This window comes from Euprymna scolopes, chromosome 2, assembly GCF_053919585.1.
Source record: "Euprymna scolopes isolate OS-2025 chromosome 2, ASM5391958v1, whole genome shotgun sequence".
Taxonomy (NCBI): domain Eukaryota; kingdom Metazoa; phylum Mollusca; class Cephalopoda; order Sepiida; family Sepiolidae; genus Euprymna; species Euprymna scolopes.
The window spans coordinates 40,119,169-40,407,526 of NC_136483.1; the positions used below are offsets into that span (position 1 = coordinate 40,119,169).

A 288,358-nucleotide genomic window follows, 5' to 3' on the forward strand; every position below is an offset into this window, starting at 1 on the left:
TAAAATTTTGGGAGACAAAAGAGTCACAAGTTCCGAGCAATTGCCAATGGCAAAGAGGGATATCCTCTCCACCTAATTTGTAGTAGCCTTTGTTGTAGTGTCCACAAAATTAAAACTGTTGTTCACAGTTATGTGTTAGAACGCTTCTGATCCTAATTTAGCTTTCGGACAGTCAGATATGACTAGTCCCTGACGACAGAATGTACGTCTTTATTATGGGAAGTGTTAATGTTTTGGTATTATAGTTTGGTGCTGTCTCTAGGAACCCTTCCTTCTCTATGAGGTAAAATCCTTTGAGACTGAGAGCAGTTCAAGGTTCCTCCAACCGTTGTGTTTCCTCCTGTTGAATAGAGATTCAACCATAAAAATTATCTAAACTTCCATGCCCAGAAATTTTTTGCATGAATAAAACTAAAATGTTCTCAATTTATTAAGTCGTATTTTAAGATTTTCATCAGCTAAAGACACATGGCATATTTGATGTCGTATGGTCACTCGATTTTTTCATTGCTTTCGACATATTCTGACGGTCTACATAAACTCTCAGGATATGCTGAGGTAACATTCACGGAAAAACTGATCAGTAAATGCAGAAATACAGACGTTTATTGAATTCGTTCCAATTTTTTGTCTGTTACTATTTCACTTTTGCTGCCTGCCAGGATCATCAACTCCATGTTTCAAGCAGTTTTGGAACTTTAGAGTGTTTTTGGTAACTGACCATGAACAGATATACGCCATCTTATAGTTGTGAGTTCGCCCACTGGAATTAATTGTATTACTTGGGTAGGTGAATTTATTGACTCTTTCAGCATCTGCAACAGTTTTGCTTTCCATAGGAGTCAGATTTAAATGGAAACGAAAATTAACTTTGACCTAGTTGTGAGACCGTTTCGTCATGATTATACATAGTTCAAAAAAGTGAATTCATTTGAGAGTTAAAAAAGCATAAGATTTTTACTAGTGAACCATTAAGTGACTGCATATAGAGTGATTGTAAATGCAAGGATAACTTTGAATATACAGCAGTTACTATGAACATAAAATTGATACGATCACTCAAAATAATAGACAAATATTAGTACAGCTTTGACTAAAAAAACAAAAGAATAAGCTAAGTAGTAAGTAATCTGTGACAAGTTCAGTTCATTTTCAATTACATCTGACTCATGGAAAGGAATTTAAAAAGAAGTTTTGTAAATTTTTAATCTGTCATTTGGAAAATAATTTCTGACTTGAATTGAAGTTTAAAAGTAAAAATCAGGTAACATAGTTCATTTGTATTCTTAATTGAATAAAAAAAGAAACCTTATTCTATACATGGCAACATTGGCAGATTAAAGAACAACATTGTCGAGAATCAGCTACTTGAAAAGAAAGGAAAGAGATGGTTGAAAGAGAATGAGCAGAAACGTAATTGTTCATAGATATTGTGAGAAGGAATAAAAATGGATTGATAAGAGCTATTCAGGGTTTCTCAAAAAAATCCTTATTGAATTATTTCTAGGCTATAAACCTAAATGGAATTTGACAAAAATTTGGAAATTGGAAAATGGATTTTCAGCAACAAATAAAATAATGCCTCTTTGTTTGGGCCATGTCAGATTGTCAGTGATAGATTGAGTTCCACGAAGGAGGAGAAAAGGCAGACTAAAAGATCTGTTCGGCCCGCATGGCCTTGCAGAGTCAGGATTTGTGCTGGTAATCCGAGATGACAGGGTGTTGTCGAGAATTGAGTTGAATTCTATTGGGAAAGGGATGGAGCTCCCATCCCTGATGAATTCTCAATATATGTCTGTGCATCGGAAACAGCAGGGTTGCTGACTTAACTTGAAAATTGACCAGACTTTACAAAGGGGTGTCGTTCGGACACCAACATTAAGGACTTAAGTTGAGTCTTTTGAAGAATCAGAGTATATGACTGTTTTCTATAAATAATTATTGCTGTTACCCAAAATACCAGTCGTCAAAGTGTTATTCCTTCTTTTGGCTTGAATGACCTCTACTTCTCAGTGATACAGCCCTTAATGACTGATGCCAGACGAGTTGCTCTTGATATTGTCATAACGTGAGGAATCGGTAATTCACCAGACAGGACCTTTCAACACTTATGGCCTTTGCCAGATTGACCACTGAGCACCAACCAAGAGATCAACCGGAACCCCAAAATGGACAAATTCGGTGACGTTACTCGCTGAATGAGTGAATGGGGTACATACACGTGTCCCTTTTGAATTAAAGAACCATGTTTTTTTATACTTGCTTTCCAAAAAAACATATTTGAAAAACAATTAGTGAAGAAGCAATATTTTTTTTCGTTTTAAAATAAACTTAAAAATGCTATTTAGATATAAGCAGTTAATTCATATTTCACATGATCACTCTCAGGAGAAGGAGCCACATTTATATTATATTTTTTTTTTGTTTGTTCATAAATAAGTTAAAAAAGAAGTATTTTCTTATTAGATTCATTTCTCGTTTTCAATCACTTTATGTATCATCCTATAAGAATTCTAATAAAACAGAAAATTGCCTGTCTCACTGTAAGAACTTCCATGAGAAAATGACTTCTCAACTAATACACCCATGTCACTCATCATTCGAAACACTCCAAAATGTTGATGATTATCTAATACAGAGAGGGGGGGGGTCAGTTGATGACGACAACCTGATTTTTGTTGGTAGCACAATGATACACGCAAAATGTCAGGAAATTTGGAAGGCATTCACAAAATGTCTAACCTGACAAACCGCCCCCTTAAGTAAGACACTATCAAATCTCCAATACTAATGATTACTACAATACTATCTCATTGATTACTGTACACACAATAACCCTTATCCCTGAGTGGCATCCGGGCCTTGATAAGTGGTGACCCCCATGTAAAAAAAAAAAAAAAAAAAAACTCAACGAAGAAGAAAAAATGAAGATAATATGCATCGGAATCAGTGTTTCACCAACATCTCTCACAAATATCATCATATTCAGTTTAACGTCTGTTTTACATACTTGCATGTGTTGGACAGCTTTAAGAAAATGACTTTCAAAATCACTTACCCCCGTCTCTCAGGTTCCATAATGTTTATTACTTCTTTTCATGTTTTCCTTGGCTTTCCATTGTGAGTTGAACCTGCTACCACAGCTGTTCTATATAGATTTTTATAGTTCCATAAAAACTCAATATTCAACAATCTCTTATATAATATCATTTCCAAACATCGCTCTCGTCCTGTTCATTAATTACTAGCATATCATTGTCATTTTGAATGCTTTTCTCTCCAGCAATACCCATATTTGCTTTTGCCACTCATTTAGTTATCCTGAATACTCTATTTTGGTCATCCCTTCATAGAATATCTGGTAACCTTGTTTTCTTAGCCTCCTTCTTGGCTCTTTTTGCTTCCAGAGACACATCCTTATTCATTAAACCTTTTATTTGCTCACTCCTATGTTTCCGCTGCTTTTTTTAATACACTTTTCAACCTCTTTCATCATCATGTCACTCTATACTTTGGGGAAACTTCTATCCACCCACAAGTCTGGTTTGTTACCCCCCAACAATGTATCTTTCAACATCCAGATATGCAATTACAAGTTCTTCTCCAAATATTACTTACACATCACTTAAGAACTTCCTGTCCTTTTTCATAACCAGTAGGTAATATATCTCAGGATTTACCATATCAAATTCACAGGCAATCTCCAACCACAACTATATGCCGGTCATGATAAGATCACATAGAATGTCTAACATCCTCAGTCACCCATCTGGTACATGTCAGGCTCCACATTGCTTAACTTTGGTGATCTAATGAGAACTGGTGTGGCAACATGCTTATGCTATATTCAAAATATTGAAATCAAATGAGCTAAAAAAGTGTAAGAATTCATTCTTAGAAACAATAAAAATGAAACCAACAAAAAATTTTATTTGCTTAAATGAAACTTGATTTGTTTATCAGACCTATTTTTTTCTTCTTTTAAACTAAAAAAAAAAAAAAGTTCAACCATTTTTTTTCTTTTTAAACTAAACAAAAATGTTCAATCATTCTTTACAGTGAAATCAGATTTTTCTTGATTCAAAGATTTTATTTTTTTATTTTTAGTGCCAATGAATCTGAGTTTATCTGACAAAATGGATTAAAATTTTATTCTAACAAAACAAAAACAAACAAAACAATAAACAAAAAGAAAGAAATTTAAAAAAAAAAATATATATATATATAATAAACTTGAATCTTTTTCGTAATGATCAAGTGACTGGCAGCATGAAAAAGTTAAGATTTTAGTTTTCATTTTAAAAAGTTTTTCTTGCTTTTATTTTGAAAAAGTTGCAGTTAATTTTTTTCCTTTTAAAAATTCATAGCTTTGATTATTACTTCATTTTCATTAATTAACGCTCCAATGTACATCGTGGAGTGCAAAGTTTCGATCATTTAAGAGTTTTTCAGTGAAAAAACATTGGCGTGTGTGTGTGCGCGTCCTTTACTTTGATGCAGGTATTCACACATTTCCAAATTGAAATAATGTTCTCATTGAAAAAGGGAAGAGAACTCTTCCTTAGCAAATCTTAAAAAAAAAAAAAAAAAAAAAAAAAAAAAAAAATCAATTGGCATGATTTGGGAGAAGAATCATGTTACTTTTTCTGGTTCTTTTATCAGTAAATCTCAGAATTTTTTGGGATTAAAATGTACTCTTTCTAATCTCATTTGAAAAACCATAAAAACAATCTTTAAACAATTGTCAAGGATTCATCTTAAAAAAAATACCTACTATCCCACCCACAAGCCTTGCCAAACTTTTTGCTAATAGCAACTTTGTTGCTATTTCCAAATTGCCACTGAATGCCAAGAGCTGAAAGGTTGGCAGTTTTGTTTTGGTGGTAAGAATGGCTGATTTAGTTTTTCAACTTCCAAAATTGTTCACGACTCCTTCCCATTAAAAAAAGAAGAAAAAAAAAAATGAAGTCAGTTTCAATAGAATTGCTCCCTAGTTTCCCTAGGGAGTGGACGCTGTTAGCTGAAGTCTGTCTCTGACCAATTACTTTCAACATCACTTCCTTCTAAATCACCCTGAAATCACAGAAAACAATTTTCATATTAAAAAAGCAGATTAGTAGTTTGCTACTTTAAATACTTGAATCATTAATTTAAAATACTGTATATTCGGCATATAAGTCAGATAAGACAAGGTACAAAATTGGAGCAAATTTTAACAAATTTATTATATATCGGTTGTATAAGATGACTGCTAAATCATGAAACCATGTTTGTTTAGCCTAGGCTAGAGATTGCAACACCCGGTATCTTATTGGTTTTTAAAGATGATTTTTTAACTTAAAGGGTTGTCTTATATGCCAGAATATACGGTAATAATCATCTTATTCATAACTTCGTTGTAAACATAAAGCAAAACCTTTTCTCATTTATTGATGTAAACAATTGGTAATTTTCAATACAAATTGAAATTTTAAAAGCGATTGATTTGCTGCTACACTTTAGAAATAGATAGAAATTTATTGAAAATCATATTCATATGGTTATTCTAAAAAAAAAAAAAAAGGAAAATTAAATACAAATACTAAATATTTGTCCACAAAATAAAACAAGATTGCAAAACAAAACTCTTTGATATTAAAATCAAAACAACTATTAAATAAATAAATAAATAATAAAATGTTCTTTTTCAAAACCAATATGCAAATTAGTTAACCTGAAATCACATACATTAGCAGCATATAAAAATAGGTTGCATGTGTTTATTATGTTGAATTAAGTTGAAATTTTGCGTTTTGACTTTACTGTTAGCGAGAGAAATGAGCGCCACTTTTGACATTTATTCATGAAATAAGCAAGAATACATTTCTAAGTTGATGAAGAAAAAGCGAAAGATGTAAACTTACTAAAGGATTATTACCATCGTTATCGCTCCCTTCCATATCTTCGACCTCAACATCATAGGAACCTTCGAGGCCATTGTCAGTCTGTTTTTCTATTCGTTGGATTCCTTCTTTCGCATGCAAGTTGGCTGGATCCATTCTGAATTTGTTAAAATTATTCATTTTAGAGACAAAATATTCTTTCATGGATGGTGGAAGTGGAGAGAAGGCGACACACAAATGCAAAATTTGTGCATATATATATATATATATATATATATATATATATATATATATATATATATATATATATATACACACACTAGCAAAAGTACCCGTCATTGACTGGGTTCAAAAACAACCTACAGAAAATAGACTCTGATTTTTTAAAGTATGATAGGTTATGAAAAGGAAGGGTTGTAAAGAGATAGCTTCGAATTTGGGGGTATCAAAACCAAAACAAAATATGATGAAAGTAAAAATAAAATAGATAAACCCCATAATTTATTATACCATACCTGTTCACACTGAAACACTTATCACAATATTCTGTGGATCTATATTAAGAAACCTTGTTAAACTTTGTGACATATTTCCATTCTATGGCGATCAGGCGCGAACGAACACCCCATAATTTTATTATACCATATTTCTTCAAACAAACATAATTATCAAAGTATACTTACGCAGATAGATATGAAAAGTCTTTATTTTTATTTCCATTCTATGGAGGCCAGACGCGAACGCAGATCCCACAATTTTATTATACCATCCCTATTTAAGTTAAAACATACTTATCAAAGTATTCTTATGTACATCTATATCAAAAACACTTGTAAACGTTTTTTTTTTTAATTCTTAAATTTTTTATTTCCATACTTTGTGGACCAGATGCGAATGCAAACCCCACAATTTTAATGAACCACCGTTCTGCCAGATCAAACATACCCATTCCTATGTCTCGATACATCTTCTATCATTATATGTAATCAGTTTTTTTAAAATAGTCAACCATATAGGAGCCTATTCGTGACCAGACACACACACACACACACACACACACAGACATTCAGCTTTTTGATTTCTACAAATATTTTTGGCTACATATGTGCATACATGTTTCAGCTGTGACTTTATTCAAAGTCCAACTTTCTCAGTTAATATATTGTCAGTATATTTACTGAGAAAAATGGATTTGGAATAAAATATCAGCTCAAACATGTATGCACATATATAGTGTATATGTTTGTGTTCATGTACAGTGAGTCACAGGAAACGGATTATTTTAGAACACTCCTTGCTCTCATTGAGTAAGGAATAGAGTGAGGAAAGTAGTCTTTAACAACCTTAAGATGCCGTTTAGTTTGTTGTTACTTGTTTATCTTTTATGTTAAATTTTGTTTTAGTTATTGATTTTGAATTGCTTTTCTTTCTAATTAATTGCCCTTATGTACTGTGGAGTCGTGAATACCGTGTGTTTGCTTATGACACTTATGTGAAACATGGTGAATCAAAAACATTCCTTTCCCATGACTCACCCTGTACTTGTGAATGTAGTGCATGTGTATGCATTGCGTTGATATGTTATGTATTCAACTTTATTCCAATTATTTTATAGTAATAACCCTTTTTGTCAAATTGATATTTATATTATACACACACATATCTATATAAATAAAACAATAGATGTATGTGCGTGAAAATATTTAACTGATAAACTCTTAGATTATTAGTCACATAAAACTGAAATTGACAGGAAATAGTAATCATATACCAAGAATGGTTTATAACAAGTAAAATCTTTGTTTGGATGGATTAATAATGCATACAGAAATATGTAGGCAAGTTGAAATGCAAAAATGTTCATTTTAACTTACCAACATATTTCTATTACTTTTGCACATACACAAATTCATTTATTCATTGAATTAGTTTAATTTTTAATCTTTCTTATCTGTCAATAGCTCAATATGTAGGAAACGTGTCTAGAGCGCTAAATGTTTTGGTTTCAAATCTAGTTGATGGCACACAAGTCATTTTTTTTTAAATCTTTAAAAATCAATATTATTTATTAGGTACAATGTAATATTCAATAGAGAACTGACTGTAATAATAAATATGAAATCTGCATGAATAGGTCGTTAGTAACTAATATACTTTTCTTAAATATAATTTTTACAATAAGAATTAAAGAAATGCGTTTTCTAAAACATCAAATGATTTCTATAGATAATGTTCATTATTTTAAATTTAATTTCTGTATTTTTATGATAGGCTCTTTTTTTTGTTTGGTAATCTGTCATGTTTATATTTTCAATTTTCATGATCAAAATGGTTCTGGGTATGAACTTAAAATCGGCATCCACTGATAAGGCTCCACTTTGGGAGCCCTGGAGGAGCGTAGAGTCGCTCCATAGTTACCATTACTCCCGGGTCCACTCTGACTTAAAATGGTGATGCCTGTAAAGGTCCCATTTAAACTGTCTTGGACAAGGTGTTTGCCTCTACTCTACCTCATAAAAATTCATATTTCTACCTCTTTTATATCGACTCATTTCGTAAGCTTATCAAATACTAAGGCTCTACTTTCCCATTTTGGAGATGACAAAACTTTACTCAGTGGTGAGACCCCAATTTCTGAGTTTTATTAAGTGTGGAGTCGTATGTTAGTTATCACTACTCCCAGGTCCACTCTGACTTAGCCTTTTCTACCCTTTTCTCTGCCTACTTTGTTTCAACTATATCAACTACTTAAATCCACCCACCTTCACCATTCTGCGCATGACAAAAAACTACATCCAATGGTGAGGCTTCAATTTGGGAGCTTTGAGAAGTGTGGTATCACCCTTACTCCCAGGTTTACCCAATCCTTTCTATCTTTTTTCTCTGCCTATTTTATTTCTCAAACCTATTAGCTACTTAAATCCATCTACCTCAACCATCCTGGATACAATAAAAAAAAAAAATGAATCCAGTGATGAAGTCCCAATTTGGGAGCTTGGAGGAATGTAGGGTTACTCCTAGTTACTACAGCAGTCAGACCCACATCTATGGATTAAATATAAACTATCATTTAATGGCTATTTGTTACCAAAATATACATCTCCTAAAACTATACACATGCATGTGTGTATCCACTGCACAACCCACGATCATCCTGCTTGCTGCTATTGTTTGATTCTCCCGCCACATAAAACCACAATTTAAAAACAATCAAAAAGGTTTATTTTTCTTTTCAAATAGTATTCATTTTCTGAACAACAGCAGCTGAAAGACTTTTACCAGACTAAGCATAAGTCCAAACTGATATCAACAGACTATCTACCCCCCTCCCCGAAAGCCACTAAAAACCAGTTGCTTCTGAGGGATTCAACTCTAACTATCTCATGCGCAGAGGTTCGATTAACTGCTCTCTCCTGCTCATAAGTTAGAATATACATATTTTTGATTGAAAATTTTAAATTCCAACCTTTTTCTAAGTTATCTTCATTCAACTACCCAAAGGGACTACCCCAATGTCCACTAGAGATAATGGCTAGACATGTCCACTAAAAAGTGTTAACAATGTACAAATGTGCAATGCAGTACATGTGAATGGCAGATTTTGCAATGATAAATGCGTGACCAGATGAAGGTGGGGTGCAGAAAACTGAAAATATCTCTGACCAACAAAACCATCAAAAAATTTCTTTGTTTAAAAAATCAGAGAATGAGAGAAACACCACTGGGAATGCCTTTGTGAGAAAAATAATGTTCAAGGTTATTTGCAGGTAAATCTCAGGAATGGGAACAGTCTTAAATGTTATTTTAAGTAAATGTCTAAAGCAGCTAATCTTAAGACAGACGAACAGTGACTACTAACAAAGGGCCAGATCAGCCAAGTGTGAAGAGATCTCAGGGCAGGAGAATATAAGGAGAGATGGTCATAGCCATCCGCTTCATGTCCTAGAAGAAGAGGAGTCAAACGTTAGAGACAAGACGTTTAATTCTGATGACGGTTACTCGGCAGGACAGTTCGGCCATGGGGTCCCTCTAGGCAGGTTAACACCTTGAGATTCAATAATGAACTCTGTTAATGAGGCATGGGTCTCAGTGTGGTCAAACAAAGATTTGGTGTTTCAAGTCTGTCATTAACTGAAGTAAACATAACATTTGTAAACTAAAAAAAATAAACATCTATTATTTATTTATAAACTGGACTTCAAGTTTTACTTGGTGTGAGGATATTTGTTCAATTCATGTGATTTTGGGAAAATTATATTTTCGTTTCATCATGGGTACATATATCATATAGATTTTTCTTTTAGTTTTTAATATAGGACAAGAACCGAGTTGTCTTATTTTATTAATAAATTGACTTCCCCCTCCCCATATAATAAAATAATAAAAAGGTTACCTGAGTGCAATGCTGTAATGGTTGACAGCCTCTAAGGCCTCATTGGTCTGAGAAAGGAAATCTCCGAGCATTTGATGAAGATGACACGTATTGTGATTCACAAGAGTTTTACGCAATCTGTGAGAGGAAGAAAATATCAAAATAAATTAGTTTTATCTAAAAAAATTATCACATAAGATTTTCGAACAAGTTTTTCTTCAACAAGAATACAACTTTATCTGATGGAACGGAATAAAGAAACTGGAGAATATTTCTTGATCTTTTATCTAGAACAAACAGAGCTTCCCTGAGAAATGCATGCTGGTCTCATTAAGCAGAGAAGGATATTTTATATTGATGCTTATATTTGTTTATTTATAACAATGAATGAGCAATGAAAATATATCATTTTGTCCGATCAATGTTTTTATCTATAAAAATAAAACTGGGCATATGTGCGTGCGTGTGTGTGAAAATACTTGGTGCTTATGCAGTTTAGAAAAATGTATTATGTATGTGCCCGCTATGGAATGAAGTTCTCGTAAAAGAAAAATTGCCTCATTTAATCAAGTAATTGTTTTTTCCTTTTTTTTTTTTTTTTTTTACAGAGGAAAATCAAATTTTATTCAGACAATTGCAACAAAGACATTGGCAATTTTCGCTACGAAGAGAGTGGGCACCAAGGGGAGATAACTTTATCTAATTCTTGAAGTTTGTCAAAGTGCACACGAAGTTCTAAATTTTATGACTAAATTTTGAAACGATTTTTTGAAAGAAAAAAAAAAAAAAAAAAGACAGAAAAAAAAGGAATACCTAAAATTATTTAAAACTAAAAATAATCTTGTCAAGTTTTGGCAAACTTCAAGAACTAGATGGAGTTATTGCCCCTTGCCCCCCCTCCTCCTCGTAGCTAAACTTGCCAATATGTCTCCAGCATGATTGTCTGAATAAAAAAAAAAACTACTTGATTTTTCTCTATCTTCATTTTTTAATATCCTTGCTAAACTGCATAAGCACCAAATATTTAACTGATAAATTCTTAAACTACTAGTCACATAACATTGAAATTAACAGGAAAGAATAATCATACACTAAGGATGGTTTATAATGAGTAAAATCTTTGAGCATTTCAACTTGCCGACATATTTCATCATCAAAAAAAAAAAAGCAAAAATTCCCCCCCCTTCTTTTAATAAAATTTGTGCTTCCAAGAGCTTTAATACCAATTTTCATATTTCTATTACTTTTGTGCATGCACAAATTCATTCATAGCTTGAATTGGTTTAACTGAATCTTTATTATCTATCTGTTGATAGTTCAAACAGTAAGGAACGTAGCTGGAGCACTAAATGTTTTGGTTTTAATTCTATCTGATGGCACTAAAGTCATTTCTTTTGAAATCAGTACTATATATTAGGTACAATATAATATTCAATAGAAAATTGGCCCTCTCATAATAAATATGAAATCTGCATGAATTAAAATGTATTTGATTTATTTTCTACAATATGCATTATGCTATATGTATTAAGCTTTTTGTTGATATTATTCTGATATTTTTTATTAAAAACTCCACACACTAAATAAAAGCCTGTTTAGTAATATTATTTTGGTGCAAAAGATTTTGCTGCTTTGTAAAAGGAGCATTTTAAACCATTGTATTTTACTTCATGCATATTGTTACGTAAACATGTCACCATGATTAATTTATAACTTTTTCTTTCAGATTAGTAAAGTATCATTTATATTTTTCTGCAATATTCAAGCCTATGTTGACCCGAAAATGACCTTATTTAGTCAACGGGAAGGGATTCATCTTCCATCATGATAATGCTCATCCTTACACAGAATTACTGACCAAAGATCTTCTAGGAGAATTTGAGAAATCTTGGCCCATCCTGCATGGTCTAGCTCACTCGGATGATCAGTTATTTTGTGAATTACCAAACCATCTAGATTAACATGACGAGAGGAGATTGAACATAAGCAAATTCTTCCCTTCTTAACCATGGCCGTCTACCCACTGCATTTCCTCCTATGTCTGAAAATATGCTATGTAATATACAAATATCTGTGCATGCTTATCAAAGACTTTGATTCCAATAAAGCAACTGGTCCTGACAGCATTCCAATCATAGTGCTCACTAAGATTCAACTGGAACTAGCTCCTATACTTACAAACCTGTTTAAACATTGCCTTAAGGACAAATGCTTCCCAACACCCTGGAAAGCTTCAGTTTAGCCAGTATTTAAAAATTCTAGAGATCAGTCATCTACCTCTCCTGTGCATAATGAGTAAGTTGCTGGAATCGGAGATAAATAGAGAAGTGGTCAACCAGCTTAGTAGAAATAACCTACTCAGTGACATGCAATATGGTTTTCGTTCTGCTAGATCTAAAGCTGATGTACTTTAGTATCACACAGAAATAGTGAATCTCTTGACAAGGGCCTGTTTCTAGAGCAATCGCTCTTAATATATCCAAGACTTCTGATAGGGTATGGCATAAAGGTCTACTTCACAAGATTTCAAGTTAAAGAATAGCTGGAAATATCCTCTTGATTATTAAATCCTTTCTGATAGGCTTATAAGAGTAATCATCGATGGGCAGAAATCAGAAGCTCATAGTATTAATGTTGGCGTCCCTCAGGGTTCCATCTCTTCTTGATCTTCAATGATTTCCCAAATCACATTCTTAGATCATTTGTAGACATTGTAATAATAAACATCTATTATTTATAAACTGGACTTAAAGTTTTGCTTGGTGTGAGGATACTTGTTCAATTAATGTGATTTTTGCAAAGTGGCTGGTTAATTTTAATGCATCTAAAACCAAGCTTCTCTCTTTTCTTCATAATCGTTCTGACTCCCATCTGGCCTCAATTAAAAGGAATGGCTTTCGTCTTGAGGAAGCTCCATGTCTTGACAAGCTTCTGGGACTGAGCTTCACTCCTGATCTGAAATGGAACACATACATCAAATATGTTGCCAAGATCGCTGGAAAAATGGTTGGATTATTGTACTGCTCGAGTAGGAATCTCACTACCAATGCAATTCTCTATCTGTATAAAAACCAAATACATCCTAAAATAGAACACTGTTGCCACATCTGTGCAGAAGCTGCTTGGCACACCTATCTTGCCATGATAAAGTTCCAAACTAGCTTCAAAGCCTAGTTGGCAATGCCCTTTTCTCTTTCCTGCAACCTCTTTCCCCACAGGAAAGATGTTGGGAGTTTGCTCTATCGTTATTTTCATGGCAAGCGCTAGTCTGAGTTCCAATCTTTGCTCCCTTGCCAAACTTTCACAAAAAAAAAATACTTGAATATCTACACCCACTATCAACAATTTTCCCCACTATCTGTGCCTAAATTTAAACACAGATTCCATGAAAAAAAGCTTCATTCCTAGAACTACCCACATGTGGAACACTGTTCTACTGGTCTGCTTCCCAGCCGATTACAATATGGTAGTCTTCAAGTCCAATGTAAACAAGTTCTTGTTCAGCAGTCCCCTTAAATAATCCAAATTCTACCCAATCTACACCAATAACGATTACTAAACTACCACTTTACATTCATTAACCCTTATTCTTGAGTGGCCTTTGGGCCTTAATAAGTGATCACCTTGTATAAAATAAAAATTAAAAAAAAAAAAAAATGTGCAGTGCAGCATGTTTCACAAGTGCATGTGAATGGCAGACAGTGCAGTTGTCAGATGCTTAACCGAGGGAAGAGAGGTGGGAGGGGGCACAAAGCACTGAAAATAACTCTGGCCAAAGTCAGATCACTCAGGAGATCTTCTAAAAGAGAGTACTCGATTTAGTGGAAAAGCTGTGTTGGGATCAGCTTTTGTGGCCTTCATAGATGAGTTTCAGAAAAAAATCCCTATGAATAGAAACAATTGCAGATGTCTCCAATAACCACTGAAAAATAACAATTAACAAAAGGCCAGAATCAGTCAAGAGTGAAAAGATCTCTGGAGATGAAAAGAAGCAGAGAAAGGGGTCATAGTCCGGAGGGGGAGGGCAGAGCTGAGACCCCCTGCCACCTGAAAGATTGGTCGAGTTCTTTCGAGTCTTTCAGCCAAGAAACTGTGTAATGGGATTTATGTGCGTTGGTCTGATTGAGCAAGTATCTACAAATCTGCAATCCAACCTTGATGAAGTGATGAATGTCACTTGTTCAGAATAAAAAAAACATGGTTTTAAATTGAACTTGTGTTGTTTTGCTTGGGATGCAAATTGTTTATTACAGCACTGACTGGATCAATGGATAACTTTAGCTTGACATAGTGAAAAAGAGGATCATGGCCCGATGAGAGAAGTACACATAGTTACACCTTTGATCAATCATTGTAGATTGAGTGCAGCTGAATGCTCCATAGATATGGCTACCATGATTGACTAGTCATCATGTAAAGGCTTCTAAAGATACTCAACAATAGCAAGAGTATAAAGATTCAGCAGTTGCATCATCATTGGAAAAAGGCTGTAACCTGTTAGCACCGGATAGAATGAGAAATCTCAACCACACAACATAGACATAGCATGAAAAAAGCCACCTGCATGAATTTAAAATGTAAAACACTCAGTCTCTAGTATTTGTCCAACAGTTTCTACTAGAGGGAAACAGTTAAACAATAAACAACTGGAATATATTGATGTGTAAATGCTTTGGTTAAACACTGGAATAGTTAGCATTGTTTAATTTTTTCATGTAAAATGTCTATCGTTATTTTAATTTTCTAAAACAGACTCATAATTTTTATTTTCTTTTTTAATGCAGAGCAGTTTTGGGTTTTTGCCTAGAACTCCCCTTATATTAAATAACAAAAATAAAGAAAAATATGCATTATGTGCACACCCGTGACAAAACAAAAATATATTCCAAAAATCATGTAAATTGATCAAGGAGTTTTATTTTTATAAAGAAAATCATTTTTAAACATTTAATGGAAATTCACAAGCATTAAAACATAAATCACACAAGTTTGTTTCTTGAAATTCTTTTCAAAACATCTGTTACTAGTCTTTTCCTCTTAGACAGGGTTCAAAAGAGAGTCCCTAATAGATCCCACACTATCAACTAGGCTTCAACCACTGTCCCATCGCCGAAGTGATGCATCTCTCTGCCTGTTTTACAAGTACTTTTATGATAGGTGCTCCGACAAACTACAAGCCCTTGTACCTCCTCGACGTAAATACCCCCAACAAACAGCAAAATCCCACCCCTCCACAGTAGAAATCCCTAGATATAAGAAAGCCTTCTACTCTAATAGTTTCTTCCCTAGGACTGCCAGACTTTGGAATTCCCTTCCGGGTTCCTGCTTCTCTGACTGTACTGACATGCAGAAGTTCAAGTGTAATGTAAACAGACATCTTGCTGCTCAACTCCCTACATAGTACCCCTGCAAATTATGTCCCAGATATTAGCCCCCTACATCAAAATGGCACTGTGCCAATTCTTGGTTACTCTTAAAATTTGCTTTTCTTATTTAAAAATAAAACTACTGGATCAATTTTTGTGATTTTTGGAATTTGATATTTTTGTTTTGTCACAGATACATGCACCATATAGAATTTTTTTTTTTTTTTTTTTTTTTATAAAGTGGAAATTCTGGACAAGAACCCCGTTTTTAATATTTAGAAAATGTAAAAAGAAAAATAACTAACAGTTCAATGGCTTTGTCATATTGTTGCTCTTTTCCAAGTATAAACGTCATAACATAAACTGCTTCAAGGTAAGAAGCATCAAGTTTCATTGCTTTCTCAACATATTGTTTGGCCTAAAAAGAGAAACAATAAAAAAAAAAGAAACAGGTTTAGTTATGAAAAAAAATAAAATAAAATAAAACAAGTGGATTTTGCAATGAACAATATAAGAAAATCAAATGTTCTGCACCAGAAATTTATTTGAAATTAACAGAATTATAATTTAGGATCTAAAATTGATAATAAAAATGGGAATTTACACATACAGAAGAGTATGAGAAAATATACGAAATTATGTCATTTTTCTTTGATTCATGATAAATAATTAAACAAATCTTAACTTTTTTGTAAAAAAAAAAAAAAAAAAAAATTATAACAGTTGTTTCATTATTTTCTTTGTCAAAAAGTATTTTTTTCCATAAAATTTTACATACAGTAGCCATTTCTTTTTCTTGCTTTAAACGCTGTTTGTTATTTTTTTTTTTTCCTGTTTGATAACATTGCCTCGTTTTGAGTTTGAGGCTGGGATGTTTTCATTCGATATCATCCAACAGGAAGATGCAAATGAAAAAATTTGCAATTGCTGGTTGGCATTTTTCTTTATTGACTAATTTAAAATAGAGTTTTAGTATATAAGAGACATCAGATGGTGACAAACATTTTTCAAGGAATTAAGCCTTAATTGGAATGATTGATCTCAGAAAATGGTGGAATTGAATTTTTTTATTTTTTTATCTATTTTATTTAAAAAAATTTTTTTTTTTTTTTTTTTTTTTACATGGAGGTCACCACTTATCAAGGCCCGGAAGCCACTCGGGGATAAGGGTTATTGCGTGTACAGTAATCAATGGGATAGTATCATAGTAATCGTTAGAATTGGTTGGTTGGTTGGTTGGTTGTTTTTGTTTTATGGCATATCAACCTTTTTCAGGTTATTTACTGCCGAATCTAGTTATTTTGAGGAACGATTTTTAATGGAGTATATTTTTCTTTTTTAAGTCAGATTCTATTTAACCCATAGTTGGGACCCTAACAGGTACTACCACTCCGGGTCAGAGTGGACCTGGGAGCAATAGCAATTAAAGGGTGGCTCCACACTCCCTAAGGCCTGAAAGGTGGGAGCCTCACTATCGGATATAGTTTTAGGTCATATCCAGAACCCGTTAGAATTGGAGATTTGATAAAGTGTCTTACTTCAGAGGGCGGTTTATCAGGAATTTGTCTATATTGGACTTGAACACATCCAAGTTGTAGTCAGGTGGGAAACAGGCAAACGGAAGAAAGAAGCTTTGTTCGTGGAATCTACGTTTTGATTTAGGCACAGATAAAGAGTGGGGAAAATTACTGCCAGTGGTTTCAGCTAGACGGGTGTTTTTCGTGAAAGATTGGCAAGGGGGGGCAGAGATTAGGGCTCAGATGAGCACTTGCCATGGAAATAACGATAAAACAAAGACAGGCTCGCTATGTCTCTTCTGTGGGAGAGAGTTTGCAGGGAAGAGAAAAGGGCATCCCCACTAAGCCACAAACTCTATTTTGTAATCTGTCAAGGCAGGATAGGCTGTTTTTAGCAGCTCCAGCCCAGATGTGGCAGCAGTATTCCATCCTTGGACATACTTGGCTTTTATATAGATAGAGAATTGCATCAGCAGTGAGATATCTTCTGGAGCGGTAGAAGGATCCCACCATTTTCCCAGCGACCTGGACAACAGACTTGATGTACGTGTTCCATTTCAGATCAGGAGTAAAGGTCAAAGTTTCAAAACATGGAGCCTCTCCACGATGAAAGCCATCCATTTCAATTGATGCCAGATGGGGATCAGAGCGTTGATGATGTAAAGATAGGAGCTTGGTTTTAGATGCATTAAAAGTAACCAGCCACCTCTTCCCCCACTGTCCCACACGCTCAAAGTCAGAGGAGAGAGAACTTTGTCATTTACAGCCTTTGATGTGTTGCCATAGGTGGTCGTGTGATCAGCATAGATGTCAACGAATGATTTAAGTATGTGTTTTGGGAGATCATTAATGTAGATCAGGAAGAGAGTTGGGCCCCGGATTGACCCCTCAGGAACTCCAGCATTTATACTCTGGGCCTCTGATTTCTGCCCATCAACCACTACTCTTATGAGCAAGACCGTCTTAAAAGACAAGATGGCCGGTGGGCAAAAATAATTTAATCTGCTGACGTCATCACGGATAGTCCCTTAGTTGCTTGACACCGGTAGTCACTCGTGGATATCTCCATTCAGCAAAGTAAGTTTTAACGTGCTCCCCCCCTGTATTTAACACGATGTAACTATAATTTAATTCAATATTATCATCCTAAGTTTTTTACCATTCAAAAGAAGAAGCTTCAAATAAATTGCTAATATTAAAAAAAATTTTTTTACAGCATACAAAACTAATGAAAATGCGAGACAACATAGACTCTTTAAAACACGTTCTTTTGAAGAGACGATTTTTTTAAGCTGTTGACACACGTTTTCTAGCAATCTAGCAAAAATTAATTTTCCTGAAATTTTTCAATATTTAAAAATAAATTATGCCAGCTGATAAAATTTTTAAACTTTTTTTTAAAGCTAGAAAGATAAAATTTAAAAATACTTATTTTTATATATAGGGTTTGTATTACTGTACACAGATTCGAAAAAGTTGTCAAAAAACAAATATATAACAAATAAATGTTATCAAAGGCAAGATAAGTTACTTTTCTACCTAACTGGATATATTTTTTGTGTTTTTATTCAATGTAACATGTTTATTCAGCTCGAAAAACATGCAGTGTTTACCGATGTATTGGAAAATTCAAAGATTTTCCCAGTTTGGTTAATATTCTCACATCCCCACATTTTGTTATGGGCGTTGAAGTCCCCCATTAATATAAAAGGTGTGGGGAGTTGTGTTATCAGATCTTCAACTTCGGTTTTATTTAGTTTATGTTTAGATGGAATGTAGATTGAACAAATAGTTGTTGGTCGGTGGAGTGTAGCTTGAATTGCTATCATTTGAAGGCTTATTTAGAGTTGTAATTTTATATGTGGTATCTGTTTTTTATTATAATTGAGGTGCCACCTATTGGTCGGTTATCTGTTTGTGATCTATTTATTTGGTTGTAAATGTGGTATCCTTTGAAGTTGATGGTGTCCGTTTCTTTTAGAAGAGTTTCCTGTGGGCCAATTATGCTGGGGTTATATTGTGCTATTATATGTTTGATTTCTTCGTAGTTTGGTTTTATGCCTCTGCAGTTCCACTGTATGATGTTTTTATTCATTTGCATAAATAAGTTTTTTTGTTTTTTTAACTGTTTGATTTTTGTTTAGGTTTTTATATCTAGTATTCTATTGATTTGTTGTGTTTTGAATGGTTTTTGTTTTGTTTACTTGAACTGCTCCTCCTGGTCAGTTCTGTTTTTGGAGCTAGATTTATTTCTGTGACTCGATTTCAATCAATTCAAATTTATTTTCGTTTAATATTATTTCTGTTTTTTGTTTTTTTGGTTTTTGGAAAGAGGATTTGTGTTTTCCTGTTCTGTTTCCATCTTTCCAGATATTGTGTGTTTATCTTCTGCTTTTGTCCTTGTTCGTGATTTGGATCTTTCATGGTTTATTTGTGGTTTTTGTTGTTCGGGTTCTTTTTTGTTCTTTGGGACTTGTTTTAGATCATTTGACTGAGTTTTAGAAGATACTGGTATTTGTTTCTGGTTGTTTTCGTTTTGGCTATTTTTTAAAGTTTCAATTAGATTTTTGAGTTTGGAGATTAGCTTAAGAAGGTCTTGGTAGTGAGTTTGGTTTGAAATTTTTGTGATGTCTGTGTAAGTGTTTATTTTTTCTCAAGAGCTTGCTATTTTCCTTGCTTCAGGAAAGGATACGTTTTGTTTGTATTTTATTTCAGCTATTTCTTTTTTGAAGATTTTGCATATTTTAGAGTATGCTGGGTGTTTTTCTTGGCAATTTGGGAATTTTGTTTCATTGGGGCATTCACATTCAGTGTGGTTAGGTTCTTTTAAGCCATATTTTCCACATATTTTCTGTCCTTTGCATGTTTCTCTGTTATGTCCATATTTATGACACTTGAAACATCTCGGAGGGGCTGGTATATATTGTTCTACTTTTTCTATTGTATATCCGATTTTTATTTCTTTGGGAAGTTTTGGTGTATTGAATGTTAGTTTGTAGGTTTTTGTAGGTATGGTTTGACCATTCCTTTTTATGTTTATTCGAACATGATCGATTACTCCCTGTTTTCTTAGGGCATTTTCTATTTCTTCTGCTGTAGCCAAGGTTAATTCATGGCTTTTTATGACACCTTTTGATGTGTTTAATCTTTCATGGGCAAAACTTTTGCATTTATAGATATGGAATTTTTCCATCTCTAAGATGTTTTTTGCGTCTTTATAGTTGTCTACTGTGACAAGTAGATTGACATTGTTCATTTTTTCTTTTCTGTTTTTATCAATTAAGAATGGAGACAGATTGCTGATCTTTTTTCCTTCTAAGGTTTCGATTACTATGAATCTTGGGTATTTTTCTTTATCAATTATTTCATAGTTATATTCTTGCTCACTGTCTGAGCTGGTTACGTCAGAGTGGGTTCTTTTCGAGTTTTATTTTTTTGGTTTCTGGTTTTTTGGTTTGGGTTTATTATATCCATGGAAGTTTGTTTAGATTTTCATCTCTTTTGCTCCCCATCCTCCTCCGAGCCCGAAACTGGGAGATGTTAGGGGGGAAACCCGTTCGCCCTTTCATCCCAGGGATACAAAAAAGATATACTCAATTGGTTGAGTTTGTTCCATCATTTCCCGTTTCCTCCTTTAGTTTCTTCTTTCCCAGTTTGATAGAAACATTGGTTAGGGAGCAGTTGTGTGGTTTTGTCTCATCAATTGATTGACCCTTGCCATCTCCTAACACTTAACTGGTTTATCTATGTTTGTAGTAGTAAGATGTTGTATTATCTTTAGATTAAATTTGTTTATTTATTTATCTTTTTTTTTTTTAAATGTTATAATTGTCATTTTCAGTGTAAGTGTTAGGGCTTGACATGACTAGCTGATTGATCGGATCAGGCCTCTCCGACCGCCCGTCTAGCCTAGTACAAGGCCAAAGTGGAGTGTTGCAACTGATACCTTTATTTTCCCTAGACATCGGTTGCTCAGCCACCAGGATCATTTTCCTAGGCATCACGGGTTGCCACCCATGCCCAACAGGTAGCCCCATTGAGGGACTTTTACCCTCTGCAGGGAGGGCAGTCGGCGTATTCTAATGCCCAACCGACAGGGCCTTTTATGGATTAGAAATAAAATCTATCATTTTACACATATTATAGGCTTGGTGGTTTTGTTTTATGACATATCAACACTTTTGGATGGTTTAATGCGGAATTCAGTCAATTTTGAGATTTTCAAATATTTATACATTTAAAGATAAAATTACATACTTTTAGAAGACATTTATTTTGAATAGAATTTAAAGATAAATTAGAAAACTTTAAAGGTCATGAAATGATAAAATAATTTTTATTTACTTTGGTGTTTCATTCCAATATTTCGCTAATAAATTAGCCTCATGAGGGTTTTAGGTCCAGTCTGTATTTTTTTTTTCCCCTTCATTTTGTTGTTATGAGGAAGAGGTAAACCTTGGAGAAGAAAATTTAAATATACGTGCTGTCCAGTTATTTTAACATGTGCATCACCCCAGCTCCGGGCATGAATATGAAGTTAAAAGTAATTACACATTTTTAAAAGAATTTAAAGATAAATTAGAAAGCTTTAAATGTCATGAAATGGTAAAATCATTTTTATTTACTTTGTTGGTGTTGCGTTCCAATATTTCGTTAATATTTATATTAATAATATTTATACATTTGTTTCGTAGGCATATATATTTTGTGATTAATCTGTAAATGGTAGATTTTATTTAACATATAAATAGACCTAAGAGTAACGACAACTAAGAGATTACCCAGACTTAAATTGGAGACTTACTACCAGATACAGGTTAAGGTCAAGTAGGGTTGGTTGAGTTGGGAAAGATGAATTTCAGGGTGGTGTAGCAAACACCTTGTCCAAGGATGTTATTTGATGATTCAAATTGTTAATCAGAATTTCATGTCATATTTTAATAAAAATTATGTGCTTGTCTAGAACTCTCCCCTATGAAAAAATAAAAGCTAAAGAAAAATTTGTATGATGTATGTAATCATCATAGAAAGAAAATATACACCAAAACTTATGTAAAAATGATCAAGTAGTTTTATACAGAAAATTATTTTAAAGCAAATTTGAGTTTTTCCAATGCTCTCCTTCAATATTTTTAAAAAAATCTCGCAAGTTTGAATTATCTCCCTTATTCCTTCAGACTATTTTTAAGGTGTTGAAAGACCATCATTGTTCATAGTTTTGCCATAAAATTTGATTTTCTTATTTATAAAACAAAACTACTTTATCAGTTTACATAATTTTTTGTGTATGATATTTTTTTCTGTCACTGATATGTACATCATAGAGATTTTTCTTTATTTTTTGTTTTTACATGGTGGGAGCGGATTTTGGGCAAACACCAAAAATTGTTAATCTGTTGAAGAATGAAGATGAAAAAAAAAAAAAACCTCTTCAGAAGGCTTCAATACTTACTTTAACGGCTGTAGTTGGCTCTTCAGAAAGAACTGAAGCATAGAGCTGAAAGAAAGAAAACCGTTGAAGATTATTTGTTAAAATTATTATAGAAATAAACATCCTTTTATATGATTCTATTAAAAAGGCAGAAAATAGATACATATGGCGTTATATTAAAAAGGTATAGAAGGCATGCTTGTTTGTATTTTAAACAGCATAGAAATAAATATATTGACCCCCTTCCTCCTTCACACAGTTCTTAGATAGAATTTTCATAAAGAATTTGTTTTGTTTTATCGTAGATCAAGCTTTTATGAGCCATTTAATGTCAAAAATATTAGTTGTAGTTTCGTGGATGGAATTTAAATGTTTTAGAATAACTTTTCCACTATATCTTGTTATATAGCTTTGTTGCTCTTAGAAATCTAAAAGTTTTATTTGGGTCAAACTTATTGAACTTAAGCTATTTTCTTGGTAGTATCTCAGTCTGACCTGTTCAAAGTCTATCGCTTGTCAGGATATGATGCATTGTGTAAGGTTCTTGGCATGGTATGCAGATTGGTACTGTATCATTTAAGATTAGGATTGATTATTCGTATTATTTGGATTCTTTAGATGACTGTTCTCATCTTTAGTATCATTTGCAAAACTTTTCAGTCAACTTTCTTCATGTATATCTGTCGAACTCAGGAATCTTTCTGTAGGATTTGTGAATCTGTAAAGAATTTTGAACGGTTGGTAAGTTGGTTTGTTTAACCAGCATATCAACCTTCTTTGGGTCATTTAATGCTGTATATGGGTTTTTTTTTTTTTTTTTTTTAATTTTTGTTGTTTTCAAATTTTTATTTGCTTTTTAAGTTTTGAGCTTGATCGAGACTTTCTATCCATTTTTTTTAATATTTCGTTTATTTCTTTTCTTTGCTTGATGATTTATTTCTGGTTTTGTTTTTGTTCATTTCTGCTTTCTTTTTCCATTTCATCAAACAGTTTGAATTTATTTTTAGTGGGTATTTCACGTTTTTGTTTAGACGATTCTGCTTTCTTTGGTGTGATTAAGGATTTTGCTGGTTTAATATTTGGTTTTGTACTTTGAAATATTACTTTTTAAGTGGGGAGGCTTGAGTTTGGGAAGAGATTAATACTTTATTAGATTCTTTTTTGGTTGTTATTTTTTCTAATTTTTTTAAGCATAGCCATTCGTTTTGTTCTAGATGTATCAGTTTTTCAATAAATTCATGGTACTTATCTATCTGATGGGGGTTTGTGTTTGATTTTTCTACTGCTTTTGTGCACAGTTTGTCTAAAGTGTATGATTTCACTATTTTTTCTTTTTTGGCTTCGGGCTATGGAATATTTCTTTTATATTTTCCTCCTAGAATTTCCTTTTATTTCCAGTATTCACACATTTTGGAGAAAGCAGGGCGAGTTCCTTGACATTTAATACATCTCATTTCATGACATTCTTTTTCATCGTGGTTTAGTTCTTTTGAGTCACATTTGGTACATGTAGAATATCCTGTGCAGTTGTTTTTGTGATGCACAAATTTTGGGCATTGGAAGCGTCTTAGGGGAAGAAAAAAATCTAAATATGATTACTTGATGTAATGAGAAAAAAAATTTCTTGAATTAAAGTTAATCCTCTGTTAATATTATATTTGTGTAATTACAAAAAAAAATCGATTTTAAATCAAAGGTTCACAAGCATCAGATATAATAAAAAAAAAAAATCATTTCACTACCAAATATTTAAAATAAAATAAAGTTTTATCTTATCCCTCTCCTTTAACTAAAAAACAAACAGATTCTCTAGTTTTCTCTGTGCATGAATCCTGTTTTGTCATTTTTAGACCGCAAATTAACAATTTTGATTATCTAAAAGATAAATTCAGAATTTTACTAAGAAATAAATTATTTCTTTTGAGAAAAAGAAGCAGAGGGGAGGATGAAAATGAAGAAATGGCTGTTACTTACAGTAAGTGATCGTGCATTGTTGCCCAAGTGTCTCACCGCTTTACCGGCCAGATTAATTGCTTCTCGTGGCCGATGACTTGCCATATAACAATCTATCAAACCTATAACAAAGAATAGAAAATAAAAAATTATACTTAAATCTCTTATCAGAAGTACAATCGTTTATGGCTACAAATCAGTGCAAGATTAAATGAACATTACAAAATGGTCACAAATTTAAAAATTTTAGAAGAAAAAAAAAGAAAAAAAAAAGACTTTAGCCTTAACAAAAAAAGAAACTTATTCCAAAAATTACATGAAATGATTAAGTAATTTTATTTTTAAATAAGAAAATTAGAATGACCGAGTAACAGAAGAGTGGCTGTCTTATCCACCATTTTGAAAACAACTGATTTTCTTTATAAAAATAAAACTACTTGATCAATTTATGTAAGTTTTGGAAGATGATATTTTTGTTTTGTCATACAGATTTTTTTTTCTATCTTTTTTTTTTTTTTTTATAATAGGGGAATTCTGAACAAAAACTAAAAATGCTATTTCAAATTTGAGTAAACTGAAGTGTGACTTATCATCAGAGGGAAATGTAAACAAGCAGCAGTGTGTGATCCCCTTCTGGTGCTGCATGTGAGATGACGCCACAAAAAATAGTGAAGAAATGATGAATGTGGGAAGTGTGAAAGGCCAACGTTGCCTTCACATTTTCGCCAAGTGGGGCAAAAGTTATGGGAGAAAAGTGTCATTTTTTGCAATTTGGGGCATTTGTGACCGCTTTTGAGCTCCTGGGAATGCCGAATCCCAGTGACAATTGACAAATGGTGCAGTTTCATGCCTTAAGACATGTGTATTTGAATTCAGCACCATGGAAAGCCACTATATGAACATACATATCTAGTTTTTGAGTAATATGAAAAAAGAGCTCCAAAAAGGCATTTTTTTTAGCCCTAAAAGTCCCAGAGGGATGTGAACCAGAATTTTGCCAGGGTCACCCATACTGAATTTATATTAAGAACAATCGCCTCCACATATTACTGAGTTTCAGGAAAATCTAATGGATGGATCAACGTTATAGGGCAAAAAGTGTAATTTTTGGCCATTTTGAGCCCTTGGGGATGCCGAATCCCAGTGTAAATAGATAACCATGCAGTTTCAGGCCTTAACACATGTATATTTGAGTTGAACATAATGAAAAACCATTATGTAGTCAGACATATCAAGTTTTTGTTGAGAAATATGAAAAAAGAGACACAAAAAGGGACTTTTTTAGCACTGAAAGTCCCCAGGGTGCGAACCAGAATTTTGTCAGGGTCACTCATACTGGATCTATATCAAGAACAATGGGCTCCCCATTTTGGCCAAGTTTCAGAAAAATCTGATGGATGGGTCAAAAGTTAAACGGCTAAATGTGTCATTTTTGGCCATTTTAAGGCATTTTGACCTCTTTTGAGCCCCTGGGGACACAATGGGAATTTTTGCAAAAAAATTTTTTTACTGTGCTACTGTGCACATATATTTAATGAAATACAATTTGTGACAAAATTTTAGGAAAAACTAATGGACGATTATCTGGCAATCGTCCGGACTAACAGACGCCACTGGAAACATAGGTCCCTCTCCAATAAATTTAGGGACCAGTAATATTTTGGGAGGAAAAATGAAAAAAAACTCATGCTGTACTTGTTCCTTTTTTGAGGATGCTTAATGTATATTTTGTGCTGTTTTACTGACTAACAATCTGTGTGTAGATTCTTTTAATTTCATCTTCCATTATCCTGATGACTCATCAGTTAATTAACCAAATGTGGAAAAAAAAAAAAAAAAAAGGGATATAATTAAAAAAATAAACTCACCTTTGTGTGCTTCAAATCTGTATGGAGCAAGAGTTACAGCTTCTCTAAAATGAGAAGCTGCATCTTGAATCTTTTTTAATTCCAACAATGCGGAACCTTTCAGTAACAAAGCCTCAACATTTCTGTTACCTATTGTATAAGCCTAGAATGCATAAACAAAATATAAAATAAAACAAAAAATCAAATTAATTTTTCAATTTGTATGTTATTCTCATGTTTCATTCACCGTAACCTTCAACCTTCTTTCAGTTGCATCTTGTTGAACTCTGGAATTCATATAGAATTTCAAACTGAATTTTTCATTTAATCCACACGATAGACTGTTTCCAAGTAGAATTATGAAATAATACTTACTACTATTCTAAAAGTTGAAGGTTATATTTTCATTACAGGGTATATTAACTAAGAATAAAAACATAAATTACTTAAGAACTTTACTGAGGAATAATCTACCACTGTGGATTAGATAAATGGTTCAGTTTGAAATTCCATATAGATTCCAGAGCTTGACAGGATGAATCTAAAGAAAGTCAAAGGTTACATCACTCAAAACACTGTAAGAATAACATCCAAGATGAGAAAATATATTACATGGTCTAATACAAATAATAGAAATGATTAATCTACATCTTAAAAATTTCAAAACATAATTATAAAAATTTGTATAAAAAAAATGTAAAATGTCTTGGAAGTTTATAAGTTTGAACAGATATACAAAATTGCATTGTGGGATTCATGTTTGTCATAAAAAACTAATTTCCAACATTGTTAAATTTATTTTTTAATTTTTTAAATAAAACAAAAGATTTGTTTGAATACATATTATCAAAATGAATAAATGCAAAAATGTCTTTCAGTCTATCTTATCTCAAGCTTATGCTTATTTAATTTTGATACAATATTAGCATTTTGAAATACAGTAATCTAGAAATACCTTAGGCCTTCTAAATTTGCATATTCATTTCATAAACAGCTTCTAATAAATTAAAACATTTTTTTTATTTGCATTGTCATATTTTCTTAAATCATATGCAATAATTTGATAGTAAAACATCTGATGTTGCTGGGATGTTAATAACTATTACACTTTGAATTCTTTGTAGAAATCATCTGTTATCACAATATCACATTCACACTAGAGGCTGTCCTATTAAGATAAACCATACTACATTTTGATCATAGCCAAAAGGCTAAGGAACCATACGTTATATCGCATATCCCTCCATATCTCCATGAATAAACCGGAAACCAGCAATGGCGACGCTAGGACAAATCTGTTCGTCGGTACAACGCAAATGAACACAATAAATACACTTGACAACTTCAAATCCCATTTCTTTAGATACACACATCATTAGAATAACTCGCACCTTACTTCAAAGGAAACCGCCAGAGAAAGCCGCATAGCAAAAGAAAATAACAAAAACAAAATACAAACATCACAGTAAACGCAACTCGTAAGCATATATAATTCACAAAACATTGCAACCTCACAACACCGACTAGATTGTATTCACAATTTTATTAGCTTCAAATCGATATAGCACATGCATACATACACCAAACAGACGGTTCACTACAACACATTATAGCACGGCGCGAAAAACAAACAATCAAAAAGCAAACTCAAGCCAGCGATAAAAAAAAACAAACTTTCTTTGCTCCTTACTACATCCGCTTCATGACTATAAAAATACCAGTCTTTTTGACAACCGACAGATCGGCCCTAGCGTGGCGCGCTGTGAACTCGCTCCATCTTCAACCAGCATCCGACCCCTCACCAACGACATCAGACACAGAGCTTACTACGCACAGCCAGCATCGCCCATTGCTACCATCTCATCCGCGATCCTGATACAAGCCCCTTTCCTCTTCAGCTGATACCAAATCATCACCTCTCACCAACTCCGTGCTAAGCGACATCAGCTAACAAGGATCGCTGCACATGCTAAGCCATATTTATGCCATCACCGCCCCACACCCAACCAAACTCAAAGAAACTTTGATCGTTGAGTTTATCTCAACGCCCGGCCAGCCATCCTAACGACGACGCCTTAAATCTCTGATTTGGTGAGAAATAAAATATATATTTAACCTTACTTGGTCGTCTGTATTTTTCTTGCAACCATACGCTTGTTTATTACACATACAAAATGCTTTTATAACTAGACATTTTAAACAAAATAAAAAATTTAAAAAAAAATAAAAATAATTTATTGTATTATCTTTTAATAGTGTTGGGTAGTGTAGTAAGATCGTTCTCCCTGGAATGACTTTCCTCCATTTATAAGATGACATAAACAATCCTCCAAGGTATTATATACTCCTTGAGGAGGTGGGGAAGAGGATAATCTAATATCCGTTCTATTGTCATGAGACCATTTTCCCAGAAACTACCTTCTCCTTTTGTGGAAGGATCCTTCCAGGTATTACCTCCTCTATATTTGAGGAGGTGGGGGTGGGGGTTCACCCCCACCCCCACCCCCACCCCATGGCATTAATTTCCCTTTGATTAGCAGTATAACATATGTTCATTCCCCATTATACCATCCAATCAGAATTACTTTTGTTTTTTTGTTTTTTTGTTTTTTTTTGGGGGGGGGGGGAGGAAGTTGTGCACTATCAATTGTCATGATATAATTCTAACGTCTCACTTGGGGCTCAGTGTAACATGTTTGTTTACCAGGCTAGCAAAAATGTTCAAATACATTTGTTAGTTACTACATAACTCACATTTGCCTGGGAATCTATTTTCATTTCGCCTTTGTTGTCTTTTTCAAACAATGCATTTATTCCCCCCCCCCCAGATTATTATTTTTTTGATGAATTTTAACAGTCAAATGTAAATATTACAATATCACTTAGTCATTAAATTGAATCAAACTGATATAAAACCATAACTATGTTAATTTTTAATCACTATAAAATTATTGGTTGTAAATAATTTTGAAAACTTTCAATATATGAGGATTTGCTAAGAATTTTAAAGCCATAACGGCTTTCTATTCGTTTAAATGCTTATGGATTCTTTACGAAGGGTCAAAGTAATTCATTCTTTTTTGTTTTCAATTATTAATAAAAGATTAAAATGTTTGACAAAAACGCATTCTGATAAATTTAATTTAACTATTTTTAATAATATTTTTAAAAATTTGTTTTATTTTATGTTATTGCATTTTCCAAATTCTCAGAAATTTACTATGAATGAGAGTTCTTGTGTTAGTAGATGTAGAGCAGTTGAGGTAATAGGTTCAGTTCAAAAGAGAAAGACAACGAAAATATGGGAGGAAGTTATAAAAATGAGCCCAAGAGAAAAAACGAATAATAAAGACTTGTTAGGTTCTTTGGAAGTCAATTTCTTACAGTCGTCCAAATTATACCAACATGTAAAACAGATATCAAACAAAATATGATTATTTTCCATCATTTATTTTTTTGTTTCAGTAAATATTCAATTAATAAATAAAAAATAATTTGTTTCAGTAAATATTCAATTAATAAATAAAAAATAATCCAAATATATAGACAGGTGATAAACACACACCCATATAAGATACTGTCTGGTAGTGATACAGAAATTACTGAACTTATTGTTTTGTTTGAAAAAAAATAAATAAATGGTACAATCACCTCACCACAAAGTGTTTTATCATTTTTAAAACAGTCCAATTTTATCTGACTACTTCAATAGTCACAAACTTTTAAATTCTTAGTGCATTTCGTAAACAAATAGTTTTTATTGTAATTTAAAATTTGATTTATGGTAGCATGCTAAAATTGACATTTAATTTCTCTTATAATTAAAATAAAATATAATTTGTTTAATTTTATTTTCAATAAAATACTCACTTTTTGAGCAAAGTAAACTGCTTTTGGGACGGCTTTAATAACTTTTCTGTTTGCCATACAATAATATCCTATAACAATCCAAGGCTCAGGTGCATGCTCATTGCCACCCATCACATGATTAGCTAAACTGAAAAGAGCAGGAAAATAAACAAAATTGAATGATCATATTTTATAAAAATTACTTCAGACAAGGTATGAAGCCACTTGATGTAAAGAGTTAAAAGATTATAAAAAAAAAAAAAAAAAAAAAACCCAACTATTTCAAGGTAAAAAATTTGTCAGCAATAAGTGTTAGATGGCTGATTTCAACTAAGAAAACAATTCTTCCTCTTTTATCAGAAACATCACTCATGGAATGTGAGGACTAAAGAATAAAATACAGGAAGTGAGAATTATGAGGCTGCAAAAAAAATCCACTTTCTACTCTCCTTTATTAGTGGCCATATCAAAAGTTAACTATTCAAAGGGAAAACAAAATTCACTGAAATACATAAAAAAAAGTATTTTTATAACAAAAGATTTCAAGTTCAATTTTAACAATGTAAGTTTTGGTTTAGTTGGTTTATAGAATATCAACCCTTTTTGGGTTACTTAATGCTGAATCCAGTCCTTTTGGTAACATTTTTTATGCTTTAAGTTTGTTATATCTTAAAATATTTATTCATGAGGTTTGGTTTTATTGTTTTTAGAGGAAAATTGTTGTTTTTGACTTTGTAGAATATGATTGAGTTTCGCAAAGGAAAAGGAAAGGAAAAAGAAAACATGTTTGGCACACTTTAGGTCAGGAAGCTGGTATCTTCAGACAGCCTGATCTGGTAGCACTAACAATGTAATATTAAATGAGTGAAATAAGATGTGATGTTATATTGGAAGATTAGATAGAGGTACGATTGGCTTAATGGATAGCGATGTGGTCTATAGAAGTGGCTGTATCGGGTTCGACCCTTTTGGAACTTATGATAGTCATTTACAAACTTAGAGCATAGAGAAATTTCCAACCATAGCAGCTTGTGTTTGATGAATTATTTACAACTAGCAAGATTACTTGGCATTGTCCATGAATATGAAAAATAAAATAAAGTTAAAGTGTGTAATATTGTTCTTTTAAAACTTTTTTCTTTCTTTGGCAAGTGCTTCAATATAATAGAAAAAAAGGCTGACCTAAATTCAATGTTATTTTTAAAACATATCAGTAAGAATGAATATTACAGCATTTTTTATTTTTACTATAACCAATTCAGGATCATACTGAATCTCAATCTAATGTTTGCAAATCTTGTATAGTTTCTGACATTTAGCCTAACACACACAATTACATCATTTCTTTATATAATAGATAAGTTAATTTTAATAGGTATTGTGTGTTCATATTAAATAAACTCAAAAGGGTTGATATGATGCAAAACCAACAACCAAAACTTTTAAAAATGAACCTGGTTTTAGTTATAAGTTGTTGTTACATAATGTCAAATTGAAGACAATGATGGAGGTCCCTCTGGAAGAGAAATGCAAACTCTAGTGACCAATGCAAGGAGAAACAGCATAAGTAAAGAAAAAATGGATAACTTTTTCAACACCAGACAGGGTTTACATCATAAGCTGCAATTTGATAAGTGTTTCAGTATCATCAGAGATTTAATTTTTTTTTAATATTAAAGTGGTGTGGAGTGACCATTCATCAGATTGAGAAACAACTTTCAAATAAGTAACCGTGAATAACCGATAAGCAGTCCCGGGCTAATTAGTAGTTCATGCTAAAAAGTGGTACGGGATTTGTTGTAGTCGGATACATTTTCAGGAAATGCAACTGATAGCCGTTATAAAAGAATGAACTTGGGCACACATATGTACCTGGAAACCTAACTGACTGACTTTATTGAGTGAGAACTGTTGACTTTGGCAGGTCACTCACTTAAAAATCATATCTCAATAAAACACAGAATGGCATTTTTTTTTTTAAATACTCTTATTCACTCAAACAAGGCACACTACCACTTGTACACAACGGGCTATTATTTGAGACCTAACAGAGAACTCTGGAGAGTTGAACAGCAAGACATTTGTTCACAGTACATTTAAATTTCTGCAGGTTAATACAGTCAGGGAAGCAGGAAACAGGGAGGGAATTCCAAAGTTTAGCAGTCCAAGGGAAGATACTATTAGAATAAAAGACTTTCCAGCATCTAGGGACCTCAACAGTGAAGGGGTGGGAATTTGCTGCTTGTAATAAAATCTTGCTTAAATACTCACTATGACATTTCTAAGTTTTTCACAATGATGAAAAGTTAATGGAAGAATTCACTTCATATTGCCATAGCCAACATGTGACACCTACACCTGATGTGGGAAAGATACAGCAATCAAATATGTAAAAAGTAAAATCTTATTTGGATTATTCGGACTACTGTTTTCATGTTGGGTGTGAGTCTCACAATGTTTTGGCTGATGTAACTCCTGACCTTCAGGTGTGTCTTGTTGAACTTTAGAATCTGTACATTTTATATTAGAATAGCTTCCAAATAACCTGTGCCACAATAGATAAAATTGCTAAATAATAATCAGTTCAAAGTGACAGTCTTGATAGAGGTTGAAGGTTCAGTCATCAATATGGGTAATACTAAAGATACAATTTTAACTTACTTACCACTTCTACTCGGCCATGGTTGATGGAACAAGAACAAACAAATCCTGTGGATTAAATAAAGTGTTTCTTTTGGAATTCCATACAAATTCCAGGGTTCAATAAACACACATCTGAATAAAGTTGGAGACTACATTAGCCGAAACATTGTAAGAATAGCATCAAAGATGAGAACAACAATCCAAACAATAGAAATTGTCAATCCTCATCTCAAAAGATAACAAAATTCTATGTCAAGAAATTTTAAGTGATGCATCAAAAAAAATATTAAACATTTTGGCCAAGATCTGTCATCTTGTCCGCCATCTTTATTCAGACAATTTGCTCTCTTAACAATCACAACTTTTTTTTTTTTTTTTTGCATATCAATGTGAAACAGGTTGATAACCAAATTATTTTCTTTTATGAAATAAATAAAACCAACCATTCTAATTCAGCAATTTTCTTTTCTTTCAGATACAAGAAAGCCAACGTGTCAGTATTTTTGATATTAAGTCGGTCTGATAAGTGAGCCTGAAAAGAAAAAAAAAAAAAAATCGTTAAAATCCTCCTTCAAAAATAACAAACCAACAACCTTTATTTAAAACTAGCAGGAAGATCTGGCATTGCTTGCGACTGAATTATTATATATTTTTTCCCTATACTCATAACACCAGCTTTCTTTGTTTTTACTACCCCCCTCCCCACCTCATGTTTAGCCCTAATATAAGATGAAATATTGGAAATCTCTCTGAATTAGCGTCTTATACATATGATTTAAATTTCATTGAAATTGGATATGCTTATTTAAAGTTTTAAAGGGTTTCTGTTCCCATAGGTCACTAAAAAGTGGAGACAAGGTTAATGTAGAGATTCTATGCCACTTCTATTATGTTCACCAGAAAACTTTTTATAAATTATTTAAATTTCATAAAAATAGTATATATTTTAAATTTTAAAAGGGTTATGCCCTCATCACTTTCTTAGGAGTCCACTTAGAGATTTGGAAACACTTCCATTATGTCTTTCCTGGTACATTTTACACAGGACTACACTTTATTAGATTTCTACATAAAATCTTTCTACAAAGAACACAAACATCAAGCATGCATACATACAGACATTCAGTTATCTATCAATATATCATGATCATGGTTAAATTCCTATTAAAAAAAAAAAAAAAAAGAAAGAACAGAACTAATGCCTTTGAAAAGACATGCAGTCACTACATAGAATTTCTCTTTAAGAGATTCTATATTTTAAGTTTAAGATGAGATTTTTGTCTGAAGGGATTTTCATTAAAAAAAAAAAAATTTATTAAATCGATAGACATACAAACAGTAAAAGTGTCGTTTATAAGTGAAGTTCAAGATTTTAAAATACATATTTCAAAATTTCAATAAATTTTTGTCTGCCTGGGTATCTCTTATTCCAATCAATTTCATTTAAATCAATAAAATGATTTAAATATTTTTTACTAATACGCTACCATTTAAGGCTAAAAGCCTTTCGAGGATAACTGTTACTGAGACAAATAGATTATCCATTGAATGATAAAGAATATTTAATTTACATGCAAAACTATTTCCTCTTTAGAGATGGTGTCATAACTTACCTTCTGGAAGAGTTGCATTGCTTGGGGATAATCACCATTTAAGAAATGTGCTTCTCCTAATGAACACAACAGCCTGACATTGTTCTTCAAGTAAGGCTAAAACAAGGGAAATTACAAATATAAAGAATAAAATTAAAGAACGCTACATTTTAAATTAAAAAACAAATGTATTGGAATATGGTGGCTTGAACTTGGGTCCGTGTTGTGAATGATGTGTGTGTGTGTGTGGGAGTTTCTAACAATCTTTATCAATGTGAGTTTTTCATTTTTCTTTTTGGACCAGTGTGCTTATTTAAATAATCAAATTAAGTTTTATTTTGGTCATTGGAATTCAACAAAACTATATATATATATATATATATATATATATATATATATATATATAAATAAAATATAAAGATTTTTTTTCACTTGTTATAAAATAAAATAGTTCCATTTTCTTGGAATGGCAGATAGAAATAAGTTTTCAAAAATTATACAACTTTTAATATTGAAGATGATAAATATTTTTCCTTACCTTACAATCCAGGGCCTTGAATGTGGAAATGGCACTGGGATATTCCTGGGCCACCATAAGGACATGAGCTTTGATCCACATTGTTAACCTTTAAAAATGAAAACAGTTTTGTACCAATTCATTAAAATTAATTTCATCAAAATAAGAAAAAGTCACCATTATTTCAATCATCTGCAATTACGAAATAAATAACTTGAAATTGATTTAAGATCAAAGAAAAAAAAAGCTTCATTTATATATTTTGATTTTTTAATTTATGTCTCCATGGATATTTGGATAAAAACACTATAAAAAAAAAAAAAAAAAAAAAATCAAAAACAAGGATATCATTACTGACACCAGAATTTAAGTTATGTTCAAGTAAATGAATATTTTTCCTACAGTAGAGTTTTCCGTTCAGAAGAAAAAAAATAAGCACAAAAAGAATGTAAATAAAAAGTGTTCCAAAAGTGATACCTCTTACTTTTTTTTTTCCACCCGAGTGGACCAAAGGAGATTGCAAATTACATTATTATTATTATAACTTAACTTATGCATTTATGACATTAAGGTTTCATTTCTCTGTTGTAGATATTAACAATATAAGACTTTAAGAAAGCAACTCCTGCCATGGAGGTGCATCAGAAATAGAGAGGCATCATTGAATTCCTGGCAAAAATGCATTGAGAATGGTGATGACTATGTAGAAAAATAAATTCAGGAGCACAAAGGTCCTTCGTAACTCTTCAACATTTTGAATAAAAAAAATAAAATAAAATAGGAGGCTTTACTTTTGGAACGACCCTCATATATTACATCAGTATCATCTCTAGCAAGTTCAAATTCTTTTTCAAATTCAACATAAAACACAAATACTGTCTATGCCAGACATTCTAGTATAACAAACACAAATCTGCCAATATTATGTTTCAAAATTATCTATATAAATGTCAAACATATTGTCTGTGGCAATTTATGTTTTGATATAACTTTTTAAAATTAGCAGTTTTGTTAAATGTATGTTAAAATTTTAAGTAATTTTATTCAATTAATCTAATGCTCAAACGATATTGTAAATAATTCAATTAAACTTTATAAAATTAGGTTTAAAAAAAGAAAGAATGAACTGGAAGGCACCAGTTATTATTTGGTATTATTTCTATTTTGTAGTTTAAAGAAAAAACAATTTAATGTAAACATATATCTAGTAAATAATTAACCTGAAAAATATACATTCTATTTAATTCATACACAGGACACTGATAGGTATAGTATAAATATCAATTATGATGTGGAAATAATGTCTACATATTTTTAACAGTCACTTTTATTGCCTATAAATAATTAATAACAAAAAAGCAAATTATTTTCCATAGAAAGCATAGACTAACCATTCATAATTTGATCCGTGAGGTAAACTATTCATCACCAAACTGATAACTTCAGCACATTTCACACCAAGAGTGATCAATCCCATAATAGATTCCAGAGCCAGCGGACATTCCCTACAAAAATTAAAAAGAAAAAAAAAAAAATTAAAAAATTTGTCAAAAACAACTGAATGAAGCAGACACAGTTTGAAGAAAATATTGTTTCTGAATTTATGAGATGAGGGTGGTTGATATTTATTTCTTTCTCAATGAGAAATGTGACACGAGGGTTGGAAAGTGGAATTAAAAAGTCAGTGCCCCTGAGGAGGAGCCCTCTTAACTGCAAAAAGTGCTTGGACAGGCTCATTAAAATTCCCCGGTAAGGGTACCCTCAGACGATTAGCAATAAACCGCTTTTCAAAGAAAGAAGGCAAATCCTTGAGGGTGGTGGACTTCCTAGAACTGCACAGGACCAGCACCATACTGCAGTCAACAGAGAAAAAGCCATTTCAGAAATAGCATAGATTGTTGATTCTAGTACTTAGGGAACAAGCCCGAAGCCAGTGATGAGGATTGATAATTTGTATTAATTTGATTACTGTCCTCATCTTTAGTGTTACAGAAGGTCAGAGGTTACATTGACCGAAACAGTGTATGATTAACTCAAGATGAAAACAGTAGTCCAAATAACTAAAAAAATCATTGTTGAAATGACCCTGTATATGATGTGTATATTCTATATTAGTGAGAGCCATTTTATAGTTTCTTGGTGAGCATTCAATTCTTTACTGAAGAATTAAGACAAAATTATTAATGTTACAGCAATAACTTGTCAGCAGATATATGGGACAAGGGTCAGCATGTGCTGTCAATTATCAATGCATATATCAGTCTGGATTTTATAAGAGGTGGCTTGCCATTAAATGAATGCAGAAATGGCTGAAAAGTCTGGAATTATTTAACACATAGTCGGACATAGAAGAAATGGTAACTAGGAAATGGTTCCACATCCTCATAACTACCAAACGGAGGCATCATCACCAGATATAGTTTTATGTTATACATAATGGGTAAATCATTAAACTAGAATATACAAAATTGTTCAAATATATATTTATCAAACATATTGTAAACTAATAAATGAATATAAATGATGATGAATGTGACACAAATATTTTGTTACCTGATGACTTCCTTGTAACTTGTGATTGCTGGACGATCCATCCCAGATTGTTGATATAATTGGGCCAGGGCCAAATTAATTTTTGCATTTCTTTTTTTGGCTATGATGCCTTCTAACTGTAAAAGAACAAAACCAAATATATATATATACTATAATTTTAGCTAAACTAGATGTGATGTGGTAGATATCCAAGTGATGCTTAATGATTTGCTTAAATTGAGAAATGATGACCAATTCCATAAGATAGTGGATATTTCTCCTATGGATTTATTTAACTCATGAGACGTAAAGTTGAAAGTGTGGTTAGAATCCAACATATGGGTAGAGAGGGTGTTATTGTCTGTTTATTTTATGCTTGTATATCTTTTTTTTTTATCTAAGTAACAATTAGAGATATGTAAGCATAAAGGAGTGTTCCTAAAAAAAAATAAATAAATAAATAAATAAATAATACCCACTTTGCCCATTCACAAGATCCTAACCAGATTTTCAACATATTCAAGGCCTTATTAGTTAAATGAATCCACAAGAGAAATACTCTGCAGTCTTGCAGAATCAAACATTTCTTAATCTTACATCATCAAACAGTGCATTGGTTTCTACAAGATCACACCTATTACTACTAGCTAAAATTATAATCGCTGAAAGCAACTGTAATTCATCAAAACTCTTATTAATACGGCTTTCTTATATTTAAACAAGAAGCAAATGGCAATTCATTTTTTCTCCAAATTAATTTAATCACAAAATCTTTAGCTAAGAAAATGAGGTTCTTGTTCAGAATTCAACCTAATTAAAAAGCAAAAATACAAAAAAATCTTTATGATGTATGTACCCATCACGGAATGAAAATATATTTAAAAAATCAAGTAAATTAATGAAGTAGTTTTTTTTTAAATTTTTTAGTAAGAAAATCAAGTTTTATATGGAAGCGAGGGTGGTGCGTCTCCTTCTGCTGTATTTAATAAATAAAGGTAGAACTACCAAGACAGAAATAAAGATCAAATTCAGCACTGTAATGGCTATGATTTACTATTAATCATAAAAAATGATTTTTTATAGTAAAGAAAAAACTACTTGATCAATTTACATGATTTTTGGAATGACATTTTTTGTAGTGTGATAGGCACATACAAATTTTTTTTCTGCATTATTGCATTTTTTTTTTGTTTAATTAGGTTGAATTCTGGACGACAACTTCTTATAATTATTGACCAAAATTTGTAGAAGAAAAATGTAAAAACAATATGGCTTTACAAAATTTGTTTTCATTCGGTGGAATAATTTTATTGGAAAATATGGTTGCAACTCTTTCCTGTTGAATTTAATATTTTTTTGAAAGTATCCTCTGAAATTTTGAACTTTTCAAATAATTTCAATAAAGCAGCTGTGGAATTTTCACAAGATCCTGCTAGGATATACATTGAGAAAAATGAAACCAAAATCTTATTAAAAAGAAATCATATGAAAATAAATTGTTACTTACAACATTAATGGCTTCTTGATATTGTTTTAGTTGGCAATGGCATAAATGAATCTTATATTTTACTTCGACTTCTGATGTTATTTCCTGCAGAAAAAGATTTTTAAGAAAATAAATTTACACACAACTTCTTGATTTATTGTACAAAGTTTTGTAACAAATCATATATCATAAAAAAGGGGTTGTTTTAAAAGATTGTGATCTGAATACAGAACTGTCACAATAATAAAGAAAACAGTCTACACAGGTGATTAGGGAGACTTCAAATTGATGAATCAGGTTTTGAAAATGGTTGAGGGAATAATTGAGCAGAATATGTCATAGATAAACACTGATGAAATGCAGTTTGGTTTTATGCTAGAGTAAAGTACCACTGATGTTATATTTATACAGAGACAAATGCAAGAATGGTAAGAATAACTTTTTGTCATTTTGCAGAAAACTTTTGACAGAGTGCAAACCAAACAAAAGTTATCTGGTGGTTTTGCATAAATTAAGAGCTAGTGAGTAGTGATCCAAGCAGTGTATAAAAATGCTCAAATTTAAGTTAGAATTAACAGCACATTTACGAGAATGACAGTTTTTATTTTCAAATTGGGAGTACATCTGTATAGAGTCCATTGCTTTTCATTTGTGCCTTAATAAGCACAGTCCAAGATGTTGATAATTTAGAGCTTATCTGTGAAACAATGAATGGTCTACTTGTTAAGTTAGAAACTTGAAGGAATGCTATTAAAAGTAAAGTTCTGAGAGTGAATGTTACCAAGACCAGAGTCTTACATGAAAGATAATATACCAACTGCAAATCTTGAAGCAAATAATTTTTTTTTTTGTTTTACTTATTCCAGAAGTACTCTAGGCAGCCATACATCTAATGTATCTATAATAAATTAAGCAAATATTTAACACCCAAAAATTTGCTTGATGAGCTATAATATAATATATTAATATATATAATATTTCATTTATATTAACATTTTTTAAATTTCGAAAAGTAAGCGGTCCATTGAACTAAAAAAAAAAAAAAAAAAAAACAATATTAAGCTACAAAGAATTTGCTTTTTAAACACTTCAAAATTTAAAAACAAAACAATGGTAGCTTCAAAAGTATCCAGTAAATGAAAGATTATCTCTTAATGCTTCCAATACCAAAAATCTTATCGAAATACAATAATTAGGTTATGTTTGGTGATTGTAAAAAAAATTGCATTTTTACACAATAAGAGTTAATGCTTAATTTTGTTCCTCCCTAATATGTTTATTGACAAACTTTTAGGATTTTGGAGATAAACCTCCATAATAATGATATACATTCTAAAAGTACATAACACAGAGTAGTTGGCCAAGTATATTTCATTATTATTGTGTCAGCAAATTTGATAATTATAGAAATAAGTATAGACATTAATAAGGGGTTCGGGACTTGAAGTAGTCCACAGGGATTCTCACTAATTCCCTAGAAAAGAAACAAATGTCACTTTACCCCTTTTCCCATCATTCAGCCCCCTCTTCCAAAAAAATAAAATAAATTATTGATTGTATGTGAAAAATAAAATAATACAGTGTTATGAATTTGATGCTAAAGAACATTGGATCTTTCATTCAATCTAGAGCAATGGCGGATCTTCCTGCTAGTATAAGGTAGATTTTATTAGACTGATTATCAGCATACATAAAACAATAGTGTACCAATGTAAGTAAGAATGAGATTTTAATGAGATGAACAGACTTACCACATGAGCAATTCCTTTGCCTTTAGTTTTGTTGATTACTTTCTTTAATAACAAAGCTTTTCTGTACATACTCTGAAAAAAAAAAAAATAAATAAAATAATCAAGTATTTGATAGCAAATATGTAACATATGAGGTTCCTTCCATAAGTTTGCAGACTTTTTTTGTACAGGCATTTAAATGTGTTCAAGACTCTTGAAACTACAGTATTTTATTGCTATACATCTTATGAGATGACTGACCAATTTTTATAATTCCAGGTTCAAATCAACAGCTACAGCAGGAATTGAAGTACACCTTATTAAAGCCGGATTGTCACAGCTGATGATTTTAAAAAAAATGCAATCTGGACGTGAAAACACTTTAGAAGAACAATATGCAATAAAAGTCTATTTTAAACTAGTAAAAAAATGCCATGGAAACATATGAAATGCTTCCAACTGCTTTTGGACCATCTTACATGAATCGAGCATCAGTTTTGGAGTTGCATAAGGGATTCAAGAAAGGCAGGGAGTCTGTGAGGGATGATGAGAGGTACGAGAGGAGTGAGGAAATCAGAATACCAGAATTGATTGGCCAAATCGAGGATTTCATAGATAAGGACTATCATGTGTCTATAGAGACAATAAGTGTACAGTTTAATGTCAGTGTGGGAACTGTACACAATCATTTGTGAGGAACTGAGGGTGCGGAAGATTTGCACAAAGTTTGTCCCAACAGTGTTGAGAGAAGATCAAAATGAAAGACGTTCTCATGACCAAGATGGGCATCAAGACAATTTCTTTCTTTCCCTATAGTTCAGACCTATAACTGGAACTTTTCGTTATTCATTAAGCTCAAGGAAAACCGTAGAGGCTGTCATTATCAGACAATTGAGGAGATAAAAGCAGCACACAAGAGGACTTTCATAGTGCCTTCCAGAAATTGTTGGAACGGTATAACAAGTGCATTGCAGCAAGAAGAGATTACTTCAAGGAGGACTAGAGTTTCATTATCAATAAAAGTGCCCATATGAAAAGTCTGGAAACTTATTGAAGGCATCTTGTATATAATAATATAATGCTAAGGCATTTCATGTTCATACACATTAAAAAAAAAATAAATAAGGAGAGCATCCAAGCAGTAAAAGATGATTGTTGATTAATCTGATGTCCCGAAGGTAAATAATTTCAACTTGACCGATTCTAAAATAAACTGTTTCAAAATCAAATTATGTCATCTTGTTGACTAAAACAGTGGAGATTATTTCTAGCATAAAAATAACAGTTATTGTTTGAAAAAGAAATTGCAATAATTTTAAATAAAACAAATGAAGAGGTATATTTGTTTAATTAAGAATATTTATCTAACAATGACAATTATTTTTACAGAAGATGAAAGCCATTATTTCTAATAGATTTAACCCATATAAATATTATTTCAAAAGGAACATTATTTTTAACAGTAAATTATACAGATTTTTTATTTCATCTCAAATATTAACTCTCTTTATGGCTTTTAAATTTCTAACCAAGATGGATGTCGTTTTATTCATTTTCTCGTCCCGGCCGGTCTCATTTTAGGTTATCACAATTTTTTTCTTATTTTTTTTTTGTGTGTGTAGGGGGCATTGGAGAGTCCCGTACTCAAAAGTTTTCTTGCTTTTTTATTTTAGAGGGGTAAGGGGTCAAAAATGAGAAAAAAAAATTATGATAACTAAAAACTAGGCCGATCAGGTTGAAAAAAAAAAAAAAAAAAAAAAAAAAAAAAAATGGAGTTAACGTCCCTTTGTGATAATGGAACGTAATTCTTGTATCCACAATACTACTACGCAATTTCAAAACAATGTATTTCAATTTTATTTTCAATATTTAAAAAATATTTTAATGGCAGTTTTATGAATATTTAAAATACAATTTAATAGTATTTATTTTTATTTTTAGTATTTCAATAAATTTTTACTGGATATAAAAAAATAACAATTTTCAAGGCCTTTCAAGACATTTTCCATATTTTCAAGGATTTTTCAAGGCAAAAGTCAAAATTCCAGGACTTTTCAAGTCTGTGCGAATCCTGTGATTGCAAGAACAAATGTATCAATGGAAGAATTAGTCATTAATGTGGAGGAAGTTATCTGAAGTAGAAGATTAAATCGGTTCCGTCATGTGGAAAAGATGTCTTCAGAAGATCCAAGAAAATTGGTTTGAATAGAAATGGGGGTTCCACAAAAAGTGAGTAGAGCATACTTAATGATACTATTCGTGTTACCCGCCCCCCAAGTATTAGAAAGTAGAAAAAGAAATATGACAAAAAAGGAAATAGGTTTATCAGCAGAACAATGAAGAGGAAGTTTTTCACAAATGAACACAAAAGAAAGCTAAAATGTTAAGCAAAGTGTAGCAATAACAGGAACAAAAGATTAGTCAGAATATGTTAGGATTAGTTTTAGGAGTGATGGTAGGTTTTTCATCAGTTTACAATAGTTGGAAACAATTGTGGAAAGTCTTGGGTTTGCGATGGTTGATGAAAGATTTGAGATAGTTGCGATTTCAAGATAGTCAAAGGTAGATCATACAGGGCTCCATGGACAAATTTATCTTTAGCTGACCATTGACAACTAAATATTTTCGTCTACTAGCGAAATAAAGAAGTTACAAGCCAAACCTATGATTTTTAGAATGTGACATCTTCGTTCTGTGATGAGTATGTACATCATAAAGATTTTTTTCATATTTTTTTAATAAGTGTAATTCTAAATATACACCAAATTTTATATTGATACTTGAAGATATAAACATTCGAATTTCTTCAGATGATTTTTAAAGTGTCTTTGCTCAAACTGCTAGACTTTGGAATTCCTTCCGTTTCCTGCTTATCTGACTGCACAAACCTGCTTAAGTTTAAATGTAATGTGAATAGACATATTGCTACTCAACTTCCCACAATCCTGTTACACACGATCCCAAATAGTAGTCCCTTATGACCACGTGGCAGTATGCCTTGTTTGGTGTGAAAAAAAAAAAAAAAAAAAGGCTTTATATAAATAAACAAAAACTCATTGAAATGGTTTTAAACAGTTATTTAAATCTCATTAAAATCAGAGGTTAAGCATCTCCAGTGTGAGGGAGCCTCCTGTCTAGCCAGCTTCATCTTAAGGAGAAAATTTCTAGGAAATATCAAATTATCAATGTTTGCAGCTTAATGCAAGAACATGTCACCATCTGTCAACATGATGCCTGGTCACCCATCTTGTATTGACATGCGAGGGAAAGATCATGCTTGCCACAGAGACCCTTTAAAATTACTTCAAATCCATCAAAAGCATGCTTGAGAATCATAATGATGAAAAAAAATTCTTACCTCTGATTTCCGATATTCCTTGAGCTGATAAAGAGCATTGGCATAATAGACAATACATTGGTACTTTTGAGCCAATGTTAGTAAGTCAGAATTCTGGTCAGACAATGTCAATACAAGTGCCACCTGAAAATAGATTTTAAAGACGAGATATTAAATCCAAAATTAGAAAATGAAATCACTTTAAAAAAAAAAATAAAAAAAAAAATACTTTTAGCAATTACTATACAGGAAAGATTATAGTAAAAAGTCAACTGTCTCTCATAAGGATGAATTCATAATTCTCAGACAAGTGGATTGTGCAAAACAAGACCCCCCCCCCCTTCATCAAGTGAGTGATGACTGTTCGGGGATACAATGTGTGCCATGACAGAGAGACCAACCTGATCACCGGTGTTATATACATGTTTTCCTTCTTGTTTCATTTTAATATTAATCCTGAATCGCATTACAACAAAGTTAATGTTTAATATATCCCGCGAACCAAGTGCAAGAATGGCACAAACAGTTACATTTAAAGAGAAGGTTAGAATCAGCGGCTTGGATCCCACCAGTTTTGGCAAATAACAAATAAAATCCTGAACAGAAGTGTGCGTTCTATCCCAACCATTATCAATGGACCAGAGGTCATCTTGTCAGCATCAGACAAGGCCAAACTATTTGCAAAGAACTTTGCAGCTAATTCTACCCTATGCGACGAAGGCCATCAACTCCCCATATTTCCTCCTATAACACAGAACAAGCTAGGTAACATACAAATATCCGTGCAGGAGGTCGCCAAACTAATAAAGAACCTAGATTCCAGTAAAGCAACTGGCCCTGATGGCATCCCAATTATAGTGTTAAAAAAGCTTCAACCAGAACTTGCTCCCATACTTACGAAACTATTTAAGCGCTGCCTTAAGGAGAAGTGCTTTCCGACTCCCTGGAAGACCTCTTCAGTTTGCCCTATATTTAAGAATTCAGGTGATAAGTCATCTCCCTCTCAATACAGACCTATAAGTCTCCTGTGTGTTATGAGTAAGTTGCTGGAATCCATATTAAATAGAGAAATAGTCAACCACCTCAGCAGGAATAACCTTCTTAGTGACACACAATATGGTTTCCGCTCTGCAAGATCTACCGCAGATGTGCTGACGGTTATATCCCACAGGATAAGTGAATCTCTTGACAAAGGCTTCCTTTCTAGGGCAATTGCTCTTGACATATCAAAGACTTTTGACAAGGTATGGCATAAGGGTCTACTTCACAAGATTTCCAGCTACGGTATAACGGGAAATGTTTTCTCAATCATTAAATCATTTCTCTCCGATAGGCTCATAAGAGTAGTGGTCGATGGACAAAAATCGGAGGCCTGCAATATAAATGCTGGAGTCCCCCAGGGGTCAATCCTGGGCCCAACTCTCTTCCTGATCTACATCAATGACCTCCCTAAACACATACTTAAATCATTCGTTGACATCTATGCTGATGACACAACCATCTACGGCAACACATCAAAGGCTGTAAATGACAAAGTTCTCTCTGATTCTCTCTCCTCTGATCTCGAGCGCGTGGTTCAGCGGGGGAAGATGTGGCTGGTTACCTTTAATGCATCCAAAACCAAACTCCTATCCTTACATCATCAACGCTCTGATCCCCGGCTGGCATCAATTGTGATGGATGGCTCTCGTCTGGGTGAGGCTCCGTGTTTTGACAAGCTTCTGGGTTTGACCTTTACTCCTGATCTGAAATGGAACACGTACATCAAGTCTGTTGCCAAGGTCGCTGGAAAGATGGTGGGATCCTTCTACCGCTCCAGAAGATATCTCACTACTGATGCAATTCTCTATCTATATAAAAGCCAAGTACGTCCAAGGATGGAATACTGTTGCCATATCTGGGCAGGAGCTGCTAAAAACAGCCTATCCTGCCTTGACAGAGTACAAAATAGACTTCGTGGCTTAGTGGGGGATGCCCTTTTCTCTACCCTGCAACCTCTCTCCCACAGAAGAGACGTTGGGAGCCTGTCCTTGTTTTATCGTTATTTCCATGGCAGTTGCTCGTCTGAACTCCAATCTCTGGTCCCCCCTCGCCAATCTTTCACGAAAAACACCCGTCTAGCTGAATCCACTGTGAAAAATTTCCCCCACTCTATATCTGTGCCTAAATCAAAACGCGGATTCCATGAGCAAAGCTTCTTTCTTAGAACTGCACGCCTGTGGAACTCTGTTCCATCTGCCTGCTTCCCTCCGGACTACAACTTGGACGTCTTCAAGTCCAATGTTAACAAATTCCTAATGAAATCTCCTCACTAACTTAATGTACTTGCAATAACCCTTATCCCTGAGTGGCTTCCGGGCCTTGATAAGTGGTGATCACTGTGTAAAAAAAAAAAAAAATCTTAAACAGATCTCTCAGTTGGAATGTATGAGATAACAAGTGAATGTCTGTTATCCGGTAGGATGGCCTATATCCCACTAGAACAAAACAAGAAAATTAAGAAAAGAGTTCAATTTAATTTAAAAAAAAAAAAAAAAAAAAAAAAAAAAAAAAAAAACTTTCTTTCAGTGCTTTCTTCACAATTGAATGTTGGTAACTACATTTCTTTCCATGATGATATTCCAAGAAGGCTGACAAGTCCCATGCGACATGGTAGAAACCCATGCACCGTTTAATAATGTAGTTAGATTAGAAAATATTCAACTTATTGAGACGGCAGATATTTTTGTTGTGAATTTGTTTAACTTCACAACAACTGGGAGTTGAACGAATTTCAGAATTCTCCACTTTCTGGTTGGTTGATCGGTTGTTTGTTTTACGGCATATCAACCCTTTTCAGGTTATTTAATGCTGAATCCAGTGATTTTGAAGAAAAAGTTTTTAATAGTATATGTTGGTTTTTTTTCAAGTCGGTTTCTATTTAACCCATAGTTGGGACCCTAACAGGTACTACCACTCCATGTCAGAGTGGACCTGGGAGCAATGGCAATTAAAGGGTGGCTCCACACTCCCCAAAGCCCAAAAGCTGGAGCCTTACCATCGGATATATAGTTTAAGGTCATATCCAGGACCGAACTTTCTGGATTACGAAGGCATGAGAATATAGCCTACCCTACTATTTCATCCATAGCTGGAGAGAGAACATATGGATTTTGTTTTTCTCAAAATTAGTGAAACTAATGTGATTGCACACAACAGAACTTGGGATACATAGCCTGGCTTGTCAGTCTGCACTGGTAAACACTGCTACAAGTTTAATGCCAATACCAAAAGTAAATACGACAATTTACATTTAAAGTACAAAAAGAATGGTAGAAAGAAAAAAATGTCAAACATAGTTATCAATTTCAATGCATTGCATACCTATAATCTATTTCCATGAAAACTCTTTGTGTAAGTTTGTCAAATACTTGATTGATTTCTCAAATGAACATTTATAGCAATCTGTTTATAATTCAGTAGAGCATAAAAAATTTTCCGTTCAGAATGTGAAATGGTTAAGAAAAACAAAAAATACATGACTTTTTTTTTTTTTTGTGTCTTTGAAACGTGTTCATATCACAGTTCTCTGCTTCTTCAAACAGTCCTTTACAATATCATTGAACTCTGCCAAATCTTTCAAATTACACTGGTTGGATAGTAGAGAGCAGACAAGACAATACTACATCATATGGCCTTCCTTTTTACGTTGGCAGATGCTTGGGTCAGTTTTGTAGCTCTATCTGGCCATCGCAACTCAGGTGGTTGAGTGTCCTTCACTGGACCATTGATGCTTCAGAGTCAGGAGAGAGAGTTTCAGGAAAAGGAATTCCCATGTCAGTAAAACGAGAGAGGGACATTCTCTAACCTTTTGGTTCGCAGCTGCAGTCTGGTCTCTTGAGATATTGTTAAGAGTTGTACATGGCTGAGGAGGTATAAGCAATTACCCAGCAAAAAACTTATCTTATATGGTGGTTCATTAAAATCTATCACAAATTAAAAAGTCATCTCTGCAGTCATATCGAATGAGTACAAGATCAAATTTAGTTGTGGAGGAACAGAAGAAAAGAGCTTGAAGACAAATGACGGCCATCATATTTTTATTGGGCTTTATTATTTCATTTTGGCTAAACCCGATGAACAATTTAAACATTAAAATTGTAAATTTCTTCAGAGTGTAAACTTATTTTACTTGTCATTTTGTCGGAATTCTAACTTATAAGGATCGTTGAGATTTGTCATAATTGTCTTAACAATTAACTAAGTAAAGCTCTTTCACTGACTTGCATACAATGAGAGAATTGCACCAGCAGTCAAGTTCTTTCTGGATTTGAAGAATGATTCAGCCATGTTTCCAGCAACTTTAGCAAATATTTTCCTACCTATTTCTATTATTAAATAATTTATTTTTTTTACAATTAATTGTTTACCATAGTATTAGGTAAAATATTTTACATTTTAATTTTCACTTACAAGTTTATATTACATACTATAAGCATAGGTTACTTTTAAAAAATATAATAGGCCTTTATTTATGACAAAACACTGTCGCCATGAAATACCAAACAACCATTCACATAGTGTAGTTACTTTTGCATTGTCTATTTTTCCTAGTGTTGTAATTTGCCGAAGGAAACCAAATAATAATAAACCATCAACTGATCGTACATTTAGTACATTCTTTATACAGATTCACATGCTTTCTTATATTTACTTGTTCACTGAAATTTAACTTTAAAACTTTTCTGTTAAGTATTTTCAAACATACATTTCATAGATGCACCTTTATTTCATTTTTTTTTTTTTACTTTCCTTTCACCATAGAAAAAGAACCCAGTTTTCATTGATGGAATAATATTTTGTCAGCAATACATGCTTTTTTTTTTAAACATATATGTTTACCATGTATGCCATAGATGTTGCTGTAAACACTTATTGTAATGCTATTTTATCTCTTATTTATTTACTTAAATGATCCGACAATGTACGAAATGCCATAAGTTTACTTTTCGTACAGGTACTTTCATTGATAGTACATACATTAAACTAGTCCGTTTTGAAGTAATCTCCTCTGGCTGCAATACATTTGCTGTACAATTCCAACAACTTCTGGAAGGTACCATGGAAGTCCTCTTGTGCGAGCATGTCAATGACCCTCATCACAGCCTCTTTCATCTCAATTGTCTCATAATGACAGCCTCTAAGGTTTTCCTTGAGTTTAAGGAATAACCAAAACTTACAGGGAGCAACATCTGGACTATAGAGAGGGTGAGGAACTGTTTTGGTGCCTATCTTGGTCAAATAGTCTGCGATAAGGATGGAGTTGTGGACTGGTGCATTCGCGCAAATCTTCCACATCTTCAGTTCCTCTCGAATAATTGTGTGTACATCAAACTGTGCAGTTGCTATCTCTACAGACACACAACGTTTCTTATCTATAAAATTATTTGGCTAATCAACTCTGGTGTTCTCACTTCCTTACTCCTCCTACACCTTTCATCATCTCTCACAGATTCCCTGCCTTCCTTGAATCTCTTATGCCACTCAAAAACTGATGCTTGATTCATGCAAGATGATCCAAAAGCAGTCTGAAGTATTCCATACATTTTTCCAAGTTTAAAATAGACTTTTATTGCATATTGTTCTTCTAAAGTGTCTTCACATCTAGATTGCATTTTTTAAAATCATCAACTGTGACAATCAGGTTTTAATAAGGTGTGCTTCAATTCCTGTTGTAGCTGTTCAGTTGAACCTGAAATCATAAAAATTGGTCAGTCATCTCAAAGATGTATAGCAATAAAATACTGAATTTTCAGGAGTCTATAATTGTAAATGCCTGTACAAAAGAGTCTGGAAACTTATTGGAGGCACCTCGTATAAATGGTTGATGTCTGGAAACAAAAGATGGAAGAACATGAAGCTGTAATCAGGAGTGTTATAAACAAGTGTCGCTTATCACATGTAGAGGAGAGGGGGTATCACCAACGCATGTAAAGTAAGAAAAACTGCCATGGCATTACTAGTAGATTGACAGAATTTAATTTATCTGCAAGAAATGCAAAATAATGGAGACAGATGAGAACTCAGAAGTGGAGAAAGTATATTCAGATGATCAGTGCATTTGGGAGGAAGGGGTGACAAAAAATACTTTCATTATTAATAGTTGTTCTAAAAACAACATGAAAACTAGGCCAAACAGTCAGTCAGCTGATAATGACTTTCTTGCTTTGCTTTCTATTGAACCAGTTGGGGTGGGGGGGGGGGAGAGAGAGAGAGAGAGAGAACAGTTTGGAGAGAGGTAAAAAAGCTAATGTGATTAAGGATGAAGAGAAGTTTGAAAAGAAAGATTTTGTACATACTTTTGAACTATTCTATTTTGTTTATTTGTGCTCCTGGCAATACCAGGTATCCCTACTAGTATTATAAAAAGAATAAGTAAACTGTCAGAAATTTGAGGCAGTTTGTTGGGAGTGCTTTCTGTTTTACAGCGATTCATAGGCCTCCAAAGCAAACAAATATCTTGTTCAGAGTAGAAGAACTGTGACAACAAGGATGATCAATTGAATTAAATGAATGAGGATAAAAAAAAACAAAACAATCAAACAATTCGCGGTTGTTAGCGGAAAAGAAAGTAAAAGATTACACCTGAAAAAAGAAATTTTTAAAAAATCAGCAAACATTATACTAGAAGATGGGGGGGGAAGAAAGATCAAAAGTTTATGCACTAGGTATGGTAAAAAAAAATTTTTTTTGATCAGCCATTTGCTTTGTATATAATAGATGAAATTCTTTGGCAAATAATAATGACGCTAGAGAATGGCGAACTTTTGAAGAGAACTCTACACAAATATTTGAAAATAATGCTCTCCTCTGATGCTTCATGATAACAAAATGAAATTTGATTATGTCATTGATATATATGACTGCCAAATTCTTAGAAAGATGTCTGCAAATACAAGTCTTCAAGCTTGGATTAGCCATAAGTATTAATCATAGACAAGAGCTTATCATCCTTTTTCGGTAGGGCTAACAGACTTTTTTGATCACCATTTTTTTGGTAGGGCTAACAGACTTTTTTGATCACCCTATTTTTTAGTAGACTTTCTAATCACCATATTTTTAGTAGGGCTAATAAGACTTTCTAATCACCATTTTTAGTAGGGCTAGACTGTAATATTTGTTTATTAGTTGTTATAACTGACAAAGTGGATAAAAAATATTAGCTTGAGAGGAATATTTTATTTTCTTAGTTTTTACATACTTTTAGAATTCTGTGTCTGCTCTTCGCAGGACACATGTGACAAAGTAGAAGCCTGGCTGGAGACTGACTGTCCAATCCTTTTTAGGTCAATCATCGGTCAAACAGAGAGAGAGAGAGAGAGAGAGAGAGAGAGGGGGGGTGAGCGAGCAGTAACAGCATAAGAGAAAAGAGAATAGATTTTTGTGTATCTTTGTTAGTTGAGTTCTTTTAGAGAAAGAGAGGATTAAAGAAACAATGTCTTTTCTTCATGGTAGTAGTATGTGGCCTGAGGTCACTTAGGTTCATTCATACAAGACTTTCCGATCACCATTTTCTAGTAGGGCTAATAAGATTTTATGATCACACGTTTTTGGTAGAGGTATCAAGACTTTCAGAACTTCCTTGTAAAAACAAAAATATACCTAAAAACTAGGATGCTTTATAAAACGGAATTTTTAAAAATAAACTATTCAATTAAATAATTAGAACAATAATGCCTAACAAATGAACTAAAAGCGATTTATTAAAAAATGTTTTTATTGGTTAATGTAAATTAAAATGTATCCTTTTAAAAAGTAAAAACTATCATAACCAACCTGGGTTCTTATATAGAACTCAACCTAATTAAAAAAAAATCTTTATGCTGTACTCGTCACGGAACTAAGATATCATATTCCAAATATCACGTAAATTGATTAAGTAGTTTTATAAAAAAAATTAAAAAAAATAAAATTTATAAGTAAGCAAAAAGGGACTGTCTCGCGTCGCCATCTTGAAAACAAAAACAAGGTCAGATAAGTCCACAATATTCAAGCTTGAGAGCTCAGCCTTAGCCTTGTAATATTAAGATTTCACATTAATCGCTTTAAATTGTTAGAAAATTATTTTCTTCATAAAAATAAAACTACTTGATCAATTTATGTGATTTTTGGAATCTGACATCTTCGTTTCGTGATGGATGGACATCATGCAGATTTTTCTGTAGTTTTTTTTTTTTTTTTTTTTTTTTTTAATGAAGTGTAATTCTAAATAAGAATTGTTTGGAATAATATTTTAAAACGCATTTACTTAAAACTAAAGGGACCTGTACCATGACCACTGTAAAACTTTACATTGGCCATGTCTGTGCACGGACGTTGTCCGGGAAAATCGAAGCACTCAAAGCTCCCTTCCCTGAACCTTATATCAATCTTTTTATTTAATGTTTTACCATCAATGCTCGAAACTTTTGAAGCATCAAGTAAAATAATTACCTAATAGCTTTTTTTCTGTTTATCAAGTAAAAGAAAAAAAAATAATAGAAACAGAAAAAATATATAAACAATTATTGATGATGGAATAAATAATAGATCATTGCTATTTTTTGCGTAAACATTGTTTTGGTCTTTATCACATAATTAATAGGTCTATCAATAAACATTGATTTAGATTTAATAAATTCAAAAGAATTTGATCATCTAAAAATGTCTAAGTCATTCATTGCGACGATTAACATTAATTTAGTAAAAAAAAAAAAAAAAAAAAAAAAAAAATCCAATAAATGAATAAAATAATTAAGCAAAAATTAAAGACTTTTTCCTGATTGCTTAGGAACATAATACATTTTTAAAATAATTTTAAATATCGATACGGAAGTATTTTTTTTTTTTAAGTGTCGAGAGAACGACAAAATATGTCAAATCTATTTCAGGTTGTGTTTGTCACGTGAGTAGTATTCGAATTTGTTTTGTTATTTTTTAAAAAAGAAAAATGATCTTTATAAGCATTTGTTAGATTTTGTTTTTAAAAGAAAAGCGAAAGGATTGTTTTAACTGAAGAAAACAAAAAAGAAAGATGGATTTAAAAATAAAAAACGGAAGGGAGAAAAAAGCATGGCGACTGGCGAGGGTTAAAAAAAGGGGGGGGGTAATTTTTTAACCTTGTTGAACCTTAAAGGGAAAGTTCCATAAAAAAATTAAAAGAAAAAGTAAATTAATAAACAGGATATTGACCAAATCTATACCAATTTAAAAACTAATAACAATTGTGCAAGTGATGGGTACTTAATAACGTTATTTAGAAAGCCATTCTTAACTTGAGATGTTTTTAATTATTCTATACTTTCACCTAACAATTTAATAAAAAAAGATATAAAACTTGAAACTAACTTGAAAATACAGTAAAAAAATAATACAGTTAAAAGTAACAATCATTGAGCACTTACTTAAAAAAAAAAAAAAAAAAAAAAAGAACTTGTGTAGTTTAACATCCCAAAGAAAATTGTTTTCAATTTAGCAGAGTTCCGTCCACGCAAGGGAAGAATTATCAAGGACTTGTGCAAAACAAACAAATAAAAGAACATTAATAGAACTTATTCATAAATAAAATATCTATTATTAATAGAATTTATTCATAAAAAATATATATTTAAAAAAAAAAAAAGCTATACATTAGGTTGATCGTCCATTGATACTTTTGATTTCATGGAAGCACTGGAAAAAAATCAATTCAATTGAGTAATTCAAGACGTTTAATTAGTATGAATTCACATAATGTTTATATGAACGTGATCTGTCTTTCTACTTTGTTTAATTTTTCTTTATTTGATAAAGTTATTAAAATTATTGATAAAATTAACAAAGCTAAATGCCTTTATTAGGGAGGGGGTAACGTTTCTGTGAAATAAATTTAGACTTGAAATAGATTACCGACGCATTGGAAAACAAATGTTATTATTCTAACGTAAACAAATCAATTATTTTATTGATTCTCATCAGAATGCAACATATTAGTATTTTAATTTTACAAATTTAACATACGAGCATCAGCATCATCATCACTTTCTTGTATATTTGACCAGTGTTGCTGAAGAAATATAATTTCCAATTTAATGTTTACATTTTTTTTTTAATAGTATTTTTAAAAATTCATTTTACTTTTTATTTGAAAACTCGATTATTAGTAAATAAAATAATTTAATGTGTACTTATCAAAGTTACCTACAGGCGAGAAACACGCGATGTATTTTTATTAATACCGAGATTATTGCTAAAAGGAACTTTATTTTAATTATACGGAGTCAATTTTTAAATTTAGTGTTTAAAAAAATGAGATTTTAAATTTTAATTTAATATTCATATTTTTGTCAAGTGTTAACTGATGTATTTAGGAATCAACTAATGATAACTTATGTTTTATGAGTTTTCATAATTTGATAGTTAACTTAAATGTTTAATGCATATTTATGGTTAACTGTTAAATATTCCTCCCTCCCAAGCCTTGTTGCATAAAAAAAAATGTTAATATATTTTTCCTCTACCGTTTTCATTGTACATACAACTTATTTAACAAAATCAAAATTGTTGATTTAGTAACTTAAAACACAAAATTTCTCTTTTTAAAAAAATCTAGGTTTAATTTTTTTTTTTTTTTTTTTTTTTTAACTATTTTCTCAAATTCAAATTGTATGATTTTGGTTTAATCACAGATTCACACAACGGATTGTAGGTTTCTAAATAATAATAAAAATATATATCTATATTTAAACTTTTTAAAGTCTAACTTTTTACTTACCAGCTGTTTTAGATCGCTATAAAGCTCAGAATCGTATAAACGTTTTACGTTGTCAAAAAGACTCATTTTCTTAGTCTGTTCGATCGGTGCTGGTCTTCGGTTAAATCCAGAAGTTTAAAAAATATATATATATGAGGAGAAAAAAAAAAAAAGAAACCCGTTTGATATTAAGTTTACAACTAACAAGAACTGTAAACTCGTATAGTGTTTTTGTTTTCTCTTTCTCCCTCTCTCTCTCCTGGGTAAAAAAGATTATATGACACAAAGAAGAAGGGGGAGGAGAAAAAGAAAGGAAGAAGGGGGAGGAAGGAAAAAAAGCTGTTGATATGAAAACCAAAACTAACGAAATACGAAGATAAACACAAAATATGGAAAACGGAACGAAATAGGCAGGCGAGAAATAAACAAACTAAAAATTTAAATCAATCAAGGTTTATACTTTTAGTAATTAATTTTGTTTGAATCAAGATGAATTAAAACTAGTCAGTTCTTATATATTTTTTATTTCTTCATTGTTTTTTTTTATATCTTGTGTTAATAACACTTTTTTTTTACCCTCATCTTCTTTCTATTTTCTGTTAGCGATGGAAAACACGCTCGATCTGTCTTAGAAAATTAACTATGCATAAGTTATGACCAAAGTAGCTGATGGTATGTTGTAAGCGAACATTGGAGTTCAAGTTGAACAAAGTTTATTTATCAGTTTAACACAGGTAAGAAAAAAAACTTTAACAAATTAATTTTTCGTTTATGACCATAAGAATGCATGAGTGAAATATTTCCTCATTTCCTAGAAATATGGCATGATTAACTAGTTGTATTTTATGGTCCCGGGTATGGTCTTTAAAGTTGAAGTACATCCAGTGATTAAGCCCTACTTTAAAGATCTTTTGGAAGTATGGAGGCACTCCTTAAATTTTCAGTATTCTTAGATCCAATAGAGACCCGGGATAGTAGTATTTGTTGTTAGGGTATGATGCGTAAATAATAAAATCTGTCCCGGGTATTACAACAGTTAAACAGCTTCGTTCAAAGTTTTCACTTGTACCCACATCGAAATCCACTTTTGCCAACCCTTTCTACCATTTTTTAAATTATTTCTGCCTACCCTAATTCTCAACCCCATCAATTAGTCAAGCCCCCCCCCCCCTTCAACCATGATGTAAAACCTGTTCCTGGGAACTGGGGGCTTTGCCAGCTAAATACCGATACTAATCTGCAAATATAACTAACGCATTCGTTGTGATCTGCGCCCGCAAGACACGGGCGGACAATGGCAGATCGAAATCAGCTGTATATACCTAGCGTTGTCCGGTTGGTGACATATTGTCAGATGGAAGGCTTACTTAGAAAGAATAATTCAAAATATAGTCATATTTACATATTGTATAAAATACGTTTATTTTATTTTTTATTTTTAGATTTAAAAAGAATGATTTTAACTTTTTATTATTTTATTTTTTATAAAAAATATTTGATGATAAAAAATGAAAAATATAAATAATATTTTACCAAAATAATAATTCTATGCATATGTAATAAATATTGATTACGTTATCAAAGTTATGTACGTCTATTGTGAGAACATATATATTTGTAAATAAACAGAGCTGACATTAATTGGCAAGGTTGGAATTGGTTTCCGCATAAAAATCACACTATGATAAAAACAAAACAAATAAAACAAGCTTAAAACGCACTTCCCTTTATTTACGGTTAAAATTGGAATTAGGCTACTTTAGGAAATTGGCCACCATAATTAGTTTTGGGTGGGATTATACTAGCGTATTCTAGCAAAAACATTTTCCCTCCGATCGCATATATTTCCTAGGCTAGCAAGATGATATATATATATGATGAATGAACATATAATGAGGGGGTAATGCATGGGAGTATAATGTTATGATAAAACAGATACTACATTATTACTCCCTCTCCAAAAGAGCATGTAATATCTGGGAGGATTGGTCTCACCCACTTAAAAAGGAGGTAATTCCTGAGAGGACAGTTTTATGGCAACAGAACTGATACTAGTTACACTACACACAACCATGAGAAGATGCTACAATAATAAATTGTCTATTTTTTACTTAGATATTTTATATATATATATATATATATATATATATATATATATATATATATATATATATATATATATATATATATATAAAATTATTATTTAAAAAAAAAAAGACTTAATTTGGGAATCTTAAGTAGGACGACCCCTGGTGTGAGTGGTATCATGGTGATTGAGCTAGAGCTAGGAATATCTTAATCAACAAAAGTACAATGACAAGGATGACCATAGACCCCCCCACACACACACACACACACCTTCCTACACTTTTGAATAGCCTTGTGCCTTATTTGTATTTGAGAATTAGAATTTTCATAAATAAATGAATTTTCTAAAGTGTAAGTGAATGGTGGTCTATTATTTAGAAATGGTTTGGTGAGGTCTTACTATTGAGTTTTTTCTTGTTTTTTCCCTACACCCTGATTTATTCGAATTAAATCTTTTTTTTTTTCTTTTTTTTTTCAATTTTCTTATCATTTTGTTCAAGTTGGGGATAGGGCATCCTATTGGATGCCAGACATTCATGTGGTATGTCATACATTCCAACCGAGAGATCTTTTTAGATTTTAACCGTCCTTTTAAGTGCAATTGTTTGAATCTCTCTTGCACTTGGTTCACTGGGTATATTTGCCAGGTAGTTTTTTAAATTCTTTTTCATAAGTCCAGTTGCTCCTATAATTACTGGAATGATGGAGATCTAACTAAGATTCCAGTTTCTTTTCATGTCGTACATAAGACTTGGTATTCGCTATCTTTTCCCTCTCAGTTCTGTTTAATCAGCATCATTGGATATACTAACTTCTACTAAGATTGCTCCTTTCTCCTTCTTGTCCCATAGCATTATTTTAGGTTTAATAGCTGCATTTTCAAGGTATCTAGCTGTAGGAATTGTGTAGTCATAGTGGCTGGTGTATGACTTATTTCCAACTGTTCTTTCTGGTAAATGTTCTCAGGACTTGCTGCTACATTCAATATTCAACTTTTCACAGATCATCCAGTAGAGATATTTACACACTCCATTGTGTCATGTTGTAGCTGTTACCTAGCAGAACCTTATGACTGAATGTCAGGTGGCTCAAACTCTCTATTTCTGTATGACAAAATTTGCACTTGTTGTTATTGCTGAGACCACTCATCTCCTTAAAAGCATTAGTCAGCAAACCTTGATTTTAGACAGCCATTATATTACTCTCTAGATCATAGTGGAGTGATCCTCTTTTTAACTAATCTATAGTCTTCCTTATCTACATGGTCCTGAGTGAATTCACCCAGAAAATACTTGGCATGGATTAAGTGTATGTCAAAAAAAAAAATAGAAAATAAGTGAATAGAATTTTAATAAAAAATAAAATTAAGTCAACAACTCTGAATGACATTCACATTAAGCCAGTGCATTATAGAAGATTATCTCCCTTTTTCTGATATGAAAACAGAAAACACCACGTGATCTTATGGTTAGGATTTGAGTCTTTCTTCTTTGTTATTGTACCTATTTACTATGCCTCCCCACGGGACAGAGTTAGACACCAGGGTCGTTTTTTAACGTGGAGAAAAGAAAAATATCCAAAAATTACGAAAAATGATTAGGTAGAAAATTAATTATTAATGAAAACAGTTTTCAAAAACAATTAGCAAAAATTAGGTTTTGTTAAATTGGCCAAAGATTTTCAGTTTTCAGAAAATATTTACCTTCTTTTTGTTACAATTAGAACTCTCTGGATTCCTTTTTTTTTTTTTTTTTTGCCAAGCACAATTTTCGCTGATTGTCCTTGAAAGCTATTTTCATAAATAATTAATTTTCTACCTTTTTGTAATTTTTGGATATGTTCATTACTGTGACATGACTGTTCAGTAGATATCATTGTTTTCACTTGAAATTCGATATTTCAATTTTTGAATTCCGTTACAATAACGAATAAGAACCTAGGATTTTCTTGACTCTGAAGAGTAAAGTAATTTTATTTCTTATCAAAATTCAACTTGCTTATTTCCCATCATTTTTTGTGTAAATTAATATTTTTCATTGCTAAGTAAGTATAACAATAAGTTTTCCTGTTATTTTATTTTTAACTACTATATTTCGCATGTATCTCAATAAAAAGAAGCACCCAAGTTTCTGTATGTTTGAATATTTGTTTGCCCTTCCCTAATTCCACCCTCTTTCCTACAATTGACAAGTTAGCAGTTCTGTTTGTAGTTATTCAGATTTGATTCTCTCTAGCTACATTACCCATCTGACATTCACAGGGCTCTATGAACATATTTATCTTTAGTTGACCTTTGACAACTAAATATTTTCGTTTACTAGCCAAATAGAAAAGTTACTAGCCAAACCTACGTGATTTTTGGAATATAACATCTTCGTTCTGTGACGATTATGTACATAAAGTTTTTTTCTGTATTTTCTTAATAAGTGTAATTCTAAATATACAACAAATTTTATGTTGATACTTGAAGGTATAAACATTCTAATTTCCTCAGATGTTTTTTTAAACAGCCTTCGTTAATAAAAAAGTATATTGTTCTATTAGACTTTTATTGTTAAAATAATTTTACTTTGATCGTTTTATTAAAAAAACAAAAGCACTGAAAAGATATTTTTCACGTAATACTGAGCTTTGGAAGATTGTCAGTAAAAGAAATACAATCGCCAAACGATAAGCGCTTCATTATTTCTTGTCGCCACTTTGAAAAATTCACTCGCAAATGCAACTGTTTCACTCGCAATGTAGAGCCCTGTATCAGATCCATAGATAGTAGGCCTGCATGTTGCAGTATTTCCTGATTAGTGACCTTATCCTACCAGGCAACATTCCTAACTTCTCTCAAATGATGCATTATGTAGCCATGAAGACTTTGCATTTCAATATGGTATATATCTCATGTTATTTTTCAACAAAATATCTCAAACTGTCATCATATTGAGCTTTTTTATTTGGTTGGGATTAATATATAAATATTAATATTTATATTAGACTAGCATTTCAGGCCGGCATTGCCCGGGAGTTTGTAGGTGTATGCTGCAGAAAAAAAAAAAAAAAAAAACGGTCAATTTTTTTAACTTTGACCCCTATTATAACCCCTTAACATTTATTGTTTTGGGTTCAAGTCGAGTTATTAAGTTAGATCCATATCCAATGAACCTATATCTAAAATTTCAAGTGTTTGGACCGAAAATTGTCAGAGGAGTTTGGTAGAGTTCTCAAAGGTCAAATCGTTGAACTTTGACCCCTTAATCGCCAAATTTCTGTCCGAAAATGGATCACATCGATTTTCCCAAATCTCAGTACCCTGTATATCAAATTTCAAGTCTGTAGACTTAAAATTGACAGAGTTATTGAGTAGGGAAATGTACACACACAGACACACAGACAGACACTTTTACTTTTATAGATATATAGATTGTAAAGTTTACATTTGCTTTTGTCTCGTAAACTTTTCTTATCTACTGCCTAATTGGTGGATTTGAAAAGTTTAAAATAAATGACTTAAGTGCTATCAATCAGAATTAAAATCAAAACCTTTAACACTCCAGCCACGTTCCCTACCATTTTAGCTAACCCAACAGATAGATAAAAAAAGATTTAAAGTTAAACCACTTTTAGTTATGATTGAATTTGTGCATATGTAAACTAATACAAATATGCCGGCAAGTTGAAATAAGAATTTTGCATTTCAACTTGCCAACATATTTTTGTACACATTATTCATCCATCCAAACAAAAATTTTACTCATTATAAACCATCCTTGGTGTATAATTACTATTTCCTGTTAATTTCAGTGTTATGTGACCAGTAGTTTAGGAGTTTATTGATTAAACATTTACAAACACACACACATACACCTACCGTTTTATTTATATAGATTTGTTTATTCAACAGTTCCACTGCATTCACTTTAATTATGTACTGTTTCACCTTTGCAGCTGTTTTGCCTCTTTTATATGACAGAGGTGCAAGAGAGAATTAATGTTTTCCTTTGAAAAACCCATAACACTGAACTTTTACCTTATAATAAACATTGATTCAAGGCAGAATTTTTCCACTCAGCAGTTTAAAGGCTTCGCAATTACCTTTCAAATAAATAGTAAACACATGTCGGTCATTTTAATCTACTATTAATAAATTCCAAAATGGCTGACATTTTTTTGAATTTCTAAATTCGAAAAATTCAAAAATAATTTGGAAACCAATGAATGGAAAGTAATTTCTGGCTTGAATTAAACTTTAAAAATGAAAGCCAAGTATTATAGTTTATTTGTGCTCTTAAAAAAGGAACTTTTCATTTTCTTATGCCTGTGTTATATCTAAAAAAAAGCTTTTGTTTTTTGTCAATCTAATTACTTGATGTATTTAGACCTACGATTGATTATTATATTCCATTTCTTGTTCTCAGGTCAATTGTACTTTGTAATAGTGTTAACAATAGTTTCCATTTTTAGATTAGAGAATTTTTTTTTATTTCATGACCAAATGGGGATATATTCTCATGAGAGCATGTTTTAACATAGGTTCTGATTAACTATAACCTATTTAGAATAAATTCAATTGGAGTGTATAGCACTATGACTTTTCTAGGACATAGTCAAGTGAGAACTATAGAACCATGACATCCAGAATAGATTAAAGTGAGGTGTATGACTTTTTTAGGACAAATTAAAGTGAATTGCATAGCATAGCATTTTGATCTGTGACATAGCGTAGACGGCTATAAGCAAATACCATGAGTAAAATGATGTCACGGTAAGGAAAAAGATTATAAAAAGAACAGAACACGTTCAAGAAGACAATCACATTAGAGATGTGGATGATGTTCGAGAGCGCATTCAGGAAGACACGTGTGGCAGGCGAGTAGGGAAATAAATGTTGTTGTACAACAAAAAACAGTGAATTAAAGTTCTTTTTTAATTTTTTGTCTATTTTGCGACTGAGGCTACAACGTGTTGGATAACATTACAGACCCACCTAAGATAGATGAAAATGAGGTGTATAGCACTATGCTTCATCAAAATTCTTAATGCCATGAAAAAAAAAGAACACTCTTGAGGTACATCAAAGTGATACCTACTGAAGAAATTGTGACGTAGTATAAACCAGTTATTTGTGATTTTAAGAAAGCTTATAGGATATTCTAACTGTAGGTTTCATTGCTTCCTGATCGCATGTGTCTTGGATGTATTCTATTTACTCTGTAAATATTTGTCAACCTCGCTGGGAAAATGGTGGGATCCTTCTACCGCTCCAGAAGATATCTCACTACTGATGCAATTCTCTATCTATATAAGAAGCCAAGTACGTCCAAAGATGGAGTACTGCTGCCACATCTGGGCAGAAGCTGCTAAAAACAGCCTATCCTGCCTTGACAGAGTACAAAATAGACTTCGTGGCCTAGTGGGGGATGCCCTTTTCTCTTCCCTGCAACCTCTCTCCTACAGAAGAGACGTTGCGAGCCTGTCTTTGTTTTATCATTATTTCCATGGCAAGTGTTCATCCGAGCTCTAATCTCTGGTCTTCCCTCGCCAATCTTTCATGATAAACACCCGTCTAGCTGAAACCACTGTCAATAATTTTCCCCAATCTTTATCTGTGCCTAAATCAAAATGCAGATTCCATGAACAAAGCTTCTTTCTTAGAAGTGCACGCCTGTGGAACTCTGTTCCGTTTGCCTGTTTCCCACCTGACTACAACTTGGATGTCTTCAAGTCCAACATAAACAAATTCCTGATGAACCACCCCCTTAAGTAAGACACTTTATCAAATCTCCAATACGTACGATTACTACGATACTATCCCATTGATTACTGTACATGCAATAACCCTTATGCCCGAGTGGCTTCTGGGCTTTGATAAGTGGTGACCATCATGTAAAAAATAAAAAAATAAGTTTTTTTTTTTTTTATTGCATTTTCACCCCAAACAAGGCACATTGCCACTTTGTTGTAGGGGGCTACTACCAGGGATATAACATCAGGGGTACTGTGTAAGGAGTTGAGCAGCAAGATGTCGGTTCATGTTACACTTGAACTTCTGCATGTCAGTACAATTGGGGAAGCAGGGACCCGGAAGGGAATTCCAAAGTCTAGCGGTTTTGAGGAAGAAACTACTAGAGTAAAAGGCTCTCTTACATCTAGGGGTCTCTACCGTGAAGAGGTGGGATTTTGCTGCTTGTCGGGTTTGTCGGAGGCATTTACGTCAAGAGGGCACAAGTGCTTGCAGTTCGTCAGAGCATTCACCGTTAAAGTACTTGCAGAACAGGCAGAGGGATGCAACATTTTGTTGATGGGACAGAAGCTGAAGTTTAGATGACAGTTCAGGACCTATCAGATTGGCGACTCTCTTTTGAACCTTGTCTAGGAGCGAGAGACTAGTGGTGGATACATCAGCCCAAATATGACAACAATACTCCATACATGGGCGAATGGTGACCTTATAGAGGTATAGGATACCTTTGGGCGTTAATAGCTTTCTAGCACGGTAGAGAGAACCCACCTTCTTCGCAGCAGTCCTGGCAATGTTCTCAATATAATTGTTTCAACTCATGTTTCCTGCGAACTAGGCCGAGGAGTTTAAAAGATGTACTTTCAGATAAAGAGTCATTGGCCATTGCTATTGGTGGTAGGGAAGGTTTCTTGTAATTATTGAAGGAAACAAGTTTAGTTTTGGCAGCATTGAATCTAACCATCCATTTTTGTCTCCATTCCATTATGGATCGGAGGTCATCCTCTAGTGTTTCTGCCATTTCTTTATATATATATTCATTTGTTTTCCTGTCGTGTCTGTTATAGAGTGTGGTGTCGGCAGCATATATACCCATCTCACAGACAATTTTGTCAGGGAGGTCATTTATAAATATTAGGAATAACAGAGGTCCAAAGATAGACCTCTGAAGCACTTCTGCATTTATATCATATTGTTTCGATGTACGACCATCAAGGACAACCTGAATTTTTCTCTTATCTAAGAAGGATTTAATTATTTTATGTATTCTTCCAGTGATACCGTATGGTCTGATTTTCTTGAGAAGACCCTCATGCCATACCCTGTCAAAAGCCTTAGATATATCTAGACCTACCGCTCTACCTTCCTCCGCTTTGTCCAGTGAATGGTGTATACGTTCTGAGATTATAGTGAGGATGTCTGCTGTGGAATGGACTTGCCTAAATCCATATTGTTGGTCAGTAAGAAGTTTAGCATCTGTAAGGTGATGGACTAGAGCTTGGTTAATTATGGTCTCAAATATTTTGGTGAAAAGTGGGAGAACGCTAATGGGGCGATAATTTACTGGATCAGTTCTTTCGCCAGAATTCTTGAAAACTGATACTACAGAAGCAGTTTTCCAGCAGGCAGGGAAGCAAGATTCATTAAGGCATTTGTTGTAAAGTTTGGAGAGAACTGGAGCTACTTCGGCGGAGCACTTTTTTAATAGTACAGCCGGGATGAGATCAGGTCCATATGCTTTTGCAGTGTCAAGATTTCTTATGATAGCATGCACCTGAGAAAGGGTGATTTTCAGATCATCTAGTGTGGGTGTCTATCCGCAAAGGAAAGTCAGGGAGGGAGTGGTTAGCAGGGTCCAGTGTGGAGTTGGAGGCAAACTGTCTGGCAAGCATGTTACCCTTCTCAGTTGCAGAACAAACAAGCTCATGATTGTTGGATAGTGTGGGGAATTGCTGATTGCCCATTATTTACTACACTGTTGTAGATTTTCCAGAAGTCATGGGTTCCTAATGCCTGTGCTTCGATGCGTTTTTTGGTGGTTTCAGTAAATTCTCTTTTAGCTGCACACGTAGAAGTAAACCATTGGGGAGAGTGGGGCTTGCTATAGAATTTGCACATGGGAACATGTGCTTCAATTGCCATTTTGAACCGTTCAGTGGTCTCATTTGCGCAATGTTCAGCAGGAAGTGAAAAAATATTTTGCCATGGAGCCTCCCTGATGAGATCCCTGGTGGCTTCCCAGTCAGCCTTTTTATAATATCTCGTTGTTTTGAGCAGTGGCTCTTCAGTTTTGGCTCTAGAGTTTAGGGCGATTTCCACCATTACCACTGCATGATCAGCGTTCCCTAGAGGGCTGTGGGAATCTGTTACACAGTCATGGGGAACTGTGGTCAGAAACAGATCTAGAAGTGATGCGTGTTGTTCTTGCTGGTCTGGGAAACGGGTTCGAAACTTAACCATCTGTGATAGGGAATGAGATATAGAGAATTTATGTGTTGTGGTAACAGCTGCGTCTGTGTAAGTAGAAAATCCAAGCCAGTTGCTGTGGTGGACATTGAAGTCACCAAATACATGCACTTGTGCGCTAGTGTTGAGGGAAAGTGCTGTATCTATGCTGTCAGAGACTTTGTTTATTAGGGTACAGTCCTGGGTCGAGGGAGAGCGGTAGAGAAAATAAAAGTAGCTAATGTTATGTTGCATGTTACGTCTAAAGCACATAAAGGCTTGATTGTCCGATTCTACTTTAGTTTCTCTAGTCAAGGGGAGGGTATTTCGAATGTAAACTCCAAGCCCATGTATATGTCTGTCAGAGTCCTTATGGCAGAGTGGGAGATATCCAGGTCTGTTAAAGTAATTAGAGGGGATGGAGGAGTGTAGGTTAGTCTCACTTAGTGCTAAGATATCCGGGGTATTTGTTAGGAGAAATGCTTCAACATCATTTAAATTATTTTTTTTACATGGAGTTCACCACTCATCAAGGCCCAATGGCCACTCGGGGATAAGGGTTATTGTGTGTACAGTAATCAAAGGGATAGTGTAGCAATAGTATTGAAGAATTGGTAAGGTGTCATTACTTGGGGGGGGGGCGGTTCATCAGGAATTTGTTTGTGTCGGACTTGAAGACATCCAGGTTGAAGTCGGGAAGGAAACAGGCAAGCGGAACAGAGTTCCACAGGCATGCAGTTCTAAGAAAGAAGCTTTGTTCATGGAATCTACTTTTGATTTAGGCACAGATAGGGAGTGGGGAAAGTTATTGACAGTGGTTTTAGGTACTTGGGTGTTTTTTGAAAAAGATTGGCGAGGGGGACCAGAGAATGGAGTTCAGACGAGCACTTGCCATGGAAATAACGATAGAACAACGACAGGCTCGCTACGTCTCTTCTGTGGGAAAGAGGTTGCAGGGTAGAGAAAAGGGCATCCCCACCAAGTCACAAAGTCTATTTTGTACTCTGTCAAGGCAGGATAGGCTGTTTTTAGCAGCTCCGGCCCAGATGTGGCAGCAGTACTCCATCTTTGGACGTACTTGGCTCATATAGATAGAGAATTGCATCATTAGTGAGATATCTTCTGGAGCGGTAGAAGGATCCCACCATTTTCCCAGCGACTTTGGCCACAGACTTGATGTATGTGTTCCATTTAAGATCAGGTGTAAAGGTCAAGCCCAGGAGCTTATTAAAACCTGGGGCCTCCCTTAGACGAGAGCCATCCATTTCAATTGATGCCAGATGGGGGATCAGAGCGTTTATGATGTAGAGATAGGAGCTTGGTCTTAGATGCATTAAAGGTAACCAGCCACCTCTTTCCCCACTGTACCACGCACTCAAGATCAGAAGAGAGAGAATTAGAGAGAACATCATCATTTATGGCCTTTGATGCATTGCCATAGATGATCGTGTCATCAGCATAGATGTCAACGAAAGATTTTAGTATGTGTTTTGGGAGATCATTGATGTAGATCAGGAAGAGAGTTGGGCCCAGTATGGACCCCTGAGGGACTCCAGCATTAATACTGTGGGCCTCTGATTTCTGCCCATCAACCACTATTCTTATGAGCCTATGTGAGAGAAATGACTTTATGATCGAGAAAACATTTCCAGTTATACCGTAGCTAGAAATCTTGTGTAGTAGGCCTTTATGCCAAACCTTATCGAAGACCTTTGATATGTCGAGAGCAATTGCCCTAGAAATGAAGCCTTTGTCGAAAGATTCGCTAATCCTATGAGATATAACTGTTAGCACATCTGCTGTGGATCTAGCAGAACGGAAACCATATTGCGTGTCGTTAAGTAGGTTATTTCTTCTGAGGTGGTTGACTACTTCTCTATTTAACACGGATTCCAGCAGCTTACTCATGACATACAGGAGACTAATTGGTCTGTACTGAGAGGGAGATGACTTATCACCTGAGTTCTTAAATACAGGGCATACTGATGAGGTTTTCCAGGGTGTTGGAAAGCACTTCTCCTTAAGGCAACGCTTAAACAGTTTTGTAAGTATGGGGGCAAGTTCTGGTTGTAAATTTTTAACACTATAATTGGAATACCGTCGGGACCAGTTCTTTACTGGAGTCAAGATTCTTGATTAGCTTGGCGACCTCACGCACAGATATTTGTATGTTGCATAGCGTGTTGTCTGTTATAGGAGGGAATATAGGGAGTTGATGACTTCGTCACACAGTGTAGAATTTGCCGCAAAGTTTTTGGCAAATAGTTTGGCCTTGTCGAATGCTGTCGAGATGACCTCTGGTTCATTGATAATGGTTGGGATAGAACGCATGTTTCTGTTCAGGATCCTATTTGCTATTTGCCAGAACTGGTGGGAACCAAGCCGCTGTTCAGCTACTTTGGATTTAACGGATTGAGCATATAGTTCTCTTGCATTTTTTATTACTCCTTTGCAGTGGTTGCTGGCGGTCCTGAAAGCAGCTTTAGTTTCAGTGCATCTATTACGTTGGTAGCTACGGAAAAAGTGATTTCTGTGTGCGATGGCAGCAGCACATTCAGGGGTGAACCATGGCTGGCTGTTAGGTTTTTGTTGGAATTTTTTGGATGGTATGAATTGGTCTATGCCTACAAGTAACCATTCGGTCAGGTCTGATACTATAGAGGACACATCCTTTTTAAACATGGAATGGAGAGGTAGATCAGATATGAATGTACAGAAGCTATCCCAGTCCGCCATAGAGTATCGGTATACAGTACGGTGGAGAGGTACGTCTGTAGATTTATTATATTTCATTTTTATCTTAACTGATACGACGCAGTGGTCGGAGGATCCCAGAGTAGATAGAACGGAACATGAGCATAGCTCAGAGTAAGTGGATAGAAAAAGGTCTAGAAGGCTTGCGTACTGACCGGTAGTATCGGGCACACGGGTGGGCTCGCGGACAATCTGGGTGAGGTCATAGGCAATGGCAAAATCATGACAGAACCTCCCCTCATCATCAGTCTTATTTGAGTGGGTCAACCATTCCACATCATGGACATTGAAGTCACCGCAAATGTGAATGTTAGCCGAGGGATGAGCAGACAGGATGTGGTCAATTTTTTCTGATATACACTTTAATGTAGGCACATATTCCATGCCCGTGGCGATCTTGGAGGTCAGATTGTGATGTTAAGTTAGAGTATCCTTTAATTATGAACTCATCTAGGGAGATGGTCGGCCCTATTCCAGTTTCGCTTAGAAAGAATATGTCAGGTTTTGTCTCCTGTAATTGGGTTTCAACCTCTGGAAGGTTAGAACGTAGACCTCTGATGTTGGAGAAGGAGACATGGTAGTAGGGGTCTACGTAGGAGGATGGGGTTCTAGGTTTATTTGTGTTTTCTTTTTTGAGATATTTCATGTTGAGGATTTTTGGGCTTGTAGAACAGATCAGCATACTTGGTTAGAGCAGAACAGAGAGGGAAAGTAAGAGAGGAAAGCCAGGAAAATATTTTTTTTTTGTAGCACATGATAAGGTAAAGCCGTAACAATTACCCACTAGTGTGGCATCGAGAGGCCCCACCAGAGACTACTGCATGGTCCAGAATCCATTCACCAAATGGCAATACAGCAGCCCCAGTACTTTGCACCTGCTGATAGGACAGCCTCCTTAGTGGCTATTCCAAGGTTTGGGTCCCTGACTATCAGGCGGTTAACGTCAGCCCAGATGAAAACGTTTACCTCCGGCACCCTTACTAGTGACATGACTGCAAGGATAGACATAGAGACAGAAAATTTCTGACATCTCAGACTACTGTTCACGAAGTACTACTGACCTGGGAAGCAGCTTTTTCTTCACCCTTTGTCAGAAACATCACTCATTAGAAATGAGGACTGAGGGACAAAAAAGGAGAAGCAAGAGTTACTGGAGCTGCCGATAACACATCCCCTGCATTTTCTACTCTCCATTAAAAACAAAAACAAAAAATAAAAGTTTATATCTACTTAGCATAAATCCTTTGCCCATTCCCAGTTTAGAATAGAATTTGAAGATAGTCTCCCTTGCCATATTAATCCGTGGAAGTTTTTTTTTTTTTTTTGCTTTTGGTACCTCGCGATAGGACCTTTGAGATTAAACTTATAATTACGTTTAAATAATGCAACTTGGAAGGTCAGCTTATGTTTTTAGATTGGGGGCATCTTATTTAAAGGCTAGTTTAGGGTAATACCAGGCGTATTTAACAAAAAAAGGTTTAAAACACGAGTAATAAGACATGATAAGTGATGTTAAGGAGTTTCAATTTTTAGTAAGACTGCAATAAGAGAACAAAGATAAATAAATAAATATATATATATATATATATATATATATATTATATTTTTTTTTTAATACACAAAAATTGGCAAAATTAAGATAAGATGCTCACAGATGTTCGTAAATGCAAGCCTCAAGGGAGAAGGCAGGTTTGTTTTGTTTGAGTTTCGGCCTGGTTTTAGCGTAATTTTTTAATGTACTGTCATTTTTATTTTTAAGAGTTTCAGTTTAGGTAAGGGGTGCTGAGCAAGTGGTTATGCAGAATACCAGACATGCAACGCAAGCAGACAATCAGTTGTCCCTCCATCTACTAGGATTGTGGCCTCAGGATAGCCCACTGGGGATGAGTGCAGAGTCTCTTTCCATGAGCGACATGGCACTACAAACATCCCGATATTATACAACTGTTAATGGAGCAGCCGCTCTAAGTGCTACCAAGGAGTTAGGGCCCCTGTACTACCAGTCGGGAACAGCAGCCAGAAACTGGCTATTCGGTACCCTTAATCCATCAGATGATTGTCAACTCAATCTGCTTGCACTGGCATTACGGCATTCAAGCACTCCCAAATGCCCAGTTTAAGGGATGAATGTGTCAAGAGTGGGGAAAAATGCCATTCATTGCCCTAGTCAGGAAACAAGATTGACCACCGAGTGTTTCTGTCGACTCCCTGTGATTCGACCTCTATGCCTGACTAATAGACAAAGAAGGAGCATGGAAGCCAGGCGATAGACACTGCCTATCTACTCCTGAAGCAGTTTAGGTTTGCAGACCGGTAATTTGTTGAGTCACTAGCTCTAGGAAGGTTGTCATCCAAGACTGGAGAAGCCTTCCTCCCCTTAGATTTAGCTTCAGCGTTTTCCTTCTCCTAGATGGATGACCTGGGAAGATCTACGGGTCCATCAGCACCGAGAGGGTTTGCCCCGCGCCTGGGTCCTAATCCAGGTATTTTTGCAACCCAGCGTGGATAGTGTTGTTACTGGGTTAGTTTATAAAGGTTATATATCTGCTGAGAAATTATACTCCTCAAAATGATTACGGGACATTGCTATTTCATTGTTTGTTACTGGAGGAGGAGGTGAGTAAGAGTTCATTCAGTGGACGCAGCTATATTTGCAAACAGGTCTGTTGGAAGGAGTTAATATGGCTTAATGTTTTTTTTTCTTTTAAATTTATAGTTGAGAAAAGAAAAAAAAATGAATAAATAAATAAAATTTTCTTCCTTTTTATTAGTAAGTATCTACCTGGTTAAGAACAAACTAGTGCATGCCTTAGGGGTAGAAATGTATAGATGTTTAGTGATCATGACTTCCAATCGGTCAGCATGCGAAGATTAAGGGCTGAAAGCTGAGGACCCCCATCCAAGTCGTGTGTAACGTATGAGTGTTAGTGGCAGCTTGAGGAGTAGGGCAGATTGTGAGTTTTCAGGAGAGGGTTAAACTTACAGAATACAGTAGAATTGATTATTAGAATTTTGAGTGTCAAGTAAAGTTTAGTTAGAGAAGAATTAAAAAAAAAAATGCAATTGGTGTCTTTTCTTTCCTGCAACTCAGTATGCACTAAAATTTTTTATCAAATTTGATTTATGCATTAAGTCATTGTCATGACAATCTTCTGGTTATACACTACTGGTATAACATACTTCCAAACTTCCTGTGTAGCGCTACTGAAGCGGTGACAAGACAAATTAGTTCTTTTGCTTTTTTTCTCTCATGCTTCATCTTGTATTTTTCTTAAAACAAAAAAAAAAAAAGAAAAAAAAAGATCAAATTTCATCAATAAAATCTTTCGTCCACCATCTTTCAGCCTTATTAAGGTCAAAGGACATAACTTAAACTTTAATTCAAGAAAAGAGCCAACAAAGCCCTCCACCTCCGCTCTTCATGTATTCTTTTTCTTTATTATGTTTTTCTAATTGTTTTTTATTTTTATTTTTTTTATTTAATAATCACTGAAAAGTTTTCTTTGGTTTTATTTTAATTAAGAATTATTGAAATTAGTTTTTTTTTTTTTTTTTTTTTTAAGAATTATTGAAAACATTATTTTAAATCTTTTAAAATTATTTTAGGAATCTTATGTATTGGACACGCTTTTTTATGAATTTTGTTATTTTGATTTTAATCATTTTATTTTTATACTTTCATAAACATATATTTATTTTATGAATAATAAATAAAAAATAAACACTTTTATTTTTAAAATTAAAAAAAACTTTTATTCTTTATTTATAATTTCATAAACATATTTCTCATAAAATTTCAAATAAAATAAAAACTTTTATTTTTTTAATTTTGTTATTAAAAGTTCATATACAGAGTAATAGTGTTATTTTTATCTGTATAATTTTGCTAATTTTTATTGTATACTTTTCAGTAATATCCTTTTCATATATTTTATTTCCATAAATCGCTTCACAATAGAAATGCTGAAGAACAATAAAAGTGAAGGAACTAATTTACCTTGTCACCGCTTTCGGTAGTGCTATGCCGGAAGTTAGGAAGTATGTTAGCTGACTATAGCCAATCTTTCTTTGAACTGTCTTTAGCATTTAACTATGCTTGCTCCAAATAAGAATCATTCCTACATGGCAAGAGAACTGTATAAATTCATTAAAATATTTTAAAATGTGCTATCATAATAATTCTTTCTACATTTAATCAGTTGTTATTAAAATTTTACTAATATCATTTTTTTATTTAAACATTTTGGAGATTTCCAACTTCAATTGTAATAATATTAATAAATTTTAAAAATTGTCTAAAGACTGTGGACACCTTGTATATTGTGGTGTCGATTTGACAGGGTATATCAAGCTGACTACAACAAAAATTAATACGAAGATCAGTAGAATTGCTGCTGTCTATTAGTATGGGCTGTGTAAGCTGATGAGGCACTTATGTGTGTTTAGGTTCAAAGGAATAGAAATAGAGATTTGCTTTCTTTTAATTTCCTTTGTAGAGTTGGTTAGAATCAACTATTCCAGTAACAAATCCTATATAGTTGAAAATGACGATTGCTCTGTTGTAGAGAAAAGGCTGGTGCTTCTAGTCTCATTCCAATATTTAAAAATTATGTTTGCATGAAAACTTTATTATGTACTTACCTCTTAGATTAAAAAAATGGCTATACACTAAAATTTATGCCAATCCACCCAGTATTTTTGTTTTTATGAAGTAAAATAAAATAATTTCTGTGCAAATTTAGGAAGCTATTCTTAACATGAAGAGCGGAGGTGGAGGGCTTTGTTGGCTCTTTTCTTGAATTAAGTTTAAGTTATCTCCCTTGACCTTAATAAGGCTGAAAGATGGTGGACGAAAGATTTTAGTGAAGAAATTTGATCTTTTTTTTTTTTTTAAAGAAAAATACAAGATGAATTTGCATAATTTTTGGTGTACTATCTTGTTTTAACCTAATACATGAATACATTATAAAGTTTTTGTGCCATTTTGTTTATTTTCTTTTTACAAGCAGTTTTAAATATTGGAGTGAAAATGGAGAATCACCAAAAGGTATACATGCCTTCTTCTGGACATCAACTTCAACTTGGGTTATACTAATTTTCCTCTAGTCACTACTATATATTTGGTACAGTATAATAATCAATAGATAATTGGTTCTATAATAATAAACACGAAATCTGCATAAATTAAAATATCATATTTAAACTTATTATTAAGTAACACCATGTGGCCTGCTAATATATATATATATATATATATATATATATATATATATATATATATATATATATATATATATATATATATATATATATGATTAGTTTTTTTTTTTGGAAAAAGAATTCCAGCAGAGTGCTTAATTAAAAGGAAAATCCAAATTTTAAGAGCGTACTTATATTTTGTGTACAGAAAGTTGTTAGTTGAGACAGATCATTGGTACCGTCGGTTTCAAGCCTGATAATAAGGCCTGTTTAAGGTATCCTTATCAAGCTCTCTTCAGCCAATATTCGTCTATCTTATAACCGGAAGTGTGAAGTATATATACCTCGCGAATTCACGCTAAAAAAAATAAAAATAAAAGGTGGGGGGTAACAAAACGAGATTTAAACGTGAATTCGCGAGGTATATATACTTCACACTTCCGGTTATAAGATAGACGAATATTGGCTGAAGAGAGCTTGATAAGGATATCTTAAACGGGCCTTATTATCGGGCTTGAAACCGACGGTACCAATAATCTGTCTCAACTAACGACTTTCTGTACACAATATATATATATATATATATATATATATATAAAAGTGACCTTGTGTGTGTGTGTGTGTGATGGTCTTTATCAAACTACTCTGTCAATTTTGGGTTTACAAACTTGAAACTTGATATATAGAAGATTCGGACCTTTGGAACACATTCGATTTGATTTTTAATTGACTATCTTCCACACATGCACAAATACATGAATTTATATGCTTAACTACATTCATTTTAAAATTTTTGATATGCATATGGACTTAGCTCAGATGATAACGAATAACACTGGAGAGCTATATGTTTTAGTTTCAATTTAAGCATATTTTACATCCAGGCAATGCTGGGCAGCCTGCTAGTATTATATATATATATATATATATATATATATATATACACACACCAAGTTAAAGGTATTCAAGAGATAAAACTCATGAATTAAAACGAGGTTATTAAGAGTGCTCAATAAAAAAGAGCAAAATGTAATATTTTTATTTATATAGACAAATATTACATAGTCGCTACACTGAACATGCTAATGTTTCGGACAATTGGTTGGCAAGAACCAAAAGTCCTCATCAGGCAACATAATGAAGCTTATTTGCCACTGAAGAACCAGATGCCTCCAGTGGCACATAAGCTTTATTACATTGCCGGATGAGGATTTTTGGTTCTTGCCAACCAATTGTCCGAGACATTAGCATGTTCAGTGTAGCGACTATGTAATATTTGTCTATATAAATAATATATATATATATATATATATAGAGAGAGAGAGAATAAATGACAAAAAGTTATATTCCAAAATTCATGATGTTGACCATCTTATAATTTATTGCTTTAATTCAGTTGACTTATACAATTCTTGATAGTATCTGTTTCATAGCACAAAATCAGTCACATAATTATTATATCAATCAGTGAATCTATTATGCCCTTAACTCATCAGAAGAAATAGCAACAATCAATCCGTCAAAAGGAATTGAAGTGTGATTTGACATGATTAAAATCCGAAAATTGGAAGAGAGACTGTACTACCTTTTCATTTTTCCATTACGCCATATCGAATTTTGAATTTTTATATATTTTTATATATATATATATATATATATATATATATATATATATATATATATATGGTACTCCTGCAGTATTTTACCCACCGATTTCACGATCTTAGCCGAGCGTTGACGAACGCTTTCGGCGTTAACGCCGACGAAAGCCGAGAATTCGGAGCTACAGTGCAAGAACGCTAAAAGTATGTGAATAGCAGCAACATTACAAGGAAAAGATATTACACACACACACAACAAAATGGATAAAATTAATACAAAAAATTTGGATAAAATAAATCACAAACACTTACCGTAAGTTTTTTTTAAAGTAAAATAAATTTATTTTGTTGAATATTTTTTTTTTTTGGTTCATTTTGTTTTCCGATAGCTTTTTTTGGGGGGGGGGGATAAGCAACAGTAATAAACACTTCAATGTTTTTTTTTCTTGTTTGTTTTTAACAAAACGTTATTAAACAGTAACAACAATGTTTTTTTTTTTTTTTTTTTTCAGTAATGTTTGTAGGGGGGGGGGACACAACAATTACTGTTTATCTTTAGTTCCGACTGGAAGATTTTCTACTGACTGTAGAGGCAAAGTAGGGAGCAAAGGGTTTTCAGAGGATGTGGAAAGAAGAAGCTCCTTCCCAAACCGGGTAGCCTTCCGCGATTTGATTTTTTATGGAGACAAAAGGGTTGTGTCCAAATTTTTGTCTCCACATAAATTCGCATAAATATGTTTCCAACAGTCCCCGTTTTTTTTTTTTTTATCGCTAAATTAAATAGCTGAGATGAAAGGCTGTGTATTTTTACTTTGAACAATAAAATAACTGAAATGAAACGCTATGTGTGTAATTTCAATGAAAATTATTCGTCTGCTGCGCGTTCGTTTGAAGTGCCCTGATTGGCTGATAGAGTATCGTACCGCTCGCCATGTTCTGGCATTTTCCGACGGATGTCGATCAACGCTCGGCTAAGATCGTGAAATCGGTGGGTAAAATACTGTAGGAGTACCATATATATATATATATATATATATATATATATATATATATATATATATAAATAATACACTTGAACGTCTGCATGTCAGTACAGTTGAGGAAGCACGAACCTGGAAGGGAATTCCAAAGTCCAACAGTTCTGAGGAAGAAACTATTAGAGAAGGCTTTCTTACATCTAGGGATCTTTACTGTGTAGGGGTGGGACTTTGCTGCTTGTCGGGTTTGTCAAGGGGTATTTACGTTGAGGAGCTTGTAGTTTATCGGAGTATCCACAATTAAAATATTTGTAAAATAGGCAGAAGAATGCAACATTTCGTTGATGGGACAGAGGTTGAAGCTTAGATGACAGTTCAGGACCTATCAGGTTAACGACTCTCTTTTGAACTCTGTCCGGAGAGAGACTAGTAGCAGATGCACCAGCCCAATGTGACAACAACACTCCATACATGGGCGAATGGTGGCCTTGTAGAGGTACAGGATACTTTCAGGCGTAAGTAACTTTCTAGCACGGTAGAGAGAGCCTACCTTCTTCGCAGCAGCCTTGGCAATGCACTTGATGTATCTGTTCCAACTCATGTTCCCTGTGAACGTTAAGCCGAGGAGTTTGAACAAAGTACTTTCAGGTAATGTATCTTTAGCCACAGCTATTAGTGGTTGATAAGGTTTCTTGTAAAGGAAACAATCCATTTTTGACCCCATTCCACTACAGACTGGAAATCTTCCTCTAGAGTTTCTGCCATTGTCTTGGATATGTGTTCATTCGTTTTCCCTTCGTGCCTATTATAGAGTGTGGTATCGTCAGCAAATATACCCATCTCAGAGACTATTTTATCAGGGAGTTCATTTATAAATATCAGGAATAATAAAGATACACAAACCAACCCTTGAGGTACACCCACATTTATATTATATTGTTTAGACGTGCGACCCTAAAGGACAACCTGGATTCTCTTATTTAAGAAGGATTTAATTATGTTGATTATTAGTCCAGTAATTTCATACATCGTTGCAATATTGCACCTCTGTATCCATTTGATAAGTACTTTAATAGAATATGCCCTGATGAACTCATAGCAGTTGTGCCTCTTTGACGTACATACTCCTAACTCACCCAACAAGCAGCAAAATTTCACCCCTTCACTGTTGAGGTCTCTAGATGTTGGAAAGCCTTTTACGCTAATAGTTTCTTCTCTCAGACTACTACACTTTGGAATTACCTCTCCGTTTCCTGCTTTCCTGACTGTACAAGTATACAGAAGTTTGAATGTAATGTAAACACTATCTTGTTGCTCAACTCCCCGCTATCCCATGTTAGACATGAAGCTAAATAGTAGCCCTCACGTTCCATAATATATGCCTTGTCCGGGGGTGAAAAAGAGTTAAAAAGAACAAACAAAAGCGCTCTAGTCGACAGTTTAAATGCTTTCAAATTACTTTCAATTTTTGAACGGTCATGACTCATGAAGTAATGTATCCCCCCCCCCTAAAAAAATTATTAACAAAAGATTAAAACGGCTAACTCAGATTTAATTTTGCAATTAAATTTATCCTTTCATTACAGGTGTTGCATTTTTTATTTATTTATTTATTTATAAATAAATAAATAAATAAAATTAATTAATTAATTAATTAATTAATTAATTTAATTCACGTAGAGGCAATAAACACGCATACAGACAGACACGAGAAGTTATAACAATTTTATTCGAATTCGAATTCGAGATTAAAATATGAATATAAAAAAAAATAATAATTTCCTTTGGTTTTATTTTTAAGCAAGGAAGATAACTATGGTTAAATCATAATTTCCAAATTATCGCCCTTCTACGACAGTAAACACTTAAACCAAAGTACAGCCTATTTACTACCAATTTTCGCAGAATGTTTTTGCAGTACTTCAACTCACTTGTAAAACTTTTATTATTTCTTTACTTTTTTATTGACGGAAATTTTTATTTTAATATCATTATTCTTAGTTTGATGTATTTCTCTATTTAACTTTTTTTATGTATCAAAAACATACAGACATCTGTAACAATGGAGTTTTCCAGAACGCAAAACAGTGTTAAAAAAACAAAATTATTTTTAAAATTAATTATTTGATTTCCAGAATTATGAAACCAATGTCCTTTTACGTAAATTTTAATATTTTGATAATTTTCTCGCATTTTTCTTTTTTAAAAATTGAACAAATTTATTTTATTTTTTTTCTGGCGGGAAATACGAATTGAGAATTATACAAACACGTTTTTTTTTTTTTTTTTTTTTTTTTTTTTAATTTTAAAATCACGTTTATGAATATTTTTACATATTTAAATATATGCACCAGTGTGTGTCTGTGTGTGTGTATATATATATATATATATATATATATATATACACACACACACATTATTTTCTTGTATCTTTTCTCTGTCAATTAAATTATAACTCATAAAACATCAATCGACATAAACTTGGATAAAATACAAGAAAATAACTCGAAGATCGCAAAAAATGAAAAAAAAAAAAAAAAGACGAGGTTTTATTAAATACTCGACCACGTGAGACCTGTTGGGTCAGTATTTGTATAAATATCTTAACTTCGACATCGGTTGATAATCATGTTTGAGTTTGTATTACTGTACACATAGATTCGAAAATTTGGTAGAAAAGTAACTTATCTTGCCTTTGATAACATTTATTTGTTATATATTTGTTTTTTGACAACTTTTTCGAATCTATGTGTACAGTAATACAAACCCTTATGTTTTTACAATAAAATGTTTTACTTGAAACAAGATGACATCATAAATGATGAGACTTTTGTCAACTTTTGAAAAAAAGAAAATGAAGCTAGTTTTCTGACATCATTTTTAAATGACTTCTATTTTGAAATCATTCGTTTTTTATCCCAATTTCTTTTCCCACTCTCCTTTAAATTATTTACGCCATTTCTCTTCCCCACTATTCTCATTATTCACCCTTTTGTGACATCACCCATTTCTCTTATAAAAATTCAGATTATGCCTGCACGGTGACCAACAAGTGACCAACAAATTTTCTTAATATCGTAAACCTCCAGAGCTCAAGACGGGTTGTCTAGATAAAACGCCATAAATATCTCTTCGCACCTCCCACTCAACCTGCATCTGTTTCTCTGGTTTGATGGATTACGTCATTCGTTTGTGACGTCATTCAGAGTGCACGTTAGCTCACTCTCATGGATGATATCGTCCATTGTGCATGGTTATTGCCAACTGTTTTAATAAAACAATGACGTCATTCACCATGCAGAGAAACAAACAAACAAGATTCACTATTTTAATCACATACAAATAGATATTTGTATTAGATTCTTACAATTAGCTAAATGATCTCGTTAAGAATTTTATTTATAAAAAAATTAATGAATATTAAAATTTCGATTAGATATTTGCAGTTTTGAAGTAGAGGTTTTCGGTACACTATTTTAAGATTTTTATGATTTAATTGTCAGTTAACCAATTATGTAAAAAATATTTTGACGTCTTTAAATGTTTTTTTTTTTTTTCAAGATAATTCCTATTTCAGTCACTCAAATTATTTAGAGTGAAATTGGTGTTGGCATTACTTCAAAACTTGTTTCATTGTACGTGAAACGCTGAAATAAAAACTTGTTCAGGAAAATATAGTCGCCATCTTTAACAACAAGTTCATTATTTTCTAGTTAAAGAATCGAGAAACATTTTGCCATTTTTTATTTTAGTTGAAGCATAACAAAATCAAAAATGATTAAAATCATGTTTTTTAATTGCTTTTTTATTTACTCTAAAAAAATAGTTTTCTGCTGTTTAACTAGAAACTTATGATTTTAGGTATTATCATTCAACGATTGTTAACAATTTCCAACAGAAAAAAAAGGTGGGTGAAAAATATCAAATAGTCAAGAAATAACTGTTACCACAAACAAGAAAAGTTACTTTTCTACATACCTACATGAGTAATTTTTTTGTATTTCAAATTACACTATTACTACACTATTAGGATGAACTTTCAGAAATCATAAAACTAAATTTCACATGAAAACAATGGTATTTATGTATTCCTCATATTTTTAAGATGATTATATCCAAAAATTACCAAAATCAATAAGGTAGAAAATTATTTATTAAAGAACATAGAATTTGAAGAACACAATCATCTTTGCTTATATAAGACACAGGAGAGTTAACACGGGAGATAATTTCCTCCCGATAATTCTTGAAAAATCCAGAAGAAGTTTTTGGAATTTTCCAAATAGACCTGAGGAAATTGAATCAGTGTGATATTTATTATTTTTGTTCAAATAAAATCCGTATTTTTGATTGCCTGCATGACCATGGACTTTTGGCAGGTTCACTGTATATATGTTATGTTTATTTTGTTATTTGTTTTGCGTTAGTCACATTAAACATTTAGAGTTACTTCCTTTGTTTATAGTTTCGTTTCGCTATGTTTTATAAAAACAAGATGGCCGCAATTTTTCACATGCTAACACATGTAAAGTTGTTTTTTTTTAATAATTTAGAAATATTAAGGTAATTTCAACTGCATAATGTGAAAGCTACCATTGTAATTTATTAGAATTGATAACAAAAAAAATCAGTAGAAACCATTGTTTTTTTATCTGAAAACTCTGTTTATCGACTACAAAATTTATCCTAATAGTGTAGAAGCGCCCAAATTATTTTAAAGCCCCTTTTATTTTGCGTGTTTTATCAATGCCTTCTTAGTTTTGTAAACCTGTCATATTCAAAATGACACTGATTTTACTCTTAAGCGAAACTTCACGGTCATAGAACAACTAAAAAAGTGAAACAAAAATAGATCTAAAATAACTTTCACCAATTTGTTCAAAATTTAAATTTTCAACCAATCTGTATATTTTATGATGATGATAATATTTTATGCTGATAATAATATTTTTCCTCAACAAATTTTCATGCTAGCATTTCCTGTGTACAAGGAAACTTAATGTTTTGTTATTTATTTATTTTTATTTACTAAAACAGTTTTAGTAAAAATAAATTACCTGAAAGTAATGTGCTCCCCTCTTTGTCTGCGTTAAGGAAATATTTCCTATTTATTATCTATATATATAAAAGCGAAAATGTGTGTTTGTATGTATGTATGTATGTGTGTGTATGTATGTATGTATTTGTGTTTGTATGTCTCGCAAAAACTTTCAACACGGGTCACGGATTGTTGCCAGATCGTTATCATTTTAAACTTCCAACCTTCACCCGACAAATATCGAAAAATTGGCCAAAAACGTTAATTCCTTCACTGAAATCAGCACTTTTCTACAGGGGGGGGGTCAGCAAAAACTGTCCTCTCATGACGAGTTCCGTTCTACGCATGCGTCATACGACGTCGTAACCTGATTTACTTTAAATATTTGAAAAAGCGATAGAATTTCGTGGACGTCATCTTAGCTCAGTTGCTTAGAGCGCGGCATCATTATTTAAAGGTTTTGGGTTCGAATCGTGGTGTGAGATGTCTTTTTTTTTTTCCGATTTTTTTAATTTTAATATTGAAGCAGGGTTATTTAAGCCATTTTTCACGTGTTTTTCAGATTTTTTAACGTTCGTTTTTCTGTTTTTTTTTACTTTGCTTATTCTTAGGTTTTCATTAAACCCCCCCTCCACCCCCACCCCCGTCCGACCACACACCGAAAAACACCCGGGCAACACTGGCTACCCCCCCCACTAAACAGGGTTATTTAAGCCATTTTTCACGTTCTATGTTTTTTTTTGGTTTTTATTTTTCAGCTTTTTTAAAGAAGTTTTAACGTCCGTTTTTCTGTTTTTTTTTCATCACATTCGCGTTTTCTTTTTTTTGTTTATGTTTTTCTGATTTTTACATTTAACATCGTTCGTTTGCCTTACGGTAGTTTTTTTTGTGTTTTTTTTTCGATTTTTTAAAGTTTTAACATTTTTTTTTTTAAATATTTACTTTGCTTATTCTTATGTTTTGATTAACACCCGGGGAGGGGGGGGGTAGGTACCTTGGTTTTTATTTTTCAGATTTTTTAACGTTTCTTTTTCTGTTTCGTGTTTGCCTTACGTTAGTTTTTTTTACTTCACTTATTCTTATGGTTTCATTAACACCCCCCACCCCCGCCCGAGCACACACACCGAAAAATACCGGGCAATGCCGGGTACCCCCCCCCCCCCCCCCCCGAACAAAAATATCCGTGCTTTGCTTTGACTTTGCTGTATGCTCGGGTATCCAAGCGTACAGTTAAGCCTCTATCTTAACCTTTGACCTTGACCTTGAAAATAGTGTGCACTGTCTCTATGCCAGAGACCATCATCATATCAGGTTTAGTCATGATCGGTCCACTGGTGTGGGCTGTAAGAGAGTATATATACATAGGCTATGACCTTCACCTTTATTTTAGAAAATGATGTGTACCATCCCTAGCTGTGGGACCATCATTATGCTATGTTTGGTCATGGTCTGTCCACTGGTGCAAGCTGTAGGAGATTATATATACATAGGCTATGACCTTGACCTTTGACCTGAACCTTGAAAAATGGTGTGCACCATCCCTGGGTGGGGAACCATCATCATGCTAGGTTTGGTTATGATCGGTCCACTGGTGTAGGTTGTAGGAGAGCTCTATACACACACACACACACACACACACACACACACACACACACGAACGCTACTACTTTATATATATATATATAGAGAGAGAGAGAGAGAGAGAAGGAAGGTTCTGTATACGACTTAAAAGAGGATCATTCCACTACAATCAGGACAGAATAATAGCTGCCCAAGATCAAGGGTTGATGACCAACGCTTTTAAGATGAGTGGCCTCAGCAAAGACAAGTGCAGTTTTTGCCACACAGAAGTAGATAGTGTGCGACACCTAACATCCAGTTTTAAGTTTCTACTGGGGATGGCTACTATATAATTCGACAAAAGAATATGTAAATATCTCCACATATAATGTTACATATTCTGTTGTGTCACGTATCTCCACTGGACCATCTGCAAAAAATTGAATATCCAGAAAGTTTTGGGAACATATACTAGAAAGATCTGTTAGAAATTCTTCATGCATTATGGCTATGCAATCCCTACGGCTACATACTTAGAAAACTGAGCTGTCAAACCTGACATAGTTATATGAGATAATAGGGAGAGAGTAACAATCCTAGTTGAAGGCAGTGTCCCTAATGATGCTGGCTTAGCAGAATTGATAAGGAGAAGAGAACTATGTACAGCATGAAAAGAAACTGGAATCTTAGGAAGATCTTCATCATTCCAGTCATCATAGGAACCACCAGACTCATGAAAAAGAATATTTTAAAATACTTGTGGCATATACCCGGTAAATTAAGTGCAAGAGGGATATAAACAATTACACTTAAAAGAAACAGTTAGAATCCTGAATAGATTTCTTGTTCAGAATTTCTGAAATAACAATTGAATGTTTGGCATACAGTAGGATGCCCCATCCCCATCAAAAAAGAGAAATGAAAATTGAAAAAAGAATAGTATTTTTGGGGTACACTACTATCTATGTTATATTTCTCTTTATCTGTGTGTCCGTTACTCTCTTGCTTGAAAACTACTGAGCTGATCTGGTTAAAATTTTGTATGGACTTTTGTTATGATAAGGTGCAGCAAACTAAGTATTATGGTATCTGTTCCATGCACAGTTAGGGATTAATAGGGATTAGTAATTAATGCAAAAACAAGTACAACTTTAACCATCAATTTGGCATAAAGCACTCATTCTAAGTCAACAGGCTATAACTTTTTCCCATTTTTGACGGACTAAAAAGTCTACTTCAATAAACTTCTTTTTACTTTTATACCCCCCCCTCCTCCAATATTTTACTAATAATTTTTCTTTTTTTTTCCTTTCAGTTTGACTTGGCAAATATGAAGATGGATTCTATGCACACAAGTGCTGCCTTAGCAATGAGTGTCGGCATCGGGTTAGGAGTTGCTATTGGCTGGCTTCTTCGTGGACGGTTGGGCTCAAATTTAACAAAAAGGATGAACTCCAAATTTATTCAGGAGGAGGTAAGTAATGCATTGTTCATCATTATAAAAAGTTGAGAACTTTTTTCTTTTTTTTTAATTTAACACATTTTCTAATCTTGGTTTCTACTAAAGATGGGAAGGAGATAAGTGCCAATCTTTTATGGCAGACTTTTAAAACTTTCAATGGATCAAATCTGGGGAATATTCAAAAAAATAAAAAAGCCTGGAGTTTTTTCAAATACTGTGGAGAATTGTTGTAAAGCAACAATTTCAGATTCAGCAAAACAAAAAATATTAAAAATTTTTCCTTGATGAAAGTGTTGTGTAATTTGAATTTGTAAGTTTTAGAAGATAAAACAATGTGTGTGTGCGTGTGTATATATATATATATATATATATATATATATATATATAAAATAAAACTTTTTTATTTAAAATCAACTTTGTCAACACTGCAAAGATTTTTCAAGATTAGAAACATTTTTCTTTTTCCTACCTCATAGCATGGTGTCACTAAAAAAGTTTGTATGATTTTTCAACTATGATTTTTTTTGTTTTAATCAAAAGGATCTGTTGTGCTGGCATACGTGAAATAGAATAAAACAACTTAGTTTCAACAATATAATATTTTCTTCAAAACTAGAAATATTTTGCTTGTTTTTTGGGGGGGTTTTTTTTCCTATCATGGTATCACTAGAAAAGTTTGTGATATTTTTTAAAATGCTTTAATCAAAAGAACTGCACTGGCACATATGAATTTAATTAATTAAAGATTGTTCCTCAATATAAGCATTGTGTAATTTGAATTTTAAAAGCCAAAACAATTGTAAATACATGCATATACTTTTTTAAATAAGCATTTATTTTAAATATTTCAGAAAACAATTTGTAAATCTTTTTTGTTTCGTTACAATATTTATTACATTTTTATGGCTTTATTTTTGGTTCAAGTAGAATTGATCGTTTTTAATTTCAGGCGTATGATACAGATAGTTCAGGTGAAATCAAATTAATTTTGGTTGTTCGGAATGATCTGAAAATGAGCAAAGGCAAAGTCGCTGCACAGGTAACATGCTTTTTTTTTCATTTCTATTCATGTTTGAAAATTCATGTTAATCAAAAAGGTGTGTATTTATTTTTTTTGTGTGGACTTCTCTAAAGAAAATGAAGGGCCACATCAGCCTTCCTTTTCATTTGCATGCGATTTGAAGAATAGTGTTAATGAAAGATAAACATGATGACAAAATTGAGATTTGTATATATTTTTTTAAATTATTGCTGCAAAGATTTATATCATTTTCTTTACTGCTATCTGAGTTTCAACATGTACGGATATGTCACAGAATTTGTGGATATATAACAAGATGTTTTACTTGTGATAAACCAGAACTCATTGTTGTATTTTCTCTGACTCGACAGGTTTAATCTCAGGGTCTACTAGTTCTGACCAGTTTCTTTCTCAATATTTCTGCACCCAATCTAAAGATTCATAAAACAGGTATAGATGTTACTAATCTAGAATTTTTATTTTTTTGGTAAGCAGTTTATGGTATTACTTCTCTGCTTCTGTCAAAGAAAGTGTTGTTTTAGTTCCAGATTAAAAGAGATTAGTCTTAAGTTGAAAGCAGTAATTGAACAAAGTAAACAAGTTATTCTTGTCTTAGAAAAATGTAATTTATTCTTATATTAATCACCATTGTAAAATCATTTTATCAGCCAAATGCTATTATATAATCCTTGCATCTGACTACATAACAGTAGCCAAGAAAAACTTAATTTGACTCTCGCTGTCACCTCTTGACTGCAAACTGAATTCTTCTTGCAAAAAAAAAGGAAAACTATTAATTGAAACCATCACCACTCTGCACTCTATTCACCACACTGCAGCCATGTCAAATGTGTTAATCTTTCAAAGTTCTGAACAGTAAACCTTGATGGAAAACTCTCAATGCATCAAGTGTCGTGGCTAACCTATGTTGACCTCTCTGCACTCTACGACATTGATTATTTCAAAACACGGTTAACATTTTCACTGATATGAAACATGATCTCCAAAGTTAAATTAGTATGTGAACAATATTTAGGCAATATTACGACATCGCTGATCTTGTCCATCAATTTAGCATTGAAAACATATTTTACATGTGTTGTAGCAAAAGCAATCTCAGTGAACGACAAAGACAATTCATACAAATTATCAATATTTATTTAACAAATTTGGTTTAAAATACCAAGTAAAAGAGTCTTTGTAATGATGAGATAAATGTTACTATTTTTGAGTAAAATCTGAACAGAAAGCTTTAGTCTTTCTGTACAACAGGAGTAATCATTGAGTGCATACATAGTTTACCTGTAAGTAGTTTAATATTAATTTATTGTTCAGTGTTACTATGGAAATGACAATTTTTACTTGACTGTCATGAATCCGTTGCCTTACTAACAATTATTCCTTATCTAAGACCTGAAATTATAATACGATACCCTTAATGCACCAAGCTATGGTGTTAAGACACTTGTAGTCTGTCTAAACTGTACGAACGAACTGACTAAACCAAGATGGCCGACTCCTATTTATATCACCACAAGCAAGGGAGGTAACCATGTAACTGAAGCAAGGGAGGTAACCAATGTCTACATTAACATTGCTGCTGTCCTCAAGTGAATAATTTATTTCTGATTTAACAAGTCCCTTAGAAGCTCAGACGAAGCTCCTGCCTTGGTCAAACAATCAGAGACCTGATCACAACCCTTGATCCATTCTATCTGTATCTCTCCTCTACTCTTCATTTCCTTCAGCCTTGCTACATCTATTCTCAATCGTCGATCGCTTACCAGATTGTTGGAATTCAATGTCTCCACAAGTGATGCATTATCTGTCTTGCAGAGAACGTCTGGCAATTTAGATAACTGAAATACCTCTTGTATCATAACCGCAGTCAAAACACCAGCATCAGCTCCCTCATTCAGAGCAAGAGTCTCTGAGGCCAATGGGCTTTTTGTCACTCTGTCCAATTTCTTTGACGCCCAACACATGGGGGCCATTTTGTCAGTACTTCCTCCAATAAAGACAACAAAACCACCCTGTGAAGATCCATCTTCCAGACTGGCATAAGAGGCATCAGTATAACACAAAATGTGTAAATCTGAGGGCTTTCCCAATTTTGGAAATGTTATAGAACCCTTCTTGGATTTCAATTTTGATAAGGCTTTATTCGCCTCAAATAAGGCTTTTACTTTGGGATGCTTTCCAGTGTTGCTCATTTTACACACATCAAAAGCTATATCAGGGCGTGTTTGAGTTGAAACCCACATCATCTGACCTGCAAGTCTCTTCAACTCATGCTTTTCTTCTTCATTCAGTTCATCATTTTTCCTCAGTATCCTCCCTTTGCTTATTTCTATTGGAGATATGGAAGATACATATAGATCTTGTTCTACAGTGATCCCATTTTCCTGTTGATTAACATTCAGTCCAACATATTTGAATGTTCCACTTTCATGAGATCCCACCTTAAATTTTTCTTTCAATGTTGCAATCACATCCCTTTCAAACTCTGTGTTTCCACAGAAAACAAAATCATCCACGTGCATAGCAAGAATTCCAGTCAAATTTCCTTTAATATCATGCCACAAAAACAATGCATTATCATAAGCACTTGCTACTCCTTTTAATTCAATCAAAGCCTGAGTAACTCTCTTGTACCATGCCCGTGGAGCATCATTCAATCCATAGATTCATCTTTTTAATTTCCACACTTGAGATTTAGGACAAACATCAGATGGTGGCCTCAGGTACACATCTCTCTCTAAAATACCACCTTGCAAAAAGGCTGAGGTAAAATCTATGGTCTGCAGCATCCAATTCTTTATTGATGCGGTTAGCATGACCATTCGCATAGCTTCACGGCTACATGTTGGGGAGTCCGTTTTCAGATTACTATTTTCTTCATAGCCTCGTGCTACAAGGCGAGCTTTCATTGTTTTCTGATTATCCTTGAATTTTTCAGTAATCACCCATCTTGTGGATATTGTTTTTTGACCTGTGTATGGCACACATTCAAATACTTCATAGGTGTTCATGTTTTTTATTTCTTTATGCTTGGCATCCATTACAGCTTTCGACTGCTCTTGTTCAGCGGTGAGCAGGACTACATTTTCCTGTTCAGTATATTGGGGCACTTCTCTCCAATGATCAATATGATTCCAGTTGATACAAACTTGATCCTCGTTTTCATCCTCAGGTTCTATATTGATCCAATGACTATATTTGCCAGTTGATTTAGGCTGTACTGACATAACCTTTCCTTTCTTCCACTCCCCACTTCCATTTATTTTATAAGTTATGGTCTTATTTCGGCCAGGTTTTTCAGTCTTATCTCTTAAACTGGTAGAACTATCAACAACTTCTTCTCTGTCTATATCTTCACTTTCTACCACTTGATTCTGCAACTCCTCCTCCTCAACTGAAAGGTATTCATTCTTCCCTTCTGTAGTGTTTCCCAGCATTTCAGCTTTTTTTGTTCTTTTTTCGTTGTTTTTATTCACTTTCATCAATTGGCACGGATGCATCCTATAAAATGCTCCGCCATGTCTGATTAAGACAAACTGGCCTTCTCTGCCTAACACTTTTGCTGGACCACGCCATCCTTTAAAACCCTGCCTCCGATAATAGATTTGGTCTCCGGTAGCATAATCTTCATCAGCATAAGTTCTGACATTAGACCTGAGAGCTCTCCTAATTCTCTCACTGGACTCAGCTTCCAAAAAGTTTCTCCTTGCACTATGGAGAGCATTTAAATTTTTTCTCACCATGTCACTTGTAGTAGAGGACTCCATAGCAGGTAACTGGTCTGTCAGAATTGAGGGTGTATTTACATTGAAACCGAATACAAGTTCATTTGGACTGTGTCCAGAGTAATTGAGGAGGGCATTTTTTGCACAAATAGCCCATGCCAAGGCAATTTCAGGTTCACACTTCTCATCGTCAATTGTTTTTTTCATTGCCTCAGCAACTATCAAATTATGACGTTCTACAGTACCGTTGCTGAATGGACTTTCTGCGGCAGTAGTACAGGTCTCTATGTTGAGTTTTTCATTCATCTGTCTATAGTGTTCGTTGTTGAATTCACCCCCATTATCACTCAGAAAACGAACAGGAGATCCGAAATAGGTAATCCACATCATAAAGATGTTTTTGATGATCTCCTCCTTCTTCTTTGTTTTGATCAATGTTGCCGCTGAATACCTGGTAGCGGCATCAATGAGATGTAGTATCCACACCTCATTGTGGATGAACTCTTTCAAATCCATGCAAACTGTGTGATTAAATCTATTGCCAAGAGGCAATCCCACAACCGGTCGCAGTGGAGCTTTTTTAAATCTAAGGCAAATTTGACAGTTTTCACAAACCTCCTCAATCGCCTTTATAAACTCCTTGTCATTGAATTTGCCACTTTTTTTAACCAAGGAAACAAGTTTTTCCTTCGAGGCATGAGCAAACTGTCGATGAAGTTTTTCTGCTTTTTTTTTTTTTCTGTGAAAGAACACTGACCAAAATTCTGAACATGTAATACAATGTTCTTAGTACCACTATGATCCAACAACTTATTTGTTAAGGGGAGACAATAGTGCCCTGAAGTTGTGGTCTTTAGTTCAATACATTTATCAAAAATCCAGCACATATCTTTCCGGAAATCTAGCACTATTCCTGCTGTCTTCATTGATTTGTGACTTAATAGAAGAGGCAAGTCGTTTTTCACAATATCTGCTTCGATATAAACTCTTATACCTCCGAGTGTAACCGGAAATTTAGCAACTTTAATTGCTGTGACAGCCACTCCATCACCAAAACAAAAACTCCGGTCTGAGTTCGTATACTTCACTAGTTGCAGGTCACTTTCATTTAAAGTATCCAAATAAACATCAAGCCACACTTCGCCAGCCAGTGTGCGAGTACAAGCAGAATCCAAGACTGCCATTCCAAATGTTTCCTTTACAAGATTTGAAATTTTTTCATTTGTACTGTTCAAATAAATATTTTCTTGAATGAACAACGTAATGTGTATTTGTTCTGTCGCTTCCGTAAACCTGGGCGTATTTCTAGGACACTCTCTAATTAGATGGTTCGGAGACTGACATTTGTAACACAACAACACGTTTCCACTTCGGTCACATGGATTAGATTGTCCTCGACGAAAACGCCTTTTGTTGTTACCCGGTTTAGAATAATTATAGTTGACGATTTCGGGCTCTGATTTCACTGCCGGTACATTTTCATCACGATAAATGTCACCAAATACTTTCTTTATCGATTCCTTCATGTTTTGATACGTCAAAACAGAACACGTTGTCCGCGCTAATTTTTCGTTCTCTTCCGATATGTTAACCGCGTTCAAAACAAGAAAAGCTTGCACTCCTTCCGGTAGAATAATGTGGAATTTTTTTAATCTTTGGTACAAAAACTCATAACGAACAAGAAAGTCATTTATACTGGTACCTGACGATCTTTTATAAGTGTAAAATTCCTTAAAAGTCATGTAAGCGCGCGTGTGTTCATCCTTTAAATATATGTCATCCAGTTTCTTTATTAAGATCTTCAAGCCATCTCGTCCGCCGATGTCACTTGTTGGCAATTCACGGACACATTCTCTAATATTCGGTGGTAGCGTCAAAAACACTGCTGGCCCTTTTTTTTCCTCAGAAAGATCCGTGAACAACGACCACATTTCAACGTCTTGTTTCCAGTTCTCGTAAAAATCCTCCCCCTCCAACAATGGAGGTTGTTTGTTCGAAGTTGCCATATCCGATATCCGATCTGTCTAGTGCTACAGACAAGCTGTACAAAAAAAATAATTTTTTTTTTTTTTTTTCGTTTTGTCGCACACAGAGGGATATCTCTGCTACCATTTGTTAAGACACTTGTAGTCTGTCTAAACTGTACGAACGAACTGACTAAACCAAGATGGCCGACTCCTATTTATATCACCACAAGCAAGGGAGGTAACCATGTAACTGAAGCAAGGGAGGTAACCAATGTCTACATTAACATATGGTACAAATTTGGTTTCACTCCTCTTATCTGAATAATATTTCATATCTAACAAAATCCTAATTAAAACTTTAAAAACAAAAGATTTTCTAGCTAGTTCAAGATTGCAAACAGATCATTATCAAAATTCTTTCTGCTTTTTAGGTGATGGTAGACAAAAGATATTTGAAGAATTAAAAAAAAAAAAATGTCTAATGCTGAAGCATATTTGAAAAGAATATTTCCCTTTTCCAATTAGCATTATTTTGTGTTGGAAATCAAAGATAAAATTGAGTTTGAATTCTTTTTTTATCTAACTTGTCGATTTGAAGTTGATATCAGCTGAACGGTTTGGTGAATTGTAAATGGTTAGAAAGAAAAGAACTATTTTCAGAATAAGGAAAATTTCATGAAAGTTTTAACCTTAACTAATAATAATAATAGATTTCTTTGATTAACATTTTTTATTATGATTTATCAATGATGATAATCTGCAGAATTCTGAGAATTTTAAATCAATTTAACTCTTTTTTTCCTCTCCAAATTTCTCCAGATTTTTAAGACATTTTTAGAGTAGGTAAACTGAGTCCTTATTTATTTTCTTCCCCACAATGAAAACATACTGTCAGTTTTCAGAGAGATATCAAGCTCCTCAAAAGAAACACTAGATGGTACAAAGATAAAAGTTGCCTCAGAAGTAAAAGATTTAACCTCGTCTGACTGGGAACAGATCACATACTATGCTTTGAATTATTTATTTGCAAAAGAAAGTAGACAAATTGGTGCAACTTTACTATAGTGTGGCATCCAACCCAATCATGTATTTTTGAACAAAGGCATTTTAGGGAAAAACATTATTACATACTTAAGTGTCATGTCGAAATTAGTATGAATTCCAAAAATTATGAAAAATGGTCCGGTAGAAAATGTGCTAGAACTGATTTTCGGAAAAAAGGGTGCAGTAGATCGAGAAAATGCAAGATGACCAACCTGAAAGATAATGTCATCAGATTCTATGCAAAGTAACTTAAACAATAGAATGCAGTTATCTTCTCCTGAACAGAAAAACAAATACAACAAATAAAGAGTGGGAGTATACGTCAGTTTGACTTCCATGAGTGCAGGACTTGTGCATAACCTTCGTGCTAATGCCAAGAGACATATTCTCCTGGTCTTTATAAAAAAAATGGAAGAGTTCATTATTATCTGTAGGGTGGACAAAGTACAACAATTAGAAAGGCCAATATTTTTTCAAGTTTAAATAATAAAAAAAAAATTGATTGATTCTTTCAAATTTTGTTTACTAGTTCTTTCTTTCTTCGTTTCTCTGATCGATGGGGTATGTAGCTAACATGAAATACATGTCATCTTACTATAAACATTTGATACTTGTACAGTTTAATTAAGATATTAAAAAATGAAAATATCAAAAAAAAAGTTATATTGTATCCGTTATGGACTGAAGTTCTCTGAAAAAAAATTCACTTAATTTGATCGAGTACTTTTTTCTTTTTTTTTACAGCAAAACAACAATTTGTTATGATACTGATCAAAAGGTAACCATGTTTCGATTTTTAGGAAGAAAAGCTTTATCTGTGCCTAAACCTAAACGTAGATTCCATGAACAAAGCTTCTTTCTTAGAACTGCACGCCTATGGAATTTTCTTCCATTTGCCTGCTTTCCAGCCAATTACAATCTGATTGTCTTCAAGTCCAACATAAACAAGTTCTTGATGAACCGTCCCCCTAAGTAATCCAATTTACAAAATTCTCACTACTTATGTTTACTACGCTATAATCACAATGACTAATGTATACCCATTAACCTTTATCCTCGAGTGGCCTCCAGACCTGGATAAGTGGTAATTCCTATGTAAAAAAAAAAAAAAAAAAAAAAAAAAACCTACTCGATCAAATTAAGTGAAAAATTTTTGGAGAAGTTCAGTCCAAAAAGAATATGTGTACAATATAACGTTTTTTCAATATTTTCATTTTATTTTCTACCAACCTGTATACTTTTAAAGTGTAGAAACTGATTGTAATATTATATCAGAATTTTTTATTAAGTTGACTTTTGCTGGCAAAAGTGCATTAAAAATGGTGGTGACTGTGTAACAAAATAAATTCTGAAGCACAAAAGGTCACTTATTTTAATGGTATGAAAAAAATGGCGTCAACATATTTTTTAGGTGATTGTTCAACTTTGGACTACTTTAATCTGAAAAATAGTAAAAGAAAATGAAGTATCTTATTACTAAAATTGTCTAGGAAGGATGTCTTGCCACTCAAACTTTGGATTAGTCATAGGCTAAGTGATTTTTTTCTTTTTACTATTTTTTAAGCATCACCAACAACAGAGGGTTATGCTACAATTTATTTTTCATGTAACAGATCTTTGAACAAATTCTGATTTTGAAATAAAAAAATTTTTTTGTAAATTTCATAATGTTAAACGTACACAACGATTTTTAAAAATTAAATATGCAATTTTAACAAGGGGAGTTAACACTTAACTTCATTAACTCCCCTTATTAAAATGAAATATTTAATTGAAAAATTGTAACAAGAATGAATTTTAAAGTTTAACATTAGAATAATGATCTGCTAAATTATTATTAGTTATTTAACTAATTGCAATTTATTAGAATTATGATCTGCTAAATTATTATTAGTTATTTAACTAATTACAATTTACTAAAATGAACCTGACACTAACATTATATTTAACTATTGGGATAAATAAATATAACAATCACAAATAAATTTATCAAAATCATTTGATCATTAAAAAAAATATTTCATTTGGTGCATATCATGTGAACATTCGCTTCAGTATAAAAACAACATGACGAGTTCACACGAATTTGATGAGATTTGAAACATATCATAGAACATACTCACTACTCACACGCATTACATCACTGTCTAGAAGATTTAACTAAACAGGTAAGGGTTACTAAAAATAAAAACAATGACTTCATTTTTGTCCTCCTTCTCAACACTGACACATTTCCATTTCTGGTACTTGTACAGTTTAATCAAGACATTTAAAAATGAAAAGATCGAAAAAAGGTTATATTGTACATATCCGATTTAATTTAATCAAGTAGTTTTTATTTTACAGCAGAAAAACACGTTTTTATTAGTGCACGTTGAAGTCAGCCATTATGAAATTTGTTGACCACGCCACGGGGAGATAACTTCAGTTAAAGTGCCGATACTCCCTCCGCATCTTTAATACTAGCTTTTCTTCCTTAAAACCGAACCTTTTGCTCAGAAACAAATTGTTTTTTCGCTGTAAAATAAAAACTACTTGATGAAATTAAATGCAATTTTTTTTTTTGGAGAACTTCGTTCCATAACGAATACGTACAATATGACCTTTTTTTCGATATTTACATTTTTTAATGTCTTGATTAAACTGTACAAGTACCCCATTTCTTGCATTGTAATAGCCTTCTATGATTCCTCTGCTTTAAACAAACTACATTTTATTATACAGGGGGCGTTCCAAAAGTAATACCTCCTTGTTTTTTTTATTTTGCCCGAATGGATCAGAGGGAATTGCATTGTTATGATGACTGAACATGCATTCATGAGCTGAAAGTTTCATATCTCTGTTGCAAATATTGATGTTGAAAGCATCCCCTGTCTTGGGCATGTGTCAGAAGCAGAGATGTTCATTGAATTCCTCCATGCAGAAAAAAATTGGACCAATCAGCATTCACCAGTGCCTGTTGAACATTTATGAAGCTGATGTAGTTTATGTCAGCACAATTAGGAGATGGGCTCGTCGATTTCAGAGTGGCGCACTTCAGATGCCCATGCACAGTTGCCACTCCAATGATGGCAAAAGTGCATTCAAATGATGATGACTATCTATAAAAATAAATTCTGAAGCAAAAAAGGTCACTCATTTTAATGGTACCACTCCCACTAGTTCTCCCTGGATCGCCACCTTGTCGTGGTGGAGAACCTTGTGTGTTCCGATGAACCTGAGAGCGATGCCGTCCGGAACCTAGGCTCCTGGTAGGGCCACCCATGGCGGTAAGGTTGAAGGGGAGGTTCCAGACAAAGAGTGATCCAAAAGACCTCAACGGCTGATGCGGCGGATGATGACAATAATGACACAACGGCACTGAAGGCGGATGAAGGCTACAACAGAAGAGAGTCTCCAGTCATCGTGGTTCTCCATGCCATTGGAATCAGGCCCTCCTCTGTCAAGGGGCCGTGTGGTGGCTGCAGGCGCATCAGTCTCCCCACGTTAAAAGACATCACGCGCAGGCGTTCTCCCGAAAGGGAACACATCCTACTCTACATCATGGATGGAAAAGTCTTGTGACAGTTTTAGTCATTAAGCTCCCGGACTGAGGCAGAGAGAGCTCTCCCTTAATTCCCGGATAGAAAAAGTCCTGTGGCGACCAGGAAGTGGTGACGGGAGCAGGACAGTGTAGTCTGGCAGCTCCTAGCTGCAACCTGGCACATAGGCGGTGGGTGCCAGATTCAGTCGCTAACCTCACGGACCGAGGCAGAAAGAGTTTTTCGGCAGCTGCATCCATGACTGAGCAGCCCTGTTTAGGATCCACTCTGCTCACCCCAGTAGGGGAGGGGGGGGTAGAAAAGGTACCCCTAAAAATAGCCTGCTTCAAAAAAACCTGGACTACCGCATCCAGAGGGATCACCACCACGCGGTCAGAAAAAGAAAGAAAACTTACGCCTATATTTTGGAACCTGGAATGTGAGGACCCTCATGGACAACAAAACAAGTGATCGACCCAAAAGAAGAACTGCCATTATCTCAAGAGAGCTAAGGAGGTTCCAGATTGACATAGCTGCGCTCTCTGAAACCCAACTGGCTGACGACGGGCAGCTGAGGGAGGAGAAAGGCGGGTACACATTCTTTTGGAAAGGAAGGCCTGCAGAAGAGCCACGTATCCATGGCGTGGGCTTTGCTATAAAGAACAGCCTCATCTGCCACCTCAATGAGCCCCCTGTGGGCATCAACGAATGCCTAATGACCATGTGCCTGATGCTTGCGGGCAGCCAAATGGCCACTGTGATTAGTGTGTATGCTCCAACACTTGATGCACATGATGAAATAAAAGAGACCTTTTATGCTGACCTTGACACCATTTTATCCGGGGCCCCCAAGGGGGACAAGATAATCCTACTTGGGGACTTCAATGCCAGAGTGGGACGTGACCATCAGCACTGGAGAGGAATGCTTAGAAGAGAAGGAGTTGGGAACATTAACTCAAATGGTACACTCTTACTGACAAAGTGCTCAGAACATAACCTGATCATCACGAACACACTTTTCCGACAAAAAAACGCATTCAAAACATCATGGATGCACCCTCAAAGTAAAATCAGGCACCTCATTGACTATGTCATTGTCTGTGCCAAAGACCGCTGTGATGTGCTGAACACCAGGGCAATGACCAGTACAGACAATTGTTGGACCGACCACCGTCTTATTCGCTCCATCATGTCTATCCATTTAATGCGGAAGCAAAGGATGCAAAAAAGACAGAGCCGACCAAAGCTCAACATCGAGCAGCTGGGCGATATCACCTATCAACAACACCTCCAGGCGGCTCTTAGCACGGATCTGCCCAAGCAGTATCCGCATGACGCTGAAGAGCACTGGGACAAGCTGTCCTCTGCCATCATGGACTCCATTATAAGCATCCTAGGGCAGAAAAAGCGGAAACATCAGGATTGGTACGATGAAAACGATACCGAAATCCAACAGCTTATAGACACCAAGAGGCAAACTTTTATCACCTGGCAGAATAACATCAATTGCAAGGTTAAAAGAGCTGCCCATGCCAAGGCTAAAGCGGCTGTCCAATCGACAGTCAGGAAGCTGAAGAACCTCTGGTGGATGAAGAAGGCTCAGGAGATCCAGCAGTTTGCTGACTCTGGGGACACCAGACGATTCTTTGAAGCCACAAAAGTGGTATACGGCCCCAGCTACCGTTCTCTGACCCCCCCCCCTTCGGTCTAAGGATGGGCTCACGCTGCTGAAAGGAAAGGGAGAAATAACAAATAGATGGAAAGAGCATTACGAGGATCTTCTGAACAGGGACACCACTCCAGAGATGGAGGCCCTTGAAAAACTCCCCCAACAGCCCATAATTGAGAGCATGGGAGAACCACCCAGTCTGGAAGAGGTGCGGGATGCAATTTATGAAGATGAAAAACAATAAGGCGGCTGGTTCTGACGGCATCCCAGCAGAAATCCTGAAGAAGGGCCTGATCTTCTCAGACACATCCATGCCCTGCTGCTCAAAATATGGGAACAAGAGAAAATCCCTGCACAACTTAGAGATGCCCTAGTTGTCTCCATCTTTAAGAAGGGAGACAAGGCAAACTGTGGGAACTACCGGGGCATTTCTCTCCTCTCTACCACAGGGAAAGCCCTAGCTCGGGTTTTGGCCAACAGGCTTACACCCCTTGCAGAAACCATCCTTCCCGAGTCCCAAAGTGGCTTTCGACCAAATAGAGGCACGATGGACATGATCTTCACTGCTCGTCAACTCCAAGAAAAGTGCAGGGAGCAAAATTTACCATTATACATGGCTTTTATAGACCTTACTAAAGCCTTTGACTCTGTAAACCGTCAAACCCTTTGGCTGGTTCTTGCAAGGTTTGGATGCCCAGAGAGGTACATTCGGGTACTGAGACTGCTACATGACAATATGTCAGCTACAGTCCTCAGTAGTAGTGGAGATGAAACAGAGCCCTTCAGGGTTGACACGGGAGTGAAACAGGGATGTGTCATTGCCCCAACCCTGTTCTCCATCTTCATTACTGCTATCCTCCATCTCACGGACAAACATCTTCCCCATGGAGTTCGGATTATGTACAGAACTGACGGGCGACTTTTTAACATCAACAGATTTAGGGCCAAAGGTCGAACGAACACCTTATCCATTATGGAGCTACAGTATGCAGACGATAACGCCCTTGTAGCCCTCTCAGAAGAGGACCTACAGTGTACACTGGTTGCCTTCACGAGGGCGTACAAACAGCTAGGATTAACAATTAATATAAAACCCAAATCCTCCATCAATCACCACCAAACAGTACTCCAGTCTCACCCCCAAACATCTCCATTGACAACGCTAGACTGGAAAATGTGGACCACTTCCCATACCTAGGCAGCATCCTATCATCAAAAGCCAACATAGATGATGAAATACAATACCGTCTCAGCTGTGCCAGTGGGGCTTTCTCAAGGCTAAGGAAGAGAGTATTTGAGAACCGTGACCTTCTGGCAAAGACCAAAATCATGGTATATAAAGCTGTCTTGCTGTTCACTCTTCTCTATGGATCGGAGACCTGGACCACATACAGGAGGCACGTAAAAACCCTGGAGACGTACCACCAAAGATGCCTCCGAAAAATCCTCAGAATTAGTTGGAAGGACCGACGCACCAACACCAGCGTCCTGAGTGAAGCTGACATTCCCACTATCACCGCTACTGTTGCTCAACGCCAGCTCAGATGGACTGGTCATGTTGTCCGAATGCCGGATCTCCGCCTCCCAAAACAGATTTTCTACTCTCAGCTTGTTGAGGAAAAGCGTGCCCAGGGTGGCCAAAAGATGAGGTATAAGGACAACATCAAAGCAAATCTAAAGCAGTTTCACATGGACCTTGAGACATGGGAGGACGTGGCTGGGAGCAGGTTGGCATGGAGGAGCGCTGTCCACGAAGGTGCTGCGCTTTATAGTAGTGACCTAAATCAAGCTGCTGAGGATAAACGCAAGCACAGAAAGGACAGATTATCAACCAGACACACCCAACCCCACCCCACCACCACTACCTTTATCTGCCCAAATTGCACAAGACAAATTGGGTCTAGGATTGGGCTCTATGCTCACCTGAGGACCCACAGAAGCCACAACGGAGGACAGTCTTACTCGGACACGAGTGACCGCCAATGATGATGATGACCACTCCCATCTCCATAGCTCTCTAACTTTTTTTTTTCGTTAAAAAATAGGATGCATTACTTTAGGAACGACTCTCCTATAACTTATAAATGTTCTAACTTCTGTACTTATAATATTGCATTTAATGTTTTCTTTCTATTTATAAGTATGAAATTAGTTGTCTGCCAGACTTTATTGTGAGATATTAATGAATATTATTTTTTTCTTTCTTAGTGTTCTCATGCTGCTGTGGGTGCCTGTGAGAAGTTAATGGTTCGTAACCCCAAACTACTGCAAGCCTGGAAATATTGTGGACAACCAAAAGTTGTTGTTAAAACTGAATCTGAGGACTCTATGTAAGTTTGAATACAGTATCAACATTTTGAGGGTTATATTTAGGAGAATTGTATCTATGAGATTGTAAGTAACTATATTGTATGTGTGTGTCTGTATATATATATATATACACACACTAGCAGTTCAGCCCAGCTTTGCCCAGGCCCTATGTACTGTTCATAACTTTATGTGCATATGTATATATTAAAAAGTGTGAATATGTACAGTAATGCCATCTATATAATAGGCTTCCTTAACTACCATAGAGAAAAGTTGATAGAGACTGCAGAGGTCAATTTTTAAAAACTTTTACCCCAATTTTGACCCCTTAACATTTATTGTTTTGGGCTCAAATTAAATTAAAATGTTTGACCCATGTCCAAGTAACCTACATCTAAAATTTCAAATGTTTAGACCCAAAATTGTCTTAATAGTTTGCTAGAAGCCGCTAAGGGAAAATCTGTTGAACTTTGACCCTTTGGCAACAATTTTTCAGCAAAAAAACGATTAAAAAGCTTGCCCTATGTCTGATACACTTTATGTAAAATTTCAAATGTTTAGACCAAAAATTGGCTGAGTAATTTGGTAGAGACAGCTGAGGTCAATATTTTTTAAACTTTGACCCCAATTATGACATTTATTGTTTTGGGCTCAAATCAAATTATAAAGTTAAATCCATGTCCAAGTAACCTATATCTAAAATTTCAAGTATTTAGACCCAAAATTGGCAGAGGAGTTTGGTAGAGTTCTCAAATGTCAAATCATTGAACTTTGACCCCTTAACAGCAAAATTTCTGGCTGAAAACCAATTAAAAAGATTTTCCCAAATCTCCATACCCCTTATGTCAAATCTCGAGTCTGTAGACCAAAAATTGATAGTTATTTGGTAGGGAAGTGTACACACACGGACAGACACACACGCACACAGACATTTTCACTTTTATAGATATATAGATTAGTGTTGGGATGATTAATCAAAATTGGGAATCAAAACATCGAAACTTTTTTAGGTATCGGAATCGATATTGGAATCTTAAAAATTTGTGCCTATTTTCCGATGCCAAAAACGATTCCTTTAATTATCTCCTTTTATTTGATTTTGATTTTAAAAAACTTTTCCATTGCTGGTAGTAATTAATACAATAATATTATTTATTGATTTAAACTTCCAGTAAAACTAAAATTCATAGATTTCCCCATCACACAAGTGTGTTTTTATGTTTGAGAAAAAATATGCATATTTAACATGTGCTTTTACAATAATCGGGACAAAATAACCATTTTATAGTTAAATATATAAAAGTAAATATACTAAACAGATTTTAGTGTAGGAATTCAAAATACTGTGTAATCTATATATAAATAGATTACACAGTATTTTGAAATTGTACACTAAAATCTGTTTAGTATATTTTTTATCTTAGTTAAAAAAAAGTAACTGGAATTTGCTGAAGTTACAGTAATTTCATAATTTAATTTTAATCTTAATTTCGTTTCCATAAAGCCAATGTGAACTGTTACAAGAAAGGTTGTCCCCTTTTCTTGTAAATAAGGAAAACATTAGATAAGTGGAAAATGAGATTAGGATAAGCCGAGACTCAAACCTGGTAAGCAAGGTTCAGAAATAGATTCAGAAAATGAAATGCTAGAATTTCGCTATTGTTAAATTTCATATAAAATAGTTTAGATATGTTTGTTTTGTAAAAAGAATTGTTCATTCTTTTATGGAAACTGAATTAAAAAGGTCAGCAAAAAAAAATAATGAACAATACAATTTAAGAATATATTGAAAAATAGGTTAGTGAGAATTCTTTGTTTGCAGAAGTGTGTTTGGAGAATGTGAGTTGGTCACATTTTGAACCACATATCTGACGTCATAGCAGAAAGAGGATTTCTCAATATAAGAGCTAGTTTTAGTGAGACAGTTAGATTTTTATATATTACTATAGAGCTAATGCTCTATCGATTTTTATATATTATAAAGTTGCGATTTCAAAAATATATCCATATGAAATGGGGCGCATCAGCTTGAACCGAAACCAAAACTTATGAAAAAAAAGTGTATATAAGAACAAAGAATTAATGAAACATGTTAAAACACTTTAAGAAGAGCTAAAACATTTAATTTTCAAAAAGGACTCAAATTAAGTTATACAACTTGAGTTCCTTCAGCTGTAATCAAAACCAAAACCAAAATTTATGAAGAATTCTTAATAAAATTTAAAAAAATAAAATTTATTCAAAAAAAATTTATAAAAAAAATAAATTACTAGATTAATTGAGTGCCATCAGCTATAATCGAAACTGAAACTAAAACTTATGAAGAATTCTTGTTTAAATTATTTATAAAAAATAAATGACTTGAGTGCCATCAGCTATAACCAAAATCGAAACCAAAACTTATGAAGAATTCTTGGTAAAATTATTTATTACAAGAAATAGGAGTTCATAACAATTAAATGACAGTTACTTGGAAGTAACCGTAACACACAAAATAAATAACACACACACTATCTTATTAATATATAGATAATTAAAAAATATATTTTTAAAGAAAATTTTCATTAGCTCTCACAGATTATGTCAAGTAAATGAAGTTAAAATACTCTTATCAGAATGGAGACCAATGAAAAAGAAAAGAAAAATACAGTTTTAAGTTAGCATTTGAAGAGATGTCTATTAACAAAAATTAGATTTAATGTGTTTATATGATTAGCATGCATTTTGAATAGAAGGAACTTTGAAAACATTGTTTTGTAAGATTTAATTTGAAAATTTTAGAAAACTAAATAATATATAATATTTTTGTTTAATAAAATCAATTTCTTTTTTTTTTTTTTCGTTTTCAGTATTATCCTTGAGGGGTTGGCCCTTTGTGGAGAGAGAACACAAGGAGCTGACTTCTTGAGGTTAATACCACCAGCAAATGAAGAGAAAAAGAAAAAAATCCCAAGTTTTTGAAAAAGATGTCTTACATTGAAAGTCTCAGAAAAAACAATGATTTTAATCATTTAATAAAAATTATATATTTACTTTTCTAAAATTTTCAAGTTATATTAAATATGCAAAGAGATACTCTTCATAAAATGTTATGAAAAAAAATCAAATAAAGAAGAGAATAAATATTAAGTTATGACAAATGTTTATTTTTACTTTTGTCTGTTTCTTGTTTAAATCTAACTAATTATTTGACTTTTTTCTTTGGTGAGTGCTCATGAAAGACAATTTTTTAAAGTTTATAAATATTTAGGACATTTATTTCAGTAATAATTAATTTAAATTTCTTTTATTTTGTTGATTTCATATGTAAAAAAAAAGGTTGTTTTTTGTTTTTTTTTTAGAAAAATTACACAAAATAATTCAAAGAATCACGAGTTGTTTATTTAACTTTGTTCCAAGAGGTGTAGGGGCATTTTGATGCAAGAAAAGATTTATAGGTTTTTGCTCAGAATTACCTCTATATTAAAAAACAAAAAAAGAAAAATCTGTACCCATGACGAAACGAAAATATTATATTCCAAAAATTATGTAAACTGATCAAGTAGTTTTATTTTTATAGAGAAAATCATTTTTAAGCAATTAATGGGAATTGGTAGGCATTACAACATAAATCATTCAAATTTGAATTATTTAGTTATCTCCTTTTGTCTTTTTTAAAGATTGTTGTAAAAATGTTGGACAAGACAGCCACTTTTCTGTTCTCATAAAATTCCTTATTTAAAAATAACACTACTTAATCAATTTATGTGATTTTTGGAATATCATATTTTTGTTTCATCACAGGTAAGTACATCATTCAAATTTTTATTTATTTTTTGTTTTTTAATACAGGAGGAATTCTGGACAAGAATAGATTTATAATATATTAAGAGGAAGATCCAGCATTCTCTGAGATTGAATGCCCTTCTCCTAGCCCATAATACACTGTTATATTTTTTTTATTCTTATTTTGTACCTTTTTTAATTTTTTAAGTAGGGTCCTGAAATGCACTCATTGCCACTATAGCATAAGGAGCTATTATGATGGGGTCAGATTTATAGGGAGGCAATGTAGGTGGGGAGTTGGCAGTGAGATGTTTGTTCACATTACATTTATATTTCTGCACAATGTACAACAGAGAAGCAGGGAAAAAATTCCAAAGGCAAACACTCTAAGGAAAGAAGTTATTAGGGTATGCGGATCTTTACAGTGAAGGGCTGGGATTGTACTGCTAGTTGAGTAGGTTAGGGACATTTATGTTGAGGTGGATGCAAATGCACTAAGTTTGTTGGAGTACATCCATAGAAGTATTTGTGAAACAAGCATAGCAATGTGACAGGGACTAAAGCTTGGGTTTAGAAATTCTTTTTTGCACTCTGCCCGAGATCGAGAGGCTGGTGGATAGTGCACCAGACCAAATGTGACAATAATATTCCATCTCTTTAGGCAAATGTTTTAATCAGTTGTAATGAAAATGAGTAATTTTTAACTATGAGTAACTGTTAACCACGATATAAGTAAAAAAAAAAACACTCAGGGTACATACATAGGGTGGAGAGTATAATTAGCATGTGTCAATCCACTTTTTATCAACCGACTTTTTATTTTATTAATTTGGTGATGAAAAATAGGAAATCTGCGTACGTTTTCTACTATGTAGCACAAAATGACATTTACACATAATTGGTGTGCTTCTGCTTTTGTATTTTTTTAATCAAAGAAAATTCAGTGAGAAACAAACAAACTTACCATTTTAATTGGTTCTTCTGAAATTTTCTGTCTTGATATTGAAGGTATTGTTTTATTTTATCTTATGAGAAGTAATGCACATATGTAAAAAGTAGGTAATTTAAACCTATTTTCTTTAACTGCAATTTTGAAGGGCGTTTCTTGTCATAGTAAAACCTTTGATGTTAGTTTTTTTTGCTATAGTTGGAGTTATGTCCCTTCGATAAAACATCTTTTCAAACAACTTACCAGAAATTTATTATTTACTGATTACATTGGATTTTATTTTTAACAAGTTTGTAAAACAATTTGTTTATTTTCAGATTTTTTTCTAAATTACCGTTATCATTTTTGTTTCATTTTTAGTTTGCAACTTTCTCGTGAAGCATCTAAGGTGGGCTTAAATGCCTGTCTGATTTCAGATGCAGGACGGACACAAATTGCCCCAGGTTCAAAAACTGTACTTGGAGTCGGACCAGGTGAGTGTGTGCTTTGTTAGTTTTTTTTGGTTTTTTTCTTTAATTAAAACATATATTTATTCAAATTTTTAAACTAAAAAGAGATTAAGCCAAAATAAACAGAAAAGTTAAATTTTTTTAGACCAACTATGGTCACTTAAACACAGATTCCATGCATGACTACAAGTGAAACTCTTTCAATCAACCATACCATCTCTTTAGTGTCTTTAATCATATAATTTATTGTAACAACATCACGCAAATTAAACTCTGTCCAAGGAAGTCTCAATTGTGACTGATTGTAAAACAAATCCGTTTGTTAATTGTATCAAGACTTCACGGTTTTCATAGGGTGAGCGACAAAGTTCAGATCTATAGAAGGTGAAATTATATTACCACTGGAAAATATATTCTATGGACAAGAGATTTTCTTCCTTTGGAATTAAAAAATGTGTAATATCTACTGCGCCAAATAGTTTAGAAATTCCTCTAAAGTGAGATCTTGGTAGACAGTATTGTTTAGGTCTTGTAATATGTGGAATCTGTTAGATTACATAAGAATGTTGAAATTAGATGATGTAAGAATAGAAAATTTCTTTGTTGAAATGAGATTATGTAAGAATAGAAAATTTCTTTGTTGAAATGAGTTATGCGAGAATAGGAAATTTCTTTGTTGAAATGAGATTATGCAAGAATAGGAAATTTCTTTGTTGAAATGAGATTATGTGAGAATAGGAAATTTCTTTGTTGAAATGAGATTATGCTAGAATATGAAATTTTATTTGTTGAAATGAGATTTTATTTGTTGAAATGAGATTATGCGAGAATATGAAATTTTATTTGTTGAAATGAGATTATGCTAGAATAGGAAATTTCTTTGTTGAAATGAGATTTTATTTGTTGAAATGAGATTATGCGAGAATAGGAAATTTCTTTGTTGAAATGAGATTTTATTTGTTGAAATGAGATTATGCGAGAATAGGAAATTTATTTGTTGAAATGAGATTTTATTTGTTGAAATGAGATTATGCGAGAATAGGAAATTTCTTTGTTGAAATGAGATTTTATTTGTTGAAATGAGATTATGCGAGAATAGGAAATTTATTTGTTGAAATGAAATTATGTTAGAATAGGAAATTTCTTTGTTGAAATGAGATTTTATTTGTTGAAATGAGATTATGCGAGAATAGGAAATTTCTTTGTTGAAATGAAATTATGGAAGAATAGGAAATTTATTTGTTGAAATGAGATTATGGAAGAATAGGAAATTTTATTTGTTGAAATGAGATTATGCGAGAATAAGAAATTTCTTTGTTGAAATGAAATTATGGAAGAATAGGAAATTTTATTTGTTGAAATGAGATTATGCGAGAATAGGAAATTTCTTTGTTGAAATGAGATTATGCGAGAATAAGAAATTTCTTTGTTGAAATGAAATTATGGAAGAATAGGAAATTTTATTTGTTGAAATGAGATTATGCGAGAATAGGAAATTTCTTTGTTGAAATGAGATTTTATTTGTTGAAATGAGATTATGCGAGAATAGGAAATTTCTTTGTTGAAATAAGACTATGTAAGAATAGGAAATTTCTTTGTTGAAATGAAATTATGCAAGAATAGGAAATTTTATTTGTTGAAATGAGATTATGCGAGAATAGGAAATTTCCATGTTGAAATGAGATTATGCGAGAATAGGAAATTTCTTTGTTGAAATAAGACTATGTAAGAATAGGAAATTTCTTTGTTGAAATTAGATTATGTAAGAATAGGAAATTTTTATATTGAAATTAGATTATGACAAAATTAATAACAATTTCTTGGTCCACTTGTATTTTAAGGAAATTCTGAATAGAAACATAAATGATGTTCAAGATATTTGACAATAAGTATAAAGTTATCTTGTTGGATCAAGTCTGACCTAAATAGCATTTAAGTTGACAAATCAAACTTTGCTTCTGACTAGCAATTTCCATTTATTATTTTTGTACCATGTTATTGGTAATAATGTTCTTTACCACAATTTATTTTAAAAGTTATTTAGTTTGGCCCAGAGGATTAAAACATTTTTAAATAGCTACCTGAAAATGAAAATCAGCAAGTAGGTTAACTAATTTTAAACTGAAGAATATGATAACAGTTGTCTACCTCAAGTTTAAAAAATGTGTAAACAAATAAAAATTAAATGTTAAATGACTTCACTGCATCCTGGGCAACGCTGAGTAGGTACAACCAGTTAATAAATAAGATAGAAAGAGTAGAAAGTGGACCTTGGGGCTACTTTCATCAGCATTGTAAGCCTTGCTTTTCTTCTTGTGACCTTTAGTCCTCACATTCGCAATATTTCTGACAAAAGAAGAATTGCTGTTTTCTGAGTTATAATCTATTCATTTAACACTTATTGTTGGCTAGTTTTTAACCTTAAATTTCAATTTTTAATTACTTTTTGTGAACTACTGAAATGAACCCCTCCCTAAATCTTTTGTTATATTTATTGGTTAAGTACCAATTTTTCAGATTATAAATGTTCTTTTAAACTGACTTGTTATTCTTAAGAAGTTGGTGTATAAATTCAATTTGATCTGAAAGTTATGTAAAATAATCCCCTTCTTCTGTGAAGTTAATATTTGCAGTGGATGTATTCACCATATTTGGTTATTTAATAATTTTGAAGGGGGAAAAAATTACTATTTTAATTGAACATGAATTTCTTAAATCTCACTGTTCAATTTTTAGAAGTGAGGCATGATTTTTTAATGTAAATTTACCAAAATAATCACCTAATTGAAATTTGGAAAAAGCATTTGTGAATAAGATTATTTTGGCTAAAGATTGGTAAAAAAAAATAAGTCAAATAGTAAGACCATTTTATGGTAGACTTACATAAAATGTCCTTAAAAGTTGAACAGATAATTTATTTAAAAAACTTTTTTTAATGCTTTTTCACCCCAAACACAGCACAGTGCCACTTGAATGTAAGAGACTACTATTTGAGACAAAATTTACAGGAATACTATGTAGGGAGTTAAGTAGCGAGATGTCTGTTTACATTACACTTGAACTTCTGCATGTCATTAGTCAGGGAAGCAGGGACCCAGGAGGGAATAAACTATTTGAGTGGAAAGCTTTCCAGCATCTAGGGATTTCTACAGTGAAGGGGTGGGATTTTGCTGCTTGTTGAGTTAGTCGGGGGAATTTACGTTGAGGAGACACAAGGGCTTGGAGTTTGTTAAAAAACTTGTAAAATAGGCACAGGGATGCAGTTTTTCGTTCATGAGACAGAGGTTGGAGTTTGTTTTTTTATCAAAGTTTTTTTTATAACTTGAAAATGTGTCATTTGATCAATGAGAATCCAAAGATTTTTCTCACAAAATTGAATGGTACAAATTATAGACAGCCCTCTCCCCCTCCTCATTCGAAAAAAAGAAAAGAAAGAAATTTTTTGATCTCTGAAGTGTTACGTTATCTATCTAGTTTAGGTATAAAATTCATTGTTATAGATTATGAGTTCAAATATCTTATGCAAAACCTTTTTAAAATGCAATATCTATATCTATATATATGTTTGTCTGTTTTAAAATCAATATGTTAAACAAAAAAGACAACATACTATTTGACTCTATATAATTTGGGTGACGCTGAAATAGGATTAAATTAATGAAGCACCAAAGAAGAAGAAAAAAGATTGGTGAAAGTCTTTTATACAACTGAATAGCCATGAATAATATAACCCACCATGTTTGTTTTTCTCCTTGTTTCCTTCCCAAACTCTTTTTTTGCTTTTATTCTCCTCAAACTCCTTAATTCAAGTGTTTCAGAAATTCACATATAACAATGCAAAGTGTGTGTTAATGGTACTTGGTTTAATCAACTTCAGATCGTTATTACGAGGTTCTGGTTTTAATTAAAACAGAAACTTTTTTCAATATGGGAAATGTTAGAGGATTTTTTTTATAACGAGTAAATGACACCTTTTCTTACATTGATGTCTTGCATACAAATCACTCTTAACCCTTTCTCTGCTAGACTCTGTCTCTGGTTCACCTCTTCTATTACTCTATGGTTGCAGTAAGATCCGAGTCAAAATAAATTATTTTATTTTAGGAGTCAGAGACAAATATTTAAAAATTTCAGGAATTGGAGTTTAGACTATTACTTCAACAAGCCTTGTTTCCTCATTGAATTCTTCAGATTTTCTTGAAAACAAACAAAAGATTTTAAGTTCAGAAAAACCTTGAAAAATGCTATAAATAGTTTATAGTGTATATATATATATTTATTTTGGCAGCAAGTCTGATTGAACACGGCAGAATAATTTTTTTTTCCGATTGTTCTCGATATCTTTTCCATTCGCCGAGTGGTCTTTTTTATATTAGCTGGCATGTTGTATAAAATGGTGGCCAAAAGTTGTTGTTCAGCCATATTCTTCTCAAGTGCTTTCTATTGGTGCGTCCAATTATCATCAGGAGTGATTGTTGTCGTTTTCGTTTTCTTTTCCTTTGAGGCTTGGTGTATTTATAGTTTGTTTTTTTTAATTGGTTATAAAGGTGAGTGCAGGATGGTTAGAGATGAATTATTTTTAATTTTGATTTTCTTATTTTATAGTTTATTTATTTAGTATAAATTAATTAAAAAAAAAACCGAAAAAAACTATAAATACACTAAGCCTCAAAGGAAAAAAAAAAAGAAAACAACAACAATCGCTCCTGATGATAATTGGGCGCACCGATAGAAAGAGCTTAAGAAGAACATGGCTGAACAACAACTTTTGGGTGCCATTTTATACAACATGCCAGCTGATATGAAAGATATAAAAAAGACTGCTCAGCGAATGGAAAAGATATCCAGAAAAATCAGAAAAAAGAATAACTGTCATGTTCAATCAGATGTGCTTGAATATATATATGTATATATATATATAGTATTTAAATAATGTACAGTACTTGTGAGGCGGGGTGCCCAGTCGTAAAATATGCTTAAATATGATATTTTAATTTGTCCAGATTTTGTATATATTATTAATATTATAGAGTTGTGATTTCAAAATTTAAAAAAATATATTTGGGTGCTATTAGCTCAAATCAAAACCGAAAGTATAACTGTAGCATTCAAAGCTGGTGACGTTACCACCTATCAATGTGACACGCATATGAACTGATTAAAAATAAACTAAGATGAATGTACAAAATGTATAATGATTTTTTAAATTTTGATCCTTTAAAAACTATTGAACCGGCTAAAGACCTATAAAAGAACTGTCTATAAAAAATCCAATCATGTGAGGCCCCCTGGTGCCGCTCTGAGACTTTTAGTTTTGGAAGAGATAGAGTTTGAAAATATGGGGACAGACAGACAGATATATAGCCTTTTATTTACTTTTTATTTACAGATATATAGCCTTTTATTTACTTTTTTTTTTACTAGCAGGACTCGTTAACCGGCGTTGCCCGGTGGAAGTCTTTCTTCCCCACCCATCCCTTGCAAAAAAGTAAACTATGGTTGTTGACAACCTGCAAGTACTGTTTGAATCTGAAAAAAGCAAATAATGTAATGCATAAATCTGTATAGAATAATAAAATCAGGAAAAATGGTCCATTAGAATAAGAATAGAAAGTATAAACAGATTTTTTAGAATTTAGGGATTCTCACTGTATATGAACTATTCTATACGAATTTATGCATTAACTTATTTGCTTTAGATTGATAGAAACTCCCCATATTAAGAACGACTTTCGGAATAGACACCACTAACCTCCCCTTGGAATAGATACCCCCAACATCCCCATGTAAAAAACGTATATTGGAGTAGAGCACCCCTTTTTTAGTTGGGGGTAGTAGATAAATAAATCTCCCAAACTTAACCGTGAAAATCGTACGCAGAATACTCACCCGCAATTAATATGATTGGTGACAGTGTTGATAGGAGAAGTGGATTTTTGTATCGGCCATGTGAGTACAAATCTGGCAAGCATTGAATTACAGTGCAGAATACATATGTTTATATCTCTAGAAGCACTTGTCTGCGCAAAATTTGAATGAGATTTTCGTAATCAGTATAAATGAAAACCTACCAAAAGTGGCCATTGTAATGAAAAATGTGGAAGTGGACGTAATGTAAAACTTTACCCCCTCCCCCACCTAAAAAAAAAAAAATGGTAACATGTGCGCGTGTAAAGAAACGTCACCGTCAACGTTACTAGTAAACGTCAAAAGCAAAAAGCAAAAATAAGCAAAGGTGAACATGTTTTGGTTGATTGTCGGTCTTTGTCACCTCGCTATTTTTAAATAGTTTATTCAGGTTAAATTCAAGCTTCACAATATTAAATTATTAGGTGGATGCACAGAATAGTTTTTTTTTTTTTTTTTTTTTTTTACACAGTGATCACCACTTATCAAGGCCCGGAAGCCACTCAGGGATAAGGGTTATTGCAAGTACATTACGTTAGTGTGGAGATTTGATGAAGTGTTTAATTAAGGGGTCGGTTCATTAGGAATTTGTTAACATTGGACTTGAAGACATCCAAGCTGTAGTCCGGAGGGAAGCAGACAGACGGAACAGAGTTCCACAGGCGTGCAGTTCTAAGAAAGAAGCTTTGTTCATGGAATCCGCGTTTTGATTTAGGCACAGATATAGAGTGGGGGAAATTTTTCACAGTGGATTCAGCTAGACGGGTGTTTTTCGTGAAAGATTGGTGAGGGGGGACGAGAGATTGGAGTTCAGACAAGCACCTGCCATGGAAATAACGATAAAACAAGAATAGGCTCGCAACGTCTCTTCTGTGGGAGAGAGGTTGCAGGGTAGAGAAAAGGGCATCCCCCACTAAGCCACGAAGTCTATTTTGTACTCTGTCAAGGCAGGATAGGCTGTTTTTAGCAGCTCCTGCCCAGATATGGCAACAGTATTCCATCCTTGGACGTACTTGGCTTTTATATAGATAGAGAATTGCATCAGTAGTGAGATATCTTCTGGAGCGGTAGAAGGATCCCACCATCTTTCCAGCGACCTTGGCAACAGACTTGATGTACGTGTTCCATTTCAGATCAGGAGTAAAGGTCAAACCCAGAAGCTTGTCAAAACACGGGGCCTCACCCAGACGAGAGCTATCCATCACAATTGATGCCAGCTGGGGATCAGAACGTTGATGATGTAAGGATATGAGTTTGGTTTTAGATGCATTAAAGGTAACCAGCCACATCTTCCCCCACTGAACCACGCGCTCGAGATCAGAGGAGAGAATCAGAGAGAACTTTATCATTTACAGCCTTTGATGTGTTGCCGTAGATGGTCGTGTCAGCATAGATGTCAACGAATGATTTAAGTATGTGTTTAGGGAGGTCATTGATGTAGATCAGGAAGAGAGTTGGGCCCAGGATTGACCCCTGAGGGACTCCAGCATTTATATTGCAGGCCTCCGATTTTTGTCCAACTACCACTACTCTTATGAGCCTATCGGAGAGAAATGATTTAATGATTGAGAAAACATTTCCAGTTATACCGTAACTGGAAATCTTGTGCAGTAAACCCTTATGCCATACCTTGTCGAAGGCCTTTGATATGTCAAGAGCAATTGCCCTAGAAAGGAAGCCTTTGTCAAGAGATTCACTAATCCTGTGGGATATAACCGTCAGCACATCTGCGGTAGATCTTGCAGAGTGCAAACCATATTGTATGTCACTAAGAAGGTTATTCCTGCTGAGGTGGTTGACTATTTCTCTATTTAATATGGATTCCAGCAACTTACTCATAACATACAGGAGACTTATAGGTCTGTACTGAGAGGGAGATGACTTATCACCTGAATTCTTAAATACAGGGCAAACTGATGAGGTCTTCCAGGGAGTTGGAAAGCACTTCTCCTTAAGGCAGTGCTTAAATAGTTTCGTAAGTATGGAAGCGAGTTCTGGTTGAAGCTTTTTTAACACTATAATTGGAATGCCATCAGGGCCAGTTGCTTTACTGGAATCTAGGTTCTTTATTAGCTTGGCGACCTCATGCACGGATATTTGTATGTTACCTAGCTTGTTCTGTGTTATAGGAGGAAATATGGGGAGTTGATGGCCTTCGTCGCATAGGGTAGAATTAGCTGCAAAGTTCTTTGCAAATAGTTTGGCCTTGTCTGACGCTGACGAGATGACCTCTGGACCATTGATAATGGTTGGGATAGAACGCACACTTCTGTTCAGGATTTTATTTGTTATTTGCCAAAACTGGTGGGATCCAAGCCGTTGATCAGCTACCTTGGATTTAACAGACTGGGCATATAGCTCTCTTGCATTTTTTATTACTCTTTTACAGTGGTTGCTGGCAGACCTGAAAGCAGCTTTAGTCTCAGTGCATCTATTACGTTGGTAGCTATGGAAAAAGTGATTTCTGTGCGCGATAGCAGCAGCACATTCTGGGGAGAACCATGGCTGTTAGGTTTTTGTTGGAATTTTTTAGATGGTATGAATTGGTCTATGCTTACAATTAACCATTCGGTCAGATCTGATACTATAGAGGACACTTCCTTTTTAAACATGGAGTGCAGAGGTAAATCAGATATGAATGTACGGAAGCTATCCCAGTCAGCCATAGAGTATCGGTATACAGTACAGTGGAGGGGTACGTCTGGGGGCTTCTTACATTTCGTTTTTATCTTAACTGATACGACGCAGTGGTTGGAGGATTCTAGAGGAGAATGAACGGAACATGAACATAGCTCAGGGGAAGTTGAGAGAAAACGGTCTAAGAGGCTTGCATATTGACCGGGTGTATCGGGCACATGGGTGGGTTCGCGAACAATCTGAGTGAGGTTTAATTACCATTGCTCCCAGGTCCACTCTGACCCGGAGTAGTAGTACCTGTTAGGGTCCCAACTATGGGTTAAATAGAAACTGATTTGAAAACAACAAATATATTCTATTAAAAAATTTTCTTCAAAATCTTTGGATTCGGCATTAAATAACCCGAAAAGGGTTGATATGCCGTAAAACAAAAACAACCAACCAACCAATACACACAAAAGAAAAACGAATTTATAGGAGTATATATATATATATGTATATATATCTAAATCTAAAACTCCAAAAATCCAAAAGATCAAAATTAAATGAAAACATTCTTACCAATTACCCTTGTTTCAGAGAAGCTGCCCCCCACACCTCACACACATTAAAAACGAACTTGTATCACATTTGCTTTCTTAAGCAAGCAAATAAATTTATAATGTTATAAAACTATTAGACATATAATACACATTCTACAAACCAATTCAAGGAAACACCCCCCTCCCCTATGCACTCATTTGACCAAGTACCAAAGTGGCCCTCACTTCCACCCAAGTAATAAAAAAATAAATAAAAAAAAGTAGTAAAAGGTGAAACAAGAAAAAAGAGGGAAAAGCAAAAGACAGCAATGACCATGGTCTGACCCCCAATAAGCAAGGGTAGAGGTGGAACACACCCATGAAGACCTTTAGAATCATTTACAGACATTTCCACCAAAATGGACTGCGAAAATGCTTTTATACATTCTGAACTCGTTTTAAATATATTTTAAATATTTTACACTTTGAATACTTTCTGAATAGGATGCTTCACAGAACGTCTGAAACATGTAAAAAACTACTTCAATGATTTAAAAACATTATTACAATGATCTAAAAATGATACCTTTTTTAAATGAAAAATCAAAACACGGAATAATAATAAAATGTTAAAAAATGCATACCGATTGTTGGTGACCTTTCTCATTTAAATATACATCTTTCTCTCGGAATCTCTCAACCAATTTTATATATATATATATATATATGTGTGTGTGTGTGTGTTATTTGTTTTTGTTTTTGCGATACGTTTTGAATGAATTCAATTATTTACGAAAGTGCATTTTTTTACCTAAATGCAAGTTGGATATAATTTTCCCTTTAACCAATTTAGTACCCCCACATGGGGAGCGGTATATATATTGTTTTTAAAATATAATTATCCACTGACACGTATTTGGTAGTCTATGACTCATCCAGCCTGTGATGAGTCGTAGATGACGAAACACGTGTCAGTGGATAATTATATTTTAAAAACAATATATATATATTATAAATTATTACAAGTGGCAGAATATTATTTAAGTTAGTGTCAAAGTTGTTTATTTTTATTTGAGGAGTCAAGCATTTGTGTTAGCAAATCCACATTCTGTCATTCAAATGGATTCAGATGAAACACTAGGGTTTATTTATCAGATGTTGGAGTAGAAACATACAAACAAATAATGAAATCCTAATGAAATATATTAATTTCTTTAGGTTTGTTTTGTTTTATGGCATATCAACTCTTTTGGGGTTATTTAATGCCAAATCCAGTAACTTTGGAAAATGATTTTATGCTTCAAGTTCTTTATATCTTTAAATATTTATTTATGGTGTTTGGTTTGGTTGTTTTGTAGAGGAAAATTATAAAAGTTATTAAATAACAGCAAAAAAAATGTTTTTGACTTTGCAGAACATGATTGAGTTTTGCAAAGGGAAAGATAAAAACAACAGATGTTTGGTGCATTTTAGGTTAGGAAGCCAGTATCTTCAGACAGCCTGATCTGGTAGCAGCATCAATTTCTTTAGAAATAAACATTTATTTTGATGGTTGCATATACAGTGTTATTGAATGTGTGGGAATTTTTTTTACACCAGAACAATACCCAATACATTAGCTGCACGCACACACACAACACATAAACTAAATTTGTTCAACATATGTATCACACGAGCAGTCCTAGGTAAGTTTGCTAGTAAATATATAAACTTTTATTTTCAAATTGTTTCAATAGTATTTTTTAATACTTTTTTATTAAGTTGTAGATTAAAAACAAAAATAATATTACAATATATTAAATAAATATTGATTTTGTTAAAATCACTTTTGCTTATATTATGTGGACAGTTGTTTTTTTTTTTGTTTTTTTTTTTTTTTGAAATATTAAACGTTCATAGTGGGTCATATTGATTTTATCAAATATTGCATTACCCTAATTTGTAACCTAACTTGATTTTGTTTTTATCTATCTTTCTCAATGTTGTTGACAACTTGGCTATCCAATATTTAATAATCAGGGTACACTTTCCATCAAAAAATGATAAAAATAAAAAATAAATTTCAAGCAAAACAAATCAAGCATTGAAAGCTATTAAAAAGTTTGATATCAAATTTATTTACATTCAAACAATTCTATTCAGGGATTTACTTTCAAAACTTTGCTTTTTCTTTTTCCTTTTCATCACCATTTTGTTTTGCTCAGCATAAAAAGTGAGTTTTTAGTAAATAACATTTCTTCATTCAAGTAGAGTTTCATTTACATTATTCCAAAATTTATATATAGTTATATATAAAGTTAGGTATGTGTGTATGTTTATATATTTGTATAATTATACGGCATGATCACGTTGACACACCGGTTCCCGTCAGATCACCGAAGTTAAGCAACGTTGAGCCTGGCTAATACCAGATGGGTGACCATTTGGGAATTCTAGGTGCTGTATGTGCTTTCCACTTATCTCGGCATTGTTTCCAGTCGTCCTGAACCTCCACTTGCCACTGGTATTCAACAATGTTGACTCAGGAGAGGTGTAGTTGGAGATTGCGCAACTCTTGCCACAAAAATTTCACGCGCAGGCACCCTTACCGTGGGTATCCATAGTCTGTCAAGACTGAAGGAAGTTATATTTGTATGTACAAAATTCACTCCTAAACTAATTAGATATTTATAATTATTAAATAATTATGCATTTTAGAACATGTCTGCTAGTTGTATGGGCCTGTAATGAGGGATATATTGACTTTCATGCAAAAGTAGAAGACAATAGGAAACCCTTTGTAAAAACTGAGATGCCTCCAATGTTTTTGATTTTTTTAAACAATAGATATTAGACATTAATTAATAAATATTCCTCGTTTTCTTTGGAGTTTTTTTTAAAGTGCTTTTAGGTATAATATGCACTGAATGTCCCATTGGAAAATCCAAATATTTCAGATCTGCATTAAATTTGATTCATAGTAATTAGACACAGATTAAGTAAGATTGCCTGAATATCAATTAGACATTTTTTAAAATCATTTAATGGATTTTGATCAAAATTTGAATAAGGATTTTCGACATAAAGTTTCCTATTATTATATCTTTATTTTAATCTTGGTATTTACCATCTTGTGTGATATCCATTGTTCCACTCCACCAGTTTTATTACATAAGCTAGCAAAAGTACCCGTCGTTGACTGGGTTCAAAAACAGTCTACAGAAAATGGACTCTGATTTATGAAAGTATGATAGGTTATGAAAAGGAAGGGTTGTAAAGAGATAGCTTCGAATTTGGGGGTATCAAAACCAAAGCAAAATATGATGAAAGTAAAAATAAAATAGGTAAACCCCATAATTTATTATACCATACCTGTTCACACTGAAACACTTATCACAATATTTTGTGGATCTATATTAAAAAACCTTGTTAAACTTTGTGACATATTTCCATTCTATAGAGGTCAGGCGCGAACGAACACCCCATAATTTTATTATACCATATTTCTTCAAACTGAAACATAATTATCAAAGTATATTTACGCAGATAGATATGAAAAGTCTTTATTAAAGTTTGTGCCTATTTCCAATCTATGGAGGCCAGGCGCGAATGCAGACCCCACAATTTTATTATACCATCCCTATTTAAGTTAAAACATACTTATCAAAGTATTATGTACATCTATATCAAAAACACTTGTAAACGTTTTTTTTTTTTTTTTTTTTTTTAATTTTTTATTTCCATACTTTGTAAACCAGGCGCATACGCAGACCCCACAATTTTAATGAATCATCATTATGCCAGATCAAACATACCCATTCCTGTGTCACGATACATCTTCTATCATTATATGTGATCAGTTTTCTATAATAGTCAACCATATAGGAGCCTATTCGTGACCAGACACACACACACAGACGTTCAGCTTTATATTATAGATTATGAATATGTAGATGATAAAAATACACAATTTTTGTTTGGTGAGCTTTTTTTCTACATAATCTGTTCTGTTATGTCGAAAACTGTTCTGTTTCAGGAATTAATTTTACCCATCCAGGAATGTGTTTTTTTTCTAGTAGACATATAGTTCGTTGCTGTTTTTTTTTTTTTTTTTTTTTTTTTTTTTACATATATTATTATTATATTATCGTTTATATTTAATAGCTTCTTTAAATTAAAATAAATTACAGAAAAATATTTTTATTATGCAAATATGTGATTTATTCCAAAGATTAATTTTTGGCATTTATAATTTAAATACAATTTCAGACATATGTCCCTGTGGCATAATCTAGAGATCCAATTTTCACAATCTCTACGCATTAAAGTAGACTGTATTTCAGATATGGGACTTTACATTTCTCCAAAGAAAATAATTTAATAGGGTTAGATCACACAAACGACATTGACAGTTTACAGGTCCATTTCGTGAAATTATTTGTTCATCAAATGTTTCTCTCAGTAAATTGATTGGATCATTTGCAATTTGCAAACGCTCGAATGTCAGTCTCCATGAAGAATTGCCAAATCAAGTTGAATTCAAAATAACTGATAGTTGCCAAATCTGCAATTAAAGAAAATAGAGTTGTTAATTTAAAGTTTGCCGCTTCTAAAATAACACCCTATATATTTTATATTCAATTTTATATATGTGTGATTTGTGTGAACACTATTGAAGCATAATTTTTTCCCCACTATTTTTGACATATTGAATATATTTTAAAATAAAAAAAAGTTATTAATTACAAATATCCAAGGAACAGACTGGCTCTACATTACATATTAGATTATTTTTTTCACTAAGGCCCGTGGAAATTGCAAGGAATGAGAAATATATTTAATCAACAAAAATGTTTTGATAAATCTAATATTTTTCTGGATAGCACAAAAATTGTTTTTTGGACAGAAAAACAAATAACACACAAGTTTAACATTTCTATGAAAATAGTGTCTGTTGTATTTTAAATAGAGAACTGACCCAAACGAGAAAAATTAATAAGTACTAATAAATACTCAGAAAGTAATATTGTGCTACATTGTTCAATATAAATAATTAAATCACAATGTAAGAAACAATTTTTAATTTACTCCTTCAGTTCAACACCTCTTGGCAGACAATGTCCTTCCCCACCCCCCTGTTTCTTTTTGAATGTTCCTTTTTTGTTACATAACGTTTTGCTGACTTATTTTTTGGGTGAAGAACCATTGCACATTGAAATTATTGCAAGTTCCTTTCTCACCCCATTACAACAATGATTATATGTTATTATAATGATATTCTAAAACAAGACTATATCAAAAGGAGTTTTCTTTTTTCTTTTTTTTTTTTAAAAGAGTCACCACTTATCAAGGCCCGGAGGCCACTCGAGAATAAGAGTTAATAAGCGTGCAGTGGTCAATGGGACAATGTCGTAATAATTGTTAGTGGAAATTTGGTAAATTGGATTACTTAAGGGGAAGGGCTCATCAAGAACTTGTTTACGTTGGACTTGAAGACGACCATATTATAGTCAGCTGGACTCCACAGGTGTGGAGTTCTAAGAAAGAAACTTTGTTCATGGAATCTATGATTAGGTTTAGGCACAGATAAAAAGTGGGGGAAATTGATAATGTTTCCAGCTAGACGAGTGTTTCTCGTGAAAGTTTGGCGAGGGGGGACCATAGATTGGAGCTCAGACGAGCACTTGCCATGAAAATAACGATAAAGCAGAGACAGGCTCACACTCTCATATTTTTGTCCAGGGTTGTCAAATTGGGCTTTTAAAAGCTAAATTTCGCAAATTTGGCCTTTTTTAGTTTGGCTTTCAAAAATTGTATTTGGCGTTTTTCAAAGCATAACGTACAGACTAACTGAGAAAGGAACACGCAAAATATTATATCAATGATTATAAAAAGAATTATTTAAAAGCCATTGAGATATAGACAATGACATAGTTGTAGTTACGGATAGACAGACACATAATATTCATTATAATAAGATATACACACATACTACTATCAGAAAAGTTTTCATTTGGATTAAAGTTCTCTGACAAATAAAAGTACTTATTTAACCTTTACAAACTTATATTGTCTTGATTCATTTTTATCTAAATTCATTTATCTTTTTGTGGTTTTCAGGTCCAGCCAATTTGGTCGATCAAGTGACGGGACATTTAAAACTGTTTTAAGTTCAATGTTTCAAACTGTAAATGTCATTCCTTTTTGTAAAATAAAATGTCTTGTTTTATTTACATTTTTTTTCTTTTTTTTTTTTTGTGTTACTGAAAACTTTAACCAAAACACTGCTCTTTGATAATTCTTAAGAAATAACAAGATATGACGAAAAGAAATTTGAGTTGACATTAATTCTTAGGAAGATTAACAGCATCTAATGACAGATAAAGAATTGGATTACTAAATCTGTATAACTTGTTAGTATATCTGCTTGTTTTGTTTGCCTCAGATAGCGATACAGATTCGCTATGATCAAGATCTACCTATATCCAGGGTGGAACAATAAATTTTTCGCCCTAAAGGAAACAATACTACAGCTTTATTTTAAAACTTTTATTCAAAAAGATCAATTCAGGTAACTTGATTATGTAGTAGAGCTGACATCTATTCAATGTAGCTGCCTTCAGTCTCAATCACCACCTCAATACGAGTCCAGAACTGGGAGCAAGTCTTTTCCACAAGCACCAGCAGGATCTTGGCAAATACTCTGCGGATGGCAGTAATCAAGCTGGCTTTGGTGTTGTGAGAGATTGTCGACGTATGACCAGACGCTGTAGTTCAGCGGGTTCAGGTTGGAGGAGGAGAGGGCCAGTGAGAGAAGGGTACAAAGTCGTAGCACTCCTGTTTATCTTTGGAGTTGTGGGCAGTGCAGAGTCCTGCTGTCACACACACGGTCTGCCAGTGGCCACCTGATTGCACCAGGGGATCACCACACTCTTCAACACATCCAGGTACACTTTGGTGTTGATTTTCAAGCCAACTTCGAAAATGTGAGGTGGCATGATGTGGCCATCACTTGAAACCACACCAATGACCATAACCATGGCCAGAAACTTATTGAACTGTGCCATCAAGCGTTAAACTGTCTGGATTTTCATTTTAGGGGTGCTGGCAATGGTCCTGTTGTCTTAACTTGGATCAGTAGAGAGCATGAGTTGTACAGCGGTGCATCTCTGATCTCGTTTGTTGAACATTGTGCCACTTTCAGACATGATAGAAGACTCCTATTGCTCTTGTACACAACTGGCCAACTAGTAGATGGTCTGCAAAAATAAAAGAAAACCAGTTTTCATCAAAAAAAAATAATGGAATCACATCATCTTTTCTACAGCGACAATTTAATTGTTCCACCTTGTATATAACAGTAATAACATCCAAAATTGTGTTTTTGTAATAGTTGATCTGTGAACCCTGACTGGAGTTAATTTTTTACAATGTTCTAAAAGTTTAAAATTGGGAAGGAAAGTATGTTTGTGTTGAATTGAGAATGGGGGGGGGGGAGTCTGTCCTTTCCATGACAAAGGAAGGTGGTATCAGCACAAGAAAAGGGCGACTTTAATTTCCATCATGTTCTAGCTTTCTTTTTTTTCGCAAGGATTTTGAAGGAGTCTGACACATTTCCTCGCAGCAAGTGTCTAGACCATTGGGAGCATACCTCTTTTTTAAGGTACTTAAAGCAACCATGTTTCACTGCTTTCATTTTCCAGATAACTTTAATAAACTGTGAAAACAAGTGTTGGTTATTTAAGAACAATTTATTACAGATCGACAAGTGCATTTCAAATCTAATATGGGGGTCTAAAGGATTGACTAATATTATGATCAGCATCACTATCATAAACACGTTATCAGACAGGAACTTAGTAAAATAAGCATCATGCTAATTTGTAATTGGTTATCTATTAATGCTGTAGCAAATTTGTAATTGGTGCTGTGACCAGGATGCTTTAACATAACCCTTTTTTGCATTACCATAAAAAGAAAATTATGCACAAGGTAAAACTCCTGTCTATTCAATTAATGCAGACAAGACAAGAAGCAGGCATAACAAGGGGGGGGGAGGTGAAATTTAGAGATGCACACACGGATATTTTATTGAAGAGAAAGCAAAATGAAAACAGTAATGGAAAGGGCAGCAAACTCATTCCCCCAATTACAGTATTCAACAACATAAGCGATTTTAACAAATGTGACAAAGGCTCGTGATCAGATTTCACAATAAGCCTGAAACTACTTGCACTCCTACATCTTTCAATGAACATAGTTGAAATTATTCTAAAACAAACATTTATTATGAATGAATATTGATTAGATGCCATAATTACAGATTATCATGAAAACAATAGTATATATTATTTTTAGGTGGTCATTGCATCATTCAAGTTTATACTAAAATGGTTCTCTAAATTAGAGTCTAATAGAACCAGTTCTAACTTTTAGAAATTTGGAGTTTAAAAATTTATATAATTTGGAGTGTTTGCAACAAATAAACAGAACAAGACGGATGGAAATGCCATGATGAGAAATTGTTGAATACTGAGTTTTCATGAAACCATAAAAATCTCAAAGTTGCTGAAGCAATATCTGGCCTAGCTATGAGAACTGAGAAAGAAATAGTACAGGAAACTGTAAGATGAAAAAGGTGTATCCTTAGGCATTCTGACAGAAATGTTTAAGGCTGCGGATAAAACAGGCATTGAGATGATCACAGACTTGGCAAACCAGATGATAAAAGAAGTTGTTATCCTGAAAGATTGGGAACTTAATACAATTATGAATTACTACAAGAGTAAAGGAGAAGCACTAGATGGATGCAATTACAGGGATTTAAAGTTGATGGATCATATCTTAAAGACAGGCTTAGTCCTGATGACCTCAAAAAAGATTAAATCTGGACAGTATATGGAGATGTGTGCAGAACAGGATACTTCAATGGTATGTTCATGTTGAAAAAATGAATGATAGTTCTTGAGTTAGCATATGTAGACCTGTTGAAATAGCAGGTCTAGGTGACAAGGGAAGCCCCCCCCCCCCAAAAAAAAAACATTGGAGGAAATGATAAAAATATACCTGAGGCAAAGAGCGATAACTAGAGATAAGTTACTTTGGATGTCAATTTCTAATAGTTGTCCAACACATGCAAGCAAAACGAATATTAGCATATGATGATGATGATGATTGTATAGCAATTTTTAACACCAAATAAGCAAAAGTTTAAAGACTTTAAATTGTGATTCTGGTTGTAAATATTCATATCCTCACATATTTTATGTTACATCAATGCCTACTAGACACTATTGACCGTTTTCTTTTTTGTTTTTTGTTTTTTTTGCTCAGCATAGACCTCCACACACCCGGGCAACACCGGGCATCCATGGTAGTATATCTATAAAAGTGAAAGTGCCTGTGTGTCTGTCTGTCTGTGTACATTTCTCTACACAATAACTCTGTCAATTTTTAGTCTACAGACTCAAATTTGATATACAGAGTACTGAGATTTGGGAACTGCACGCTTGTAGAACTGTTTTCCGTTTTCCTGCTTTTCAGCTGACTACAATATAGTTGTCTTCAAGTCCAATGTAAACAAGTTCTTGATAAGCCGTTCCCACTTAAGTTAACAAATTTACTGAATTTCCATTACTGACAATTACTATATTGTCCAATTGTCTACTGTACACTCTTTAACCCTTATCCTCGAGTGGCCCCTGGGCCTTGATAAGTTGTGATCCATGTCCAAGGAAACTATATCTAAAATTTCAAGTGTTTAGACCCAAAATTGTCGGAGGAGTTTGGTAGAGTTCTCAAAGGTCAAATCGTTGAACTTTGACCCCCTTAACAGCTAAATTCTGGCCGAAAACCGATCACATAGATTTTCCCAAATCTCAGTACCCTTATATCAAATTTCGAGTCTGTAGACTAAAAATTGACAGAGTTATTGCGTAGGGAAATGTACACAGACAGACAGACATGTTCACTTTTATAGATAGATAGATAAATAGACTAATAGATTAAACAAAAATATATACGTATGCATAAATATATATGGAAACAATTTTGTGTTTACTGTAAAGATTTTACGAAAATATTATGCAAGTATAAATCATGTAGAATATCTGCATGAATATAATTACATGTAATAGTTAACTCTAGATGAAAATCCCATAAGAAAACCGAAAAAAACTAATAGGGAATTAATTAAAATGAATGTTTAAAAGAATATGCAAATTAGCTAAATCTTTTGCTAGTGAATGCATTTCCACAACCCATATATAAGAAAATTGTATTTTCTTTTTAAATAAATAGAAAAGAGGTTTTTAATATGAATACCAATACACACAAAAGAAAAACGAACTTAAAGAAGTATAGATAGATTATATTATTTATAGATTGTTTTAAAATGAATTATATCATTTCCAGATTATTTTACAGCGAATGATATTTATTCCTTGGTTTATTAAATGGTAATATTTAGAACACATCACTCAGTAAGCTCTGGGGCTAATTAATAAAACAAGGACTTTTAAACAAAATTTGGGTTTATTCATCAAAACAGTTCCTTTCTAAAATGATGCACTGATTACTTTCTAACAATTTGATGCCTTTTTGCAGAATGATTTATCTTTGGCCTCAACATATGCCTCAGTTTCCAATTTACTTCTTTATTGGAATCAAATCTTTTTCCCTGAAGCATTTTTTTTCAAATTTTCAAAGAGCCAGTAGTTGCTGGGATCAAGATCTGAAATCTATTTTTTATGGGTGCGGAAGTAATTCGATGTGAAATTCATGTAGTTTTGTCATCATTGTTATTAGCCTGTGATATGGTACAATGTCTTGGTGAACGAGCACTTTTTCTTCTTCATTTGTGGTCTGGGTTTTGATGATTTCTTCCTTCAAACACACACCAATAATGTTGTATATGATTCACTGTTGATGGTTCTTCCTTCCTTTTTATGAACAAAATACCTTGCTCATCTAAAAATATGTGGGTCAAAATCTTGCCTGCTGATGTTTCCATCTCACCAGCTGCTGTTCACTCAACTGATTTGATTCTGGAGCGATGTGTTGAATCCATGTTTCATCCATTATCACAGAAATTGTTGCATTCAAACAGCTTCAAACAATGCTCTGAGTCGTCAATACATTATTGTTTTTGATCGACTTTGAGCAAGCATGACTTCCATCTTGAACACAGCTTTTCATTGATAAATGTGCAAAAATGGTGAATGCATAGCCTTCAACTCATTTTTTCTCACACAATTTCAATTTAGACAGCATAAGCATCCGGCATTATTTGTATCTGTACAACCATGTTTTGAAATCAGTACAGCACCTCTTAAGTATTGTTTTCAATTGAACAGAGTCTTAATAACACTTACCAAGCCATTGCTTTGCTTGAACAGTATTTTTACCATTTGGAAGCAATGTTTCATCAACATGTGAAATTCAGATTTTTACATTGTTTTGAAATTTTCCATTTAAATAACTGTAATTTGTAAACTAATAATCCAATTGGGCTCAAATTTTGACGTGTGTAATTTGAAGTTTAGTACTTTGAAAAAAATCATATGGATGTTTTTAAAAGTTGTATCATTTATCTGTCAGGTCCAGGTTTTTATTGAGTGATGCATTAGATCTTATTGTAGAGAATTTCTAGATTCAAATGTAAATGATAGTTATTCTTAGAATTTCTTCAGTAAGTAATGGTATTTAAAAAGAAATTATATTATTTCTAGATTTGTTTTCAGTTATTGTTAATTTTTTTTCTGGATTTCTTCACTTTTAAATTGTTTTTTGTTCTAATAACTAATTGTTGTGGAGACGCCCACTAATTAGCATACGTGGGTGAACAAGATATAGATAAAGGTATCAAGTCAGCAAGACCGGAGAGCTGTGTTCGAACGCCGGATAGGCAAGACGCATGTGCGGGTTGCTCCATGAAAGACTTTAACATGCCCTCTGCTGGACAATCTTCCAACTGCAGTACAACTGCACCTTTGTAAATATGTATTATCTTTTCGTCTTAATATATTTGTTTTACCTTTACTTTCTGCGTTCGTGTTGTTAATGATACAGACACAACAGTGGTGATGGGATTTCGAAAAAAGATTTACTCTATCAAACTCAACAGTGGTATTCGGGAAATACTTACTCGTCAAGGATTGGAAAAAAAAATTCATTTGGGAATTCAATGTTTAAAACGCAGCAACTACAAAATTGTCGAACGTGATATTCAAGCGCTGGATCTTGCAAAACACCAAGATTTTTTTTGTGACTACTTGAAAAGGAAATTTAAAACCCGTGACACTTGAAAAAAAAAAACAGCAAGCACTTTATTTCAAAGTGCCTACGAGAAAAAAGAAACTTGAAAGTTACAGTAACCCTTTCTGCAAAGTGCACACAAAAAAAGAAAAAAGAAAGTGTTTCTCTAGTATACCGTGAACTTATTAGGTAGACTGTTTTGAAAGAAAACGTAATTTTTTTTTTGTCAGTGTACTAATAAGGGATTTTTTTTTCTTTCTTTTACGTAATTAATAACGTAACAAAAGGAATCGGCTGTTCGTAGTTATTAAAGAAAGGAAATTGTAAAAGTGACTGATTTACTAATTCGAAAAACAAAATGGAGAATCTTATCAAGTTATTCGCGGAAATGCAAATGCGTCAACAAGAAAGAGACCAAGTACAGAGAAGGCGTCAACAAGAAAGAGACGAATTACAAAAAAAAGAACTACAAGAAAGAGACGAAAGACAATGAATGGCTTAAATGTATAGAGCAAATGCAACTTGGTCAAAAAGATTTGTTGGAAAGATTAACGACTAATTCTGCACAGGAAAGCAATACAACTTTTTGCAACGCAACAATTATGAATAGCATAGATGTGTTCACGTACCTACCGGAAGAGGATAAAACTTTTGAGGCATACTTCAAGAGGTATGAAGATATTTTCGAAATAGATTGCAAAAGCTGGTCAAATGCAAAGAAAGTAAGTTTATTACTTCGAAAGCTTGGTACCAGTGAACATTGCAAATTTGTTGATTTCATATTGCCAAGGAGAACGAATCAGTTAGACTTCGCTGAGACCGTAAAACTTCTTAAAGAGTTATTCGGACCGAACATGTCTCTTTTTCACAAGAGATGGTCGTGTATAAACCTTAAGAAAATGGAGGAGCAGGACTACCTGACATATGCGTCAGTAGTGAATAAACACTGCGACAATTTTAAATTATCGGAACTTACGGTGGACGACTTCAAATGTTTAATTTTTGCACAGGGGCTAGTTTCTACAAAAAATTCAGAGATCTGAAGACGCGTTCTCTCAAAATTAGAGACAGAACAAGGTCTGACACTGCAAAAGTTAGTAAAAGATTGTCAAAGGGCAGTATCACTAAAAAAAGACTCCAGAGATATAGAAGAAGCAGGAGTGTCATACATAAGGAAGATTAAAAAATCTGGCAGAAACGCAGGGCAAAGAAAGTGTGAGACTCGTCAAAATCCAAAAGATTACGAGAGTTATAAATACTCAAACTCTAATTACAGAAAACAAAATTACGATACAATTCAAAGGAACTATAGAAAATCTGGACCAAGTAATAATTGCGGAAGATGTGATGAAAAACATTGGGGGAAAGGATTGTCCTTACAAAAATATAAGATGCTTCAATTACGACAAAGTCGGACATAAGAGTATTTGTTGCAGAACAAAATATAGAGTACACCAAATGGGATTAAACGACAAAGAGAAAGACAATTTACAAAAATATGTGTTGATTAATATTTTCGGCAAACAAATAAAATTTCAACTTGATTCTGGAGCAGATTTGTCGGTAATAAACGTTAACACTTGGAAAAAACTGGATAAACCGACTCTGAAAAAGTCAAGTAAGGGTGCTAGAACGGTGATAGGAGACGAAATCAAATTCGAAGGAGAAGTCGGCCTGCCCATTAATTTAAATGGCACGACGAAGAAATTGAAAATCTTCATAATTAAAGAAAGTGAGAATTTATTGGGAACAGATTTTATTGAAAAATTCAACCTTTGGAATAAACCGATGAACGCTTTTTGTAAAAAAAAATAACCAGCTGCACCACAACGTCAGAAAATATTAAAAAAGGAACTAAAGAACAAATTCCCAGAAATATTTACTACGGGACTGGGAAGATGTAATAAATTTAAAGCTTCGTTCGAGCTAAAAAAGGATGCAACACCAGTATTTAAGAAAAAACGGAACATGCCGTTCACCGGATTAGATAAAATAGATAGCGAATTAGACAGACTTGAAAGAACGGGCATTTTATCGAAAATCGAAACTAGCGTTTGGGCAGCGCCTACGGTGTACGTAAAGAAGAAATCGGAACAAATTCGAGTCCGCGGAGACTTTTCAACTGGGTTAAATTACAAAATTACCATCACCCTTTACCAAGCCCGGAAGAGATTTTTGCCAAACTAAATGGTGGGAAAATTTTTTCAAAAGTAGATTTGTCCAACGCCTATTTTCAAATTCCGATAGAAGAAAAATGCTCAAAGATTTTATGCATTAACACACACAAAGGGTTATTCAAGTATAACCGATTACCATTCGGGATAAAAGTCGCGCCAGCGATATTCCAGCAAGCAATGGACACAACGCTGAACGGTTTAGATTATGCTTATGCATACCTGGATCACATAATCATAAGGAGCGCTTCCATAAGTGAACATATAGAGTATTTAAAACAAGTGTTCACAAGAATAAACGAGTACGGATTCAAGGTGAAAGAAAACAAATGTGAGTTTTGTCTAGACAAAATCAAGTATTTAGGACAAATAATAAGTAAAGATGGTCGACACCCTGATCCAGAAAGAGCGATAGCAATTAGGAACATGCCAGCACCACATAACGTGACGACTTTACAGAGCTTCTTATGCTTTGCGAACTACTACCAAGTATTTATCAAAGGCATGCACGACCTAAGAGCTCCGCTGAACGAATTATTAAAGAAAGAAACACCATGGATATGGACAAAAGAATGTCAAGACTCATTTGAGGAAATTAAAAAGACTTTGACGTCAGATGTAGCCTTAACTTATTACGATCCAAAATTACAAATAATTGTTGTGAGTGACACGAGCTCGTATGGTATAGGAGCATGTATACAGCATATCATGCCAGATGGAGCGAAGAAACCTATAATGCACGCTTCAAGGACCCTAATTCCGTCAGAGAAGGCTTACTCCCAAATAGAAAAGGAAGCATTAAGCATTATTTTCGCGGTCACGAAATTCCACCGTTATCTGTACGGGAGACATTTTACACTGGAAACAGACCACAAGCCCCTAGTGACTGTTTTCGGCTCAAAAAAGGGCTTACCAGTATATACGGCAAATCGGTTACTCCGTTGGGGTACGATCTTGCTAAATTATGATTTTCAAATAAAATATCTACGTTCGGGAAAAATAGGTCATGCAGATGGATTGTCAAGGCTTATACCGAAAAGGGATGAAACCTTTGAAGAGTCAGTAATTGCAGTTATATGTTCCAATTATGAGGAAAAAAAACGGTGGCGAATATAAGAGAATTACCAGTCACGTTTACCGATATAAAAAGGGAGGCTGAAAATGACGACGTCATCAAAGACATAAAGGAAAAATTAAGGGAAAATGGCGGAAAAACACAAAGTATATTTTCCTTATGCAATGAGGTACTATTATATAGTGAAAGAGTGGTTGTACCGAAAACTTTGCAGAAAAAAATCTTACGTGATTTTCATACAGGACACCCGGGTATAAATAGGATGAAGACACTTATGAGGAGTTATGTTTACTGGCGTAATATGGATGTGGATATTGCATTAACAGTAAACAAATGTAAAGGTTGTGCGTTAGCTGCTAAGGCACCACCGATAGTTCATAAACCTTGGAAAAAAACTGATCATCCATGGTCACGCATTCATCTAGACTTTGCTGGACCGATCGAGGGACAATACTACCTAATCATAGTAGATAGTTTTTCCAGATGGCCGGAAGTAAAGCGGGTCAAAAACCTAATGACAGATAACACAATAAGTTTTCTGCAGGAAATATTTGCACGTTTTCGGGTACCAGACATTGTAGTCACAGATAACGGAACACAATTTACTTCAAGTGTTTTCAAGGATTTTTGTGAATCATTTCAGGTAAACCATATAACTACACCACCGTTCCATCCTTGATCAAATGGATTAGCGGAAAGGTTCATAGATACGTTAAAGCATGCCCTTAGAAAATCGATAGGGACACCGACGGATAAAGCATTACAACAGTTCCTGCAAATATATAGGATAACTGAGAACCCAAATACACCTTCGAAATTATCACCAGCAGAATTAATGTTTGCGAGAAAAATAAAATCACCATTTGATAAATTAATACCACAGCAAACAGTCGTATATAAAACGACACACACATCACATAAAAGGTTTAAACTGGGCGATCAGGTATATTTTAAATGTTTTAAAAATAATATGTCATATTGGGAGTCTGGTACGGTAGATAAACGTATCGGCGATTTGGTCCACATGATAAAAGGTCCAAAAGGGATACACAAAAGACACCAAAATCAACTGAGAAAACGTCATAGGAAGGACAACGAACATGACAAACCTGAGGAACAGGAAGATCCAATTGATATAGTATACAAAACGTTTAATATTAAACCACCACAGACCATGCCCGAACCGAGGAGATCGGGAAGGAAAAGAAAGGCTATAGACCTAATGATAATGAACCCCAAAAGGAAAAGATATTGAAATCTACACAACTTCAAATCTTGGGAGGGGGGTGTTGTGGAGACGCCCACTAATTAGCATACGTGGGTGAACAAGATATAGATAAAGTTATCAAGTCAGCAAGACCGGAGAGCTGTGTTCGAACGCTGGATAGGCAAGACGCATGTGCCGGTTGCTCCATGAAAGACTTTATCACGCCCTCTGCCGGACAATCTTCCAACTGCAGTACCACTGCACCTTTGTAAATATGTATTTTATATTCGTCTTAATATATTTGTTTTACCTTTACTTTCTGCGTTCGTGTTGTTATTGATACAGACACAACACTAATATTATATTTACATTATTTTTATAGATTTGTTTGTGAATTTCTAGATTCAAATGTAAATGGTAGTTATTCTTAGAATTTCTTAATGATGTTTAAAAAGAAATTTATGTATTATATTATTTCTAGATTTGTTTTCAGTTATTGATAAAGTTTTTTCTGGATTTCTTCACTTTTAAATTGCTTTTTGTTCTAATAACTTATATTTACATTATTTTTAGAGATTTGTTTGTGAATTATATTATTTCTAGATATATTTTTACAATGAATAATAGTTATTTCTAGATCTTTTTTGGCTGTGAATTGTGTTATTTCTAGATTTGTTTTTATTGCGAATTATAGTTATTTCTATATTTATTTTTATCATAAAGTGTAATTATTCCCAGATTTTCTTTTTACAGTTGATGGTAATTATTTCTAGCTATTTTCATAACAAATAATAATTATTCTAGAATTATTTGAATGAATGATATAACTTCTATATTTATATGTTTTATTATTGAGTTATTAGTCATTTTATTAGATATTTTTTCACTAAATTTACTAATAATTTTATTTGAATGATATGCAAGTGTTGTAAAAACTAAAAGTATCATTAATAAAAGCAAAAAGCAAAAGTATCATAAAAATTTTGTACAATGACTACACAAACTTTCATGATTACGAAGGTGTTCATTGCCGATAGAATGACGTTAAGTTTTGTTTCATTGCCAAATGGGTTGCTTCACCTTAAAATATGAGCCACACTCAGTCTATTTTAACAGTATTACATAAAATGAACTTCACAGGAATCAACCTTTAAATTCTATTAAGATACCTTGCCCAAAATTAAACACACACACACACACACACACACACACACACACACACACACACACACGCACGTTGCTTTTTTTAGCATGCAGGTGGTTTTCTTTACAGAAAGGTCAAATCGCATTGGAGGTGAGGGAATTGTATGGTATTTATGGAGTCTGAAACAGAAGACTGATAATCTTAAACATGCTAACTTCTGTAGAATTTTTTTTTCTTTTTTATCTGTTATTTATTTGCTTTCTGTCTGTACTATTGAAATACTTGTGTACATTGCTTCTGTTTATTGTACTATTCAGTGCCGTGTGCGCACGTGTGTGTGCACGTTTGTGTTTAATTGCTACCATTAAGTAATTAATTATGTAATTAATGAACTAGCAAGAAGAACCAACATTGCCCAGGATTGAATGACAGATCCATGATCAGGTGGATCTACAATATGAAATCTGACCAAACCAAACCAAATCAAACCAAACATATTAGGTTAGAGAATTTGACAAATCAGTTATACTGGTATGATCATGTGCAGTATTCGTCTTTCTGGATAAACTGTTACAGAAGCATTGATAATTGTGGGAAGATTGGTCGGCCGAGGAAAGCATGGAAGCAAATGATTAGACAAAACTACAGAGTTGAATTTGAAAACAGTTGACCCACTGGATCATGAAGACTGGCTTGCGAAATATAAAAAAAAAAGGTATAATCTCTGGATGAAGGAAAAATGATATTAAATGAAGAGAGAGAGAGAGAGAGAGAGAGAGAGAGAGAGAGAGACAGACAGACAGACAGACAGACAGATAGACAGACAGACAAACAGAGAGAGAGACAGAGACAGGGAATAGATAAAGAATCGTATATTCTCCTGTACACCTCTCCAGCCATATTACCTTTTTATTTTATTGTTTACGTCTTATATAATATTTAATTTTGGTGACAGAGCCCAAGAATGCATTCAAAATTATTTTGGTAGGGGGGTGTAAGTAAAGTGACATTCGTTGAAATGATTTTTGATAAATTTATAGTCGTTAATCGTTTTGAGACACACTCAGTGTTTTCCAGGAATCAATGACGCCTCCTGTTAACACCTGCGCAAAGCCATGAACTCTTTATTAAAATTTCTATTCATATTTTTAAATCAAGCAATATCGGTTCAGGTGAGGTGTGATTGGGGAATGTGTAACTTTGCTTCACAATAGACATATATATATATATATATATATATATATATATATATATATATATATATATATATATACTAGCAAAAGTACCCGTCGTTGACTGGGTGCAAAAACAGCCTACAGAAAATGGACTCTGATTTATGAAAGTATGATAGGTTATGAAAAGGAAGGGTTGTAAAGAGATAGCTTCGAATTTGGGGATATCAAAACCAAAGCAAAATATGATGAAAGTAAAAATACATTAGATAAACCCCATAATTTATTATACCATACCTGTTCACACTGAAACACTTATCACAATATTCTGTGGATCTATTTTAAAAAACCTTGTTAAACTTTGTGACATATTTCCATCCTATAGAGGTCAGGCACGAACGAACACCCCATAATTTTATGATACCATACTTCTTCAAACTGAAACATAATTATCAAAGTATACTTACACAGATAGATATGAAAAGTCTTTATTAAAGTTTGTGCCTATTTCCATTCTATGGAGGCCAGGCGCGAATGCAGACCCAACAATTTTATTATACCATTCCTATTTAAGTTAAAACATACTCATCAAAGTATTATTATTTATATCTATATCAAAAACACTAGTAAACTTTTTTTTTAATTTTAAAATTTTTTATTTCCATACTTTGTAAACCAGGCGCATACGCAGACCCCACAATTTTAATGAATCATCATTATGCCAGATCAAATATACCCATTCCTGTGTCATGATACATCTTCTATTATTATATGAGATCAGTTTTCTATAATAGTCAACCATATAGGAGCCTATTCGTGACCAGACACACACACACACACAGACGTTCAGCTTTATATTATATATATATATATATATATATATATATATATATATATATATATATATACATACGTCCTTATAAGGAGTATACATTGTCTCTCATGACTAAATAGCTCATGACTCTTTATCCCTCTCTCCTTTATGGACTATAGGTATTTAGTAATTTTAGTCTTTCCAACAATTTAACATTTAACTGATTATCACCAATCATTCTATTCCATTCAACTATCTGATAAAATTTTGGTGTACTTTTTCGATATTTTCAAAGAAAATTAATGTTTATTTTTTGCTTAGGACCATTATTGTGTAGCAGAGGGCTCATATTTGGGGACACATTAACGGGGACTCAGAACAAATGATGATGATAATGAGGGAGACAATTCTACAGAATGGGATCATTCTTGGAGGTTTCATATTAATACAGCTGGAAGATATGATGCAACAGTTCTTAACACATATAAAGAGGAGGAGATACTTCACTTATGATGATGGTGGGGAGGACACATAATACTTGGGAGGGTTATACAAGCGTTCGTTACAAGATGATGATAAACATATTTACCTTTTCTGTTGTAAGGAATGACGACACGGGACAAACAGTTACAAACATAGTTGGTTTCTTTATTCTTCAACCGACCGATCGGTGACGTCAGGAATTCAAACTTTGATTTACATCGTTCATTTTCCTCCATTCGCATTTCTAGTTCTACTTCGTTTGTTGTGTTTTCAAACTCAAAATTTCTGAGTTTTGAACCCTCTATGGTAAATTTTGAAGAAAGATGTCACAAGTAAATGAAACAGCCACCATCCTCGTTCACAACTTTGATGAACTGCTTGATCAAACTAAGTTTCATGTGCTGTGATGGAATGACTATTCTGCCTATGTCCACTAGAGAGTTATTGTTGGCGTTTCTTTGCTCTGTAAGGCACTGATTTCTTCTGCACAGACAAATCTTTTTTCATATAATGCTGAACACGGTTCCTACTATCTCACAAGCACAGAAAGCATGGATACTTGATGAAATTAGGTTGTTGTCTCAACAAAAAAGTTAACATTTTTAGGCCAATATAAATAAATCACTCACGCTGATTATAATTTCCATCAGTATAATCGACTGAATGAAAGTTACAGAAATAAGCTGGTTCCTCTTTAAATGAATTTGTCAGGTGGACGGTGAGACAACACCGTGATGATTAGTAATGATGATGGTGATTGGGCAGAATTTTATGACTTAAGAAGGCGGCTCAACAAGAATGTGTTTATATTGGCCTTAAAAACAACCATATTATAGTCAGCTGGAAAACAGCCTCACAGCATTGTGTTCCACAGATGATCATTTCTAGAAAAAAAAAAACTTTGCTCATGGAAGTTTGGTTTAGTTTTAAGTAGAGAGAGAGAGAGAGAGAGAGAGAGAGAGAGAGAGAGAGAGAGAGAGAGAGAGGGAAACTATTAACAATGGGGGTATCTAGATGAGTTTTTGTTATGAATATTTTATAAGAGTGGGGCATATATTGAAGCTCAGTCGGGTGCCTGCTATAAAAATAACAATAGAGAAGAGAAAGACTAACGATGTCTTTGAGAAAGAGATAGTAGGGAGGAGAAAATGGCAATTAAGATTTTGAAGTTGGTCTTATACTCTGTCAGAAAAGGGTGCTCTGTGCAGTACTTCCTCATGTGCAACAATAGTACTCCATCTTAGGGCATATTTGCCTCTTATACTGATAGAGGATTACGTCAGGAGCAAGATACTTTCCAAACCGGTAGAACGATTCAACCAATTTTCCAGCAAACTTGACAATGGATTTGATGCAAATCTTCCATTTCAAGTTTGGAATGAAGGTCAGTTTGAGCAATTTTTTTCCAATATGGATCAATTTCTTAAGAACCATGAATCAATGAGTAGAATGCAGGAGAAAAATTCTATCAGGATATGATGAGATGGAGATTAAATATCAAAGATACCATTGAACTCTGAAGAGAGGCATCTCTGCTGCTGAGATTTATAGAGGTTCAAATAAATGGAATTCCAAATCCCTTATTTTGAGCAATGATCTCATAATATTCAGTTTAAATGTACTCATCTTTATTTATGTCTACTGTTCAATTAACAACAATTGAAGTTTGTTATATTCAATCAATACATTTACTTGAGTAACCAATTTTTATCTTAAGAACCTATTTTGAATGAGAAATATTGACAAACATTAATCGATAATGCCACAAACATGTAATCGATTTTAAAAAGAAATGAACTTATATATATATATTATTTAATTTCTAATCATTACTTGAAATCATTAAAACAAAACTAATCGATGAAAAAAGAAGACAAAACTGCTCGATAAAAAAGAAGACAAAACTAATCGATAAAAAAAGAAGACAAAACTCTTTCCTTTCATAATTTTACTACTACTACTACTACTACTACTACTACTACTACTACTACTATGAAGGACGTTCCAAAAGTAATGCCTCCTATTTTATATTTTGCCAAAATGTATCAGAGGAAGTTGCAAATTACATTGTTATGATGACCTTATTCATTCATAATCTGAAAGTTTCATCTTTCTATTGCAGATATTGACGGTGTGAGACTCTAAGAAAGCAATCCCTATCATGGGCGTACGTTAGAAGCAGAGATGCGTCATTGAATTCTTCTATGCAGAAAATATGAGCTGATTAACATTCACTGGCACCTACTGAACGCTTATGAAGCTGAGGCAGTCTATGTAATCACAGTTAGGAGATGGGTTTGTCTATTTCAGAGTGGCAACAGAAATGTGAGTGACAAAGCACACTCTGGACTTCTACGACCGTGGCATCAAAGTGGCTAACAAAAGTTCACTGAGAATGGTGGTAACTATGTAAAAAAATAAATTCTGGAGCACAAAAGGTCGCTCATTTTAATGGTACCATTTCCGTATTCTGAGCTCTTCAATTTTTTTAGTTTTGTAATTAAAAATAGGAGGCCTTACTTTTAGAATGACTCCCATACTACTACTACTACTACTACTACTACTACTACTACTACTACTACTACTAACCCCTATATATATATATATATATATATATATATATATATATATATATATAATAAAAACGTCACAGTTTTTCCCCTCTGGACCAAAATACTGTAGGTTTACAAGAACAGATAGCACATACAAATTCATTATGTCTACACTATTAGCCAATATGTTATGTTACTATAGAACATTTCAGACACATTAATTCGTAATATTAAAACCCTACATTTACTCCTAGGAGCGGCATCATCATTACAATCATCTACAGAGGAAGTAGCTCTCAATTTTCCCCCTAACCACCAAATCCTCCCACCTACATATTTTTACTCACAGAGACCCCACCCTTCGTAACTGATCCTTAAACTCATAGACATAGCATTCACCATCCACTCCTCTAAACACAAAATACTAACGTCTCCCCAGACATGTTACTTTCTTTCTGATTGGCTGATACTTGACATTCTCCTATTCTGGAATGAGACTAATCCCGTTATTGAATGAATACTTCGCCACACTTAAACTTATTGTCCTTGCTTACCGCTACATAAATGTAATTACATTTTAGCCAACTAAAAAGTATTCAAAAATACTTAACAACCCCAAAATTATAATCCACATTTCCTTCATTTTACATTTTTTTTATGGGGGTGGAGAGGGGTCATTATTTATAAATGTACAATTTCCTTATTTCGCCTTGCGCTAAATGCTGATAACATTTCATGTTTTTTTTTCTCCATTTCTCTCAGTTTTTATTATTATCGAATTCAAACAATTTTATTTGGTTTTCTTTTTTATTATCAAAATGAAATAAAACATTCATTTTTTGTTTGGGTGTTTTTTGTTTTTTTTTGTTATTTGGGTTTATTTACATTTGTTTACTTTTCGGTTTATTTTATTTAGTTTTTTTGTGTTACAGTGATAAGTGAAATATTTGACACCAACTACAGGGGAAAGAGGGGTCATTATTTATAAATGTACAATAACATGTTTTCTTTATTTTCGCCTTGCGCTAAATACGGATAACATTCCGGGTTTTTTTTCTCCATTTCTTTAGGTTTTTTTTTTTAATTATCGAATTCAAACAGTCTTATTTTTTTTCACCCTTTTTATTTGTTTTTCCTTTATATTATCAAAATGAAATGAAACACCTTCATTTTTTAGGGGTAGTGTTTTCCTTTGGATTGTTATTTGGGTTTATTTACATTTGCTTACTTTTTGTTTCATTTTTTTTGTGTTACGGTGATAAGTAATTGCATTAATTAATAAACAATTGATTACAGATAATTACACAGAGGAAGTTTCGTTTCATTCCGTTAGTATAGGATTCAATGTTTTCATTCTTAAATAAATTTCTGTTTCTTAATAAAACTTTCAGACAAGCTATTTTTAGACACATAGGCCAGTAAGTAACCATTCGACATTACCACAGCTTCAATGGCTAAATGAATATTTAAAAAAAATTTTTTTTTTTACCTCTCTCCACCCGAGGTGCCTACTGCGGTTAATTTTTTTTAATTCTTTTTCCCTTCGCTGCTATTTTGTATTTTTTATTTCATTTTTTTTTATGACTGGGGGTTGCTCAATATCCTTACTACACCACTTCTCTCCACCAGTTCTTGACATTCCGAGATAGTCGTTCTTACCATGAAGAGTTGAGGGTGTCTATTCCAAAAGCCGTTCATAACATGAGGAGGTTGGGGATTGGGCAGCAGCAACAACAACAACAACCATACTTTAATATTTTTCGAGGTGGTGAGCATGCTTCCACCGAGCAACGTCGGTTAGCGGATACAGATAATGATAAAGGAATAGATTGTTTCTATATTAAAACCAAAAGTAATTCATTTAATTATTATTATCAGATATTATTGAAATAAAGACTCCTCTTCTTTGCTCATAAAATTTAATTTTGCATACATGGTTATTCTTTCCTTTTTTTATTATTATTAGTTATTATTAAGATTATGTTTCTCCTTCTTTACTCATTTGCATACGTGATCATTGAAACGAGTTGGACATTCATTTTTATTACATAAAAATTAGTTGTGCAAACCATCACCATGGTTACTGTCATTTCCTATATAGACAACTGAGGGATTCTAAACACGGAGGTAAATAAAGGCAGCTTAAAGATTACACAAAAAGACTTCCTTCAATACAGCAACGTTTCTTTCCCACAGAAGAGACGTTGCGAGCCTGTCTCTGCTTTATCATTATTTTTATGGCAACTGCTTGACTGAACCCCAATCTAGGGAACCCCCTTGCTAAACCTTCACAAAAAGCATTCGACTAGTTAAAACCACTATATACAATTTCTCCAACTCTCTATCTGTGCCTCAATCTAAATGCAGATTCCATGAACAAAGGTTCTTTCTCAGAACTGCCCGTCTGTAGAACACTGTTGGGCTGAACTGCTTCCCAATTGAATACAACATAGTAGCCTTCAAATCTGATGTAAACAAGTTCTTGTGTAATCTTCCCCATAAATAATCAAATTCTGCCCAATTTACACCATTAACGATTACTAAACTACCACCTTACACTTATTAACCATTATCCTTGAGTGGCCTTCAGGGCTTGATAAATGATGACTCACAAGTAAAAAAAAAAAAAAAACATAAATCTCATCAATCTTGAATTTTTGGCTCTCAGTTAGTCAATCTGGAAAATTGCCTTTGCTAAATAATGGATCATATACAAACTATCAACAACAGTACATGTTGCAACAACATCAGAGTGCAGTTGGGAGTATGCAAATATCCAAACTCTCTTGCTCAACCGATGAACAAGTTTGTGGTTTATGTATTCATCTCGGTAATTACATAAAAAGGTACCAATGTCAACAAAACTGACCCTACAACATTGTGCCTCTGTCTTCAATGTATATAAATAAAACAGTAGATGTACGAGGTGCCTTCAATAAGTTTCCAGACTTTTTCTATGGGCACTTTTATTGATAGTACACACATGAAACTCTAGTCCCCTTCGAAGTAATCTCCTCCCGCTACAATACATTTTTGTACCATTCCAACAATTTCTGGGAGGCCCCATAGAAGTCACCTTGTGTGAGCGTGTCAATAACCCTTGTTACAGCCTCTTTCATCTCCTCAATTGTCTTATAACAACAGCCTCTTCTAAGGGTTTTCTTAAGCTTAGGGAATAACCAAAAGTTACAGAGGGCAAGGTCTGGATTATAGATAAGGTGTGGAACTGTCTTGATGCCCATCTTGGTTAAATAGTCTGTGACAAGGATGGAGTTCCGAATCTTCAGTTCCTCATGAATAAGTGTGTACAATTCCCACACTGACATCAAACTGTGCACTTATTATCTCTATAGACACACAACAGTCCTTACCCATGAAATTCTTTATTTGGCCAATCAACTCTGGTGTTCTAACTTCCATACTTTTTCTACACCTCTCATCATTCTTCACAGATCCCCTGCCTTCCTTGAATCTCTTATACCACTCAAAACTTGATGCTTGATTCATGCAAGATGGCCCAATAACAGTCTGAAGCATTCCATCCACTTCTGTGGCATTTTTTCCAAGTTTAAAACAGAATTTTATTGCATATCGTTCTTCTAAAGTGTCCTCACGTTCAGATTGCATTTTTGAAATTAACCAGCTGTGACAATCAGGCTTTAGTAGGGCGTATTCCAATTTCTGCTGTCACTGTTCATTTGAACCTGAAATCATAGAAATTAATCAGTCATCTCATGATATATAGCAATAAACATACAGAATTTTTAAGAGTCTATGACAATTTTAAATGCCTGTACAAAAATGTCTGGAAATTTATTGAAGGAATCTCGTATGTGTGTGTGTGTGTGTGTGTGTGTGTGTGTGTGTGTGTGTGTGTGTGTGTGTGTCTGTCTGTAAATATTTAGCCAATAAACTCTTAAACTACTGGTCACATAACATTGAAATTAACAGGAAATAGTCCTCATACACCAAATATGGTTTATAACGAGTAAAATCTTTGTTTGGATGGATGAATAATGCGTACACAAACATGTTGACAAGTTTAAATGTTCATTTCAACTTGTTCACATATTTGTATTCATTTGTGCATGCATAAAACTAATCATAGTTAAAAGAGGTTTAATTTTAAATCTTTCTTACCTGTCTGTCAGGTGAGCTCAAATGGTAGGGAACGTGGCTGGAGCGCTAACTATTTTGATTTCGATTCTAACTGATGGCACTCAAATCATTTTTTTTTTCTTTCGAAACCAGTATTATATAATATTCAATAGAAAATTAGCTCTGTAATAATAAATATGAAAATAAATAAAAAGAAAGAAAAGAAACGGTCAAGACTCGTATTTATAGAGTAGTGATCACGTGAGTTAGGAGAATATGCAAATAGAGGTGAACGATTTTGCCATATAAAAAGCCTGTGTTGTTAAGAGGAGGGGCAGACTGTTGGCAGAAGTCAGTGCTGTCAGACGTGCTTTAGAGTTTTGTTATTATATGCTGTGCTCGATTGTTGGGAGAGGGAGAAGAGGAGGAACCAAGAATACATTCTGCAGATACTTGACTTTGTTCATTTCAACTTGTTCACATATTTGTATTCATTTGTGCATGCATAAAACTAATCATAGTTAAAAGAGGTTTAATTTTAAATCTTTCTTACCTGTCTGTCAGGTGAGCTCAAATGGTAGGGAACGTGGCTGGAGCGCTAACTATTTTGATTTCGATTCTAACTGATGGCGCTCAAATCATTTTTTTTCTTTCGAAACCAGTATTATATAATATTCAATAGAAAATTGGCTCTGTAATAATAAATATGAAATCTACACAAATTAAAATATATTTAAGCATATTTTACTACTGGCAAGATCGGATGCTTCATGCTAGTCTATAATAAATTAAATTGAATAAGTGGAAAAGAAAATAAATGAATATTTATTAAACAGTTAAAAATCTGAATTTTCCTATTAAATAAAATAAATAAAGGAAAAGAAAATGTAAACTTGTTCAAATATAATTAAACGACATAATAAATACAAGCGACATAATCAAGGTCTTCGGTGTTTGTGCTGCTTACCAAAAGAAAAAAAACGAACATTTGATCAAGTAGGTTTTTTACAGAGGAAAATCAACTTTTTAATGAGATCGATCATATAGCGGCCATCTTGGCTATTTTAACGGATGAGGAGGGGTGCATTTAGGGATTAACAAAGGACAAAATGGAAAAGGGATTAAAAAGGATAGAGAAACTCTGTAAAATAAGTGAAAAAAGAAACGAAAATATTTATCTAGGTATTTTTTCTGCCCATGTTTTAAAATAAGCACCGGGTCTTCAGATGTTTATTTCCGACGAGTTTCAAAACCGGAAGTCGTTTGACGTTTGAGTTAGTAAATATGCTGGATCGCTGAAAAATGCTATATAAACGAAGACGGACACCAGGTAAATAGGGCATCACCACAATTGATTATTGTTTTCCTTTGCAGCTAGTGACTTTGTCTTTTATATCTTGTTGACCTCGTCACCAATAAACGACCTTTGATAGTCTTCTGTCCACTCAGGATAATTAGAAATGTTATAGGTCAGTTTTTGTGCTGCTTCCATCAATTGACGGTATTTCTAATGCGTCCTCTGTTACTTTATCATGTGAGCGGAGTTTTTGTTTTTACTTCTCATCGAAAATACCAAAGTTAATTAATTCCACTATTATTGGAATTTTATCCTTATAACTCGTGAAAATAAAAAGAAAAGTTGATCAAATTAATGACTTATTATGGCACCTACCTTACAGACTACACGAACTCTTCCTTTTCACTATAAATGCCGTGAGCACATGCCTCTCGGTGTTGAGACAACCTCTGTCTAATACTTGGCGGTCATTCTGCCGTTCAACCATCCTCTTTATATGCTCCATTTATATTTTCTTCAATATTCTTTGTTTCACTTAATCCAGAGTTGATGTGTTTCACAGACTCTTAACGATCCGCAACAGTCGCAACACACACACACACACACACACACACACACACACACACACACACACACACACACACACACACACACACACACACAGAGTCTTGGGAGCTTCTTTAAAGCCTTTAAAACTATTTAAAAAAATGTCCTTCGTTGGAAAATTATTTTGTCAGTAAGTCAATTAATTTTCTGCATCGCTGAATAGTTTTACTTACTTGAACAAACAATAGTACCAATGTTCTTAAAAGGACTATAATATATAAATTGACAGAGTAATTTGGTAGGGAAGGGTACACACACAGATAATATATATACATATATATATATATATATATATATATATATATATATATATATATATATATATATATATATTATCTGTGTCCAAGGAACCTACTCTGTCAATTTTTAGTCTACAGACTCGAGATTTGATATCAGGGGTATTGAAATTTGGAAAAATCTTTTTAATCGTTTTTTTTGGGGGGGGGGGCCAAAAATGTCGCTGCCAACAGGTTAAAGTTCAACGATTTGACCTTTGAAAACTCTAGCAAGCTCCTCCGTCAATTTTGGGTCTAAACACTTGAAATTTTAGATGTAGGTTCCTTGGACATGGATCAAACTTTGATCTCTGCGGTCTCTACCAAATTACTCAGCCAATTTTTGGTTTAAACATTTGAAATTTTACATAAAGGGTATTCAGACACGCAGCAAGCTTTTTAATCGGTTTTTGAGCGAAAATTTGGCTGCCAAAAAATCAACGATGAAAGAGTTGACCTCTGCAGGCTCTACCAAACTCCTCCGCCAATTTTGGGTCTAAGCATTTGTAATTTTAGATGTAGGTTGCCTGAACATGAGTCAAACCTTTTAATATATATACATATGCACATAAAGTTATGAACAATACATAGGACCTGAGCAAAGCCGGGCTGAACTGCTAGTGTATATATATATATATATATATATATATATATATATATATATATATTGGATGAATATTTGATTGCAATTAGCGAATTTTTATTTATTATTGTTACACATGTTCTTTGCAATAAAAACACTTACTGCACTAGAGATTCTTTTAAAAAATACCTATTCTGACCTTGAAGATTAGTAAAATGTAAACAAAGAATACTCAGATTAAGATATTAAAAAAAATCAACTTAGCCCTAGTTTACTTTAGCTCCCAGATAAGCAAATATATATTCACATTAAATATGACACTACTTCTTTCTGAATATTAATTTCTTTTCATCACAGTAGGTAGACTAGTTTGAACTCTAAAACCAGTTGTTTATGTTATTTTACTGAAAGGTGGCAAACGACCTTATTTACGAACATTGCAAATTGAAAATGTGTGTATTAATTACTGTAGTCCTTTCTCCCTCTTTCCCTCCACAGTTTAAATTTATTACTCTCTTCATCTCATGCCCCATTATTTTGCTCCGAATGTAGCTATCGCTAGATGTGGCATCTCTAATATGTTACTTAGCTTCTTCTCTCCTCTTCTGATGACAAGCATTAGGCTTTGAAATACCTAGGTATAAAGAGTTTGCTACATCCTTAATTGATATAAGATGCATATGTAATAAACGATTACATCTATATGCATTAGCACATATTTTTATATTTTATTGTCATTCTTTTATTCTTCATCTTCTATAAGCTCCAAAGCAATTTGTTGTTCCTTGCATTATTATGATAAGTTTCCCCTTAAAGAATCTACCTTATGTTTTAACTTCCCCATATATATATATATATATATATATATATATATATATATATATATATATATATATATATATATACGTTTCGTGGTTAAATTTTAAATTCTGAAAAAAAAAAAACAACATATGGAGACATATATTCGATTTAAGAATTTATTGCTTGACAAAAGGAATATATAGAAGGGGTTATTTTAATTTCCTTAATCCATGGATTTTCAATAATGGCTCATATCACCAGAAGAAATGAAATGCAGTTAGCAAAATATTCAGCTGCGAATGGACGCTATTTTGCTTTTCAGCACAATTATTGAAAATAGTTTTTTTGTGGATAATCATATGGAGAACATTATATGAAAAGAGAAGTTGATACAACCTGGGTAGTCCATTATCGGAAGGAATGTTATAATATATATATATATATATATATATATATATATATATATATATATATATATATATATATATATATATATAAGTAGAAAATATCGCGTTAGTCTTAGTATGTCATTTTTAATATTTAATTAATGGTTTCAACATAAAATGCAAAAATATATGAACCTATGACGTAGATTTTTTACAGTTATCCAAAAATTAACAATAACAAAAATAAATTAAATTGATAAATTTGTTTTATAATAAAACAATTTTAAAGAGTCAACCTCTCTTAGTCAATCTTGTGCTATGCTAATATATATTAGCAGGCATCACTGGCGTAGATATAAACTAAATATCAACATTTGTATTCTTTTTTAATTTCTATTATTTTTAATTTTTATAATATAACTTGAAGAGTAACTCTCTTAGGATGGAGGAAATTAATTTTTAAAGATGTATCTTTAACCGCATAAAAAAAACATTTTACTGCGTAGTGGAATGTTTTATGGGTTCGATTAAGAAAACATCTGTATATATTGTGGAGATATATTACCTCGGACTTCACTTCTAAGTATGTGCCTTATAAATTTTCCGAGTTTTTATGGTTTCTCCTTCTTTTGAAGCAGTTTTCTTTCCTTTTTTTCAATTTTTATTCCTATGTTCCAGTTTAAAATATTTTCTTATCTCTGATGATTTGTGAAAGAAGAGCGAGATTCAAATGAGGAGAGGGAAATCTAGCAAAACGAACAGAGGAAGAAAAACAGTTTCATTCAACCTCGGAAAATAGTGTGCAAAAGAAAGTTTAACTTACGTAATCGATGCATGACATGGAGAAGTTAATCCAGATTAAAGTTCGGTGAAAAAAAATAGTATATGAGTCTTGGTGGTTGAGTTAGTGGAGTACAGTCTTAGGGTACTTTGGCCATGACAAGAAAATGTTTAACATCCAAGTCTGTGATGGCTGGCCTTTATTCCTGGGCGTCATTTTCAACAGATAAGGAATTTCCTTTCTTTTTCCTTATTCTTCTGTTCGACTGATCCCTGTTTTCTTTTTCTTTCTCCTTTGCATAAATTCTGCTAACCGATCTCAATGACAGCAGCTGGTCAACTAACTTTGCTTGCCGGAACAAAATAGTCAGCGATGCAAGCAGCGATGGGTCTTTTGCCTTCTCCCATCACAAAACCATTTTACAATGTCCAACCAAAGTGGATCTGATGAAATATTTTCTTGCACACTGTGATCTAAAAATAGACGTTATAAAATGATTCCCTCCAGGTATTCGTTCAGGAGAGGGGTCCTCTTACACACTGACATTCCAAAAATGAAAATGATGAAACGTTTTCCTATGCTTGTTTGAAAAAGGTTCTTAAACGGCTTTTAATATTCTAACTTGTGTTACATATAGGGGTCTTATTAGTATTGTTATTATTGTTAAGTCTTATTAAAAGTGATGCTTAGAGAGTCTTAGAGTCTTAAAGAGAGTTTTATTAAGAGGGATGTTGTTGTGAGAGATATTTGTTGTAGAGAGATGTGTTACATGATAAGGGCTGTCCCCTTTTCATGTAAGTATAAAAATAGAGAGATTTAGTTAAAATGAAAATGAAATAGCATAGGCGAAATTCGAACCTCGTAATTTAGGTTTAGAAATAGATTACGTGTGAGAATTAGAGAAAGGAATGTAAAACAAACGATTGTTTAGAATAGAGATAAAATAGTTTTCGAAAAGAATGTGCACTGTCAATTTTGTTATGAAAATTCAATTGAAAGAATGCAGCTATATAATTTAAAAGATAAGATTTTAAAGATAATTTAATAAACATGTTTTTAACATATTGGAAATATAGGTTACTGAGTATAGGTTAAAATTCCTTTTGTAAAAAAGAAAAAGGAAAAGTTTTGGACATGTATGTTCAGAACACGTGTGTATGACGTCATGGAAAATAGAAAGTTCTAGAGATAGTTAGAAAAACTTTAGAGTTAAGGAAGGAGAAACTGGGAGAAACTCAGAGAGAGTCTGAGGATTCGAACGTCTAGAAGCGAGACGGTCACTTGTGAAACTTAGAATGAAGCTTTGAATTTTTGATGATGAAAACCACGGCCGGTTGTGAGAAGAAATAAAACCATCATGTGTTTTTGTGGACATCGTCTTTGTGTTGTGATTCTAAAAAAAAAGGTAAAATGAAAATTGTATTATATGTCTATATATCTGTGTTATAAAATGTCTTACATACACGTCTCGACATCTCATATCTACAATGTGAACTCTACATCTTACATATCTACACTAAGACTGTCTGAACACTGTTTCCTCACTCCAAGAGCTTCTCCTTCTTCAACACATCTAAGTATGAATATTTTAATATATATGAATCGTCATAAAACGAACAATCTCTCTTACAACACATCTCTCTTCTAAGACTGCGCTTTTAATAAGACTCTCAACAACAACATCCCTCTTAATAAAACTCTCTCTAAGACTGTCTCCTCACTCTAATAAGACTCTCACTCCCTTAATGAAACCCCTATATATAACAGATGTTGTTGTGTCTTAAAGAGATGTTTTGTAAGAGAGGGATGTTGTTGTACAGAATGTCGTTGTTTCTGTTATGAAGAGATTCATATATATATTAAAACATTCATACTTAGAAGTGTTGATATGAGGTCTTTGAGTGATGAAACAGTGTTCAGACAGTCTTAGTGTAGATATGAGATGTATATGTCAAGACATTTTTAAACACATGATATACAAGACATAATAACAATTTTCACTTTACCTTTTGGTAGAATCACAACACAAAGACGACGTTTATAAAAACACATGATGGATTTATTTCTTCTCACGACCGGCCGTGGTTTTCTCATCAAGAATTCAAAGCTTCACATATTAAGTTTCAAAAGTGACCGTCTCGCTTCTAGACATTCGAATCCCAAAACTGCAGACTATCGTCTGTCGTCCTCAAACTCTCTCTCTCCGTCTCTCCCCCTCCTCTCCTAAGTTTTTTTATCTATATCTAGAACTTCCCATTTTCCATGACGTCATACACATGTTAAAACATGTGTCTTCTTTCACGTGTTCTGGACATGCGTGTCCAAAATTTTTTCCTTTGTTTACAAAAGGAATTTTAACCTATATTCCCAATAATCTATTTTTCTAATATGTTAAAAACATGTTTATTAAATTATCTTGTATAGTTGCATTCCTCAATTGAATTTTTCATAACAGACTTGTCAACGCACATTCTTTTCTTGAAACTATTTTATCTCTAAGCTAAACAATCGTTTGTTTTACATTCCATTTTCTAATTCTCTCTCGTAATCTATTTCTAAATCTAATTTACGAGGTTCGAATTTCGTCTATTCTATTTCATTTTCATTTTAACTAAATCTCTCTATTTTTCTTCTTACATGAAAAGGGAGCAGCCCTTATCATGTAACATCCCTCCCTTCCACTGTATGCATTTTTAAATTTAGTACACTTTTTTTTCTACATTTACACAACCACACAGCTAGGAAAGATCAGGCTAAAAAAAAATCTCTTTCAGTCAGCCCTCCTCGCCCGACTTCACAATTATTATATTTTTATAAGATCAGAACCTTTCTGATCTTCTTGGCATTTACTTTTTGGGTGTAGGGTCTTTACCTATGATTCACATCAGCTACTTTCCAGCCACCCATATGCCGCAGACTAGAGGTTTCCACCTCCCTCGAAATGGACTATTCCCTTCGTCCCAAAAGTGTCTTGATCATCTCTTTCTGCATGGTTATTCTTATCAAGTATGACTTTGTTTTTTTTATTCTATAACTATCTTATACGGGACATACCAAAGCTCATAACCAATCTTCTTTGTTGGCTTTAACTATCAAGATATACTTTTTTTCTCTCATACGGATTCACTCGGATTTTCCTTGCTTAAATTCTTGAAACTTCGACGAGGATTTAGAAATATCACCCCTAACTAACACCTTTTGCGCCACAACACCTTAATTGCGCCTAAATTCTATCTAATTGCCCGATTTTTTGTGATTTTTCTTTTCTCTCACCAGAGCTTCCAAGATCCAGCAGATATATCCCACATTCATGCGTCTCTAAAAAAATACAAGGTTATATCTTTCTTATGTAATCTACGGCATATTTTTGCCTGTCTCTTACTTCATTAAGCTATATGTGATTGCCTCGGGACTACCTATCATCGGTTTACTGGTCCCCTTAAGAATTTTCGTATTCTTTCCAACGCCTGTTTATTAATTAAGCCAAGTCTTACCACTTGCTTGGAGTCGTTACGTGCAACCAGCTTATTTTAAGCACTTAATTAACCAGGTTCCCAAATTTTTCGAATAGGGGCACATCTTGTGCTTATCAATCCCTACCAAGTCACTTTTCTTGGAAAAAAATTATAGGATCTCTAAAAAAAACAAACAAAAACCAAATGCTAAAAAAAAACAACATCTTTCTTACGGCTTATCACATCTAAAAACTCTCTAAATACCCGTTTACGTAATATTAATTCTTGTCCCCCTTCTAAAATTCTAACTGAATCTGTAAGCCAACCATACGTCTTAACTAGTTTTATTTTCTCCTAGACTGTTTAAATCTAATGTATATTTACTGATAACTTTGAATTCTTGCTGTGAAAATCAATAACATTTACATTAAGTATAAATTTACAATATTGTTTAAAACACATTTTCAAAAGAAAATACCTTAATACATGTAAACATTTTGCAACAAAAAACAAAAAAAAATAATAAAAATTCGTTACATTATACATTTCCAAAGTTCGTTGCCACAAAACAAAAAATTGTCCCTTTTTCAAAGATCAGAACAATTAAAACACACTAAAAAGCCGAAAATTATATACAATGCATAAATTTGATTTTTATTTCTGCATCTTTCTTTTTTCTATAGTGTATTTTATTTATTTATTTCTTCATTCTTCCTTTTAATACTCGAGAATTTTAAATGTACTTTCGACTTTTGACACTAAATTGTTATTATGATTGACAGTTTCTCTAAACAATTCAGACGTTAACACACATTTTTATGAATGACACACATTTTCTATTTGTGTGCGACCGTGTTTTTATTTTATTTATGAATGAAATATTCGTGGGTAGTTTTTTTGAACTGACCGTATCTCTTTTATCATTCATTACGGCATATCGGCCTTTTTTTTCTTTTTTAATATTTTCTTGTAAACTTTAGTTTTCTGTGTGCATGCGTGTTCAAAATTTTTTTTTTCTTTTTGTTCGCATTTCTGTGATCGTGTGATGTTTTTTTTCCGTGGTATTATTTATTTATTTATTTTTTAATTATCTTGGACCCTTTTAAAATGTTGTGTTTCATTTTTTTTATTTTTCCGTGGTAACCGAAGTTTTTTCTTTTTTTTTAAACTCACCCTTGCTGGGTGGTCAGGTCGCTACGGCTCCAAATTTTCATAACAGACTTGTCAACGCACATTCTTTTCTTGAAACTATTTTATCTCTAAGCTAAATAATCGTTTGTTTTACATTCCATTTTCTAATTCTCTCTCGTAATCTATTTCTAAACCTAATTTACGAGGTTCGAATTTCGTCTATTCTATTTCATTTTCATTTTAACTAAATCTCTCTATTTTTATACTTACATGAAAAGGGAGCAGCCCTTATCATGTAACACTTGCTCTACTCATATGGGACACCTCCCTGCAAAAAAAAAAAAAAAAATGAAAAAGATCGGTTTTCATCCTTTTTTTCGGAATGCTGGATATAGGTTCAATACTCTACTTATTCTATTTCTAACCTATGTTTCTACCACTTAAAGGAATCCTCTTTGGTCGTATCAGATGCGAGATAAAGCATTAGCACATATGTTGTCAGTGCCTTGAATATGTCGGATATCAAGGTTGTATTCCTGTAGGAACAAACTCCAACTTAACTGCCTTCTGTTTTTACACATTTTATGTAGATAGGTAAGAGGGTTATGGTCAGTGTATATAATAGTGGATGCCGTGACGATGACACATATACGTCGAAGTGTAGCAAGCTAAGGATGAGGGCTAAAGTTTCTTTCTCTATAGTCGAGTAGTTTTTCTGACATGTGTTGAATTCTTGAAAGAAGTAACTGACAGGGTGCTCAATGCTCGTTGAATTGTTTTGAAGTAGGTCTGAACCGATACCATGGTCACTGGCATCAACAGCTAAGTGGAAAGGTTTTTGAAAGTCAGGAGCCCTTAGCACAGGACCTGAGCATAGCAGCGATCTGATCTGTTTGAAAGATTTTTGGCAAGAGGGGGTCACAGCAAATTTGGACATTATAGACAACAGCTGAGTGAGGGGTGATGCAATGTCAGAAATGTTCCAGCAAAATTTTCGATAGTAGCCTGCCATACTAAGGAATTGTCTCAGACTTCTAACATTACTTGGTACTGGGAGGTCTAAGATGCTTTGGATCTTAGCATTGATAGGAGATATCTTTCCGTATCCAATAGTATGCCCCAAATAGGTTACCTCAGCCTTTCTGAACCTGCTTTTTAATAAGTGGAAAGTGAGGTTGGCCTGTAAGAGCCGGTCAAACACTTTCCTCAAGGATGCAAATGAAAAAAATTCTTTTTGTTTTTGGCTTTACAAAACATGATTCAGTTTTGCAAAGAGAAATGAACAAAATTTGGTGCTTTTAAGTCAGGAAGCCAATATCTTCAGACAGCCTGATCTGGTGGCTTTGATGTTATGGGAGGTCATGTTGGTGATGTTTTTGAAGTATGACCAAACGAAGTAGTCCAGTGGGTTCAAGTCAAGGGAAGAGGAGGATCAGTGAGAGAAGAGTACAAAGTCATAGCACTCCTTCTGAAACTAAGCCTAGTTCTCTTTGGACTTGTGGGCCGATGGCAAATCCTACTGTCACACCCAAAGTCTACTAGCAGCAATCTGGTTGCACTAGGGAATCACCACACTCTTCCGCACATCCAGGTACGCTTTGGTGTTGACTTTCAAACCGACTTCAAAGATGTGAGGTGGCATGATGTGGCCTTCACTTGAAACCACACTAAAGACAATAACTGTGGCCAGAAACTAGTAGATGGTCTGTAACGAAAAAAGAAAACCAGTTTTCATCAAACGGAAATGGAATCATGTTGTCTTTTCTAGGGTGACAATTTTATCGTTCCACCCTGTACAAGATGTGCAGTTAATTTACCTGTAGATTGAAGGGTGATAACTAGTTTGTGTGCAAGACGTGTAAGATAATTGAATTGATGAATGAGAATTTAGATATGGAGAACATATTTAGATAGTAATGCTATTGATTTCTTTAATTTTCCTGTGCAATTTCGGAATATAGGTTCCACTAGTTAAATACATGGCATTGTTTATCATGTTTCTACAAGCTTTATAAAGTAAAAGAGAGAAAGAAAGAGAGAGAGAGAGAGAGAGAGAGAGAGAGAGAGAGAGAGAGAGAGAGAGAGAGAGAGTCTATTATGATATCACAAAAGAGTTTCATGAATATTTGTAAATTTCAAATATATTTGTAAATTTCAAATATTCATGAAACTGTCTTCTGATGTCCTAATAGATACTCTCTCTTCTCTCTCAATAATTTACATCATTCCATTCCTCTAATCGCTTCAGTTCCCTTTTATTTACGTCATCCACCCTACAATCTGTGACATTTATGTGTAGCACAGAAATTTACCCTTTGGTGTTCAAAATCAAAATGCTTAAATTCGTTTCTGTGCACATTGTCTACGCATGCACTAGCCTGAATAATTATACTTTCTACCATTCAGAAAAACCTTTCGTTGGTCCAAAATATATTCGTTTTTATTAATGCAGGCTAGTGTATGCATAGACAATATGTGTAGAAACAAGTTTAAGCATTTTGATTTTGGACAGCAAAGGGTAAACTTTGGTGCTACATATGCACAGATGAAATGTGTACACAATGACAAGATAACAGCACCATCCGAATTCTAGTAGCCTCTCACTCCTAGACAGGGTCCAAAAAAAAGAGTCACCAACCTAATAGGTGCTGCACTATCAATCAAACTCCAACCTCTGTCCCATTGCCACAATGTTGCATCCCTGTGCCTATTTTACAAATACTTCAATGAAATGTGCTCTGACAGACTCCGAATACTTATACCTCTTCAACATAAATACAAGCAGCAAAATCCCAACCCTACACTGTAGAACCAGGAAATCTTCTACTATAATAGTTTCTTCCTTTGAACTGCCAAACTTTGGAATTCCCTTCCAAGTTCCTGCTTCTCTAACTGTACTGACATGCAGAAGTTCAAGTGAACAGACTGTAACAGAGCAGGGATACACGTATAGCAGCAACAGCTAATGTATGCAAATGACCGAACTGTGTGCAAGGTTACGTCACAGCGAGGAAGAAGGAAAGAAAAAGATTATAAAAAAAAGAAAAACTTGGCTGAGAAGGTGAGAAATAAACATGTTACACATACATCCCGAGAGCAACAGAGAAAGACATGTCCTAAACATGACTGTACAAAGACAGAGTACCACACATTCGACACGGCAGAGTCTTGTTAAGCACATTGAAGCATAAGAAGACTTTTGAACAAGGGACAAGGCTTTATTCTGGAAATACCTGTAAATAAATGTCTGTTGTTTCAACTGAAAAAATGTGAGTTGAGTTCTTTCCTTGTCTTTGTTTCCTTGCAACTGTCTGTATACAATGTGTGAGTTCCGAGTGTTGACATATAATGACTACATTACAGAAGATTATTGGACACCATTAAAAAAGGTGTACAACATTACAATAGTAACCCATTACATCCAAGTGGCACTGTGCCTTTTTTGGGGTGAAAAAATGAAAATCGTTCATTTTTTTTTTTATACCTTATAGAGTATTTAGGAGAACATATTTTTGTTCTCTCACACTGAAATTTAGTGCACCAATTCACGATAACAGACCAAAATGTATCTGCAAAATTTGGGAAAGTCTTGAAAAATACTATTTTTTTTTTCACTCCCAAACAAGACATATTGTCACTTGGACAGAAGGAACTACTATTTGGGATCGTATCTAATGGGACTGTGGGAAGTTGAGAAGCGAGATGTTTGTTCACATTACATTTAAACTTTTGCATGTTAATACAGTCAGAGAAGCAGGAAACAGAGAGAATTCCAAAACCTGCAGTCTGAGGGAGTAGAAGGCTTTCAGATATCTATGGATCTCAAAAATGAAGGGGCGGAATTTTTATACATGTCAGATTAGTTGGGATGATTTACTTTGAGGGGACACAAATGCTATGAGTTTATCAAAGCACATTCCATTAAAGTACTTGTAAAACAAGCACAGAGATGCAACATTGCAGTGATGGAACACAGGTTGGAGTTTGGTCAATAGTGATCTATCAATAGATATTTATTTAACTTATCAAACTTAAGTTTAAAATAGCATCATTAAATGAATTGACACATCTTAAGTATTGTATATCCTTATTTGCTTGACTCACCACAAGGGCAGAGTTAGATAGATGGTCGGTTTTTAATGTGGGAAAAATTCAAGTTTCCAAAGAGAAACACTCTTAATTGGAACAAAAATTTTTAAAAATACCCCAGTCTAGAAAGATCCCTCCTTAACCGACTAAAGACAGAGAAAGTTCAAGTGCAGCTACAACCTGCTTCTAGCCTGAAAGTCAAGGACAAATAATGATGTGTATTTTTTTTTTTTTTGTATTATTTAAAAAACTTTTTTTTATCAATTCTAGACTTGTCCTTTACTATATCTCACCTTTGTAATTTGCCAGGCAAATGACTTAAGACCTCCCACTGAAATTCCTTTTCTTGTTTATTTTGTTGTGATAGTTTTATACACGTCCTACCAATATTTACTTAGCCAAGCTGATTCAAGAAAAGAGAGAGAGAAAAAGAACACCAAAATGAAAAAAAAGAAAAATCGAAATGAAAAGTGCAATGGAAAATAGAATGATACTAGGATAAAGAAACATTGGAAGAGGAGTAGTAATAGAAGCTTTTGTTGTTGAAGGAGGAGTATGTGGAGGAGTTTGCAACAGAGTAAGAAGTGGTGTGATTATGTAGAAACCGAGTATGGAGGTCAGTTTTACAATTTTTAGACAAGAAACAACATGGAAATGGACAAAGAAAAACTACGCAGAGTTAAAAAGAGAAAGGAGAGGAAGAGATAAAAAATCCAAAAGATAAAAAATAAAAATTGAAAAAGAAAAGGCAAGGGCAAGAGAAAAGGAGAACAATGTAATGAATAAAGAAACATTGAAAAAGGAGTAATAGTAAGAGGAGATTTCATTACTGAAAGAGGAGGAGGAGGAGCGATAGTCCAGAGACCGAGTATGGAGATCGGTCTTACAAATTTTAGAAGTAAAAAACAGCATAGCAATGAGCAAAGAAAAATAACAAACGAGATTTTCTTTTAATATAAAAATAGCCAATTTATTTGGCATCGCAGGTACAATTACGATAAAAATTTGGTTCAGTCACAATCATCGAATAGAATGTCTGTGTTGAGTGCTCTGTTAGCTCATTTCTCCAATAATGATATTAAGCGGTTTTTGTCACAGTCCAGTTGAAGGACAGCATAGCAGACTGAAAGGGAAAATATCCTGAAAAGGATAATGTTGTTCTTATTAGATCAGAGTTATCTCCTCTTGGATATACATTTTCAACTCTATCTAGCTTGAGAGTTTGTAATCATCTTCTGGTCATTAGTGTTGGGACGATTAATCAGAATCGGAATCGGGAATCGGAAAAATCGGAACTTTTTGGGGTATCAGAATCAGTATTGGAATCGGAAAATGTATAGCCTACTTTCCAATTCCAAACCAATTCTTTTAATTTTGTTTTTTGACAATAAAAAAATGAAACAAGCACACATTGTGTTTTTAGTAGAAGTTGTTCATTTACAATATAAAACTGAGAAGGGACACAGAATGGGTTATAAATCTCATTTACAGATTTAACATTGATTCAGAGAGTTTAATTTGTTTTATTTATTAGTCATTTATCGAGAGATAACTTGTCTATTCCCTTTTGTCAACTTTTTGCATCTATTCGTTAAATATCTTTTTGCCCCCATTCGAGGGAGTTCACTTGATTATTAAAAGGTTTTAAATAGTTTTTAAATTTCATTGGTGCCAGCTGTACATTAGTGGTGTCTGTCATCGGCTTCTTCTGAAATAATTAAAGTTTTAAGGCACTTCTCTTTGGATGCAAGTGAAAAATATAGATGAAAATCTCTGATGAGTTTATCAAAATCTTGGATAAGATACATAAAGAGAAAATATTCTGAAGATTTTCTTAATTAAAAAGGAAATTATATCTACATTTAAACTTATACACGTACCCCAAAAAGAAGAATATGATTTGGACATTTATTGCTGTAATTAACAGAAAAAGAAAAAAGAAAAATGATAAACAAATATGCAACAAATAAATATTACTAAAGGCAAGACTCTTCTACATACTTGAATAAATTTATTTGTGTTTAAACTTCTTTTAAAGTGTGTTTGTGGTCCAAAACAAACTTAGTATTTCCTCTTTGAGTTAGAATTTTTAAAAAAGTGGCTGCCCAATAACGCCAGCAGAAGGGTCATTGATAACCGCTCAAAATTGCAAATTAAACAAACACTGGTAGAAACACATAAACAGGCGATCGAAAATGTTATGATGTACTAGTATTTTGTTTAATTTTCGATTTTTGAGCGATTAAGCAAGAATAGGCCGGAAATGAGTATCATTTTACATTAATTTTATATGCAAAACAGTTTTCCTATGCAAAATTTTTAGATAATTGTTTTTTTCTTTTCACCACATAATTATTTAAAAATGTAGAATCCCATTTTGAGGAAGTGATTTAATTAAAGGGATTAATATATTTGCTGCTGTTGATATTATTATTATTATTATTATTATTATTATTATTATATTAGCTGTAGTAGTAGTAGTAGTAGTAGTAGTAGTAGTAGTATTAATAGTTGTTGTTGTAGTAGTAGAAAAGGGAAGGTACAGAATAGTTAACAGAAATCCCTCCTAATGTTAAGAATGCTTTTCTAAATAGTACGTTATTATGTAGAAACTCATTCTTGACATGGGACGGGCTTTCTTAACTATTCTCCCCCTACACTGTTTTCTTATTTTGCATGCCAGTCATCGGATAATTGTTTTTGAGGACCAGCATGCCAGCTTTCAATCCTCCAGTTTGGTCTGCTAAAATTTACGCCAAAAGTACGCCAAAAGTACGCACCAAATTTAATTCTGTCATAAAAACAAATTTTGACAGAAAAACCTTATTTTCACATTTTTATCTAGCGAATGAACATAAAATTACATATGAAAAACCATGTTTATTATTTTTAAACAACAGAGCTGAAGTCGATGTCTTGCTTCTAAAACAAAATGACTTTTTTGATAAATCTCTGTGTGGCGTACTGGAAAATATTCTTCCTAATGAATAAAAGTTAATATTTATTTTTACAAGAATCTTTATACATTTATCTAACCAAGAAACAGAAAATTACGTATGAAAAAACACGTTTATTATTTTTAAAAGTTCAACTTATAAGTTGAATTTTTAAGCGGTTACATGCAAACAGTTTGCCATAGCAAACACTGTCCCATTCTCTGTACAAAGCTGTATTCTGTTGTGTTTCGTCCAAACACTTAGGACTCAGATGAAAAAGAAACACAAATATACAAGTCGGAGAACAATAAAAGCGTATTTAACTTCAAATAAATACAAATATAAAATAAGCAGGTTGCAAAACAATTGCATTTGCGGCGTTTTAAGAAATCCAAAAAGTTCTTATTTTAACGTCTTCAGTTTGATGGCCCCATTCAAGTTCAGAAAGAAGAAAGATGGAATAATAAGTCTTTCCTCCACAGAGGTTTGAACGAAAGAGGGAGTTTAAAGGGAATCTCTAGTCCTGTTTAATAAATAGGTTGCCGTGATTGGTCGATGAGTGGCACCTTTGGCCAATGAGACAGTGCCTTATTTAGTGTAAGGAAAGGAAATGAGAAGACGAAAAGGGAGGTAACAAGTTTTTTTTATATTCTCCCAATAACAACAAAAATGCGATGAATGAATTCGTTGCATGTCCCTTTAGGACTTAATATTTAAACGTAAATGCTTAATAAGAGCAAATAGCTTGTTTAAATAAAGTTTCAGGCAATATTATGGCCCGATTACAAGAATGTATATATAGTTTTTAATAAAAAATAATTTTTGATTTATGTCTCAAGCATTATTATGGCCTGATTACAAGAATGTATACACAGATTTTAATACAGAATTTTTTTTTTTAATAATACAGATATTCCGAATTAGACGTTGGTTTCTTGATTCTCTTAGATTTGTAAGTAACAAATTCTTCTGAAGCATCTGCTGGTCCCATGTTACGATTCTTACAAATTTCAATAGAAGAGGGTGCGCCTTCATCGGATTCCTCTTCAGCTCGAGTGTCAGGAAAATAGTTATGAGTTAAAGACAACTCCAATGGAACCAAATGATTGAGGCTATGTGTTTCCACTGCACCATCGCCTCTTTTTATTCGAGCAGAAGGAACTTTGCCATCGCTCCCACTAAACAGGTCAATAACTCTGCCCAGTTTCCAGAAAGGCTTAGGCTTGGCAGAATTCTTTATAAGAATCACATCATTTATTCAATTCTTCTCTGTTTTCCAAGGTACTTACAAGTAGAGATCTTGCGACTAGTTCTGTTTCAACTAAACTGGGGTTGTCAACTTGAAAGGAAAGTTCAGAGTTTATGTTAGGATGAATAAAGCAGTTGGGTGTTAAAGGGAGTAATTTAACATCAGTAGAACATCTGTAGATCAGAGGCCTGGAATTCACTGCCCTTTGGACGTCTGATAGAAGGGTTAAGAGTTTAAAATAACCGATTTTGGATCGACCTAATGTTTTAAACAAGCATGATTTTATTACCCTGATCATTCTCTCCCAAGTACTACCAATCCAAGGGGAGTAAAGAGGTATTTTTATGTGCAGAGCTGGTAAATGCATTATTGAATTCATTGTTGTTGATGTGATGTTTAATTACATCGCCACCTAAAGCAGCATTAAAGGAACATGCATTATCACTGTATATATGAGTGGGTACTCCATAAAAATTAGAAAAACAAATTAATGCGAGAATGAAAGCTTGAGTGCTCATATCCGGTACAAGCTCAATGTGAATAGCTCTCACATTCATACATTTTGTAGACTTTCCTTTTCTTTGTACCCAGATGTGACGCGTGTAATCAATACCGGTATGTTGAAAGGGATTTATTAGCCTAACTCTGTGTTTCGGCAGATTTGTTAACTTGGGGTATTTAAAAGCCAAGCTGTTGAATTTTTTACAGGTATAGCAGCTCGAGATTACAGACTTCACTGACTTCCTTGCTTGGGGAAGCCAATATCCAGACAACCTTAATTTTGTTATTGTCGTGCCTATGTCCAAATGTCTGCACCGATGATGGCTATCCAAAATTACTAATTTCGTTAGTGGATGTTGCTTGGCAATCAAAATTGGAAAGACCAAATTATAGTCATATCTTGAATTGGCAACTCTGCCATCCACTCTTAAGATCCCGTCGGAGTCGAGAAAGATGTTAAGATTCTTAACCAGCGAGGGAATCTTCTTATCAAGGGAGTCCTTCAGATAAGCAATCTCGACATCAAAGGCTTGCGATTGCATCATTTTAATCAAGTAAATTTTAGCAGCCTGTTTTGGATTAGACTGTTTCTTCACTCATTTACATTTATTCACAAATTTGAATACGAAGGCAGTAGCATGGCATAACTTGTCAAAACTCGAGAACCTGTCAAAAAGAATTAGTAGTTTACAAATAGTTCCACCTATTGTACTATCAAAAACATTTTTCACATTTTCCGGACTCAGGCAGCTCAAGGTACTTATAGGCCAATTCTCTGGTTCCTGAACTAGCCATGTAGGTCTATAAGTCCAGTAGCCCAATTTCTCTTTAAATTTTTCCAGGCTGACACCACGAGAAAGCAGATCCGCCAGGTTTTCCGCAGAGGGGACATATTTGTATTGAATGTCCACTCCAAATTCTTTAGTAAAATTCTCTTCATGAATGTCTCTTATTCTATTCCTGGTATATAGGCTTTTTATCTTTCCATTGTCTGAGAGAAGCCATGACAAAACGAATTGCGCAACCACAGAAACAATAATGTTCTCAACTTTAATATTAGAGCATGTTCTCAGCAACATGATCAATGCTTTGAATGCAATGTATACAGCAATCAACTCCATCATTGGCAAAGTTTTTGCTTTCATTGGTGCTACTTTCACTTTAGAACATATTATATGGGATTTCCCATTTTGCACCCTGTAAATAACAAACCCATATGCCTGTGGTGAAGCATCACAGAAAATATGCAACTTCAGTAGACCATCACTGTCTATAGCCTGTCGTGAGAAGGACAGATTCCTCAAACCAGAGAGATCCTCAGCTAAATTTGACCAGATTGCCATTATGTCTGTTGGTACCTTTTGATCCCAACTCAATTTGAGCAACCATAATTTTCTGAGAAGGATTTTCGCTTTAACTGTTACAGAAGCACAGAGTGATAAAGGATCAAATATTTTTGCTGTCTGTGCCAAAATATCCCTTTTAGAGAGTATATTTTCCAGAACTGAAGTGTCAGAGATGCTGATAGTTTCTGATTCAGGGTGGTATGTATTTATACTCAAGAACCTTTTCATACTCACAGTCATGTTGCACAATTCTACCATCCTCAATCATGATTTCTCGTAGGACTCTATAATTGGAATTACCGACCTCAGTTGGAAATTTCGCTTTTGCAGTCGAGGCACTGCATTTTTATAAAGGCTGATTATCTCCCCTGAAGAATTGCTTGTCATACATAGGTTGTCAACATAAAATCGACTTTTCAACATCTTAGTACATGTGTTATTTGGAAAGTAACTCACGTGATGCTGCAGGACATAATTCAATATAAAAGGACTTGCATTGAAGCCAAATATCAATGTGCAATAACGATAACAAATCAATTCGTTTTCTTCGTTCACAAAAAACAAAATCTATTTTTATCTTCATCAGACGAGTCTGATCATAAGAAAAGCTTTTCTTATGTCACCTAGCAGAACATATTTATCAGTGACGAATAAAAGTTCAAGCATATTACTTAACATATTAACACCTGAGTAACATGCCTCATTAAGAGAATAACCACCTCCAGCCTTTAAAGAACAATTAAAAACAGGTCTTATTTTGGTAGTTATCTGTGGATCAAATTTGAAAACTGGTCTATGGGGGTCTCCATATATATTTGTGAAAATCCTGTGGGGCAACTTCAATTCTCTCGATAATTCCTTCAGTCTCTTGTTGACGAAAAATATCAGTATAAGCCTCAGCCAATTTTTTTCTTTTTCAAGGAAAGCATAGTTCTGTCAAGTACCTTCAGAATGACTTGGTAGTTAGAAGGCACAGAATTGATTTTATCTCTATGCCAGGGTAAATCCACAAAATATGAGTTGTTTTTGAATTCAATAGACTTCTTGAAGCTATTGTAGCAGACTGGTGGTATAGAAGGAAATGCGTGTTCATCTCACGTTAGGGTGTCACCAATTTGTAGGGGACTGGTGGATATATCATATATATCCCTCAGTCGTACAAAATAGGAAAAATGAATTGAATTGAGAAAGGAACGAACAACACGTTTATTGAAATAAACGAACTAGAATTTATTTCATGAAGAAACAAATGAAAGAAAAGGGTACAGTACATATTTAGTTTGGCGTGCGTCACTCGCTGTTAACTGGTGAGAAGGAAAGTTTATTGTTGTAGAGAGAGAGAGTGAGAAAGTCAATCCAGGCCATGGAGAGGGAAAGTGTGTAAGGTGTACATACTGTCAGTAGGCTTTTGCCCCACACATAGTAGCAGGGGACGTGACGCACGCGGACGCACGCCCCGAAAGGGAGCAATTGGTCCGTTGACCGCCCAGGTTGGGGGCCGAATCGAAAAGGGGGAAACAGTTCAGGTCTCTTGCTTTTGTAGTTGTTTCCGGTGGACTTTTGCACATGTGTGGATTTCCTTTAAAGGGAAGTGACGTTATCCATGTGTGCGTACGTGTGCGCATATGTGTGCGTACATGTGTATGTGTACATGTGTATGTGTACATCAACATGGGAAAATAGTGAAATTACTTTTTTGGGACTATCACATAAAGGTGTAATATGTGCCTTAGATCGACACAGTTTGCAGGAGAGAGAATTGTTCTGGTGCCCAGGGCAATCTTCGCTTTTGTATTTATAACTAGAACATCTGATACACAATTTCAACTGTTTACACCACTCAACTCTTGCTTTATAAGTAGAGAATTTGCTGCACTTCAACATGGAGTGGCCATGTACTGAGCAAATTTTGCAGTATGTACCGGCATAATTAGTAAAAAAATTCTGTAAGGCAGCATCTCCTTTCCCCTTTTCATGATTTTTAACATGTGTTCCATCGCCTTTAGAATTAGTTTCTACTGATCGCAAATATTTTTTATTCCTCGACAGAGCATGAACAGCTTCATTATAATTGTTAAATATTTGAGTCAAAGACGAGTAATTCATACCCACTCTGTGACTAATTTCCCTTCTCAAGACCACAGGTAACTTTTCAAACATAATGTGACTGATCAACAAAAACCCAGAGAACTTATTCTAAAAAAAAAAATCGATCTGATATGACGTTTTCAGTTCAGACAAATCTGCTCTCACTTCTGCAAGGTATTGTTTCACAGACACAAATTCAGGGTCATATTGAGGGGATGCAAAAATTATCTGCTTAAAAATTTCGTTAATAATAAAGGGGATATCTAAAAATTCCTTTGTCAGTAAATCGACAGTAACATTAAAATTTTCATCTTCCAATGTTAGATGAGAAACCAATTGTAAAGCATAATCGCTTAAATAACCTTTAATAAAGCTAATTTAGACTTACCGGATTTAACAAAGTCTGTACAGTTTTTGAATTGTGAAATAAAATTCTTGAATTTGAATTTGGATGGATTAATTCCACTGAAGGTTACACATTGTAACTTGGGCATCGATAACAGAGGTACAGAGCCAACTTCAGATTTCTCCGATGTGTTGAGTTCATCAACTGTGTCTTCGATGTCGGCAAGACGATCATTAACATTAGTTCGAAATTCAGTTTCTTTCTTCTGTTCGTCAACGAAACGACAATTTTTCAAATCAAACTCTGCTTTGATGCATATCGCTTTAATTTTTTCATTCAAGGAACAGACTTCAACTAGCATCTCCTTGATAATATCTTCCTCTTTCTGGAAGGTCCTTCTTCTTAGTCCTTCACACTGTTCCAGCATTTCGATGTTAAGTGTAATATCATTCTTTAAGACTTCACGGGCAACTTCGAGAGCCCTTACACCCTTCAATGTCTTAAAATTCTCCATTTCAGGATTAACTCTTATTCATTTTAAATCAAACGTGAATCCTGTTTCTTCTTCTTTTCTCAAAGAGCGAGAAACAATTCATAAAGCAGTCTCGCCGGAGAATCACAGCTTTTTAAACACGTGGAGTCTCAAGTAGACTAATAATGTTTCTATTTTCTTGTCTCCCCACGAGAGCAGAGTTTAACTCAAGAATAGTAAAATATATATTTTTTTGTTGACAAATAATAGCGAAGAATTTTTTTTTCCTTGTCACAATAACAAATAACAGTGAAGAATTTTTTTCTTGTCACAATGACAAATAATAGTGAAGAATTTTTTTTCTTGTCACAATAACAAATAACAGTGAAGAATTTTTTTCTTGTCACAATGACAAATAATAGTGAAGAATTTTTTATTTTTTTTGTCACAAGGACAAATAATAGTGAAGAATTTTTTTCTTGTCACAATGACAAATAACAGTGAAGAATTTTTTTTCTTGTCACAATAACAAATAACAGTGAAGAATTTTTTATTTTTCTTGTCACAATGACAAATAACAGTGAAGAATTTTTTTCTTGTCACAATAACAAATAACAGTGAAGAATTTTTTTTCTTGTCACAATGACAAATAACAGTGAAGAATTTTTTATTTTTTCTTGTCACAATGACAAATAACAGTGAAGAATTTTTTTTCTTGTCACAATGACAAATAGTAGTGAAGAATTTTTTATTTTTTCTTGTCACAATGACAAATAATAGCGAAGAATTTTTTATTTTTCTTGTCACAATGACAAATAATAGCGAAGAATTTTTTATTTTTCTTGTCACAATGACAAATAACAGTGAAGAATTTTTTTATTTTTTCTTGTCACAATGACAAATAACAGAGAAGAATTTTTTTTTTCTTGTCACAATGACAAATAACAGTGAAGAATTTTTTATTTTTTTCTTGTCACAATGACAAATAATAGTGAAGAATTTTTTTTCTTGTTACAATGACAAATAACAGTGAAGAATTTTTATTCTTGTCACAATGACAAATGATAGCGAAGAATTTTTTTTCTTGTTACAATGACAAATAACAATGAAGAATTTTTTTTCTTGTTACAATGACGAATAACAGTGAAGAATTTTTTTATTTTTTCTTGTCACAATGACAAATAACAGTGAAGAATTTTTTATTTTTTCTTGTCACAATGACAAAGAATAGTGAAGAATTTTTTTTCTTGTTACAATGACAAATAATAGTGAAGAATTTTTTTATTTTTTCTTGTCACAATGACAAATAATAGTGAAGAATTTTTTTATTTTTTCTTGTCACAATGACAAATAGCAGTGAAGAATTTTTTTTCTTGTTACAATGACAAATAACAGTGAAGAATTTTTATTCTTGTCACAATGACAAATGATAGCGAAGAATTTTTTTTCTTGTTACAATGACAAATAACAATGAAGAATTTTTTTTCTTGTTACAATGACGAATAACAGTGAAGAATTTTTTTATTTTTTCTTGTCACAATGACAAATAACAGTGAAGAATTTTTTATTTTTTCTTGTCACAATGACAAATAATAGTGAAGAATTTTTTTTCTTGTTACAATGACAAATAATAGTGAAGAATTTTTTTATTTTTTCTTGTCACAATGACAAATAATAGTGAAGAATTTTTTTATTTTTTCTTGTCACAATGACAAATAGCAGTGAAGAATTTTTTTTCTTGTTACAATGACAAATAACAGTGAAGAATTTTTTATTTTTTCTTGTCACAATGACAAATAATAGTGAAGAATTTTTTTTCTTGTTACAATGACAAATAATAGTGAAGAATTTTTTTTCTTGTTACAATGACAAATAATAGAGAAGAATTTTTTTTCTTGTTACAATGACAAATAATAGTGAAGAATTTTTTTCTTGTCACAATGACAAATAATAGTGAAGAATTTTTTTTTCTTGTCACAATGACAAATAATAGAGAAGAATTTTTTTTCTTGTCACAATGACAAATAATAGTGAAGAATTCTTTTTTCTTGTTACAATGACAAATAACAGTGAAGAATTTTTTTATTTTTTCTTGTCACAATGACAAATAGCAGTGAAGAATTTTTTTTCTTGTTACAATGACAAATAACAGTGAAGAATTTTTTTATTTTTTCTTGTCACAATGACAAATAATAGTGAAGAATTTTTTTTCTTGTTACAATGACAAATAATAGTGAAGAATTTACAAGTCGGAGAACAATAAAAGTGTATTTAACTTCAAATAAATACAAATATAAAAGAAGCAGGTTGCAAAACAATTGCGTTTGCGGCGGTTTAAGAAGTCCAAAAAGTTCTTATTTTAACATCTTCAGTTTGATGGCCCCATTCAAGTTCGGAAAGAAAAGAGTTGAAATAATAAGTCTTTCCTCCACAGAGGTTTGAACGAAAGAGGGAGTTTAAAGAGAATCTCTAGTTCCGCTTAATAAATAGGTTGCCATGATAGGTCGATGGGCGGCATCTTTGGCCAATGAGACAGTGCCTTATTTAAAGTGTAACGAAAGGAAATGAGAAGTGGAAAAGGGAGGTAAGTCTAGTTTTTTTTATAATTCACTAACTAAATTTATATATTGTTTCATACTATCAAATTGACACGTTGTCTTTGAGAAAAAAGAGTTTATGTCTGGTAGTATACATTTATCCAAAAGGTATTTGGAAGTTCAGACACAGTAAAAAAAAATTAACCCTTCTTTCTCTGAGATTTCCTCTAGTGACAAGATGCTATATTTTCACAACACCAGGACAATTTTCTTACATCCTTCACCAAAATCTAATAACCTTATCTGGTAATGGTTTACAATTATGAAGACGTTCCTGACATTATTTGTTTCTTTCTTTTTTTTTAATAACTTTCTCACACATCTAACACACACAGAGCAGAGAGAAAACTAAGGTTTTTCAGATCACGCTCTCTGTGAAAGCCATGCGAACAAATCGCCAGTAATAATGTAGAAAATAATCTAATTTGAACTTTACCTCAATGTCTTTGTCCGTCTGCGTCACTCATTTCAGTAAGTTAGAATATAAGTTTAAGAAGTAAATAAGCGGCTATGATAACATTAGTCTTTTTTTTTTTTTTCAAATAAAACCTTGAAGAAATCTCCCGCAACATCTTCCTTGTGTCTTTTTCTCTATGAATCACTAGACGAAATGGCAACGATGAAGAGAAGTGGCAAGGCCAGATAAACATGTATAAACACCTGCTCATATAAAAACGTTTATTTTTATTTATTGAAAATATTACACTTGTGCATGTCATGATACTTATGATTTGTTTCCGGTTTCACAAGTTTTTTCTGATGTTAGATATATTATGCTAGTTATCTCCTCTTGGATCTACACTTTTCAGTTCCAACACAGAAGACGCTTTCTAGTGCAAACGTTTGTAATCTTGTTCTGCTTATGTGTGCAAGATTCTGCTGCTGTCATTTGTCTGTGAGGTTATTTTTTCTTATTAACTCTCAAATATTAAAAAAACAAACGATTTTGGTGTACATATTCTCTGCACTGTGTACCACCACAAGAGACAAATCCAGTGTAAATATAAATTACATATTCAGTATTATTGCATGTCTATTCCGTTTTCTTCCTTCTCAGCATGTGTTTCAAATTTTATCAGGTATGATTATATTCTTCGTTTAGTACTCATTTCTGAAATGTTTACTTTGTGTAATGTTTACGTATTACATGTGTTTTAGCTACAACAAATTGTAATAAATTCTATTGAATTCAACTGTTTCTTCTACTTCTATTTTTCTCTTCCAAGACCTGTGTATTAATGATAACACCACATGAATAATGGCGACTACGTACACGAATATGATATATTCCTGAACATGCGGTCAGTTAAAATAATATGTTTTGAAAGGACAGAATTCCCAGTAGTTTGTTATTTTCCTGAAAAGAATCGGTAATTGCCAACGATAAAAGGATAAGGATGAAAGGGGCAGCGGAGATGCTTGTGAAGCGCAGCCTAAGGATGCTGGCTGAGCTGATGCAGGAGTTATCTTTGAAACTGCGTGTAACCATAGTGGACTCTGAGAAGAACAAAGCAGATGTACTTACTGGAGTGAAAAAGGGCTGGCTCATGCCAATAAGAGGATGTCGCTGCAGTGTTTAATCTGGATATTTCTGGGGTGTGAGAGTTGTACAATCTGCACCATATGGGGGTAGGGAGGACGTTGTTCCTGATGAGAAAAGTTGACACGAGTGTCCATAAGGAACAAGTGAAGCAAATGGTCAGGACATGCGACAGGTGTCAGTCAATTGACCCATGCCCCAAACACGCACAAAGCAGGTGAACTAGGTGTAATAGTGGCAATGGCATTGTGGAAAGAAACTGCTGGACAATAAAGGTAGTGGCAGAGAGAGGGGCACCTCGTTGGAGCAAGCTGTCTACTGGTACAATATATCGCCTAGATTAGGACAAGTTCTAGAAACGGTTCCACATCTGCCGACATTCACATACTCCTGGAAGCATCCCAGAGTTGAGCCGGCAGGGAGGTAGAGAGAACAGGGACGATTAAACTCAGGGGTGAAGTATGGATGAAGCCCCAAGGTGCGCGATGTACCACACAGTGGAACAGAGGATACATGACAGGAAGTAATATGAGCAACAGCATCGTGGTGGATAGAGTACCAAGAAATATCGACATCAGGCCAGTTGAAAGTAAAACCGTGGAAAGTGATATGCAGTAAGAGGATGGTGAGACTCCTCAGAGGCCGAGTAGGGAAAGACAACTGCCGCAGCGAATGAGGGAGTACGAAATGTGATCTAAAGATCGGGGGGGGGGCCATGTTGTCTAAAGTAAGAGAGAGGGGCTGTGGGGAAAACATAGAAGGCTTACCACTTAAGAATCCTTACATGTACGCGTTGTGCAAGGTCGGGCTGAGAAAGTAAGAGAATCAAAGATGGTGCCCATATTTTTATAACATGTGGTCTCATAAAGTCACACCACTCACTCGCAAATGAAGGCTACCTGGGCTATATAAAAGCAGGTCGCATTAAGAAGGTGGGGGGGGGCACTACGAGAATCCGTAACAATTATTGTTGCTGCTCACTTTGTTATTTTGTGTTGGATTTTGACATACGTGTTTGTTTTGACTGCTGCTGTGACTTTTTTTTTGTTGGACTTTTCTAACGGCTTCTTCTGTCAGTTGATATTTGATAGTTTCATATAAATCAACAAATTCAGTTTTGTTTTAAAACAGGTTTGTTATCATGGAAGTTTTTCATTTTATTTCAATCAAAGTTCTCAGATATCAAAGCCCCCACCCCCACCCCAGAGGCTAACTACTTGGTCTTTATATGAGATATTCGAATGTTCCATTAACGTTCACCTTTACTTCTTAAATACTGAGTTAATAAAGAAGTTGAGAACATATTTTTCCTCTCCCCAATCGAACATTTAAATATGTTATAGTATATCTTTCTTGTGGTCTCTTGGTATTACTGGATTCCTTATTCATTCGTGGACAATGGATAAAAATGATAAGAATAAGACAGAATAACAGAAATAAACCCATTACATCCACCCTTATCACTTCTTCTGAAATTTTCTTTGTCCTTCCCTTACTACATCAATTATTCTACAACTACCAATCTAAACCCACTCAACTATTTTCCAATGTGACCAAAGGAATGAAGTTTTTTATTATGCACATATCTCTCTATAGTGTTCAGAATTAATCTATTTCAGTCTTTCTTTAAGACTCATTTGCACATCTATCATATCATTTTCATATCGTTTTCTTCTTTTTCATCTCAAACAAGGCATATTGACACTTATATCATAAAGGGCTACTATTTGGGATTGTGTCTAACAGGAGACTGTTGGAAGTTGAGCAACAAGATGTCTGTTCATATTACATTTAAACTTCTGCAGGTTAGTACAGTCAGGGAAGCAGGAAACAAGGAGGGAATTCCAAAGTTTAGCAGTTCAAAAGAAAGAAACTATTAGAGTAGAAAGCTTTCCGGCATCTAAGGACTTTAACAGTGAAGGGATGAGATTTTGCTATCAGGATTATATATGTTGAGAATGCAAAAATGCTATGAGTTCATCAGAGCACATTCCATTAAAATACTTGTAAAACAGGCACAGGGATGCAACATTGCGGTGATGGGACAGAAGTTGGAGCTTGGTTAATTGTGCTAAACTTATTAGATTTGATACTCTTTTTTTGGAACCTGTCTACGAGTTAAACACTAGGGTAGATGCACCAAATACTCGATGCAACATATTTCCTCAACTTCCACTTCCATGCATAATTACACTGCACACGCACACACACACACACACACACACACACACACACACACACACACACACACACACACACACACACACCTGATAGACTCTTCACTTTATTGACAGTAGTTAACCAAAACTTGCTAACCTGTTTTCCTCATATCCAATTAGTTTATAATGATGGATATTTACGTAGCAACCTTTACTAAAAAATGTCAAACCAACGTCTTCTTACTCTCCACACAATTTTAGTTGTGAGATGATTGTTCTGGAAGAACGTCAGGATGAAGAAAGCCACCACAACACCCCCTTTCTTCCCCCCCCCCAATATAAACAGAATGTTTGTGAAATATTAAATGGTTCTTCTGCCCGGTTTATGTCGGCATGTTACTTACGGGAAAACAGTTAATTAAACTGCAGAAGCATCTGTTAAAAACTATGCAAGTTCTATAATTGAATACCCTCCTAAAAAAAAAAAGAACGAAAAACATACTTCTATGTTTTTGTAAACCGCTCGTGTAAATTTATTGTTAGCATTATTAGCGTCCTAAATTATGAGATGAAAAAAAAAATGAACGAATTTCTTAGTAAAAGAGAGTTATCTCCCTTAGAACAATGACAAATTGTAAAACAGCGCTGATTAGCTTTTGTCACAAACAGAATATAGTATTCTGGAGTTCTATCTCGCTTGGATTCTTCTAGTACAAGGCGAGAACAGGATAGGACGTCTTGTCCTCATGAAATTTTATTGGAAACCAAATTGTCTTTCACGCCAACTTATTGAGCCTGCGTTAATTTGATGGCCGTGCCTGGATGTATCTGACTATAATTGAATATTGAATAAGAAAAGGGTTACTATCTTTCATGAAAAACACTAATATCTCCACTAAAATATGAATCACCTTCATTCAAAAGAAACACTGGAACATAAATAAAGTTGCTAGGTCGACAGGCATCATCGTAGGAGCGTAATATATTTTCTGGTCTTTCAATTCACTTCTCACCAAAATTATAATGAGAGGTGGATCTCGTCTGGTCCCGTTAATATCTTAACTCAAACTTATTTGTATTTGCCCAAGATATAATTGAGCAGGAATCAGTAGGTTACGAGTGTGCATGTCAATCACATGCTAAATTGTCTGTATATCAATGCACTTGTTTACACTGATCAAATCACATTACTATTATTACACATACAAACAAAATAGACCTGTGAAGTAACTGCTACACAATCTACTTTAAGATATTTATTCTTTGTTTAATTTTATTTTTGTTTTATGAAGCAAAGAAAATCTATTAAAAAAAAAATGTTTTTCTTTATCTTCTAATATATTTCAGTTAATTATCTGATAATTGTTCCTAGTGTTCCAAGAGTGAATCAAAGGAGAATTTTGATCGTATCTTTAGATTCTGTGAAAAATTTAACCCTTATTAAAACTTATTTGAATTTTTTAGCTGATACCATATAGATTTGTATAACACATAAAAACATTAACCTACATATACAGGGTGAGCTAAAAGTATCTGATTGGTAAATTAGGACATTTACCATATGTATAAATAAAAACATGCAGTACCATAAATTCCATGCATTAGCCTGACGAATCCTCACGAGGATAAAATGTGGACAATTCAGTATAGCTTAATGGATAATATATTTGCATAACTTGCTACCTTGTATTGAGAATTGTTGAAATAAATACTGAAAATCAAGACATAAAAATATCTCCTTATAACATTTTATGTGTATACATGAAATAATAATAATAATGATAATAATATATAATTTTTTATAACACAGAGTTTATTAATAGCTCACTAGTGTTGAACTTGAATATTTTTATATTATATGAACTGCCTGGAATGCAGGGAACAAAATCTTACAAATTCACTAAAAATTCATTTTTATTTTCTTTACAGAGCATACAATTATTTCAGCCTAATATAACTCAATGTGTTCCAATTGAGGAGGTATGCTGGTATATGAGTTTGTTTTAGGACTTCTGATCATAGAACACCCTAAAATGTTCAATACTTATTCCGGACACCCAGAACAATTCTCACAATATGACAGTTTGGCCTTGATCGTCTACATAGGGACAGAGTTTGATAAGGGTTTCTGGTTATTCTGTTTCAATAAGAAAAATCCGCCAATCCAAGGAAACAGGTGCAGCCCATGCCACATTGTGTTTGTTGTTGTTGATCTGCGGGCCACCACCCTCTCTCCAGTGTCAAAGTAGGTACTCCTCTCCTGGTAGATGGTTCCTGAAAAATAACTCGTGCTGACCATTTTGTCTGGTAGCAATGCAAACTCCTTTGTAGAAGCAATGTAAAATCTCCAGTCGTTGGTTTTCTTTTTTATAAAAAATTATATGAACAGAAACTATATAACTGCAAAGTTCTAATGTAATACTACTATACAAGGACAACTGTATAGGCAGTCGAAATCAAATTACTTCAGAGTCCACAACACATGTCGCATCATCTGCAACCGATAGCACTTGGTACTAATATAATACCACTGTACAAGATAATTTTATAGGTAGGTGAAACGAAATCACTTCAGACTCCACAGTTCGAAATGTGTCATACCATCTGTGACTGATAGTGTTTTCACCTGGGCAAACGGTCATCCATAATTCCAGATTCAACTTTTGTATATCGTAAATGTTGAAAGATGGAAAGCTTATAGCCATTACGTGAATGTGACTTTTTTTCCTTTTTTCGTTTTATGTTATCACAAACAGTCTGCAGAGATAAATGTAATGGGTGGGGGGAAACATTTGTTGCAACAATATTATCAGTAATGAGGATTTTTTTGACGCACACATTTATGTAACATACAATATTTATGTAACATACGATATTTATGTAACATACAATATGTGACGAAAATATTAGTCAGTTTATGAGCGAGAGGTTAACAGCAGAATCTCAAAGTCTGCATAATTTAGACAAGGTCAGGGTCATTTTGGGTTCAGCTTCCAATTCCAATGCTCAGCTGCTCTCAACTGGCCTCAACTAAATAAAAAATCGTTTGTGCATAAGCCAAAACAACTTTTCATACTATTCTCTTAAAATCAGTTAGCTTTTTCGCAAAACAATATTATTATTAAAATATTGTTATCAATCCCAAATTAGCTAACTGAAACTAGTTGCATCATCGACCAAATAATAGTCAGCAAGGCAACCGACTATTGCCTGGGATTGTTTGCATAATAAAAGCTCTAATTTAACTCTATTATAACCGTTATAAATGTAAAATTCGACCACCACAGGTGGTTGGACACATTACCACTAAGATATTTATTATGTTCATAATGTAGGCACATTCCAAAAGTAATACCTTCAATTTTTTATACCGGCCAAATGGATGAGACTTTACAAAAGCAATCCCTGTCATGGATGTGTCAAAAGCAGAGATGCGTTATTGAATTCCTTCATGCAGAAAAAATTGAACCGATTAACATTCACCAGCGCCTGTTACATGCTTATAAAGGCAATGCAGTTAATGTATACGCAGTTAGGAGATGGATTTGTCGATTTTAGAGTGTCAATTGAGATGTGAGTGACAAAGCATGCACTGGACATCCATGTACAGCAACCACCCCATCGCTGGCAAAAGTGCACAGAATAGTGGTGACTATGTAGAAAAATAAATTCTAAAGCGCAAAATGTTGTTCGTTTTAATGGTACCACTCCAGCCTTTGTAGCTCTTCAACTTTTTTTTTAGTTAAAAAATAAGATGCATTATTTTTGGAACGACTCTTGTATTTATCTTGGTCAGGCATCATCACTACTTATGAATATAAATGAATAAAGCAAAACGTTGTTACATTGCACATTCAATTTTATCGTGATATGAAGTATTTTTTTTTTTTTTCAGAGGTGGCGAATCATAGAAAAATATTTTTATTATACAAATATGTGGTTTATTCTAAAAATTCATTTTTGGCATTTATAGTTTAAATACAATTTTGGGCACATGGCTTGGGCAGATAAGGTATAATATAAAGATCCAATTTTCACAACTCTACACATTAAATTATGCTCTATTTAGGCAATAACGCATTGAATGTTGTCTTCCAAGTGGTTTATTATGTCTGGTTTATCAACGTAGACATAGGATTTTACATATCTCCAAAGAAAATAATCTAATAGGATTAAATCGCATGAATAAAATAACCAGTTGACAGGTCCATTTCGTGAAATTATTTATTCATGAAATGTTTCCCTTAGCAAATTGATTATATCATGCACTGTGGCATATGGCTCTGTCCTGCTGAAACCACACTTTGAATTGCCAAACCAAACTGAACTCAAAATAACCAAGTTACCAAATCTGCAATTAAAGAAAATGGACTTGTCAATCTGAAGTTCACTGCTTCTAAAAAGACCACCCTATATATTTTATATTCAATTATATATATATATATATATATATATATATATATATATATATATATATATATAAGATTTGTATGAACACTATTGGAGCATAATTGTTTCCCATTATTTTTCACAGCGTGTGTAGAATAGCATTCTCATAAATCTTAAAAGTGTAGCTTTGAAAATATTTAGATTTATTGAAAACAACTTGAATATAACAGAGTGGCAAACAAAAAAATAAAAAGAGCCTTTCACAGTTATGAGAGGACGCATTTAAGTAATGAAGTTAATAGAAGTTAAGGAAAATGTTCAGTGGGAAAATGTCCAGATATGAATTGTCCAACAAGTTTTTTTTTTTTTTCATTAAGCCTCGTTTTCAGTTCATGCAATTCTGGGTTAACCTGGTGCTTTTTTTTCTTTTCTTACAACGTTACATCAGGTAAAAAGGAGACTTGTCTGTTCTGGTATGCTTCGTATCAACTTGCTGGCTTACCATTTAATTATTATCTAAACAAATAGAAACACCTTGACAATTTGAGCTGTTCAACCCTGCAACTAGCAAAACGTATCTCAGTTGTTAATATATAGGGCTTATAAGACCTGAAGAAACAATTATTATCAAGAAATTTATGATTACATTATCTTATTCTAATGGAGGTGTGGTGTCTGTAACCAAAACTGTCACGATTCCTTGTTAGTATGTCATAATCTCATTCTTAATGATTTCATTTATAATTTCAGATCACAAATTATTGTCTTGTACTAGTATACACTCCTCTGTAAAAAAGTGATGGAAAAACAATTACGTTTCGCCAATGTTTACACTATTAATGTAGATATATTAGTAAAATGTTCATATAAAATCAGAGAATTATGTAATTTCATTTTTCATGTATAAATCATTATCATTTTTGATGACCTAAAGAAGAAAAATCAACTCATTATTTACTTTTTATTATAAAGTTGAGAATTTTAATAACTAAAGAACAAACAAACAAACAGGAACAAAAACAGAAGTCAAAATTAATTTGTTCATATCATTATTATGATTATACAAAAGCCATACTTTACGATTAAAAGCAGTCATTTTGAAGTGTGTCAACAAAAACACAAGAACAGTGTAAAAATAAGCTACAGTTGCGTACCTGATGTGGAAAGAAATACTAAACCAACGTAATCAAACATTTTCAACAAGAAAATGATGAGAATAAAATTTGAAATGAAATAAATGAGGAAACCAATACGTCTACTAAAACATATTTGATCAACAGAATGTCTTTTTAAACAATAATATTATGACCACAACTCGTTTCTTAAATTCAAACCAATACAAAAATATTAAGTGAATGTTGAGTTACAATTATATAAGGCAAAAAAAAAAAAAAAACACTCGATGCCGGTGGAATTATTCAAGGCTTACAAGAAACTATACAATATGAGTTTGATTGCCAAAATAAAATACAGATATGCAGTTGAGTGTACCAGTGCATGCCAAAAGGTTTTGAAAGGTCAAATAACTATAATGAGGAAAATGAGAGAGAGAGAGAGAGAGAGAGAGAGAGAGAGAGAGAGAGAGAGAGAGAAGAGAATAAAAGAAAAAATCTAAGCTCTCTCTTTTTCTAACAAATAAGTCACTGAAGAAAAATTTAAAAAACTGATAAAAAAATATCGATTTATTTTGTTAACATTGGGTTAGAATGATTATTTCACCCTAAGCAGAAGCGACTATTTACCAATTCTATAGGACTCCATTTTATAGACTGCGTCAAGACAACAGACTTAAAATAGCAGCCTTGCATAACCCATTTGAACTATTAAACAAAGCATCCGAAAGTAATAATCCGATGCAGCGATGCCAAGAAATAATTATTAGCAAAAATGGGACCAAACTGAATTAAATAAACAGTAGATGATTTACTTACATAAATTATGCAAAAATAATAGTTTTACGGTCTCATGAACTCAATTGGATTAAATTGTAGTTATGGTTGAGCAATAAATGTTCTACTTTTAATATAGATAGTGAGAGACAAAATGAAAAAAAAATAAAAACAAAAATTAAACACAAGAAAAACAAAACAAAAAAAACATTTGTTTTTGTTTTTTCGTGCGTTTAATTAAAAAAATAAATGGAACTCACTCCAGACAAGGCATGAAGTCACTTGATGTAAGGAAGTAACAAGAATGAAATATGATTATCGCAAAGACAAGAGATATCTATTGACCTTAGTCTTGAAAAGAGCAAGGTTCTAGGTAGAAGGAAAACAATCAGCAGGAATAGAGTTCTACAAGATTGCAATTCTTGGAAATAAGAAGCTGTATTATAATGAGATATCAAAACGGTGAATTGATGGAGACCACTAGACCAACGAGTCAAGCGATCTGAAACAAAAGAAGCAGAGAATAGATCAGACAATTCTGAAGAACACATGCAATGATAGTATTTTATAGAAAAGACTGAGACTAGCAACATCACGTCTGTGAGAGAAAATTTGCAGAGAAGAAGAAAAGGTAGAGCCAATCAAATTACAGACACATTTCTGCAGTTTATCACAAACCTTCAAATGAGACAAAGATTCACCAGCTGAAATATGACAACAGTACATGGTCTGATGATTTTTTTTCCGTTTTTTTTTTTATCACTACATTTGTCTGCACATCATTTCATTTTATGACATATATTGTATTTTGTCGTCATATATGTACTAGAAAATTGAGCTCGTTAGATTGCTTGAATCATGAAAAAAAAAAAAACAACCTGCAATAAACTGCCCCTATTCCCACTCAAGGAGGAAATAATGCATGGGGAGATGGCCTTCTTGGACTGAACTAAACCATACCTAATTCAAACAAAAGGTTTAAATTCCTAACAAACCGGACCCTAGAATTAGGCAACAATAAATGAACTCACTCCTGAAAGATGCAGTATTACCTGGGAGGATGACCCTGTAAGACCAAATCGAACCATACCTCATTTCATTAAAGAGATAAGACAGTTCATAGGTTGTCAGAATGATGACAAAATTATCCCCAGTTGATATGCAAAATAAGGGAGTTTGTAAAACCAGTTAAATGTAAAAAAATAAAAAGAAAAAAATCGAAAATTAGTCTATTTCTCCCATCTCCCCCTTTCTCTGACATTTATCCTCTCCAACTACAAGTTAAATATAATCACTGCTTGTGGTATTTGCTATTTGTTTTTATTATGGATTGTTCTAATATTTCTATTCAGTTATTATCACTTTATTCCATGTTTTTTTTTTCGGTTTTCTCTTGTCAACTGATTGTGCTACCTCAACATTTTCCATCTACACACTCAACGGACCATCCCTCTTGAAGAAGCCCGCATAAATCGGGCGAAACGTTGAGTATCCAGATCCTTCCACCTCCATTTTATTTCATATATATATATATATATATATATATATATATATATATATATATATATATATATATATATATATATATAAAGTATGTATGTGTGTGTGATATAAATACATCCTTTTAAAAGCACTTTGAACTATTGATTGATATTGAGTTCTATTTAATAACCTGACACAATAATTGATTCTAAAATTGTGATTGTAGTCTATTTATATGTAAATGTTTATTTGTTGATTTATATATATATATATATATATATATATATATATATATATATATATATATATATATATATATATGAGATGCAGTTTTCATTTAAGCATTGTGTGAGATAGATATATAGAAGCGATTTAAAGTTATCACTAGGGCTATGACTTTATGACTTATTCTTTTCCTTGTTTTGATTCTCAGGTATATATCCATTGATATCTTATATGTTTTTATGTAGAGTGAAGTGATCCTAGGGAATGGAATATAATCAATGTTGAGGAAGAAAGACGAAAACAAGTGACAATCTATAAATCAAGAATTCTTCCATCTAGCATGTTTTGAATAGATCTGTAACATTCACCATTTGATAAATAGGCTTCCCTGAAATATATCATGTAACGCTGTCACACACAGTAAACCATTGTGTCAAATTTGGTCTCTTCAAGTAAGACATATTATTGATACATAACATAATTTTATATATATATATATATATATATATATATATATATATATATATGCATGCATATTTAGTTATAACTTGTCACTTGTTTTCTTCTTTCTACCTCAACACCAACTACATTCCATTCCCTGCACTGTGATAACCTTTTAAATCTCATATATATATATATATATATATATATATATATATATATATATATATATATATATACGAGCAGAAGTACCCGTCGTTGACTGAGTTCAAAAATAGCCTACAGAAAATTGACGAAAGTATGATAGGTTATGAAAAGGAAGGGGTCGTAAAGAGATAGGTTTTGATACTTAAAAATTTTACCCTAAGCAAAATATGATGAAAGTAAAAATAATTTTCGCGAAAATATATTTTTTATATCAACTTTGTTTCCATTCATAGCCAAGCATGACTAACAAAATGATGTTTCCTTACAAAGAGAAAGTGTTATATATATAATAGTATAAATATACAAAAAATAAATGTTACCATAGTCAATAAAAATTACTTTTATGGTAGAAAAGTTCATTTAATTGTTATTTTTAAGAAGTTTATAAAAAAATTCTTTTTTTTAATTCACGAACCGGTTTAAAAAAAAAAATCAAAATGGCAGCGACTTTGAAATGGAGAGCTCCGTTTTCAATTTGAAGGAGGGGCACCTGAGCATTCTGTGTTAACAATTTAAGAGAGTTCCGTCAACGTAAGGAATATTTATAAACATATTTTAATGTTTTCCGTTATTTTGTGCTTGAGGAATATTCGATTATGACATGTGTAGTTTATATAAAAATTCATTTAAGTAGTTATCGCCTCAAATTTCGTTTTAATTTCGGTTCGCTAAAATTATTTCACGTAAAGAGCATTAAAAACTATTTCAAAACAAAAAAAAACATGAACTGAACTTTTATTGACTATGGTAACATTTATTTCTTGCATATTTATTTTTTCGGGTAGTTGTTTGTTAGCTTTTCTGCTAAACACTCTTACTAAATAATATGGACGAAATATCGAAAAACAAAGAAACAAAAACAGTTTGGAAAAATAATGAAGCTTTACTTACTTTAGTAAAATAATCTGAAACAGCAAAATGAGATATTAAAAAGTAAACATGTAATTACTTTAGTTTTTTTAAAGCAAAGAATCGATATAAATATGAATAAGAAGAAAATGGCGCCCTTTTCAAGCAGAACAGCTTCGTTTCAGTTTTACAGTATTGAACGATGTAGTATTGCGCCGTCGGATTCAGGGTTGTATTATTGTAATGTAAAGAACACGCAGAAAGGGTTGTAATCAACTAAATTCCTTCTAGTACACTGACAAAAAAAGCTTAAACAGATATATAAATAAAAATAAAAAGGTTATGTAAATGTTTTTAAAAAGACACGTAATTATGTGAGCAGGATTTTTTCCTTCTTTTGACACGATAACAAGTAACGTTCTTATTTTTATTATTTATCTATTTATCTATTTTCGAAAGAGTGCCACGTGCAAGTGGAGAAGGAAAAAAACAGAGTTATGCAAAATTTGTGTCAAGAATTGCCTAAAGTTCCGACTTTTTTTTTTTTTGGCTTTCACTTTAATAAGAACGTGAATTTATGAGGTGAATTTATTCGACACAATATGATTCAACTAAAAAAAATAAATAAAAGCTAATGTGAATTAAGATTAAAGTTAAGGTGTTATTGTGGACCCTCACCCCTTTTAAAAAACCTTGTTAAACTTTGTGACATATTTACATTCTATGGAGGTCAGGCGCGAACGAACACCCAATAATTTTATTATACCATATTTCTTCAAACTGAGACATAATTATCAAAGTATACTTACGCAAATAGATATGAAAAGTCTTTGTTAAAGTTTATGCCATTTTTTTTTTTTTACATAGGCATCACCACTTATCAAGGCCAAGGGGCCACTCGAGGATAAGGGTTAAAGAGTGTACAGTAGAAATTGGACAATATATTAATCGTTAGTAATGGAGATTCTGTAAATTTGTTAATTTATATGGAACTGCTCATCAAGAACTTGTTTACGTTAGACTTGAAGACAACCATATTGTAGTCAGCCGGAAAGCAGAAAAATGGAAGACAATTCCATAGGCGTGCAGTTCTAAGAAAGAAGCTTTGCTCATGGAATCTATGCTTAGGTTAAGGCACAGATAAAGAGAGGGGTGGGGAACTAGTGATAGTGTTTTCTGTTAGACAGGTGTTTCTTGTGAAAGTTTGGTGAGGGAGGACCATAGAATGGAGCTCAGCCGAGCATCTGCCATGAAAATAACGATAAAGCAGAGACAAACTCGCAACATCTCTTCTGTGAGAAAGAGGTTGCAGGGAAGAGAAAACGACATCCTCCACAAGGCTACGAAGTCTATTTTGAACTCTATCAACGCAGGATAAGTCCTTTCTAGCAATTCCTGCCCAGATGTAGCAACAGTACTCCATCCTTGGACGTACCTGGCTCTTATATTGATAGAGAATTGCCACAGCAGTGAGATATTTACTGGATCGATAGAAGGATCCCACCATTTTTCCAGCGGCCTTGGCAACAGATTTAATGTATGTGCTCTATTTAAGATCAGGAGTAAAGGTCAAGCCCAGAAGCTTGTCAAAACATAAGACCTCCCCAAGCCATTCATTTCAATTGATGCCAGATGAGGATCAGAGCGTTGATGATGTAAAGATAAAAGCTTGGTTTTAGATGCATTAAAAGTAACAAGCCACCTCTTTCCCCATTGTACCACTTGCTCAAAATCAGAGGCGAGAGAATCAGAGAGAACTTGGTCATTTACGGTCTTAGATGTGCTACCATAGATAGTAGTGTCATCAGCATAGATGTCTACGAATGATGTAAGGATATGATTTGGAAAGTCATTAATATAGATCAGGAAGAACCTAGGATGGACCCCTGAGGGACTCCAGCATTAATACTAAGAGCTTCTGGTTTCTGCCCATCAACCACTACTCTTATGAACCTATCAGAGAGAAATGATTTAATGATTGAGAAGACATTTCCAGCTATACCATAACCATATTACCATGGAGTACAGGCGCGAACGCAGACGCCACAATTTTATTATACCATCCCTATTTATTTAAGTTGAAATATACTTATCAAAGTATCATTATGTACATCTATATCAAAAACACTTGTAAACGTTTTTTTTTCATTTTTTATTTCCATACTTTGGGGGCCAGGCGTGAACGCAGACCCCACAATTTTTATGAACTACCGTTCTGCCAGATCAAACATACCCATTTCTGATCCTCGATACATCTTCTATCATTATATGTAATCAGTTTTTTAAAATAGTCAACCATATAGTAGCCTACTCGTGACCAGACACACACACACACACACACACACACACACACACACACACACACACACACACACACACACACACACACACACACGGACGTTCAGCTTTATATTATAGAGATATATATATTCTATTTATAGGTCTATCTATATATTTATGTACTCTATTATATAAAAGGAACTTTTTCTCTGTGTGTATCTGTGTATGTATTTCATTCCCTATGGACTCTAAAACGGCTAGGCCGATTTTTATGAAATTTCACATGAACATACTTTATGTGCCTGTCAGTGTTTTTGAATAGCTTTTTTATTGGAATATTTTCGATAAGTAGTGATAATCGAAATAATCTGATGAAAGAAGGAACAGGCGATTTTGATCAAAGTAAACACCTTACACGTCCTAATGTCGTAAGTGCCTTTGAGAAGTTTTATTACCACACAAGCTGAAAGACTCAACATATAAGATCAGCAGTAGGTTCTTTGATATGACAGGGATGCGTTCAAAATGAATGTTTCTGTTTAAAGCTAAATTGCAGCATGATACTTGATTTTTTCTTAACTTTTATTTGACTAAATTCAAGCCATCATCACTGCACAAGCAGTAAGGCCAAACATATAAAATCAGTAATAGGTTCTTTGATATGACAGGGGCGTGTTTGAACTGAATGCTTCTATTTAGAGCACAATTGAAGTATAATACTTGACGTTTACATTTTACACTTTAATTGAAGCTATTATATATAAAAATAATTTTATAAAATCAACATTAGGTTCTCTACAGTGCAATGTGGACTACGATGTATTGTGGACTAAGTCACTGCGGGGAGGCATGTGAAGCTTCTTCCTGGTGCACCACGATGGCTCCCCAACCAGAGCAGGCAATCAATTGATTTGATTGAAAAATGGGCAATTTCACTGATTTTGATGACAATAAAAATATGGGAGTGTGAAACATTTGTTGAACATCATTCAATTCCAGGCAATGTCGGGTCTTCCTGCTAGTATATATATATATATATATATATATATATATATATATATATATATATATATATATATATATATCATGGTATGGAGTAACTATCTCCATTCACCAGGTCCCTAGCTGGCAGATAGAGGAATGGCCTTCGAGATGTGGAGATTAGCTATGAATACCCAATAAGCAAATCCAGACCACCTGGCAGTCTACTCAGATAATGTATGTGGTATATATTCTACTCAGGTGCATCTTCAAGAAATGCATACAAATCCCTGATATAAAGTTTAGATGATGGATGTCAACCGTCATAAAAGCTGACTGACTTACTTGGTTGAATGTGGGCTGTTGTTGACCTTGGTTGGTGACATAATTAATGTTAATTACCAAAAAGCTCTAAATAAACCTCCATGAATATTTTGATGCATGCAGTTAGCCAGCTACCTGGACACGAATCCAGCAACGTGAATGATGTCCCCTCAATCTGCATGTTAAAAAAAATCTTATACATATATATATATATATATATATATATATATATATATGCTAGCAGGCCGTCCGGCATTTCCTGATCATAAAATATGCATAAATATTATATTTTAATTCATACAGAAACTGAGGCATGTACATGCAAGTATTACGTTTTTCTAAACAGTTCACTTCTTGTAAGAAAACAAAAAGTACTAGAACTGAGATCGAAACCAAAACCTGAAGGAAGTGAGTCAAGTACGATAACCATTAGACCAGCTTGACATGATTTTCAAAACCTGTTTTCAGACCTACTTATTCTTAACATAAAGAATCTGTAATGTGAACGATTCACGCATGCGCATTCGTAAAACAGCAAACAGTTAAAAATCCAGTGACCCCCACATACCAATTTTTCAATTTTGACCCTTTAGCAGTCCTTTTTTCCGGTTGAAAACAGATTAAAAAGTTTTCCACATATCTGAATACCCTATGTAAAAAATTTTAAAGAGAAAAATAGACCCTATATTTTATTTACTAATATAGTAAATCTCATGTGTGTGTAGGTATAAAAATAATTGTCAATATTTATTTTAAATTATTATCGTTATAGTGCCCTTAAGAAAGAAAAAGTTGAGTCCTCATTAGGGAATTAAGAAAACGTGGTCAACGAGCATATATATGCATACATTATATATATAATGCATATATATATATATGCATACATTATATATATATTCAAATGTATTATTTTATTCAATTTAGATAAATGACTGGCCTTGAATAAGATCAGAGATTTATTGTCGCCTGACGATGTCTTTTAAGACTGAAACAGTAAATTCATTGTAGCGACATGGTAATTTTTTTTACTTAAATTTAATAAAATAATATCTTGCTCTTTTCATTGAGCACTATCAACAACCTCGTTGAAATCCAATGGTTTTTACTTTTGGATATTTTTAATCTGAAATAAAAAAATTGATATATATATATTCAAATATATAAACGTTCAGAAATTTATAAAGATATTTTAAAGGATTGAATTAACCATGAAACTGCAGTAAGTGTTATGCTAAGCCATATTTGTTATAGTTTCTAATATAAAACTGAACATTGAATAATAAACTGAACGCTTATACACTGTACATGCATGTAAATAGGCCAGTGCAGCGCGTTTGTATAGTCTGTTGTTGTGACAGGTTATCAAGAAGAAAATAATACCAATCTCTAGTTCAAAGTGTGTTCAAACTCATAAATACCAAAGTTCAAGTAGGCAAAAGGTAAATAATGATAAATGGGAAAACAAGCGGGTCTAAAACTGTGACATTGCTTAACGTCGTAAGTGGTGTTGAGTGTGAATGAGTGTGTGCACTCTCGTCTGAAAGTGAGTTGATTTTACTTTTCATTTTTGATACAACATTACACAAGCTAAAATGGTCGAGATTTAATGGGATAAAGACTGGAAACTAACTTTTACATAAGGACAAATCGAAAACTAACTTTTATATAAGCAAAAATCGCCATCTGAAAAAAAAACCTCATTTTTTTAAATATTTTTTAAGAAAAATTGTGAAAAATACAAAAAAAAAAAAAAGGTTAGAAATTCCTTTTTACATCCTGTCCAAGTAGTTGGTGCACCAGTTCGGATATGGCAACAGCACTCCATGCACAAGCAAATGGTGGCTTTGTGAACATATAAGAAACTGGCAGGTCAGAGAAGTCCTGCAGACAGAGCCTACTTTCTTTGCAGCAGACGTGGCAACATCTTTTATGTATTTATTCCATTATCCATTGTTCGCCATTCTATAAATAATATATAAGAGATCCATTTTAATGGAAAAGTCTGTACTTTTCTATATCAGCCCAAAGGTTTTCAATTTTGATTTACAGAACAGACCGGAAATGGCAGTGCAGTTACCAAACAGTCAATTAATACTGACATTAAACGAAACAATTTTTTCATTTTTTTTTTGTCTAACTTAAGTTTAATGTCAATTAACAATTGAACAGTTACTGACACTTCCTTTTGGTTTTGCAGTTGTATGCTTTATAAGTGCCGTCTGCACTTTTTGTCAAATTAGAACATCAAACCTTAGCTAGGTGTACTGAAATATTCTGTACAGGAATTACTAGCACAATGGATGCACATCCATAAAACACAGAAGCAAAGAAAAAGTTCCAACTATCATAAAGTCGACTAATAATAAATTAATAAATAAATAAAATATGGGGCATGTTTCATTTAAAAGTTCATAGCATTAACTAATTGAAAGCAAAATATTTTGTATTTATATTTTCTGTATGTGAACGAAAATTTTAATAATTGCTTTCTCATTTCTGCAACTCTTTTACGCAACCAGGGGTTCACTTTGGTCTCCCTCATTCACATATGCCACATATCAGATTTGATTCATTTTGAACAACCTCCCATTGGGAAATTCAAATATTTCGGATTTGCGTTGAATTTGATCCATATTCATTAAACACCAATTAAGAAAGATACCTTAAAGTTAGATTTCTTCTTAAGACCTCTTAAGCTTAAACCTTAAACTTGAGACATTATCTACGATAAAAATCCTGTAATGGATTTTGATAAAAATTGAAATAAGGATTCTAGACATAAGGTTTAGTATCAATGTATGTCGATCTTAATCTTCATAAGTGTTTTTTTTTATATTTTATTTTGAAGTTATTTTGTAGTTATTTTATAGTTTTAACATAGATCACAAATCAACGTAATATGTATTTTTTTCTGAAACAAATATATATATATATATATATATATATATATATATATATATATATATATATATATCGAGTCTACTCAGATCGATCAACATTTCAACATTATTTCATCATCTCATCAGGACTCCGATTATATCTCTCATATTGAGCACTTTAGGAGAAATATTAGTTTTAGTTCAGCTTAACTACATACCGGAACTTAATTAATCAATATATATATATTATGCTCTGTCAGTATTGCAATATTCAGCAGAGGTGATACTACCCTAACAGTGCCATCTGTGGGCCGTGGGTGGCGAACGGTGATGTCTAAAAACAAGATCCTGGTGGTTGACCAGTCTGTGTCCTGATTGCTTAAATGGTCACATGGTAGCAACACTCCACTTTAGCCTTTACTTAGGTTAGATGGGAGGTTGAAGAGGATGATCCAATTAAGAGGCTAGTCACAACATGTCATAGCAAAAAAAAGAAAGAAAAGAAAAGCTAATCCCAATTGTACTATTAAACCTGATCTTTATTCTATCAGACACTTATTCGCTTGTTAGTTGTAGATGTTAGAAGGTTATTGCTGAAATTCAGTCGTATCAAGAAAAAAGGTTTGATCACTACTTCATAAATATTAGTGTTTGGCAATTAATTCTGAAACTAGCAGTAACCCAAAACTGAACCTAGTGTGAGTAAACTATCTCTGTCTTAATCAAGACGATTGGAATTCTCTCTTAGTATATTTTGAAATTGAGTAGTATAGAATAGACCTAGTGAATACTTCTGGCTTTTTATGAGAAAGCAAATAAAAAAAAAAAATAAAGACCAAGTGAAGCACTTTCTTGCTTTTGGTAGACAGCTACTTAAAAATGGTGTCTTGATAAAAGTACTGGTCTTCATCATCACAGTAAGTAGCAGCAGTAATGACATCCAGACTATAATAATTTTGACTCAAATAAGGAATGACTTCCAATTTGGTTGCATTTGTGGAGACACATTAACCAGAATTTCGTGCATAGCAAAGACACGGACACAATGCACAACATTTTCAGTTTCAAGACACATACAATTATCGCCCCTGTTAAATGTTTCAGCCGATAGATGGCAATATCCATTTTCTCTCTCTTTTTCCTCTTTTTCTCGAGTAGCACGCAACTAGGAAACGTCCGCCATGCACTCCAAGTGTGTCTTACACACACAAACTGATGCTGTAATGCAATGAACTTTCGCATACACTCCAACTTTATCAAGATAAGCCCAAACATTGCAACTCATGAACAAAAAATTTCTATAATCATGATTTACCTCGGTAACAACTTTAAGCAAAATATTAATTTCAGTCTACACTTGATTAGCAAAGATCAACAACATGCATGTACGCACACACATGTGCCTTATGTATTTTTTTTTACAAAAGCCATTATTTATAAAAATGTATGAATATTCTTTCTTGTTAAATAAAGTCTACAGCTGTATGTACAATAATTCAATAATTTAGGTCGACGAACGCACAAGCATATTTCAGTCTATGTAGGAAGTTTGCATGGATGGTCTGGTGAGATTATTGAGTTTATTTTTGTTTTTTGTTTTTTTATAGAAGTTGTATTGACGTGTGCTCTGTCCAAGAAACTCGTTGAAATAAATCTAGAATTATCATGGAAAAGAATGCGAGATATAAACCGTATTGGATAGAAAATGAAAAGATTGTATGTTTTTTATTGCAAGAAAATGTTTAGATAAATTGATTGAAGTTAATCATGTAAATGAGTGAATCACACCAACAAAATAAATGGTCGGTGAGAAAATTTCCGCAGCAATATTATCTGTTTATACACCACAATGTGGTTTGATTCAAGACGATTTTTATGACAGGCTTATTAAAGTGACTAATAAGGTTGATGAGAAGGAAGCATTTGCTGTGAATGGAGATTTGAATGGTGATGTTGAAAAGACATCTGGTGATTTTAAGGGTGTGCATAGATGAAATGGATATGTTGATAACAATAAAGAAGATAAAGAATTTTAGAATTTAATCTTGCAATGGACATGTTGCTTGCAAATAGCCTTTTTAAGAAAAATGAACATTATCTCGTTAACATGAATCTGGCACAGAAAGGACTCAAGTAGATTATTTGTTGATTAAGAAAAAAGACAGAAAAATATTAAGTTATGTGAAGAACTTGTGACACAGCACAAACCGGTTATTTGCAATTTCACGCAGAAGAAAAATCATTAGGCAAAAGAGAAAGTTTATCTCTAGGAGAAAGATGTGCATGCTGAATGAAGAATATGTGAAGTGTGAGTATAGAGGCAAAGTGATGAAGCATTTGATTACCAAATTCACCACAGGAAGTGTGGAAGAACAAACATTAGAGATGTGGATGGAGAATTCCCAATGCATATTGGGTGACATGAAGGTGAAATAAAGAACTTGAGTAGTGTATCAAAGAAAAACGGAAATGATGGAGTAAGTGGATAAAATGTTTAATGGATAAGGATATGTATCTAGTGGTAAAGAGGACAATAAGAATAGCAATGCACATTTAACTGACTGGCCTCAAAGTTTATTGTTGCCTAATGAAATCTTTTAAGACTGAAACAGTAAATTTATTGTAGCGACTTATGGTAATTTTGATTTTGTTTACCTAAATTGAATAATATATATATATATATATATATATATATATATAATTTTATAATTTATATATATATATATATATATATATATATATATATATATATATATATATATATTTTCTGAAAATTCTATAACAAAAAATGGCTCATTAGGTTAGCTCTGCTGGATGGCGTCGTCCTTTCGAGTTAAAGAAAATTCCTACTTGTGGGACATCGGCTTGGGGGTCAGCTGGTTGGATGACCACGCCCCTTGTCGAGATGAAGTAGGTCTATTCCACAGCTTGATTTCGTCGCGGTTTGCTTGATCTGAGTTGGTTAATAGAATTTCTTTTGCGCAGGGCATTTGCTCAGTTGGTAGAGTGCTTGCCTTGCATGCAGGATGCTCGGGTTTCAAATCCCGGGTGCAGATATGAGGGCGAAACTCGAGTCTTAGACTTCCGGTTCGTTGGCTGGTTTGGCTCTTGTGGGCTGCGGCATTCTTTGGGCTGTGGAAATAATTATATATAATCTCACATTCTGAAAATATATATATATATATATATATATATATATATATATATATATATATATATATACTAACTGTATATACTAGGTTAAAACATATTGCTGGGTGGAGTGGTTAGTCACATTTTATTCAAGATACATTGAATATCATAACTTTTTCCAATTTTCATGAAAGTTGACCATATATTGAATTTATTGAAGATAAAGACACATCTATCTGGCTCATAATAATTGAAAATAAATTAAAGTAAATATAAATTAAATAAAAAATAAGTTAAATAATTTAAATTTAAATAATATTTCTAAATAGAACAATTAAAACAATTCTATTGCAACAAACAATTGATAACATGGAGTTAATTATTAAAATAGATTTTCTTTAATGTAATATGCAAATGAAATTATTTCTTGAATGTAGATTTCCTTTGAATAAACAGTATATAAAGAATTCATGCTTAAATAAAAGTGTATAAAAGTCTGTTTTCAGTGTAAACATTAATTTGTAAAACAATGTACCTTTTGTATATCTTAATCAAATTTTGAATAAACAAACAGAAGGGAATACGACTTTATTACAATATATATGATGGACTCTCCTGTCAATTTTGACATATGAACTCCACACAGATTATTTGTTTTTAGTGGTGAAGGTTTTGTGTAGAGCCAACCACACTTTTTGCTATTACTGTTAATCCTTGTTGGTGCAGATGACTGCCACAAGACAAAGCATACAGTACAACGCAGGTTTTTACATCAGAGTTACCTTCTCCTAGATACATATCTTAACTAAGATTGGGGGTGCATCTCTCCCAGTGAATTAATGCGTCTCCAGATACAAACCTGGAAATTTATATGACTCGACACGGTACATACAGCACCTAGCCTTCCCAAATGATCACTCATCTGGTAATGGCCAGGCTTGGCTCATTGTTACTTAACTTCAGTGATCTGTCAAGAACTGGTGTGTCAACATGATTGTGCCGTATAGAGAGAGAGAGAGAGAGAGAGAGAGAGAGAGAGAGAGAGAGAGAGAGAGAGAGAGAGAGAAGGGGGGACATTGAAAAAGCTAATTCATGAAAATAATATAGTAAGATATTAAACAGTTCTTATTATCATCAAAATACTTCGTTAGAAATGACTGAAGATGTTATTTTTGAGGGGGGGGGGTATGATATTTTCAAATGTACAAACATTGAGTGAAAAATAGGATTAGAAAATTTGGCAAACTAAGTCAACCTAAAATGTATACAGCTTTAGCAAATATATACAATATGCATATACATGCATCAATATGCATAAAGCTAATATTCATCATCTGTCTCCACTCTGCTGTTAAGTAATAGTCAACTGCAGAGGAAGAGATGGCTCGAAACAAGTAAGGAAGAGAGAAAGAGAGAGCAATTTATAGGTGTTGATATATATTAGGATGATGAGAAAGAGCGTGTTGTATTAATTAGTTTGCAGAGAAAGAGAAACAGGGAGGGGGAGGAGGAGGGTGATGATACATGAGTTGACTGTAAAGGAAAATGTATTTTCTTTTATTTGCCAATTAGCCACTAGCAGGACCCGTTAACCGTTGACCGTTGCCCAGTACGAGTATGCCCCACCTCCTGCGTAAAAAATTAAAGTACTTCTGTTGCCGTTGTTGTTGTTGTTGTTGTTATTGTTTTTGCCCAACCAGCAACCTCCTCACGTTAAGAACAGCTTTCAAAATGAACACCACCAACCGCCCACACCACATTAAACCACATTAAAACTAAAATAGACAGGAAAACAACAAATGTACACTCTGTAGACAAAGAGACAAAATGATAGACCATCTAAGTGACTGCAGCAAACTAGCCCAGAAAGAATATAAAGACAAATAATATTGCATGGAGTAGGCAGTAGACTGGGAACTCTGCAAACAACTGCACCTTGAATATTTATATAAAAGGTACAAATACAAACAGAACTGGAAAATGAAAACCAGAAAATTCTTTGGAACATGAGGGTACAAACAAATAAACTCATCCAGTCAAGAAGACTGAGCATCATAATAATTAACAAGAAGGAAAGAAGCTGTCAAATAGTAGGTTTTGCCATCATAGCAGATCACAAGGTGAAGATCAAAGAGACTGAAAATGTGGAACATACTAGAAAACTGAAAGAAATATGGAGCATAGAAAAAATCAATATAATACCAATAATTGTAGTATCACTAAGAACAGTCCCAAAAAACTAGAAAAAAAAAAAAAAAAAAAAAAAAAAACTAGGAGAAATTAGAATCAAGGAGAAGGCTGCAACTATACAACAGACCATAATGCTAAAAACAACTGAAATCTTAAAGAAAACCCTCGAATGCAGAAACTCATCCACATGAGCTACAAACACTAACTGGCTATATAGAAATTAAAACAAAAGCAAAACCAAAAGATAAAACTAAGAAAACTGAAACCACTAAATTCTAAGGGAACTCCTCCACCCCTACACACACACACCAAAAAACTTTAGTGTCGGCATTGACTAGAACCACACCAAAGAGTCTAAGGGTCAAGGAAAATAGAAAGATCAAGGAAAGAAGGCACTAACCAGACTTCCACTGGACAAGTGTAAAAAGAACTAGGACCTTATGGAAGCTTATTGCCACTCAGATTCCAGTGAAGACCAATTGTCATTGGCAATGAGAAATCAATGGCAAACAACTGTTGCAATGATGCAAATTCATTTGCAAAGTTTATCAAAAGAGATAGAGAGTACTGGAAATATGGGGAGACTTGTTGTCACCCAAACTCCAGGAAACACCGCCGGTTGTTGTCAGGGATTAATCTCCTATGTGAAAACCCCTATAGAGTACAAATAATAAAAACGAGAACTTTATAAATTGAAACAAAATCTTTCAGCATATTTTTCAGCCGACCAACACTGCCTTCATTTGCTCGTACATTCTAATCCATGCAAATTCCTACGCTTGTGTCTGTATGACGTTTGCTGGCCTACAAACTCAATCGTCTTGAGGTCAACCATCAATAGGTAGCATATATACGTGCTATGTACTTTAGAGGCGATTTAAACCTAAGATGCATCAAGTGTTACATACAAGTGTACTTAAGCATTTGTTCTCAATTTAGAATCCAGAAATTAGAGCTACATCCGGTGGTGAAACTACAACCATTGTGGTAGTACCTGTCAGAATTTTATTTATGGGTTTAGTAGAATTTATTTATACACTTGCTGTATCCAGCCACGAGTTGCTGTGGCTGAAAACAAACAAAAAACATAGGCAAAATGTATGATTCTTATGTTCATGTTCTCAATACCTGTGGATGTTGCTTTCAAATATAATTTTGTTGTTTTTCCGGTACTGTACTAATAAAAATATTGATGTTTAAGTAAAATCAGTAGTATTTAATGTATTGCCATGTCGCAGTAATGAAAATACCCAAAATGCACACAAACCATAATATATGAGTTAATAATTAAAGGGAATAGTTTTTGCTGGAAATAGAAATGTAAGCTATTTCTCATGTATTTACGGCAAATATAACTTGACAAAACATAAATAGCTGCCGAAATCATATGTTTTGTTGAATCATGGTATACATAACTTGACAAAAATGTAATTTGTTATAATCGTGTTTGTAAATAAAAATCAACTTTTTACAATAACCAAGAAGCACCGTTTTTATTGGGCCAGGACTTAGACAGACAAAAATGTAAGTAGGTATAATTGTGTTTTTAAATAAAATCAACCTTCCGGCTGTCTACAATAACGAAGAAGCACCCTTTTGTATCGGCCAACCCATCCAATGAACACCCCACATAAGTTGACCGGAAAGTAACGGGAAAAGAATAGCAAGACAGATATTTTTAAAAAAGTACTTCAAATTTACTGATTAGATAGATATGTAATTATCCAAATAGAACTTGCAGTTTGTAATGTTTATTAACATGTAATAAATATTTATGCAAAGTATCTAAAAGCAAAAGTTGTATTTTTCTTTGGTAACACACGTTGATGTGAACACACACACACACACACACACACACACACACACACACACACACACACACACACAAACATGCATGCACGATTTCGACAGCTCCGAAAATGCAAACAAAATAACATGCCAGAAAAACAATGTAAATATATTGTAAATTTACTGAATATCTATATATATTTAATTTTCTCCAATATTTCTGCAAAATATGTAAAAACAGAAGTTGTGTTTTTTATTTATGTATGCATGCTGGACCGAACATGTGAATAGACATGTAAATTTACTGAAGATCTAAATATATATACTTATTTTTTCTCCGTAGAAGTTGTTTTGTGTAACGTTTATTTGCATGTAATTTAGTGATTTGATAGATATTTAATTATCTAAATAGAACTTACGTTTTATAATATTTAGTAACACGTAATAAATGTTTTTGCAAAGTATTTAAAAACAAAAGTTGTGTTTACTTTGGTAACGCATGCTGACACAAACACACAAACACAGAAACACACATGAACGATTCCGACATCTCTAAAAATGTAAACAAACTAACGGGCCAGAAATATAAAAAAATGTAAATATATTGTAAATTTACCGAATATCTATGTACATTTAGTTTTCTCAAGAGAAGTTGCAGTTTGTATTACAGCTAATATTTCATATTACAAAATATGTAGAAACAGAAGTGTTTTTATTTACGAATGCATGTTGGACAAACACAAGAATGAACGTGTAAATTTGGTGAATATTTAAATATGTGTACATATTTTTCTCTGTAGAAGTTGTTTTGCTTATTTACATTTAATGTTTTTTTCTTTGTTACAATAGTTTTAATAACAGATGTTGTGTTTTTTGTATCAGGCCCAATGACAGGCCAAATAATGTTTCTTAGTAATGCCATATTTTAAAAATTTAATAACTGTTCGTTTATATAGAAAAGAATAGAATAGAATAATATGAGAATATTCAGAGCTCAGCCAATGAGAATGGGCGGAATTTGAGAAGGGAGAATTTATTATTTTTAAATCAGGAAAGGGAAAGATTATGTTATGTCTATGAGTTTATGATCCAGTTACGAAGGTGCAAGCACAATATCTGTATTTCCTCCTGGTGTTGACTAGGGGCGGTAGGAGGACTTAATATTTAGAGGGAAAAATAAGAACTACTTCCTCTAGAGATGGTGCGGTTATGATGGTGTTACTCCTAGGATGAAATGTAAGATTTTATTATAACAACTAAATGTGTCTAAAATGTTGTTCTAAAGTTACATAAGATAGTGGCTAATAGTCTAGACATAATAAAATTTGTATGTGGCATCTGTTGTTGCGAACATATGGTACTTTGATCCAGAGGGAAATTTCTGCAATCAAAAGATTATATATGGAGATTATCTATTTACAAAATATACTTTGATAAATCCAATTGATCTACAAGTTAATTCTATTGTGAAATCATGTTTATGTCAATTCCCACCAAATAGCAAAAGTTAAGTTGTTAAAATGTTTTTGACTGCTAATGAGGGTATGACACCAATATTTTTGACGATTGTTTTTATAACCACAGTGTTAATAATCAACCAATCAGAAACTTCAAAAGTTATCATAAAAAATGTCGAATTTTGGATTCAATCAGTTCGCCGTCGGTCTCTGTCTCAAAACGACTCAAGATCAGGTCTGCATTGATTCTTTGCTGCCATCTTTCTTACTAGGAATTATTTAACACTCGAAACCATGACTGCCTTGATTCTTCGCCTATTTGATTTACTGCCACCATCTTTGTTCAACATAATGTCTCAACACTTAACATAAGTAATATAGAGTTTAGTCATTACTTGAATGTGTAATCATTAGAGAATGCCGGATGCTGTAAGCAAACACTCCACCCACGTGTATAAATGGATAGCAGCTTTACACAATAGTATAACTGGCACAGACTAGCACCCTGTCACAGAAATGGCTCAGAGCATTTATTCTATCATTATTATTATTTGTACTCACTAGGAGTTCCATAGAGACCATCATCAGAAATTACTCCCTAATAATAACCGGTGCGTTATAGCAACAGTTGCTTACTGCTGATTTCTAGTTGACAACAACCATTGGTCTTCATTGAAATTTAGATGGCAGTAAATCTTCCCAAGATCCCAACACTCTTCATACTTATCCAGTTAAGGTCTGAGTAAGTGTTCACTTTCTTCGGTCCTTTCAGCCTTCTTGATGTTTCATGACTATTTTGTATGGTCAATCTTACAAGATTATTATTAATCTATTATACTAAAAGTCTGAATTTTTCACCGTCTCAAATTTAATGTCATGATGTCATTTCTAACAAACTTTTCACATAAGGCTTAATTGCTATATGTTTTGGCTTCGATTCTAGCTGATGGCACCCAAGTCATATTTTTTTAACTTCTAAAATCACTATATATTGAGTACAATGTAATAATCAATGGAGTATTAGCTCTATAATAATAAATATGAACTTTGCATGAATTAAAATATATCTAAGTGTATTTAACGACTGGGTCACTTTTATATATTAGGTACAATATAATAATCGATAGAGAATTGGTTCTATCATAATAAATATGAAATATATTAAAATATCAAATTTAAGCATATTTTATGACTGGGCAACGCCGGGTGGCCTTTTTTATTATTGTTGTTATTATTGTTATTGTTGTTGTTACTACTACTACTACTACTACTACTACTACTACTACTACTACTACTCCAACACTTAATACTATAAAACTGAGTGTAAGCACCAGACCTAAGAGCCTTTCATGTTGATAGATGGACTTTTGTACTTTTTAATAAACCATTCCTACACAAAATATAATCTATTAAATATATAAATATAATGTTGCAAGTATAAGAGTAATCTTCTGTTGATCAGAGCTGTTTCCCTTGATAAAAAAGGAATAGTCGCCAAATCTTGTCACTAACATGAGATCTCATAGTAATTCTTGTACTGAGACGTGATTGATAATTAAGACCAGTTGCTGTCTAGACGTCCCACAGATATAATCTATTTTTGCATCATATCGCCCAACAAAATCGATTTCGTGGAGAAAATGTAACTTTTTGCTGTGTTTAACTTCTTATGAATAACTTGTGCATTTTTATTGCATGGGAACAATGTATTTAATTATGTTCAATCTGTGTATATCTCGATTACAGTGTTTTTAGTGTGTTGTAAGCAAATTATTAATAAATAAAATGTCTTTTTTACCATCTTTTATGTTCTACATGCAGACATAGTCAACACAATACACAACGATTCTTGGCAACACTTGATGTGGGCAGCGAATTAATTTAAATTCCCTGCACACACGTTGCTAATCTTGATTAATTAAAATACTTAATAATCAAACTAAATAAACTGGATCTATAATTGTGCTCAACTCTCATTAGCCTCTCTTTTTTTTGGGGGGGGGGCAGTAATCTGAAATAGATATATAAATAAATATTACGCTCTTATTTTAAAAAAATTTCTTAATAACTGATTCATTCTATTAGCTTTAAATATATACATATATTTTTATTTTTATTTTTATTCCTTTGAAGATTGTAATGCTGGGTATGGGGCAATCAAATCAGCTGCCACCATTGCCCTGCTTTTTATTGAAACCAGCCGAGAGCTCTTTTTAGTATCCTCGTTGTTTCCTTGAGTGCAATTGTCTGGATCTCTTTTGCACTTGTATCACCAGGAATATTAGTTAGGTAAGACTTCAAATTCTTCTTCATAAGCCCTGTGACACCTATAATAGCTGGTATGATTGATATCTCCCTAAGATTCCAGTTTCTTTTCATATCATACACGAGACCTTGATATTTGGTTTGTTTCTCCCTTTCAGCCTGGCTGAAACTACTGTCATTAATTTTCCCCACTCTTTATCTGTGCCTAAATCCAAACGTAGATTTCATGAGCAGAGCTTCTTTCTCAGAAGTGCACAACAGTGGAACTCTCTTCTGTTCACCTGTTTCCCACCTGACTACAACTTGGATGTCTTCAAGTCCAACATAAACAAATTCCTGACAAACCGCCCCTTAAGTAAAACACTCTCCAATACTAATGATTACTACAATACTATCTCATTGATTACTGTACACGCAATAACCCTTATCCCTGAGTGGCCTCTGGGCCTTGATAAGTGGTGACCTCCTGTAAAAAAAAAAAAAAAAGCTCTGTTCAAACCTCCATCATTAGGGACACTCACTTCAACCAAGGTTGCAACTCTCTCTGACTTATTCCATACAACTATGTCAGGTTTCACGACAGCATTTTCAAGGTAGGTGGCTGTAGGGATTACATGGTCGTAATGTATGGTGTATAAGTCATTTTCAACTGTTCTTTCAGGTTGATGTTCCCAGGACTTGCTGCTATACGGGATGTTTAGTTTTTTACAGATGGTCCAGTGGAGGTATTTACATACTCCATTACGTCTCACTGTGTAGTAGTCATCTCCCAAAAGAACCTTGCAACTTGATACCAGATGGCTCACAATTTCCAATTGTGTGTGGCAGAATCTGCATTTGTTATCATTACTGAGACCGGCCATCTTCTTGAATGCAGTGGTCATCAATCCCTGGTCTTGAGCAGCCATTATAATCCTTTCCTTATCATGGTGGTGGGCTCCTCTCTTGAGTCAGTCCAAGAAACCTTTTTTGTCTATGTCTTCCTGGGAGAGTTCCCCAGAAAATACTTTGCACGCTGATGTTGATTCCACTCTTCAAGGTTCCTCCTTTGGCAGGTCTATATATATGTGTGTGTGTGTGTGTGTGTGTGTGTGTGTGTACGTATGTGTGAAGTTCAAATATTTAGATATATAAAGAGATAAATATTTACATATATAAAGAGATAAATATTTAACATATATAAAAATACAAATAAAACTCACTTCAATCATATAAATATAAAATAACATTCTAAATCTATATGATGCAAGTGAATATTTTTTGTGTGTGCTGATGAGATGATTAAAAAAATTCTGAAACATCTGTACACAATAATATTTGTTTATATTGAATTTTTGGAACATAATAACAAAATCTTTATTATATTATAAACTCTTTATTATATTATTAAATGCTCTTATTATCAAACTTTCTCTCTTTTTCTCTTTTCCTCTCAAACTACAAGTTAAATAATATTACTGCGTTTGGTGATATTCCCTTTTGTTTATAATGGAATATCCCGATATTTTCACTTTTTCTTTTTTATTACTTTAGATTATTAACAGAAATAGAGAGAAAGAGAGGGTGAAAACGATAAAAAGTTAGTAAGAGATAGGTCACTTGATGAGTTCATTGCAAATTACGGCTAATTAAAACAATTTGAATTATTCAGACTACTGTCCTAAACTTGGATGCTATTCTCAGAACGTTTTAGCTTAAGTAACCTCCAGCCTTCTTCAAGTGCATTTTATCACTCTGGAATGTGTACAAAATTTAAAACGGAATCCTTTATTTAACCCACAGGGTAGGTTATTGTTCTATCAGCTACGTTTTAAGTGATTCCTTTTGTAAAGAATACAAATTGAAATAAAAGGGAAAATGCAGATAAACTTTGTAACGAATTTAATTTAATTTTAATTAATCTATTATATAAAGGAAACTTCTATTTTGTCTGTCTGACTGAAATTCATAAACTATCAAAAATACATTTACAAACAAACAAGCATATTATGATTCAGTATGGCCTCAAGCAGGTTATGGCAAAAATCAGGTATCAAATTTGCGAATGGTGGACAATAAATGTGTTCTTCCATTTGAGAAATTTAAGAAATCAAGAAAACTAATTTTTAAACAGTTCTAAAGTTATTTCTTTTGAATCAATTATTTTATTTTATTTATAAACTTGAAAAATGACAATTATATAAATTATGAAACTAGAATATAAATGGCAGTATATAATATTAGGACTGAAAGTGGATATTTTTAATAGTTAAATCATTCTTTTATATTCTATCCAGGGCAATGCTGGGACATGGATCCTGCTAGTATTTGATATTAAAGCTGGAAGTATGAGTACAAAGGGCAATACAGGGGATACATGCTAATCATAAACAATTGAAAATTTGTGTCGGTGTAGGATCATACTACTTGTTGACTGAAATCGGAATATATTTGCCATATTAAGCTCGTCAGCATTTGAAATTTGAAAAGTGGAAAGATCACATAGCAATTTTGCAGGCAAGCATGCTATTCACCTTTAAGATGACTGTTCAGCAATTTGCAAACAATATAATTATTGTATGAAAAAGTCAATGGCTAAGGACACATTTTAGCAATTTCATTATTATTAGTAGTATTAGTATTATTAGTAGTGGTTGTAGTACAGCACTTGTAAAACATTTAAAGATCTAATTTATGCTTGCTAAAAGCATAATGCAAAAAAACAAAAATGCACATCCCTATTTAAACATTATATAAAAAAACAACGTTGACCCTATTCAGTACTTTAGTAATGGGTGACAATTTGGGAATACCAGGCGCTGCATGTGCTCTTCATTTATCTCAGCATTGTTTCTAGCCGTCCTGAACTTCTTCTTGATACTAGAATCAAGCAGTGCCAATTCAAGAGGTATGGCTGAGCATTGGCCAACTCTTGCTCCACAATTTCACACATAGTTACCCTTACAAGGGATATCCATTGTATCTCCATGCTGAGCAGAGCCCATGATAAAAAATTGCTCAAACTATATAAAAATTTTGCTTGTTCCTTACTTGGCACAACTGTAACACAGGAAATAAGCATGCGCCAAATAAAAAGAATGTAATTCATCCAAACTCGACGTAGTAGTAGCATTTACAGTTTCTTTTTGTATACGAGAATAAGAAGCAGATGACAACTGATTTTTCCAAGTAAATTTAATTACAAAATTTTAACTAAAAAATTTATTTACAAAAATCTATTTATTATTATTACCAGCTGTTTTAACAACAAAAGTTTTTTTAACACACACACACACACACACACACACACACACACACACACACACACACACACACACACACACACACACACACACAAACAAACGCATGCACACAAACAGATGCATGCACGGACTATAATAAGAAGTGCATGTTCAGTTTTTATGGTCTCAATACTTGAGGATACACAATATTTTGAGACTTGTTAATGTTTATAGCAAACGTCCAGCGAATTGTGAAGTGCAACACATACAAGACAGTAATGACCTAAGCATGAAATGAACCTAACGCTGTGCGAAGTAATATGTCTCTTAGTGACGCCATATTGTAATGTTAGTAAACGTTTAATTATGAAATATAGAATTGGATTCTGGAATATGAGAATTATCAGAGCTCAGCCAATTAGAATAGATGGAGTTTGGCAAGGAAGCCATTATTATTTATGAATCGGAAACTGTGTAGATTATGTTAGATCTACGTATTTATTAGCCAGTTACAGATGGTGAAAGGGATGTAATGGGTTCTGAGGAGGGGTAGTACTTTGAATGTCCGGCATGCTGCTCCCTATCAAATAGGGTGGACGCACATCACTGGTCCCAACTCATCCCTAAATCTCTCACATGTTGGCTCCAAGCGCCATATCCCGGTAAACCGCTCCAGCTGGCGGGCAAAACCATGTGAGGGAGTGGTGTGTAACTTTGCACCACTGATCGAATGAACTTCATACGAAGTCACTGGTCAGGATGGATGGGTTCCAAGAGAGCTCAAACGGCCAATATGTTCCTCGTGCCTCCGGGGGAAGGTTCTTGAGCCAGAGGCTAAGACAAGGACAGTCTGATATAAAACCTACGACCCAAGATGACAGATGAACCACAGGTATAATGGGTGGGATCAGTACCGTGCAAGCTGCATCTCACCATAAAATTCCACTGCACAGGCTTGAGGGACATGTCCAAGTTCACTTGCTAACAACTCTACCAAGTCCTGTAGCGATGGGAAGGGGCGAAAACGGCAGGTGGAAGATGATCACTGGAAGCCGCAGTCCCGATTCCTGCATACAGGCAATTCAGGATATTGGTCGCCTGATGTTGAACCTGGAGATGACAGCATCACTTGGCAGCACCCTGAATGACCAAGCAGCCTTATCTAGGGACAGCACTGCTTGCTCCACAAGGAGAGGGGCCTAGAAAAGGTGGCCTAAACAAAAAGCTCATTTCCGTCAACCCCAGTTGGCTAGCCGTGGTCAACAGGCATCTCCTAATGCGGTCGAAATTCAACAAGAAATGGAAGGTATGCACCCACCTGTAAGGGTGCAAAAGTACTGAAACTTGGATGCTGGAATATCAGAACCATGCATGACAAAGACGACAGCAACAGGCTAGAGCGTCGCTCTGCCCTGATTGCACTTGAACTGCCCAGACTGGATATAGATATCGCTGCCCTTAGCGAGGTTCGCTTTTCGGGGGAAGGCAGCCTTCAGGAACACGGCGCTGGATACACACTCTTCTGGTCAGGGAAGCCTGCAATAGAGGGGAATCATTCAGGCGTTGGCTTCATGATCAAAACATCCATCGCTTCCACATTAGAAAGCCTGCCAATTGGTCATTCTGACTGCATTATGTCCTTGCGCCTCCCACTAAAGAACAAGGAATATGCCACGATTCTCAGTGTGTATGCCCCAACTCTTCAAGCTAAATCTGAAGAAAAGGACAGATTCTACTCAGAGCTCCGCCATGTCCTGTGGCGCACTCCTCCAGCGGACAAGATGATTATCCTTGGCGACTTCAACGCCAGAGTGGGCCAAGACGCAGATGCCTGGAGGGGTGTGCTTGGCAGGAATGGCGTCGGAAACTGCAACGACAATGGGCGCTTACTGCTGGAGATTTGCATGGAGCTGCAACTTGCCATTACCAACACCATCTTCCAGCAAAAGGACAAGTTAAAGACAACCTGGATGCATCCTCGGTCCAGGCATTGGCACCTCATAGACTATATTCTAGTTCGCCAAAGAGATCTCAGAGACGTCTTACAGACCCGAGTGATGCCCAGCGCAGAATGCCATACTGATCACCGCCTAGTGCATTGCAGAATCCAAATACGCCCTAAACCCATAACAAGGAAGGGAGGATCACCCAGAAAAAAGTACAACCATAGCAGGCTACAATCAGACAAGATAAAATCCGTCTTCCAAGCAAGCTTGCAAAATAAATTTGAAAACGACAGTAGCCAAATAGACCCCTCACCTGAACTACTCTGGGATCAACTGAAAACAGCCATCCTGCAGACATCTGAAGAGGTCCTGGGATTCTTTACCAAAAAGAACCGGGACTGGTTTGATGAGAACAACATTGAAATAAATAACCTATTAGCAGAAAAGAGAGCAGCCCATCGGGTCCACCTGGCTCAACCATCCTGCCCATTGAGGAGAGCAGCCTTCCGTCATAGCTGCAGCATCCTCCAGCAAAAGCTCAGAGGTATACAAAACGAGTAGTGGTCCAACCTCGCAATAAAAACTCAACAGTGCGCAGACACTGGTGACTATAAGGGCTTCTATGAAGCCCTCAAGTCAGTGTATGGCCCCACACACCATGTGCAGACGGCCAGGTACTCCTCACGGACGTAACATCCATCCTGAGTCGTTGGTCAGAGTATTTTCAGACCCTGTTCGGAGTCGACCGTACCATTCATGACTCAGCAATACTCCGTATTCCTCAGTTGCCAACTAAAATGGGATTTGATGGGCATCCTTCCATGGAGGAACTCACTGAGGCCATTAGACATTTGAGGTGCGGCAAGGCCCCAGAAATTGATGGGATCCCTCCAGAGATCTGGAAATATGGAGGTCCCAAACTGCACATCAAGCTCCATGAACTCCTTGCCTGTTGTTGGGAGCAAGGAAAACTCCCACGGGACCTCCGCGACTCAGTCATCATTGCCTTATACAAAAACAAGGAGGGAAGATCGGCCTGCTCAAACTACCGGGGAATCACCCTGCTCTCTATCGCAGGTAAAATCCTTGCCCATGTGCTCTTGCACAGACTGATACCTGCTATCATGGAAGACCATCTCCCAGAAACCCAGTGTGGCTTCAGAATAACAGGGGCACAACAGACATGGTTTTCGTCCTCAGGCAACTCCAAGAGAAATGTCGAGAGCAGAACAGGGGACTTTACATTACGTTTGTGGACTTGACCAAGGCATTCGATACAGTGAGCAGAGAAGGGCTTTGGCTGATTATGGAGCACCTCGGCTGCCCCCCAAAACTCCTCCACATGATTATTCAGCTGCATGAGAATCAGAGCGGCCAAATCAGAGTGAACAACAACCTATCAGAACCCTTCCTCATCAACAACGGCGTGAAACAGGGATGCATCTTAGCACTGACTTTGTTCAGCATCTTCTTTAGCATGATGCTTAAACATGCAACCGAAGACCTTGATGACAACGACAATGCGATCTATATCCGATATCGCCTTGACGGCAGCTTGTTCAACCTCAGAAGGCTGCAAGCCCACACAAAGACTTTCGAGCATATGATTCGAGACCTTCTCTTTGCCGATGATGCAGCCCTTGTTGCCCATACCGAAAGAGCCCTGCAGCATCTCACATCCTGCTTCACAAAGGCTGCCCAGCTCTTTGGACTCGAGGTAAGCATGAAAAAGACAGAGGTCCTCCACCAGTCCGCTCCTCAGGAAGAGTACAACCCCCCCCCCACATCCCATAGGTGAAACCGAGCTAAAGACAGTACATCAGTTCACCTACCTGGGATTCACTATCACCTCAGATGCAAAGCTCGACAAGGAAATCGATAACCGACTAGCCAAGGTGAACAGTGCTTTTGGCAGCCTATACAACAGAGTCTGGCGGAATAAACACCTGAGGAAGGACACAAAAATCTGTGTCTACAGAGCCGTAGTACTGCCAACCCTTCTTTACGGCTCTGAGACATGGGTAACCTACTGCCATCACATACGACTCCTCGAGTGTTTCCATCAGCGCTGTCTCCGCACCATCCTCAATGTACTCTGGTATGACTACGTCACCAATGTTGAGGTCATCCAGCGGGCGAGGACCACCAGCATCGAGGCTATGCTGCTAAAGTCACAACTGCGCTGGGCGGGGCACGTCTCCAGAATGGAGGATCACTGACTGCCCAAGATAACTCTTTACGGCGAACTATCAACCGTCTCCCGTGATAGAGGAGCTCCGAAGAAACGTTACAAGGACTCTCTGAAGAAGTCACTTGAAACCTGCCACATTGACCAATGCCAGCGATCTACTCTTGCTGCAGACCGTGTCACCTGGCAACGCACAGTCCACCAGGCTGTCACCTCCTTTGAATTCTCTCGCATAGAGATCCTGTGCGAAAGGCGCTACAAGAGGAAGATTTGGGAAGTCTCAGCAACCGCACCTGATGGAACTTTTGAATGCAGCCGCTGTGGCCGAGCCTGCTTGTCTCGCATTGGGCTCATCAGCCACAAACGTGCCTGCAGTTGACGTGGACAACCACCTTCAAAGAATCTTCGTTCGCGAAGTAAAGCCATTGAAAAAAACAGATGGTGAAAGTACAGAATCTATGGAAAGTGTAGAATTCATTCTGGTGACAACTGGGAGTAGTGGTAGGACTAAATATTAAATATTGAAGATGTTGCACTTGTGATGGTGTTGCTCATAGGATGCAATGTAGCACTTTAATATCACGGCTGAATGTGTATGAAATGGTGTTCGAAAGCTACATAAGATAATGACTAGATGTATTGAATTTGTATGTGGCATCTGTTGTTGCAAACCTATGATACTTTGGTCCAGAGGGGAATTTCTGCATTCATTTTCTTAATAGGAGATTATCATAATTTCTACTTTTTGCTCTTTCATTAGATCGATGTAATTTCCAGTAAGTTCAGATTTAAAAAATAAATCTCATCTGTAAGCTCCAAATAATATTGATGCAATCCATTCTTTATAAATAATTAGAAGAATAATTGTCCAAAGATGTGAATTAATTTCCCAAAAAGAACAGTCTTGAATCACTTTGTCCTGTTATGGAGATTAATATCAGGATACAATGATACTAAACCTTATATCTAGAATTCTTATTCTACTTTTGATCAAGATCCATTACATGATTTTGATTCTAGAAAATGTCTAAAATGTAAGGCTTAAGAGTGTTTATAAAGAAATTGAAATTCAGGGAATCTTGCTTAATTGGTGTCTATTTACTATGGATCAATTGAATTTTCCAATGGGAGGTTGTCCAAAACGAATAAAATCTGATCTGTTACATAGCAAATTTTCAGATTGTGTAACAGAATTCCTGCCGCGTTTGTATTAGTTGTCACAGTGGATAAAGAGAAAAACAGAAAAAGATACACGTGGATAGAAAGCGATGGGAACACATGTGGGCGGCAGAGGACTGAAAAAAAGCCAGTACCAGCATGAGATGTACGTGTGACTAGATGGTGGCTTAAAAAACTTTAAAGCACATGTTCGACACGGCAGAGTAAGAGACTTTTAAAACAATATGCAATGCTTTGGAAAGCACCGGTAATAAATGCCTTTTGTTAAATCTGAAAAAAAAGCCAGGTCCGATTTCCTTTTTATTTGTTTATTTCCTTGCAACTATGTCAGACAGTGACAATTTTTTTCCGTATTATGGTCCTAAGAAACCCTTCAAAATATTCCAAAGATTCAATTAATGTCTAATAGCTATTGTTAAAATTTTTATGAACAGTTTCCAAGCCCTTTTTACTCCTCTTATATAAAACTAAATTAAACTACATATAGCCCACATTATCCATCCTTACACCTCGCAGCCAGGTTTCAAAATTCATAATAATTCATTTAGGAGTGAATTCTATACATAGAAATCTATAAACACATAAATATAAGCAAATTTTATACAGAAATATATTACAAATATCATGTCAATAATATCATGTTAATAATATCATGTTAAAAACTACATCATGCTTTACTTACTCTCTGCAAATTGTTCCAGTAATTGTCTTTTCGGTAAAGATATTCTGATATTTATTCGAGTGAATGATCAAATTGTTCTTTTTTTTTTTTAAATATTAAAAAAAAATGTTCATAGTCGTTTACATTCATTATATTTTTTTAAGAGGACATAATTAGATTATATCTGTATTTTTGGTTATAAAAATTCTGTCTAGATTTTAATTCAGTAGAATTTAACAAAGTGATGAAATGAAAGTGAATAATATTTATGAATCATATATATTTAATATATAAAAGTAAATGTGTCCAATTGGACACATTTACTTTACAGAAAAAAAAAATTAACTAAAATTTCACTGTTGACAACTCATAAAACTTGACCTAAAGTTAATTTAAGGCGCATAAGGCACATCTACAAATGAAACAACTTGAAATGCACATAATGGCTGAATGAAAGAATGTGCAGAAGATGGTTTACAAAGTTTTACAAATGTAAACTTTATCGTTGATGATCAAGATGTCCAGTAAAGTTGATAAAGAGCTTCATGTAACAGTATTTAAAGAAAACCCAGCTGTATCATTTGAAGAATTGCCAATAAAGATTTTCTCGAACCATACAACTCTTCATTGTCATCTTCAATAAGTTAGAAAGGTTCCTAAGCTTGGAAAAGGTATGCCTCGTGAATTGTATGAAGGCAAATCAAAAGTAAAGATTGGGTATGGATCAAATTACACAAGTTGATGGTTCTATTTTAATTAACTATTTGAACCATTTATTAAAAAATCACAAAAACTTGACTATCTCTATATTATCCAATATTTTGATAATTCATTCATTGGTCAGTTATATTTTTTAATTGTCATGATTTTTTAAGTGCTTTAACTAGATAATTGATCATACGTAAAACTACAAATTGTTTGGAATTTTTCGGTTTAGTTATTTTTTGGGTTGAATCTTGAATCTTTATAATTCAAGTGTTAACTGGAGTGTTATTTTCACAACGTTTCAGTTGATTTAACCTCCAACCTTCTTCAGGTGTATCTTGTTGCACTCTAGAATCTACAACAAATTTCCAATAGAATTTTTTATTTAATCCACAGGTGTATCATACTCTAGTTATGACAGTTATAATCGAGTAGAAGTCTTAAGCAATTCGCAATTGTATTCTTAGTATGACCTACACTGAGGATTCAATCTCCAGAAGAGTGTCACTTGGGGCTGAATTTTATATAATTCGTTACACCTGGAAACGTTGTGAGAATAATCCTTAAGATGAAAACAGTAGTCCAAATACCAAAAGAAAATATAAATTATAAATCCTCGTCTCCAAAACTCAGAAACAGTTAAATTATACAAAATTATATGGATTGTGAAAATTTAAAACAATTTAGATCATTCTAAGATGCTATGATAGGGCTTAACAAAACAAAATTAACACCTTTTCAGCCTCCAATTTCAGTCATGTAAGTTCTATTTTCATTTGATTTGCTCCATCATAAAATGAATTATTTTTGGATTTGAAGTCTTGCACTTATTAAAGAGTGCAGGGGCGGTAATTCCAGATATTTTCAAATAAAATCATGCATTGATCTGCTTCATAAAGTAAAAGAAAAAAATCGAATCTAAAAAAAGAAAAATGTGATAAAATTACTTCAAATTTTCAATTTATTTATCCCGGACAACACCAGATTTTTTTACTAGTTCATAGTAAAAAAAACAACAAAAAAAAAGCTTCCGAATAAATAATAAAATGTTGATATGCTGTAAGATAGACAACTGAAACTAGATGTGTATCTACACACGCATGCATATTTTCATTGCATCTTCTTGAGACCAATAAAATCTCTTTAAGAACTAAATTGCAGTAAGCTCACCGGGATGGCTATAATACAGTCAAAATGGTATCGGAAACTGCAACAATTTCTATTTCTCTTCGAGTTTCTTATCCTATAATAATACCAGGAAGAGCTACCCACTGACATTTCCAACTGCATTCGAAAAGCTTTCTCAAAGAGTTCCGTTCTTAAAATATGACTAAACGAAAATAGAAAAGAAAAAGAAAAAAAAGAAAAAGAGAAAAAGGAACATAACTCTTTTTCCATATGTTAGCGCGATTTCACTGAAGCAAGTAACACAAAATGTCAGACAGGTTTCACATTTCTTTCAATATTTTCTTTTAACATTTTCACTGTTGAGATATAAAACTTTATATATATATATATATATATATATATATATATATATATATATATATGTATATATATATATATATATGTATATATATATATATATATATATATATATATATATATATATATATATATATATATATACACACTTATTAACGAACCAAATTTGATGACGTGATCCCTGAAAAAAAAAATTATTACCTAGTTTGAAACCAAATAATAAAAAAAAAACCCTTTCATTCATTTTAACGAAAAAGGTTTCATAATAACTTTTTTTTTAATGTTTGGTTATTCAGTTTTAGTTTCAACTATTTTTTATATGAGAATTGCTTATAAATTAGTTGTTGGGTTTTATGGCTATCAACAGTCGTTTGGTCATTTTATGGTGAAACTGTACATATATATTGCATACGGTTTGTTTGTAGATTAATTTGTTTTGTAGATATTATATTTAGTCACGAAATATAGTAAACGATGAATTCTAACTCTAACAGCTACAACAACTCTGGGGTCAGAGTAAACCAGCGAGTAATGGCAACGAAGGGTTAACTCCACACTCCCCAAACCAAGCAACTTGGAATCTCGCCACCAGATAAAATTTCACGCCATGACCAGGACAGTTTATAAAAGGTTTTCATCTGTTATATTAATTAGAATTTTCTTCTTGTTTGTTCCTTGTTGACCTAAAAAAAAATAAATAAATAAAAAAGTCTTTTTCAAACTAATTTTTAACCGTCAGAGAAAAAGCATCACTTATAAATGAAAAAGAAAATATTGTAATTTGAGCCAAAATACAATTTTTGCTCAAAGTCGTACACTTAAGGTTATTTTTTTATGCTGGAGCTTTGACAATTATAGTCTTTTTTTTAAACTTTAATTCACTCCATGTAAGGCACATTTCAATTGAGACATAAGGGGCTACTATGACTCAGAGGCCATATTTATAGGTGTATTCTATGTGGGGGAGTTCTGGAGCAAGATGTTTGTTCATATTACATTTACATTTCTGCATGTTGGTACAATTAAGAAAACAAAGAGTAAGAAAAAATTTTTAAAGCTAGCAACCCAAAGAAAGAAGCTGGGGTTTTACTAATTGTCAGGTTGGTCGGGGTTGTTGAAAGGGGATCAGTGCCAGAAGTTCATCATAGCACTTTTCATTGACATGCTTATAAAACAAGAACTGGGATGCAACATTGCGGTGATAGGACAGGAGCGGGAGCTTGGTAGATAGTGTGGCACCTATTAGATTTGAGCCCTGTTTTTGAAAGTGTGAAAGACTAGTTGTTGATGTAGCAGCCCAATTGGGAAAACAATACTCTATCCATTTACGAATTATGGTTTTGTCAAACTAAAAGATACTGACATATGTGAGAAGTTTTCTAGCATACTTCCTTTGCAGCAGCCTTGGCAATGTCTTCTGTATATTTGTTCCAATTTATGTTACATGTAAATGTTAGGCTAAGGAGTTTGAATGCTGAACTCTCAAGTAGGGTGCTATTAGTCATGGATATGGGTGGCTGAAAAGGTTTATTATCTATCTATTATATATATAAAAGTGAACGTGTCCGTGTGTGTGTTTGTGTGTGTGCATTTTCCGACGCAATAACTCTGTCAATTTTCAGTCTACAGACTCGAAATTTGATATACAGGATACTGAGATTTGGGAAAATCTTTGTAATCCGTTTTCGGCCAAAGATTTGGCTGTTAAGGGGTCAAAATTCAACGATTTGACCTTTGAGAACTCTACCAACTCCTCGGACAATTTTGGGTCTAAACACTTGAAATTTTAGATATAGGTTCCTTGGACATGGATCTAAATTAATAACTTGATTTAAGCCCCAAACAATAAATGTTAAAGGGTTATAATAGGGGTCAAAGTTAAAAAAATTGACCGCTTTTTTTTTTTTTGCTCAAAATACACCTCCAAACACCCGGGCAACGCCTGGCTGAAATGCTAGTATATCTATAAAAGTGAAAGTGTCTGTGTGTACGTGTCTGTCTGTCTGTGTAGATTTCCTTACACAATAACTCTGCCAATTTTCAGTCTACAGATTCGAAATTTGATATACAGGGTGTATTGAGATTTGGAAAAATCTTTATAATCGGTTTTCGGCCAGAAAGTTGGTTGTTAAGGGATCAAAGTTCAACGATTTGACCTTTGAGAACTTTACCAAACTCCTTCGACAATTTTGTGTCTAAACACTTGAAATTTTAGATATAAGTTCCTTGGGCATGGACCTAACTTAATGACTTGATTTGAGCACGCGCGCGCGTGTGTGTGTGTGCGTAAAGAGAGAGAGAGAGAGAGAGAGAGAGAGAGAATTAAATTCAAATATTGATAAAATGAACATAAAATCAATATTTTTTCACATATTCACAATACAAATTAGAGCTTCATAAATAAACTTTAATGTTTATATATATATATATATATATATATATATATATATATATATATATATATATATATATATATATATATATATATATATATATATAAAAGCGTACATATATCAATGCAAGATGAACTCTGAAATATGTACGAATATCATCACCCAGGAAGGCTGGTAACAAATTTAGTAACAACCCTTTTTTTTTTTAGTAGCACCATTATTAATTATTTATAAAAGCTAAAAATTGAAAAAAACAAATATTATGTCCCTACTCAAGTAATGCAGAGTAAATGCACCTCGAAATGGATATTATAATCATCCTGGATCGTCTTCGGTGCTCATCAAATTCTAGCTAATAATGAAGAAAATGAAATCCAAAATGGATACTCAAACAAGATTGAAATCACTGAAACGGATGCAAAAGGAAGAATTGTGTTAAACGTCATGTAGAATCTAGATTACAGAACCCTATCTTACAAATATAACAAAAGTAAAACTTTTTTTTACAATGAAATATCATCGTTTTATTTACAACTGTAACTAATGTCTAATTTATTCAGCCAATCATTCAACTAACCAATGTGCATCCTTTTAAAAACAATCGTCTCCAACAAATCAAATGTCCGCCATTTTGTTTTGCATGTTCTTAATTGCTTTACACAAATATCCAAACATCTGAAGTAGTATTTTCTTTGCTTTTACTGAACTGAGTGTGGTTTGATATGCATTAATTTGCATACCAATGAGGCTTCACACCGAGATGACATAAAAAAAACCTGAAGTTGAGATGGCAAGAAGTCGCATTCTGAGAACCGAACTGAACAGGTCGGAATTTATACAATGTCGTTCAAATGCTGCCAAAGAATCCATTTTTTTAATTATATAATTTCTGCAATTCATGGCTGGGGGGAGGGGAGCAAATAATTATAATCAAACTCCAATGATCCAAGAGGGTAATCCTAGGAAACCCCATTCCCACTTAAATAAATTAAAGAGACTAAGGTCAATTCGTGTCATCTTAAATGCCCTTACAAGTCCTCAGAGATATGAGGTGAATGTTTGCAGTTCTTTGTTGTTTTATATTATTGGGGCCTCCACCAGCCTTGTACCATATCTTTCCTTAGTAGGACACTGAAGTAAAGTGTCTTGAAATGCTTACTAAGAATCTGTATCAGATTATCATGGTGGCAGATATTATGGTTGCCATAGGCCTCTTGCAATCTTGTTTCATTATATTCTGTACCTTGGTCAAGATTATTTGGTTAACTTCATTTTAACTCAAAATTGACATTGTATGTCTTATAGATCCATTGAAGATGTTGCATTCTTGTAGCCTTGAAATCAAGGATTTTACCTCTTCCAAACGATGGGAATCAAAAGTAAAATGACAAGAGATCAAAAGTTCATAAGTGATATGCATGAAAATATCTAAGTAAAGGTGAAGGACTAATTTGATCATCAATCTGGTAACCCAAAATTCTAACCACAGACAGACGGCCCCATAAAGAATCGTCACCAAATGTATCCCATGCAACAAACCAGAACCAATAATTGCCCAGATAAAGTCTTCATCTCTTCAGATCATCTCATCAAGTAAGTATTATATCTACCAAAGAATCATTTAGATATTATACAGCAAATACATCTTAGTTTGGAAAGAGACAAAAATATTTAGTCATTTATTTCTTTTCAAAATGCAAAAGTCATCCTACTTACGTTGCACTCATCAAACGTAGTGAAAAATATTTTTTTTCTAAAATTAAAACAATCACGAATGAATAGAGAAACGCAAGTGCGACAGGACAAACTAAATAAATTAACATAAATGAACATTGGACATTAATTTGAGATTGACATGTTAAATTTAGAAATCGTTGTTCACAGATTTTATATATCATTTTTTTTTTATCTCTTAGAGTTTTGTATTTGTATCATTGAAGTAAACGTGTTCATTTTAAAACTCGTTTTTCATGATTTAAATTGTCTTTATAAAGACCTTGCATGGATATGAGAGACAGTTGAGTCGCAAGAGATCCACTCTCCTTAGCTTTACATTTTTTATAAGGGGTTGGTTTATCACTAATCGCATGAGGTTACCCTACTAAGGGATGCCGACAGTCACTCATTTTTTGTTGGCTAAAGTATGCTAATCCTAGTGCACTGACTTTCAACTTAACGCGTGACTTTGTGTTTAATCTCCTGGAGAGGTAAATGAAATATCATTAGCATCATCATCATAATCATATTCGATTTAATGCCTGGCATGTGTTGGATGGCTTTTAGAAATTGACTTCCAAATTAACTTATCTCTGGTCAGTTATTTATCCATCTTTCTCTCAAATACATCTTTATCACTTTCTACCATGTTTTTCTTGACACTTCCTGTAAGTAAATACGGCTTGATATACATATGATTTCGGCTTTCCATCCTCAAGAACCAATGATAAACCACAAAGACAAATAAAGTCTTGTGTTTTAACATCATATTTTCAAATTAAGTAAATTGTCAAGATGGTTAGAAAAATCGATAACTAGAAATGATGAAATAGGTCTTGGGTGTTTGGCAGAAATTATATCAACTTATCTAGACTATTAAAGAAAAGTTTATAGTGATTTTATATTTCCGTCATCCTCATATGCTGCTGCTGCTACTACTACTACCACCACTTCTTCTATTTTCCTCCTCCCACCACTTCCTTCTCTTTCTATTCCCCATCTTTTTTTTTTTTTTTTTTTTTTACATAGGCATCACCACATTATCAAGGCCAAGAGGCCACTCAAGGATAAGGGTTAAAGAGTGTACAGTAGAAATTGGACATTATAGTAATCATTAGTAATGAAAATTTGGTAAAGTTGATAACTTATATGGAACGGCTCATCAAGAACTTATTTACGTTAGACTTGAAGACAACCATATTGTAGTCAGCTGGAAAGCAGGAAAACGGAAGACAATTCCACAGGCGTGCAGTTCTAAGAAAAAAGCTTTGTTCATGGAATCTACGTTTAGGTTTAGGCACAGATAAAGAGTGGGGGAAATTATTGATAGTGTTTACAGCTAGACGAGTGTTTCTTGTGAAAGTTTGGCGAGGGGGGACCATAGATTGAAGCTCATTCGAACACTTTCCATGAAAATAACGATACATCAGAGACAAACTCGCAACATCTCTTCTGTGAGATAAAGGTTGTAAGGGAGAGAAAAGGACATCTCCTACGAGGCTACGAAGTCTATTTTGAACTCTATCAAGGCAGGCCAAGTCCTTTCTAGCAGCTCCTGCCCATATGTGGCAACAGTATTCCATCCTTGGACGTACCTGGCTCTTATATAGATAGAGAATAGCATCAGCAGTGAGATATCTACCGGATCGATAGAAAGATCCCACCATTTTTCCAGCGGCCTTGGCAACAGATTTGATGTACGTGTTCCATTTAAGATCAGGAGTAATGGTCAAGCCAAGAAGTTTGTCAAAACTTGAGGCCTCCTGAAGACGAGAGCCATTCATTTCAATTGATGTCAGATGTGGATCAGAATGTTGATGATGTAAAGAGAGAAGCTTGGTTTTAGATGCATTAAAAGTAACCAGCTATTCTTTACCCCATTGTACTACGTGCTCAAGATCAGAGGAGAGAGAATTGGAGAGAACTTGGTCGTTTACTGTCTTAGAAGTGCTACCATAAATGGTAGTGTCGTCAGCATAGATGTCTACAAATGATGTAAGGATGTGATTTGGAAGATCATTAATGTAGATCAGGAAAAGAGTTGGGCCCAGGATGGATCCCTGAGGGACACCGGCATTAATACTGTGAGCTTCTGATTTTTGCCCCTCCACTACTACTCTTATGAACCTATCAGAAAGAAATGATTTAATAATTGAGAAGACATTTCCAGCAATACCATAGCTAGAGATCTTATGAAGTAAACCTTTATGCCATACCCTATCAAAGGCCTTAGATATGTCAAGAGCAATTGCCCTAGAAAGGTTGCCTCCGTCGAGAGATTTGCTACCACTTTTCAACTCTTTTAACAACTTTTCAACTCTTTTCAACTCTTTCAACAACTTTTACCACTCTTTCAACCACTTCTTATTTCATTTACTTTTCCTTATTGGCAAATGTTTAAAACAATGCAAAATAAATTGCTGACAATTAATGGGAGTTCAAAGAGTCCAAATAATGTTCTAGGAGAAAGGAGGTTGTTTTGTCTGTAAGGAGAAATTGAGTATATACATTCATTTCGTTTGGTGTTGCATAAATTTTCATATTACAATGTGTATGGATGGAATAAACATGTAGGTTTGTATGTGTATATTAGCGTGTCTGTTTTTCCAGCGAGAGAGTGCATGTATGAATCCTATCTAGCCGTATACAAGTCTTACTCAGCACAAAAAGTTTGTATGTATACTACAAACGAAGGCTTTTCACTCCAAAAGTACCTGGCAGGATTATGCCATACACACGTGCATTGCCTCTGAGAGAAAATAGGGAAGAGAGAAAGAAAGCTCATATGTTTGGGTTTATATATTGTGCACAATATTTCTTGTCCTGAGATTGGTTGAATGAAACTGCTGATTTAAGCTTGTGTCCAATAGAGAATCGACATGTAAGAACAACTGCTGTCTTTTCTAATATTTTTTACTTACATATTTTATTTAGATCTCACTTGTAATAAATAGTTATTGTTTCAGAATTTTTATTTTTATGTGGTTGAAGAGGAAATTTAAATAAAATGAAATGATGATGGAACTTATGTTTTTAATAGATCTGGAATGGTTCATTTGGTGGAAACATATCAGAACAATCAGAATTAGTTTCAATAAAGTGGAAGTTTTGTTTGTTGCAGAGAGATCCTTTAAGGGTTGTTCAGCTGAAAGAGACAGGAAGCCAGACAAGAAGACTTCATTTAAATGAAACCTGCGCAATAACTCTTAGTATATTACCAACAATACTAGACACCCCAAACTAGACTAGTTAAACATGTATTGGTCTGTGCTGATAAAATTGCTTAATCACTTTTTATTTAATGAAGTCAAACAGAGTAGTTAAAACAAAATGTTTTGCTGATAAAAATCAATTTAACAAGTGAAAACGCTATCAAAAAGTATTTAAAACACACAGGCACACATGGTCTTTCTTTTTTTTTTATACACTTTTTATATCATTTATAATTAAAAATAATAGCACCTTTTAATAGAAACATTAACAATGATTTATTAAAAAAATAAAAGTATGGAAGGTTGTCATCAAAGCATCTATATATAAGAACAGAAGTAGATCATGAGACTGCATACCTCTACCTGACTATATAAGGATGGGGCAAAGTCTTATTTGAGTCTTAGTCATCCATATTATATTCATTATTCCTGAAGTTATGCCATGTAAATTGAAGACATCAAAACTATTTATCTGATCAGACTGAAAATGCATCACGGTGATTAAAAGCAACAAATCCATGCATAAAATTCAGAAAAAAATTGGAAGTTAAATGCTATCCAAATTTGAACCTTGACCGAACGTTTCATGGTCAAGGTCAATGGCACATAAGATGCACGATTTCATTAGCTAAAATATGGTCCAAATAGGAGTCTCTACAATGAACAGAACCGAATTTATTTCCCAAAATGTCAACTTTCCATAACCATGACTTTGATGTTTGACCTAGATATCCCAAAAATAAAGTGTTCTTAGACCATGGCCCATATTTTAACCAAGTTTGGCGACAATTGATCGATGTGAACACTAAGCTGTGCATAAGCATAGTAACAAACTTAATCTAAAACTAAACTTATGTGCTTTGATAGAAGTTGTAAGTCTGTCTCTCTATATATAAACTCAAGTATTACTTGTGGTTATACATATATATATATATATATATATATATATATATATATATATATATATATATATATATATATATATGAGGTGCCTTAAATAAGTTTCCAGACATTTTTGTACAGGCATTTAAAATTATCATAAACTCTTGAAAATTCAGTATGTTATTGCTATACATCTTATGAGATAACTGATTAATTTTTATGATTTCCAGTTCAAATAAACGGCTACGGCGGGAATTGGAATACATCCTGATTGTCACGGCTGGTGAATTTCAAAAATGCAATCTGGATGTGATGTCACTCTTTAGAAGAATGGTACGCAATAAAATTCTGTTTTAAAGTTGGGAAATTGACACAGAAACGTATGGGATGCTTCAGATTGCAAGATGATTCAAAGAAGAGTGTTTGGGATTGCACAGTCGTATGATAACTAGAAAAATGTTACTTCCTCCTCTTTTAATATACAAGAGAGAACGAGTGTGTATATGTGTGTGTGTGTGTGTGAGAGAGAGAGAGAGAGAGAGCGAGAGAGAGAGAGAGAGAGAGAGAGAGAGAGCATATAGATATGAAATAAGCGCTGTGACCAAAAGCACTTTAGCTAATAGAACTAAATAATTCAGCAGAGAAAGCGATGATGAGAGTGAAAGGAAAGAGTGGAGATTGATTTTGGTCAACATGATTTTTTGTTGGAGAAAATTTCATTATCACGAAGTTTCATAAACAATAATTATAATTAAATTTTTTATGTTACTATTTAATTTCTTCTGAACTTCGTTTTTCATTTTCTAATGATAAACATATCTTTTTTAAAACTTATTACGTGAGAATGCGTTAGTTTTTTATTTATTGTTTAAATCATTCTTTCTGGATTTAAAAAAAAAATCATATCGCATGAATCCGAAGACTTTATTGTTGCCGTTGGTTTCCTCGATATCTTTCTAGTGAGAATTATTTCTAGAACGACATCAGATACATACAGGAGGGACCATATGAAAGTTGCCAACATCCTAAGTGAAAGTGAGTTTTGTGGAATGAACTGGATTCGAACTAGAGCCGCCCAGGTTGTGGGTCTGCGTCGTTAATCACTGAACCACCATCACTTCCCAACGTTAAGATGATTTTAATCGAAACATTAAAAAGAAAAATGACGTATCTTTACAGTAAAATAAAGTGTAACTAATTTGTTTGTTTTTAAGTTTTATTATTTTTTAAACTTGAATGTAAATTTTGAAAATGTTTTTTATTTTTTTGTTTTGCAAATATGATTTTTAAGTTAAAATATTAAATAAAGCGGAAATTTTTTTTTCAAGATTTAAAAAGATAAGTGAATGAAAATTTTTTAAAGTATTAAGTTGAAAATTTTCTAAAGCAGCACCTTGAAAACCTAAATTTATAAGCCGTCAAAAGATTTATGTCTTTTTATTGTTGTTTTTGTTTTGTAATCGTTTATTAAGACTAAGAGTCACTTGAGGAGAAAGATTCATAAGATGGAATGATCTTTGCCTGAAAGCTGAGGAACACTATAGGAGTATTAATATTGATCAATGGTAGATACTCCGTTTGATTACTTATTAATGATTAAAAAAAATAGTTAACATTGAATTTAAAGATGGTCCAGTTATAATCAGCAGGGAAGAAGTCCCGTCGTAATGTGTTTTACATGCAGAAAGACCTTGAAAAGAAGTTCTGTCCATGAAAGTCCATGTGACACTAGAAGCATAAAGAGAAAACGAAAAGTCTTTTTTATTCTGAAAAAAAAAAAGATGAGTGTTTGCTGTATGTGAATGTCTTATTAGAAAGAAATCAAAGATTGGAACTCAGTTGAACACCTTCCATGAAAATATGATAGAGTAGAGAGAGAGACTAGTAACGTCTGTGAGAAAGGGGTTGTGTTTTTTAAGCTTTTAAATGTTCAAACTGTAAAATAATGAGACGACTGAAGTTATGAATTAATAGAATGCATGTATTGACTTCATTCTTTTATTAGTTGTGTTTACATGTTTGAACGAACCAGTGCCCATAATGAAAGAGTGTAGCCTCGTTTCTATTTCTTTTGCGATATCAGTGAAGAGTTATAATAAAGGGAGATAACTTATAACTGAATATTAGAAAGCAGATAACAAACTTATTTATTAAGTTATTACTCCCAAGTAACACCGGATTTCCTTTCTAATAATAAAGTACACATTTAGTTGAAGAGCAAACAAAATCTTTTGTTACTTAACATTCAATAGCACAATCAGAAGGTGAACATAAAAAGATGCAACCGAGTGATTATATATATATATATATATATATATATATATATATATATATATATATATGTGTGTGTGTGTGTGTGTGGGTGGGTGGGTGCGTGTGTGCTTGCGATAAGCCCTTACATTTGAAAACTTTCCTCTGGAGATCACACAATAACCTTTTATCTTGTTGCTTTATACCAAACTTTTTATCTTCTTCTAAACTTTCAAACTGATAATAAACAACGCAACAATCCACTCCTTTAACAAAGAGGAACGTTCTATAGGACGAAGGTAAAAGAGAAAGTAACTTCTTTATAGTACAAACAACACTCATATATAATGTTCACTGAAAATTAGAGTTTCATTAAAACCACATATATCAGGGTTATGGAGTCAAAAATATAAGGTCCAACTTCCATAACGACTCCTAGAATTCTAACATATCCAACTCTGACTCCTTATTTGAAAGTTTTCCAATATCTAATTTATCTGATGATTTTTGGAGATTAAAAAATCAGACACCCGACCTTTAACATTCTTATAAGTCCAACCCTGACTCTATATTCGTCCTACACCTCTGACTCAGACGTTACAACCCTGGTATATATGTAAGCTTATTTGTTATTGTTTTCAGACTGCCTGTTAATTCTTCTGAGATTAAAACTTCAATTCTGACTCCGAGTATTCTTACAAGTCTAATTTCGTTCAAAAACCCAACCCCGACTTTGCAACTTACTTGTATACTAGTAGAATACTCGTTCTGAGGATAGTATTCTGCTAGTAAGTAAAATTAATACACCAAACAGAACAGTTTTACACCACTTTTATGTTCACTTACAAGGATTAAAATTAAGATGTATGTATATACTACTAAACACTCTATGATCTAAATTCTAAACCTTATGCCTAGAATCTTTATTCCAATTTTTTCCAAATCCATTAGATGACTTTGATTCTAGAAAAATGTCTAAAATCTGTGACTTGAAATTAATGAAATATTGTAATGCAGCAGACAAATCTCTCTCTCTCTCTCTCTCTCCTTCTCTCCCTCTTTCTCTCTCTCTCTCTCTCTATCTCCTTACAGCAGCGGTTGTAATAGTTATCTCATATAATAGCAATAAGCATTTTCACTTTGAATTTTAAGCATGTTAGGGCATTTTTTCCCCTTTACAGTATTACATTCAGTTTCTCTAGAACATTACACAGTATTAGTATTACTTCCACTCATAACTAATAATGGGGGGGGGGGGAGACATGTCTGCTCCCTTCGTAGACCCCCAAACCCCAAAGACTTTCTCTTTTTGCAAAATATTCTATCTATCAATATCATGTTTGCTACGTCACTTCCTTGCCACGTTAACCCATTTTTGTAACCCCATCTCCAAAGTGGAAATTTTATATTCATATAACATACTAACCTTCTATTCAATCTTGGTGCAATATTGATTGATAAGTGTTAAGTTTTGAGACATTATGTTGAACAAAGATGGTGGCGTAGTTCAGATCAGTAATTGGCAGTAACCAAGATGGCGACCAAGAATCAAATGAGGTTGGCAGTAACAAAGATGGTGGCGTAGTTCAGATCAGTAATTGGCAGTAACCAAAATGGCGACCAAGAATCAAATGCAGTCCGTGACGTAGTTAACGGCGAACTGATTGAATCAAAAATTCGACAATTTTTATAATAATTTTGAAAGATTTTCATTGGTTGTTTAGAACAGCCGGTGGTTATAAAAATTATTGGCGAACCCATTCATCGCATACCTCCATTACTCGTGATGGGGAAGGTCTCCTAGCGGCTTCGGCTGCAGGGAGACAGGTTAGAAGTACTCGTCAAGGATTCGTTACTTGACACTCAGCCCGACAGGTGAGGGGCCGGGAACTGGCCCAGCACCTGTCGGCCTGAGGTACACCGCCTGGGTAATATCTAGGAGGTCCACCCTCCCAAACCTTGCCACTGGGCTTTCCGGTGGAGTAAGTTTATCGCTTACTGCCTGAGGCGCCCCGACCGGGGAATGCCGACAGGGTTACTCATGCAATTTTTACAATTGTAGGAGTGCCCCTCCTTTAAGGTAGCCTGCTGAATCCCCACCTTCCGGCCTTGTGCTACATATTGCTGTGGTGGGCAGCAATTAAATCTCTACCCCCATTAGGAGTCAAAAACATTTTACAATAAGTATCTAATAACTATGGATCGAATTTCATGCAAATAAGTAATATCTGAGTTGTGTCCATATTATACTTCATAACGACTATTAAAGTACTCTTTATTGTTTATATATTATAATCATATAAAATACATACTAAATTATTTCACAGGTTCAGGATTAAGTTATGTTAAAAAACTATTTTAATTTGTCTAATTAGTCATGATTTGCAATTAACTAACAAAGTAACATGTCTCTCTCTCTCTCTCTCTCTCTCTCTCTCTCTCTCTCTCTTTCTCTCTCTCCCTGAATTTCTGTCTCAATTTTCAACTCTGTCACTATGTTGTTTTACTACCTCACTATTAATTTATAATCTCTCATTTCATTCTCTCTGACATGTCTCAGTTTCCCTCTATCTCTTTGTTTATTAACAATCAAAGGCAACAAAGAAAGAATAAAAAGATTGGAATAGCCCATTGCAAAAAAAAAAAAAAAAAAGGGAGTACTTATACAGTATAAAAACCGTGCTATCGCTGAAATCGTCCAGCCAGTGTACAGGGAACGCCAGAAAAAGCCAAACAAAATTTTCTTGATTTTTTTTTCACGCAAATGCAGGCCAATTTTTTCAATGAAAAATTTATAATTTCTGCCAGTATGAAGCTAATTAAATGAAAAATTAATTGAAAAATGAATGCAATATTCTTCAATAATTATTTAACAATTTTTATGAAACTTTTAGGAAATGAAAATTCAAATTAAGAAAAAAACATTAATTGTAAAATGACCTCCATGAATAAATTGAATAACAAACAACTCTACTTGATCTCTCATAAAAGAAAATGGAAATTATATAGCAATTTGATCAGCACAGGTCAATGCATATTTATCGAACATGATTCGGGATGTATAGCAAGTGTAGTAATACGAACAAATTTTAAAAAGTTATGGTTTTCTTCTTTTTATGATTTTTTTTAATGATTTATGATTTTTTTAATTCATATCCAGATAAATATTCAGATTTCTTTTTATAATAAACCAATGATAGCAAACAAATGTTTTCTTTCTTTCTTTTTATTATTATTATTTTTTTGTATGAGGGTTAAGGTGCTCAGCATTTCAGCACCTTCTAACATTTTCCAAAAACTACCCTGATGATTCCAATGATAGTATAAATACCAAAAAAGAAACAACACAAACAGTAATACGATTTAATCCATAGGAAAGATAGATAGATAGATAGAGAGAGAGAGAGAGAGAGAGAGAGAGAGAGAGAGAGAGAGAGAAATAACTAATTTGGCATTTTGTCCTTCTACTTTTTATATTTAACTGGTTTTGCAAACTCACGTTTATTTTTATCCAAACAATCTTGCCTAAGCTAAATGGGTGACTAAATAGGTCACCTTTTTTCTAGTATATATATATATATATATATATATATATATATATATATATATATATATATATATATATATATATATATATATATATGCTCAGATGGCAGCCTTCCAAATTTATAATGATTTTTGTAAGTCGTTGTCTATTTAAGTGCATAACATATTTTCATGATCTATTTTTCTTTTCTAAATTATATATGAACGGTGCATGAAAACATTTATGCAGATGCATGCGTGCGTGGTGCATGTTGGTCCACCTTTTCATACAGTTTTCACGATTTGATATTAATTTTTTTTATCAGCAAAACATTTTTGCCAACTGTACTTGATCTCTGATAAAAGGAAGCGGAAATTATTTAACAGTTTTCTCAGCACAGGTCGATACATGTTTATCCATCATGGTTCATGATTCAGAGTGTATAGCGATATCGGTAATACTAACAGTGGTTGCGTACGTAGTAAATGTAACATACCTGAAACATGTTAGCAACAGATTATCGGCTGAGTATTTGTGTTTGCCCTTGAAGAATAATAAACAATAAATAAGGAAAGTTAATAAAGCAAAATTTTATCAAAATATATATATGAGAAGCTGTCTGTTGGTCAGTCTGTCACACTTTAGTTTGAAATACTAATCACCTTGGTCTGTCACATTTCAGTTTCAGATAGCAATCTCTTTCGTCTGTTACACTCCAGTTTTAAACCTCATTTTCATTTGGTATGTTACATTTCAGTTTTTAAACTGTATTTTCCTTGGTTTGTCCCACTTCATATAGTGATACTGGCTGTTTGTTATGCCTAATTAATATACGAATAGAAAAGTATATATTAGTGTTGGGATGATTAATCGAAAAATTGAAACTTTTTGGAGTATCAAAAAAATTTTAGCCTAATTTACGATTCAAACCGATTCTCTTAGTTTTTTCTTGACAATAGAAAAATGAACAGCACAAATTTATTTGTTAGAAGTTGTTTATTTATAACATAAAACTAAGAGCAAAGGAATGGGTTATAAATCCCACTTCCAGATTTAACATTGATTCTCAGAATTAAATTTATTTCTTTTATTGGTACATTATCATAAACATTCCTTTGTAAACCGTTTTGCACATATTCGGTAAACGTTTCAGGGAGTTCACACTTGATATTAAAAGATTTAAAATGCACTGGACAAGATTTTTCGATTTCGATAGCACCATCTGGATACTGTTGGTGTCTGACTTCTTCTGGAATAATCAATGTTTATGGTACTTCTCTTTGGACAGAAGTAACATAAAAATTTAAAAAAAATACAAAAAAAAATCTCATGATGAGTTTATCAAAATCTTGGATAAAATACATAAAAGGAAAACCCTAAAAAAGAAATATCTACATTTAAACTTAGACCCCTCCCTAGAAAGGAATGAATTTGGGCATTTGTTATTATAATTACAGAACAAAAAAAAAAAAGATGAAAAACAAATATGCAACAAATAAATGTTACTAAAGGCAAGACTCTTCTATTCTTTTTTTTTTTTTTTTTTTACACAGTGATCACCACTTATCAAGGCCCGGAAGCGACTCAGGGATAAGGGTTATTGAAAGTACATAACGTTAATGTGGAGATTTGATGAAGTGTTTACTTAAGGGGGCGGTTCATTAGGAATTTGCTAACGTTGGACTTGAAAACATCCAAGTTGTAGTCCAGTGGGAAGCAGGCAGACGGAACAGAGTTCCACAGGCGTGCAGTTCTAAGAAAGAAGCTTTGTTCATGGAATCCACGTTTTGATTTAGGCACAGATATAGAGTGGGGGAAATTTTTCACAGTGGATTCAGCTAGATGGGTGTTTTTCGTGAAAGATTGGCGAGAGGGGACCAGAGATTGGAGTTCAGACGAGCACCTGCCATGGAAATAATGATAAAACAAGGATAGGCTCGCAACGTCTCTTCTGTGGGAGAGAGGTTGCAGGGTAGAGAAAAGGGCATCCTCCACTAAGCCACGAAGTCTATTTTGTACTCTGTCAAGGCAGGATAGGCTGTTTTTAGCAGCTCCTGCCCAGATATGGCAACAGTATTCCATCCTTGGACGTACTCGGCTTTTATATAGATAGAGAATTGCATCAGTAGTGAGATATCTTCTGGAGCGGTAGAAGGATCCCACCATCTTTCCAGCGACCTTGGCAACAGACTTGATGTACGTGTTCCATTTCAGATCAGGAGTAAAGGTCAAACCCAGAAGCTTGTCAAAACATGGGGCTTCTCCTAGACGAGAGCCATCCATCACAATTGATGCCAGATGGGGATCAGAGCGTTGATGATGTAAAGATAGGAGTTTGGTTTTGGATGCATTAAAGGTAACCAGCCACGTCCCCCCCCCCCCACTGAACCACGTGCTCGAGATCAGAGGAGAGAAAATCAGAGAGAACTTTGTCATTTACAGCCTTTGATGTGTTGCCATAGATGGTCGTGTCAACGAATGATTTAAGTATGTGTTTAGGGAGGTCATTGATGTAGATCAGGAAGAGAGTTGGGCCCAGGATTGACCCCTGAGGGACTCCAGCATTTATATTGCAGGCCTCCGATTTTTGTCCATCTACCACTACTCTTATGAGCCTATCGGAGAGAAATGATTTAATGATTGAGAAAACATTTCCAGTTATACCGTAGCTGGAAATCTTGTGAAGTAGACCCTTATGCCATACCCTGTCGAAGGCCTTTGATATGTCAAGAGCAATTGCCCTAGAAAGGAAGCCTTTGTCAAGAGATTCACTAATCCTGTGGGATATAACCGTCAGCACATCTGCGGTAGATCTTGCAGAACGGAAACCATATTGTGTGTCACTAAGAAGGTTGTTCCTGCTGAGGTGGTTGACTATTTCTCTATTTAATATGGATTCCAGCAACTTACTCATAACACACAGGAGACTTATTGGTCTGTACTGAGAGGGAGATGACTTATCACCTGAATTCTTAAATACAGGGCAAACTGATGAGGTCTTCCAGGGAGTCGGAAAGCACTTCTCCTTAAGGCAGCGCTTAAATAGTTTTGTAAGTATGGGAGCAAGTTCTGGTTGAAGCTTTTTTAACACTATAATTGGGATGCCATCAGGGCCAGTTGCTTTACTGGAGTCTAGGTTCTTGATTAGCTTGGCAACCTCATGCACGGATATTTGTATGTTACCTAGCTTGTTCTGTGTTATAGGAGGAAATATGGGGAGTTGATGGCCTTCGTTGCATAGGGTAAAATTAGCTGCAAAGTTCTTTGCAAATAGTTTGGCCTTGTCTATCAACCTGCATAAGTTTATTTGTGTTTAAACTTATTTTGAAGCGCGTTTTAATCACTCTATTGAGTTAACATTTTCAAAATGGCTGTTCATAAGCCCTTTACAAGGACCCTTAATAATCACTCAAAATTGAAAATGAAACAAACGCTGATAGAAACACATCAAATAAATATCAACAATCGAGCAAAAATCTTATGTTCTACCAGTATTATGTTTCAATTTTGAAACGATTAGACAAGATTAAAGTTGGAATGGGCCGAAAATTATCATCAGTTCATGTTAAATTTATGTGCAAAAAGTGCTTTCCTGCTCAACCTTGCTGGTTAAAAACCAAATCAAAAGTGTGCTATAATTCCAAATATCCTATATATCAAATTTCAACTCTGTAGACCAAATATTCAAAGAGATGTTTGGTAGAAACCTTTTGCACCCATTGACAAGGTCAGTTTATATATATACTAGCAGTACCCGTTAACAGCTTTGCCCGGGGGAAGTATAACAGATCTAGAACAGAATCGCTAAAGAAAATTTTGGACATTCAGACGTTAGTGTATAGAGCCCTTAGAATTTGTTCTTCTGGTAAATTAGAATGTGAATTGAAGACGGCCATGCATATTTTTATTCAAAACGGTTATCCGGAGAATTTAATTGATTACTAAAAATGAAGCTAAAAAACACAATTATCCTGTGTTCTTTGGTCTCTCCAGGTGTTCTGTCTAGTTAAAGGTCCCTTGGATTGGGGAGACCGGTCAGTGTTTCAGTAGATTAATCATTAAATCTGTGTTAAATTACTTCCTGTCCATTGCTCTACATTTGGTCTATGGTGTAAAGTCTACATTTCCCCTAGTTGTTAAGGATGGTTTACCTTACATCACAAAAAGTAATGTAGTTTATGAATTTAATTGTCAGTGTGCTGCTATCTATGTAGGTCGAACCTCTTTAAATTTGCAGACTCGAATCAACCAACATGTTCCACTAAAAATAAGATTGGGCAAGCCTTGTCGCTCTTATTCCCTTTCTTCCACCTTAGAATCTGCCATTGGCCGACACCTCCATGAAAATCCAGCATGTGCCAATATGTATAAAATGGAGTGTTTTAGGATTTTGCATCGGGCTGACTCTCAAAATCACTTGCGGATTTTGGAGTCAGTTCTTATTCTTCTACGCAGACCATCTCTCTGTCGACAGAAGGAGTTCTTCAGATCATTAGACTTATTTGGGGATATATTTTAACTCCCCCCCTTGGCCCAGTTGTACATATATTTTATATTATTGTAAATATATTATTTGCATTCCCACTCGTTTTTATCCTCTCTCCCTCGGTAAAATTTACACATATGCCCCATAAGTCTGTTCTTGCAAGTTATTTTATTTATTTATTTATATTATAATCAACGATGAGTCTGTTGATGAAAGGGGCTCCTCGGGTTTTGCCGGACGTTTTGTTTAAAGCAATGTATAAGTTCTGTACCGTTAAACAGCTATATATATATATATATATATATATATATATATATATATATATATATATATATATATATATATATAATTGAAACAGAATTAGATGAAGTTTGGCTAGCCACTAATAAGGCTAACTTTACACTTCAGAACAATAACGTCACCAGTAAGATTTCAATTGTCTTTCAAAGATTCTGACTTTGTTGATACATGGTTAAGTTTTTTTTCCACTGGTGTGAGAAGTAAAAGAAACTGGAGGAGAAAATAACCTGACAGATTTATTTATGGCTACAACTAGATATGATATCATAAGGGGTATATCTACTATGATGTATCCTACAAAACTGAAAGACTTAACTTATCTTGGTCTTTCTCTTTCTGACTAAATTTATCTCTCCAATAAAACCTTTAAATCGCCAACAAGTCTCCTTGTGTTTCCATGCACGAGTTATTAACAGAAGATCAAAAGTTACTGGACGATCCAACGATGCATATCAACGGCCACACACACACGACCAAAGAGTGAAGACTTTATTAATTGATTGTAGAAATTGATTGTAGAAAGACTTTATTGATTTGTGCTCATCAGCAATAATGCACAAGTACGCCTTGATGAAAATGCACAAATGTGTTCCATATGTGTCTCTTCATTTAAAGCTTGTTCGTTTTATTGTTGTTGAAATGTTACATGGCATGAAAAATGGATGTTAAATTGATGCTGATGATATTCTACACCTAAACTCCCATTATCACTGCTGACTGAGCTCGTGTTCAAAGATGGAGACAGTTTAAATAGTATTTGGGCCATCCACAACTACAAAAATCTGATTTTCATAAATAAATGTAGAGAGTAGATATGCAGTGTTAAGAAAACTATAGCTTACTTAGGCTACCCATAACCGTAAAAGTTTAATTTTGATAAATAAATAATTGCAACAAACGTCTCTTTTTAAATTTGTAAACTATAAACGCACAAATTCAAACATGAAGATTTGCTAAGAATTTTCAAGACAAATTATTTTCTTTATTAGAGCTTAAAATCAATTCAAATGTGGAAGAATCACAAAGTGATTTATTCTTTTGTTTTCAGCTATTAACAAAGGATTAACATGGTTGACTTGTTTCTGAAGAAATGGAAATGGAAATATAGAAAACTGACCTTTGGTTTACTTTTGCCAGCCTCGTAACTCTCTCTTTCCTTTAGTTCTCACATTCTAGGAGCGATGTTTTGCAGAAACTATTTTCATTATGCCCAACAAAGAGTATTTCTGCATAGCATGTCAGCTTGATAACCTTGATAAAAAAAGAAACACAAGGAAGAAAACAAAAAAAGGGACCAATTTGGAAAAGATATTTTTTTATTGAGAAGATGCACTGAAAAAAGGAGGTTATAAAAAAAGAGTTTAGTAACTCACTGGTTGCCAAGATATGTCCATCAGGCTTATAAGGAATTAGTCCTTATAACATAACAGTTTTTGAAAGGATAGAAATATAAAGAGAGAGAGAGAGAGAGAGAGAGAGAGAGAGAGAGAGAGAGAGAGAGAAAGACAGACAGACAGACAGACAGACAGACAGACAAAGAGTTCACTTACTAGATGGCAAAATATTCAGAGTTCAAATTAATCTTTTTTCGGAAGAGTTTTTTGTGTTCATGAAAGTATCCTCCTTTGGAAAAGCATTTTCATCGTATTTTTTTAAAGGGATTCCTGCTTTTATTTTTTTAATGTTTTAGCACTTTTTCTTTTTTAACTTCTTTTTAATGTTTTAGCACTTCATACTTTTTCTTTTTTAACTTATTTTTAATGTTTTAGCACGTCATACTTTTTCTTTTTAACTTCTTTTTAATGTTTTAGCACGTCATACTTTTTCTTTTTTAACTTCTTTTTAATGTTTTAGCACTTCATACTTTTTCTTTTTTAACTTCTTTTTAATGTTTTAGCACTTCATACTTTTTCTTTTTTAACTTCTTTTTAATGTTTTAGCACTTCATACTTTTTCTTTTTTAACTTCTTTGCATAAATTCTCTTGTGCTTGAGAATAATACATTCAACAAACTGAACAAGTCCTTTTTTCCTCTACTAGAGAAGAAACTTAACCGAATTAATCCAAATATTCCTTGCATTTATATAGTGCGATCAAAAAGTGAACAATTCTTCGCATATTTCCTCTATTTTTCCTTTCAAATGGATTAGAAAGGATAAATTTCCAGGTTCCAGCAGAATTTCATAGTCGTTTTTTCATGTAGCTTAGAAAAACTTCTTGGGACGAATTTTCGATTCTTGTTCCATAATTATCCTGTCTGAGATAATTAAAATATTCACGTATCTCTGCCATTACTCGAATTTACAACTAATTTTTATGTCTTCGTTAAGACAGAGTTGTTGCGTGTTCATGATAAGATTTTTGGTCTCTTCTTTCTTGTCCGAAACCTCAACAAAATATGGCAAGTAGCCTAGACATATTTAACCCATCTTAACGCTAACACGTCAGCAACTGTTTTTTATTTTGAATCCTTCTCTTGTTGAGCAGTAAAATAAATGGCTCGTCCAATCAGCAAGCCAAACGGGATCATGTGTTGTTAAAGAGGAGGAAATAGAATCAATAAAAGAGAGGGGGAAAAGATGAAGGAAGAATATGAGAAAGAAGAATAAAATGGTGGGAATAAAGTTTCCACGGTTTTTAACGAAGAGGGAGGACTTGCTTTTTGTGTTTGGCATCTATTCATATAACATTTATCATTGGCAAGGTTTTAACCTTGTAATGGTATTTTTTAGCTCCTTACATCAAGTAGCTTCATACCTTGTCTGGAGCGATTTACATTTAAAAAAAAATGCATTCTGCTGTATTTAATTTTGTAATGAAATTATTTTTTTAATAGTAGTATAAAACTTTGTTTTATTTAATTCTTTTGTATTTTTTATTTTAATAAATATTTGGTTAATAGTTTAAAAAAAAGAAAGAAATATGTAATTATCAAAATTATGCTGACACGAGAAACACACACACACACACACACACACACACAAAGTTGTGTAATAATTTTATTAATACAAAAATGACATGAGTTATCAACATTAATAATCAACTCACTTACAAGCTTTACAAATTTAGGACAAATTTGGATAACATTAAACAGAAAGAGAAAACTGCAATGGTGGCAGCGCAAAGTACGGTGGGGGAGCAATATGCTAAACAGGGTGGAAGTAAGGTTGTAGAGAAGTGAGATGGGGAGAGGGTAAACGACAGTTATTACAATGATTCGTTATTTGCAAAATGAAGAAATAAAGTCACAGGACACATATTATTAGTGATGTTTCATGAAATTAATAAAGGCTAAAACCCACAGTGTATGACTGAAAATGGGATTTAAAAACAACAAAAAACAATTTACAACAATTTTTTTTTAAATATTGTTTGCTTCCATTGTTCATATATTTAAATATTGTCCAAGGCAGTAGCAACTATTCGTTTAGATTCGTTTGTGGTGGGCGGTTTACAATCAGCACTCCCTTAGTAACAAACCGGATACTTTTATTTCACCTCCACCCTTTCTTTCTCATTATGAGACCATTCACTATTGTCATTAAACATAAATTCAGAAACTAACAAGCAGAAAATACCTCAGGTTTTCTCTCAGCACCAAAGCCAACAGAGTTTAGGCCATTGTTAAGATTATTTTTCTCCCTATTGACTGAGGTATGGCTTTGGTCCTGCGCAATTCTTGAAGGTCTGCCTTCCCAAGCTTTGCCTTCTCCCTTTAAGAGGTTAGTTTATTGCTAAATATCCAAGGCGCCCCTAGCAGGAAATGCCGATGAGGATGCCCAGCCATTTTTCAGACCAGTGTGTTCTTCCTCTAGGATGCTTGCTTTTCAAGTTCCACTTTTCCGATCGTCTTTCTGTGGGAGTGAGATAAACTTACTTGAATTTTGAAAAAAAATTAAGTGCAGAGTTTCACCCTCTCTTAGGGGCCCCTTTAGGCAGTGGGAAGTTGGAAGAGCAGCATTTATAAAAAAAAAAAATCATAAATTATTCATTTTTGCTTCAAAATATTTTAATTGACATCAACATATTAGATTTTTGACGATGGCTCTATATGTATCCTAACACGACAAACTTATTAGAAAATGTGCTTCCATGTTCCACAGAAGTCAAGTGACTGATTGGAAGGCCTCATATTACGATCAAGATTCTTCTGGAGAAAGATTTTGGCTTTTGGATTGGAACTTTGGATTGCAATGAGTGAGCAACTATTATGGCGTATGAACTGTAAATGTTTCATTATCAATCCATGGACAATTCAAGAGAAGAGGATGTGTTCAGATTCAATTCACATCAGACAAAATCAAGTGTCACAACCAACATTTCGTTCCATGTGGCGTCTATTTTCATTTATGCATTTCGAAAGGCATTCTTCAAAGTTGCTCTCCACTTGTTTCAGCATTGCTCTATCGAATTGAGCGACTTTCATGTGGATAGACACTTTTAGATCTAATGTATAAGGCTTATACTTTTACACATGTGCTTCATAGTTTTCCTGCAAGAAAAAAATCAAGCATGAACAAATCAAGGAAATTGAGAGGGAGAGAAAAATGTTTTATGTTTAAAGTTCTTTATATCTTCAAATAGTTATTCATGGTATTTGATTTGGTTGTTTTGTAGAGGAAAAATGTTGTTTTTGATTTTGGCTTTGCAGAATATGACTGAGTTTGATGCATTTTAGGTCAAGAAGCCTGATCTGATAGCAATTGGGAACAAATCTGGAAGTAGGGTGGTCACCGGAAAGAGGATGAAGAATGCGAATTGATGGATTAGCTGCGTGCTGTTGCTTCATCCTCATTAAACAATACATGTCAGATAGGAATATGAATTTTTGGTCATAATTCAGACACAAAGAATTTATTTATCATTTTGATGTGACACTAACTTTCCACTAACAGCATTTTCAATATAGTCTTCAAAAAATTAAAACCAATCACTTTAGCTTTCCTCAAATCTATCAAATATTCACTTTTGGGCTGTACAGTGGTCTTTAATATAGAATTCCTTTGAATTTTCATCAGACCAATAATGACAATTCTCTTGATTCACCATGCCATTTCGATTAAAATTAAAACGAACTTCATTACACATTAAAAAAATGAGATTGTCTAAAAAAAAATGTTTTCATCTGACTTGCAAAGTTATGCACTCTTAACTGTTGTCTAACAGTCAATCTATAGGGGTTCAAGAGCATGTCTTTGTATAAAATATGGCTGATGGATGCTGAGTCCCATGGCATGCTTCTAAACAGATGACGTATTTTACATTTTTTAGGTTATGTTGGAGCTCCCAAATGTTTGCTAGTCATTAATGTACTTCATGTGTGAACCAAAATAAGATCACATTACAAGTGGAAACAGCTGGATTTCAGTAAATGTTGAATCAGTAGTGAAATTCATGAGGAACTGCTGTAACTAATTTATTTTTCACAAAAAATGATTATGTATCGTCTACAGTACCAGGGTTTCAACTATAAAGAAAAAGAAATGCTAAGACACCACAAGCTGAAGATATGTACCTGCTACTGAATTGTAGTAGTAGTAGTAGTAATAATAATAATATCAATAATAAGCCATTTCCAGTAAGAAATCAATGGTAAGTGGCTGTTGCAATATTGCAAAGTTATTTGCAAAGGTTATTGAAAGAGGTGGAGAGTACTTGAAATCTGGAGAGACTTGTTGTCACCAAAGGTTATTATCAATGAGTAATTTCTGATGATGAACTGTTTGAGAACTCCTAGTGAGTACAAATAAAAAAAATAACATCATCATCAATTTAATACCTGTTTTATATATGCTGACATGTTGGATGGCTTTTAAAAAATCGACTTACAAACTAACCTAACCCTGACCAGGTCTTTACGTATTCCTTTTCTTTCTCAAGTCCATTTTTATGGATTCCTCCCATGTTTCACTTTGCCTTCCCCTGTCAACTGACCCTGCTACCTCAGCTGTTCTGCATCTGCTAACTCCAGAACTAGCATTTATTTTTTTGCAAAGTGACCATACCATCGAAGTCTCCTCTGATGCACACTTCTTCACATTGTCTAGATTTATTCTTCATCTAAGATCATCAATCAGATCTAAGTCTTATTATTAAGACTTACATTACACATCGATCGTATCATTCTCATATCACTTCTTTTCATGCAGCACATCACTCAACACACAACGCATACTGGCTAGGTTTCACTTCTATGCATCATCACACTGCGGACATATGCCTGGTGGATTCTTTCACTGATCGACAGTGGCAGCACTCCGATGGTTAGCAATGGCAAAAGTTTCTTGACCTTACTCCATCCATTTCTAATGCTGACCATTTCAAAAACATCCATCCTCTGCCTCATTTTTTGACTTTCATGCTCACCATTAGATGTCTTGTAAAATATTACATCCAGTTAAAACAAATTTTCTTGGGTATTTAATAAAGAAACCAAGAAATGAAAAAGAGGATAAAAAAGTCAAATATAGAAAAAATAAATGTTACCAATGGCAAGATAAGTTACTCTTCTACTTACCTGCAGTGTTGAGATAGTAAGTTAAACTGACAATCAACATGGCTGGTGAAAACACACTGTCTTTGGAGTGTTAATAATGGCACAAAAATCCCAAAATAAAAAATACTGATAAAAATCTACCATCTGTCACAGATATACTCATTGGGTGGATTTCTATCAGTATTTTGTTTATTTTTTAACTTTTGAGTTATTATTGACCCTCCAAAGACGGCATTAAAACACACAAAACTTATCTAGGTAAGTATAAGAATAATTTATCTTGCCTTTGGTATCATTTATTTGTTGTATATTTGAATTTTGGACCCATGTTTTTCATTTGTCAGCTTCTCTGCTAAATCCTCACTTTCTTTTTTATATAGTAGATTTAGCATGAATATTTTTTCTTTATATTATGAACAATATTATAGGTGCTGTAATTTCTTTTGCCTTTTAGTAATAGACTAATGGAAGGTGTCCAGCCTTGCTGGGTCATAAAATACGCTTAAATATATTTTAATTCATGCAAATTTCATATTTATTATTACAGAGTCAATTCTCTATTGATTATTATATTGTACCTAATAAATAGTAGTGATTTCAAAAGTTAAAAAAAAAAAATGACTTGGGTGCACTCGGGTAAAATCGGAACCAGAACATTTAGTGCTTCACCTGTGTCTCCTACCACTGTAGCTATCCACATATAGGTAAGAAACATTAAATTACATGAAGAAATGAATTGAATTTTAGAATGCGCAGAAAGAAGTAAAAATATGTAGGCAAGTTTAAATGAGCAGTTTGCATTTCAACTTGTTGATATATGTCTGTATATGTTATTCATCCATCTAAACAAAGATTTTACTCATTATAAACCTTGGTGTATAATTTTTATTTCCTGTTAATTTGTATCATATAACCAGTAGTTTAAGAGTTTATTGGTTCAATATTTACACACAAACAGACAGACGCAAATACATCTACTGTTTTATTTATATAAAAGAGATTTATCAGTGACTTGTGATTGGCAAAGATTCAATAACACACCACCTGTCGACGGACTATATTTGAATTTTACACGTTTTATTTCTTCCAAGGTTACAACTGAACTTATTTATCCAATTCAGAGTTTCAAGCTCTACTTATTATTCTTTTGATCTCCAATGGAAGGAAAGATAGAGTGAATGAATTTGGGTTGCATTTATTTTTGAATTTCTTAATTTGTGTTTGCCTATTTTCTAAACAGCTGTTATTTGTTATGGCTGTGATAAAATTTGGAATAGTGGATTCGTAATAAAAATGTTTGTAAGATGCTTATTTGTATCAATGTTTCCATAAAGTAATTTAAACATAAGAAAGGCAAACAGATAGCTGTGTGTAAATGCTATTATATATGCATGTGTTGAGCATACACTCTTGAAGTATGTGTGTGACCGTTGATGACTGTGTGTTGCCTGTAGTAGCAATATTCAGATTGGTGAAAGAGAAGAAAATGAATTATGTGTTCTGGAAAAAAAAAAATATGTAGAAAGAAGAAATATGAGAAACCAAAATCGGATCTGTTAAGCCACATGTCTCTGCAAAGAATATCTTGAAGTTAAGATTAATAGTGCTTTTAAACTTTAATCACTGGTTGCTTGAAGTCTACCAATCTAAACAACCTGTATCTCCTTGCTGGTATTGCACTTGCAGATATAAGATGGGAGTTCAGCTGCGTAAAGATCACAACTGCTATCTGTGATGAACACCGTCTCTTTCATTAGTAAAACAACGGCCCAATGACTGAAATAAAAGAGAAACTTCTTCAGTCAATTCCGGCCTCTAACAACATCTCAGGAAAAGATCAAAATGCAACTATGAACCAGAGGGCTAGAGAATGTTTCCTCCTCCTGATATCAGAATTTCTTTTTTCTGAATACCTCATGCCCAAGTCAAAATCACCTTGGAGAACACTCAATTGCTTAAAAACAAAAATGAGATGAGCAAAAGCTACAATCACCAGATAGAGCTACAAAATCAATCCAAATATCAGCAAATGTGGAGAGAAGTCTGATGCAGCATTACCTTGCCTGTGCTTTATTGCTCAAACAGGGCAACTTGAAAGATCTTGTAGAATTCTATGCTATTGCAAAGAATTGCATAAAGAAGAAACTGTCACATGACCACAAGCTTCGAAAATATGTTAAAAAGAACAATCTTGACTAATGAGATCCAGACAAAAATTTGTTTTCATAGAATTGATCACTATAATTTAGTATGTAAAACTACACATTTTGAGATATAAGTAAAGAATTTTTTAATTTTTATATAAGCAAACATTTTGTTTAAATGCATGCAAATCACATGTTTATTATTATTATTATTATTATCAATAATAATAATAATAATAATAATAATAATAATAATAATAGCAGCAGCAGCAGCAACCACACAATACAATAATTCCCTCAAACTCCTCTACATTTTAAAAAATTCATAACATTTTAAAAATATATTGTCGAGGTACATGGCTCTTACAATTGGCTATTCCAGAGTGTATACAAGGATTTACAGTATTCGTCTCCCACCATTTATTATGTTTGATTCACCAACCATATTTATACCAACAGAGGATATGTCTGTCTCATCAGTGAGCAAACCTTTAGTTAGAATGAAATATGGTTCGAGTTAATTTTAGGAGATGCACTCTCCCAGGCATCACTTTCTTAGCCAGAGTGCACCACCACTTTGAGTGTAGTGGTTTTATTTCCCACATTCTGGTCTTGTGTCACATCTTCCTGCAGAGAGAAGAAAAGCAAATATCGTCAGTTTACTAGCATTCAGAAAACTGATACTACTATTTCATGTAAATACATATTCCAATATTTTTGTTAATAAACTTTTTTCATATTTCTAAGTGCTTATCTATTCTTTGTTAATCATCCTCTAATATTATAAAAGTGGCAACGAAAGATTCAAAAACAACTCCACATTATATAAAGCTTTTTTTTTTTTTTTTCCAAACAGTATCTTGGTTCTTTTCTTCAGAGTGGACAAATAAAATTTTATTTTTTTTAACTTTTGTAACAAATTATGCCAAATTGTTTTTTGGAATAAAATCAAAAATTATAACAAGAACAAAGAACACGACACAATAAAATATTCAAAGGTATATTAACACAAATGATGACAATAATGACACAATAAAATATTCAAGAGTATATTAACACAAATAATGACAATAACGACACAATAAAATATTCAAAGGTATATTAACACAAATGATGACAATAATGACACAATAAAATATTCAAAGGTATATTAACACAAATGATGACAATAACGACACAATAAAATATTCAAAGGTATATTAACACAAATGATGACAATAACGACACAATAAAATATTCAAAGGTATATTAACACAAATGATGACAATAACGACACAATAAAATATTCAAAGGTATATTAACACAAATGATGACAATAACGACACAATAAAATATTCAAAGGTATATTAACACAAATGATGACAATAACGACACAATAAAATATTCAAAGGTATATTAACACAAATGATGACAAAAGAAATAAAGTGATGAAAATGCGAGTTCTTTTCAAAGCAAAGACAATTGCGAATTTGATTACCGAGTAGAAATATTGTCCAGAATATTGTATTATGTTTCTATTGTACTTTAGAAGATATGCTTATTTACGTGAATGTGAGAGATGTGTGGATGAAAGTAAGGTTACATTTGCACAAATTGGGTCCAGACGAAAATAAATATCTAAATTCCAGATTAACTAAATTTTCTTTAAAAAACAGACAAAATTTCTTTTTAAGAAATAGCAAATTTTTTGTAAACGAGACTCATAGTTTCAAATTCAGAAAAAAATATTTCAATATTGTAAAATGCGGCATCAACGCTGGAAATGTAAATCAAAATGGCAAACATTTTTTATTATAGGAATGAAACTTCTGATATGTTCAGATGTTGCATTTTTGTTCAAAAACGTCTAATAAAGATGAAGACATTCATTCACAAACATGCGCCAAGTTAATACATGATCTTGATTTTGCACTTCAGCAAATTAGTGAAGAATCTCAGAGAACTGTAAATTTTAAAAGACGAGAACACATGAAGTGAAAAAAAAAGACAATTGTTCACACATACACTGTTGACCTTAAAATATAACAACAAAATATGTGCATCCCTGTTGGCATTTCCCAATATGGGCGCCTCAGGCGATCAGCAATAAACTAACCCTTTCTAAAAGGAAGAATGTAAAACCTGGAAGGATAGACCTCTAAGAACTGCACAGGAGCAAAGCCATATCTCAGTCAACAGGTAAAATATCATTTTCAAAATGGCCGTAACTCTTTGGTGCCAAATGAAAAACGTCCGTCGACTCAGCTCACTATTTTCAAAGGAAGCTACCGTGAAGAGTCATGGGTGTATGGGTACGACCCAGAAACAAAAAGACAGTCGTCACAATGGAAGCATCCCAAGTCTCCAAAGCCGAAAAAAGTGCGACAGGAGCAAAGCAAAATCAAGGTGATGCTGGCTGTCTATTTTGATATCCATTGAATTGTGAATCATGAATACACACCGGAAGAACAAACATTGACAAAGGAGTACTATAAAGATGTTCTCCAGTGTCTCCATGATGCAGTTTGGCACAAAAGACCAAACATGAGGACTGCGAAAAATTGCCAACTGCATCACGACAACACCCCCACATACTCATCCCATTTGATCGAACATTTCTTGGCCAAACATGGAATTCCAGTCATTCACCAACCTCTCTACTCTCCAGACATGGCTCCTTGTGACTTCTGGTTGTTTCCAAAATTGAAGATGCCACTGAAAGGATCCTGTTTTGAGAGTAGAGAAGAGATAATGCAGAACGCGACCGCGGAGATGAACAACATTCCAAAAGAAGACTTCCAGAGGTGTTCCCAGCAGTGGAAGGATCAGTGGGCTAAGTGTGTGCAAGCAAAAGGGGTCTACTTTGAAGGGGATCAAGTATGTGAAATATTTTTTTTGGCCTAAAGTCGGATACTTTTTAGTCAGGCCTTATATATCCTAATGTATATTAATACTATATTCTGGTAAGTTATATCATCTCCCCTGTTACAAGTGGACAAATAACTAATTGCTCTTCTCCTCAAACTGCTATAAAATCACGTGCTTTACATGTACCTTAGGAGAGAGGTTTGGTTTCCAGTTCGGTGAAAAAAAAGACTATTGTTCACACATACATTGTTGGCCTTAAAATTCAGCAGCAAAATAAATGCATTCCTGTTGGCATTCCCCAATATGGGTGCCTCAGGCGATCAGCAATAAACTAACCCTTTCTAAAAGGAAGAATGTAAAGCCTGGGTGAGTGGACCTCTTAGAACTGCACAGGAGCAAAGCCATATCTCAGTCAACAAGGAAAACGTCATTTCAATAATGGTAGAAACTCTGTTGGCTTTGGTGCCGAATGAAAAACGTCCGTTAGAAGGCTTACCTTTAAAAATCGATACTAAATATCTATAGTTGTCTATTGAGAAGGCATGCATTATCTTATAACTTATACCTATATTCTATAACTTATCTATAAGATAGATACTTATTAGCCATAGTTTCGTACTTATATTTAAAGTGATCTACATTAAGTAGTAATTCTATATCTTTCTTTCTCTTAGATGGGCCAAAGTACTGGCGATTGTCTTTACATGAAAACTTATACCTGAAACTCATTTTGAATTGTACCCTAATTCTTTATACTATAATTTTTCCAATGTATTTATTAATCCACAAACCATATTTAATCCTCATTAAACTCTAGTAGATATTAGCCTTAAATCTACATTCCATACTCATGTCTACCCCCACCCACGGCATTTCTACTCAAAATGAGAGATTAACCACATCTTCCAATCCTAATCCTATTTTGAGGAGCAGCAGATACTAATAATCTTTGATACTAACTTGATTAATCCTAACTACCTATTCAGGGGCCTAGAAATACCTGGCTTTGAAACCAGGCATGGGGCAAACCCTCTCAGTGCTGATGAGCCCATAATTTTGGTCAGGTCATACATCTAGGAGAAGGAAAACTCAAATGTTAAATCTGTGCCACAGACCTCATATATATTGACAACAAATGACAACCTACCTAGAGCTAGTGAATCAATCAAATCACAAACCTAAACTGCTTAAGGAGTAGATAGGCTCCTCCTATCATCTAACTTCCATACACCTTCTTTGCCTATCAGGGAGGTGCAGAAGTGCACTCACAGGAACTTATTTAAGACACCCAGTGTTTAGCCTTGTTTCCGGACTAGGACAGTGAATGCTGCCCTCTACCTATGCCTCATTCCCTTCCTCTAAACCTAGGCATGTTGGGGGCGCTTGTTTACCAGGCCACCATTCGCCCATGTATGGAGTATTGTTGTCATATTTGGGCTGGTGCATCTGCTACGTCTCTCGCTCCTAGACAAGGTTCCAAAGAGAGTCGCCAATCTGATAGGTCCTGAACTGTCAGCTAAACTTCAGCCTCTGTCACATTAACGAAATGTTGCATCCCTCTGCCTGTTCTACAAGTACTTTAACAGTGATTGCTCTAACTGCAAGCACTTGTGCCCCCCCTAGACATAAATACCCCCGACAAACCCGACAAGCAGCTAAATCCCACCCCTTCACAGTAGAGATCCCTAGATGCAAGAGAGTCTTCTACTCCAGTAGTTTCTTCCCCAGAACAGCTAGACTTTGGAATTCCCTTCCGGGTCCCTGTTTCCCCAATTGTACCAACATGCAGAAGTTCAAGTGTAACGTGAACCGACATCTTGCTGCCTAACTTCCTACACAGTACCCATCATGCTTATGTCCCTGATAGTACCCCCTACAACAAAGTGGCAATGTGCCTTGTTTGGGGTGAAAATGCAATAAAAAAAAAAAAATGCTAACATGATTGGACTGGGCCACTCTTGTTTGACAGGTTTGAGGGTATTGGTTTGACAGTTTGTCTGGTTGCTGTATTCCAACTGATAGTACAGGAGGCTTAACTCTTTGGTAGCACTTAGAGCAGCTGCTCTATCATCAGTTATATAATATCGAGATGGTTGTAGTGCCATGTCTCACATGGAAAGGGACCCTGCACTCATCTCTGGTGGGCATTCTCGGGGCTACATTCCTATGGATGAGGAGTTGGCTGATGGTCTACTAGTGTTGCATGAGGGTGGCCTTGTTTAGCACCTCTCACCTTAAACTAAAACTATGAAATAAAATGAAATGACAGCTCAATCCAAAATAATGATCAAACAAGACACAACTCGAACAATGATTTGTCTCCTTCCTTGAGGCTTGCATTTATAAATATCCGTCCGTGTACTTGGAACTAACTTAGATGATGTAGAATCATTTTTCTAGCAAACTCCTCAGATATCTTAGCGCTAAGTGAAACTAACTTGCACTTCTCCATCCTTTCTAACACTTTTACATGTTTGGTTATCTTCCACTTTGTCATAAGGACTCTAACAGACATGTGTGCACGAACTTGAAGTCTATATTCGTAACACCCTTTCCATGATTAGAGAATCTAAACTAGAATCAGATGACCAGGCCTTCACAAGCTTTAGACTTATTTTACAACATAGCATTAGCTACTTATATTTTCTTTATTGCTCTCCCTTGACCCAAGACTACTCTAATCAATCATGTCTCTGACAGCATAGCTGTAGCTCTCTCTCTTGAATAGTGCCCAAATACATGTATTTGGTGACTTTAATGTCCATCACAGCAATTAGCTTAGCTTCTCTAACTACACAGACACAGCTGGTAGCATCATCTATAACTTTTCTATATCCCATTCTTTGACAGACAGTAACATTCCGGACCCATCTTCCAGATCGTCAGGACCAGCAGGCCTCACTTCTGAACCTATTTCTGACAACAGTTTCTGAGAATTGTGTAACAAATGCTGAGCATGCTGTGATAATGATAGACATCATTCTAAACTCTCTACCACAAGTTGAAGAACTATTGATCAAAATGACAAGGTTCTACAATAAGGTTGACTTGGATGCCATCAGAAATCACCTCAGAGACGCCCCATAGGAAAATATCCTAGTGCACAAATGAGATCACTGAATGGTTCAAAGCGGCAATTAAAGCACATGTTCCCACACTGGAGTTCTATAGCAAATTCCACTCTCCCTAATGGTTTACTTTTACTTGCACAGCTGCCATTGCTCAAAGGCATCACGCATACCATAGATTTATCCGACATAAGTCCAGTACAAATAGACAGAAGTTTATAGAAGCAAGAAGTAACTCTAATAAGAAAATAGTGACAGCTAAGAGAGAATATACCGAAATCACCAGAAAATGCATCAAAGCGCAGAAATTAGGAACTCGTGATTTCTGGAAATTCTACAACAGTGTAGTAAATAATGACAATCAATCACTATCCAACAATCATGAGATTGTTTGCATGGCAATCGAAAAAGCTAACATGCTTTCCCTTTAGTTTGCCTCAATCTCTACTTTGAACACAGCAAACTACTCCCTCCCTGATTTTCCTCTGCAGACAGAAACCACACTAGATGATCTGAAAATCACCCCTTCAAGTACATGATATAAACAAGCTAGACCTCAAAAGCATGTGGACCTGATCTCATCCAGTTGTATTATTAACAAAATGCTCTACTGAGGTTGCTCCAGTTCTCTACAAACTTTTCAACAAATGCCTTCACGAATCTTGTTTTCCTAACTGCTGGAAACTGATTCTGTGGTACCAGTTTACAAGAATTCTAATGAAAGAACTGACCCATTAAATTATCACTCCATTAGCCTCTTCCCTCTTTTCACCAAAATATATGAGTCCATAATTAATCAAGCTCTAGTCCACTACCTTACAGTTGCTAAACTTCTGTCTGACCAACAATATGGATTTAGGCAAGCCCGTTCTACTGCAAATATCGTAACTGTAATCTCTGAACGTATATGCCATGCACTGGATAAGGCAGGGGAGGGAAGGGCAGTAGCCATAGAAGTATCAAAGGCTTTTGACAAGGTATGGCACGATGGTCTTCTCATGAAAATCAGATCATATGGTATTACTGGACGAATACTTAACATAATTTAATTCTTCTTAAATACGAGAAAAATCCAGGTCATCCTCGATGGTCATATATCAAAATAATATGATATAAATGCAGGTGTATATCGGGGGTCGATCCTTGGACCTTTATCATTCCTTATATTCATAAATAACCTCCCTGATAAAATTGTCTCTGAGATGGGCATATTTGCTGACGACACCATGCTCTATAAAAGATTTTCCTGACTGTTGGAAAACCGCTTCTGTGGTACCAGTTTTCTAGAATTCTGGTGAAAGAACTGACCCATTAAATTATTGCCCTATTAGCCTTCTCCTGCTTTTTGCCAAAATATTTGAGTCCTTAATTAATCAAGCTCTAGTCCATCATCTTACAGCTGCTAAATTCCTAACTGACAAACAATATGGATTTAGGCAAGCCTGTTCCACAGCAGATATCCTAACTGTAATCTCCGAACGTATATGCCGTTCACTGGACAAAACGGGAGGGTAGAGCAGTAGCTCTCGATATATCTAAGACTTTTGACAGGGTATGGCATGATGGTCTTTTAAGGAACATTAGATCATATAGTATTACTGGAAGAATACATAATGTAATTAAATCCTTCTTAAGTAATAGAAAAATCCAGGTAGTCCTCGACGGTCATACATTTGAACAATATGATATAAATGTGGGAGTACCTCAGAGGTCTATCCTTGGACCTTTATTATTCCTGATATTCATAAATGACCTCCCTGATAAAATTGTTTCTGAGATGGGTATATTTGCTGATCACTCTTTATAACAGGCACGAGGGGAAAACAAAAACACATATCTAAGGAAATGGCAGAAACACCAGAAGATGACCTCCAATCTGTAGTGGAATGGGAACAAAAATGGATGATCACATTCAATGCTGTCAAGACTAAGCTTGTTTCGTTCAATAATTACAAGAAACCTTCTCTACCACCAATAGCAATGGCCAAGAACACATTACCCGAAAGTACTTCCTTTAAACTCCTCGGCCTAATGCTTATAGGGAACATGAACTGGAATAGATACATTGAGAGCATTGTCAAGGCTGCTGCGAAGAAGGTGGGCTCTCTCTACCATGCTAGAAAACTACTTACACCTGAATGTATCCTGTACCTCTATAAGGCCACCATTCGCCCATGTATGGAGTACTGTTGTCAGATTTGGGCTGGTGCATCTGCTACTTGTCTCCTACTCCTGAACAGGGTTCAAAAGAGAGTCGCCAACCTAATAGGTCCTGAACTGTCATCTAGGCTTCAGCCTCTGTCACATCAACAAAATGTTTCATCCCTCTGCCTGTTCTAAAATTACTTTAATGGTGAATGCTCTGATGAACGACAAGCACTTGTACCCCCTCGACATGAATACCCCCGACAAACAGCTAAATCCCACCCCTTCACAGTAAAGATCCTTAGGTGTAAGAAAGCCTTCTACTCCAATAGTTTCTTCCCCAGAACTGCTAGACTTTGGAACTCCCTTCCGGGATTCTGCTTTCCCAACTGTACTGACATGCAAAAGTTCAAGTGTAATGTGACTAACCATCTTGCTACTCATCTTCTCCCTTCATAATACTCCTGCAACCTATGTCACCGATAGTAGCCCCTACTTTAAAGTGGCACTGTGCCTTGTTTGGGGTGAAAATTGAATATAAAAAAAACAAAAAGAAAAACCATGAATGAATACATATGCAAGGCAATGGAGGAAATCCTAGAGAAAGACCTCCAGTCTGTATTCAAATTGGGTCAAAAATGGATGGTAACGTTCAATGCTGATCACACTAAGCTCGTTTCCTTTAATAATTACAAGAAACCTTACCAACCACCAATAGCTATGGCTAAAGATACATTACCTGAAAGTACTTCTTTCAAATTCCTTGACTTAACGTTCATAGGGAACATGAGTTGAACCAGATATACTGAGGGTATTGCCACAGTTGCTGTGAAGAAGGTGGGCTCTCTCTACCATGTTAGAAAGTTACTTACGCTTGAAAGTATCCTGTACCTATACAATGCCACCATTCGCGCATGTATGGAGTATTGTTGTCACATTTGGGCTGCTGCATTTGCTACTAGTCTCTCACTCCTGTACATGGTTCAAAAGAGAGTCGCTAACCGAATAGGTCCTGAACTGTCCGCTAATATTCAACCTCTGTACCATCGACAAAATGTTGCATCTCTCTGCCTGCTTTACAAGTATTTTAATGGTGAACGCTCTGACGAACTACAAGCCCTTGTATCCCCTCAACGTAAATACCCTTGACAAACGCGACAAGCAGCATAATACCACCCCTACACAATAGAGATACCCAGATGCCAGAAAGCTTTAGTTTCTTTCCCAGAACTGCTAGACTTTGGAATTCCCTTCCGAGTTCCTGTTCTCTCAACTGTGCTGACATGCGGAAGTTCAAGTGTAATGTAAACAAACATCTTGCTGCTCAACTCCCGACATAGTATCCTTGCAATTTATGTCCCAGATAGTAGCCCCCTATATCAAAGTGGCGCTGTGTACCTTGTTTGGGGTGAAAATGCAAAGAATAAAAAAAGCTAACAAACGACTGGGGGGGGGGGATCTAATATAGAATAAATAAATTTTACCATAGACCACCAAAAATTACTTTCCTACTTACCAGTCTTTTTTTTTTTTTTTTTATTTATTTAAAGAAATTTTAAATGCTCTTTTTTTTTTTCATCTCAAATATTTCATTTTTACGAGGTGTTAACCAACAAAGATGGTTGTTGACGTTCACGTTCATATATCGGCGATCATATTTGTTGGATAGCACTACGTAAAAAGTGAATATCTGAGATGAAGATGACAAAGAAAAGCATTTAAAACAACTTTAAAAACACAATAATAAGGTAGGTAAAAAAAAGTAACTTTTATTGGCTATGGTGATATTTATTTATACGATATTTGATATTTTTAGCCCTTTTTTCGTTATGTTAACTTCACTTTATAACCACCCCTTATTTCATATATTGAACAAAATAATAGTTGGCCTAAGCGTCCTAGATTCTTGTTAGGGTCATTGAGTGGTCACTGGTCAGTCCGGCCAGTCCCAGATTCATTTGCCGGCACTTATGGTGAGAGGAAGAGGAGGCCAGAATGTCAACGCATTCAAAATACTGCCCGTGTCATGTTTATCCTCGTGAGAAGGAATGGTAATTTTAAAAAAATACAAATAAAAATATAATAATATAAGAAACAAACTCATTGTTAAATGCAGAAAAAACTGCTATCAAATTTGGATTTAAAAATTAAAAATATATAAGAAACAGAAAAAAGTTTTCAACTTAGAACTTTAAAACATGATCTCAAAAGAAATAAGGAAAACTGCGCCTCTAAGAAGAAGAAAAAGAAGGTGACTTTGAATCTGTGGAGGTTTTTGTGACGTCATACCCCTCTCCCATGTTCGTTCACTACGGCTGCTGCTGCTTTTGGACTGCATTGAGTCGAGTGCACCGTGTGAGCTGATACTTTCACTCTTACTCGATCGGAGTAATTGATGCTACAGCTAAACACCGTCTGCTAGCGCAGTCAGCAACAACCACCGCAGAGCAACATATTTGCCTTTAAAAACAGCAAAACAACAACAACAAAAAAAAAAAAACAAACAAACATTATCATGTCGTCTCTGCGAGCTTTCGGCCGGATCTCTACTAAATTGCTACAGGGTCCGTTGAAATGTCGGAGTTATTATGTCGGTACAATGGAACCGTTCCACCCATATCCGGATCGGGAACCCAATTGGGTTTCCGCGGAAGAGGCGGTCTCGGCCGTTAAATCGGGTAAGCAAATTAAGTAAAAAAAACAAAACACTAATTAACACATACATTGCGTGTAAGTTTGATCGAGTTTGTTTGCGAATACCCCCTCCCCCTCCTCACAATTTTCCGCATTGCCAACAGTCATTCATTCACAGGGTTCGTTAATGTTTTTAGGAATTGCCTCCTCGTTTACAAAGGAAGATTGGTCTATTGCCGGTCGCCTGAGAACCCGTCCTTTACCCACCAGGGAATGCCAACAGATCCGATCTCGGCAAATTTGGTAACTTTATAGAATCACTCCCGTCTCCAACCCGGTTGTGGTTTTACGTTGTTATTCTTTATTTATGTATTTAGCGTCTTTGGTATAATTTTAAACTCTAACCACTCAATTGGAGACAAGAGTGATTCTATAAAATTACCGCAAATTTTGCACATCCAGTGATCCCTATTAGGAGGAGCTGGATCCCTTCCCACTCCAACTCCACACTGATTTCATGTCGTCACATTGTCTTTGTGGAAAAAATACAATTGTGACAGAGTCTTCATCTTTTGGGGTTTTAAAGTTAAGGGCCGCAAATAAATAAACGCTCGGAGGGAGATCAAGGTGTAGTATCTTTTCTGTTTTCGGCCAACGATAAAGCGATCCTTCTAGACCGAGACAATTTAAAATTTTGTTCCAATCCAGAATGTCTCTTTGGGGAGCTAGATTTTTCCTACATTAAAAAACCGACCACTTTGTGTCTAACTCTACCCTCGTGGGGAGGGAAGTAAATAGGAAGTAAAAAGGGCCTTTGAAACTTTAAGGTATAGCTTACTTTGTATAGACCAATTTAAAGGCTTCAAAATAGCTTCTTTGACGTAAACACGTTTCTGGGAATTTTACCCTCCCTCTTCCCCTCATTATAAAGAAAAAAAATGGCTGTCTTTGATTTCTCCGAAGTAGCGTGTAATTTGCAAACTGTTTTGAAGCCTTTAAACTGCCGATTCAGAATTAATTTTTGACTTTAATTAAAGTTTATAAGATAAACATTAATACTCAAGTTGGGCTTATAAATTATAGGTAAGCCGAGTTCATTGTTCTGAAACCAAAAATAAACCTTTTTCGACCGCGCTATTGTCAACTATTCTTAATTGCCTGCATTTACCCGGCACTACCCAACCCAGCAGGCGCCTTCCTTTTTCACTTTCATTTTTCTTTTAAACTCGTTATTATTATAATTTTTTAAATAGATTTTGAACGTAAAAATCAGTTCTTATGGTAAATTATTGGTACTTATGCAGGGAAGTGCATTGTGTCACTATTTTGTATTTTCACCTAACAATTTAAACAAAATATATTGTAAAACTTTAATTTAGCGTGAAATACTATTAAAAAAATAGCACGGTACCTTCTCTGCATAAGTACCAAATTATTAAGCTAATTTGATCAAGCTACTGCTTTAATCACTATAAAATTGGTACTTGTGCAGTTTACGTATCGTGTCATTTTTTTAGATAGGATTTTCGGTACTTATGCACTCTTGTTACCCTGCTGGGTAAAACTTGCGAAGCATGCACTCAGTTGCTGTAAAAATGGAACGGAAATTTAAATTTCGTTCCGTTTTAAATTCAGTACATTTTTACATTACGTCCAACTCACTGTTCATATTCGACATGTCAACTTTTACAGGTTTTGCGGGATGTCTTCCGAAAGCCGTTCTTAACATGGGGAGGTTGAGTGGTTATTCGTTATAAGCGTACCCGAAAACCTATAAAAGTCGACATTTCCAATGTGAACGGAGAGTTGGACTTACGTAAAAAAAAAAAAAAAAGACCTAATTGACTTTTTTGTGTAAAAAATTAAATTATTCCGTTTTTATTAATTAAATGTAATTTTAAAACTAAAAAAAAGTATGCTCTGTTTTACGGTTGTTTTAACAACCGTAAAACAGCGCATACTTCGCAAATTTTACCCTGTGCTGAAATAATGTTATTTTGAAAGCCATTCTTAACATGGGGAAGAGAGGATGTTTTGTAACTATTCTGCGCTTCCACTTAACAATTTGAATTTAACCTGTGGGGGGGGGGACTATTAAAAAATAGCGTGGTAACAAAAGTTCATAAGCACCGGATTTTCAAGTTAAATTCAATTTATATGGCATTGAATTGTTAGATGAAAGTATAGTTATTGGAGCTAACACGTGACAGACTTACAAGATACGTAAGATGGACCCCCTGTCCACGCTTTTCAGCTAGGAATCAAAAGGTACTATTTCTACCCAGAGTCCCTCATTACCATTTGAGCACGATCCGTAAACTGTAGAAGTACCAATTGATATGAATACTTTCTAAAACTTCCAATACTTTTAAAAACGGTTTAAATTTTTTTTTCGACATTTTGAATGCTTCCAAATTTCTTTTAAATTTCAAAGGGTCACACAGGATTATCTTTCTCTTTTTTTTTTCTTCCCCAACTATCAACAAAAATTAAAATGGCTGACTTTTTACGAAGAAACCGAAGTGCATTAATGGTAAATTTAATTTTCATATATTTTTTTAAATTTCGTTTGGCTAATAAAAATAAAATTAATCTGCAAGTCACACAGGCGGGAAAGACAGAAACACGAAATGTAGATACTTTTAGTTTTAATATAAAGATTTGGAGATTAAAAAAAAATATATCTAAAAGTACAAATAATAAAATGTCATTTTGGCAGACCTGTGTTTTTCACCTATTTAAAAGAAATTTTTTTTTTTTCCAACGATTATCGTCAACTACAGACTCTAGTATCCTATAAATTAAAAAAAAAAAAGATTTAATGACTGTTAAGGGGGTTTTAATCACGCGAAACGTCATTAAAGAAATGGACAGTAAGTCAGATAGCAATGAAGTAGAACGTTATAACAAGAAAGTGAACCCCTTCTTAGAAATCAAATATTTTTTGCTATGATACCTAAGTCGGAACTAAAGTTTAAAAAAATGGTATAAAACACGCATTTTTAGGGGGTACAGGTCTGCCGTCATTTTTTAGTCGTTTTAAAATGTTGGTACGTATATATTTTTGGTATCGCGCTGAAATAATAACGTTATTATTTCAAAAGCCATTCTGAACATGGTGAGGGGAGGGTGTTTTGTAACTATTCTCTGCGTTCTAACAATTTAATAATAAAAAAAGATCTGAAACTTGAATTTAACCTGGAAAAAAAAACTATTTAAAAATAGCGCGGTACCAAAAATACATAAGCACCAGAATGTTTTCCCATTAGTAAAATTTTACGATAAATAAAATCGTGTTCGATTCCAGTTAGAAACTTTGACACCACACTAACCACATGGAAATTGCAGGGCCGGTGAGTGGGGGGATTCCGTACTTTCCGCCGGGCGCCGCGCCGTTGCCTTAAGGATAAAAATAAATAAATAAAAACAAAAGAACGAAATGCTGAGGGAGAAAGGAAATTTCCCATTTTCATTAAATTTAAATCGGTGGGTAAAATACTGCAGGAGTACCCTTTTTCTACGTTTTGGGTTAACTTTCACAAAATTTAGATTTCAAAGCAACTTACATGTTACGTTACTTTACAGTTTTTAACAGAAAGAAGAAAAAAAAGGCTACCGGCATGACCAGGGCAGAATCGGTAGAGAGGAGGAACCAAGAGGAATAATGAGTATTATTTGCCTGGGTGATTTTTTTTTTTTTAAGATGAATACCCCTCCCCCAATAAAAGGTAGAACTATTCCCGGGTGAGAACGAGCATGCGAAGGCAATAAACCGGCTCATTTCCTGACAGAAATAATGCCTAAGATGGGTTGAGATTTTACTGAACTAATCTGGTATTAACCCATGTATTAATGCTTACGTTTAAAGGAAAAGGAATATCGTTTTCTAAACTCAAATAAGTCTTAAAAAAAAAAAAAAAAATGCGCGGGATAATTAAATAAACGGCAAATGTTTTTTTTTTTTTTTTTTTTTTAGAGTAAAAAGACGAAAATAAAGTTAAAGATTTAAAAAATAATAGGAAAAAGATTTTAATTATATAAAACATAAAATAAAATCTTTTGTTAAACTCTTCAAATGTAATAAATTTTATGGATTTTTTATGTTTCTTTATTTAATAATTTAAAGACCGATTTAAGAATGCTTGGAGAAATTAAAAAGATAAAATTAAAAATTGTATTGACAAAATGTTCAGATGGCAAATAAACGTCAACATTTTACATTATTTTCGTCAATGAACACGAGAAATTAAATAATATATGCAAAACGAAGAGTTTAAAATGTATTTGTTAAAGTTATGTTTAAATTTCCGCAAAATAAATTTCTATGATAGAAAATGTGAAAATCGAAACCAGCAGTCGGGCGATTTGATTTTTAATTATATATATATATAAGCAGCTTCAAATTCCATAAACCTAATTCTAGATTTTTACTTTTGTTAATTTCTTCTTTTTAGCAAAATGATTAAAAGAAATAGTATTTTCTTTGCCAAATTCACCATTCGTTGTGAGATTTTAAAAGCGTGTTGTCCTTCTGCTGTCCTCTGTCCGTTAGTTTTGCTGTAATGCTAGAAATGCGCGTGGTCCGTAACTAAACGAACTACTGAAAACCTTTGCACTCTTTTTTAAGTGTTGCGTTACGATTATCTATACTCCTATAATTTTTTTTTTTTTTTGGTGGGTATGCAAAGGAGTCACCACTTATCAAGGCCCGGAGGCCACTCAAGAATAAGGGTTAATGAGTGTACGGTGGTCAAGGGGAACATGTAGTCATCGTTAGTAGTGGAAATTTGGTAAATTGGATTACTTAAGGGGATGGCTCATCAAGAATTTGTTCACATTGGACTTGAAGACAATCATATTGTAGACAGTTGGAAAGCAGGAAAACGGAACAAAGTTCCACAGGCGTGCAGTTTTAAGAAAGAAGCTTTATTTATGGGATCTACGTTTAGGTTTAGACACAGATAAAGAGTTGGGGAAATTATTGATAGTCATTTCAGTTAGACGAGTGTTTTTTATAAAAGTCAGGACAGGAGGGACCGTAGATTGGAGCTCAGACGAGGACTTGCCATGAAAATAACGATAAAGCAGAGACTGGCTCACAACGTCTCTTCTGTGAAGAAGTTGCATGGAAGAGAAAAGCGCATCCCACACTAGGCTACAAAGTCTATTTTGAACTCTGTCATGGCAGAATAAGCTGCTTCTTGCAGCTCCTGCCCAGATGTGGCAACAGTACTCCATCCTTGGATGTACTTGGCTCTTATACAGGTAGAGAATTGCATCAGTTACTGGAGTGGTAGAAAGATCGCACCATTTTCCCAGCAGCCCTGTCAACGGATTTGATGTATGTGTTCCATTTCATATCAGGAGTAAAGGTCAGACCTAGAAGTTTGTCAAAACATGGAACCTCCCCAAGACGAATCATTCATTTAGATTGATGCCAGACAGGAATCAGAGTGTTGATGATAGAAAGATAGAAGCTTGGTCTTAGATGTATTAAAATAAACCATCCACCTCTTTCCCAATTGCACCACGTGATCAAGATCAGAGGAGAGAGAATCAGGGAGAACTTGGTTGTGTAAGGCCTTTTGAAGTGTTGCCTAGATGGTAGTGTTGTCAACATAAATGTCTACAAATGATCCTAGGATGTGATTTGGGTGATCATTGATGTAGATCAGGAAGAGAGTTGGGCCAAGGATAGATCCCGGAGGGACTCCAGCATTAATACTGTGAGCTTCTGATTTCTGCCCATCAACCACTACTCTTATGAATATATTAGAGAAAAATTATTTAATAATTGAAAAAGCATTAAAGGAAATATGGGGGGGGGTAGCCCTGATCGCATAGGATAGAATTAGCTGCAAAGTTTCGGCAAAGAGTTTAGCTTTGTCTAATGTTGATGAGATTATCTCAGGTCCATTGATGATGGTTGGGATAGAGCACACATTTCTGTTCAGGACCCTGTTTGTTATTTGCAAAAATTGGTGGGAACCAAACCTCTACTCAGCTACTTTGGACTTGACAGACTGAGCATACAACTCTCTTGTGTTCTTTATTACTCTTTTACAGTGGTTGCTGGCAATCCATAAGGCGGCCTTAGTCTCAGTACATCTATTACGTTAGAAGCAATAGAAATAGTGATTTCTGTGCACAATGGTAGCAGCACATTCTGGAGAGAACCACAGCTAGCTGTTAGGTGTTTACTGGAATTTTTTGGAGAGCAGTCTATACTGACAATTAACCATTCTGTCAGATCTGATACTATCTACTACACATTCTTTTTAAACATGGAATGAAGAGGTAGATCTGATATAAATGTACAAACGCTATCCCAGTCAGCCACAGAGTATCGATATATTGTATGATGGAGAGGTATGTCAGAGGACTTATTACACTTTAGTCTTATTTTAACCGAGACAACTGAGTGGTTGGAAGATCCCAGTGGAGACAGAATGGAAGATGAACATAGCTCAGGGCAAGTTGTGAGAAAAAGGCCTAGGAGACTTGCTTACTGACCGTCAGTGTCAGGCACATGGGTGGCATCATAAACAATCTAATTTAGGTCATAAGTAATGGAGAATCGTGGCAGAACCTCCCCTCATCATCTGTCTTGTTTGAGTTGGCTAACCATTCCACATTGTGAACATTGAAGTCTCTACAGATGTGAATGTTAACCGAAGGATGAGCAAACAGGATGTGGTCAATTTTCTCATATATGCTCTTAAAGATAGTAACTCCACTGTTATGGGGGCGATAAAATGCAGTGGTATGAGCAAGTGCAATCCGAAAGCACATGTAGGGCAATTTAGGGTCTTCTCTGGAGATGTCACTATCACATTGAAAACCATCTCTAATGCAGGCACATATTCCATGCCAATGTTTATTTCGAGGTCAGATTTGGATGTTAAATTAGAATATCTTTTCATTACGGACTCATCTGGGGAAATAGTCTGTCCAACGCCAGTTTCACTTAGGAAGAATAGGTCTGGTCTGATCTCCTGTAATTGGATTTCAACCTCCGGAAGGTTGGAACGTTGACCCCTGATGTTAGAGACGGAGACATGGTAATGAGGGGGGGAGGGAGTCTACGTTAAAAATTGGAGTTCTGGGTTTAATTGTGGAGACTTTTTATGATGTAGTTTTAGGATTTGTGGAATAGGTCAACAGACTTGGTTAGAGCAGGGTAGAGAGGGAAAGTAAGGGAGAAAAAGAAGTGAAGAAATAATTGTTTTTGTAAACCATGATAAGGTAAAGCCGTAACAATTACCCACTATATGGCATTGAGAAACCCCACCAGAAACTACTGCATGGTCCAGAATCCATTCACCAAATGGCAATACAGTGGCCTCAGTACTTTGCACCTGCTGATAGGATGGCTTCCTTAGTGGTTAGTTCAAGATTCGGGTCCCTGACTATCAGGTGGATAACGTCAGCCCAGAAAAATGTTTACCTCCGGCACCCTTATTAGTGATATGGTTACAAGGATAGAAATAGAAACAGAAAATTTCAGACATTTCAGGCTACTGCTAATGCAAAAATTCTGCCGACTCCGAATACAGCTTTTTCTTCTCCTTTTGTCAGAAGAATCACTTATTCTAAACGAGGACTAAGAAAAAAATTAGGAGTAGTGAGTTAGGGGAGTTGCCGACAACACATCCACAATGCATTGTCTACTCTCCATTAAAAAAAACCTGATAATAATATTAAGTATTCTACTTATTTAGTATTCTACTTAATATAAGTTTTGTGTGTATTGCTATTCATATTAAAACCCCTTAATTCTATTTATTTAAAAAAAAAAAAAATATGACTTTGTTATATATGGGTCGTAGAATTGCATTCATCTGCAAATGGTTTAGCTAATTTGCATATTCTTTTAAACATTCATTTTAATTAATACCCGATTAGTTTTTTCGGTTTTCTACCATCTTTAGTTAATGTGTAATTATATTCAGGCAGATATTCTACCTAATTTATAATTGTGTAATATTTGCGTAAAAACGTTATAGTAAACACAAACCTCTTTCTATATATATTTATGTATGCGTAAATATATATTTGTTTAAAAAATGTTGGCGGCCAAACTCCTCCGTCAGTTTTTGGTCTACAGACATGAAACTTAATATATAGGGTATTCAAACCAATGTGAAACTTTATATTTGGCTTTTAGCGGGGGAAAATCGGTGCAAAAGTGTGAAAATTAAGAACATTCAAATTTGCCAGGTCAACGGCATTATGAATATGCATGCGTGACGTAATAGCTATTGGTTCATGTTTTAATTTTTAGCCTTGCAGCAAAGATGTCTTCATAGCTCAGGCATTAATGTCAAAGAAAAAAGTAAATCGTAAGCTAAACGTTTTGGTTTCGATTCTCGCTAATGGCGCACAAACCATTTTTTTTTTTTTTTTTTTTTTTTTCAACTTTTAAAATCATTACTATATATTGGGTCCGATATAACATAATAATAAATACGAAATCTGCATTAATCAAAATATCATATTTAAGCATATTTTACTACCGGGCAATGCCGGGCGGTCTGCTAGTTCTATAAAATTTGAGGTGCTTGTGCACTTTTGCCACCACGCTTCTTTTAAATAGTTTTTTCAAGTTTAATTTAAGCTTCACGATATCTTTTATTTTATTTTATTTTATTAAATTGTTAGTTGGAAGCACAGAATATTTACAAAACACCCTCCTCATGTTAAGAATTGGTTTCAAAATAATAACGTTAACCAGCAGAGCAGCCAGTCACGTATCAAATTTTGCACTTATCAAGTGGCTTTTTTAAGGAGAGCTTGATTCCCCGGTATAAATTAACCTTGTGTCTAACTTTGCTGTATTGCGAGTAAAGTTATCAAATATGTCCCATTAAATTGCCAATTGATTCTTAGATCAATAATCAATGCTTATTATGATTAAAAATAATTTGATTAAATCTATATTTTTATGAGGCGTGTGCGTGTGACCGCGTGTGTATGTACAAACGTATTTGATCAAATATTGTGATGAAAAAAAATAAATAACCAGAATTAAAAGAAAACAACAAAAACAGCTCTTGCGTTGGCAGGCTGTTATTTTGTAAGTTTATTTTTGTACGCGCCGTGGTGCATTGAAGTGTTTACACGTGTACAGATGAAGATTGACGTTTACTTATATAAGAAGTTGAAATATAACGCCACATTATTAATTCCAAGATTATTGGAGGGTGGGGGAGTGGGGGACGTTGGTTAACTATGCGTAGTCTTTTTTCTCTTCATTTTATTTTTTTTTTAATCTGTATTAATACGATGGCCATACGTATTAAATACGAACGAAAATTTGAATTTATTAACTTTTTAATAAACTTCTGTTAAAATTATTAAAACTGTGGTATAATGATTTCTTCTCTTTCGACATTGAGTTGAATAATTTATTGATTTTAATCTCAAGGAGACTATTTATAACAAAAAAAACGGAATAAAAACTGCATCTACGTTTTGAGAAAAAAAGCCAAACTCAAGAATGGTTTACGCTGATGAACCGAATTGTAGACACATTTTATTTTAAGTCTATTAACAAATCTAAATAAAGTGTTTTAATAGTCCAATTTGCCTTTAACGAAGAGTTGAAAGTTGGTGTGAATTAACTGAGGCAGGCACACTTCAACTGCTGCTGATTTTGATAAGAGAAAAAACATTTCCTTTTTTTTTTTTTTTTTTTGCACTTTACTCTATACACGCAACGCGGAAAAGATCCAGTGTTGCCCAGGATTGAATGAGGAATCTTACGTAACTCTACTTCTAGTCCACAACACTATATTACCTTTTTTTATTTTTTTTTTTAATACTTTTTTTTTTTTTTTTTTTACAAATCTATGTATAACCTCACGTGTCGGTGCGTGTTTCAAAACATCGACCGACACATACCCGTTTAATAAATCTAGCAAAAATCAAGTAATGGTCAGATTTTCGTGAAATTTTCGATACTTATCCATTTCAGAATGAAATTACATATAAAATACAGTTTCCGTAAAATATATGAGGGGAAATATTTTTTTAGTGCATGTCCCCCCCCCCTATTTATTTTTTCGAAATTCGAACAAAATATATTAAAATCTATCGAAATTTCTATTTATTATGAAACAAGAGTTCAAATAAGTAAAAAATATTTATTTTTTAAAAGTTTAAATACACGTATTGAACAAAAATTTACTTTGAAGTTGCAATTTAAAAAATGATGTGAATTTAATATTTTCTTTTAAATAGCGTTTTTTCGAATTCATGGTGTCTATAAAGTCCGTGTGCACTTTAAAAAATTTATAACTTTATTTGTATTTGCAATAGATATAGTCTGTAAAATCGATTTGAAAGAAGTAAATCTATATTTTTTAAGCTTTTATTGAAATTTTATTTAACTTTCCACATGCCCTCCATCATTAGGGTAATACGATTTTGCAGTTCACGAAAAACATTTGCCAAATAATTTATAGTAATGCCTGAAATTACATTAGTTATTTTAGCTTTCAAATCTTCCAATGAACTAGGTTTGGTTTCATACACAATTGTTTTCACATGTCCCCATAAAAAAAATCTAATGGATTCAAATCTGACGAACGTGGAGGCCAATGAAATGGTCCATCCCTTCCGATCCATCTGTTAGGAAATTCCTGATTTAGAAACTGTCTAACACGCCGAACAAAGTGACAAGGAGCTCCATCTTGTTAAAACACTCTTTCAAGTTTAATTGTTCAAGTTGCAGAATAAAGTAATTCTGCAACATATCTAAGTAGCTGTCACTGTTAATAACACGATCTTCAAAAAAAAAAAAAAATGTGTCCCTATGATTCGATTTATTCCCAAAGCACACCACACATTAACTTTAAGAGAGTCTCTTTCATGTTCAGCAGTTTCATTTGGGTTTTCAGTTCCCCAAATTCGGTAATTATGCCTGTTAACCTTGCCACTAATGTGAAATGTTGCTTCATCAGAAAACAATAAATTACTCATAAATGCATCATCATTGCAAAGTTCTTAATTGACAGAAAGTTAGCCGTGCATGATAATCCTCTTCTAACAACTGTTGATGTAATTGAATTTTGTAAGCTTTCATATGAAGTTTTGCCCACAGAATCTTATGCACAGTAGACTTTGGCAGCCCGAGCTCCAATGATGCCCGTCTTACAGACTTTCTTGGACTTGCAGTAAAGGATTCTTCTATGGAAGCAACACTTTCGTCACTGACACATGGCCTTCCAGACCGTGGTTTATCATGGACAGAGCCTGTCTTTTTAAATTTTTCCATCCATTTAATAATGGTGTTCCTATGAGGCGCTTTTTTATTGTATTCAATTCTAAACTTTCTTTGTACAGCAATAGTAGATTTCAATTCAGCCAACCAAAGGACACAGTTTACTTTTTCCTCAATTGAAGCAATGGGATCAAATTGATTCTGAAAAACAAAAGAAAATATTTTTTACTTATTTTTTACTTATCTAAAAATTGTTACGAATTTTGTGGTGAAAAATTATTCAATAACCATACTTAAAACTAGATACATGAAACTTTATAACATTTTTTACAGATTATTTCTATCGCAAATATAAATAAAGTTATAAATTTTTTAAAGTACACACGAACTTTATGAACACCCTGTATAATCAGTTGAATTGCCAAGAAAAAGAAACTTCGTAAACATTAATTAATTTTTAAAAGATTAAAACGATTAAAATGCCATTATTTCAAAATGTTCGGTTACAAGATAGATTAATTGTGTTGAAATGTTTTTTTAAATATTAACTTTTTACATAAACATGGCTCTTGACAGCTATTTTATCGCCAGATTAAAACCGATTTGAAAATATTATTGCACAAATATTAAGCATTTTGTAGGCCCACCCTCATATTTTGTTTGTCTCTTTTTACCGAACAAAATATGAAAGCCCGTAGGTAACCAAAAGAACATTCAGTAAAACCGTATTTCATATTTAATATAAAAATGTTTATAATATTATTAATCATTGAACTGTGTAAATCTTAAAACCTAACAAAATTATAACAAAGATTAATTATTAATTGCAGTTTTAAGAAGATAAACAAAGGTTTAAAAAAATCATTAAGTTGCTTCTGCTTTTCCATAGTTCGTATAGTTAATATAAGTCTGACGTCACGGGAATATGCGCTCCGTTTATCACATTGTTTTGGGGATACCTAATAAACATGACTATATTTTGAAATATTCCCCCCCCCCCGATAAATACAGCTAGTATTGGATTTGGGAGGTTAGGCCTCAAGATAGAGTACTTAGTATTGATTGAGTGTAAGTAAATTTCAGTAAATTTATAATCTTTAACCTCAATGAGGCATACCCGGCGTTCTTTGGGAACCAATAGTTACTCCCGTGCATTTCTCCCAAGCCTTGAACACTTCAACATTTCTATTACATTTTCAAGTCATAAAATAAACTGTCAATTTCCTCTTTTTTATGGAATTGCATAAGTAGTTAAACTAGAGACCCTTATTAACTTGACTTCCGACAGGGGTACACAGTCGGTTTTTTTTTCTTTCTTTTTCTTTTTTAATTTTTAATTTTATTTTTATTTTTAATGTGAAGAGGGATATCCCCCAAAAAGAGCATTCTGGATGGATCGGACAAAAGTAAAAATTGTTTTAGTCCAGAAGGATTCCTCCTTCGACCGAGGGCAAAACAGCACTTCCATAAAAGGCTGCAGTAGTCTTTTTTAAGGCAATTTTAATTTCATCGATACATCATTTAGAGAAAGTGGGGGAGGGTATTAAAAACTGGTACTCTCCCCTCCCTCTCCCAGTTGTAAAAGTAGTTTGTTTTTATAATTTGAAAATAATTTGTGAACTAAAAACTAGATAAAAAAAAACAATGAACTGTGCAAAATTGTATTGGGTAAATCTACATTGATAATAATACAATGTATTAAATACACGAACATTAAAAAGCAACAGCTAATAAGTCATAAAAATTGGTTATATTTAACTTTTCAGCTTTTAAGATGGCTGCCGTAATTTTACGGTATTGTTTGGTTATTAAATTATTAATTGAACCAACTTGCTCTAAAACTAGAATTAATTAAATTTATATTGTTTATATGGCATCCATTTTAAAGCTAAAAAATTCATAATAATTATTTTGCCAATATTCATTAAAATGCCCCTTTCAGGGGAGCTGGATAATTCCCACTTTGTCAAAACTGGGACAATTAGAAAAAAAAAAAGTTTTTTTAAAGAATTTTTTTTCGTTTTATTTTCCGTTTTTATTTTTCACAATTGTTTGGGGAGGTTCAATAAATTCATCTTTTCCCATCCTTTACATAATTAATTGTTTACAATTAATTATGTAACACTATTTGACCCAGATAATTCCAAAAATTAAGACTAAGTTCACATTAAAACAACACAAGCTAATAACATTGAATTAAAGTCCTAATACGACTCTACGTTGGGATAAATCACCGTAAATAGAAATTATTTCTGATTTTTAAAGAATTATTTCCAAGATGAAATACATTGTGATTTAAAAAAACGAAAACGCTAAAAAAAAAAAAAAAAAAAAAACTTTCTATATGTCAGCACTTACATATACCATTCGTGTTGTAGAACTACGTAATGATACGCTTTATTCGGACTACTATTCTCATCTTGGTTGTTATACTTGTTATATATACAAGGTTTCAGCCTACGTAACTTCCAATGTTCAATTCTTAGCTAAAGACATCTCGAAAAATAATAACCCCGTTTGATGTGCCTCCTTCCTCTTCCCTTGTGCACCTATTTAAATACCAACGATGATATATGCGGTAAGAAGAGAGAAGCTAACACAACTGAGTGATGTTTCATTGTTGATGATGGCCTCGGGCATTCACCTTCTTGCATAACACCACTTTACTTTGCCAACACAATAGGATGGGGGGTGGAAGGCACTGGAGACGGGATTGGCCAGCTGCCTGGATTACAACCGTTGATTCATTTTAACGCACACATCTGACGTGACGTACACGTGAAAAAAAAAAAAAAATAACGAAAACAAAGTGTCAAATAAAAACGCTGCTCATAAGAAAAAAGCCGATATATAATTTTGACAAGCAGGAAAATAGAGGAATGTTTTATAATAAAATATTTTAAAACCGATAATGAACTGTATGAGGATTTATCTATCTATCTATCTATCTATCTATCTATCTATCTATCTATCTTCTCTACTATTATTATACAATAGGAACTTTGTGTGTGTATGTCTGTGTATGAATTCATTCTTTATGTACTCTTAAACGGCTGGACCGATGTTTTTGAAATTTCACACAAATGTACTTTATGTGCCTGGTAGTGTTTTTAGATAGGCTTTATTTTGGAATGTATCGATAGTTGAAAAGATCCAATGAAAGAAGGAACAGGCGATATTGACTAAAGTTAACACCTTAGACAGCCTAACATAACAAGTGCAATTGAGAAGTTTTATTACTATTATTGTTGTCTTATGTGAAGGTAATAATGTAAAATGAGTTTGCAGAACTCAAAATAAAAATTTCCAACGGCTAACAATTTGTTAATAATTAATGTCATTGAGTTTGGAGTGTCTAATTTTAATGTATTTCAAAAATATTTTTTATTTTATGTTAGTATTATAGTATATAGTGTTCATCTTATTGACTAACATGTATCTTTAGTGAGAAGGATGAGGCAGTTGTATTTTTTTTAGGTGTTGGCAAATAAAACAAGGGTTGGAAATATAGGAAAGTGTTGTAGCATAACTAGTATTGTTTTTTTTTTAATCATTGATATACACACATATATACCTACATTTATATATATATATATATATATATATATATATATATATACATTCATATATATATATATATATATATATCTACATTCATATATATATATATATAATATATATATATATATATATCTACATTCATATATATATATATATATATATATATATATCTACATTCATATATATATATATCTACATTCATATATATATATATATATATCTACATTCATATATATATATATATATATATCTACATTCATATATATATATATATATATATATATATATCTACATTCATATATATATATATATCTACATTCATATATATATATATCTACATTCATATATATATATATCTACATTTATATATATATATATATATATATATATATATCTACATTTATATATATATATATATCTACATTCACATATATATATATATATATATATATATCTACATTCATATATATATATATATATCTACATTCATATATATATATATATATATCTACATTCATATATATATATATATATATATATATATATATATCTACATTCATATATATATATATATATATATATATCTAGATTCATATATATATATATATATATATATATATATATCTAGATTCATATATATATATATATATATATATATCTACATTCATATATATATATATATATATATCTACATTCATATATATATATATCTACATTCATATATATATATATCTACATTCATATATATATATATCTACATTCATATATATATATATATATCTACATTCATATATATATATATATATGTATATCTACATTCATATATATATATATCTACATTCATATATATATATATATATATATATATCTACATTCATATATATATATATATATATATATATATCTACATTCATATATATATATATCTACATTCATATATATATATATCTACATTCATATATATATATATATCTACATTCATATATATATATATATCTACATTCATATATATATATATATCTACATTCATTCATATATATATGTATATATATATCTACATTCATATTTATATGTATATATATATATATCTACATTCATATATATATATATCTACATTCATATATATATATATCTACATTCATATATATATATATATATATATATACCTACATTTACATTTATATATATATATATATATATATATATATATATATATACCTACATTTATATATATATATATATATACCTACATTCATTTATTTATATATATATATATATATATATATATATATATATATATACACACAATTGTAAATTATACAAACAGCCATTATTAAATACAGCAGAGATACTTAGCTTTGATTCTTTTTCGATTTTCCATATAGTCTTTTTTTTATATTAAAATTGAAAATATTGATGAAAGTTTCAGTTATAAAGAGCGCTCTCGCTTTGACTGCGAATCATCTTCAGGTATTGATGAGATCAAGGTGAATATGAGTGAAAATGGAAAGCACCTTTTTACTTTTCATTTTCTCTCATTAACACCTGAAGATGATTCATAATCGAATCGGAAGCGCTTTTAATAATTATGGAATTTTCATCAATATTTTCAATTTTGATATAATAAAGATTGTATGGAAAGTTGAAAAAAAAAAAAAAAAGAATCATAAAGCAAAGTATCTCCGTTGTATTTAATAATGTCTGCTTGAATGAAAAAATGCTGCATATATATTATATTCTTGTATTAATGGCTATATTTATGGAGTAGAGTACTCTGTATCAATGATAGAGCTTGTAGATCTTTATTTGGAAACATTGAGGCAATATTGCATGGTGTCAAGTAGATTTCTACCTTGCATTCTGCAAACGCAAAAATACAAGACTTTGTGGATCCTTACAGCATGCTGTTAAGAAGAATAAAATGTAATTTGATTTAAGTTTTTGTTTGGATCAAAATTATTTTAAAATGACCGCCATCTTTAAAATAAAGACATAACTCTGTATTTATTCGTAGAGTTACTTTCTTTTGATTGAAACAAAAAATGATAATGTGTAGACACAATGGCCTAGAAAGAAAATGGCTGCCGTGTTCTTAGAATGTGTCCAATAAGTCTTGTAACTGATCTTTGATGATGATTTCATGCGGATTGAAAAAATTATAATATTCCAACTCGTCATCAAGCTGGCTGACAATTTTGAAATGATGCAGTGAATTGCCAAGTTAGGAAAACTATGCATTCAAAAAATGAAACATTTTTGCAGATGGAGATTTTGAAACCTGACAAAAGATGTAACATAGAAACTTTTGTCTCAATAGAAAAAAAAATAGCATTCTCTGTATCCATGTTTCTTCTTCGTTGAACGGCCTATCAGAAGTACTGATGATGCTAACCATATCCATGTTTAAAGTTCCCTTCAACAAACATCCAGATTATATATAAATGTACACTTTTTTGTTTTTTATATGGCTTCTTTCTCTTTATATGTTTATATGGCTTGCTGTTTGTATGTTTATACTAACCTGTGTGCCCGGCGTTGCCTGGGTGTTTGGAGGTGTATGTTATGCAAAAAAAAAAAAAAAAAAGTAGTAGTAGGTAGGCAGGCTCAAACCTGTAACACAAAGGAGGAAAAGAACATGAAAAAAAAAACGTGACGTCTTGGCTGTTGTGTCCATCACCAAACCGGAAGTGGCAAAGGTTTAAATTAAGGCTAGTCAGTTGAAAAGAGGGAATGACTTTCGAAAATATTAGCAAAAAAAGTGATTCCTCCTTGTAGAAAAATGCCCAGTTGAGGGTGAAGGAATTAATGTTTTTAGCTAATTGTTTTATATTTGTTTTCCAAATTTTCGAGCTTCAAAATGATATTGATCTTGTGAAAATCCGTCAGCTTTGTCTAAAGTTTTAGGCAGACATATAAACATACATACATTTAAACAAACAGGTGAGATTTATAGGTTTATGTGGTTTGCTCTTTGCTATATTTGCTTTCATTTGAGACATCACTTATCAAATCTAAAATGACAAGAGTTTTGACACTATCATTGAGAGTGTATATTTTATTTCAGATCTAATGTCATTTGTTGAAATAAATATCTTCTGCTTAGTTTAATCTGAAATTTTACTCGATATCGATTTTATTTTATTGAATAAATGATGTTTACATCATTGAAAGTTTAAGACAAGTGATTTTATTTATCACGATGTAATTTCCTTTTGGTAGTATTTTCTATTTTCTTCAGCTCAGAATTGCTGGAAAATATTTTCTGGTAAACGTTCTTACAATTTAGTCTTTTGAATAGTTCTCCCCTATCACCTCTGCAAAATCTCCATAAGGGAGGCTTTTATTTGTATTCAAATTCAAAAGCTTTAAGAAACAGCAGTTCTTTACATTTCTTTTCTTTTGCCTGCACGTCACGAGGTCAACAATCGATCTAAATATTAGAAAGGAGACAGACAGAAAGGGTGAAGGAGGAAAGAGAGGATGAGAGCTCTTGAATTTATTGGCAGAGTATTCAGAGTCGATCTATAACCGAATAAAAGCTTAACTAAAATTAAGTAATAATAAACTCCTACTTAATTCCATGTACTTTCATGATTGTTATTAAATGTCATCGATTATAATCTAATGAACCATTTGTTACAAACATTAAACAATCTTAAGTTCTCTTTGTGTTCAGGATGAAATAAAAAGATTAATCTACATATGTTGTTGTCATCATCACATTCATTTTACATGCTGGCATTCGTTTAATGGCTTTAAGAAATTGATTTCCAAACTAACCTATCTCTGTCCAGGTCTTTATTTATTCCTCTTTCCCTTGGGTTGATTTTTATTACTTCCTCCCATGTTTTTCTTGGCCTTCCCCTATAATCTGAACATGCTACCTTAACTGTTCTGCATCTACTAACCCAAGAGCTCTTATCCATTCTTTCAATGTGGTCATACTATTGACATCTCCTGTTCTGAATACATTTCCCTATACTGTCCAAATTTAATCTTCCTGTGATCTCATTAAAACTAAGCCTGTCTTTAAAACTCACATTACATACCCATCATATAATTTTCATATCATTTCTCGCCATGCAACACTTGTCCTTAACTCTCAGTGGCTACATTTTACTTCTATACATCATCATTCATATGTCTGATGGATTCTTTGACAATGGTAATGCTCTGCTGGTTAGTAATGGCAGAAGTTCTCTGGACTTATTCCATCCATTCCTAATTCTGGCAATCGTATTAGCACTTGCGTCACTCTGTGCTCCACTGGTATCAACAAAATAAAACTTCTCAGCAACATTAATCTTGCCATCAAGATACACATTTGGATTCCTATATATCTCCATTGTCGTACACTTCTTGCACACAAATGGATTATCCTCTCTCAACTTCTCAGTAATTCCACTGCGCTGTTTGTATACCCATAACAAGTACTTTAAAAAAAAAAGTTGAGTTGCACCTAACTCTTTTTCCACAACTTGATCAGGAGAACATTTCTCTTCCTGGGAATTTTCCAACACTACAACTATTGATCATCACTTTAGTCTTTGTAACATTCATTCTCAGACTTTTATTTTCCATAACATTTCTTCAGGTCTTTAACAAACGTTTCATAAGCAAGTACTAAATTATCAACCGAACTAGCAGATAATCTACTTGAGTCATCGTTGTATCAGATTCATATAACAAGATGGCTTTTCCTTTCTCCTAAAAAAAAAAAAGTGTTAGTAACCAACATGTCCATCAAAAGACCAAACACTAAAATTCTTTCTCCTGTACTCCTATCATCATATCCATTTCCTACACATACTCCCTCAAAATCACCTGGGATATTTTCAACATGACAGTTCAAATCTCCAGCCATAGCAAGTACTTCCTTCTCGTCAACCTTACTAGTTACTACAATAAGTCTGTCATAAAACTCATCTTCATTTACATTGCAAAAAGTTTCTCACCAACCAGCAACTTTGATTCGCTTACACAATTAATTTCAATCAATTTATCTATCAATCTCTCTGCAATAAAAATACCAACATCACTTGTTCTTTTCTTCATTTTCAATCTAATATATCTTATATATTCTTCACCATAGTCATTCTAACAGATTTACCTGAGTTCCTTGAACATGAGTCAATACATCTTCTCTCAAGAAACTCAACAATCTCATCAGATCATCTATGCAAACTTCAAACATTTGAATTACATAGCCTGAAAAAAATTTTTTTTTGTTTTTTGGAAATCTTTTTCTTAATTTTTCTTTGTTGGATAAGTGTTTATTTGGCTGATCTTTTTTTTTTTTTTTTTTTTTTACAGAATGTATCAAATTAAATGCAAGAATCAGGAGAGACATAACTAACCAGTAATTTAATAATCGTCATTGAAACATGGCCAACAGATTCAAACTTTTACTTAATGTTGAAATATAAAAAGTTTAAAAACTAAACTATTTAAAATCCAAAATTTTATCCTTAATCTGCATGTAAATCAAGAAATGTAATTTTTATTTTTTCACAGTAAAATCATGTCGACACTGGTTCTCATTAGATCAATGAAGTTAAGCAATGTTAAGCCTGGTTAGTACCATGTAGGTGACCGTTTGAGAATACCAGGTGTTGTATGTGGGAGGATGCCCCCCCCTCCAAAAAAAACAAAACAAACAAAATGAAAAAGCTAATGTCGTAAAAATGAACTCATCTGAGCAAGATATATTTACGACTGTTCTCTAGAAAATTTCTTCATTTTAAGAAATCTGATTGAACCCTTCTATGGTACTTGCCACACTAAAACAAGATTTTTCAATGATCCCTTATCTGTTATTGAACCAAACGTTAGTTCCTTTTTTAAAGTATGAAAAAAAATGCAAATGAAAATCTCTTTTGTCTTTCTAAGTAGTCAGCAACATGTACATATGTGTGAAAGAAATTATTAGGATTTTTTAATTTTTAAGTTATCTCTGACATCTTTCTCCAACACATTTCATTATGAATTAATCATGTTTTTCTTCTATGGAATTAAATATTCAAACAGCTTTGGGTCTAATGCCTCAAAGCAGTTTGAATATATATTTTTTCATTTCGATTAAGATAATCCATTTAACATAAAATGATTCTTTTTGTTATTTGAAATAATTAAACATTTCATAAATGAAATAAAGAAATTGCATTTTCTTAAATTGAATAATAAGACAATATGCTAGTTTTACAGCTGAAGATAAATTTATTTGAATAACTGAAAATTTGATTATAAAAATTTATTTGATTTGATTACAAAAGAATGCAAAAAAACAAAAATTGATAATAAACAAGTAATGCATGAGTTGTCTTCCCCTGGGTCACTATTTCTTGAATAATGTAAACAAGCCTTAATCACAGCTTTTGATGGATTTGGAGGGAGAGGGGGACTTTTAGAAATTCATGAAAATGTGCAATTTTTGCCAATTGTGAGAGAGAGGGGGCATTTTTTTAGTTTTCTTAGGAAAACACAGTTTTTCATTAGGTTCACTTGTATATATTTCATGTAAATAACCATTAATCCTAACTTTTGGTGAATTTTGAGTAAGAACTATTTAATGAAATATTTAGATTTTTTTTCTTAAAGAAAACAAATCCATTTTAGATCATTTTATGACATTTTAGACCATTTGTGGAAACCTAGAGTTTTCTTGTCAGAAAATCTGGCATAATCAATTTACTGCCTTCATAGTTATTACTGATACTACCAGATCAGGCTGTCTGAAGATATTGACTTTCTGAGATCAACTGCATTGATGTTTTTTTGTTTTTTCTAATCTATTTTGCCAAACTTAATTATGTTCAGCAAAACCAAAAACAAAAACAGCAGCCCACCTTTCCCTCCTTTTCCTTTTCTCTTTCTCCCTCCCCCACTTCCCGACTGGTTTCCTTACTTAAAATGTACTAAACATTAATCCCTGAGTGGCTTCCGGGCCTTGATAAGTGGTGACTACCGTGTAAAAAAAAAAAAAAAAAAAAATTAATGTTATAACCGTTCCTTCTCTCATTGCTTTTCCTGCACAGCAGAAAACAAAAACAACAAAATCCACTATAAGACAACTAAGCCAAACACTACAAACTAGTGATTAAAGATCAAAAGAGAGTGATGAACAAAAGCCTTCTACAAAACAACCAAACTCCATGATTAAATTTTTGAAGATATAACTTTAAGCATAAAACCTTTTTCCAAAATTACTGGATTCGACATTAAATAACCCCAAAAGGGTTGATATGCCTTAAAACAAAATAACCAAATAACCAATCATAATTATTAATTTGCTTAGACTTAGGAACTTCCACATCTTGTGATGCATGGGGCAGTCAAAATATACCATTGTTTTCAATCTGAAGTCAGATCCCCAGCATCCCTCTCGTGTCTTCCTGTTAGAATCAAATCTCCCTTGATTTGTTTCCAGTTCATTTTTGGTCTTTCTCTCTTTTTTTTTCCATCAGAGGTCCATTAGAGCACTTGATTATCAATTCTCTTTGAGGGGCCAATTTTAGGGTATGTCCAAGTTAGCCTAGATGTCATTTACAGATTGACAATATTACCTGTTGTTTAGTGCCATCTCTGACTTTTTGGTTGGTGATTTTATTGTTCCATTTGATCTCTAGAATTCTTCTAAGACACTTGAAATCAAACTCATCTAAATGCTTCTCTTGGCTGATTTTGAGATGCAAAGTTGTGAAACTTTGCATATTAGCAGTGTGGACAAAACATTGCTGTTATAAAATATTAATTTAAATCTGACAGTAAAGTTTTATTTCTTCAGATCTTGAAGAACTCATTAAATGCTGTTGGGGTCTTAACCTATCCTGCACTGCAATTTATAGTCCATACTACCTTCCTTGTTTATGGAGGTTTCTAAGTAGGTGGAGTTGTTAACTATAGCTATTTCATAAAAAAAAAAGTCTGCTAGGTTGTTGTTTTTTTATAAAATCAAAAGAATTTTTTTTTTTTTTTTTTTTTTTTTACACAGAGATCACCACTTATCAAGGCCCGGAAGCCACTCAGGGATAAGGGTTATTGCAAGTACATTACATTAGTGAGGAGATTTGATGAAGTGTTTACTTAAGGGGCGGTTCATTAGGAATTTGTTAACATTAGACTTGAAGACATCCAAGTTGTAGTCCGGAGGGAAGCAGGCAGACGGAACAGAGTTCCACAGGCGTGCAGTTCTAAGAAAGAAGCTTTGTTCATGAAATCCGCGTTTTGATTTAGGCACAGATATAGAGTGGGGGAAATTTTTCACAGTGGATTCAGCTAGACGGGTGTTTTTTGTGAAAGATTGGCGAGGGGGGACGAGGGATTGGAGTTCAGACGAGCACCTGCCATGAAAATAACGATAAAACAAGGATAGGCTCGCAACGTCTCTTCTGTGGGAGAGGGGTTGCAGGGTAGAGAAAAGGGCATCCCCCACTAAACCACGAAGTCTATTTTGTACTCTGTCAAGGCATGATAGGCTGTTTTTAGCAGCTCCTGCCCAGATATGGCAACAGTATTCCATCCTTGGCCATACTTGGCTTTTATATAGATAGAGAATTGCATCAGTAGTGAGATATCTTCTGGAGCGGTAGAAAGATCCCACCATCTTTCCAGCGACCTTGGCAACAGACTTGATGTACGTGTTCCATTTCAGATCAGGAGTAAAGGTCAAACCCAGAAGCTTGTCAAAACACGGGGCCTCACCCAGACGAGAGCCGTCCATCACAATTGATGCCAGCTGGGGATCAGAGCGTTGATGATGTAAGGATAGGAGTTTGGTTTTGGATGCATTAAAGGTAACCAGCCACATCTTCCCCCACTGAACCACGCGCTCGAGATCAGAGGAGAGAGAATCCGAGAGAACTTCGTCATTTACAGCCTTTGATGTGTTGCCATAGATGGTCGTGTCATCAGCATAGATGTCAACAAATGATTTAAGTATGTGTTTAGGGAGGTCATTGATGTAGATCAGATTAACTCCCAGATTAATGAAATAATAGATGCATCAGAAAAATATATTTCAATCTAAATTACATTGGGGATCAAAAACGCTTGCTTTTATCAACTAATTATAAATATTAGTAGTTTCTATGGTAAACTGATTTAATTTGTACACTAATCAAATAATTAGAAAAATTTATTTAAAAAAAAAATCAAAAAAAAAACAACCCAACTTTTTAATGACATAGATTCATTGAGTAATTTTTCCAAATATATAAATGTTTCCTTACAAAAAAATTAAGGAAAGTTTAAAAAAAAAAAAAATTGAAAAAGTTATAATTTTCTTTTTTGACATATTACTATAGCAGAAACAAAGTTTATTATTTAAAAGAAGAAAAAAAAACATTATTTGAAATATTTATAAGATTTAAATGTCAACATTTAGTAGAGCATCCTATCGATCTTATTACAAAACCATATTTTTTTTTTTAATGACATGCACATTTTCATTGAATTATCTTTACAAAAGTGTAAATAATGTTTTTTATTTGTTTTTACAAAAAATCAGAATAGGCAAAAAGGGGGAGTTGAACAAAAATCAAATTAAGACTCCTGGATATAAGTGAGTAGATATAGCTTGTGTTACGTATATATAATTATACTATAAGTATTACGTATATATATAAATATAATAAATATGGGAGTTAAGTGCAATCACAGCCTGCAGATATTTATTAGCCTGTTTAAGATTATCACATAATCCGTTTTGATTTACAGAGAGATTTCAGACATTGACATTCATACTTAGAAACATCATTGTTTGTAGTTATTTGCCGCACACGGATGCATTATATTAATATAACTATCATATAGCTATATATATGTAGTTTGTGAAAATGTATGCTTTCGTGTATTTTTTGATCTTTTATGTATACCAATCTTTATTAAATCAGAAGCTCAATGTTAACATATAACTATCTAGCATATATAAATAATAGATGTATATATTCCTGTGTTTATATATATATATATATATATATATATATATATGGTTAGGAGCCTTGACTGCCGTACAGACTGTTGGGTTTCAATCCTGGCTTGAGGTAATTGCCTGTCTAGCCGCACTGATGAGCTGTGAAACAGCGAAACAGTACTGTATATGGCTGACTATAATGCTCCTCACCTAGAGTTGATCATATTGAGAAGTGATACACGAATTACCATTAGCATATAAGCGACGCTCTTTGTGTAAACAAATCGAGCGGAGGTATTTCGGACGATATCAAAGCATCGTTAAATTCACTACTTGTTCAGCAGCCGCCAATAGCGTAATGGTTAGGAGCCTTGACTGCCATACAGACGATTGCGTTTCAATCCTGGCTTGAGGTAGTTGCCTGTCTAGCCGCACTGATAAGCTGTGAAACAGCGAAACAGTACTGTATGTGGATGACTATATATATATATATATATATATATATATATATATATATATATATATATACACAGGGTGGAATGATAATGTTGTCACCCTAAAGAAAACAACACTACAGTTTTATTTTAAAACTTTTATTGAAAAAATCAATTCAGATAACTTGATTATGAAATCTAATCAATGTTCGGCGGCAATCAGACTGGCTTTGGTGTTGTAAGAGGTCATGTTGGTGATGTTCTCAACGTATGATCAAACAAAGTAGTTCAGTGGGTTCAAGTCGAGGGAGGAGTCAGTGCGAGAAGGGTACAAAGTCATATCACTCCTTAACCTGGGTCTCTTTGGACTTTGGGATCGACGCAATCCTGTTGCCACACCCAGGGTCTGCCAGCAGCCACTTGATTGCATCAGGGGATCACCACACTCTTCAGCACATCCAGGTACACTTTGGTGTTGACTTTCAAGCTGACTTAAAGATGTGAGGTGGCATGATGTGGCCCACACTTGAAACCACACCAAAGATCATAACCTTTGCCAGAAACTTTGGTTTCATCACTCTGGGCATGTCCCTGTTATTTGTAGCAATCCAGCGATGCATTTTGAGGGTGCTGTCAATGGTCCTGTTGTCATAACTTGGATCGGTAGAGAGCATGAGTTGTAAAGCGGCGCATCTCTGATCTCGTTAATTGGACAATATGTCACTTTCAGACATGATAGGAGGCTCCTATCACTCTTGGGATTTGTACACAACCGGTCAACTAGTAGATGGTCTGCCAAAAAAAAGAAAACTAGTTTTCATCAAACGGAAATGGAATCATGTCGTCTTTTCTAGGGAGACCATTTTATCGTTGCACCCTGTGTATCCCTTATACTATTGTCTTAATTGTTTCAAAAAACAAGCTCCATGAAGTTATGTTTCCAACTTTAGAGCATATGTACTGGTTGGTTACAATCCAATGACCAAAGGGAAGAACCATTTGTTCATTTTAAAAAAAAATATATTTATTTCAGTAAATGCGTATATTTTCTTCTTTACTGCTTTTAGCACCTTCTGTAATCCATAACACAAAACATTGCCGTCAGTTTATTTGGCTGCTCGTCAGGGACAATCAAATATCAGTAAAAATGCCAAAACAAAATAAAAAGGAGAAAGATGCTTAACAAAGATGAGAAGAATTGCAAGTTATATACATTGATAACTTGCTTTAAAGATGATAAAAAAACATTTTCAAGCATTGAGGTGTTTTTTGTTTTTTTTATGGAGGGGGTATTTTTTATTGTTGCATAGAAACATTTCTATGAAACTGTTTTGTGCTTCCATATTTATGCCATCGTTTACATCAGCATGTGAGGATGGGCATTGTTCAATGGTAGACGTTTTTATCTTTTTATCGGATTGATTTTTGCAATTGTTTATATAATCTCTCAGATCGACAGGATGAGGATTTATTAAACAAGTATGTCAAAACTTTCCTTTCACTTAAAAGCTTATGTGGATCGTTTAGAAACAAGTCAAAACTTTAAGTAAGTTAGCGTTTGTGTCAAAGGTTAAAGGTGTTTCTGTCACATGTTTATTTGTGTGGGTCAATCAAATTAATTAACATTAATAAATGGGATCAAGTACAAATGGGATTAATACCAAAGTCTTAATATAATTTTTTCTGAAATGTTTGGAGTGAAAATTAATCATTATTTAAATTTTTTTTTTTGTCATAAATGGTGATATCCCTACTAGCAGAGATACTCTGTGTTTGCCCTGGGGCATGGACAGCAAAATAGAAAGTTTTAAAAATAAAATGAGGATATCATCTTTGTTATAAAACTTCTTTCTCTCACACATTCCTATTTGATCACAACCCTCCACCTTCCCGGAAGACCCAACATTCTCTCTATGGAAATGGGTTCAATATAAAAGAAAGAATAAAAAGTTAAATCACTGCTTAATCTAATTTCAATGTCATTTTTTTTGTTTAACATTTATGTCAGTCTCGCATACTAAAGTTTTTAAATAGCATTTTCGTCAGTCTGCCACATGAATAAGTTTGAAATAGCATTTCTGTCAGTCTGTCACATGCTTGACTTCGTCAGTTTGTCACATATATAGGTTTTAAATAGTGTTTTCGTCAGTCTGTCACATGCATAAGTTTGAAATAGCATTTTCATTGCTAAACATGCAGATTAAATGTATGCACCTTACAGATAAATTCATTGTTTTTAATTTAAAATCTTAAAATTTTTATTTTTTAATTAATATCTTATGACTATGCAGAATACACCATTATCATAGAATTAGAGATAAATCATTCAAACTTTTATTTTAACTCTGTAATTTTTTTAAGAAACAAAAAGAAACTGATGTAACAAAGATATTTCATTTATTAATAGTTTGTCTACAATAAACTATAAAACCAATGAATGATACATGTTAAAGATACTGAATACATTGTTTACCTTCAAAAGAAGAATATACAACCTATTACTGTAAGAAGTAAAAAAAAGAGAGCTATATGCTCAGTCCGTTAAATTCAAAGTAGCTGAGCAGCGGCTTGGTTCCCACCAGTTTTGGCAAATAGCAAGCAGGATCCTGAACAGAAGCGTGTGCTTTATCCCAGCCATCATCAATGGACCTGAGGTCATCTCGTCAACATCAGATAAAGCCAAACTATTTGCCCAGAACTTTGCAGCTAATTCTACTCTATGCGACGAAGGTCATCAACTCCCCGTATTTCCTCCTATAACGGACAACACGCTCTGCAACATACAAATATCTGTGCATGAGGTTGCCAAGCTAATCAAGAACCTTAATTCCAGTAAAGCAATTGGCCCTGACGGCATTCCAATCATTGTGTTGAAAAAGATTCAACCAGAACTTGCCTCCATACTTACAAAACTCTTTAAGCATTGCCTTAAAGAGAAGTGCTTTCCAACACCCTGAAAACCTCATCAGTATGCCCTGTATTTAAGAATTCAGGTGATAAGTCATCTCCCTCTCAGTACAGACCAATAAATCTCCTGTGTGTCATGAGTAAGTTGCTGGAATCCATATGAAATAGACAAGTAGTCAACCACCTCAGCAGAAATAACCTTCTTACTGATATGCAATATGGTTTCTGTTCTGCAAGATCTACAGCAGATGTGCTAACTGTTATATCTCATAGGATTAGCGAATCTCTTGACAAAGGCTTCCTTTCTAGGGCAATTGCGCTTGACATATCAAAAGCCTTCGATAAGGTATGGCACAAGGGACTACTTCATAAGATTTCCAGCTACGGTATAACTGGAAATGTTTTCTCGATCATTAAATCATTTCTCTCTGATAGGCTCATCAGAGTAGTGGTTGACGGGCAGAAATCAGAGGCCCTCAGTATTAATGCTGAAGTCCTTCAGGGGTCAATCCTAGGCCCAACTCTCTTCCTGATATACATCAATGATCTTCCAAAACACATACTTAAATCATTCGTTGACATCTATGCTGATGACACGACCATCTATGGCAATACATCAAAGGCTGTAAATGACAAAGTTCTCTCTAATTCTCTTTCCTCTGATCTTGAGCGCGTGGTATAGTGGGGGAGGAGGTGGCTGGTTACTTTTAATGCATCTAAAACCAAGCTCCTATCTTTACATCATAAACGCTCTGATCCCGATCTGGCATCAATTGAAATAGGTGGCTCTCGTCTAGGGGAAGCGCCATGTTTTGATAAGCTTCTGGGCTTAACCTTTACTCCTGACCTGAAATGGAACACGTACATCAAGTCAGTTGCCAAGGTCGCTGGAAAAATGGTAGGATCCTTCTACCGCTCCAGAAGATATCTCACCCCTAATGCAATTCTCTATCTGTATAAAAGCCAAGTACGTCCAAGGATGGAGTACTGCTGCCACATCTGGGCAGGAGCTGCTAAAAGCAGCCTATCCTGCCTTGACAGAGTACAAAATAGGCTTCATGGCCTAGTGGGTGATGCCCTTTTCTGTTCCCTGCAACCTCTCTCCCACAGAAGAGACGTTGCGAGCCTGTCTTTGTTTTATCGTTACTACCATGGCAGGTGCTCGTCTGAACTCCAATCTCTGGTCCCCCCTCGCCAGTCTTTCACAATAAACACCCGCCTAGCTGAAACCACTGTCAAAAATTTTCCCCACTCCTTATCTGTGCCAAAATCAAAACGTAGATTCCATGAACAAAGCTTCTTTCTTAGAAGTGCATGCCTGTGGAACTCTGTTCCGATTGCCTGTTTCCCACCTGACTACAACCTGGATGTTTTCAAGTCCAATGTAAACAAATTCCTGATAAACCGCCCCCTTCAATAAGACACTTTATCAAATCTCCAACACTAACATACTGTACACACAATAACCCTTATCCTCAAGTGGCTTCCAGGCCTTGATAAGTGGTGATTACCTTGTAAAAAAAAAAAAAAAATCTTCGCGTGTTTGTTTGAATGGAAATGTCAGTTCTCAAACAGAAGTACATGAAAAATAAAACATTTTTTAAACATTATTATTAACAAAGCAAATTGATACAAGCTTAAGTATATGACAGCTTCACAGAGACGTTATTTCATGATGTTACATAATTAAAAAAATATTGTTTTTTTTTTTTTTATAACTGAATATCTCAACACAAAGTTTGATTTCTTTCTTTCATTTTAGTTCAAGCGAAGATCTCAGAAATCAAGGGGCCCCTTGAGATACGTAGATGTTCAAGTGTTACATTAAATTCTCCATTACTTTTCAAACACTGGGTTTGTAAAGAAGTGAAAAACATTTTCTTCTCCCCAATTGCCCAGTTAAATATGTTATTGTATATCTTTCATTGTGGTATCTTGGTCTTACTGGATTTCAGAGTAAGAATTCATCTAGTCTGGTGGAGTGTCCAACTTAGTACTGTTACTTTAGGCAATATCACTTAGCACGGTATAATCACGTTGACATAATCATGTACTACATAATCATGTTGAAATACCGGTTCCTGTTGGATCACCGAAGTTAAGCAACGTTGAACCTGGTCAGTACTAAATGGGTGACCATTTGGGACTTCCAGGTGCTGTATGTGCTCTCCGCTTATCTCAGCATTGTTTCCAGTCATCCTGGACTTCTCCTTGCCACTAGATTCCAGCAGTGCTGATTCAGGAGAGATGTGGTTGGAGATTGTACAACCCTTGCCTCACAATTACACGTGCAGCTGCCCCTACAGATGGTACCCTTTGTCTTTCGAGACTAAACTGAGGCATCAATATCACTTAGAGAACATGTACAACATTCTTCGTATAAGTCAGTGTGGAGTAATCATGCCGAGGGCATCTTATTTAAGATGCAAATATCTTACTTTGAATATTTAGTCAAGGTTTACTTGCAGCGGAAAGTATCCTCATGCCAGACTGTCCTGAAAAACCTCTGTACAGAGAGACCTTAAACAACTGAGGATAGTGTCTAATAGGCATTCATGTTCTCTCCTTGAACTTTGTTTTGTTTTCAATTTTCTCATTTTGTTTAAGCTGGAGATGTGCTATCATACCAGATGCCAGACATTCACCTGCTATCTCATATATTCCAACAGAGATCTTTTTAAGATTCTAACCATCTCTTTAAGTGCAATTGTTTGAATCTCTCTTGCACTTAGTTCACCAGGTATACCAAGCTTGACAATGTGGACTTTAAAATGTATTGTGAATATAGATTTGGTATCTGTGTGAAGCCGAAACTATATTATTACTTCTACTAATTGTACTATTATGCTATCTTTTAATGCTCAATGCAGTTTATTATAATGTTTCAGACTAATGTACCAGCTTTCACTGCTCTATTCAGATCAGAGAGGATGAGTGTAGTATCTGTTCTGTTGTCATGAAACCATTCTGCCAGGCATTATCTCCTCTTTTTGGGAATAATGTATATCCATTCAGTTATGAGACTGTCCTCATTATATCCTCCTTTGAAGATATGTTTTGTTATGAAAACATTTTCCCAGTTTCTAACTACTGGGTAGTTAGTAGCATGCATCAACAAGAATTATCACAATTGTCTATTTATTAGTAAATTCAACAAGTGAATGTGTCTCTGTGTGTGTACATTTCCCTACTCAATAATTCTGTCAATTTAAAGTCTGCAGACTTGAAATTTGATATACAGGGTACTGAGATTTAGGAAAATCTATGAGATCGGTTTTCGGCCAGAAATTTGGCTGTTAAGGGGTCAAAGTTCAACAATTTGACCTTTGAGAACTCTACCAAACTCCTCCGACAATTTTTGGTCTAAACACTTGAAATTTTAGATATAGGTTCCTTGGACATGGATCTAACTTAATAACTTGATTTTAGGGGTCATAATAGGGGTCAAAGTTAAAAAAATTGATTGTTTTTTTTTTTTTTTTTTTTTTCTTTTTTTGCTCAGCATACACCTCTAAACACCCGGGCAATGTGGGGCACCCATGCTAGTATGTGTGTGTGTGTATATATATATATATATATATATATATATATATATATATATATATATATGTGTGTGTGTGTGTACTGGCAAAAACAGGTGACCGGAGGGAACATATTATTACTGAAAAGAAAAAAGAATTTAATCATGACAAACTAATGCAGAAAAAAAGCTTCTTAGTAATACCAGAACACATTACAAAAATACTCTGAAGTATATACATTTCATACTCAGTTTTTATTCTAGCGTTAAAGTGTTTTTTCCCCCTCTAGTTCTGTTGGCCCTGAATGCTTTGCATAATTTGGGAATCCAATTTCTCCATTTATGTAGATGCCGTTGCTTCTGCCAACACGACTCTCCATCTCCATGGTAATGGTTTTCTCTTTAAAGAACCAATCGCTGTTTTGTCAAACCAAGAATTAACTTAATATATTCAAAGACTACATGGTTGCCGCAGCTTATAAATGGAAAATAAGCTTCATACAATAGTAACAATCTAGCAAAACCTAAGGTTTTACTATGAGGGAGAATATTTGTGAACTATTGAAATATATACTCTCTCTCCCACCGCCACCATTAATTAGTGCCTTAACTGAACAACAAATAAATGGGACATAAAGAGAAAGGGAAGTTGTATAGTAAAGGATTTATTGAATAAAGTATATTATTCACGAGTAAAATAAGCAAAAAGAAACAATTTTTTATTTTTAAAACTTTTTTAGTACATTTGAATTTTTTCATACCAGAGGATTCCCTTAAAATTTCACTCTTAAAAGAAAAAAAATTACATAAATTTATGCAATTTTATTCACTCTCAACTTGATAGCAAAATAAATGTTGTAGAACAGAAATTTGCCACAAAAGTTAAGTTTATCAATGCTCACTGAAATGAAATTAAATTAAATTTCGAAAATATAAAATTTATATTTTTTATATTTAAATAGATTTTTTTTTCTTGTGATAACGTTTTTAATTTTATTTTTTATGTAAAAAAACAACTCTCTAATTTAGTGTTTTTTTTTGTTTTGTTTTTTTCTCCACAAAATTTAGGTGTCATTTAAGAACCAAAGTCCTGCTCCCATAATAATTATTCATTCTCAATGCTAACATTTTTTTTTTTTTTTTACTCTATTTTTTTTTAAAGATTAATTCATAGGGACAGTATGAATGTCACTTGTATTATTAAAATCAATGTTACCAACAAGCTAAAACAATAAAAGAGATAATTACTTTCTGAAAGTATTGGTTTTATTGTATCATTTATTTTTATTGTGATCAGTTTTTGAGTGTTTTTCAACTTTTGTTGTTAGCTTTTTGTTTGGTCATCAAAAAGAAATTTGTGGAAAAAGTAAATTCTTAACAGAAAATGATAATATAGATAGATTAGAACCTTTGTTTTATTTAGTAATTTACAAAATTATATGGATAGTGATGTATAATTCAATTTCAACACACTAAAATGTGGCTATATTTCATTTTCCATTTCAGTCAGAATTATCTATTGAAAATTGAGTTCCATTGCTTTGGGTAAAACAGAAGTTTTGATAAACATTGCCTTTTTTTTTTTTTTTTTTTTTTTTACACAGAGATCACCACTTATCAAGGCCCGGAAGCCACTCAGGGATAAGGGTTATTGCAAGTACATTACGTTAGTGTGGAGATTTGATGAAGTGTTTAATTAAGGGGGCGGTTCATTAGGAATTTTATAATTGTTTAATAAACACATACAAAATAAATCATTAGTGAAAATAAATTACACAAATTATAGCATTATATACTAAGACAAACAAAAAGAAAATACTTAATATTTGATCATTTGTGCAGTGACCATGTTTTGGAGTTGTTTTTCTAAGTAGGCATTTATACATCCATTTATTTCTCACAAAGAATGCTTGTCACGTGGAAAATACTATAACATGATACATAAACAGTTGAAAATTACAGATGTAATTACTAAGATAAGAATCTGTTAAAATAAATCAAAATAAATATGAATTGCCAGGGCAAACACAAAAAAATGCACATAAAGTAAAGATAATTTACTTGTTTAGTCGAGCCTGTTAAGTCAAGCTTTTGATTAATGGCCTCCATTCATAATTTTTAATGTTACGTTCCAATATTTGGATAAAGTTCTTGGAAGGAGAAACTGTATTATAAGAAATAAATTATCTTCATGTGTCATTGTCTCTGGAGAAACCACTTTTTCACAAAATTATGAATCAAAAATAGTATTTACTCTTTATGTAATTTTCAATAAAAGTATTTAATGTTTTTGTTCATTAAAAACTTAAATTATTTTCTCTGCAATTTTATTGCTAAAATATTTTAATAAAAATACAAATATCGCATAGTTATTTTTATTTATTTATTTTTTTTTAGATATTTCTCTTTATATTTCTGTTTTTTAAAACATGAAAAAAAGTTAAGAACAACAAAAGTTTTTCATTTAAAAAAAAATAAAGGTCATCGATTTCTGTTAGAAAAAATTTTACTGAAGAAAAAATTCAGAAACGAACAAACCAGTGTGAAGAAGTTAGAATTCAAATAATATTATGAAAATGAAAATGGTCAGAAGGAAATTTCTGTTTTAATGTAGAAATTGGAAGAAAAGAAATATAAAGATCTTTAGATATTTTTTTACTGAAAATATCTGCTATTTCTTTAAATATAATAAAGCATTGAATTTTATATCAAGAATAGTAATAGCATGTTTTATTCCAATTTTCTCATAAAATACTATAAAAATCCAATAAACAGAATTCATCAAAAGTCTAAACAGAACTATGGAAATTTTGAAGTGGAAAATTTGCCCTTCAATAATGATAACATCACATTTAGTTGAATGTTTGTTTTATATATCTGTATATGTTAAACCAGATGTATATTATTCATTTTAATAATTCCAACAACTGTTTTCATTTCAGATGTTATTCTCACAGCATTTTGGCTGATGTAACCTCTACTTGTCAAACTCTGGAATCTTTATGACAAACTCCTGAATCTGTACAAGAACAACCTATCCATGCAGATTAAATAACCTGCTCATTTTGAAATTTTTACAGATTTTTGAGTTTTCTTCAGTTCAACAAGATGCACTTGAAAAAAAGCTCAGAGCTTACATTGGCTGGAACATTGTGAGAATGGCATCCCAGATAATCATCATATTCAGTTTAATGTCCATTTTACATGCTGGCAAATATTAAAAAATTGATTTCCACAGTAACCTATCTCTAGCCAGGTCCTTTTTTGAATTTTTATCACTTTTCCCATATTTTCATTGGAATGAAAACTAATCCAAATAATACAAATTATTCTCATGTTTCTCGGATTTTTGAGATCAGGATCATTTAGACTATTGTTCTCATTTTGAGACTTCTTTTCTCAATGTTTTGGTGAGTCATGGCTAGAGTACTAAGTAAAATTCAGTTCTAAGTGACATTTTACTGCAGGTTGAAGATTTCTACTCAATCATGGCTGCTGGAACAAAAGCATATTACTCCTGTGGATTAAATAAAGGATTCTGTTTGAAATTCCATATAGATTCCAAAGTTTAAGAAAAATATTCCTGAGTTTTACAAGATGCATCTGAAGAAGGTCGGTGGTTACATCGGCTGATATGTAGTCTGAAGAATCCAAATAATACAAATTAATCTTTATCTTCAAAATTCCGAAACAATATCTGATTAACATTTATTGAAAGCATGAAAATACAGTGAGTAGCAAAAGTATTTGATGCATTGTCTTATTTTTCGTATTTTTCAAAAAATATCAAGTTAATTTCAATGAAATTTACACTCAATCTTTGAGCAGATATTATCTATCTAAAAATAAAAGAAAATTAATATATATTTAGTTGACAAATATTTATTAACGGAAAATCAAATTACCCATATGCAAAAGTATTTTACACATTTACTAATATTTAGTTGCATATCCTGTGTTCTGCCTTTCAGTCTCCAAACGCTTTCCATAACTGTATACTAGTTTCTTACAAGCACTTGCTGGTAGTTTCAGCCATTCTTCTTTGTAAACTTTCTTCAATTCCTTGATATTCTTAGGATCTCTTGCATGCACCTTAACTTCAAAGTTTTCTACATATTTTAGATGGGATTTAGGTTGGGTGACTGGCTAGACCACTGTAGAACACTAATCCCATTATCCTTAAACCATTTCATAGTTATTTTACCCTTGTGCTTAATATTATTGTCTTGCTGGAAGATAGTCATGACCCAATCCTAAATGTGCGGCAGTCTTGAACAGATGTGTTGACAAAATCTTTGTGTATTTTGCTGCATTAATTTTCCCTTCTATGATTTCCATTCCTCCAACTCCACTTGCAGAAAAGCAGCCCCAAATCATCACACATCCACCTCCAAATTTTACAGAAGAGATGGTATTAGATGGTTTAAATCCTGTGCTCTTTTTCCTCCATAAACGGATGTACATGTTTCTTCAGAAAAGCTCAATTTTTGTTTCATCTGACCAAATAACTTTGTTCCAGAAGTCATCCGATTCACAATTATATTTATAAACAAATTTCAAACTTATCTTTCACATGTCTAGGCCCCAACAATGGAGTCTTTCTTGGTGATATAGGCCTGTACGATTCAATGAGCTCTTGATTGTGCCTATGCTTGTAATCAGGATTTACAGAAAGCAGGAATTTCAATACCTGCTTTCTGTAAATCCTTCTAAATTTCTGAATGAGTTAGAAATGGTTCTTTTTTTTTTACGTTACGAGCAATAACATCATTTATTTTACGTGGCTGACCACTTCTTAGAAAATTTTTAGTATTACCACCCGTTGTTTTCTCCGTTCTCGCAACAGCCCTAACTGTACTCGCCACCAAATTTAGTTCTGAAACTATTTTCTTGCACCCCTTTCCATCTTTATGGCCTGCTATGATTTCCTGGCACATATCATTAGTCAATTCATTTGTTTTAATCATTTTAAAATAGTAATGGAAGAGGCAACCTGTGCAGTATGTGAGAACTGTTATCAACTGACCTGTAAGGAGCCAGAACCCTGGGTTGCCTTCTGATTGGTTAAAATATTGTAGCAAGATTAAATGACTACTTAAGAATGAAATTTGAGTGTTAAATACTTTTGCATATGGGTAATTTGATTTTTTGTTAATAAATATTTATCAACTAAGTATATTTTTATTTGCGTTTTATTTTTAGATAGATAATATTGGTTCAAAGATTGAATGTAAATTTCATTCAAATTAACTTGATATTTTTTGAGAAATACGAAAAAAAAAAAAAACCCAAAAAACAATGTACCAAATATTTTCCCTACCTACTGTATGTTCAAATGATTTTCTTTGAATATGAAAACAATTATTTTATTAATTCCTGATTTCAACAAAATAATGATTATCCAGAATTTTTATTTTTTTAAATATTTTGAGATGTTTATGAATAGAATGTTTGTTGTTGGCAACAAGTCGAAGTAAGTAAGTGTTTATAGTTATTTTAGGAAGCGGATATTCAGGCATACGCACACCCTCTCACATTCACACATACGTACATACACACTCACACACAGACTATCATCACTGTTGATAAACCCAAAGAATTCTTGAAGGTAACTAAAGATGAAATGGTCATGCATGGTTACATAACCCACACACGCTCTCTCTCTCTCTCTCTCTCTCTCTCTCTCTCTCTCTACATACATACATACATACATATATATATATATATATATATATATATATATATATATATATATAGTATATTTTTTTATTTATACAAAAAGTATTGGCTACATATGTGCAAGCATGTTTCACCTGTGACTTTATTTAAAGTGCAGTTTCTTTAGACCATATTAACGAATTGTATTTTGTTAATATGGCCTGAAGAAACTGGACTTTGGATAAACTTTGGATAAGCCAATAGTATTTATGTAAATAGAAAGATTTATACTATAATACGACACTATCTTTTAAATTCTGGAGATTCATTGTATTAACATCTAGGAAACAACAATCGTACAAGTACTGTGTGTGTATGTGTCTAAAGAGTTTGAATGAAAAATGTGATAAATGCGATTTCTTAAGACTCAAGACAGACAAATATTTCTTATCTAAAATTGAAATCTAAAAGATTATTTTACTTGAAAGCTGAAATATTAGACAAAGATCATAACAAAATGATTTGCAGTGTAATTAGAAAGATGCCACTCTTCTTTATGTAGCAGTAATTTAATAAAAAATTGTTCTGTTTTGCTTTTCATATATATATATTGAAATCAGGTATCGTTTGTGTAAGTCCAAATAAGTATGATTTGTAAAGTTTGAAAAAATCAATCAATTATTTACTTAGAAGTGAAGGGCACCCAACCTCGCCTGGTTGTAAAATAGGCTTAAATACATTTTAATTTATACAGGTTATGTATTTATTATTACTGGGCCGATTCTCTAATTTTAACAATTGACTTGGGTGTCATTAGCTAGAATCAAAACCAGAGCATTCAGCGATCCAGTCATGTCTCCTACCAATGTAGCTATCAAGAGACAGGTAAGAAAGATTTGATATTAAACGACTTGAAGAAATGAATTGAAGTTTAGCATACACAGAAAAAAAAATATCTTAGCAAGTTGAAATGAACAGTTTGCATTTTAACTTGTCGCTATATATCTGTACGTGTTATTCATCCATCCAAACAAAGATTTTACTCATTATAAACCATCCTTGGTCTATATTTACTATTTCCTGTTAATTTCAGTATTATGTGACTAGTAGTTTAAAAGTTTATCAGTTAAATATTTTCACACACATTTTATTTATATAGTTTAAAAATATTTACCAGTCACAATGGTTTTGTATGCATACATGAAAGAATTTAACATTTTAATGATATAAAAAGTGACTTGATTAAATTCAAATAAAGTTTTCTTCATGTTTACGAGTTAAGAGATCCTTCTAGAATTCATTATTTGTAAAATAGGAAATTAAAAACAAAATAATTAGTTTTCACCATTCATTTCACTTATAAATTATAAGCGTTAAGTGCTGATAACTTTTAGTTGCTTTTAAATCCCTTTTCCTAGAAAAATATATGGCTAGTAATTAATAGGTTCATTTTGTAATTTATGTACTTTTTGGCAAAATTGTTTTTCATTTTTTTTTTTTTTTCTTTTGTAATTAATATTCTGCTTGGCTATAATCCTATAAAGATCTTTTCAATTTTCTTTCCTGAATGTTGGGAGGAACAGCTTTTTATAATTATTTGAGAAAGGTAGTTATGAGAAAGTTACTTAGATGCTGACTAACCATTTTCATTTTTTTCTTTTTTTCTGTCATGACTTTTTCATTTGATTTTCTGATGGAACATAGGCTCTCCACAGTTGTCCTCCATTTTTTCTGTTCCTTGCAAACTTTGTAGTTTCACAGATCAATCCTATGGCTTCAGCTCATCAAGAAAGCTGCTTCTTCAAGTTTCTTTTGGCGTTTTCCTTAGACATTCTAGTAAAAAGCTTGTTGAGTTATGTCTAACTCTTTTCGCAATGTGTCTGCTGATATATTTGATTTTTTTCAACTTCATTTAGACTAACATTTTGTTTTGTTTTGCCTTGCATACACGTCTGACCTTGACACCCTTTTACATAGATGATGGCTAGCCAATTACAAAATGGCATCATTCACTTAGCATATGCCAGCATGTAGAATGGATGTCAAACTTAGTTCTTGTCTGATGACAAGTGTGATTATGATAATGATCTTACCAAAAATCTGCTTCTTTAAATCCATCATCTTTTAGTACAGTTATTTATTATAGTTTTCCAGAAAACAAAAGCCATGGATCATGGGTGTTTTATGCTTCCCAGTGACAGAGATGATAGTCAAATTTAGGTATGATCCCCAAGTGTGTCTAATTGTTGAATGTTTGAGTTAAAGAAAAAAGGAGAATGATTTTCAGATTGCCAAGTTCACTGCATTAAAGCACACACAACAAAACTCTGCCCCGTTCCTTTTTTCAATGTTATTGCAAACAAGCTTTCTTCAGCTGACACCAGATTGCAAAGCACACCATACCAACATCGAGCTGACAAAAAAGAATTGTCCCCAACTGAAGAAATGCTGGCTTTTTATATTGTCAAACCCGACTGCGTCTCAATTTACATAAGACACATTTTTGTCTGATGTCGGTCAGGTTTTGACACTACAATGTTTCCCTACTCTCTCCCCTGATCACAAACAGGGCAGGGAGGTAGTATCCGTCTTTGTCGAGTACTTAGCAGAATTGGGACTACATGGCTAGACGCAGCTAACCCACACTACACGACCAGACGCAGCTAGCCCACGTTACATGGCTAGACACAGCTAACACTCACTTAAAAGTGATGACTTTTTTTTTATATAATACAATCAAATTGCATTCCCAGTTCTTCATTTAAAAGTGAGAACTTCAAAAAAAAAAACAAAAAAACTACTGAATCACATTTTAAGTTCATGTTAAAGCAATGACTTTTTCCAGAAAATCCAACCAAATCCCATTTTAACTTCATTTAAAGGCGACATTTTTCTTTTCAGCAAATACAATCGAATTTTAAATTTTAAATTAAATGAATCATTTTAAATTCTTCATTTAAAAGCGACTTTTTACATACAAGTCGACCAAATCGCATTTTAAGTTCTTTCAAAAGCAGCAACTTTTAAAAAAAAATCCTTTACTGTTCTCCAAAACTTGACGCCGCCATTTCTCTAAAATCCAATTTGAATCGTACTTTACTTTTTTTTTATAACTTGACGACGGTATTTCTCACGTTGACTTTCGATTTTCCATGTTCGACGCACTCTTTTCATTTTTTTTTTTTTTTTTTACCCATCATTGTGCGCTTTTGATTCCTCAAGGCCTTCGTTGTCAGTCATGATAACTTTTGTTCAGGTCAACAGTTGTTCGCACTCATCATTTCCATCATGGATGAAGCACATAACATGTCTAACATGTTGCGGTAGTCCAGAAACGAATGCGCATGTTAACCAACGTTCATGCAACAGTTTCCCAGCCAACTGAGCTAGGCATCGCAACTCATCCACCGTCTCATTAGGGCGAAGTTGTCGAGTGACAAACTGGTCATATGCATTAAATGCATCAGTAGCATACATGGTAATAAGGATACGCTTGACCTGTTCTGCATCTGCTTTCTGCTCTGTACTAAGTTGCTTGTATATGGCCAGAGCTCCACCTCACAATCTAAATGGTAGGACACGCTCAACACTCCTCATAGTGCAAAGCTCACACACAACTTCCACATTTTCGATCCACTCGACAGTGGGCATATCAGCTGCAGCACCACTAAATTCTGGAATCAACAGGACATCAAAACTTGCCCTTCATCGCTGAAAGGTAATAAAAGACCGAAATAGCTTCTAATCTTTGAATGTTTGAGTTAAAGAAAAAACAAAAATGATTTTCAGATCGCCCAGTTCACAAAGTGAAAGCACACACAACAAAACTCTGTCCTGTTCCTTTTTTTGACATTATCACAAACAAGCTTTCTTCAACTGACATTAGATTGTTGAGCCGACAAAAAAGAATCATCCCCAACTGAAGAAATGCTGGCTTTTCATGTTGTCAAATCCAACCACATTTCAATTTGCATAAGACACTTTTTATCTCATGTTAGTCAGGTTTCGAGTTACAGGACTTTTTCTCTTTCTTTTCTTAAGCGAATGACCCCCATGCTAATCATACACACTACAATTTTTCCCTACAGCATGTGCAGTGTGTGCTTAGAAAAGAGAAAGAGAGAGAGAGAGCAAAGACAGAAGCGGAAAACAACCGCACCTTCTTCATACTCTGACACCCCTTCATCCTCCTAATTTGACCGTGGAAAAGGCGGACAACTATGTAACATTCTTATGTCAAAATAAAATTCATTCACATTCCAACAATGAATTATTTATATCATCCGTTTTTTTTTCTTGGATCGAGAGCGATTCTCTCTGTCAAAGAAACATACAGAGTCCTCAGACTTTTAGTATTATATGGATAAACATTTTTGCGTCAATGTTTATAAGGAATCAGTATTTCCATTATTTTTCTTCAGACTATTGTCACCATTGATGTATTTATACATTTTATACAACTTAAATATATTATTATGTATCATATAGTGATCTCTTTGCAATTAATGGTTGCCAATCATGAGTTTTCAAGCAATTCTGTTTTGTCACTCAGCCTACACTCTGCACATAGACTTACATCATCTCCTTATTTTCTCCATTGACAGTTTCTGTCCATATTATCTTTGATATATATATCTCTAGAACCAAACTGGCTATCTTCCCACTGAAACCACTCAGCTCATGAATTGCAAATCTCGTATTTCTTCTCGCAATGATTGTAATATGGCTTCTTTGACAAATCTTTCTTTCGCAAATCTCTTGATTTGTGACCTTTTCTTAAGACTGAAATAGAAATATTAATGGTTGTGACACAAGTCTGAAGAAAAATAATGGAAATGGTATACTATAACATTTTAATAAATTTAGTAAATACTTGTGAATATTTTATAATATTTAAAATCAGTTTGTTTTTTTTAATATTGTTTTGCTTATACATATATATTAATAGGATAGCGTGTGTGTTATTTATTTTGTGTGTCACGCTTACATCCGAGTGATTGTCATTTAATTGTTATGGATTTCCATTTCTTGTAATAAATAATTTTACCAAGAATTCTTCATAAGTTTTGGTTTCGGTTTCAGTTATAGCTGATGGCACTCAAGTCATTTAATTTTTTTATAAATAATTTTACTAAGAATTCTTCATAATTTTGGACTGAAAATTGACAGAGTAGTTTGGTAGGGAAATGCACACACACACACACATGTAGACAATTTCACTTTTATAGATATATAGATAGATAATTTAGTTACCAATGTAATATGTTCACCAGGATAGTATTAATGATGTTATGTTCTTTGAATTTTCAAGGTAAAGCACGTTTTCCACTGGTTTAGATAATTTACAATGAATAAGGCGGTAAGAAAGTAGTGGAGTATTTTATAATTTCTTAAATATTTTTATTACCTTCATATGTCAATAAAACTTAATGCTCTTGTGATGACAGATTTCTTTTCATCTAGGTACAATTAAATAACTTTTTCAATGACAAGTACAATTATTGGCTTCTAAAGCTGATTTTAGAAAAAAAAATTAATCGTGCCATAGTTACTGTGAACTATGTGCTATGTTCAAATTCGATGTAGGCCATTACATTATTTTCATTAATGCCTTTGAGAAAGGGAGAATACATTTGTTATGGGTTAAATAGTATGGTGAACCGGATTCTGAATTTTTGGTAAGAGAACTAGGAGCATGACAATTCTGAAATGATACTAACTGTGATAGTTTAGGATGCATACCATTTCTATCAGCCTCCTTGAAATTCTGATTCATGAAAAATAACAAAAATATTATCCATCTATCACTGAATAGTAGGGTAAACTAGATTATCAAGCCTTGATAGGGCAACTAATCTGGGAACTGTACAACCCTGAAACTCTTTTAAACTCTCAGACCTCATTAGTTAAACAAATTCACCGCAAAAACTTTTTTGTCTCACAAAGTCGTCCATCATCTCTCTATCTGACTGCATCGTTAAGCAATGCATGGGTTTCTACCACATCATATGAAACTCTGGTCAATCTCCTTGAAAAATCATCATGGAAAGCAACAAATCTGTTTAGAGAGACATAATTACCAACATTCAGTTGTTATCATTCAGATTGATAAATCAGTCTAAGTGT

At 33.6% G+C, this 288,358-nt stretch overlaps 5 protein-coding genes and 1 pseudogene across 7 annotated transcripts in view; 4 read left to right on the forward strand and 2 right to left on the reverse strand.

Moving 5' to 3' along the window:
* Positions 1-4,338: 4,338 nt before the first annotated feature.
* Positions 4,339-55,075, reverse strand: LOC145291309 (anaphase-promoting complex subunit 7-like). Its single transcript, XM_080137031.1, has 17 exons — positions 54,826-55,075; positions 44,076-44,198; positions 40,739-40,810; positions 39,009-39,092; positions 37,523-37,638; positions 36,361-36,474; positions 34,991-35,078; positions 34,474-34,569; positions 33,304-33,392; positions 30,239-30,365; positions 26,390-26,531; positions 24,543-24,643; positions 22,590-22,634; positions 15,926-16,038; positions 10,276-10,392; positions 5,904-6,039; positions 4,339-5,073 (listed from the first exon to the last, which is right to left on the reverse strand). The coding sequence occupies exons 1-17, from the start codon at positions 54,889-54,891 to the stop codon at positions 5,017-5,019; spliced, it is 1,686 nt and encodes a 561-aa protein (XP_079993157.1). The 5' UTR covers positions 54,892-55,075; the 3' UTR covers positions 4,339-5,016.
* Positions 52,943-119,375, forward strand: LOC145291312 (peptidyl-tRNA hydrolase 2, mitochondrial-like). 3 transcript variants are annotated; one of them, XM_080137062.1, is made up of 7 exons: positions 52,943-52,977; positions 55,408-55,538; positions 83,513-83,671; positions 84,609-84,698; positions 98,836-98,957; positions 104,012-104,124; positions 119,265-119,375. In XM_080137062.1, exons 3-7 carry the CDS (start codon positions 83,528-83,530, stop codon positions 119,312-119,314), a joined length of 519 nt encoding a protein of 172 aa, XP_079993188.1. In that variant the 5' UTR covers positions 52,943-52,977; positions 55,408-55,538; positions 83,513-83,527; the 3' UTR covers positions 119,315-119,375. The 3 variants fall into 3 exon arrangements, with proteins under 3 accessions (XP_079993188.1, XP_079993181.1, XP_079993172.1); XM_080137055.1 differs by lacking the exon at positions 52,943-52,977 and adding an exon at positions 55,121-55,256; XM_080137046.1 differs by lacking the exons at positions 52,943-52,977; positions 55,408-55,538 and adding an exon at positions 77,386-77,532.
* On the forward strand, positions 115,497-115,613 carry LOC145243659 (5S ribosomal RNA; annotated as a pseudogene).
* A 39,429-nt stretch (positions 119,376-158,804) lies between the features above and the next one.
* LOC145303556 (uncharacterized) lies at positions 158,805-159,794 on the reverse strand. Its single transcript, XM_080145066.1, has one exon. The coding sequence runs from the start codon at positions 159,792-159,794 to the stop codon at positions 158,805-158,807; it is 990 nt and encodes a 329-aa protein (XP_080001192.1).
* Positions 159,795-200,122: 40,328 nt separating this feature from the next.
* On the forward strand, positions 200,123-201,262 carry LOC145303563 (protein CFDP2-like). The gene has a single exon (XM_080145079.1). The coding sequence runs from the start codon at positions 200,123-200,125 to the stop codon at positions 201,260-201,262; it is 1,140 nt and encodes a 379-aa protein (XP_080001205.1).
* Positions 201,263-244,683: 43,421 nt separating this feature from the next.
* LOC145291324 (succinyl-CoA:acetate/propanoyl-CoA:succinate CoA transferase-like) overlaps positions 244,684-288,358 on the forward strand; it is a 109,145-nt gene continuing 65,470 nt past the window's right edge. The window contains exon 1 of the mRNA XM_080137076.1: positions 244,684-245,062. Within this exon, the coding sequence (XP_079993202.1) occupies positions 244,900-245,062 (163 nt within the window). The 5' untranslated portion in view covers positions 244,684-244,899. The remainder of the gene's footprint in view (positions 245,063-288,358) is intronic.

Excerpts from the sequence above, each read along its gene's own strand:
- LOC145291309 (XM_080137031.1), bottom strand. The coding sequence starts at position 54,891 with ATGAGTCTTTTTGACAACGTAAAACGTTTATACGATTCTGAGCTTTAT. Across the intron at positions 37,639-39,008 it reads ATCAAGAAGCCATTAATGTT|TTAGAAGGCATCATAGCCAA; the intron begins GTAAGTAACAAT and ends GTTCTTTTACAG. Across the intron at positions 33,393-34,473 it reads CAATGCAACTCTTCCAGAAG|GCTCACTTATCAGACCGACT; the intron begins GTAAGTTATGAC and ends TTTTCTTTTCAG.
- LOC145291312 (XM_080137046.1), top strand. The coding sequence starts at position 77,506 with ATGTTTTTGCAGTACTTCAACTCACTT. Across the intron at positions 98,958-104,011 it reads ACTGAATCTGAGGACTCTAT|TTTGCAACTTTCTCGTGAAG; the intron begins GTAAGTTTGAAT and ends TTTCATTTTTAG. Across the intron at positions 104,125-119,264 it reads TGTACTTGGAGTCGGACCAG|GTCCAGCCAATTTGGTCGAT; the intron begins GTGAGTGTGTGC and ends TGTGGTTTTCAG.
- LOC145303556 (XM_080145066.1), bottom strand. The coding sequence starts at position 159,794 with ATGACTGTGAGTATGAAAAGGTTCTTGAGTATAAATACATACCACCCT.
- LOC145303563 (XM_080145079.1), top strand. The coding sequence starts at position 200,123 with ATGCATGACAAAGACGACAGCAACAGGCTAGAGCGTCGCTCTGCCCTG.